Source organism: Acinonyx jubatus, chromosome B4, assembly GCF_027475565.1.
Source record: "Acinonyx jubatus isolate Ajub_Pintada_27869175 chromosome B4, VMU_Ajub_asm_v1.0, whole genome shotgun sequence".
In the NCBI taxonomy this organism is placed as follows: Eukaryota; Metazoa; Chordata; class Mammalia; order Carnivora; family Felidae; genus Acinonyx; species Acinonyx jubatus.
In genome coordinates this window covers 83932646-84221003 of record NC_069387.1, presented here as the reverse complement: position 1 = coordinate 84221003, position 288358 = coordinate 83932646, and the positions used below count along the sequence as shown (strand labels likewise).

Sequence of the window (288358 nt, the reverse complement as noted above, 5' to 3'; positions counted from 1 at the left end):
ACCCAAGCTTCAGCTTCTTCAAGAATACATGTAATATTTTATTTTATTTTTAATATTTATTTACTTAAAGAAAGCACAAGTGGGGGAGGGGCAGGGAGAGAGGGAGAGAGAGAATCCCAAGCAGGCTCCATGCTGTCAGTGCAGATCCTGATGTTGGGCTTAATCTCATGCACCGTGAGATAATGACCTGAGCCGAAAACAAGAGTTGACGCTTAACTGACTGAGTCACCCAGGAGCCCCAAAGATACATGGAATATTTTAAACAGAGGCTACCTAAAGTCTTTCCCTGTTCTAAGAATCAGTGACTAATTCACATTACAAGGAAAGAAAGATATGAGATTTTTTCTGTGAAATCATTATTTTTAACCTGTGAGCATCATCCTTACTAGGATCGCTAGTCTCCAAAGAAGCCCCTCCCACAAACTACACTCTCCTGTTACCTTCTTTTAATCAGTAGAATGTGGTAAGAGTGATGGTGTGTGACTCCCAATGCTAAATCATGACAAACCAAGGCTTCAAGCTAGGTATACCAGAAAATTCTTCCAGGGAAGCCAGCAGTCATGGAAATAGTTCAACTTCAGTAAGCTTAGCATGCTGTGAGAGGCTCCAGACCGGTCACACTTCGAGGCCAAACAGAAAGCAAAAGATATTCAGGCAGTTCCCATATCAGCTGAGGACTAGCTTTGTGAGGGAAAGAACCATCATGGATATTTACCCTAACTGGGCCTTCAAGATGAATTTTGGCTACAACTGAAATTTTCCTGCAACTGTTTGAGAGATCTGAACCCAATCAATCCACTGTGAGAGATAATAAATTGTTGTAAACCACTAAGATTTGGAGGTGGCTTGTAACATAGCAATAACGAAACAAATACCGACTACATTTTTAATCTATGCTCTTTACTAAAGTCCTTGTCTGTCAAATTTATGCAGGTTTCCTCTCACATATTAATCTTTTTCGCTTTATTTTTTCCCACTAATGATATTCCATACATTTTGAAAAACACATAAAAAGGTGGCCTATTGTGCAATAAATATCCTGTACAAAGATTTCAGAAAGCCTGGCTTCTAATCCTTATTTCACATAGTAGTTGACTTTCTTATGACTTTAAGCAACTCACTGCATACTTTTTTTTCTGAATCTTACTGCCGAGAGTTCATGTAATTATAACAGCATTTATTGCATCAAAGTACTTACTAATGCCAAGAAACAACAACCAAACTAGGAACGGAAAAACTGTAGACTCCACTGTAAAGGACAGTTTTCCATAACAGAAAATTTTAAGTTTTCTGCTCCATCCCAGAACTTTTAATGATCTACTTGATACTCAGAGGCTCATATTTATATCAGCCATCTCTTCATTTTAAAAAATGGTAAAAAAAAAAAATGACCTATGTTTATCTCAAACATAATGTCACATTTAATTACATAGATAAGAAGTTGTATCTGATTCTATGTGAAATATTAAAAATTCTTATCTCAGTAATGGTGATAAAAAATAGCAGGTTTTCCAGTAACTGTATTGTGCACATTTAATTAAGATCAACTTTTCTAAGTCCTGTCTTCTCGTGCTCACCCTATACCCTTTGGGAAATAGAGGAAAGATCTGAAGTCTGTGAAGAATGGTCAGTTTGATGTTTAGAGGGAATGGAGAATTAACAGTATTTGCAAAAAAAAAAATGCAAAAATAGTACTAAGAGGGATAGAGCAGATTGGAAAATGCTTGGGGTTTCCCTCTGGGCCTGGCTGCCTAGATTTTTAAGACTCTCTGTGGTCATCAATTTCTTGGGGAAGTAATAATAGCAAGTAGTCCCCAAAACATACACTGTTTTGCTATGATAGCCCAAGAATGAGTCTGAATTTTGAGTAGCATTATTGATTGGATGGGATGAAGTGATACTGAAGTGGGCTGGCTGATCGTACCTATAACAGTTTATCAAATCCAGAAGCATGAGCTGCTGGCCTCACAGAAAAAGAAGCACAAGCTTCCTTTCAGGCGTAGCTCATCTGAGCAGCAAAGGACCTCCAATAATGCTGCCTGCTGCTGACCACGCTAAAAACAATGTACTCTCTGGTGTGCCTGCGTGGCTCAGCTGGTTAAGCAATCGACTTTGGCTCAGGTCACGATCTCACGGTTTGTGGGTTGGAGCCCCGCATGGGGCTGTGTGTTGACAGCTCGGAGCCTGGAGCCTGCTTCAGATTCTGCGTCTCCCTCCCTCTTCTCTCTCTCTCTCTCTCTCTCTCTTCCACTCCCCCACTTGTGCTCTCCCTCAAAACTAAATAAAAATGTTTAAAAATTTTTAATAAAAACAATGTTCACTCAAGTCAGACTAGCGTGGCACCTTACTACCAAGGGCAGACACTAATCCCACCCCCTTTCTTCTCCACTGGCATGCCCAGCTGGCTGGAGGGAAGACCGTAGCAGTGCCATTCTTGTTTCCCACTGCGGGCTGAGGGGTGGATGGCAACAGCAATGTGTATGTGTGTGTGTTCAACAGAAATGAGTGTGCTCCTTGACACCAGTCGCTAGCCAAAATAAAATAACCAAAAACACTTTTCCTAGGTAGCTAGATAACTTTGCTACTATCCTCAGAATGTAAGAACTCCAGGAGTTACCCCCTCCCTGCCAGTCATGCTCATTCAGCTCAGTATAGTGGGGAAAAGCCACTTCTCTCCACATGGCCCATCCTAGAGGGAACTACGCAGCCCCGTCACGCCTATTTTTTTAATGTTCATTTATTCTTGAGAGAGAGAATGAGCTTGGGAGGGGCAGAGAGAGGGGGAGAGTTTCTGAAGGAGCTCTGTGCTGACAGCAGAGAGCCCCATACGGGGCTCTAACTCAGGAACCATGAGATCATGACCTGAATCAAAGTGGGATGCTTAACAAACTGAACCACCCAGATGCCCCACGCCATCACACCTTTAAGAACAAGCTACAGGGGCACCTGGGTGGCTCAGTCGGTGGGTTAAGTGCCCGGCTTCAACTCACATCATGAGCTCACGATTTGTGGGTTCAAGCCCCGTGCGGGGCTCTGTGCTGACAGCTCAGAGCCTGAAGCCTGCTTCAGATTCCGTGTCTTCCTCTCTTCCCGCATTTGTGCTCTGTTTCTGTCTCTGTCTCTCTCTCCCTGTCTCAAAATAATAAACAAATATTTTAAAAAAATTTTTAAAAAGAACAAGTTACAGAATGGATGTGAGAGAGCTAAATTATAATTGAAAGGAGAAATACATGTGGAAGAATATATTTATTACCAAATTTACAGAAATATTTAATTGATTTTTGACATATATGGAAAAAAATGAGGTGAATAGTCCTTAATCAAATCTAGAACATAAAATTGCATGCAACCATTTTTGCCATGATTTTTTTTGGAAGGAAGGAGGGAAGGGTTTGCCTGAAATATATGTCTGATGATAGCATTTCTATTTTTAACCTCTCAATATAGGTTAAAGCTGTATATTTTCTCACTCTTTAAAGGCTGTTAAATGAGTCTGTTCTCAGACTCAAACACTAAGGATAATAATTTTAGAGTATAGAACAAAAGTGTTCCTGTCAGTTGATCTCTGCATATTAATGTAGTAAGCTTATTACTAGATTTCATGATTAAAACAACAGATTTTGATAACTACCAAAGGCATAAAAGTTATGTTCATATGTCTGCTGATATAAATTTGTTTATTCAACAGAGAGAGGATGTTTCTATACTTATAGCTAAACAGAGAGGGAAGAAAGAACAAAAACTTTATTCCAAACTGGCATTGCTTGTTTGCACAAGTACCTGAAGTCAAAATATAAGAGATGGGTTTTTATATTTTATAGCTAAGATGCTTTATAATATTTGAGTAGAATATTTTCCAAACTGCCCTTAGGTAATCATAGTTTTATTTGAAAAAAAAAAGTCAAAAAAGCATTTGCTTGAAAGATTGAGAAATACTAGATTTTTGTAGGCTCTCAGAGCTTTTAACATACTAATGTAAATTGGGAATCTCCAAGAGATGTATACAATATAGAGGGTTTGCTAAACAAAAAAATCCTTATGTACCTATGCATGGGTATGTGTGTGTGTGTGTGTGTGTGTGTGTGTGTGTGTGTTGAACAAAATGTGTTAACACACAAAAGAAATATTTTTCTGACTCCACAGCTTGGGGGAAAATACTGGTACAGAATATGACTTATGGAACCACATCTTATTTTACATGCACACACAAACACACACACATACACCCAATCCCCCTAACAGCAAAGTGAATACACATATAAAAGCAGTAGTTCTTGAATTACAGAATTTATAAGAATCTTTGAAATATCTGTTTTAAAAATCGTGGTTTTGGAGGCTACTGTAAATAGAAATTCTGATTCAATAAGTCTTGAAAGGGGCTCAGAAATCTGTATCTTTAATAAGCATGCTACATAATTCTAATACAGAACCCCATGTGTTTTACAGAGAAATGCTGGTCTAACATTATATTTCTAATAAATTTATTTTTGCGTATGTTTTTGTATATCACAGCCCAGTATTAGACGGTGAGAAAAGATGAAAATGCATTATTAAATTTAGGGAAAGGAAGTATTCTTGTCCTCGTGTATTTTCCTACTTTCTGCTACCATTGTTGAAGAATAGTAGAGATCCTATGGCTGGTATGTTTTATTGGACATATTTCCAATTAAATATCGAATGCCTTTAGGTCTGGCCTTTTAATGCAACCTAGGATGTCCCTGCTCAAAACAAGCAGCCCCAGGCAGTCATCATGAAGTCTCCACTTAGCTCATTTCTCACCAGTCCTCATCTCTGGAATTGAACGGTAAGGAAAAGAAGAGGGAGACAAAAGTAAAGGATCAACCTTTTGTTGACCTTTGACACCCCCTCAATTTGTGTTCCCTGTTTTTCCTCCCCCAACTGAATATCAGGGATACTTAATCAGCATTCGAGAAATTTCCATCATGGCTGTAGAATTCAAATACCTACAGTATTAGTTTATCAAGAGGGAATTAGTTTATCAACAAACAGCAACAGAAGAAGGAAGGCTCTCATGATATGGGGAATGTTTCATCCTTCTGGGAAAAGGGAAGAAAATCTAAATGAACTTGTTACATATCCAAAGGCTACCAACATAATCAAAGACATATGCCCTTTGAATGGGAGAATCAGGTTGTCCCAGAAGTGGCAGAGGGATGTCAAAAGGTTGACCTATTACCAATGTTTATAATAAGCAGTGGACTGTTCAGAGGCCAGTGCAGAATGCAAACTAAAGGGAATAGAGGCTAATTCGGTTTTTTTTTAATGGAGGTATAATTGACATACAACATATTAGTTTCAGGTATACAACATGATTTGATACTTGTATATATTGTGAAACAACCACTATAGTAAGTCTAATTAACATCTATCACCAGAAACAGTTATAGAATTGTTGTCCTTGTGATGAGAACTTTGAAGGTATACTCTCTTAACAACTTTCAAATATGGAATACAGTATAATTAACTATAGTCACCATGTTGTACGTTACATCCCAAGGAGTTATTTAGTTTATAACTTTATCTGTATCTCTTGACTTCCTTCACCCATAATGCACATCAGAAATTCCCATCCTCTCAGGCTGCCACCAACGTGTTCTCTGTATCTGTGAACTTGTTTTTTGTTTTGTTTCATTTTTAGATTCTGCACACAAGAGACAAGTGAAATCTGTCTCTGTTTTACTTATCGCTTTCATAACACCCTTACAATCTATCAATGCTGTAGGAAATGACAAGGTTTTATTCTTCTTTATGGCCGAATAATGTTCCATTGTGTGTGTGTGTGTGTGTGTGTGTGTGTGTATACCACATTTTTTAAATATGAAATTTATTGTCAAATTGGTTTCCATACAACACCCAGTGCTCATGCCAACACGTGCCCACCTCAATGCCCATCACCCACTTTCTCCTCCCTCCCACCCCCCATCAATCCTCAGTTTATTCTCAGTTTTTAAGAGTCTCTCCCTCTCTTTTTTCCCCTCCCCCATAGTCTTCTGTTAAGTTTCTCAGGATCCACATAAGAGTGAAAACATATGGTATCTGTCTTTCTCTGTATGGCTTATTTCACTTAGCATCACACTCTCCAGTTCCATCCACGTTGCTACAAAAGGCAGATTTCATTCTTTCTCATTGCCACATAGTACTCCATTGTGTATATAAACCACAATTTCTTATCCATTCATCAGTTGATGGACATTTAGGCTCTTGCCACAATGTGACTATTGTTGAAAGTACTGCTATAAACATTGGGGTACAAGTGCCCCTATGCATCAGCACTCCAGTATTCCCTGGGTAAATTCCTAGCAGTGCTATTGCTGGGTCATAGGGTAAATCTATTTCTAATTTTTTGAGGAACCTCAAACCTGTTTTCCCAGTGGCACATTTTTTTATCCATCCTTCATCAGTGGACAGTTAGGTTGTTTCCATGTCTGAGCTATTATAAATAATGCTGCAGTGAACATGGGGATGCAGATTATCTTTTTGAATTACTGTTTTAGTTTTCTTTGACTGAATACCCATAAGTGGAATCGCTAAATCATATGGTAGTTTTATTTTTAATTTGGGGGGAACCTCCATACTGTTTTCCATAGTGGCTGTACAACAGTGGAAGTTTTTAATATTTATATTAATTTGATTTTATCATAAAAGTAAATAGGTTTCTGGGGCATAGATCAAAGTTGTTATAACTTATACCAATAATGACACCAGTTTCCTACATCCAAAGTTCCACAGGTGAAACTCTGAGAAAAGCTCTGAAATTAAATCTGGGAGTTTATAGAAGTTACTCCTCAAAGAAGGAGTAAAATCTTTGTTCTCTAGCCATTTGCATTTATTTCATTGGAATATAAAAACTTTGCTGCCTACCTCTTGGTTTCATTTCCCTTTGAAAGGTAAACCCACAAGGAGGTAACTCTAAATCTCTCCAGAGATTTCTAACTTTTCCAAACCAGTCTTTAACTTCCAAAGCTCATCCTTTAACACAGATGCTAGGAACATTTGCTTAGAAAGTTTAACTAGGTAGAGACATTAAAATATTCATTTCTTGACTATAATTATTTACCTTTGAAATGACTAACCACTCATATGACAATCTCAAATCCTCTTCTTCCTTTTTTTTAGATTTCTTAAAGTTTATTTATTTTGAGAGAGAGAGAGCAGGAGGTGGGCAAAGAGAGGGAGAGAGAGAATCCCAAACTGGCTCTGCACTGTCAACACAGAGCCCAACACTGGGCTCGATTTCACACTTTGAAGTCATGACCTGAACTGAGATCAAGAGTCTGATGCTTAACAAACTGAGCCCCCCAGACAACCTCCAATCTCCTTCTTTCATTTTACCAGCATTGTTCATGCTGAAATGAGCCAGCAGACACCTTTCTGTCCTTATTTACTTGATTTCAGAGTTGTCCTCTAGATACCTCAAGTTCAACAAACCCAGTTCCTAAAGTCATAGACTACTTTCCAAAATCTGATCCTTATTCAGCATCTTTTAATAAATGGCATTGTGGTCTACCCAGGTGCTTAGGCCAGAAAGCTTGATGTTACATTGATGCAACCCTCTTCCTCACCACCACTAAAACACCAATTCTCTCAACTGCAGCCATGTCTCTACACTTCCACTGGAGCCACCAACATTTCTTATATGTCTATTGCAAAAACATCCGAAGTGGTCCATTATGTATATCCTGCATCCATTCAGCAACTCAAGTGATATTTAAACAAAATGTAATTTTAGATAAGTTACTCCCTTACTTCTGGCATTCCACTGCCTACAGGAAGGTAACTCATGGTCAGATTGCATCAGCAGGGCTCCTTGAGATCTAGTAAAATTGAGATACCTAACATGTCATCATCTTTCTTCACGTTTTTATTTCAGTCTGTTCATTCGTTGATCTTGGTCTGTCTGCTGTGTGACATTGACCATAGCATGATACAACCTCTCCTTTAGATTCTGTAATCAAACATTCTTCACGACCACTGAGAGGCAATGTAGCATGGCAATTAAGAGCAGAAGTTTTAGATGTAGTCTTCTTGAATTTAAATTTGCCTGCCTACTTTCCATAGGTATTACCTTGGACAAATTAATTAACCTTTCTATGCCAGTTTCCTCATCTTTAAATGAAGATAACAATAACTTTGCAATAATGAATAAATTAATTAGTACATGTGAAGTATTTAGAATTGATTTTGACACATAGTAAACATTCAATAAATGTTAGTTGTTTATTGCCATAGCCTATAAACAGACTTGTTTTGTTTACTAGGTACTGTATCCATAGTTCCCAATTAATCTAATTGTTTTATTTCTGTCTGAGCCAATCTTATTCATATGCACTGTTTCACTGGTCCTTAATTTTTATTTCTTAATACTGGTATAATTTATTTTACTCACAATATTTTGGAAAAGGCTGAGGAAGGGTTTAAATCACAGCAACACAAACAGCTTCAAAAATCTCACCTAATCCCAAACTTTTGCTATCTGCTGGTTCTTCTCTTTCTCTCCCCATCCTGTATCTCCATTACTCCTTTTCTTCTTAGATTAACCAGAAGGTCCCAATTCTTCTTCTATTGTGCAAGGAAACATCCCACCAGTAACCCTGTTAGTCATTCAGTTTAGAGGACCCCCTCTTCTGGTCAGCCTCCTCCAAATGGTGAGGAATCTGCAGGACTACTGGGATGTGCCCACCTTTAGGTAACGCTCTGGGTACTCAGAGCTCAGGAATTCGCTGCCCCAAGAGTCCCTAGGTCACCTTCAGGGGTTGGGTAGGTTTTTTTCCCCCAGGATAAGTGTCATAAATATCCAAACTGGAATGTCTGCATGCTTTCACACAAGATTCCTCATGATATGGATAGGAAGAGATGGCGGCTGATCTGAGAATAGAAGAGAAGGCCTAAATATTAGCTCTCTTCGTGCCATCAGATTCCAGCACAGAATTCCTGGAAGTCTAAGCATTTTAAATTCAAACTTGTTTCTTTACAATATTATGAGATTATACTGGCCCAGGTAGGATGGTAGAGCATAATACTTACCAGTTTGTTAGCTTGATTTACAGTTTTTCAGTCTCCAGACATACGGTATATAAGTGTCCATTTGAACGCTTGGAGTGGGACTTGCAAATATTAGGCTCTGGCCTGTACCCCACTTCTTTTAAGTCTTGGCTCCCACCGATACATAAGTCCCTAGGGTAGTGGGGAGAACTTTCCTACTTCTACTCCAAGAGTAGAAAGTTTTGTTTTGCATTTTCATTTCAAATAAGGGCATTTTTATGCCTACTAGGATTTCTGATATTAACTCTTAGGTAATAAACTATTACGACATCATTTTTATACAGTGAAGACCCAAAACTGAAACAGGGGCTATGAATTATGTGTCCTTTGTTACCTACATAATCTATGTTTCACACCACTTTCCTCTTGATTCTCACTCCTCGGGCCATTGCAAGACATTGTTTAGTTCCTTGAACAAAGCACGATCTTACCTGCCTCAGGGCCTTTGTGCTGCTATTTCTATCTAAAGTGTTCCTTCCTCCTTCCTACTTATCCTAACTATATATGCTCATACTTAAGGTCTTGGCCTAAATGTAATCTTCTCAGGGAAATCTGAGAGCAAGTTAAGGCTTGTCTTCGTTTTCTTCTTCCCTTGCTTCATTATAGTCTCATTAAATTTAATCCCACAATTAACTGCTGTCTCCTTATTCCTGTACGAGAGTGATTCCATGTCTGTTTGTGCATCAGTTTATTTCCAGTTTTTGAGCATTGCCTGCCACATAAGTAGCCTTCAATAAATATGTGTTGACAGACCTACTAGCAACTCAATGTTTTGCAAGTTTATATAATAATGAATATATCCCTGTAGCCTAGTAATGTGTGAAAGGCTGGTGTGCAGAATGCTTTATTATGAATTATACATGTCAACTCTGAAATTTCTTCCTAAGTAATTCCATGAAAGCAACAAGAGTAATTATTTGAGAAGTTCAAACTCTTGGAGCCCTGTAGCGAGTTTGTTGCACAATATGATCTTCACTTAAAAACAGTTTTGCCTTTCCCTTCACACATTTCAGCATCATGTAAAAAAAATGTAAAAAAAAAAATCATCCATTATTTAAAGGTACACTGTGGAGCTGTCGACCAAATTTGCCCTTTCTTCATTTTTCTTTCACTGATTTTAGTTTAATTCATTGTAGCTCAACCTAATTCTTATCAATTCTATGATCCAGTTTGTATAAGTTTCATCCTAGGTTAAAATGAAATCATGTTTCCAAGGAGTCTAATGGGTGTGACTGAAGTATACTTAGCTAAATTCACTGTCATCAATAGCCCAGAAATTCTTGCCCATCTGTGGGGAATAAATCCTGAAAATGGATTAATTCCTCAGTAGCCGGCTTCCTTTGATGAGCATGAACATCATCATTCTTTCCATTTGTGCTATTAAAGAAAGGAAAGGGCATAACTATATGTCAACAGGCTTTAATATCTGCAGCCTAAGGAGAAGTTCTCTGAGGTAGAAGGAAAATGTAGACTGGTTGGGGCTACTAAAATAGAATACCATAGACTGATTTAAACAACAAACGCTTCTCATAGTTCTGAAGGCTGAAAGTCTGAGATCAGATTGCCAGTATGGTCAGGTTCCTGGTGAAGGCCCTCCTCCTGGTTCACAGATGTCTGCCATCTCACTGCACCTTCACATGGTAGAGAAAGGGGGATCTTCTATCTATGTCTCTTCTTATAAGGACACTAATCCCATTATAAGGGCTCCACTCTCATTACCTAATTACCTCCCCAAAGCCCCACCTGCCAATACCATCACTTTGGGGATTAGGACTTTACCATATGAATGGGGGGGGGGCACATTCAGTCCATAGCATATATGTATGTGTGTATGTATATGTCAATTTATGTAATCCCATCAACTAGGAACTATTATTGTATGAGGAGACTAGTGAAGAGGTTAAGTTTTTTGCTCAACTTCACAAATTATTTTAGCAAAGGAAACATTTACCCAAATAGGATTAGCATTATTAGTATTATCCCTACTACGGTTCTCAAGCTCTGCAAGGATGGCACAACAGTAATTTACAACCAGGCATTCTAACACGAGAGTCTGTGCACTTTAGCACCATTTTTTTTCACTTTTTATTTAAATCCCAGTAGTTAACATACAGTGTAGTATTAGTTTCAGTTGTAAAATATAGTGATTTAACACTTCCATACAACACCCACTACTCATCACAACAGGTACGCTCCCTAATCCCCATCACCTATTTCACCCATCCCCCACCCACCTCCCCCCTGTAGCCATCAGTGTGCTCTCTGTAGGTAAGGGTCTATTTCCTGATTTGCCTCTCTTTTTTCCCTTTGCTCATTAGTTTTGTTGCTTAAATTCCACATATAAGTGAAATCATATGGTATTTGTCTTTCTCCAACTGACTTATTTCGCTTAGCCTAATACACTCTGGCTCCAGCCATCTCATTGTGAATGGCAAGATTTCATTCTTTTTGATGTCTAATAGTCCATTGTATGTATATGTATGTGTGTGTATACACACACACACACACACTCACCCCACATCTTCTTTATCCATTCAACGGTTGATGGACACTTGGACTGTTTCCATAACTTGGCTATTGTAGATAATGCTACTACAAACATCAGGGTGCATTTACCCAAAGAATACAAAGGTACTAATTCAAAAGTACTAATTCAAAGGGATACATGCACTCCGATGTTTATAGCAGCATCAATCTTGAAGTTGCCTCTGGCTAAGCTAGGAAGAGTGTTGTGATCAATTAGCAAAACCTATCAGCACGGGAAGGAAAGTGTTAGCACTCACATCGAATATGGTTGCCCCTGTGCTAGTCTTTTAAAACTGAATTGTGCCCTTATCTTTGAACTCTCATTAGGCAACAAGAGCAATAGTCCCCATTAAGGTATGAGGAATAGAAAGAAAGTAGCTTAGCTGATGTGAGGATGAAAGAGTTGTTCTTTAAAAATTTTGCTTAATATTTACTATATAACAAATATTGAGCTAGTTGTTTTCACAAATATTGTTGCATTCATATTGAATAAGTTTTGTTATTAATTCTTAAATGAAAGACAAATTGATGTTCAGAGAGTATACATGACTTCCAAGATCATACATATAGTAAGTGATACAGAAGGCATAAAGATATAGATCCTCATATTCTAAAATCATTGCTCTTTTCATTGTACAGTGGCTACATATGGTGGGTAATAGGAAAATTTTGATCAGAAGAATGTATTTACTAAAAAAAAATAAATTCAGTACAACTGATAGTTCCATAAAATCTTTTCTAAAGAGTGTAACATCTTTTTTTAATGTTCATTTATTTATTTTTGAGGGGCAGGGGAAGAGTAAAAGAAAGAGGGAGAGAGAGAATCCCAAACAGGCTCTGCACTGTGTGTGCAGAGCCTGATGCAGGACTTGAACTCATGAACATGAGCCAAAATCAAGAGTTGGATGCTTAACCAACAGAGCCATCCTATGCCTAAAGAGTGTGACATCTTAATCCCTTGATATCCTTAAGCCTGAATCTTAAAATAGAGAGCCCTTTAATTGATTTTTGGACATTAGACATACACTAATTGTGAGCCTTATATGTGACAGACACCCTGAAGGATTCTGAAAATTAATTCATTACAAAGGTGTTAGATACTTTATGCTGTCACAGAGTTCATAGTCTACTAATTATCTCATTCAAAGATATTTTTGTACTCCTACTATGTGTCAGACACTATGGAGGTAAATGGTGAAAAAGATAAATGTGATTCTTGTCCTCTGGATTATGTTCTAATAGAGAAGACAAATTCTAAAATTCATTAATAAACTATAATTATAATAAATAATATCACATGGGAATTTTTTTAAGGCTATAAGCAGGATACTGAGGAAGAGAATAACTACCTTAAAGAGCGTGATCAGGAATGATTTATGTGACATTTATTATAATCTTGGGTAAATAGAAAGAGCTAACCATGGAAAGAGCATTCAAGGAAGAGGGAGCATGTGTTGAATGCCTACCATGTACCAGACTGTGTATATATAATTTGGCTTTGCCCAAAGAGAGGTCTGGCCTTGTGCCAGACTGCTGGAAGTTACTCTCCAAACCTTTGGAATCTCTGGAGTGACGTCTTTCATATTTATGTTGGGCCTCTCAGACCACACCTGAGAGTTCATAGGAACTAGGTGGCTTGTGGTGAGCCCCGTGGGCCATATCATGTCAGTCTGAACTCTAATAAGGAGGGGCTAGAGACAGAGTCCAATCATGTGGGAAATCAATCAACCACTCATGCTTACATAATGAAGTTCAATAAAACTCTGGACACATAAGCTCAAGTGAACTTCTGTGGTTGGCAATCCTCTATAGGTTTTGTCACACCTTGATGCTGAGAGGGTAACACATTCCAAAAACAATGGGAGCTTTGTTTAGAGTTCTTCCAAACTGTTCTATGTGTCTCTTCTTTTGGCTGCTTTTAAGTTGTATCCTTTCCCTATATTCGTAGGGTTTATTACGATTTATCAAAATTACCTAATGAGCCAAACTGGATTAAATTGTCCTGAAACAATTTGAAAGGAAAATTACTTTCATCCTTTATCTAAAATTCATTTGATCTTATTCATCAGTTTCTACCAGCTTACCAACAAGAAATAAAAATAAATTAAACACAGGATGTTGACTTTGCACATTTATGCAAAAGTAGCATTTCCTGAATAACCCTCATGTTGATGCGTGTCATTTAGTAGTGATTGCTTGTCTGGATTATATATATATATATCTGCTTTGATAATTTCAACAGATGTTTTTGTTATTTTGTTCATTTAGGGAAATATATTAATTAATTGAGAACATAGTTCTGGAGTCAGATTCCATTTTCTGAACTCCAGCTCCACTAGGTGCACCTACCAAATATTATATAATCTTCCTGAGCTTCAGTCTCTTAGTCTGTGAAATGTTGAAAATAATCTTGCCCACTGTAAGGTTATTGGGAGGATTAAATGAGAGAGTCACGTAAAGAAGTTTTCATGGAATCCGGGACATCATATGTGCACCATAAACATTAATTGCTAGGGACAGGTGGGACATGATTTGGGAATAAAGAAGGTGCAAATGAAAAAAAATTAAAATGGAATTTTAGATCAATTTATCAATTTTTGTCTAATGAAAAAACAACACCTTTAGGTACTTTGTTAATTTCATTAGCTAAAATGCACTTTCTCCCCAATTTCCTATCCTTCCCTCTGTTTTTCTCCAAGATGGTAGCTGAATTCATGGAGGAAGGAGAGGTTCCTGAAGAGGGTTATAGCCACAGAAAACTGGATCTAGGCCCATAAGGTGTCTTCTGGATCATTCAGACTCTTCTGCCAAGCTTGAATACCAACTTCTCTTCTAAGATATAAGCTTATTTATCAAACTTCATTCTTGACATCTACACTGGGATGTCTCATAAATATTCCAGGCAAAACAGACCAGAGATAACTATTGATTTTTTTTCCTATACCCACACCCACTCCTCACCCAGTCTTTCTCCTTCACTTGATCCCCACCACCCACTTCATTGTTCCTATCCCAAACCTAAGATTTGTCTTACGTTCCCATTCCACACTCCACATTGGCAAGTCCAATCAACTGTTGTCTAATAGATCCTTCGTCCATCCTTTTACCTTTATTCCCACTACTACCACTGTATTCCCAACCATCATCATCTCTCAATCTCATCTATTGGAGTAGCTTTATCATCATTCTCCATGCTTCCACTCTTGCAGCTCACAATCTATTTCTCACAAAGAAGTTTGAGTGTTCTTTTAAAACTTAAATCATGTCACTACCATGCTTAAAACCCTTCAGTGACTTCCCATCACATTACATTATACTCACATTAGTTAATAAAGCTTTTAAAATATAACTGTATTTGCCCCTAACAACTTTTCCAACTCAGCTAGCGTCACTCTTCTGTGGTCCAAATTCACTGACCTTCTCTGGATTCCTTGAGTATATTAAAGTGATTTCCATCCTACACTTCTGAATTTACTATTACTTTTACCTGGAATTCACATATCCTTAACATTCATATATCTGTCTTTTCCTTATCATGCAAACATCTAGTGATTTAGTTTAAATGTTACCTCCTCAAGGAAGTCTTTGCTCAGTATCTAATCTAAAAGCTTTATCCAGACACACTCCACTAACTCACATTTGAAGTTTTCTTATTTGTTTGTTCATTCATTCGTTCGTTCGTTCATCCATTCATCCCATTAATTTTCTCTTTCTTCTCACCCTACTGTAATTTAAGCTACTTGAGAAAAGACACAACAGTTTCTGAAACAATAGAATGTCAGTACATATTTGTTAATTAAATTACTTAACTAAAAAAATGATTGAACTCATTGAAAAAATGAATTGACTGAATCTGTGCCATCATTGCCCTAGAGTACTTTGCTCCTAGCACGGATGATCACTATGTTTAATCTAGTCCCCTTTGACTATTTGTGCTGGTGCTCACTTCTACATTAGGTTTCTACCTGTGGTTGCCCTTAATTCCCAAATCCACACCTCCGTGCCACCTTATCAAATCAGCCCTTGAGACCCTGTAGCTAGAATCCCACTTTAATGGTCATATATATAGCAAGCTTCCATGAATGTTCTTGTACCATTTCCCCAAGCTATGTTAGAAATGGACATTTTTGGGGGCACCTGAGTGGCTTAGTCGGTTACGTGTCTGACTTCGGCTCAGGTCATGATCTCACAGTTCGTGAGTTTGAGCCCCACGTCGGGCTCTGGGCTGACAGGGCCTGGAGCCCCTTTCAGATGCTGTCTGCCCCTCCGCTGCTTGCACTCTGTCTCTCGCATTGTCTCAAAAATAAATAAACATTAACAAAAATTAAAAAGAAAAAGAAATGGACATTTTTGAGACTTCTTCCAAGAGGTTTAAATCCTCTCACAATTTAAAGAAAGTGTGTCACTTGCATCAGTGTTCTGGGACAGTTTCATACCTATCTGAATATTTCTGAAAAGTGTTCCTCTTACACCGCCCTCCTATTGGTCAGCCTCTAAGAAGAAAGGAGAGGATAAAGAATGAGGATTCTGGTACCCTAACTATTTAATCTCTTTAACTTCTCCCCTCTTCCAAAAGTCTCAGAATCAAAGGTGTGGAATATCTTCCAATCATAAGAAGATACATCATTTGTGCTATAGATTTTGCATTTCAGATATGCCATATTGTATCCTTGTGGTATAATTTCACATGTTCCTCTATCCTCACATATTTCTGTTAGCTGGTAGTTATATCTAGAGGTTTGGTTTGATCTGTTCCTGTTTTTGTTTTGTGGGAGTTGTTATTTCTGCTTGTTTTTCCCCATTATATCAGGAGGTACATATATGAGGTTCTTCCCTGTTTCAGTAATGGTAAAATAGATGTAAATATTTAAGTTAATAATGGCTAAATGCATTAGCCTAAGTATTCCATTAAAATGTTTCATATAAATCTTTCTCCTAATGTTTTAGCATCCACAGAAAATCATAAACCAGTCCTATTGTTTCGTTAAGTACAAGTATTATTTATTATATGCCAAAGATCAGTCTACATTGACTTACTTCAAAGGAATTTTTACGTGGGTTTCTAAGGACTATGTATGCAGGCAAGCACTGCCGTGTTTAATTAATAGCCAACCTCCCAGCCCTAGCCTAATGGAATTTTACTCTTTTGTTAATGTAATGGAGTTTGAGTTACTTTTTAATGACCTTATACAATCGACTCTTCCCATTAGAGAGCAACATTCTATGCTGTACATAATTTTTTTATGTATCTATAGTGCAATTTGTGTTTTGAAAGCACTTTATATTTTGCCTTTCCATAGCTAGCTTTTCTTCCATAATTTTGCTTTCATACCGGGCAAAGTATGCAACCAGATAAACTAACAAACCAGAGACTAGTACACGCTTCAATTGAGGAACACAAAAAAATTCAAGTGAAAGTAAACTTCTCTATTTCAACTAGTGATAATATACAAAAACATATGTTGATACAATGAAGGTTAACTGGGGGTTGGGGGGTTGAATAGTGGAGTCACAAAAGCTCTCTCTGAAAGAACACAACTGAGCTGAGACCTGAATTGAGAAGGAAGTGGTCATACAAAGAGCACCAAAAAAGCATCTCAGGCCAAGGGAACAGCCATTGCAAAGAGCTGAAAGGAAGAATGAGTTTGGCTTCTTTAAAAACCCAAGAAAAGATTAGTGTGGTTACAGCATTTAAGTGAGGGGTTAGAATTGTTTGAAATAAGATCATGTCAGTAGGTAAGGAACACATCATATAGGTCATTCAATGGAGGCCATGATAAGGAATTTGAAATTTATTTGAACCATAATGAAAAGGAATTGTAAGGTTTGAGTATAGTGGTAACGTGATCTTATTTAGGTTGTTAGAAGACTAAGAATGGCTATATGCACAGAAAGAATCTGGAGAGGCTGAAGGGTGAGAGTGGAATTAGAATAAGTAAAGGAGAAGAAAATTGCTGTATTCCAGGGAAGAGATCTCGGTGGCCTAGCTTAGGGGGTAGCAGTAGATATAGAAGACACAAGGAGAGATTCAAGCAATATTTCGGAAGTAAAACATACAGATTTCTGAGAAGTTGGATGGGACCAGTGCTGAGGAAAAGAAAAGAATCAGGGTAAAACTCTCTGTGTAAGTAAATTATGGGTGCTTATGTCATTAATTGTGATAGAGAAAACTGGGGGTAAGCAGTTCTGTAGACTCCCAGTTTGACCTTGATAACTGAGATTTCTATTAGACTTGTAACTGATGCTCTCAGTAGTCTGTTAGATTTATGGCTTTGGAATCCTGGAACTCAGGGGGACAGGTCATAGCTCAAGACACAAAAGTTGTGGAATCCATCAGCAAAAATACTGAGTAGATAAGAATACCTAGAAAGAGAGTATAGGTAGAAAATAGCAACTGACACAGCTCCAACCCTGGACCACTATAGCATCTAGAAGTTGGTTAAAATAAGAAAGAGCATAGGCCCTAAGAAAGACATGTCAGTGAAAGAGAAAATTAGGAAGCTGTAATATCAACAAGCTAAGAGCTAAGAGAACAAGCTGAGAACAAAGCTAAGAGAAAAAGCTGAGAGCAGACTATGATGAGAGATAAAGAAATAACTAGTGGCTATGGTAATGTGGAAGTCATCTGCAATTTTAAAAAGGGGAAGTTCATTGGGAAAAGGCAGATATGCAAAAATAACATGATTTAAAATGAATGGGCAATTTTCATGGATTGGAAGAAAAAATATTGTTAAAATATCTGTACTACCAAAGCAATCTACATATTTAATGGAATGCCTATCAAAATACCACCAGCAGTTTCTACAGAACTAGAACAAACAATCCTCAAATTTGTATGGAACCACAAAAGACCCTGAATAGCTAAAGCAATCCTGAAAAAGAAAAAGCTGGAGGTATCACATTTCCAGACTTCAAGCTATATTACAGAGCTATGGTCATGAAGAGAGTATGGTACTGGCACAAAAACAGAAACATAGATCAATAGAACAGAAAAGGAAACCCACAGAAATGGACCCACAACTATATGATCAACTAATCTTCAACAAAGCAGGAAAGAATATCCCATGGATAAAAGACAACCTCTTCACCAAATGGTGTTAGGAAAACTGGATAGCAACATGCAGAAGAATGAAACTGGAACATTTTCTTATGCTGTACACAAAAATACATTCAAAGTGGTGAAAGACTTAAATGTGAGACAGGAAACCATCAAAATCCTAGAAGAGAACACAGGCAGCAACCTCCTTGATCTTGGCCATAGCAACTTCTTACTAGACAGGTCTCTAGAGCAAAAATGAACAATTGGGACTTCATTAAAATAAGAGGCACAGCAAAGGAAACAATCAACAAAACTAAAAGGCAGCTTATGGAATAGCAGAAGATATTTGCAAATGACATATTGGATAAAGGATTAGTATCCAAAATCTATAAAGAACTTGTCAAACAACATTCAAAAACAAATAATCCAATTAAAAATGGGGAGAAAAATGAACAGACATTTTTCCAAGGAAGACATCCAGACATCCAGACACATGAAAAGATGCTCAACATCACTCATCAGGGAAATACAAATCAAAACCACGATGGAGATACCACCTCACCCCTGTCAGATGTCTAAAATTAACAACACAGGAAACAACCAATGTTGAGGAGGATGGGGAAAAAGGACAATCCTCTAACACTGTCAGTGGGAATGCAAACTGGTTCAGCCACTCTGGAAAACACTATGGAGGTTTCTCAAAAAGTTAAAAATAGAACTACCCAATGATCCAACAATTTCACTATTAAGTATTTACTCAGAGGATACAAAAATACAGAATTGAAGGAGTACATGCACCCCAAAGTTTATAACAGCATTATCAATAATAGCCAAAGTTTGGAAAGAGCCCAAATGTCCAGTGACTGATGAATGGACAAAGAATATATGATATATACATCACACACACACACACACACACACACACACACACACACACACTGGAATATTACTCAGCCATCAAAAAGGGTGAAATCTTGCCATTTGCAATGACATGGATGGGGCTAGAGTGTATTATGCTAAGAGAAATATGTCAGAGAAGACAAATATCATATGATTTCACTCATATGTGGAATTTAAGAAACAAAACAGATGAACATAGAGGAAGGAAAAAAAAGAGAGGGAAGAAAATCATAAGAGACTCTTAACTACAGAGAACAAACTGAGGGGTGCTGGAGGGGAGGTAGTTTGGAGATGGGCTAAATGGATGAGAAGAATTAAAAAGAGCCCTTTTTGTGTTGGGCACTGCATGCTGTATGTAAGTGGTAAATCACTAAATTCTACTCATGAAACCAATATTACACTATATGTTAACTGACTAGAATTAAATAAAAATTTGAAAAAAAAGAAACCAAAAAATAATGTGAATGGGTGATTTTAAGAAGTAAAATAGTAAATTCTGATTTCCAGAGCACTGGGTCATAAGGGAGAAGTGGTCAAAGTGATCATCCCCTTGTTTTCATAGGATTTGATCATGCATTTTGTATATTGAAGGAAACAATCTGTTTGAGCAGTAAAAACAGATGCTGTAATAGAAAGAGGGTAGGAAAACAGCCTCATCAAAATTCTTGGGGTGACAAATAATGGGATGCTATATTAATCAGGGTTCTCCAGACTCCTGAGAAAACAGAATAGGATATCTGTATCTTAGAGATGCTTAGAGGAAGCATTTTTTTCTCTATTGTTAAGAAAGAGAAGACAGAAAACATCAACATAGATGAAAGTAGGGTTTGAGTAAGTCATTTGATTTGTTCTGTGTTATTAGGAGTCAAGAACATCAACTTAGTGTGAGGACCCAGGAAAGGATGTGGGAAACTGAAGGGGAAAGTATAGTATATAAATCCCCACCCAGGGCATTTAGCCAGGTGTAGAATCAGATTTCATGTTTATTTCAGTGCCTATTCAAAGCATGTAACTTGGAATTTAGGATGATAGTTGAACTCAACAAGAAAGGGTTTAACCAGGTAGTTAAATACAAAAGGGGACAAAAGTAGGGGGAACATTTGTAAGGGCATAGTTTTGATGATAGAAACTATGGATGTGAGGGAGTGACAAACAGTAAAAAAGTATATGGTAAGTGAATGGAAAGTCTCAATAAGGATATTTTTAAGTTATGCTTCCAGTAAGTGAGATAGGTGGATAGGAGTTAATAGTTTAAGAATGTGTGCTTGAAACTGAAATTTTGAAGGAGAAATAGAAGAGACAGAATAAGAACTTCAGAAATGTCACACTGAAAAGTTTGGGGGAGAACCTTATGAAATACAAAATAAACAGAAGCTCCAATCTATGACATAAGTGGAAGGAGATTAAAAAATTAATTCTTTCATGACTATTATTTCAATGTTGCTTATATAGTAGTATTATCAAATTCTCCTGAAAATAACCTTGTGCCATGTTAGTGGTTACATGTTACAAATGCCCTAAGCAAGGGATCAGCCCACCTTTTGAGTACTTGAGCTCTGTGCATCACTTCCCATGAATGATTATCTGGGATGGCACTTGTGAAAACCATAGAATAAATAATTAATTTCTCGGGGTGCCTTGGGTGGCTCAGTCAGTTAAGCATCCAACTCTTGGTTTCAGCTCAGGTCATGATCTCATGTTTTGTGAGTTTGAGCCCCACATCAGGCTCTGTGTTGACAGAGTAGAGCCTGCTTGGGATTCTCTCTCTCCCCCTCTCTCTGCCCCTCCCCTGCTCCCCACCTTCTCTCTCAAAATAAATAAACTTAAAAAATTGTTTAATTAAAAAATAATTAATTGATTAATCTCTTTATTCTGTAGTGCTATTATCTGCAAAGTGGGGATAATAATACATACTTGGAGGGGGTACTGGAAAATCAAATGCAAGTTTGTGTGTGTGTGTGTGTGTGTGTGTGCACGCAGTGTGGTTTGTACTGGAGATGCTCAATAACTTTTTCTTCTGTTAACTCTCCAGTCTTGTTTTCAAACATAAACTATATCAATGTTTTCTAAAGTAGTATTAGTTAATACATTGGTTTCAAGGGATATCTTTCTATCATGATAGAAAAGAGAGGTTTGTGGGATGCCTGGGTGGCTCAGTCAGTTGAGCATCCGACTCTTGATTTCAGCTCAAGTCATGATCCCAGGGTTGTAAGATCAAGCCCCACATTGTGCTCTGCACTTAATGTGGAATTTGCTTAAAATTGTCTCTCTCCCTCTAACTTTGCCCTTCTCTCCCGTGTACTCTCTCTCTAAAAGAAAAATGAGAGAGAGTGGGATTTGTGTTTAAATAAATTTAAAGAATCTGAGATTAAGCAATGTGGTTTTGATTTGAAGATTAGTTGGTTTTTTTCTTGCAGCACCTCCTTGAGACTTTATTTTGCTTCTGCATATTATGACTCTGGGGAGGAGTTTGGTTATATTTGTTCCACATTTTCCAAAGTTCTTTGATGATGAAAACTACTTGTAAAACACTAATTTTCCATGGATCCCACTTTTGGAAATGCTGGATTATATTATATCTCAGGATTTCCTTTCCTTGAGGTTATGGTAGTATCATTTGTTTAATAAATGGATTAAGTGTGAATGTTGAAGGCAAAATGTCGTTCAGATTTGTGGAACTGATCATCAAGAAGGAAGAAGCTATATGGCTCTTGCTCTCAAGGAACTTGAACTCTAAGTAACTGGGGCGTTTCAAAGTTACCCCCCACAATCCTTCAAGGGATACCTTTCATGCATCCCAGTGTTTCAGTAGTATCCCCTTCCAAAGAACATGTAGCCATTGTTATGTTATGTTATGTTATGTTATGTTATGTTATGTTATGTTATGTTAACAAAATGGCATGAGCCTAGGATATAACTCAAAACTGTCAAATACCAACATTCTGAGACAGATCACATCTGCTGCAAACATCCTCATCAACAGCTTCAAAGTAAAGGAAGTGACTTTATTAGACCTTTACAAGACTAGACAGGAGATAAAAAAAGATTAAGAAAATCAATATATCTTTTTACACATTGGCCTACAGTCAGACAACAAAGACTTCAGCTACAAGCCAAACTTAAAATCAGAATCTCTAATGTCACCCAATCTCAATGAGCAGAACTGAGATAATAGATATGTGACTCCCGTTTACTCAAACCCTTTGATGAATCTTGTCTATGTGCCTAGCTCAGCATTTAATTTTTTTTTCTGATTTTTTAATGTTTATTTTTGAGAGAGAAAGAGACAGAGCACAAGTGGAAGAGGGGCAGAGAGAGAGGGAGACAGAATCCGAAGCAAGCTCCAGGCTCCAGCTGTCAGCATAGAGCCTGACACGGGGTTCGAACTCACAAACGGTGAGACCAAGACCTGACCTGAAGTCAGATGTTTAGCCTACTGCGCCACCCAGGCACCTCTACCCAGCTCAGCATTTAAAAGAAACAGAACCACTAACAATTTCTTAAAGCCTAATCCATCTTCAGAGGACGTACTATTTCCCTCTGAGAGAAAAGTCATACATAGCATATTGTCTGAAGAAAATGAATAACTATGAAGCATCTCAGAAATGGCAGGGAGATGGGAACATGAGAGTCGATCATGAATGTAGAAATCAGCCTGAAGCATGTCCTCTAATTATAAAATGCTGCTGAGATTTTTACAAGATTCTGAATGTTAATACTTGTTGCACCCAAACATGCACAGGACCAGAGCCTAAGGTATACCTGCAGGAGCATCTATAGGATAATCCACTCAACTATTCCAGGCATTCTCAAAGTGTGGTCCTGGATCAGCTGCTGGGGCATCACCTGGGGGAATGGGTTAGGAAGGCAAATTATACAGACACATTGAATCAGAAATGTGGGTGGAGCCCAGCAATCTGTATTTTAGCAAACCCTCTAGGTGATTCTCATGCAGTTTCAAATTTGGAAACTATTGATCTATCCAAATCATTGCAACAATTTGCATGGGAATGTAGTCTCTTGTCAGAACCCCACCCCCATAAAAAAAAAAAATCTTGTACCTTCTCATCGGCCTTGTCTGCACATGGCAATAGCCTAAGCCTATAGGGAACATGAAAGAACAATGACGAAAGGCAGTCAGAAAAGAATCCCAGCCTCTGTTGTCAAGCTAAGTTATGTATGCTAACTGTGATGTGATGGGCAAGGGTCACTGATTAGCAGAACTGGCCACAACTGCACACAGCTGCAAGGTCAGAAGCATCATCTTTGTTGGCAAAGAGCTACACAACTAATTCCTTGATTAAAATGCCTGTCGTGCACCTTAACAAAATGAACCACTAGTATTTAACTTATCATTATGCAAAGTCCTGTTGATTATGAAATGCTAAACATATATTAAGTCAAATTCTGAGCCATTTGTCCCCAAAGTGGGAGGCTTGCTGATAATAGAGGGGGTATCTCATGACGACCTGCTGAGGAAGATTTTATGTTTTCACTAGTCAGGTACACGAGATAGCCCTGGTTTCTTGCCGTTGTAAACCCATTAGGAAGATGTTGAATAGCAGCCAAAGAGAAAAACCTGTGACAATATGACCAAGTCAAGCAGAACATACTTGGGTTTAGACTCTACAGAATGTTTATCCTACCCTCAAACATTCCCCACTATCAGCTTTGGCTGTGGCTTCCTGCTCAGTCCTCACGTGGCTCTGCTTCTGCTACTCAGTTTTATCCAGAAAAGAAGGCAGCCAACCTTGTCCTGTCCAATCAGCAGCTGGCTGCTTATCTGACCAGAACAGCTCCATGGGGCAAAGTTCCCCTCTCTGAGATAAACAGTCCCTTCCATTCTGGGAAACAAATTGGCTCTGGAAAAGTAGTGTGTGCAGAGCAAGATTACAAGGAAAAATAGAAAGAGAAGCCAGAACGGGACATAATAAAGGGGATAAAGATGGAAGGAGAAAATGATGGTAAGGAAGAATAATAAGGGGTAAAGCAGAGGGGCAAAAGGGCAAACGAAACCATTATCGCTCAAATTTAGAAAGATTATATAGTATTCAGATATTTGCAGACTAAGTCTCTCTCCTGCAAACAACCCACCATCTCACCAAAATGGAAAGCGGATACTCGATATCCATACAATAGCTCCACTTCTGTGGGAGAAGTTTCCCTACCCGATCCAATACAAATTATCTCCTTTTATTGTTTTCTGTCAGTCTTTTGAAATTTCTTAGAACAAAAGTGTAATGCATCAGGACTGTGACTGAGGATATTTTCACAGTTTTACCCACTTTGGGCAGTTATTTTTAAGTCCTATATTATAGGAAAAATGCAGCTATAACTGAGACCTGATTTTATTCTCTAAAGTAGCTAGAGTTGAATGAGTTTATCCTCCAACACTTACTTTTCAGTGAAGAATAAAGTGACCAGTATAGTTGAATCTTATGGCTTTAGGGGGCCTTGCTCATTCAGCTTTGTGACCCATTAACTGGATCCTAGTTCATCATTTTCATGACTACAGAGATAGCACTACGCTCATAGGAGTTCATCAGGTGGAGTTGCAAAAAAGAAAAAAAAATCACACTTCTGGTCAAGGGATTATTTCCAAATTTCCACTATTTAAAAAGTGGTTACTAACCACACATCTAGATGATTTGAAAGAGTAAAACACTGTAAGATATTTTGAATGCTAATTAATATTAATCATAATGGGTATCCTCCAGGGTCAGGAAAACCTAACAGTATCAAAAAGAAGAATCTGTCCTTTTATACCTTTAATGTGTTTTATTTTACTGTAAATGTTAGAATTTGATAGAGATTTTATGACACCTTAATTTTTAGCATAAATAATTATTATATGAGGCCAAAATTCATAACTGTGCTTGATTCTAAGAGGTAAAAACTTTTAAATCTTTCTATTTAATTAATATATAAATTGTGGGGCACCTGGGTGGCTCAGTCAGTTAAGTGTCTGACTTTGGCTCAATTCATGATCTTACCGTCCGTGGGTTCGAGCCCTGCGTCAGGCACTCTGCCAATAGCTCAGACCTGCTTCGGATTCTGTGCGTGTGTGTGTCTCTCTCTGTGCCCCTTCCTTGCTTACACTCTGTTTCTCTCTCTCTCAAAAATAAAAACATTAAAAAATTAAATATATATTGATAGATATAAATTGTATGATCTGTTATTCACAAGTGTTCTCTATATGAAAATGTACTAGTCTCATGCCATATGCTAATAGTAACATTACAGAAGAAGCCAAACCATGTTAAGTAAAAATACAGAGTGTTACTGAACATGACATTAAATCACAATTGCCAGATAGGAAGTCAGATATGCAGATAATAATCTTTCACTTTTTGTCACCTATCTGAGCATGCACCCACAGAAGTTCAACTACCTGAGTGGTTGGTTATGCCCTATAAATTATCATTGTACCCTACAGAAGTCAAAGCAATTGTGCAATTTTCTACTGAACTGAATTCATATCTCAACTGCTTGCAATAAAAAAAATAATAATTTGCTATATTTACAAAAGACTTCTCAGAGAAAGAAATCCAACAGCATCCCTTGACTTGCAATTGAATGACCTGAGTAGCCAGTTTTGGGCCAGTAATTTTTTGAGATTGCCATCTACCAAAAGAAACAAAAACAAACACATAAAGCTTTTATATTTCTGACAGCTCTTACTGACTTCAAAATGTCTTCAATTCAATAAACTTGGTATGTCTGCTACATGCCAGTGATATTAAGATGAAATAGGCATCTTGATTGACACCTTTGGAGCACAAAGTGTTCTAAGGATTAATATAAATATTGTTTCATTACCTTTTGGTAATATACCATAATTCACTCACTTACTCATTAATTAACTAATTAACTCATATTTATTCAAATTTCATGCCCATTACCTGAGCACCAACAATGTGTTAAGCACTGTACTAGGCCTTGGGAAGGCACAGGTTGACAACCTGGAAATTCTCTTCAAGGAATCTCATGGGAGACACAGTAAATAAAGTAAGGATTTCAACAGAACATAATCATGAACAATGATACAAAGAATTTATGCCAATGCATTTATATTAAATTTTAAGCCTAAGTTGCGCCTGGGTGGCTCAGTCGGTTGAGCGTCCGACTTCAGCTCAGGTCATGATCTTGCGGTCTGTGAGTTCGAGCCCCATGTCAGGCTCTGTGCTGACAGCTCAGAGCCTGGAGCCTGCTTTGGATTCTGTGTCTCCCTATTTCTCTGCCCCTCCTCTGCTCATGCTCTGTCTCTCTCTCTGTCAAAAATAAATAAGCATTAAATTTTATTTTTAAGCCTAGAGTTCTTACAGGAAGTGATATTTTGCTGAAAAACTTGAAGCCTGGTGAAGAGGCCACCAAACAATTTTCAAGTACATAACAGTGGGTACCGAAGCATGGAGGTTTAAAGCCAAGCCAGTAACTGAAGCAGCAATTCAATGTGGTGGATTTTTTCCCCCATAAAGGAGTATTAATGCCTGGGAGCAGAAGAAGTTGAAACTAGAGAGAAGCGGGAATCAGATTACAAGAGACTGGGTGATAAGGAGAATAAATGTTATCTTGGACATGATGAAGAGGCATCAAAAGAAATAACACAAATTGCTCTTACGAAACATTTCTGAATCCTAAAATTCACACGGAAACACACAAGACTCCAAACAGCCAGGGAAATATTGAGAAAGAAGAAGAAAGCTGGAGGAATCATAGTTCCTGATTTCAAACTATATTACAAAGATATAGTAAAGCATAAAAAGGACACATAGATCAACAGAACATTATAGAGAGGCCAGAAATAAGCCCATGCATGTATGGTCTTCAGCATATATCTTCAACAAGGAAATTTCATAAAGGAAATTTGTCTAGGAGTTGTTCTGAATCAGTGGGTTTCTTGGGGAAGGACGGTCCAGAGTTTCCTTCTCAAACATGTGGCTGACATCTCTTGAGTAAAATAGCATGAAAGAGAATAAATCTATTAGATTCTTTTTTGTCCTCTGGTCATCTTGTTCCAAAGATTCATTTTACCTGTCCGAGTACCATGTTTTTACTAAATAGCAGAATCAGTACAGTACTAATGATCTCTCAAAGACACCAAACAAGCAGGAAATCAACAATGTATAATATTGGGAAGGGTCTGCCCTTAATTTTCTAGGGACACAGGCAAAAGTGAAGAGAAGTGTGAGAAATGCCAAAACTGTAAAGAGAGTAAAGTGAATAAATTCGTTGTAGTCACATACAGCAGGGAAGATTAGCTGAACTCATTTTCAAATTGACTTTTACAGATGAAGATATTACATTTAGAAAAAGCTTAATGTTTTTGTTGAATTTATGCCAGTTCTTTATCACAATTTTTCAGGTTTATATTTGTATTTGTGTGTATATATGCATTTGGATTTAAAGCTCAGCTATGTGGTTCTTAATCCAGGGGTGGGGGGTGGGTCTCAGTCTATCGACAACAGGACATAGTTTAAACTCTGTATCTGGCCATGCACCGTGATGGTATCTGACTTCTACCAATCCCTTTGTAATCATATTTTGCAGCCATTCCCTGCCTTTCATGTCATAAGCCAACAACATCAAATTGTCTATGGTTCTCTCTCTCTTGCTTTTGCTCATGCCTAAAATTTCTAAAGTACCTGATTCACCTTAAGCCTCAGTTTTGTTATCGATTGTTTCAAGAAGCTTTACTTGACCTTCCCAAGCTGAGTTGGACATCTCATCTTTAGTATTTCAATAACAATGGACTAAATCTCCATGACTATGTTTTCTACATTATTTATAAGTATTTGCCTATATTTTCCCTCCTCATTTCAATTTATTGACCATGAACATTCTGACGCTCTCTATTCTGCTCTAAAAAGCGGGAGATCGATCAACGCAACCAAGAAAGTGAAAAAATACCCACATAATTGGAGAAAAGTTTTCAAATCACATTACTGAGAAAAGCCATATCCAGAATATATAAAGAGCTCTTGCAAGTCAATAATAAAAAGATAAAGACCCCAATTAAAAATAGACAAAGAATCTAAGTGGACATTTCCCCCAAAGATGACCAAAAAGCACAAACTATAATAAGATACTGCTTCACAACCACCAGGATGGCTATAATAGAAACAACAGACACTTTTGATAACCATGCATTCACCCACATACTTTATCAAGTGTTGAAAAGGATGTGAAGAAATTGGACCCCTCATACGCTGCTGGTAGAAGTGTAAAATGGTGCAGTCACTTTGGGAAACAGTTTGGCATTTCCTCAAAATGTTAAACATAGAGTTGCCATATGTCCCAGTAGTTTCATTCCTAGGTGTATACCTCAAGGCATTGAAAACATAAATTTACCCCAAAACTTATATATGAATATTCATAGAACCATTACTCATTATAGCCAAAAAGTGGAAACAACCCAAATGCGTATCAACTGATGAATGGGGAAAATGAGGAGATGGTGGTCCAAGGATACAGATTTTCAGTTATAAGATGATTAAGTTCTGGGGATCTAATGTACAGTGTGGTGATTATAATTAACACTACTGTATTGTAGGCTTTAAAGTTGCTATAGTTATAGTTAAAGTAGGTACCAAATGTTCTCACTATAACAACATAAATGGTATTTATATGAGGTGAAGGATGTGCTCACTAACTTTATTATAGTAAATATTTTGTAATATATATATCAAATCATTATACCGTATACCTTAAACTTATACAATGTTATATGTCAATTATATTTCTGTAAAACTAGAAGAGAAAATCCTAAAGCAAAACAAAGAAAACAAAACAATGGGCAGTGACTTCTAATGACAAGTGTTCTTTTTGGGTTGATGTAAGTAGTGGAGAATCTGAATTTGATTTTGGTATGGTTGAACAACTTGAATATACAAAACAACAATGACGACAACATTGAATTATACATTTTAAATGGTTGAATTGAATGGCTAAATGTTGTATGAATGGTTAAAAGGTATATGAATTATGTTTCAATGAAGCTGTTTCAAAAAAAATCAAGCATTAGGGCATGACAAATAAAACAGTAATATTTCCTCAAATGCTCACAGATCAGTTATGTTCTCTGCCCTCTGGGAAAGTACATGGGAAGTTAAATTGTAATCAAAAGCCTGCTTGATAGATACAGATTTAGAACAAAGAATTTTGGTAATCTAAGCAAGCTTCTAGCACTTATCTTTGATTAAGGAAATAAACCTACCTGTCAAGGGCTTTAGTATCTGAGCCCCTTTGCCTAGTCAGAATTTCCCAGATGCCCATAATGAAGCATAATTCTCCTTTCTGACTTTTTCGTCTTTTGTACTGTCTGTAGATAGTTTCATAGAAGCAGTTTTGCTTAACACAGCTTGCTAATAGCATAGAGTAAACCAGAGTTTCAAATATCCCCCAAAGCCATACTTAGCCTGAGGCCATTCACTAATTTCTTGATTAGAAGCAGCTTAGTCACTCAATTGTCAGGATGCTCTATGGTATTTCACTTTAAAGGGAGAATCAACTTTTCTCTGTTTACCCAAGTCCAAAGCCCTGTGTGATATATATCATTGCCTCTCAAAAGATAATTTGAGGATCATTTAAATGTACTGCTAAGAAATGGTACACATTTTGTTCCTCTAAGATGGCCTTGGTCCTCTCCTAGCACCTAGCACCTTCCAGCTAACCTTATGTTGGAGTTGGTCATCAAGAAGACATTACTGTTGGTTGATCCCGTAGCTAGGACCAGGCAATCAGAGGCTTTTCATCCTTTCTCCTGACCATAAAATGTATGGTCCACCCACCATTCCCATACTAGGAGTTGTTTCAAGGACATCATTTTGCAAGTAAACTGCTGTTGCAAACTACTGTTTTGCAAGTAACCATCTGGACTGAATGTACGATGGAACCCAATTAAGACTGCTATATAAATTTTTAAGATCTGGAGGATGGGTATAGAGATCTAGCCGTCTTGCAGCCACTCAAAACAAGCCTCGTATCTAAGTTCCTTATTTGTTAAAACTGCCACCTACTAGTTGAGAGTGGCCTGTCTGTTTCTCGTAGCTCTCCTTACCCTCCCGGTACAGAGTCGGTTTCAGATTTCATCCAGGGAACTCCCAAGGTTGCGAACTAACACCTTAGCTACACCTTCACCTCCTCTGCATCCTTGCTTCATCCAGTTCATTCAGATGCTATTGTGACATTCACTTAAGAGGAATGAACCAATTCCTTTACATTGAATGGATCCATATTCATGCATGTGAGAGACGATAACAGAAACAAAATGTTGGCTTCCCTTGAACATTTTGCTGGATTTCAACCTCCAATAAGGAGTATTTCAGTGTTTCCAAAAATCGACCCAGTTAGTGCAATCAGAGAACCAGGAAATTCTGGCTTCTGCACAGTGTGCCACTAACATGAAAATGGAGGGATTGGGAATGACGGGGCCAGAAACGCCTGCAGTGAGTTATAAAACAATCTGTATTTGCTTTCTAATAGTTGGTAAATGCGTTACCACATTTTAAATAAATTATCTGCAGCTACAGTCAATAATTCAGAGAAAGCCTAAGTGCCACAAGAAGATATTATTCTCCTCCGTGGAAGCCACAAGTTTGGTTTTTTCCCGAGATACTTGCGTACAGGAGATGATGGTAGTTGCTCTCCATAATTCTCTTTAGTGGCTTTAGGATTCTGCAGACTGTGCTTCTAGAGGTAAAACATAGTTCCAGGAAATATGCTAGGTAGTTGCCCCCTCTTAATTTAAGCTTCTGTTTTTGTGTCACAGTATTCAACTAGATAGTTCAAAAATACAACATGTTATGGCAACAATAATTAGGTGTTCTCTGTACCTATGTAAATTCAAGAGCTTGATAATAGATGGGGCTGGTTTAACAGATCTTGTGCTCTCAACACAGAAGTTATCTTAATTACGCCACTTCAGTCTATGTTGCTAGATGTCAAGAACTTAAAAGGTGAGAAAAGAGTTGAAAGGATTAGACCATCCATAGTGGAAAGGTTGGAGAATCACAGAAACGTGGCTCAAGCCAGATTAATTCAAGAAGTGCTTACTGTGGTAGGTATAAGCTTATACACAAAGACAAATAAACTCCTTATTTTATCCCTATCTAGTTATAGGATTTAGGGGAAAAAAATCATTTTACATCTCTGGACTTTTTTCTGCTCATTTAAAAAATTATGATGTCAGTATAAGATAATCACCTTTTCATGACTTTTATTCTTGAAATTTTAGAATCTCATGAGTCACCTCGCTGACTAATATATAGCATAATTGCCTTATGCATATTACTAATCAATATTTTTGGATTAGATGTTACTGACTCACAAAGTTTTCCAAAATTCTCAGGTTATGTAAAGAACCAAAATAACCAAAAACAAAAACAAAAGCATAATGTACACGGGGTCAATTGAAAATGCATGTTACAAAATGATTTTGAACATTCACGATTAACTCAGCCTTAAAAAGAAAAAACTCAAGACAGATATATTAAGAAAAGGCTTGATAAGTACAAATTCAAAATAAAGAAGTTGAATTGCCTGAGCATTTCGACTTGTGCAATGGAAACGATATTTGTCTTTTTTGTGGGGGAGGGCTGCCTGTCAGAACTTTAACCCTCTTCCTCTGTATGAGGATGGAGGGAAGCCAAGACACTTCAAGTAAGATTTGAAATTGCCTGATACTTTCTTTGCCAGTTTCCCCTAAAGCCGGCCAGAAGCTTATTTGGAGGCCAGCAGGGGCAAGTGCAGAGGTTAGGCACCTGATCCCTGGGGTTCGGGGGAGGGATGCTGCGCTGGAAGTGTGTGCTCAATGCAGGATGGGAGCTGAGGCCCTACCTGTGTAGAGCAGGGCTTGGTGCTCACAGCACTGGTGGCCTTTGACTGTGGCTTCTGGTCTGCCTGCCATATTACCGATGATTTTCCATGTCTTAGCTTCCCCACTGAGACTGTACATCACTCAATAGTCTTTCTATAAATTTCTTTTGCTGCTTTAATGGGGTGGAACTGGTTCATGATGTATGCAGTTAATACATGGGACTGGCCCAAGTATATACGGTCACAGTCACTTGTGCAACAATATTCAAGCTTAATTGTATAATTCTTTAGAGTATTTACAAGTTTGAAACATGATTCGGCAAAACAGGTCGATCACAGAAGGTATCTGCTTTAAAGCAGGTATCTATTTAATGGTGTGATTAGAGTGCTAAATTGCTCCCCATTTTCTGAATGTGTGACCTTGGGTAGGTTCATTAACGTCTCCAAAAACAGGTTCTCTCATTTATCCAAAAAGGACAAATCCTACTTACCTTACAGTTTGTTTTTAGAATTAAATATATATACAAAAAATATTAAGCCAAGTTCTTGGTTCAAGTAAATAAGAAATATACTATTTTTAATAAATACATTCTAATCCATATTATAGTAGAACAAATACTTTTTGAAATTAATTTGAAATTTAAATCTGCATCTGTTTCATTCTAATAATACAATGTTGACGTTTCGTTTAATTTGTCTCAGTTATATCAATATTTAAATTTAAAGAACTTTTAAATGACCTCATTAAATTGTTTTGTAGACTTATGTGTATGAAATAACCCAGACCAATGGTTAGAGATATAAGAGAGGCTACCTATTTTATGCAGTATTTTTGGAACATTGCATTTAGTCTTTTCAAAACTCAGTTTTATGAAGAGACTTCTAGAGTTTAAATGATTGCTCAGTCACACAGGAGTGCCTGGAGTCAGACCCCAGGCAACAGGACTTGAAACCTTTGCTACTTCTACTTCCTAATTCATGTGTGAGGCCCAAGGTAAGCACTGAATACATTTTAGTTCCTATCCCACTTTCCCCTTAGCTTAAGCAAGTGTATTTATCTAAGAAAAAGAAAGCTGTGTGCTAAATTATAATTGAGTGACTGAAGATAATTGGTGTCATGTTCTTTCTGTCCAGTGATTAGAACACTATGGTTTATTTTGGGCACTGTTAGAAGGACATTTACACCCATTCTGGAAGGACTAGTTCAAATCCCCTTTCCTTCACTTCTAGCTCTCCAATGTCCCTGGCTTCCATTTACTTATCTGTAAAATGGGGCTGCTGCTGGAGTAGTGTGTTTTGTTTTTTTTTGTTGTTGTTTTGTTTTGTTTTTGTACCAAGAATGAAGGACATACATATCTGCTGTACCTAGATTAAAACTAAAGGCTATGAATTTTCTTTCATCAGAGAAAAAGAAGGCACAGTTGGAACCCTCAATCCAACTAAAATAGTATCTAATTCAGCCAGACTTGGGCTATCAGCAGAAACTGTGAACACCAACAATAGTAAACAAACCCTCGGGCTAGGTTTCTGCAGCTATCATGGAATTGGATCAAGACTCTCTAATGTTTCATTTTCTATGGTTTGTCAAGGCAGCAGAAATATAAAACCAAGACTAGACAGTCTGGCTTCATTGCCAACATGGCATTAAGACAAGAGTTGATAGGATAAATCCAGCTAATTCATGTCTTAGTTTCAACTATCCAAGGATACATTTACATGGATTGGTACAAAATGACTAATTTTTCTGCAATTTCAGTTTTTTCACAAAGTATTCACTTTGTCCGTTTTTTTTTTTACTTATTTTAGAGCCAGGAAAAAAAAGACCATTCTGTAATCTGATCTGCTTATTATGACCTATGTGTTTTGTTGTTTCCTTTAGACAAGGTGCCTGTGTAAATTAATTGAAATTATTTGTATTAATCGAAAACATGAATTTTTAATATTAAAAATTAATTGAATTTTTTGAATTAATTGAAAATATTTGATTTCCTTTTTATTATACATTTAATTACTTATACATTTAATTACTGACATAACAATCTTGGATTCATCCTTATCATTCCCCATATCCAAACAAGCATTGAGTTCTGCTGATTTCATGTACTGTTTTAAATTTGTCCCCCACAGCTTTACTACACAACTCGATTTCAAGCTCTTACCATCTCTTGGAACTGCAGCTTTCTTTTATTTTTTTAGTGTTTTTTAATGTTTATTTATTTTTGAGAGAGAGCGCGTGCACATACACGCGCGTGTGCACATACACGCGCGCGCGCTCGCACACACACACACACACACACACACACACACACGAGCGAGCAAGGGGTAGAGAGAGAGGGAGACACAGAATCTGAAGCAGGCTCCTGACGCGGGGCTCGAACTCACGAACTGCGAGATCATGACCTAAGCCAAAGTCAGACTTTTAACGGCCTGAACCACCCAGGCACCCTGCAACTACAGCTTTCTACAGCACCCTGTACATCCAAACTTGGGTTGCTCAAAGCCCTGTCTCCACACAATTTGTGGAATGACATATCTAAATGCAAATCTGACCATGGCATTCCCAGGTTTAAAACCTATAACTAACACCACATAGCCCTGAGGCTAAAGCCGCATCTCCTTAACAGGACAGAAAGTAAAAAAACAAGCCACCATAACTTAACTCCCTCCTGCCTAGATCTGACCTCGCCTCATGACATTCCATCTTATATTTTATACGCAAGCAATATAGAACCACATGCTATTCTGCAGACCTGCTATACTAGTTCTCACTCCTAGGTCTTTGTTCATGCCATATCCTACGTAGCTACTAGAACTTTGGTCAAGCTAACCCTTGCCATCCTGTAAGATTTCGCTTTGGCATTACCTCCTCCAGGAAGTTTTCCTGACCTATCTCTCACCCCCAGGTTGACTAGGTATTTCCGCTGCCATCTGCCATCTGCCACTACCATTTCTCCAATCAAAAGAAAAGCAGTTGGTTTGCAAGTCTGCTTCTTCAAACTATTCTGAGAGCTCCTTTAGAGCAGAGAATGTTTGTTCATCATCACTGATCCCAGCACCTAACACCACGCCTGGCATAATGCCTAGGAGATGTTCAATAAATGTTTGATTAAATGAATATACTCATGGCATAATCTGCCAGAAAATTTGTTTCCTGTTTGATTATAAATGCCGTCCTGAAATTTCTCACATTTATTAGCTGACTCATATTTTGCTTAAGTCCAGTGTGAAACCACCACAGTCACAGGAGACTTAATAACACTATACATAAAATGCACATGGACCCCTTGAGAGATTGTTTTACAATGAACATTCCTAGAGGTGATTTGGATAGAAGTTTTACAGTGAATTCTTTACAGTGAACAAATTTAAGTCAAGCTTAAATACCTCTCCACCAAATTCTCCAGCAAAGGCAATGTGATATTGCTAACAGCAAAAAACAAGGGTCTGAAACTGTTTTGTCTAGGACGTTAGGAAAAAAGTATCCTCTCTCAAAAGAATGAGTCAGAAGAAGAAACTAATAAGGATTTGTTAAAAGGGAAGAAAAGGAATAAAATTCAAGAAACTATTCAAAAAGCACAGGCTTCATACCAAAGACATAATGACTCATTCTCATATAAATAGGTTCATTACAATGAAAAAAGAATAACCCTTTTCCTTCTGAGTTCAAATCTCTCCAGCAATGGCTGAACCCCCATTCATTAGTTGACTAATGAGGAAAGCTTATGTTTTACTAATAGTATATAGAGGCCAAAGGCAGACCTTCCCATAGGCAAGATTTGTGTTCGGCATTATACACTAAAGGAAATTAAAAACTCACAGCAAATTAGTCAAGCAGAAAGAGCTTTCAAGGAATAGCATTATCTTGAGCAGTGCTGGGAGTGGTTCCCCTTTTTTGTGCGTCGTCTATTCAGCAAATACTGAGGGAAGTACATGTGGAAAGCACTTGGGGTGGGATGGGGGGAACAGCGAGGATGAACAGTAACACAGCAATGGAGCACTTGATAGATTCCAGTCATGGTTCCACGTGCTTGACTTGAATTAACTTGTTTATGATCCCCACAACCCTAAGAGACAGCACTCTTATCCTCAGACTACCTATCTGGAAACTGAGACACACAGAACTTAAATCTCTTGCCCATTTTTCACATAGTTTTTGCCCTAATTGCGGTGTCTGTGCTGTGTGTAAAATGCTAGGAGAGACATAGATATCATCCCACAGGTGCCACTCATGAGAATAAAAATATTACAAATGAGGGGTGCCAGGGTGGCTCAATCGGTTGAGCGTCCGACTTCGGCTCAGGTCATGATCTCGCAGTTTGTGAGTTCGAGCCCCGTGTCGGGATCTGTGCTGACAGCTCAGAGCCTGGCGCCTGCTTCAGATCCTGTGTCTCCTTCTCTCTCTGCCCATCCCCTGCTTGTGCTCTGTCACTCTCTGTCTCTCAAATAAATAAATGTAAAAAAAAATTTTTTGAAATATATTACAAGTGTAATCTAATGTGTGATAGTCACATGTTTGCCTCAGTCACCACTTTACTCCTGCCATGGAGAATGGTGCTTGGGATAGAAGAGAAACGAAGTAAATATTTGTCGTTTGAATTACTTAAGTGAAGATACCATTTTTATTAAAGGTTCAAAAGGAGGGAAGACAATGGGAAGAAAACTAACGTTTATTGAGTGTCTATGGGGTAGGCACCTTTACTACTCGACCACTTGTTTGGTGTGCTGGTTACCGGTAAGAATTCTGACACCAGACGAGCTGGCACCAAAGCCTGGCCCTGCCATTCTCTAGGTGTATGAACTTGGAGACACTTACTCTTTCTGTGCCTCACTGTCCTCATCTGTAAAATGGAAATAACAACAGTGCCTACTGAGTGGATTAGTATGAGGATTACATGAGTGAATTAGGCAAAATCCTCACGAAAATAATGCTTCTGCAATGGCTCCCCATTATTGTTACCGGTAAAACATGATCATTACTACACTCAGTACCCAATTTTAGTGACTGGGAGAGGATCCACATCTGCTCCACATTAGATGCTTATGCCAATTAATAATTGTTAAAGAAATACAGAGACAAAAGACGAGTGTTCAGGGAAATCAGGAGGGGGAGGAAACAAGAGGGTGAATATGAGAGACTTCAGGCAGATGGAAGAGTGTAGGAGAAAAAAATCATGGCTGTCAAAGGGCAGAGACTAGTTTGGGAAGCAATAGGTAGTAAGGTTTACGTGAGAGGAAGTCAACACAGTTGTTAACCTTTTTTTTTTTCTTTTTAGTAGTTCATCATTTTAATCTCATTCCCATCTTTTGATCTCCTCAGGAAACAAAACAAAACAAAACATACACATTTGAAAGTTGATACCTTTACATTGATAAGTCCAGTTTCTCAATGATTAAAGAGCCTTTGCATTTCCGCTAATTAGAATATCTATTTTTATCAGGACTGAGTAATATAAACTTTCCTTGGCAAGGGCACAGATCCCACACTCCCAGTTTCCTTATGTTTGGCTACAATCCGTCTGAGAGCAATTGTAGCCTATAGGGGAAGAAAACTTTTCCCTTCCCCCCTTCTAGTTATTTAGGCCAATTCAGTAACTACACTGACATAAAACAGATTAACAGGAGAAAATCAAATTTAATTACATAGGTATGAAAGATCCACAAAGGCATGAGAGGCTCCTGGGCAGTCAGGCATTGAGGCTTATATACCATCCTGGGCTAAGGAGAAAGGGGTCTGATCTGGGACTTCAGAGAGGAGGAGGAAGACAGTTCACAGGAAGACAGGAGGAGCAAGTAGATGGTAAACAAATGTTTGCCATACGAACAGAAGTCTTACATAAACAAGAACCAAAACCATTCTTCCTGGAACAGGCTCCCAGTCTTATTTATTTATTTATTTATTTATTTATTTATTTATTTAAGCCAGTTAAGGGCGAGATAAAAAGCTCTTGTTGAGTCTGTTGGGTTTTAATTGTCTTTACCTCAAAATAATCCACATGCCAAAGTGGCATATTCTGGGGTAGCCAGCCCTGAACCCCATCAAGCCTAGAGCCATACCAGCAGATTCTTGTTTATTGGCTTGCTGAGAGAAGCTAACAGGCTATAAGGCAGGGGCCCCACGAATTGGAGTGTGCCTTCTAGCTGACATTGTAATCTAAGTTTTCAACAGAACAGCAAAGTAAATATATATATATATATATATATATGGCCCTTTAATGCTGAGCAGTGGTCCCTCTGGATGGGGACGCAGGCATAATGGCACAGTAGCACCAGAAAGCCTGCTTTACTGGCTTCGGTGCTGTGTGCCTGTACTAAAGACAGGCCGAATAATGGTCCATTTGGCATCTCTTCTAACCCTTAATTTCTTACTTTAAAATACAGATTATTATAGAAAGTATCTTTTTGTGCTCTGTTGTTTTTGTCTGGGGGGAGCTGTGGAATGGAAACGCTCCGGCTATCCAATATTGATTCTGAGAGAGAGTAAATGCATTCAGGCCCAAGCTCTTACCAAACATATTTGCTCTATGGGACAAAACAAAATATTCTTGTGTCCTAAGTCCAAGCAAAGTTTCTTTCATACCTGAGTCAGAGAAAAGGAGACACATTAAATAATGACCAAGATGCTCAGTTTCAGGATGTTGGATTCTTACTGTTGACCTTTATATGGTAGCTTGTATATGAAAACAAATCATAAGGAATGAAGTCAGCAAATTAGGCTGCTACAAAAGGAGGAAAAGAGCTTCAGACTTAAGCAACAGCCTGTGCTAAAAGCAGCTTGCTGCATAAGTATATTTAGTCAGTAAAACAGTGAACTGGAAAATCAGATTAGGATCTTTAAAATAAAAATCTAGGGCTTACTGGGAAATGCTTGAAGAGAAAACTCAGTGAGCTAGTAGAACACTTTGTTATAGAGGGCAATCCAATTGAACATGGTGGAGATTTTCTTCCTAGTTCGAAAGAATACAGAAGAGAGTTACAAAACCAGATAAAACACCCACAACTCTTGACTAAGGATACTTTTGAGATGAACAGTCTATAAGAACAAATTTAAATTGGAAGAATGTCAATTCTCTGCTTTTTATCCAAAGTGGGGAGACAGGGACATGTCAAAACAATGCATGCATTTAAAAATAAAATATTACAATGCTATAGTTATGATTTGTAAACCCAAGCAAAAAAATAGTGTGAATATTTCCAGATACTCGCCTGGCAAATTCTGAAAGTGGATTTTTTGCCAAAGTGAGAACAGAGAGATTATTAAATTGGAAGTTGGAAAGGAGTGGAGGAATATAGAATGTTGACCAAAAAGATGTCAATCACAAATGATGTCAATCACAAATCATGCTTAAGCAATTCTCATTAGAGAGATAGTTCAGTAGTGTAGGCTATTCTGTACGTGAATGTACCTTCTCTGATTTTAGGATTTCTTTGTCAGGTATGGGATTTGTCAGTTTGGGGAAATCTGCATCTTTCTGTGGACTTGGCAACAGGAATTAAGAAAGGGCAATAAATTGAGTGGACATTATCTCTAGAGAGAGAAAGAGAATCTGTTGCAGTGATATATCAAAGCCACAGAGATACTCACGGCTGCTCAGATCAGATAATGAAAAGAGGGTATGAGACTGTGCTATATATAAAGACAATAAGTTCCAAAAATAAGGCATGGGCCAAAATGACAAGACCAAGAATTTTTTCTGGGGAAAAAAAATCAGAAAGAAGTGACATTAGGTGAAAACTAAGGAAATCTGGATAAAATATGGAATTTAGGTGGTCATAATGTATCAATGTTGTTTCATTCATGGTAATAAATGTACCAAAGTAAAGTAAGATGCTAACGAGGAAACTCTGTGCAGAGTGTGTGAGTACTCTCTGGACTATTGCTGCAATTTTTCTGTAAATCTAAAATTGTTCTAAAAATAAAGTCTATTGAAACTTTTTAAAACACAGTATAAAAATCTTCTTTGTATACTGATCTATGATATTCCTTATAGAATAAAATAATATGCATCCATTTTAAAAATAAAGCATGAGAAGAGTTCTGAGAGTATCGAAGTCTGTGTTGGTTCCATTGGAAAGCTCACATTTGAACAGAAGCTTAAAGAAGGTCAGGAAAGACTATTTTGGGTGGAAATGGATATGGATGGTTATCTGGTGGAAGCATGTTTCCAGGAAAGAAAACATCAGGAGGAGAACGCCTGGAAATGACAGAATGCTTGGGCTCTCCACAGAAAAGTGAGAAGCTAATGTGACTCCAGAAAGTGAGGGAAGTAGTAGGAATTGAGGTCACAAGTCAAAAAGATTATAATTGTGGGTAGACAGATCTTGTAAGGCTTTGGATGTTTACTATTAAAGAAACAGGAGCCCTTGTAGTGTTTAAGTATAGGAGTGCCATGATTTGGCTCATGTTTTAAACAAGGGACAAACTTAGGGATGTTTGTCACAGAAAATTATGGGGGGGAGTGGTGGGGGGAGAGGAAGAGTTCATACTGAAAAGAGGCACTTGGGCGTTAGTCCTCTTGTGACATGGAACAATGAAATTAAAGTAGTCGGTGTGAGTCTTCTAGCTTCCAGGCTCTCTGAATTCCAGCCTCTGTGGGGAAGAATGCAGTCCTTTTCAACCTTACTGATGGTAACGAGGCCTTCCAGCCAATGCTGAGCTGAGAGGGGTCTCCGGAACTTGGGGGATCAGTGGTGATACCTGCCCCAGGCTTCGCAACCACAAGCGCATCCCACAGGCACCCAGCACCCACTAGCCTTTCTGGAGCTTTTCATTCCTGGCAGGGAGCTGGGTGGCGGGGTGGGGGTGGGGGTGCACAAATAAAACTTCCTTCTCCAGCAGAAAGTCTAGTGACCACTATTGAACTCTTGGAATAGGATGTTCTAAGTCATAGGGATGGTACACTTTCAATATACTAAAGAAAGGGATCTGTAGGAAGGAAAAAAGACATTATCACTAGAACATAGAGGATCTTTGGTAAATTATCTTCAAAGTTAAGTAAGTGCAATATTATTTTTATCCTAAACTAATGACAGAGGCCATAAAATATAAAAGATCTAAGAGGGTCATATACATACCAGGTTGAAAGGAGAATTATTTTAGTGAACAGATGTGTTGACCATTCCATAATGTATCGCAATGTTGAAACACACATGCCTAAAGTTCATTTCATGTAAGCTTCCTATTCATATTGGGTCATTCCATTAAAAAAATTTTTCCCATTATCTATGTTGGTGGGTAAGAATGAAAGGACAGTAAAATTGGTATATCCAATAAATGTTCCTGATTTGAATTATTGTCTTTCTATCCTGCTGAATTTCAACCAGGAATCTAGTTGAGACAGAATTCATGGCTTTTACAATAGCTTATTCTGTACAATTCTTCTACAATAAAAAATACTTCCCTCAGGGAGTCCAGAATTATAGTGGTTAAAGAACTAGACTGGGGAAAGTCAAAGACTATGTATCTATGTATGTATGCGGGTATGTATAAACAGACAAGTTATCTGTTAATTTTTGAAGTGAGAAAAATGTATGTAAGTAGAAACTTTATAAAACATTTATGGAATCAGATATTCTGAATTAGCCCTGAGGTTTATGTCAGAAATCTTTTCCTTTCTATTTTTGGATGTAACCTACCATGGAAAAGAGAAGAAGCCTCCCTCCAAGCTGAGGAGGAGGCTAAGAAGAAATATTTAATACCTCTAATGTCAATACACATAAAACTAAGAATTTTTTTTGCACTGGGAATTTGTGACAGGAAGTATATAATCACATAACTTCCCTCAAATCAGAAATATTCTGCCTCCCTAAGATGAGGGCACTGATACACATTAGGAGACAGGGAAGGAAAAAGCTTTCATTATGAGTAACAATTTAAGATTGCCAAAAATACTTGTTTGTAACCCAAATGCCAATCCATTAAAAGTAAGTTGATAACTCTTCTTACTCTAGTGCTGGTGTCAGGGAGAGGGAAACAATGTACATCACTAGCTCAAGAGGCTCCTTGTGAAATTGTGACAAGGTGCCCTTCCAGGCGGACGCCATGTTGAGGAGGGCACATGGCTTGGTTAGCGGAGTACGATGGATTTTGGGAGGCACGTCCTCTCTGCCATTCACCCATGAGTACCTGGACCTGAATGTTAGGGAACCAAAACGTGGGTGGGGAGAAATGCCCCTCCATCTTTGTTAACAGTAGTCATTATGTCAAAGTCCTAATAACCACCATGGTAGCATCAGTCCTGAGCATTGGCCATGAAGGTTTAAAAAATAACTCTCCAGGAACTCCAAAACAAGACTCTTACTCATGAAGAGTGGAAGGTATCTAGGAAACACAGGAAAGGGAGGAAGGTAGATCTTGGCTAACTTTTGTAATGGGTTACCATTTGGATGGACATCCAAGCTCCAGGGTATCAGAGATCTACCAATTGCTGCTGCTAAGTAGGTCAGGGTTATGACAAAGTGTTACATATGATATACGTTGTTCATTACCAAGGAGACATTACTAACAAGTAACAATTATTAAAGTTGCATAGATGGGAGAAATGTGATTTCTTCTTATCCATACTCAGCATGGAGTTAGGAGAGTATTGGTTCTTATATTTAGTTCTCTAGGTAAGTAAGACTGCTAGAGACTAACTACTGGGCTACACTTTCTAGAATGTCCCTGATTAGAAAAATAAGTATTTGCCTCTCTAAATATTGTTTCTCCATATTCTTAGAAATAGCAATTTGTCTCAGATGTAGGAAAGAATTGAAGAAGGTGTAGAAGCAGCTACAACTTTAATTTTTAGAACACAGTATGTTGTGGGACCTGAGGACAGAAAAAGAAAAGCGAGTTGAGAAATGTAACAGGAGCAAGTCCACTATGTGCTGGCTGGCAGGTCACACAATGAGAATCCAACAGTCAAGGAGATACTGACCCTTCTCTACAGAGCTTAGCGATCAGAAGCAGTAGATAAAGGGGACTTCCATGGGCTACACTCTCTCAAGTACAAGGCAATGTGCTCACTGCTGTAGATACATTGTGAATTAATGCACAGACCACCCAATGAGAGAGGTATTCAATAACTCCTTTCACAAAGAGGAAATCAAGGATGAGAGAGATATAAATAATGGGCCCTGCCTGCGAAATATGGAGCTGGGATTCAAACCCAGCATATCTGACAATGACATTTTTCATTCTTTATTACTATCTTACAAGGTTAAGACTCCTTTTATTAACCTTCTAATACTTGGGTTTGTATTAGAAAGATTATTGATGCTGATTTTATTATAAGACTATGGCCTTGAATGGAGGTTCCATCCACCAATTAGCAAATTATCATAAAAACGCCCAGGATATTACATTTGTTATTGCTTGACCTCTGTATTGCCACTGTGAATGAACATATCAGAATGTCACCCATGTTCAACTATTAAAATCCTCGTTTTAAAAGTTAGATACAATTTTAGAGTCAGAGAGGAATATATGAGGTGACATTCCAGCTTTTATTCATGTCAATGGACATAAATAATCCAGTGTTGTTAAAGGGCAAATCTGAGTGAATTGGTACTCCAAAAGTGAGTAAGTTTATAACATGAATTTTAACTTTGAAGCCCCTGCTTTTTTGGTTAATACACCTAAGAGAGATTTGAAAGTGATCAGTAGTTGTTTGTTTTTGGGTTTTTTTTGTTTTTTTTTTTAATGCTTGTTTATTTACTTTGAGAAAGAGAACATGAGCAGGAAAGGGGCAGAGAGAGAGAAAGAGAGAGAGAGAGAGAGAGAATCCCAAGAAGGCTGTCTCTGCCAGTGCAGAGCCCTCGAACCTATGAACCGTGAGATCATGACCTGAGCCAAAACCAAGAGTTGTATACTTAACCAACTGAGCCATCCCAGTGGCTAGCATAACCTTAGAAAAAATTCTTCAAGTGGCATATGAGTTTATTTTTTAATTACCTTTCATACATAGCATTTTTTTTTGCAATGGCATTATTTAACATCTGAGTGGCAATAGTTTACCTTCTGTTGTGTGAAGAGAGGAAGGCATGATTTTTTTGGCTTCCAATCAACAATAAAGTGTGGAGGAGTATAACAGATGCTGAATATTTAGTCGTGCAGTTTGAGGATTGAGCCGTGGCATGACTGTCCTAGATAAACAGACTGAGTACCTATGTGCAAGGCACATTTCAAACGAGATTTTCCCCACATCCTTTGTAGGATGTGAAAATGCAGACTCTGAAACCTGAGGCAGAACAGAAGGGGGGAAGAAGTGATGTCCATATTTTATTACCATCGTTATTCTGCTTAACTTTCTGTGACACCTCACCTATTACTCTTTCGCTCTGTGCTACTTCAAAGCATTCATTTCTTCAGATGGTATACTATAGTTCAGAAGACGGTGCCTCCTTATTTAAAAGGAGCAAAGCAGAAGGAGTGAAATTCTCCAATGTAGCAATTGGAGGAATGTTTTTTAAAAATCTGAGTTTATGATAAAGGGAGAAATACCCTTCCTTTAAACTTGATCATCCTGTTGAGATAAAGGAGCAAACTTGTAGGATCTCAGAACCTGAAGTTCCCTCATCATTTAACCTACTAGATTAATGGACGAGAGAACCGAGTCCAGCTGGCACAAGAGTCAATAGCAGAATCCGCTTTTGTGGCTTCGGGTGTAGCCTTCCCGAGTCATTCCAAGAGGGCTTTTTGTACATTCTGATCCTATCTCATTGAAAGCAGTGGAAACTAAGAAATCTTTATTAGCATAATGGAGACATTTCCCTCCAGCTCTAGAGTAGTCTCTCCTTAAATAATGTGTGGAATATTCAGCTTTTTTCATGAGATTCCTGTCTCCCTCCCCTCCTCATGTTTATCAAGATACCAAGACCCATACAACACCAATGTATTGAATTTCAGCCAAAGAGCATGCAACCCAGAGGGAAAGTGTGAGGGTGGAGACCCGACAGAAATTGTTATTCTACAGAAGGAAATCTTAGATGCCATGATCCAAATTACTCTCCTTCCCTAGCCTGCTTCTACCTCTTTACCCTTGAGTCAAATGTTATCAAGTGTGGATGGTGTAACTTAGGAATAAATTGTATTTTGAGGGGTTTGTAATTTTTCTGCAATGTTTTGTTATTCTGTTTTACATTTGATTACCTATATATCACATATTACACACATATTACAAACATATCTGAGGTCCAAGATGACAATTTTTGAAGATGAAATGTGAAACAGAAGAGGAAGATCCTAGGTCTAGGTCTCTGGGAAACTTCGATGAGGTTAATGATGAAAAATTAAAATCCCCTGTGTCAGGAGACACAAATTCCCATTTTTCCAATGGAAGTTACTCCTGAAGACGTCTTACATGAGTGGTAATTCAGGTCTTCTATCCCACTGGGCACTGTCTATAGAAAACAACTTTAAAAGATACCAGTGGCTCCACTGAATTCACAGCCATTTGACAAATAGAGCGCTGATCAGCTTAAACAGTGATTGGAATACCCAAACAAACAACAAAACCTAGGCCCGGAAAGGCCCGGAAGCAATTTACTTAGTAGCAGCAAAACTTACTGCCCAGAAAAGGAAAACTAATAATGCCAGCATATGCAATTAGAGCAAGTAACATGCTGTAAGATGCAGGATGATAAAACAAAAGATTCCACTTTCAAATAGTAAATAAGTTGATGTATTGGTGGTGTGTCACATCACGCTGAAAAGGTTGGACATAATAAACTGAAAAACAACAGCTCCTCTCTCCAGGTTGATGAGTCAACACATTTCGCCAATAAATGTCAAGCTATAGCATTTGTAAGATTTGTAAATGATGTTGAAATCCAAGAAAACTTTTTCTGTTGCAACCAACCTCATGAAGAGGAGGCAAAGACAAGATATATTTAAAGTTTTGTAAACAAAAGATTTATCTCAGAGGAACTGAGTTGACATCTGTATTGATAGTGCCCTTTCAATGATAGGCTTCATGCGAGGTTTCATCCCTTGTAAAATAATGTCACGGCACACTCCTTTCTTTACGGAGAGGGGCTGGAATCAAAAAATCATTGGAAATGAAATTTTCAAAACAAATGTCTGGATGATGGTCCAAAAATGGTTAACTTTATTAAACAATGACATCTTATTTGCAGCCACTTTAGAAACCCTGGAAACACCTAGAAAAGAGCTCTTAACTCTCCTGCTGCCTACAGAAATCGGACGGTTTAACAAAGGAAGAATTCTTAACAGCGTGAGTCGAAAGGTAAATTGCAGATGTTGCTAAGTGTTTTGAAGATGAAGAATGGCTACAGAAACCTGTCTGCTTAGCACACTTTTTTTTTTTTAATCACATGAAGCAGCTGAGTAAGTCCCCTTAAGGCCCTTCAGAAAATGTTTTGACTTCACAAGATGAGAGTCTTAGACTTAAAAGAAAATGGAATCTTTTGAAAAAAAATTATGCTGCAAATGCAATGTTGAAATGTTGCCACTGCCTCTTGGTCTTGAGAGTAAGGAAATACATTTAGTAGATCTCAAGTCGTCTTGAAAACCATCTGGAGGAGTCGCACTACAAAACTGAACAGTATCTCCCCCATGACCCTCTTTCACGGTAAGTGTATAACAGGGAGGTGACCCTTTCTTTGAATCTTCTCAGCCTAAGAAATGACTTGGAGAAAAGAGGAAGAACTTTGTGACCTATAGTTCGATTATACACTGAAGATGAAATTTACCAACCATCCCAAGACAAGTTCTCAATTTCTGTGAAAGAAGAGAAACTTGCCACTCATAGGAAAGTACAGAACAATTTGCTGCAATTTACAACCCTTACATGTGTGAGCAAGTTTATTTTTTACAAGAGTTAGGATAGAAATCATCTCACTTCACTTGAAAATGAGATGCATGTATTCATCTCAAGTTTGATTCTATGCAGCAAAACACAGCACAAATTTCATAGAAAAAAAACCTACTACATATTTGTGTGTGTGTTTCTATAGAAGATATATAAAAACATATATGTATAATAATTGCATGACTGTTAAATCTGTATTTGAGCCTCATTATGTCATAGTCTTATAAAAAGTTCGGCTTAGCACCTCTATTCATATTGCTCTGGAAAAAAGTTTTAGTAGATTTAATATTAAACATTGCTGGGGTGCCAGGGGTGGCTCAGTCGGTTAAGAGGCCGACCTCGGCTCAGGTCATGATCTCGGGGTCCGTGAGTTTGAGCCCCGTGTGGGGCTCTATGCTGACAGCTCGAAGCCTGGAGTCTGATTTGGATTCTGTGTCTCCCTCTCGCTCTGCCCTTCCCCCGCTCACACTTTGTCTCTGTCTCTCTCTCTCAAAAATAAACATTAAAAAAAAATTGCCAATAAATTCTCCTGTTGTAAAGAATATAGTCAATGTACAACCTTTATTTAATTTAAATCTACTTTTAGAGATAAGAAATCCCATTTTGATGCAAGCCAGTTACTTAATAGAAATTTACTATGTTATTTTGTTTTCTTTATGAAAAGAAAAAAGAAAATCATACATAGCAAGGTAATGCTAAGTATCTGATTTATTCTCAGGAAAACTGTACTATAAAAGTCATTTTTAGTTTTAAATAGGAGGAAAACAAATTTCTCCTATGCATGCCATACACTGTATCTCATTAGCATCCTAAGAATAGAAATGGGTGACAAAGCTTTTAGGCCTACTCGGATAAGCATTTTGAAAAATCAAGAAGGAAGGGGTGCCTGGGTGGCTCAGTCAGTTGGGCGTCCGACTTTGGCTCAGGTCATGATCTCACAGTCCGTGAGTTCAAACCCCGCGTCGGGCTCTGTGCTGACAGCTCAGAGCCTGGAGCCTGTTTCAGATTCTCTGTCTCCCTCTCTCTCTGACCTTCCCCCATTCATGCTCTGTCTCTCTCTGTCTCAAAAATGAATAAACGTTAAAAAAAAAATCAAGAAGGAAGTCTAAAAACAAAGAACAAACATTGACATTTTCTTTACCTATAACTAGTGACTAGCATCAAAGTTGATATCTTCTGTCAGGAAGGTGAAGTACACAAAAAGAATAAGCTACTAAGTTAGCCAAACTTAGAAGATTCACAGAAGAAATGACTACTCAAAATAGCCCAGATTCATTTACGTAATAAATTTCATTGTCATGATTCTTCAAAGACCATCACAGTGGGTTCAAAGTAGTGGAATATACGATGTATAATGTTAAAAAAATTTTTTTTGAGTCACAACATAGAAAAAGAGAGGGATGGAAATGAATGGTCCAGTTAAATACCAACAGACAACGCTGGAGCAAGTGTCTCCTGCAGGAACCACACGGACTCTAAGATGCTCCCTTAAGCCTATGCTCAGGGTGAGTACAGCAGTATTAGCATTTTACCATCAATCACACTTTTTTCCTAGTCATGAATTAATCATTGTATCTTTGGTGACAGTAAGATTGGAGGAATTAACTACATTAAATACACTGTTTGTTCCTCATCTATTTTATATCTTTTCTCCTGAAGCTTTACAGTTTACAGTTGTTTAAACCTTACAAGATTTTGTAAATAACACATCTAAAATATGTACTTTTCACTTTTGCAAGCCAGTGATATCAATTAGCAAAATTAATGTGACTCTACTGTAATTCTCAATGTTTCCACAGTTCATGTGCTTTTTTTCCTTACGACCCTGATGGAGTCCACAGCCATTAACTCATTGAAAATTGGTAGCAATGAGATTTTGGTGTAAAGTCAAACAGAAATGAGATAAAAGAAATCACATAATGAAGAAATATTCCCACACCAGCTTGGTCTGTGGTTAGAGAGGTGTTTTAAAAAATGAGAGCTATCAGAAGAATATAAAACTTAATGTGATTAATTAGGAAAAACAATCCTAGCAGTATGAGTCATTCTTATATCGTGAATAATGAACACATACCATGAACACAATTTCTTCTTGATGAGCTTAAAATTTAATACTTCCTTTCACAGGAAAAAAAAAATAAGAAAACCAAGTAGATTTATCCACTGAAAGCTGAGGTTTAGCTATGCAAAGTATGTCAGTTCTTCTCCATTGGTCTTGATAATACTGATTATATTTCCTCAGTTGCGATCTAACTTTTCCCGCAAAAACACCTTAAAGAATATTTAGATTAAAGATTTTCATTTAGCTGTGAAATGTTTGACTTTGTATAAGCAACTCATTTGTATTCTGAAACAGTAAGTGTGATGAGGATATTTGCAGATCATCCTCTACATTGAAACCACGTCTACCACGTGGTTTCAACGCAAAAGATAGCCTTTGATTATCGCCTCCCAGGGAGTGCCTCTGGCCTGTTTCGCCACCAACTGTGCAGTTATGGGAGTATATGATCAGAGTGATATAGACATAGTTTCTAAAAGACATCTCTAACTTAATTTTGAAGTTCATTAATTTATTTAGTTTAAAAAACTGGTTTTGGTATGGAATCCCAGCCCTGACTTCTTCCCGGAACCCCAGGATCATAGGTAACTCACGAACTGACTTGTTGACATGGGTATCTACTAGCCTAACAAACTAAACTTGGCAACTCAGCTAATCAGAATTCTTATTTTGTTGTTGTGAATCAAAAAAAAAAAATTGTCATATAACGTTGTATAAATTTAAGGTGTATAACGTGTTACTGTGATACATTTATATATTGTCATATGATTGCCATTGTGGTGTTTTTTATCACATTACATAATTATAGTACAATTTGTTGTCTATACCCATTGCACGGTACATTAGATCTCTCTGGCTTATTTCCTACTCATTGCAAGTTTGTACCCTTAAACAACATCAGTCTTATCTCCCTCCTTCAATCCCCGGTAACCACCATTTAACTTTCTGTAAAACAGAGTTTTTAATATTTATACCAACCTCTTCCAATCCTGTACTGTTCTCAATCTTTCCCGTTAGTGGTAAATGGCATCATTCTTTTGCTTAAGTCAGATGCTAAAGAGTCTTAATTAATTTCTCATTTTCGTATTACTTACCATGTGAGCAAGTCCCATGGGTCTGTTTCCAAAACATGTTACTAATCTAATCAAGCCACCATCATTTCTTGCCTTATAATTGTAATAGCCTTCTATATTCTCAACAGTCTATTTTTGTATAGCAGTCAAAGAAGTATCTTAAAATGTAAATGTAATTATGGCATACCCATATTTACCAGCTTCTGGCAGCTGACCCTGTTTAACTCTCTGGTCTGATCCCATGTAAGGCCCCCCTACCTCACTCAATGGGAGGGCCCATCTCTAAACACCTATTGTTAGGTACCCATCCAATTATTCTCTACTGCATAAACATGACAATAGTTCTCATGATACAATATTATTATTACTATGATGTTTTATTGTTTATTTACTTATGTGTTTTTTCCTGATAAGATTCATAAGAGCAGACAACTTTTCTCTTTATCACCACTCTACCCTCAACACAAGAGCAACAAATACAAAACAAGTGTTTAGTAATGAATAATGTATAAATACGTAAGATGTATTGGTGATTTGTTTTACTTTGCTGACATTACTGTTCTCAGGACTATGTAACATAATACAACATAATGTAATATAACACAATGATACTATTTTTCACTTTGTACTGGGTCAATACATGAGATCAAAAGTGAAAGTTAAATTAGATTTGGTAAGCTGTACTCCTCCAAATTCCTAATCACCTATTTCTGTTTCTTTTATCTTGAGAACTTATAATATTATAATGTAAATTTAGTTACTGTGTTTTGCTTTTCATCTACCTTATCCAATTATAATAGACATGCCATATGTTCAGGTTTACATCTGTAATACTTTGCCATTTGAAATACCTCCTGGTACATAATAGATGCCAAATAAATATTTGTTGATAAATGAATATTTGACAATCTTAATTCTATTAGTTCTTGATAAACAAGGAGTAGATTTCAAAGAGCATGAGAGAAATGGTTTCCTATATTGGCATTCTGATATATTGGCAAGAAAACATATATTGGTTGTAACCTCTTTGGGAGCTTCATGAAAATCTGAAACCAGCCTCCAAGGTCAGAGGGCAGGGAGAGGCCAAAGAAAGAGGCAGGCCACTGTAGGTTGGCAGGTGGCAGTTTTAATAAGAATTATTATATTCAAGGCATATCATGGGCGACAGCAATACAAGTGAACCCCCACCCCTGCCTGCCAAATTGTAAACATTTATAAAGACACCCTAACTGGGATTAGTCACATATACTGTGCAGATGTTCTCAACCTCACCATCTCATGGTTATGCCCTTGGAGCAGCCTCTGGGATCAGGAAAGGCAAATGGAACCCATATCCCAGGACAGGGGAGGGGGTGAGGAGCCTCTAATTGCCTAGGTCACAGCTCAACCAGTGGTGTATCTTCCCCATGACCTGCTTCAACACACAGTTAACATATTACACAATCTTTAGATCAAGATTTAAATGATGTAGAAAAAGAGACAGAACTCTTTGTATTTAAACTCGTTAGTATATAAATTAAGCTAGATTTTCTGAATACTTCTTGAAAACAGCCTAAACCCCTCCATAATAGTTAACCAAAGAAGGAAAAAGCTTATTTTATTAAACTGAAATTATATAATTTTTAAGTATATCTTCATCGACCTGCACTTGCTGAGTTACGTGATCTCATATGATGCTTTAATTTCACAATATCGTATCCATTTAAATGTCATATCTTAGTCTGAGCTATTTTAAACATATACTTCAACCCTTATTTTAAAGTGTCCACATTATCCAATTAGACCTCTTATTAGAAAATTCTAGTTTATGCACCTTAGTTAGCAGTGCCAACAAGAAAGTACATTATTTAATTTGTATTGGAATCTTTCTTGGTAAGTAACTCACTGTACTGTACTATTATGAGCCACTTAATATCAACATTCCTTAGAAAATACACATGGACTTGAAATTAAATAAATATTCATTTAACACCTACTGTTTGCAAAGCTACCTGTTCAGTACAGTAAGGAATATAAACAATTCATAAACCATGTTCCCTGCGTTCCAATAACTTATAATCTGCAGTGTTCACATATAAATTTAACTAACTGCAATAAAAGACAGTACCTAAATTGTTGCCCATGGGTGGTACAGAAAACAAATCCTGTAGGAGTTCAGAAGAGGCACAGATGAGGAGATAAAGGAGATTTAATAAGAGAGGTGGTTCTTAGGCTGGGATCTAAATGATACATAAAATAGAAACAGATAAACCAAGACCAGAAATACAAGCAGTTGAACCAATCAAAGTTAACACGACTGGACCACGAGTGGTCTCATCTTGGCAAAAGTGCAGAGTTTGTGCAGAAGAAACCTTGTGAGAAAGGTAAGTGAGGAGTGCAGGACTTGAACAATAGACCAAGGACATTTGACCTTAAATAATTATTAGTTGCATGATGTTATAGACATCAGAGGAATACTATTGTAATGGCCATATGAAGAGTTGTTTGGAGAAGCAAGAGTTTAAAAGCAGAAAACCAGTTAAAAACCTTTGGCCATTGACTGATTTTGAATTAATAAAGAGCTTGACTAGAAATATTGGTCATGTTAATGGAAAATAACATTATTTTTTTTTCTCTTGGTTCCAAAACTATTTCTGGATAAGCTTTATCAAAATATTCCCAACTTGAAATCCATGTTTATCCTCCCTACATCTAATTCTGCAAATCTGAAAAAGTGAAATGAGTTTCATAAACTTGATATGAACTCATTAACTTCATCAGTGAAGGTGTGAAAGGCTGCGGTCTTCTCCCAGCCAAGTGGGTTGTCTATAATAAAACACCTATCACTTTAGGGATTTAAATTAGCAAGCCATCTGGCAGAAAAAAAAAATAATAATGAGGACAACATTACACATAGGGGAGGGCGTGGGTTTAACTCAGAGGGTTCAACAGCATTGAGGATGATCTGTTTTTTGTTTTCTTTTGCTTTAAGTTAAAATTTTAGTTCTTATTAAAATATCACACCTGTAAGGGTTACATTTTTAAATAGACTTCTATGTTGTAAAGTCAACAATATGCATGCAAAAATGAGCAATGACTGTTAAGTAGATGAGACCCCATTGATTAGTTCAGGTATAGATAGTACCATGAGAAGGTCTCATCCAGTTTTCAGGTTCATTCTTATCCTTAGGTACCTGTTAAGGCCCAGTAATGCACTGTTAAAGTCACTGTCTATGATACCCTCTTAATATGGTTCCCCTGATGAATCAGGCCTCTCACCATTTAAGGAAAACAAAACAAAACCCATCATTGGTAAGGGTAGGAGGCTTTATTCACCGCTAGCTGGTAGAAAGATGATTTCACCTTTCAGAAAAGCAATCCAACAATATTATTAAAAACAAAAAGTGTTTCTAACTTTTTGCCTTGTAGTCTCATTGTAGATTTGCCCATATAATAATAATTAACAATCCCGATAATCTAAGAGTAGGTCAGCAGACCACAGAATATTTGTAGGCTGAAATATTATTATCAAGCTTATGACAGTTGAAGGGCTTTGAGGAGATACAGGAGAAGGAGTAAAGGAGCAAGGAACTAGTAGTATCTGAGCGTTACATTCACAATGAGTCTGAAATATGGACTTTTCACTTTAGATCCACATGGCATATAAATACAGTTGCAGATTTATACTTATGGAATTGAAATGTATATATCACACAACTTTAAATTTGTTTTAGTTTCACACTACCTGATGGAAATTCTTGGATGGTAGGCTGGCAAGTAATATTTCCATATGTTTTTATAATATTCAAATTTTCTGTGATGAATACATATCACTTTACAAATAGGAAGACACACAATATGCACTGTATTAAAAAACACACTGAGGAGAAAACTGACTTACACAGTTGTTCTGTTTGATCTATTTTAATCTGGTATACGAAACACAACAATGTAGGATGGCTAATAATAAGCACCTTGCACAAATGACAGATGGACTTTTCCCCCAACAATAAAATTCTTCCTGGATGTCCAGCTTATGTAATATAAATCTCTTTTTTGCTGCTAAATAATTGTACTTTGCTATTCCTTGTCCTATTTGGCTTTCTAGACACCCAAGTTAATTGTTATATGCAATCCATTATGTATCCATATCCTTGTTTTCCAAAGGATACCATAACTGGCTTAGTTTGAGTTCTCCCAAAAACAGAACCTAAGACACACATTTTGGTACAGGTATTTTAGTTGGGAGTTCATTCCAGAATGTTGGAGTGGGGGAACAGGGAAAATGTGATATGAAGTAGGAAAAGCCAATAAAAGGCACATTCTTGAGGTCACAGTTGTAGGCAACAGGGGCTCAACTCAACCAGGTCCTCTGATTAAATATGTAGAATGCCTCAAAACAGTGTGCATGCAGAGGATGGCTAGGACAGTTATGCATCAGATCCCAACACCTGCAGCATTAACACCCCTGCGCGGCCAAGCAATGCCTGTATGTGAGCTGAGTGGGCTTCTGCATGATCAGGGAAAATTATGAGCTAGAAATGCAGCAAGATTAATGGCACATGCTTGAGGAGGGGTGCCATCAGGACTCAAAGAAGTGTTTGCCACCATGGAATCGGAATATATATATATATATATATATATATATATATATATCACATATATATATGTGTGATATATATATCACATATATATATGTATGTGATATATATATCACCCACATATCACATACATATATATATGTGATATATATATATCACAACTGAAAGTAGGGGTGGGGTAAGAGGATGTGCAAAAGCATCTGCTTACACTGCTCAGATCTATTTGTAACCCATGTTAATTTTACTGTCACTTACTCTTCAAGGTGGTAACCAACCACATTCTCTTAAAAAGATTCAGTAATTAGGTTTAATGAGACAAGCTATAGTGCTCACTGAGGTGGCTTTCCCTGAGGTCAGAACGTTCGTTATCTCCATCCACAACAACCCGTTCTAGATTGCCCTTTTTCCAGCACTGTCGCTGGTCTAGGTGTGTGTCTAGTCAGATGATGGGGACCTTTCCTGAGGAGTCTGAGACTTTGGTTCCCTTTTCCTTATCAACATCTGGTTGCTGAGAAATGCTCTATTAAGTCTCCATATTCTAGATGAGCTGAGTCAGATCTTTATTCCCTAGGGGTCTGAGCATCTGGTTTTGTCAAGCTGTGGGAGATGCAATTTTCCTTCCACTCTTAAAAGGCAAGAAAATCCCAAAATATGCTTCAATAAGTTCTCTAAGTTCCAGACACATTCCTCCCCATTCTGATTACATAGCTGTGGGCCTAGCTCCTCATGACCATCAGAGTTACCTTTTCCTTCAGTAAAATGGTACCTATTTCCTTTCTGTGATAGTCTACTGGCATATAATAGGATGTCCCAAGTGACAATGCAACTGTCATAGCTCCAGTTTCAGTGAAAACATCATTGTGTCCATGGTGGAAGTGTTCCTTATCTGGGAAATAAAGCCTAACTCAGCAGAGACTAAAGTTATACAGAGGAGAAAGACATTTCCAAGTAAGTCTCTGGGAGGAATGGCCAGAGGCCTGATTCTATGCATAATTCATGATTCTGGATCCATACATCCTAACTTCAGAACACAATAATATTATGTTAGTGCTTTACAAAACATTCTAAGATTTTTTCTTAATGTTTATTTATTTTTGACCGAGAGAGAGACAGAGCATGAGCGGGGGAGGGGCAGAGAGAGAGGGAGACACAGAATCCCAAGCAAGCTCCAGGCTCTGAGCCATCAGCCCAGAGCCCGACGCGGGGCTTGAACTCACAGACCGCGAGAGCATGACCTGAGCCGAAGTTGGACACTCAACTGACTGAGCCACCCAGGTGCCCCATTACAGAACATTCTAGAGATTGAAGCTATAAAATAAATAAACTGGCTGACGTAGGAAATAACGTGGTAGGGGTTCTACTTTAGACAGGACATATGAGGAAGACTTGTCTGATGAGGTGACATTTAAACTGAGTACAAAACAAAGGAAAGGAATGAGCCATTTGAAAAGTTCGGGGAAAGATTTTGATCTACACTGAGTGTCTGGAGGCAGAGAGAAAGCATAGGAAGAGAATGTAGAGAGGAAATCAGGAAAGAGATCAAGTAGGGCATTTTAACCATGGAGAAGAATGATAGTCTTGTCATGAGTGATTATGATTACAGAGTTTTAAACACCAGCATGACCAGCACGATTATATTCGTATTTAAAGGAGATGACTCTTGTGTAGAGAGTATATTGGGGATGGAGACAAGGAAAGATGAGGGGGAAAACCAGCTAGGAAGCAAAGCAATCACGGTTGAAGAAAAAAAATGAAAGTAAGCTGAATTAGGATGAGGACTGGGAACACAGAAGTAAGAGGATCCTAGAACATATCTGTGGTGAGAAATAATTGACTTTACTAATTGTAGAAAAAATTAGAAGGAGATAAATTTTGACTTGTTATAAGGAGTAATTGCATCTTTATGTGATGGATTGCTATTGTTCAAAATTATATCCTCAAGAGTATTTTACTTCCCTACCCAATAACATCAATATTAGTCACAGCACTACTTTTAGTGTTCAAATGTGAAAGAGGGGCTCCTGGGTGGCTCAGTCAGTTGAGCGTAGGACTCTTGATTTCAGTTTAGGTCATGATCCCAGGGTTGTGGGATCGAGACCCACATTGGGCTCTGTGCTGAGGGTAGAGCCTGCTTGGGATTCTCTCTCTCCCTCTGCCCTTCTCCCCAGCTCATGATCTGTCTCTCTCTCTCTCTCTCTCAAACTAAAAAAAAAAAAAAAAAGTGAAAGAAAGTGATGTTTGCTGCTCTTTTAAAAATAAGTTTATTTATTTATTTTTGAGACAGAGAGAGAGAGAGAGAGAGAGAGAGAGAGAGAGAGAGCGAGCATGCACACCAGTAGAGGAGGGGCAGTGAGAGAGGAAGAAAGATTCCCAAACAGGGTCTGCCCTGTCAGCACAGGATGTGGGGCTCCAACTCACCAAGTGTGAGATAACCAAGGGAAGCCCCCAGGTACCCCACTGAGAAGAAACCTAAAGAGCTATCTTATGGTTCCCTTACCATTTTTTTTCCCTCCACCAGAAGCACAGTATATTCTGACAGGGGCTCTCCTCTTGTCTGGACACTGAACGGGAAAAAATCCTAAGTAGAGCCACAGCTGATCCACAACACATGTCACGTGAGTGGGAAATAAGCTAGACGCTTGAGGCTCATTTGTTACTCTAACATAATTAATGACTGATACGATGTACAGCTATTTAAAATGCACATTTTGGAGTGCCTGGTAGGCTTAGTCGGTTAAGCATCTGACTGTGGCTCAGGTCATAATCTCCCGGTTTGTGAGTTCGAGCCCCGCATCAGACTCTGTGCTGACAGCTCAGGGCCTGGAGCCCCCTTCACATTCTGTGTCTCCCTCTCTCTCTGCCCTTCCTGCACTCATGCTTTCTCTCTCTATATATATATGTAATATAATAAATGTTAAAAAAATTAAAAAAAATAAAACTCACATTTTAAGTATTTTGTCACACTCAATTTTATCTATAACTTGATATTTTCCCATTCCTATTAGTTATTGTGCATCTCTGTGGGAAGATGAATAGATCTATCCTCTTCCAAAATTTTCCTAGCACCCAATTTATCAGTACCTGGATATCTAATGTATCATAATTCCCATGGTTCTTCCTTTACTGGACAGTATGTCACTGAAAGGAAACCCTTAGACTTTTCTGATTTAAATCAGAATCAGAATAAACTGAATTCTTCCGGCAACATAAACCACTTGGAAGAATTGCTGACGCCATATTACTTTCAATATCACAAAATTTAACTGCCATGGCCATTACCTCTCCTCATCCACTCCTCTCAGAACGTAGGGAGGATGACATGGGTGGTCATCGCCACTTTGGCATATGGGCTATTTTGAACTGAAGGTAATTAAGAAGCAGCATATGTAGCATTTCCCATCTGCCTATAGCAGAACATAAACTTCCTTTGTGAATAAGGTGTTCTCCTCTCTGTCTTTGGTACCAAGAGGAGGGAAACAACCCTCATCACTGGAGACAGAAAGGCAGCACCAAGATGGGTCGGTACAAACAAACCTTACTAAAGTAGCTCTTATCTTCCATTAATTTTATCTGCATTCCCGCAACTTATTGCGCCTACAAGTCCCAACTCAAATCTCCCTTGTTTTGTCACTTCTGCACAAATTTATCATTCCTTGTTAAGATGGTATATAAGCCCAAAATTCTAACCACCCCTTGGAGTTACTCATCACCGAGTTCTCCTGCATATATACGTGTTACATGTATAAATGTGTTTTTTGTGTTTTTTTTCCTCCTGTTAATCTGTTTTTTGTCAGTCTAATGCACCAACCCCAGTGATAAAACATAAGAGGGTAGAGGAAAGTTGTTTTCCTAAACATTAAAATGTAATAAAAGAACATTATTATTAATAGGTTATGTCTCATATCAGACACAACTCTTATGTACCTACTAGATAGATAGATAGATAGATAGATAGGGATGTCTTTTTATCTTCTGGCTTTTCACTCATAGCTGATTCACAGCATATGGGGAGAAATCTGAGGGATGGAACAAAACCTTCATCACCAGTTTTATATTACAGAAGCTTTAAAAGTTGAAAGAGACAATACTTTTCAGTGATGTCTTGTTAGCTAATGATACAGATTATAATTCTGAAGATTATCACCCGGAGAGCATCATAGGAAATGAATATTTAGCATTAACTTGTTAGTGTTTGTCTCCGCAGTAAGAGGTTAAAAGATAAGACTTATAGAGAAATTTCTTCTGGTCTGGCTATCCATGCAGCTCTTGTTGGACCTATACACAGAGATCTGAAAAAAAAAACTTTAACTGACATAGAAATTTTGCTTTAATGTATTCTGTCTCATAGTTTCTCAATATTCTTTCTTTTAATGTTTTTTATTTATTTTTGAGCAGAGAGAGACAGAACATGAGCAGGGGAGGGGCAGGGAGAGAGGGAGACACAGAATCTGAAGCAGGATCCAGGCTCTGAGCTGTTGGCACAGAGCCTGATGTGGGGCTTGAACTCACAGTGTGAAATCATGACCTGAGCTGAAGTTGGACACTTAACCGACTGAGCCACCCAGGCGCCCCACAATATTCTATCTTCTTGATCATCTCAGTTTCTATTATTTTCTTTCAACACTAACGAACATAAATGTTTCAGTTCCAGCAGCAAAGCAAATAGTGAATTTTTATCAACTATGAGTGATTAACTAAGATCAGTCATTATAGTATCTGTTATCCTTTTCTAATATGCAACGAAATGGAAAAAATTAAGGCAATTTTGTATACCATAGGAAGTTTCATATTTAAATTCTTTATCTTCCATGATTTGCAAATTTGGGCATGCCATGTAACTTCTGCTTCATTTATTTCATCTATAATTAAAATATTTTTATCTCACCTAAACATAAGATAAAGGAGGTATGTGAGACTGTATCTTTTAAGCATTCACCAAAGGCACAAGTTAAAGGCCATGATTTTATTGAATAGACTACTGACCATTTCTAATTGACCCAGACAGTTCATCAATGTGGAATTGCTACATATTTTATACAGTGCAATTCCATAAATTATTGAATTGACCCCTCCCAAATCTGGTTATAGTGAAAGGTAAATAAACATTTTAAATATAAGCATTAAATGGAAAAATGACGTTACAGGGATACCTCTATGGTTAGTGTTCTCTCCCATTTAGTTGTAAAGCAGGAGACCTGTTTTCACCTCCAAATTAAAATAAGGCCCAGATGAGAATGAAAACATGCGATTAAGGGGATGTTTAACAAAACGTATCCTTAATTTTATGGACCTTAAATCTTTCATTTTAATAGTGACAAAACTTCACTACCTATGCCCCCAGGTATGCCTCTTCAACACCCTATGTTATCTTTGCAGGGCGCATTTCAAGAAAAATTATTTTCTGTAGCCAAACTTAAAAGTTGATACAATACCTCCTTCTCTCTTCCCACTTCATTAATCTCTGGCTCTTGTCCCTTGACAACTAAGAACTATTTACCAGGTCAAATGTAATTCGCAAACTAGTTCCATCGACTTCCTCCCCACACAGACGTGTGTTTGTGTTTTGCACTGGGGCAGCCTCGAGCCCATGACAGATGCAAATCTCATTTCCACTCCCACAACTGCCTGCAGGATATTTTGGTAATTGAAGTTGGGATCGGATACTTCCAGTCAGACTTTTATAAACTTTTATTTATAACAAGCCAGAGTGTGATGATTTTTGTAAGACATGCTTCAGTGCCCAACTGTATTATCGCAAAGCATAGGGAGAATTTCAGGAAAACTTCTTTAGGTTTTTAAGTGATGTGACTTTATTTCTTTCTAAGATTTACAGAAAATAATATCCTATTTTGTTTAGTTGCTTTCCTGCAATAACTCTAATTAATTAATTTCTCACATAGCTTTAAAATGTGTCAAAGTCTAACCAGGCCCAGTTGTCCGGGCTGTCTCAGGGGGTGCACCAGGAATTAAAAGGAAAAAGTTAGCATGGATGTCCTTTTCTACAACTCTGTCTCATGCCTCAACCACCCCAGGCATATATTTTGTGGTATAGAGTAACAAAGAATTTCTCCAGCAGTGTGTTCCCTTCTTGAAATCTGTTGCTTCATGGCTAATTCTACTGGGTATAGATAGATTCGATTATTCTCACTCCTCTAAAGGCAAATTAGGAGGTGTTATCTAAATAACTACTTATTAATTTCATCGTTAGTAATAATAAGATGAATATCATAATAATCTGTCCCTTTCCAAAGGTGCATTTCTACTTGACGTGGATTCTTTTATAAATCTAATCATTTTACTTTAAAAGCAGAATACTAATATTACAGATGTAGCAATTAGCATCTCAAAATTCTTATTAGCTTAGAATTGAATTGAATCTAGTATTTCAAATATGTCACAGAAATGAACATAAAAGACTACAATTGTATCCAAAAACCCAGAGCAAGTGTAGAGATGAAGATGTCGTTTTCCAGAATCCCATATGAAAACGATTTCAGTTTCCTTGACTGCAATTAACAATGTGATATGTCTGACCAAGAGGCTAACGCGACCTTCTGTTACATTAATAGAAGTAGAGTGCCCGGAAGAAAGGATGTGACAGTTCAACTGTTCTCTGTACTTCTAAGGAATCCTGCTTCACTCTGGAGACACATTTTGTTTAAATGATCAAAATGATGAGATGACTAAATAAAATTATCACGTTTTAAAAATTAGAAAAAAGAATATTTATGAGATGAGATGGAAAAGAAGGAATATTATAGTCTATTTGAAGGACAGTTTAATGAGAGCTGGGTAGATATTCCATTCTTATCCTATTATACCCTCATGTCAAAATTCTAATTGAATCAATTCATGTTATTGAGTATTTACCTTATTCCTGGCAAGATAATGGGGTTGATAACCAGGAATAGATTCTGATTCTGGCCCTTTAATTCACTGCTACGTGACCCCGGCCAAGGATTTCGCTTTTCTCATTTGCAATATTCTGAAGGACAATGTGGGGTTGGCCTTACCTATTTCAAAGCAGAGTGGCAAGTGTTAAATTAGCTAACGTGTGGAATGTAACAGACACCATCCCACAGCAAGCATCTGACTTATCTTTGTGAGTATTGCTACTATTAATATTCAATATATTTTTTAGGTACCAAGTGGAATGAAGTGTTCAAGTGTTAAAATTTCTAACATAGTTCTATTCAAATAAGCAATAATTTTTTGTTTCCCCCATTCTTATTGGCCGTTCTTAGGCTTCTGTTGTTGTTCCGAAATGCTTTGGAAATTCTCATATAAGCTCTGAGCTCCCTTTCCGTATACGTGTATGTGCACAAACAAGCACAAACACATGGATAAAACTGTGCTAAATATTCAGGAGATGGATTGGTTAATTAAATTCCTCCCCTTAGTATATGTCTTCAATAAAAAAAAATAAATTAGTAAAACTAGAAATTTCACAGAGAAGGGCAAGAAATGCTCTGCCACTGAGGAAAGTATCTGCAAATCCTGTTGGGAGATCTGCTAACATCATGCTTTCGATCTTTCTTAGTAATAATGCAATAGGGACAAAGGACAAGAGATTGGAGATGTTATCTCAAGTCCAATTAGAAATTAGAGTTCATTCAGCAACAGCCACAGGATTTGCTAAATATTCCCTAGCTATAGAATGGCAAATGAGTGGAAAGTTAATCCTTGTTCATTTGGTGACTTGTAGCAAATTTGTTTGCAAGCAATATATTGGGATCAATTTCAGAGTTTATGTTTTGTCAACAGACAAGTCTTGTTACGCTAGCTTTCTAAATCTTTACAAACCCTTGGTCTCTTTTGATAAACATAAAAATATGAACCTCTCACTTAACGTAATTTGAAATTGTAAAATAACTATTTTAATAAAGGTACCGACAATGTTGAAAACAATTTTTTGAAATTAAGTGGTCTCTCAAAGATTCCAGCATGATTCTCTCCATGCTTGTTCCCTCCTGCTTTGCCTTCATTAACCCCCCAATGTATTATATACTTAATGTTTTACACGTTTACCCAGAGGGAAGCAAAAATAAATAGAAAATTATTCAAATTATTTTAACCAACCTTTTTTCTGTAATTATCGTGGTGCCTGATATAATTGTCTGCACAGGAGTACTCTTCCTTCCTTCTGCTAACAGAACCTGGTTTCCAATCCCAGGGGCAACCATGTGATCCAAGTTGTGAGACTCATAATCCATAAACTAGACAAATAGATTGGTCCAGGGGTGTGAATAATAATACAAGAAAGGACAACTGGAATCCTCTCCTGGAGTTTTAACTGGAATTAACATGTCTGCGTATTACAGTTGGGGATATTGTGTACACATACACGTGTAGAGGGGAAGGGGATTTTTTTTTCCCCTGTGGTCACAGAGTCGTATAAACATAACACCTGAGCATATTCCCTCATCACACGGAGAATAAAGATGCACACAGAGAAAAACAGAGATGAGAAACGGCAGAGAATACCCCGAGAATGTCAAGTTTCAATGTATCAGAGATGTCCTACAAGTCTTCAATTCTGAGACATGTGCAATGTCCTGTCAATAAATTCTTGTTTTACTCCAGCTGAATGAATCAAGTGGGGTTCCGATCTCTCACAGTTAAAATGGTTAATACCACTACAATTTTAGGTTATTGTGTGTTTTGGTCTTCAAGCATTTATTTAAAGCAATGGAATATTTTTCAAGTGAAATAGTAGGAGGACCTTCACCCCACAGAAAAAGTTGTTTGTCTTGAAGCAGGTTATTAATAAAGGTCCTGGTCTTTAGTGCCTTCTTGGAGTTCCCCTTGTCCCAGAGGTGACTCCTCTACTTTCTGCAAAAAGGCCTTTGTCTCTGCAAAACACTGTCTGAAAATTAACCGGGAAAGTCCTCCTGGGAACAAAGCGTACATTCTACTTCATCTGCTTCTTTCTTTCCTTTTTTTTAAAAAATTAATTTCAACTCTATTGAAATATAATTGTAATATATAATTATAAGATATTTAAAACGTACATTGTGGTAATTTGATATACATATAAATTGTGAAAGGACGAGTCCTATCTAGTTAATTAACACATCCATCACCTTGCATCTTTTTTTTTTTTTTTTTTTGGTGAGAACATTTAATCTCTACTCTCTCAGAAAATATTAATTATACAATACAGTGTTCTCAACTACACTCCCCGTGTTTTACATTAGATCTTCAGAACTTCTTCTTTTTTTTAAGTTTATTCATTTTGAGAGAGAGAGAGAAAGAATATGAGCAGGGGATGGGCAGAGAGAGAGAGGGAGGGAGAGAGAGAATCCCAAGCAGGCTCTGTGCCATCAGTGCAGAGCCCGATGCAGGGCTGGAACTTACAAACCACCGTGAGATCATGACCTGAGGCGAAATCAAGACTCAGATGCTCAACCAAAGGAGCCATCCAGGTGCCTGACCTTATTCTTATAAGAGTTTGCACCTGTTTATCAACCTTTGCCATATCCTCCCATCCCACCCCAGTCCTTGGCAATTACTTTTCCACTTTTTATGATTTGGACTTTTGTTTAGATTCTACAATTATGTATATATACATATATATATGTATATATATATACATATATATATGTATATATATACACACACATATATAGTTATATACATACATGTGCACGTACATAAATATATATGCACACACACATATATATACATACACACACATATATACACACATTGACATGAGGGTAGCTGCATATCTCTATCACACTTTGCTCTGTGATAACTCTAGACAACTTTTGCCTCCTCATACTACTTTTGTTAGAGGTATCCTTTACCTAATGTGTTGTATGAAAAATTCTGCAAAGAATAATTAGCTTTAGAGAAATATGTATGATTCCACCAATTTCCTAATGTAAATATAAAACTGGGGGATATATTTCTCTGAAAATTATATTCAATGATTTGTATTTTATTATTATGTTTTCAATGTATTTTTCATTTGCTATAACATTGAGTCTTGGTATTACACAAAACTAAGATACCAAGCTTTAAATTGACTTCTTTTTAATTTGTTTTTGACTTCTTAATTTTAAAATAAAAGTTGTATAAACAATATTTACAAAGAAAATTCTATGAAGAAGAAAATGTGGAAAGTGACTCAATATATTTTCTTGTTGATAATTAAGCTTGAAGAGTGAAATACGAATGTTTAACTTTGTGATAATGAATATAGTTATGATTTAGAATCAATTAGCCCTTAAAATAGGAAATGGTTACATGAGTTTCCACTCTGGGTAATGAGGAAATTTCATTTTAGTAAAGTGCCTTTCATATAGAAGTCAAGAAGGTTGATATGATAATGGTAATGATGATGATGTTTTTAATTTGAACCTCATGAGGCATCAGTTATCTCAATTAAAGCAAATTAAAAATGAAAACACATAATCAATAGAAACATAGCAACTTGAAGTCATCAGGTTTTTTTTTTTTTCAATATAGCCATTTTTTGTTTTTGCTTACCCAACATCCTCTCCTCTCTGGTACAGCATTTCAAATTGCCTTTGGGAGAATATCCTCCACCCAACTTCAGGCAACAAAGCTCAGAAGGGACTCTAGCCAAGACTCTATTTGAGATTTAGCCTGGTAAAACAAAGCCCCGGATTATCTTAGAAACAGGGATTGGTTAACAGATGGGCATATGACCTAAAATCGTCCAATGAGAGAGAATCCCAAAGCTTGTGAGGGAGCAGCTAAGAGATGATGCTCTATGTTTTAAGCCAGAATAGAGAGCCCATAAATAAATCCATGCATCTATAGTTAAGTGATCTTCAATAAGGGTACAAAGAACATACAATAGGGAAAGAATGGTTTCTTCAATAAATGATAGTGGGGACACTAGATATCAGCATGCAGGAAAATGAAGTTGGACTCCTATCTCACACTATATACAAAAGTCAACTCTAAATAGATTAAATACAGAAACATAAGACCTGAAACCGTAAATCTCCTAAAAGAAAATATAAGGAAAAAGTGTTGACATTGGTCTGAGCAGTGATGTTTTTCGGTGGGATATGATGTCAATAACATAGGCAACAAAAATAATAATAGGCAAGTGGGATTGCATTAAACTAAACTTCTGCACAGCAAAAGAAATAATCAAAAGAATGAAAAGGCAACCTGTGGAATGGGAGAAAATGTTTATAAACCATATTCCCAATAAGAAATTAGTATCCAATATATATAAGGAACTCCAACAACTAAATACCTAAAATAGATTAACCCAATTTAAAAATGAGCTAAGGACCTGCGTAGACAGTGCTCAAAAGAAGACATGGAAATGGCCAACATGTTTATGAAAATGTGTTCAACATTGCTAATCATCAGGGAAATGTACATAATAATCACAATGAGGTATCATCTCATACCTGTCAGAGTAGCTATTATCAAAAAGACAAAAAGTAATGAGTGTTAGTGAGGATGTAGAGAAAGGGAAACTTTCTATTCCATTGTGGGAATGTAAATTGGTATAGCCACTATGGAAAGCAGTATACACATTCTCCCCAAAGTTACAAATAGAACTACCATATGATCTAGCAATCCCACTTCTGTGTATATACCAAAAGAAATGAAATCAGTATCTTAAAGAGATATCTGTATTCCCATGTTTATTACACCATTATTCACAAAAGACAGCACATGGAAACAATCCAAGTGTCTATCGACAGATGAATGAATAAAGAAAACGTGGTCTAAGGGAGCCTGGGTGGCTCAGTTGATTAATCACCCAACTCCCGATCTTCACTCAGGTCATGATGTCATGTTTCATGAGTTCGAGCGCCGCCTGGGGCTCTGTGCTGACAGAGTATATTGTGATTCTCTCTCCCTCTTTCTCTGCCCCTCCCCTGCTCACTCGCTCATTCTCTCTCAAAATAAATAAATAAGCATTTTAAAAGAAGAAAATGTGGTGTATATACAACAGAATATTATTCAGCCATGAGAAAGAAAGAAAGCCTGCCATGTGGGGAGGAGATGGATGAAACTGGGGGGTATCATGCTAAGTGAAATAAGCCAAACACAGAAAGACAAATACTACATGATCTCATATGTGGAATCTAAAAAAGTCAAACTCATAAAAGCAGAGTAGAATAGTGATTGCCAGAGGCTGGGGGTGGGGTGGGGTAAATGGGGAGATGCTGGTAAAAGGGTACAAGCTTCAGTTATGAGGGAATAAAGAAGTTTTGGAGATCTAACATGCAGCATAGTGATTACAGTTAATAATACTCTATTGTATATTTGGGATTTGCTGAGTTGATCTTGCTTGTCACCACACACACAAACAAAAAAAATACACATACACACAAACACAATCATGACTATGAGAGGCGATGCATATGCTCATCAGCTTGATTGTTGTCATCATTTTGCAACATATATCAAAACATCATATTGTACACCTTAAATATATACATTTTTTTGGTCAAGTCTACCTCAGTAGAGTTGGGCAAAGAGTCAGACTCTGGAAATAGTAACCTAATAAAGGGCTAAAACCCGAGAGATTAACCAGATGAGAGTTTACAGAAAATGTTGAGGTTTATATCTATGTTAAATAATAAATAAGATAGGAGTTTGTAAGAGGAATAGGGGACATTTGATCGGGAGCCAATGTTAGGAATGCTCTTTTCTTCTCTCTCTTTTTTTTTTTAAGAACTCGAATCCTATTTTATTTGTCTTCTCCAGATCACTGTATGAAATAAATAGAAGCCAGATAAACAGGCATCTACTTGAGGAACAATTCAGGTATACTCAGCCTTTTGTTTGTTGAAATAATAGCATATCAAGGACCTTTTCCTCTACTTGTGGACAAAGCACAAAAGAATAATTCAAGTTTCTAATTTAACAAAAGCAAAGAGATCTGCGTTCCCATCGCAGTTTATTTTCTGTCTCAGTGATTTTGTTCCATCCAGGGGAGCTAGAGAATTTGGTCCAAAGAGGGCAGAATATTGGCTTAGTAGTGCAGCAGGGTCTGGAATCCTGGCGTGATCAGAGGGGAAGGTGTTTTTGTTTTAGGTGTTTACTTAAATTCCAATTAATATGCAGTGTCATATTAGTTTCAGTGTAATATACAGTGTAAATAATATACGGTGTAATATTCCATGCAACACCCAGCACTCATCACAGTGCACTGCTTAATCCCCAGCACCTATTTCACCCACCCTTCCCTCCCTGGTAACCACGGGTTTGTTCTCTATAGTTAAGAGTCTCTTTCTTGGTTTGCCCCTCCCTCCCCCACCCCTTCCCTCCCTCACTCTCTTTTTCCCAAAAAGGAATGTTCCTGTGGTATTTCGTACATGGCCATTCTAGACTTCATCAAGAAATTTCAGAGTCTGGCACACTTATGTAACTTTTTCCCATTTCAAATACAACTGTAGACTATTTTTCTTATTACTCTGCTGATAATTTTATTCAGACTTTGGAATGGGTGATATTAGATGTATGTATTTAAGCTTCCGTCTTAACTGAAGTCTAATAATTAAGTCTGCCAGTATAAAAGTCCATAGCTGAAAAACATTTATTGAACACTTATAAGAAGGAATTAATCAGGTCAAGGAATGAGAAAAAATAATATAGGCTTATGGTGTAGCATGAGGCAAAAAGCAATGGCAGCTTTATAAAAATGAGGAGAGACCCATATGACTATATTTTAGTAATTACAGAAGGATTATTGAGAAACCAGTCTGGAAAGGTAAGTGGCAATAGCTAATGAGAATTCTAATACTATGCTCAGGACTTTGATCTTTTTCTTCACAAAACAGAGTACATTGAGTATTTGGGAGAGTGGTGGTTATTTGATAGAAATAGAGCTAGAATGTGAATAAAATAGTCATAGAGAAAAAAAGGATGCTAACAATAGACTGTTCAAGACCTATGTGAATTAGAACAGAGACTACAGACGAGATGTGGTAGTGTACGTGGAAAAGCTAGGATGCCATTGATATGGTTGCAGCTTTCTTCTACAATTGCATTGTTTTCACTGGTTTTGTCTTCTATTTGGATGAAAGTTTTTTTTTAAAAAATGGTATTTTCCCTCATTATACAAGTCAAAGTCCTTTATTTGACCACTAAGTCTCTAAAAACACTCCCAAGGCCCCCCCTGATCTCATTTACAACTCCCCCCCACCGACCCCCTTCATTGTCGCTCTTCTCCCTAGACTGAACATTTTGCCCTTTCTTGAATTTGCCAGACATGCTCCTCAGAGGTTTCTCACTTCTAGTTTCCTCTGCTTGGGATGTTCTTCTTTCAGAAACCTGTATATTTTTTTCCTTTACCTCCTTCAGGTTTTTGTACAAATGTCATCTATGTTTTCCACCCTGCCTAACATTGTAACCTCCTTATCCCCTTCCCTGCTTTATTATTCCCTTAGCACCTAGTATCTAACATAGTAAATGAGTTCATTTTTTTGTTTCTTGTTTTCTCCAGTAGAACTTAAATTTCATAAGGTCTAAATATATTCACCATTTTGTTTACCATAAACTTAGCATTTAGAACAAATGTTTCTACAATTTCAAGTATTCAAATATGTTTGTCAAATAATTATCAAGTGGTATGCTTTGCAATGTATGTAGCTGCTTGTGTGCTTTATATACTTTTATTCATTCCTTCATCTATACCTCCTATCACCACCACTTTGTGAATTTGGCCTAATTGGCATCCAGAAAATCTCTGGACACTAGATATAACTCACTTAGTCCCACTTACCAGGCCTTCCCTACCCCTACTCTCTCTCTCAGAGAATGTAAGAAAAGAAAAAATATATATTTTTGTTCTGACTTAATATCAGTGTAGATGATGCTATATTTCATATTGTTTTTCTCCTAAATGGAACGTATATATATTATGCCAAATTCCACAGTGTGATAGACACCAATATTCATCTCCCACTTATTGCCTTGATTTGTTAGAAATATAGGAAGGGCCCTTGAGCTCAGTGAAGACAAATTCTACCTAATCCCCAGGAGAATCATCATCAGTGGACTCCAAAGTGGATACAATAATTTCATTGGCCAGAAATTTGTTTAGGATTGGCCATGTGACCTAGCGTGGCCAGTGGAATACAAGTGGGAAGCTAGTGAAATGGGCTTCAGAGTCTCTGCTTCCCCGATAATAAGGTCAAATCCAATTGGCAGGGTGCTTTACTCTTCTACACTTCATCCTTCCCCTTTCTCACTTGTCCTGCCTGCACTGTGAATGTGATAATGGCAGGTGTAGCCATCATAAGGTGATAAACATGAGCAGAACCAAAATGTAAGACTGACAGAGCAGAAAATCAGAATGACCCTTGGTCTCTGATGGCATCATTCAGTGCTTGCAAACAGCCGACTTCTAGATTTCTCATGATGTGGAAAACAAAATCGATTTGCCTAAGTCACTGTACTTGGGTTTTCTGTATTTCTGATTACATTCCTAATTGATGTAGTAGTGACTCAAATGTGTTGATGTAATTAGCTGCATAAATACAATAACACCATGCTACACATCTTGCTTATCTGCAATAGTACATTCCTTGTGAAATATTTTGATAACAACGAGCTATATTAAAGTAATAATGGGGTATTAGGGAATTTAATATACAATTTTAATTTACTGAAATGAGCTAATGGCTTCATGAGGTAAAATTATATTCAAAAGGGAGGATCTTTAAAAAAGTGGGGGAGGATCTCATAGTAACAATACTTGTTCATACACGTTGTTTAGTACAAGTGAGGCAAGTGAGTGCTTAACATGTAATATTCCACCCGACGCTCTACGTTTGTGTGAAATCAAATGTCAACCTATGGTACTTATTTCTGCAGTTCTCTTTGTTGTGCATACATCATTTTTCCACAGGAGATTCTCTAAATCCCACATCATAAAAAAAAGTGAAAGGAGATATGACCTAATTAATTTCATTCTAGATAGGACTGTGTTAAGACAGCTTGTTAGTAGATGATATTGACACACAAATTCAATACCAATGCCCCACTGAATGTACTTTAAATATAAGCAACTAAGTCTTCCCATTACCGTGAGCTACACTTTTTAGGTTGATAGCTCTCAGAGCCATTTCTTTATTATTCTGAAGATGTAGGTTTAATCACTAATTTGAAATCATGTGGGGACAAGAGCTCACGACAAAAGTTAAATGTTGAATTATGTCTTTAAATTAAAAATAAGTAGGAGATGAGATCCATTTCAAAGGCCATTTAAAACAAAAACAAAAACAAAAACTCTTCTGCTTTCTGGTCTGTTATGTAAAGCTTAGAAGTTGCCAGTCCTAACAATAAGTGAAAACGCTAACAGATCTGAAAAATCAACATTTCTTCTTGGAGCCTTGAGAGAGATGATGTACCATGGCACACTGCTGCCCCCCACTTTGGAGAGCTGGACGGGCAAATACGAATAACCACGACTTACCAGAGCAGACACCTGCGAGCAGCAATTCCACAGGAACAGGGCCGGGGTAAGAAAACCTCAACGGTAATTGCCAAAGTCTCAGCGTTAAAAAGTCTGAGAATTAAAAACTCCAGGGGAACCCAGTCAGAGAGGAGAGCCCCATACATTCTGGGTTTTCCTCCAGGGCTTTACCAAGTGCTTACGGTGGATATCAGAGAAAAACTCCCTTGTGCTTCTGGCAGGGGGAAGGGAAAAGGAACCATTTTGAAATGCTCCAGAGCATTCTGTTTTTACTCAGCGAGGTTGTCCTCAGAAGAAACTAACCAGAGCCTAACCTGCTGGGGCTTATCAGAGCCTAACTGACTTAAGGGAAGGGAAATACCCAGCTCCACCTGGCTGTAGGCTTCCACATAAAGGAAGGGAAATATCCAATTACAGTCCCCCACGCCAAGCTTTCTGTGAGAAAGAAGGAAAATACTCAATTCTAGCTTACTCTAGCCATCCTGTCCCACCCAGGGCTGGGCTGGTGGGGGGTGGGGGGTAGGGTGGCAAGGAAGAAAAATAAGAAGCACGTGTGAAATGCACAGTTCAGGGCACAGAACATCTTACTAAAGGCTTACTTAAGCACTTCCTTCTTCCAGTTCTTTCTACCAACATCATGTCTGACAATCAAGAAAAACATTTATGCGACATAGTAAAAGGAATGAAGCACAGCTTGAAGATGGAGAGCAAGCATTCAAACCAAACTTAATTATGGCAAGGATGTTGAAATGATCAGATCAGTAATTTAAAACAACTATGCTAAGAGCTCTAATGGATAAAGTGGACAGCGTGAAAGAACAGAGAGGCACTAGAAGCAGAGAGGGAGAATTCTGAGAAGGAACCAAGAAGAAATGCTAGAGATCAAAAACACTGTCACAGAGATGGAGAACACCTTTGATGGGCTCATTAGTCAACTAGACACAGCAGAGGAAAAACATCTGTAAGCTTGAGGCTATCTCAATAGAAACCTTCATAACTGAAAGGCACCAAGAGTAAAGACAGAAAACAGAACAGAATAGCCAACAATTGGGCCTACTACAAAAGTTGTGACATACGTATAATGGGGATATCAGAAGAGGATGAAAGAGAGGAAGAAATATTTGAAACAATAATGACCAAGAATTCTCCAATAATATCAGGTACCAAACAGATCCAGAAAGCTCAGAGAACACTAAGCAGGATACATGTAAGAAAACTATACCTGGCATGTGATTTTCAAACTATAGAAAAGTAAAAATATGGCAAAAAAAAAAAAAAAAAAACCCTGAAAGAAGCCAGAGGGGGGAAAAAAAAACACTTCACCTGTAGAGGAGCAAAGCTAAGACTTACATCCAACTTCTTTTCAGAAACCATTCAAGTAGGAAAAGGGTAGAAGGAAATATTGAAGATGTCAAGAGAAAAAAAGCCCAACCCATAACTCTGTATACTGCAAAACTATCCTTCAAAACCGAAGGAGAAGTGTTTTTTAAGACAAAAATTACGGGAACTTTTCACTCGTAGACCAGCCTTTAAAAGATGTTTTAAAAAGTTATTTAGAGAGAAGGAAAATAATAGGGGTCAAAAACTCAGATCTATAGACAGAAAGGAAAGGAATTCGAGAAAGAATAAATGAAGGTAAAATACGAACTTTTTTTTATCTTATTCTTTTTATTTTTATTTTTTTTTAACGTTTATTTATTTTTGAGACAGAGAGAGACAGAGCGTGAACAGGGGAGGAGCAGAGAGAGAGGGAGACACAGAATCTGAAGCAGGCTCCAGGCTCTGAGCTATCAGCACAGAGCCCGACGCGGGGCTCGAACTCACGGACGGTGAGATTGTGACCTGAGCCGAAGTTGGACGCTTAACCGACCGAGCCACCCAGGCGCCCCTATTTATCTTATTCTTAATTGCTCTAAAAATAATATTTTGTCCAAAAAAGTAATAGCAATAATGTCCTCAAGTATGCATGTATATTCATACATATACATATGCCTACATATATGAAATGAATGACAGCAATGATACAAGAGAGATACAAGGAGAACAGAATTAGGACTGTGTTGTTTTTACAAGGTACTTGCACAACCTGTGAAGTACTGGGTTAGTTGTAAATGTGTATTGCAATCACTAGGCAAACCACTAAAAAAGTAAAAAAAAAAAAAATAAAAGGAAATATAACCAATATAATCAATATGCTAAGAAAGGAGAGAAAACGGAATTATATAAAATGCTCCTTTAAAGCCATGAAAATCAGACAGTGGAAGACAAAAATAGGAACAAAGAACAAGGGCAGCACATAGAATGTAGTAACAAATTATGGTAGATATTACTCCAACTATTCAGTTATCATGTTAAATATCAGTGGTCTAAATGCATCAATTAACAAGGAGATTATTAGGGTAAAACAAAAACAAGACCCACCTATATGTTGCCTCTGAGAAACCCATTTGAAATATGAAGACACCTATAGATTCAAAGTAAACGGATGGGAAAAAGTACACTATGGTAACACTAATCAAAAGAAAGTAGGAGTAGCTTTATTAATTTCAGATAGTACACACTTTATATACAGCAAGGAAAGTTATCAGGGATAAAGAGTGGCATTACTTAATGATAAAGGTGTCAGTTTTCCACAACAATCCTTAATATGTATGTTCCTAAAAACAAAGCGTCAAAATATGAGGTCAAACCTGCAAGGAGATATTGATGAGTCCACTGTTACAGCTGTTGACCTTCAATCCTCCGTCAAAAATGGACAGATCCAGCAAGAAGAAAGTCAGTAAGGACACAGTTGAGCTCAACAACACAATCAAACAACTAAATATAATGACATCTATGGGCTACTTCATCCAACAACAGCAGAGTACACTTTCTTATCAAGTTTACATGAAATATTCACCAACATAGACATTCTGGGCAATAACACAGACCTTAATAAATTTAAAATAATAGAAAGTATGCAATGTCTTTTCTCAGACCACAATAATATTAAGCTAGAGATCAATTAACAGAAAGAGAACTTGAAAATCCCCAAACACTTGGGGATTAAACATCATACTTCTAAGTAACACAGGGTTCAAAGAAGAAATGTGAAGATAAATTTAAAAATACTTTGTATTTTTACAAAAATGAATTGTAGCAAAGTTACTACTCTGGGTGGCGGTGGTGGTGGGGGAGATGCTGAATGGGGAAGCCTATGCGTGTATGGGACAGGGAGAGTATGAGAAATTGCTGTACTTTCTATTCCATTTTCCTTGAACTTGAAACTGCTTTAAAAAAATAAAGTCTATTTAATAAAGTTAAAGGAGGGAAAATAAGCTAAAAAGTGGTTTGATGGGAACTTCTATGGTGCAGGTAATATTCTCTTTTTAAAATGAGTGTGTTCCTTCTGTATACTCATGGAAAATAACAAACAGTAGACATTCATTTTAGCCCTTAAGAATAATTTGCATTTTGGCTGTATTTGACTTCCAATAACATTCATCAATTTTGTGCATTCTGAAAAAGTAGTACCCTAATATTTGAGCTGATGTGGGAAATTGTTTTGGTTAGCATAGTATAGCATAGCATTTAATTGTCCTTAAAAAAAGCTGTGGCAGATTTCATTTCAAAATTTAGCACGAACATTTATTTGTCGTTTTAACCTAATATGCAATACAGGTTTTCTATATATTATATAAATATATATTCATATACTTTCCAAGAAACAGCATAGGCCTGCAATAAAAATTAGTGAGCAATGAGAAATAATGATTAAAATACAATAAGAATACAGTACAAAGGAATATATACAATGCTCAATTGCATAATTCAGACAAAAAGATGCTTTAGTTTTGTGTGCTTCTCCCCCTACCCACACCCAAAAAAGAGGAACCAAAGCTTAGTAGACAAGAGCACTTATGATGAATGTAAATATTGGGAAATAAGTAGCACCTCTGGTCAATAAAATGATTGTCAACATTTATTTCCAGGAAGCCTAATAGTGCATTTCTGATTTTGTAAATAAAACTAGTTAATATGTACCATGGAAGTTTGGCTACTGCATATTTCAGAATTTACACAGAATGTTTACTAATGAAATAAAAATGAATTCCTCAAAGCAGAATTATCAATTTTAAGATAACAAAAAAGGTACAGGTATTTGTTTTCTATACCTTACTTTGAAAATTAGCCAGAGAATACCTCTAATATCCATTCAGCCTGCATCATAGGATGCTATAGTATTAATTTAATAATCTAGATCCATCCATTTATTTCAATAAATGAATTATTCTGTGCATGGTACTTAGCTAGGTAGGCATTTAAGCTGTTATTATAACAAAGTTAACTAACATTTTTGTCTGCAAGAAACTCACATTCTAGTAAGAAACAGATGAATTTGAAAATATATTCAAAACTGCAGGCAAAATATGTACTCCCATAAAGGAATTCAACATTTGGTTTCAAATTAGTTATGCTGAGAAACAGAAGATACAATTAACAGAGACAGTATAAATGAAAGTTAAGTGGTAAATGATTCAGTAGTCAAACAAGTTTCGTTAAAAATGAAGAAGTAGGAAAAAAATAAAGTAGGAACATACTGAATTGAATATACTTTAAAATAATCAACAACATAATATATTCCTGATTGAAATAGATCTACATTATATTTAATTAACAACAAAATACGTATTTGTATGAAAATGTTAGCTCTTTCATTTCAATTTCACCCCATGTTTTATTTACCAAGTCCAGAACTACTGGATATGCAAAAATTATAGAAATAAATACATATACTTTAAGTACCTTCATCTGTAAGAAGGCAATAAGAAGTGCATTCTATCTTACATTTTAAAACTTTGATCGATGTTCAAATTATTTTATACCTTACTGATTTTTTTGGAAAGTGAAATTATATGCAACCATGGTTTAGGTCATAAAAACAACTGACCAAATCATCTTACCTATCAAGCAAAACCACCCTGTCTCTTAACTTCTCTTTAATTTTAGTTGTAGTCTATAGGCCCTGTGACAGACAGTAGGATCATTTTGTTCAGTGGTCTTTAGGATGAACAAAGCAACTACATTTTAATTCTTCCACTTAAAAAATCATAAAAATACAGCTCAAGATACAATTTATATTTTTTAAAAAAATAATCCTACAGATTAACCCCTAAATCTAGCTCCTAAAGGATTCTTGGAAAAGTTAGCTAGATGTGGCTATTGCTAAGGAATATCTTTTGTCTTCTTAACAACATGTCATTATGCATGACTTTTATCCCATAATTTTACTTTTAATATCTGCTCCAATATACCAATGGGATAAGAAAAAAAAATGTTTATTGAAGGAATATAAATAGTAATTTTTTTAAATTTTCTTTTACATTTTTTTAAGTTTATTTATTTTGAGATACAGAGAGAGAGCACGAGCAGGGAAGGGGCAGAGACAGAGGGAGAGAGAATCCCAAGCAGGATCCGTGCTGTCAGCGTGGAGCCTGACAGCAAGGGGTGGAACTCCACACCAAGAACCATGAGATCATGACCTGAGCCAAAATGAAGAGTCAGATGCTTAACAAACGGAGCTACCCAGACACCCCAATAAAATACTTTTTTAAATTCCTCAGAAATGGGAAATTATTCACCCTAGGAAACACTAATCAACACAGTAGTTTAAAATAGCTGGAGGGAATATTTAGCAAATATGTGGAAATATCCTACTCTCCCATATCCAACATAGGAATTTCTATACCTGACTCGTATCTAAGCAATTTGCGATCTCATTTTTATCATCATTACAAAGAAGGGGCCTCATATTTATTGATGCGCTCACTGCAGCTACTGAGGCTTTCCCCATCCCAATGACAAGGCACTGAGTACATATGGATGTCTGTTTGGCTGAATAACATGTCACTGACCGCAAACACGTAATGTGCCCTGTTCATCAAAGATTTTACTGTGACACATCAGTTTATCAAAACTTTTATTAAAGTATGTTCTTAGGGTGAATAGCCTTGATGAATTAAGCAAACAAATACAGAGTACAAACTGTTTTTACACTTTCACAGAGCAAATTCCTAATAACAACCACTATCCCCTTCACAAGGGATTTTCTATTTAGACCTGATTTTTTTTTCTAGAATAGAATCAAAGGGAAAATCTGAAAATAATATCTATCTAGATAAATGGGGACAGAGGAAGATGGGATCTCTAAGGTAAAAGAAACTATAGTTTTACTGTTGCCAGACCTCTGTTGTAGATTTTGGTGTTAAATACATGAAATGACCATTTAACAAAGCAAGAATTTTCTAGATAGATTTTATCTTAATAATTTTATCAACCCATCCTCAGATACCTGGATCAAGAAATATTGTTGAGTGTTCTCTTCAGGATTATACAGTGGCAATAATCTCTTGCATAGAACTTAATAATTTAACAAACTTGTGTTTTCTGTGCTCTGGCATTAAATTTTTAGGAAACAAGTGAATGATGCTTCTAAAATAAAATATGAACATACATAATTAAGGAATTAATGGACTACTGACACATGGTTTCTATAAACACATTATTGGAGAGTATGTTTAATGACTTAGATATTGCTATAAAAATACATATTGTGCACAATCATTCATCCCACCAATTATTATGTCCAGTTTACTCAGAATTATCCACTGTGGGAAATCATTAAATATTCTTCAAATTCAATTTACAAATGTGATTTTGCAAAGTATGACTCAGGAGAAATATATTCACTCTGGAAATAAAGGTTTTATGAAGCAAGGTTAGAATAAATATTTCCAGGTAAATTTGTATTCAGTCTATAAAGTTCACCATTACAAATAGTATGGCCTATTCAGTGCAATGGAGGAAAAAAAATGAGTCAGGATTCAAAAGATTTGGGTTCTACTTCCTACCCTGCATTTATTCAAAACTCAAAATATCTGTTTAGGCAAAGCCCTTAACCTGTTATAGTCTTATTCTGTACAAACATGCATATCTAACAAACCTAATTTAGAGGGTTGAGAAGATGAAATGAATTAAATATATTTTTGATACATAAATAGATCAAACCCAAAATACGATACAAATCAAAATACAATTACATCTAATGATCAGAAAATAAACATTTTAGTTTGCGTATCCTTTCTCACTAAATCCAGAAATCTTCATCCTTCAGTTAGAAATAGAAAGCATGTGGTAGAAAAATAAAGTCCTTTAAATAGTATATCCAAAATTTGTACTCTACTCTAATGAACAAGCTATACAAACTAGGACTAACTTCAAAATCTTTTTTAGATGCATATTAAAGTAAAACAAAAAACAAATGCAGCATAAAAAGCTTAAAAGAATGTGTTTTAAAATTTCACCCTGAAATTCACATAAGAATTACATTCTTTTGTTCATTTGAATGAAACTTAAAAAAAATTTTTTTTAATGTTTATTTTTGAGAGAAAGGCAGAGTGCAAATGGGGGAGGGGCAGACAGAGGGAGACATAGGATCTGAACCAGGCTCCGGGCTCTGAGCTGTCAGCACAGAGACCGATGTGGGGCTTGACATGACCCATGAGATCATAGCCTGAGCTGAAGGTGGATGCTTAACCTACTGAGTCACCCAGGTGTCCCCAAACAGAACTTGTTACCAACTTATGCCTTGACAGATATTGAATATCTGTGTTTTCATACAGAGCCTCTCTAACTTATTTTGCCATATTAGAATTTTAAACAAGGAAATAAAAAAAAGCTTATTTTGCCATGTGAAGAAGAAATGTTTGTTGAAAAGGTGATGAATTAATCACCTACTGAAATATTCCTGAATGTTACTCACACTATTAGCAAGTACATACAGACACTGGAAAACATGGCATTCATGCACATAGGGGAAGTGTAACTAAAACCCGCCAGAAAAACAAGAATTCTATATTAAAAATGCCCAGAATTAGAGGAAGAATGTTAAAGAAGCTGACCTAGATATTGTGAAAAACAAAGGAAAATAATTTTTATTTATCTTTTTTAAGTTTATTTTGAGAGAGACAGAGAGCACCTACCTGCATGTGCATGTGTGGTAGAGGGGCAGAGAGAGTGAGAGATTGAGAGAGAGAAAGAGAGAGAGAGAGGATCCCAAGGAGGCTGGGCACTTCAGTGTGGAGCCCAATGTGGGGCTCAAACTCACGAACCCTGAGATCATGACCTGAGTAGAAATCAAGAGTTGGACATTCAACCGACTGAGCCACCCAGGCACCCCAAAAGGAATAAAATAACTTTTTTTAAATAGTTATGAGGGGAAAAAAAGGAGGTGAGGAGTTACGGTAGCACAGGGGTGCGATGGGAGAAATAATTTGGTCTAAAAAATTCCCATATGCTCTACTAACGCCAAACATTCTGCTTGCAGTATTACTTTTCCTCTTAAGGCAAGGACCTAAAATTATGATTCTCAATACTCTAAAAATTCTTTCAAGAAGTGCATGTAAGTGAAATAAAGTGAAAGAAAGGCAGTAGTGGGGGAAGACTAACATCAATCAGATCGCAGGATCTTGTAGGAGCTAAAAATGAAATAGTGTGCAAACAATTGAGAGCAAAGAAGAGAAAATGAGAACTATAAAAAATGATGTGAGCTCAGAAAATTATTCATTTTTTAATTACCAACAAAGATAGTTTATGGTTTTCATTATACAAGCATTATAATTACTGATAATTGAGCCCCTCAGCTTCTAAGTGCATGGAGACCACGCACATGGAAGTGTAGAAATCAAAACATAATAAACGAAGTGAGTTGAATAAAGTAAAGATGATAATTTCAATTTATATCTGAATAATTTTGATGCTTCTTGGTACTGTGAAGTGTTTTGGTAGGGAATCTACTTGGTATGATGTGTCGGGGATGTCGTTGCATTAAAACTGCGTATAGGAAGATATGTAATGGTGCTGTGATGGGGTGTTAAGCTTTGTTTCTCAAAGTTGTGAGGGACTTTAAGAAAATTAGAAACATCCAAGATAGTGAGTGTCAAGGACAGGAAGATCGATTTTTCTAGATTCCCAAAAATCATATTCATTTATATATCTATCATGCATAAGGAAGACTCATTAACAAAATGTCTTCTAGAATATAAGCACGTTCCTTATGCAGGATACCTCAAGCCTATAGTCACACAAGTTCTCTTATTTGTGAAGATGAGAGGTCATGGCCAAAAATATATACTGCTGGCTCCAGGAATATGGCCATTCCTACAAATCACAAATAAAGAAGACCAGATACAGCATGTGTGGTTTTGTGAAGGATGTAAGACACTAGAAGTGTACTATCTGAGACAATGCTAAGGAGAACTATATATATATATATATATATATATATATATATATATATATATATATATATATATATATATTTGAGAACAATATTCTATGGATGCCAAAAGTCTAGAGGGAAAGGACAAAAGCAATGACACTTTTCTGTCTAAAGAACAAATGGACAGAATGGAGAATGGCAATTACAGATGCTCAAGGAAACTTGAAAAATGAGTTAGGGCTTTAAGGGGCAGTTGCATTCAATGAGGAAAATAAATACTTTATAGATAAATCAAGTCAATTATATCTTACAATCTTTCTAAATTTCTTTGATAGCTTGGGATGATCCTATAAATGGGAATCTCTGTATCTCTGAATATGATTTGTATAAGGTACTTTTTATTTTTGAGTCATAATAGTAGCAACTAATATGGGAATTATTTATCCATAAAGAAAATAACATTTTCCTTCTAAATCCAACCTCAGGGAAAATATATTATGCCTGAGTCATATAAATGTCATTATTTTTATGAAAAAAAAAGCTGTATTAAAACAATTAGGGTTATTATACAATCATTACCATTATTTGGGATAATTTTCATGGGCTAGAAAAGCAAGCAACTTGAAATTATGTATTCAGTTTATGGCAAACAGTCTCTAATGAACACTAAATAAATCAGATTACAAATTACAGTTAAACCTAACTAGTTTACCATATAGGTTTTAAATTTCTTATATCTCTATTTTATCTACCTTGCTTCTATAGATTCTATTGGAAGAAAGCATGGTAGTGAACACCCTAGGGGCTCTTTCTGCTCTCAGATAAACCTGAGTTTTAGTTCTATTTCTGTCACATACTACTTTTCAACTTTGGGTAATTAGCTGAACTTTGTGTGTCTGATTTTTTGGTTTTGTTTCTCTCATCTATTATATCAGGCCAATAGCCTCTACTTATAATTTGGTTTGAATATTAAAAGGTATTATGTAGCCAAAATGCATGCTATAAATATTACTTCTCTTTTCACTTCCTATCCTTTCTCCCTGTTAAATGCATCCTAATGATCACGATTTTTAATTGTTTTATTAAAAGTGTGCAACATTATACATTTGAGAGGGCCTTTTTTAAAAAGGTTCTTTTGGATGGAAAATTATTTTGAATTAAGTGATTAGGGATATCTCTATGTTTTATGACATCAATATAAAAACTTACATTTGTATCATATACTTGAAGTCTTTTTCCTGTATCCTCAATTGTCATGTGCAGCCACAGAAGGAGGAGTGAAAAAACGTGCCTAGATTTTGAAAGTGCACATTTAAATATATCAGACAATTATTTTATTTATTTTCTAGTTTCAGGGGATGGGTCATGAGATAGGGTGGTTGGAACTTGATACTAAAGAACTGAAACTCATGAGCCTTGTGAATTTACATTGAGAAAACATCAGGTCTTCCAATGTGAAATACATTAGATACTGACCCAGAAAAGGAAAGAGAGTAGGGTAGGTCAGGACAAGCCTAAACCCAATATTCGATTCATAAATTAGTGAAGGCATATTTAAGGTTAAATTGTGAAAGACATGGGCTGCTCAGTTATCACAAGTAGAAAAATACCTAAAAGTATCCAGTGATCATGAATTATTTTGGTACCTTGGTTTATAACCTCCCTTCTGCACAATTCCTCAGTGACAGAATGAGACTAAAAGGAAATTTAATGGTGTATATTCTGAATTTGCTTCATGACACCTTGAACATCTAAAACCCATCATTCCCTAGGGGAAGAAATATGCTAATTGCTGCAGACTCAGAGGCCAACTATACTGCTTCCTCTAGTTACGCAACTATGTGAATTTCTAAGTTGGTACCTTCTGCTCAGTCTCCAAAGATTCTCTTAAAGCAACAGGTATTCTAACAAGTTCAAGAGAGTGGAGAGTGAATGACTAGAAGATTACTTTACCCTGGAACAATTCTCAATCCTGTACATGAGTCTGTGTCAGTGTTTCAGGTGTGTTCTGATCTAATTTCCAACATGTACGTATGGGAATTAATATTTGCACATTTTGTAACGTTGTGTAATGCTACTGCTGGGTATGGCTACATATTTGTGCAATTTTACTTCCCATTCTTTTTTAACAATCTAATATACAGTGTTAGGAATGAAAATTTAATGAGGATGACCAAAGACCAACACAACAAATTCGAATCGGTTTTGACCTGATAAAAACCTCATCAATAAGTGAATAAACCCCCTTCCATGGAGGAAGGCACTGGAATGCACCCACCAGCTTGTCTGTACCAGCAAGTGACAAAAAGGACTATAAAGCCGTAGGCACAAAACCCCACTATCAATACTTTGCTGTTTATTTCCCCCTGGGATATTATATCTGTATTAATTTAAATAGGTATCCTCAGAGAATCTGAAGACAGTTTTTGGAAATCTTTAATACTGGACACCCACTACACAATTTATCATGTTGCATTTCTTACGATGAATCAGAGCTGAATACAAAAGCACTAATAAAATGAAAACAGCTCATTCAAGACTCAAGACTGGGCAAAACTAAATTAAAGACAGCCAAACACTGCCACATTTTGCCTGATTTATCTATCATATTGGCACAAGTTGTTTTATTTAATATTTAAAAAATACAAATACCTCTTCATCTGCAAAAAAGATAAATGAGATGTGGAATTTTCTATAGCTTCCTAAATATGAGCCCCATGCTTAACCAGTGCATAAATTTTACAAATCAAATCCCTAACATTAACTATCACAAAAGCTTGGTGTCCAGGTGCACTCTTATAAGAAACAAGAATAGCACCTGCCTCTACAGCAATTAAAAAAAAAAAAGAATGGCAAATTCATTTTTGACATCTTAATAGTAACATCACTTCAATAATCAAGCACTAAATGTTTTTTATTAATCATATGCTTAAACTTTAGATTTATTAATATAAATACTTATCGCATTAGCCATAAGGCACAAATTGTTCCTTGTTTAGAAGTACTTTATTACTCTAAATTGTATTTATAGTTCTGAGCTCACAGTAACTGTCATATGCTTCCATACTCAAGGGTGATTCAGATTCTCAGATGTTTTAACATCGCTATGAAAATGAGAAACCGCTATATTAACCCAGCCCACAATGCTGCAAGCTTCTTACTATCGTATGATAAACTATGCCTACCCTTCACAAGTATATGCCAACTAACATACAGCTTCCAGTTCTAGAAACCTTTAACAGTCTCCTAGTCATGTTCACTGGCAGCAGGAAGTCTGACTGGGAGTAGGTGGGATTTTGAAGAGCTGCCATTCCCACAACGTGAGGAATCTCAGTGGTGGAATCAAAGGCCCATTTGGTTTTCTCTGTTTTGCTTTTGCATTTTGGCGAGGGGATAAAAATGGGAGAACTTGGAGGCCTCAGTAGAAGCACCTCTCACTCTTAGTCAGCTTTATTCAGATGGGTCACTCATAACAGTAAGTCTCTGATCACTGCTACGTGAGTGGGAAAAATTAGAATTTGGCCTATTTTTCAGTCTGTCAACCAGGTTTCTGGTAGATTCCATTCTGAAGTCTATGACAGGGAGTCTGGATTGAGTCCTGATTAAAAGAAATCCCTGCTTATTACTTTCTGGCTTAGCAACTAAAATCCTTTTAAAATTAATGAACGTAGCTCATTGCTAAGAATCATTTAGGCTTTTAATTTGATTTATATATTAAGTAAGAATTCTGAAAATTGTTTGAGGGTTCTATTCTCTAGCACCAAGTACTAATGGCCATCCTCAAAGAAACTACATGCATGGATTTAACAGTACTCAGAAATAATGGTTTAAAATGGAGGGTTGTTTTTTTTTCAAATTTATTTTATATATGCAAATACTTTTATTTTTTACAGCAGTTAATTGCGTTTTCAAATTAAGATCATCTTCATTTCACCCATGTTCTTATATTTAAAATCTACACTACAAAGTAGTATGCAGACCTAATACATTTCTTCACTCTCCACGGATTTGTTTTTAAAGTTAAAAAAAAAGTATAGTGATAATATTCTTTCTGAACTTATTTGTCTTTTGTCCTCTAGATACTCTGTGCGCATGTGTGTAAATACAGGTGAGTGTGTGTGTGTGTGTGCATGTGCACATTAGAAGAAAATTCATTTTCCTTCAATTCCATCTAACACTGAAAACTACAATCTAGACAGGGTATTCTTATTTGATTAAACATATTCCTTCTCGCTATTTAAACCAGGGATTTGGGATTCAGATCTCTATAACCAAGACCAGAAGTCACTGGAAGACTCTACAATTACTCTAACCACCACAACCAGAGTCACGTATGGAAATAAACCCATTGCATGGATTCTTTATAGGCATAACCTCGAATTTTAACTACCCAAACAAGTTTTAAAAAACAAACTTATAAAAATTTGCCATTGAGGAAAATCTCACTTCCATCCTTAATTATGACTTCTCATTTCAAGTAAAAACCTTTCCAATATTTTGGAAAAAAAAATACTCCTAATAAAGTCATAAACACTGAAATCAGAGATGAGATTCTTATTAAATATTAGTTTCTCTTTCTGAGGGATTATTCTCTGTTCTTGTACTTTTGATGCTGACATCATGATGTTTAGATTTGTTCAAAGGTTCAGATTCTTTGGACTCAGGCGAACTCATTTTCTTCTTCCTTGCTTCTCCCAGCTTCTTTTCCTTTGCAAGCAATCTGTAGTTTATAGCATTGCCGATAAGTAGCCACACACTTGATAGGAACACAATAGCTCCACAGGCGATATACATGTATTTATATTGTCCAGTTTGATCCACCAATTTACCTAAGAGACAAAAGAATATCTTTTAAGATAGCATAATAAAACAGCCATAAAATGATGACATTTTTGATAAGTATACCTATTTCTTATTTAATATTGAATGAGACTTTAACAAAAAAATGTCCTCGATTATGTCTTCTATATATGCATAGAAAAGGCATGTACAAGCACACACAGCATTATACTACCAGTATGTTAAATTTATTAAAGATTATTCCCCTCAGTAAAATTGTACAACCAAGACAAAGTAGGTATATATATATATCTGTTTGGGTGTATATTTGTAAATACATGTATGTGTGAGGCATGTTTTTTGTATTTACATGTATATAAATAGATCTATTTATCTATTAATATTTACACACTGAGACTGCTTCATCCTTTCCATGCTTCTTTTCAATAAAGAAAATACAGAGGAAAATACTACATTTTTTAGGAAAGACACAAAAGCTTTTATAAGGTTCTTGACAGGGCATAATATTTACTCAATGCTTTCTCTATGCCCAGCACTAGGCTAAACACTTTTTTTAAAAATGTTTATTTATTTAATTTTGAGAGAGAGAGAGAGAGAGACAGAGCACGAGCAGGGGAGGGGAAGAGAGAGAGGGGACAGAGGATCTGAAGCAGGCTCTGCACTGATAGCAAAGAGCCCAATACAGGGCTGTGAACCCACGAGCTGTGAGATCATGACCTGAGCTGAAGTTGGACGCTTAACCGACTGAGCCACCCAGGTGTCCCTAGGCTCAACACTTTTAAATGAGGTAATATCTCATTTAATCTTTATAAGAGCACTAGGAAGTAATTTGACCATGGTTACATAGCCAGTGAGTGGCAGAATCTGGAGTCTAACCAGAATTAATATCACTTTGGGTTACCTTATTGACATATTTTCTAAATGTTTGGGGAATTTCTTAGCATCATCAAGAAACCAGATGTGATTTCCAGTACTGAAACTTCAGCTGTTTGTGAGACAGCAGTGAAAATTTGAGCTGAAAAAAAAAAAATCAAAACCATACTCTCTCTACCTTCCACTGCTCTACTAATAAGAGTAGCAAAAAAAAAAAAAAAAAAAAAAAAAGTAGCACCAACAGCAACTGTATGAGAGGTAAATACAACACTCATTCATTCGAAAGTATTTACTGGGTGCCTCCATGTGCCAGACATTATTCTATCAGCGATCAAGGCTATAGAAAAGAAGCCAGTCTAAACATCAAGGAGAATCTGTGGTAGCAGGAGACATATACAGTATGAAAAAAATGGATAATTGTGGCTATGGTCTGAGAGCTTCAACAAGGAGCCCCAAATTAATTATTGTCTTTGTCACTACTGGTGCAATGGTTTGGCAATATTAACACAATAAGGACTCAAGAACACTGAAACTGATGTAAATATTCTTTTTTTTTAATTTTTTTAACGTTTATTCATTTTTGAGAGACAGAGAGAGACAGAGTATGAGCGGGGAAGGGGCAGAGAGAGAGGGAGACACAGAACCTGAAGCAGGCTCCAGGCTCTGAGCTGTCAACACAGAGACTGACACGGGACTCGAACTCACAAATTGTGAGATCATGACCCGAGCCGAAGTCGGACGCTCAACAGACTGAGCCACCCAGAAGCCCCATAATACAGGTTCTCAGCACAGGTAGAAATAATCAAATCATATTCCTTCATTTTCATTCTTACAGCCTACCTACCATGTCTGTTGACCTGACTTCTTTTTTTTTTTTTTTTATTCCCACCATGGCTGGTGAAATACAATTTTCTCTGTTAATACTAAGAATTCTGCTGCTCATGAATAGGCTTCTAAAACCCATTTGGTAAAACTAATTCTGTAGGAAAAGATAGGTCAATTGTATTTGTCTTATGCAGCAAAATCATTTGGCTGATAAATAAGACTAGCTTTCATTCTTTTTGAAAATTGCTTTGGTGCCACAGTATATACATATTAAAAGGTATACCACCCAAAACATCTGTGCTAGACAGGAGAGGACAGCCCTCCCTGGTAGACAGAAAAAGTCAATAGCTGTACCACTCATTCCTGACCAAGTGGAAAAGCAAGGCAAAAGGTCAATGATACCTTAAGATCAATAAATTAAATACAAATTTTCCCAATTCAAAATGATTCCTTGTCACTATATTGTATACCTGAAACTAATGTAACAATGTATGTAAATTATACTGGTATTAAAAAAATTATACCTAAATGTCATGTAGGAAACAGTTTAAAGACTGACTTACATACATGGAAAAATTTACATTGAGCCTGGCAGTTACTGTGACCACTGGGTGTCAGGCCAAGAGTCTAACTGAATACCTAAGTTTAGTATTAAGCAAAACAATGGTTTCCAGTGGTTACTGGAAAAGACTGGCCCACATAATGTTTACAACATGAAAGTCTAAGATTAAACAAAGTCTTAACTTCAAAAATGCACTTATACATTTGTTTTAGTCTCCTTAGTGTGCAATTTAGCACAGATACTTTCTTTTTTAAAATTGTTTTTAATGTTTGTCTATTTTTGAGAGAGGGTGGGGAGGGGCAGAGAGAGAGAGGGCAACACAGAATCTGAAGCAGGCTCCAGGCTCCAGAGCCCGACACAGGGCTTGAACTCGTGAACTGTGAGATCATGACCTGAACCGAAGTCAGATGTTTAACCGACTGAGCCACTCAGGTGCCCCTAGCACAGATACTTTCATAGGCATGACTGAAATATTTCAGATCTTAAAAATCTAAAAGTAATCCTTATAGTTTATAAGTGTGAAATGTAAGTATCTGTTCAAAATGAATTTCTTTTCCTTCCTATATATATATATATATATATATATATATATGTACATGTATATATGTATATATATATATATATACACACACACATATGTATATATATTCATATTTTTCTGTCAGCAATATTATAAAAGTATGCTATCCTTAGGCATGTAACATATTAATGTAACCAATGTACTCCAATAAGAAAAGAGATCCTGACCTTTTGATAGCATTATTTTAAATTTTTGACTCTTTTTAATATAAACAGAAATTTGTTCATCAATGATAAATAAAAGGTGGAATTTTATTATTATGATACATTTTTATAAGCACAAAAAAACAGATATGCATAAAAACCTGAAGATTATGTTACTAATTATCAGTCTAACTTAAATTCTTTTTTTTTAATTTTTCTTTAAACGTTTATTTATTGAGACAGAGAGAGACAGAGCATGAACGGGGGAGAGTAAGAGAGAGAGGGAGACACAGAATCTGAAACAGGCTCCAGTCTCTGAGCTGTCAGCACATAACCTGACGTGGGGCTTGAACTCACACAGTGCGAGATCATGACCTGAGCCGAAGTCGGACGCTTAACTGACTGAGCCACCCAGGCGCCCCAGTCTAACTTAAATTCTTAAGTTCATAGGTCCAGGCTCTGAAGCAAATTTATGTCTAAAATCAACTATTTATGCAATTTAAAAATACATATATAATAAACCCTAAAGTTAACACACCCACAGCCTTGTAGGCTATTCATGTTTATTGTTATAAACCACATTATACATTCCAAAGAAGTTCCTGGCTAGTGGGTATTCCTTTTATGCTCTCTGCTCCTCTGGATGAGAATGATTCTTACCAGCAAGAGGAGGGCCAAGAAGAACAGGGCAACACTCCACCACTGTGACGAGTCCCACAGCGCTGGAAAACCTCTGAGGGCCAACCAGGTCCATGAGCGTTTCAAAGAGGACACTGCTAACACTCCCAAATCCGAGACCAAAAAACACAGCATACAACACCAGGCTTGTGTAGTTCTCTGCCAACGGGCACAGGAGATGACACACTCCGTTGAACATGACTGCAAAACTGAAGAAGTACTGGATTCGGGGTCGGATAAATTTGGAGTTTGCAATGATTCCTCCACAAGGTCTAGCAAACATATCAACAAAAGCCATAACAGACAGCAAGAAAGCTGCAGAATACTCATCAATTCCCTTGTCTTTGGCATATGGAGCCAAGAATATAATGGGGGCAAAAAACCCTAGAAACATAATGACATTTCCAGATAAGTATATCAGAAATCCCCTATGCTTAAAAAGGGAGAAATCTAAATACTTATTAACTCTTTCCCATCTTGATTTCTTCCTATGGCTTTTCTTCACATCTGGGTCATTCTCTCTTATGCCAATCTTATTTTTAGACTTCTTCGTAGCTTGTTTGGGTTCAACGGGTCTCATGAGCGATCCAGCCACACAAGCATTCAACAATAAGCCTCCTAAAATCAAAAAACTTCCTTTCCAACCAAAAGTATTAAAAAGGTACTGATTGAAAGGAGCCAATGTGCTTAAGAAAACAGGACTTCCTGCCATGGCGAGGCCATTAGCCATGGGTCGTTTCTTGTAGAAGTATTTGCCAATGATTGTTAGGGCAGGTTGCAGGTTGAACGCTAAACCTAAACCTAAAAAGAAAGACAAAAAGGAAGAAAAACACAAACACATTATGTCAGTCACAAAAGAAATCACTCCTTAAAAGGTACATTCACGTGGGTAAGTCAGGACCCAAAGTACAACAGCAGGTGGTAATTTTTGATGATAATTATTATCACAGAATTGCACATCAACAAAGAGGTTCTCATAACTGGACATTTGACAGGTATGACAGCTTCATATTGCTTTCATGTAAAAGCACAAAATTAAACCCAAGAACTTCTGATGTTTCCATATTCATAGAATAGGTTGAAATTAGGACAGAATTATTAGTTCTTACTTAAAATCATGTAATTCCACAGATAGGTTAATTCTCTCTCCATTTATGTAACATATATTTTTATATGCTTTATATTTATATACACACATATACAATAGATTGCTACCTTGTGGGCAAGAGTGCAATTTATGTGAACACTTTTGTTATTTTTATTTTTTTTAAGTTTTGTTTTTTTATTTTGAGAGAGACAGAGCGCAAGCATGGGAGGAGCAGAGAGAAAGGGAGAGAACGAGAAACCCAAGCAGGCTCCACACTGTCAGCACAAAGCCCGATGCGGGGCTTGAACTCACAAACTGTGAGATCATGACTTGAGCCGAAGTCACACACTTAACCTACTGAGCCACCCAGGCGCCCCACCTATATGCATTATTGGGCAAAACACTTAGACTTCTTGAGTTCCAATCCCCTCAACAATAACAAATGAGGGTTTTGCCAAAGTCAAGTAAGTTCTAGAACTCTTAAGATGTTATATAATGACATTATGATGGTAATTATCTGCAAATATTTATTTAAAAGTAATGAAATTCTGGGCACTCTGTAAGGTACTGAGTATTCATTTTTTGCATGCATCATCCCAACAACTCCAAAAGGAAAGAGCTATCATTTTCCATATTCTAAAGACAAAAAGATAGAAAGAGGCTAATTTACCCATGATCAGCTAATATGTGCTAAGTCAGGATTAAAACTAGATTGTCTATCAAAAAGTATTGGCTGATAATGCCTTAAGATAAATCTCTCATAGGTGCATTTAAGGATTGACTCCAGAAGCTCCAAAGTCTTCAAGACTCAAAATAAATGGAATTGAAGTCAGAATAGCATATAATGCTGTTGAAATTTGTGGGACAGTAATATCAAAATGATCGTTTCCATATTACATCTATTTGTGGGCCCAGCCTGACTTCTATGGTCAAATGCAATATATGGTATTTCTGCACAAAACAAAAAAGGTGTTCCCTGCACTATGACAATTCTTAGATAGAAGATTCTCATTGACAATGTGAAAAAGTATTTTATCACATCAAAAACGTAGAGCGTTGTGGATAGGCTGTAAAGAGAAAGATTTTAACATCACTATTACTATAGGCTTTACTACATCTTATTTTTTTTTCATCAAATGATATGCCACTGAAGGGTTAGACTGATCTAAAATTACTATAAAAAGAGAAATACACTTACTGTTTTGCTGTGTGCATAAGGAAAAGATTCAATTTCTTTATACACTGAATCCAATTTTCCTTAAAACTTTGCGTGTAGATTTGCTTAATGCAATTTATTGTTAAGGCTAATAAAAGTAGTGTTTTCCAAATGTACATATTTAGGTCAGTTTAGGTCAACAGACATTACACATGAGGAACAACTGTAATCAAATGACAGTATAAAATTTAAAAATATTGCAGCAAATGTGCCTTACAGAGACTTTAAGCAACTGGAATCTTTCGTAAGGAAGAGAAGGGACCCTAATACAGAGCCCTACCACTAACCAGAACACAAACAAAAATAATTCTATTGTTAGAGCTAAATCAGTGCATGCAGAAAATATATTTTGGCATCATTTTTTTAACCTATAATGAGTCATAAGTCAGATACTCTAAATAGTGGTAAGTATTGAAAAATAACTTTAAAAAAAATGAAGCTATTTATATGCCAGAAAGTTTATGTCCATAATACCCCATCTTAACTGGCTGATGAGCAAATGGTGAAATGGTAAAATTAAATGAAAATGGTTTTCTTTTTGACATTGATATCATAGCACCTAATGTGTCTAATATTTTGTTTCTTCCATTTCTTGAAATAAGTTTGATTGGCCATTCCACGCTAGTATTTCATTGTAGTCGATGAAAATACTTTAAGATAGCATCTGCTATAAGACATAAACTCAAGTAAAACAATGTAAATGTTCTATTGTTTATGCTTCTTACAGAGCTTTGCAAACAATGGAAGTGTTAAGAAGAAAATAAGCAGAAAACAAAACGACTTACCGGTAATGAATCCCACAGTGAGGTAGAGCTCTATTACGCTGGTACTAAAAGAGGCTGTGACCATTCCCAAGCAGCATAATAAACCTCCTATCATCACTACTGGTCGGCTACCATATTTATTCACCAGAACACTACTTATGGGACCTGAGGTAGAGAGGAAATGAAGAAATATTCAATTGCTGGGTCATTTACTTACAGTTTATTTTTTAACATTTGTTAATTTTGAAAGCACGTTTTAATGATCAAACAAAAATATTAGTTCACATAGAATATAATGAAGACTTTTCAATACTTCCTAATCAGATCGACTGTTTTTCTTTAACCATATATATGACAGCACATAAAATAATAAATTCTAAGTGTTTAACATATAGTTTACGACCATAATCATTCAACTTTTGATGCAAAAGTTTTTCAACAGGACATAGTTATACTACCCAATATTTAATAAATGCAAACAAATTTATGTAACAATCTAGAGATTACAGAAATCACTTGTTTGTTATCATTTTATTTTCTAGAATAATATATTCTATGGGCAAACACATACATATCCTCTTAATTAGAGCTCAAAATTGTTTTATGATACCACAGTATGATTTTCTTTATAAATCCTTTTTTGAAAAATTTCTTTTGATTCTAAGATACCAATTGTTTTCACATTTTATTATGTTAGAAATGAGGATGTCTCACACTAGAGGTCTCTTAACAATCCCTGTTTGACAGGTGGTGGTCATAGGTAGCAAAGTAGCTATCACAGCCTATGCATGCTTGAATTTGGTTAATTCTGTGGCTTGGTTGGACAATGGCAATTCTTCATATTTCATATATTTCAAATTGCAATCAAACCATATAAGGACCACTTGAAGAAGTAATATGAATATGAATCCTGATTATTGTCTGAAATATTCTCCTGTTGACACATTCTGATAATGTCAAGAAAGTACCAGCATCAAAACATACTGAATAGGTAGAGCAGCTGAGATGAAATTACCAGAGAAAATGGCAGATCTCTCTAGTAAGATATGCTGCCTCACTGGCAAAGAGAACAAGCTTACGTGTGAAACACAAACACTGAGAACGCTGACTCAAAAACTAATTTAGGAGAGCCATATACTGAATGGGAAGAAGTTTTAGAAATGCCTTACTCAATTTATTTAATGTACACTTCCTAATGCATGTGTGTGTGTGTATATATATAAAATGTGCAAGAGTGATTAAAAGGATTAAAATCATCTATGTTTACATCTAGAAAAGCTCTTTTGGTAGTTATAAAATAAAGGCTCTAAATATTAAGAGCTGTTTTATTTTAATCACAGCATTTTTTTTAGCAGTATCTCATAAAATAATGGTACAACCTAACAATTGAGGTCATCTTAGATTCTGTGAAAGTTTATACTATTTTATGAGACCTGTCAACATGTAAATGGTTTGATTTGACATTTCCTTCTTAACTAAAAATCATATTTCATCTATAACAAGGGCCATTGCTTTGAGGAAAAAAATACTACATTAGGTCAGAATTCTCAGTCCAATATTTAGCCTAGAAAATAATTAATGATTTTTAGTTAATACTGTAACTTAAAAATTTGCTAAGTGCTATTGTACTGCATTTGAGAATTTTTACGTGGATAGTATTTGAAATATGTTCAGATTCATTTGTCAATAAGCCTTATTCTTTCATACAACTATAGTTATTATTTTTATTCCTTAACTATAAGTTGAAATACAAACTTCATGGCCTAATATTACTCCACACATCTTCTGAAATGGTATTGGTAAAAACACATTATTTTACAAAAAGAACTCAAAAACAGAATATCACATTTTGCATTTAATACCAAACAAAGCAAAACTAAAAAGGGCCATATGAAAGATAGCTCTATAAAAACAACAGAGTTGGGGGAGAAATCAATGAAAATTGCACAAGATAATGTGAAAAGAATAGATTTCTACCACTAAGATGGTAAAAACTCATATGATTTAGGAAATGAGCATTTTCATTAAAAAGCACATAGCTAAATTCAGATAGCCTTTGTGAGAATTGAATTGATTAGCTTTGATTAAGTATTGAACTTAAGTGTATATTCCTTTTCTTAAAATTACTTAACCAATTCACTTCACTTCACTTTAACTCAAATCAGTTCAATGCAATATTTCTTGAGCTTCTAGTATAAAACCAGTTGACATACACCAAACATAAAATAATAAACGCACAGCTATAAACATCAATGCATTATAGTCCAGAGGAAATTAACAACAAGTTATTTTAAGAACTGTGATGAGTGCTTTGATTAAATACCAGACTATTCAAAGGCATTTATCAATTACTTGGACTAAAAACAATTTTCTCAGTATCGTTGAAATTATATATGCCATTTTCTATGTGATGCCTGGATAACTAACACAAGGGCTAATTACATTTTACAAATGTATTTGCCTAAACGGTATAAATTTAAATTTGAACAGAGGCTATGAATCACAACTTAATTTGCAATGCATTGTAAATAATGTCTATAGTTTAGGATAACGACATAAAGGCTTTCATCCCCCCCCCACAACTGTGACTGATTAACAGTAGCCAATAAAGGGGCGCCTGGGTGGCTCAGTTGGTTGGGCGGCCAACTACAGCTCAGGTCATGATCTCATGGCCTGTGAGTTTGAGCCCCCGCCGGGCCGTGTCCTGAGCACTCAGAGCCTGGAGCCCTCTTCCGATTCGGTGTCTCCCGTTGTCTCTGCCCCTTCCCTGCTTGCTCTCAGCCCCCACCCCCCCCCGCTTCTCTCTCTCAAAAATAATAAACAATAAAAAAATTAAAAAAAAAGAGTAGCCAATAAAGGAAATATTTAGAGGTGTTAACATTTTTTTGTTTTTTTGGAAGGGGCCTTTATAGTTTCTACCATAGTATCAGTCAAGATGCAATGAAGAGTTCTGATTTTAACAAATGATTTTTCTGTAAATCATATACTTTAGTTAAGTGATAATCCTTAAAATAATCTATAAGGAATATACTTACATAATTCATCTATAATCTTTTCCTAGCAAAAAGAAATATATAAAAATATATTAAAAATATATACTTTTTAAGTTGATTTATTTAGAAATAATCAAAGCTCCTTACCTCTTCATATTAAATGCTTATAAAATGTCATAAAGTATTTCTATTTGTAACAGTTGTGGATCTAATTAAAATTATGATACAGGACAAACTATACTTATTTTTTAAAGAATCTTTAAATGCTTAATATTAGCTTGAGGAGGCATCTAAAATTAGATGTAAAACACAATGCCACTCAATACCTCTTTCTCCAACCTACAAACAGCTTGATTCATTGTATTAACAAGAAAGATAAAGTTTTAAGAAAATAAATTCTCATCACATGTAATTTTTGTTAAACATGCACTAGCCTCGCAGTTATCCTTTCTTGATGAATCATAGGCCTAATTATATTCTGAGCCCATTCATTCATTTATCTATTAATTCAATCAGTGTGGAAGTTTTTACTCAGCATATGTTTTTAAGTAATCATGATGTTTAATCATTAGTTATGTCAAAAAAATTCTCTACCTTCTGAGAGTTGTATCTGAGCCCATATCTAAGTAGAGCAAAGGTATTACTCATCCAAATGCTGTGTTTTATTTCTCAAGTAGTTAAAAAAAAGTGATGTGTAAGAATTATTAATATTGTCTTACTTCCAAAAAATCCAAGAAAGTATCAGACTGTATCCAAACCAGCCTGATCTACCCACTAATTTCTTCTGATCCAGGTTTCAGAACTATCTCAGAATTTTTAGAGTCAAGTATAGTAGTCACTTTCATGGTAGCTGTGATGCTGTAAAGGAGGACTTTCTCAGAGAGCAGTATGAAGATCACAATGTTGTCACCCATATTTCACCTTCTTTGTTTTCTGAAAGCTACTTCGGTCAGCTACTTCTGTCTTTTAATGACTATGGCTCCATAACACTTAGCAAAAGAATACTCTGGCAAGGAAGTTTTTGTGGGTTCTTACAAATTACAGTGTTTGCCCATTCTTAGAACTGTTGCACTTATAGTTCGTCACCCCTCCCCCCCCCACACACATACCGCAACACTTATTTACTCTCTATTTTATTTGAGTCTTGTTCATATATTCTATTTGAAGCTCTGTGACATTAGTCACCACATATACTATTATTATTCATCAACATTTATTGAATTATTACTCTTTGCAGGCAGTGTGTTAAGAATTGTACATGAATTATGGCATGTGATATTCATGGCAATTGATAATTACAGTAATGTAAGAGTTGATCAAACTGATATATGCAAAATGTTTAGATAACTTGTCTAAGGACACATCAATATAAGTGGTAGAATGTGGATATGAGCCTCAGGTCATCTGATTATAAAACTTACACCTTTTACTACTGTGCAGAAAAGAATTAACATATCATGTATGAGACTGCCATCCTTAGAAAGGCCTGCCTGCAAGGCTGGCACCTGGGAACTTGGATTTCAGACATGTTCCCACCATTCCCTAACTGGTGAGGTGGCTCACTGTGCTTGAACTGTTTCATGATGTGGTTTACGCCAAACATCTGTTTTCCTACCCCGAGTGTGGATCTTTAGGTCATGTGCGACAGAGAATGCCCATGTGACCAGCAACCCAATAGAAACCATAAGCTTCGAGTCTCCAGTAATCTTCCTGGTAGACAACGCTTCACCTGTGTCACAACTAGTTGCTGGATTCAGCTTATCCTCTGTGATTCCATTGGGAGAGGACTCTTGGAACTTTGCACCTAGTTTCTCCTGGACTTTGACCCATGGGCTTTTGCCATTCCTTTGTTTGGCATCCTTTTGTTATAACAAATCATAGCCATGAAAAAGACATTGTTGGGTCCGGTGAACTTTTCTAGTGAATCATCAAACCTGAAAGTTGTCTTGGGGATTCTGAATACAACTACTATAGTATATCTCTTCTAATTTTGAGTTTTGCATGTAGTTATATTTAAACAACTGATTTTTTTTTCGGTAAATATTTTTAAAATGTACGACCTACGTATACAGGAGCTGGTCTATTCTTTTGTGCATTGTTATTCTGTTCTGCAAACATGAACTCATAGTGTTTGTTTTATTTCTTTGGTATATGGCATGAGTACATGATAAATGCTGTGAGAAAATGTAGAGAATATGTTATGTAATGAACATTTCATAAAATATATTTGATCAATCTAAAACCATGAATTGGAATTGACTATCAATTTGAGCTACATAAAAATTTTATGCATAGCATAAACACTAACAGAAGAAATGATAAACTGCTATAATTTATTTTTCATTTGCTTTATTTCAAATTTGTATATGTGGTATCCTGTCAAATCAAATGATAAAAAGCACTAGTGCAGGGCTGGGAGAAAGTTGTTTGCAATTACAGAAATTTATCTGTGTTTACTACTGTAGTATTTTTCTTACTGACAGGGACTTTCTAAATTTGAAAGATTTTTCAAAGAGATTTTTTGAATTAGAAAACTGTTGCTATTTTAATTGGGACAGAGGGTGGGAGCCTCCTCTTAACTACTTGTTTGCCTGACGTTTATCCCTGCACTGAAGTTGGAATTGAAAATTCCCCTGCTTTCTTTCTCCAAGTGATCTCATTTCACTTAAGGTCAGTGAAAAACATGAGGGGAGAGTCCCTAATAATTATGAAGCAGCTATCGCATTTACCTTTACAAAGGATGGAGATATAAATCTTATGCCGGTAAATCATCGTCAGTTAGCATGTTGCTCAATGATAATTGCGCCGGTTTGATTTACTAGAGCTCATTCAGGCTCTTACAAAAGATGAATTTTTATGTCGGCCGAAGGCACTCATAGTATATTCATTCAGCATTCAACTAGTATTTTAGATTTTTAAGTATATGAGGGTTTTGAACGAATGGTTTGAGTAGCTGTAGAAATCAAGAAAGGGGTGATTAATATGCTAGGTGTATTTTGATGCATAACAGGGACAGAGGGTACTGGAGGGTGACATGGTCTACGAACTCATCTTTGCATTTTCTGTTCCCTGTTTGAAATGTTCTCCCCTTTATATATAAATGGCTTCTTTTTTCTCACATTCAGGTCTCTGTGCATATGTCACCTCCTCAGACAGACATCTCACCATTTCAACGGATGAACGTACCAACCTGGCATCATTACAGCTGTTTAAAGGAATGGTCACTCTGCATGGGGGAGGGGTGCGAGAGTGAACAAACTGACCTCAAAACCTTTCACTACAAATCAAAGTGTTTGAAAACGAACATTCCCTGTGAGCACTGGCAGAAATGCCGAACACTTCCTTGGTGTTTACAGGTTACATTCTTCCCAACCAGGAAAACCATTTTCACTTGTTTAAGGCTGGCACAATGGCTCCGTAAAAAAAAAAAACAAAAAAAAAACAACAAAAAACCAAAAACCTTTCTTGAGGACTTGGCATGTTTCTAAACTCTTCACATATAAAATCACATTGAATCCTTAAAATCTCTCTAAAAGTTGGCATGATTTCTTCATTCCCATTTTATATATAAGGAAACTGAGTTGCAGAGTGATAACTTTGAAGGATTGCTCAAGCCCTCTGCTACACCTACCTGTTCTAGAGCCATGCCTCGCACAAGTATCATTATTCCTGGGAGCAGAGATCACATTTCTTTTACATGTATGATGCTCATTTATTCAAAATAAAAAATTACATTTAATATTACATTATGCAAATGTATACTTTATAATCCCTGATCTTTGGAATGATTTTTAAGAAGACAGAAAAAATAAGACTATATTGCAGAAACTTCTGGTTGTCTATGCCCTTAATTCTTCCTAAAAGAATCCTGATTTTGTTTTATAATTACTCTCTCCTAAAGAATCCTGATTTTGTTTTATAATTAATCTCTTCTGTGACACCCCAGGCCTTAACGCTTGGGGAATGAATCGTTAAGTACTGTAAGCCAATCATGATAGGACCATTCCCATCACCAAATACTGGCTTAAACATGAGCATCTGGGGGCAATTTATATAGGGTAAAATTTTCTGAGGGCTTCTGGGAAAGGATGTCCTTAGTCTTATAAAGCAATAAAGCAATAAAATGCCTCTGTATGTTTTCATGAGAATGTGATGCCTCGAGGTTCCATAGTCATCTTTTGACTGTAAAGTGTTCTTGAAGATGAGACAGACATTTAAGCCATTGATTAGACCAAAGAGCCAATAAATTAACCAAACCAGACTTCTTGTGATATAACATCATAAAGCTTCAGTGCTGGTTAGTTTACCAATGGACATTGGATTTTTCCCTGCTTGCAGTCTAAGACATTCTGATATAATAGAAAAAATTCAATTCCTATTAAATATATTTCATAAAAAATAAAATCTATTAATACTATCTCATAAAATACTATCTAAAGTATTAATAAGATCTATAAAATATATTTATAATAGTCTTTATAGTATCTATAACACTATCTCATAAAGTACTATTATTAATACTATTAACACTATCTCAAAAATCTATTAATACTATCTCACACTAAAAAATAGTTGACATCTACTAAATACTTTCTTTTCCCCTAAAGCTTAAAAGTTTACTTAGTTTCTAAATAGAACTACCATACAACCCAGTAATTGCACTACTAGGTATTTATCCAAAGGATACAGGAGTGCTGATTCAAGATTTGAAGGGACACATGCATCCCAATGTTTATAGCAGCACTATTGACAATAGCCAAAGTATGGAAAGAGCCCAAATGTCCATCAACTGATGAATGGATAAAGAAGATGTGGTGATGTGTGTGTGTGTGTGTCTATATATATAGACACACACACACACACACACACACACACACATACACACACACACGATGGGATATTACTCAGGGATCAAAAAGAATGAAATCTTGCCATTTGCAACAACGTGGATGGAACTAGAGTGTATTATGCTAAGTGAAATAAGTCAGAGAAAGACAAATATATGATTTCATTCATATGGGGAATTCAAGAAATGAAACAGATGAACATAGGGGAAAGGAAGCAAAAGTAAGATAAAAACAGACAGGGAAACAAACCGTTAAGAGACCGTTGCATACAGAGAACAAACTGAGGGTTGCTGGAGGGGTGTTGGGTGTGGGGATGGGCTACATGGGTGGTGGGCATTGAGGAGGGCACTTGGGATGAGCACTGGGTGCTATATGTAAGTGATGAATCATTAAATTCCATTACTGAAATCATTATTACACTATATGTTAAGTAACTTGGATTTAAATTAAAACAAATAATAAAATATATACATATTATTTAAAAAATTTATTTAGTTTCACAGAATTATTTCAGTGAAATCTAATTATAGAACACTTATTTATATATTTTTAATAATCTTTAATATTTTAAAACATTTATTCATTTTTGAGAGACAGAGAGAAACAGAGCATGAGCACAGTAGGGGCAGAGAGAGAGGGAGACACAGAATCCGAAGCAGGCCCCAAGCTCTGAGCTGTCAGCACAGAGGCTTGATGTGGGGCTTGAACCCATGAACCATGAGATTATGACCTGAACCAAAGTCAGATGCTTAAATGATTGAGCGACCCAGGCGCCCGGATATGGAGATCTATATATATATATAGGAAAGGGGCAGAGAGAGAGGGAGACAGAGTTCCAAGCTGACAGTGGGGAGCCCAATGTGGGGTTTGGACTCAAACTGTGAGATCGTGACTTCAGACAAAGTCAAGAGTCGGATACCTAACTGACTGAGCCACCCAGGCATCCCATCTAACTATAGAACATTTAAAGTGATTCTAACATTTTTCCAATTTGTTATACTCAATTAAATGTTGTAATAGTTTAACCTCAGTGGAAGTTTTGAATGTGGCTATGTAATTGATAATGTATCTTAAAATATATGTATTTCTCTTAACCAGTCAGGAAAATTCAATCTGTAAATTGAAGGTTCATACCTGTCTTAGGCAACTAATAAACGATATGACCATTTCTAAATGGTGCTAAAATATGTTTCTGTTCATGGATATTTTTCCCTCATAATTCTTACTGTACATAGAATATTGCATGAAGTCCTATGAAATTTTATATTATTTCCTTCCATGTGTTCTTCAAAATTAGCTTTAAATAACTTGGTTCTAATGCATTCCATGAACGCATCCATCTAACGTATTCTAATCTTTTAGGTGCTAAACTACTTTGTTCTTCTCTCAAGTTAGTATTAATATTCTACTTTGTGATATTTATTTCCATATTTGTATTAGTCACTAGAATCTCAGCTCTTGGGAGGGTAAGGGCATAATGTGACTCATTTATAATTTACTTAGACTTAAGACAATTTATTTCATATAGGAGATAGGAATTATTTTTTAATTTAATTAGATGAAATTATTTTCTAAGTTGATTTTAGAACTGTCATATGATGCCACCCTCACTTCGACATGATATCAGTATTTATCACAGCAGACAGGTTTTAAAGAGGGTATTTAATCTACTGGGTTCCTTTTTCTTTTCATCTAAAGATGATATGTAAAACAAAACAAAACAAGAAACACATATGCCAGGTTAAAGGTCAATTTAGAGATGAGTACATCAGCTCCATTGATTTTAACTCTTCTCTTTAAAGTGCCTTTGTTTATGAGTGAAGACTGGTTTTACGCATACAAAATTCCTAACTAAAGGTATGAGGTCCACATACTCCAATATCTCTGTCACTACTTATTACCATACTTGACTCCATACACTACATATAGTGTATATATAGTGTATATATAGCGTATATATAGTGTATATATAGTGTATATATAGGTATATTTGTGTGTAGGTGTGTTTTGAACCTAAGAGACACAGTATCAAGAAAATGTGCTCCTACTGTCCTTTGTGAACTTTTTACATAAGTGCTGGTATAAAGTACTACAGAGTGATAATAATTAGTATTCTCCACTTATTCTAGGGAATAGTCATCACCAGAGAAACAATAACATATTTAAGTGAGTCCTCCTGTGTCTAATACTCTTGGTTATAAACTCTGCATCTCTGCATCCATTTTCTCCTGCTTTCTCTTTTGAGAAAACATGGATTCCCTGCAGGATTCTGCTTTTCACTGTGCAGCCACATGCTAAGAGAATTATGGAGGTAGGAGTAAATCCTGATTTACATAGAGAGCCAGTTGTGATAACATCATTCCCTTCTCCATTGAATGATTTAGGTCTGGGCTTATGACACAATTCTGGCCGCCAAGACATGAGAGGAAATCTAGCAATTTCTGGGAAAAGTTCTTCATTTTTTTAAAGTTCATTTATTTATTTCAAGAGAGACAGAGACAGCAAAAATGGGGGAGGTGCAGAGAGAGAGGAAGAGAGAGGGAACCCCAAGCAACACTGAGCCTAAGGCGGAGCTTGAACTCATGAAGCTAGGAGATCATGACCTGAGCCAAAACCAAGAGTTGGATGCTCAACTGACTGAGTCATCCAGGCACCTCAAAAGTCTTTTTATTAAAAAGAGATACAAAGAGGGGGCACGTGGGTGGCTCAGGCAGTTGAACATCTGAGTCTTTGGCTTAAGTTATGATCCCAGTGTTGTGGGATCAAGCCCCATGTGGGGCTCTATGCTGAGTGTTGAGCCTGCGTAAGATTCTTTCTGTTTCTCTGCCCCTCTCCTGCTCCCACTCTCTCTTTCTAAAAGAAAAAGAGAAAAAGACAGAGAGAGATACGAAAAATAAATCACTAAATGTTGTCTCCTATATGTATGTTACTTTGAAACACAGCAGCTGTCTTACAAACATGAAGAGAGCTGGCCTGAGGAAAAGGTGAAACACAGAAGCTAGAGAACTTCACAGAGCATCACAATGAAGTGGACTTGGAACCTAATGATGCCATTTTATGGTCACTCTATACTTTAAATCCTTGTTAAATGAAGGAATGTATTTATTTAGTGTTTAAACTGAAAGCACCCTAGCAGATAAACGTGCAAAAAAAGACTACTTTTCCTTAAATATTGTGGTCTAATGAAAGATAGATTTGGAAATACCAAGAGTAATTACAACAAAAGAAGTTTGGTTCAATCACATGCCTAACTGAAAAACTGTAATTTTACTTTGAAGAACTGGGTATTTCGTTTAATAGCTTGTTTTATAGATTTCCTGAAGTAAGTGGCAGTCATAAATTTATGGCAATACATACATTCATAAATTAAATAAAAACTTTAAGTTGACAAGGGTTTTTTGGTGTTTGGAATTTCACGGGGGTTTAGATAAAATATATGACATTGTCTAGATACGTCTTTGCGGTTGGTTTATATTTTAACCTCTTTATAACTACCATCTTTTACACATACACACACACATATGAACTCAAAATAAAATTTTAAAAAAATGTTAATAATGGCCTCAGAAATCTCATTATTTATTATTAATTATGGGACATATATGCTCTAATGTATGTAACATTACTATCAATCCAGAGAACAATATTATTTTTTTTAAAAGTCACAGTAGGACATTTTATATCCTTTGGCATCTTCTAGAACCTCTATGAGTGGGATCCAGCTATAACAGTGTTCACAGAGTAAGTCTAAAATGAATGAATGAGGGGTGCCTGGATGGCTCAGTCGGTTAAGCGTCTGACTCCAGCTCAGGTCATGATCTCATGGCTTTTGAGTTCAAGCCCCCAAGTCGGGCTCTGTGCTGACATCTCAGAGCCTGGAGCCCGCTTCAGATTCTGTCTCCCTCTCTTTCTCTGCCCCTCCCCTGCTCATGCTCTGTCCCTCTCTCCCTCAAAATAAACATTTAAAAAAATGAATGAATGAATGAATGAATCCAACTGTTTAGTAAATATATGATGTATGATATTCTTGTCTTTCTGAATGAGGAATCAACAAGTTCCAGAAAGCACCACAGGTTACCTGTGGAAATAGCACCTGCAATGCAGGCCTACAGATAGAGGAGTAAACTGACATATGGGCACTGAACAGTGGTTTCCAGAAGCAACCTTGGAAGGTATTTGCAGAATATTTTTCCTTAATATACTTCCCCATCTTTTGGTTTTGGCTTGAACTCACATTTCCAGACATTTACACTTACTCCTTCACTTTTTATATTATTTCCAACATTTTTTCTAGGATATTTTAAACCACTTTTTTAAAGAAAAATATTTGGTACCGAAATTAGAAAAATTACACAAATACAAAATAAGCCTGAGATGACCAAAATGGAAGACAAGTGTGGATTTTTGGAGAAGAAATGGCAACTCAAGAGAAGAATAATGGTATATCTCATGGAATTAGAACTAGAGTCATGAAGAGAAACCGAGAGAAGGGAGGTATGAGGTTCAAATCTCTGAAAATTAAGATTTTTATGGAGAAAAAATATGGAAGAATAAGGAGTATCTCTAAGCACTGATAGCTGCTGATGAAGTAATTAAATTATAGTGTTAAGATAAAAAGAACAAAGAAGATGTCAGAGAAAAGTAGGGTCAGGGAAATATAGACCCACTTGTCAGAAACAAACAAAAATATGTCTTCCATAGATTAATAAATAATAAATCTGAAGGTTTCTAGGAACAAATTAGCATACATTATTAGAAGATGGGTTTTTTTAAAAAAAACTAGAATAGAAAGCTATGATCAATTACTAGTCAAGTAATAGAGAACTTGTGACTACAAAAAAACAAATAAAAACTAAACTGCTCCACCCCAAAATTCACCTACATTATCAGAGCTTGTTTTTAATTGTATAGATTTAAGGTGTACAACATGATGATCTGATATATGCCTACGTTATGAATAACCACAGTCAAGCTAATTAACATATCCATCACCTCTCATAGTTACCGTGTGTGTGTGTGGGGGGGGGGGTAAGAACATAAGAGATCTACTTTCTTAGAAAATTTCAGGTATACATTACATGGTTGTTAACTGTAGTCACCATGTGGTACATTAGGTCTCCCGAATTACTCATTTTATAATGGAAAGTTTGTGCATTTCACCAACATCTCATTTCCTCCACTTTCCTCACCCCCTGGCAACACCACCTTCTTCTTCTACTCTCTGGTTCTAGGAGTTCAACTTTTTTAGATTCCACATATGTGAGATCATGCAGTATTTGTCTTTCTCTGACTTAATCAGTTAGTATAATGTTCTCAAGCTTCATCCATATTGTCATAAATGACAGGATTTGCTTTCTTTTAGGGTTGGACAATATCCCACTGCATATATACATATACCGCACAGTCTTTAACTATTCAGCTATTGAAGGACAGTTGGGTTGTTTCCATATCCTGGCTACTGTGAAGAATGCTGCAATGAATATGAGAGTGCAGACATCTCCTGAAGACAGTAATTTTATTTCCTTTGGATATATACTCAGAAGTGGGATTGACAGATCATATGGGAGTTCTACTTTTAATTTTTTAAAGAACTTTATATTGATTTCTATAATGGCTGTAAAGATCTTCATTCTTACCAACAGTGTATAAGGGTTCCCTTTTGTCCATATCCTTGCCAGCATTTGTTTTCTCTTGCCTTTTATATAATAAACATTCTAACAGGTGTGAGGTGATACCTCATTGTGTTTTTGATTAGCATTTCCCTGATGATCAATGATGTCTGGCACCTTTTCATATATCTGTTGGCTCTCTGATGTCTTCTTTGGAAAAACATCTATTCAGGTCCTTTGCTTATCAGAACTTCTTAACTGAAGTAAAATCTATCCTTCATATGGGACATTTGGCAGTGTTAGAGAATATGTCTGTTTTCATGGGAATTTGGAGCACTATTAGTATTTGGTGGATGGGATCAGAGATGCTAAACCTCCTGAAAGGTGTAAAACCCATTACACAGATTTGGCCAATTTCAAATTCCACTAAGCTCCCAATGGAACACTCTGGGCTAGAAAAATAGAGGCAGATTACCTGAAGAGGAGAGTGTTTTCACACATGAACACCTGATAAAATGAGGAATGGTTGAAAAAAATGTATATACTTAGCTCTGATAAATATGATATAGGAAAAAAAATAACAGCTTCCTTTCATTATTTGAAGAACATTGAGAGGGTTAAGAGATACAACAGAAGTTATAGAAGATCTTTGTATAGAAAAGATATTCTTAATTCTTTGAGAGATAGTTACTTGCCCTTGAACTGTTCAAGCAGAAGCTATGTGACCACGTAATAAGAATATTGTAAAGAGACTTAAGGAATGAAAGTTGGTCAGACATTTATGTTCTTTTAATCCTAGGATTTTCAAAGAAAATATTTCATATATCTTACATATAAAAGCTGCAGTTTAAAGTATGCTAAATTATGAAATCCTTGCATGACTGATTCCAATCGCGTTTTGAAATGATTTTTAAGTCTAACTACTATGGTGAACCTTACATTTCTTAAAAAACAATGTAAATTACTTATCAAAAGTAGTTTCCTACAATAAACATGCAATCCGTAGATTATTAAGTAAAGTACTATCTCAGCTTTTCTACCTTCTGTTGATTTTGCTATTTTAGTATAAACAGTCATTACTCATGACATATTTATTATAATTTTATTTACAGTATTAAAAATAACATGAGTATGAAAGAATGCTGGAAAAGCAGAGAACTTTAAAAGGATGCAAGTGAATTTCAGCATTCTGGAACATTCTGGAACAGCTCATTCCTGTTTAAGTTAATAAGGAGAATTGACTCAACAAACATTAGATGTTGGGCACACTGTTGGGAAGGTAGTGAGATGGAAGCTTTTCCAAAAATTTTGTAATGGATAATTGGTTTCTCATTTCAAACTGAGAAAATAAGATTAAGTGTCACTGCTGTTTAGTAAGCTGGGGGATAAAAGGGTCGTGGTTCTATAACCTTAAGCATATCTCTAAAAATCTCCAATTATCAATCAGCCATCCGTGCTTGAGCAGTCATGGAGATAGTACTTTCAAAGAGAGGCAGATTTTCACATCCAAAAAGGTACTCGGAAAAAGTGAGTGTTTTTGTTTCTTGTCAGCAAAGACTGTGCTTCACTTGATTATATGATTGTTGAGAACCATTAGGCTAAGTGACTTTTAGGTTTTCTTTATAGAAAAGTTTGAGAATCCTATGCCTCAGTAACTTGTTCTGGAATTCATTTATTCAGTCAATAAACATATAGACAGTTTTGTTTATATGCCAGGAATTTTAAGTGTTTCCTTAGTTGCTGGGAATAAAGAGACCTTATCTACCCCAAACTTGGGGGCAGGAGAATCTTATTCTAAAGGATCTCAGCGTTCAGTAAAGGAGGGTGGTTCAGACATATAAGGAAATAGAGCAAATTGCAATCCTGTATTGTTATTATGGAGATCTCAAAACAGTTATGAGAGAGGACCACTTAAAGGTGCCTCCAGGAGTCAAGAAAACTGAACACTGGGTAAAAGGGAGAACATTCTAGATGGTGGAAAGAGTGGTATGACTCAGTAAGTTGGAACCTCTCTAGAAGAGTGGTTTTCAAATTGAGGTGTTCTTACCCTTGTAGGTAATGCGAACTTTCCAAAGGATAAAGCATTTGTAGTTTAAGGTATTCAATTATTTCAAGCCACAATTTCCATATGCTCTAAATTCAAATATCATGTAGGTTCTTCTATCCTACCTCTGCTTTCATAAGGGTCCACCGCTTAGAGGTGTTAAAACCCCCCAAAGCACTAGCGAGACATTTGGAAAGTTTCCCTAGATGCTTTTAAAGGATTAATAAAGGTTTTTTAAAAACCCACTGTAAAGCCTCCTTTCTTTATCTTGTGCATATTAATGTTGGGGGGAATGCAGGCTTGTCCATGGGGTATCTGAGGTCTTATTTTTAAGTGTTCAGAAACCACATACATTGTAGTGTGGATAGCAGAAGTGATGGCAATTTATGTTCAGCAGCTTCAGGTCTTCCAACTACAAAGAATGCATTGCTCTTGACGGAGAGTCTGATGAGAACAATGTAAACAGAGCATTAATAAAAATGAATGCTTGTTAAAGATTCAAAATTTAAATTAATAATTTCCAGCTATTCTCTCTTTTCACTCTTAGGACACGTCACTGGAAATAAAAGCACCTTTGATCAGCTGGAGCAGTTCAAATCGTTGGGGCGTATTCCTTTAATTGTACCTGAAATGTTTTCTGGAACACCACATTTTTACTTTAAATTCATGGATAAATACTAAGATAGCCATGGGACTAATTGTATTTCAGCAGCATATACTTTTCTGTTTGTTAAATTCGTATGAAAATTTCATAATAATTAATCTAAAAATAAAGTAAGATATTTTTGGATATGTACACCTGATTCTTTTTTTAAAACTTTTTTTTTAACGTTTATTTATTTTTTTTTGGGACAGAGAGAGACAGAGCATGAATGGGGGAGGGGCAGAGAGAGAGGGAGACACAGAATTGGAAGCAGGTTCCAGCCTCTGAGCCATCAGCCCAGAGCCTGACGCGGGGCTCGAACTCATGGACTGCGAGATCGTGACCTGAGCTGAAGTCAGACGCTTAACCGACTGAGCCACCCAGGCACCCCTACACCTGATTCTTAAAATACTTCCAGATACATATTTACTAAAATAATATAGTGCCTTTTGTCATATTCTGACTTCATAAATAAATAGGAATCAGAGGCATGTTATACTAAGTATCAGGAACAGCTTACAAATTTGTTCTTGTTTTTAAGCTTTTTGCAAAAACACCTAAATATGTTACAAAATTAATTTAGGTTAACTTTTTATAAGATGTACCCTGTAATTAATTTTCAGTGCTTTTACAATAATCTTCAAATGCATATTAAAATATTTATTTGAACTTGAAAATCAATTCAGACATTCTCTGACTGAAATTAAATTGTTTTAGCTGATTAGTTTGAGTAGGGACTGGCTTTGCTAATTAAATGAGAAAGAATCATGTTCCCACACACTGAACAAGCTAAGTCTGTGCCTCCAATGTTTTTACAAATACATACATAAAACACATGACAGACAAAGTTCTTAGTCACAAACACCTTATTTTAAAAAGGTGTATATTTTAATTTCGCTACCCCTTATGACTTTATTAGATTAAAAATCTAACTCTGAATTATGAAAAAGCAATATAAATTTTTATTGTTTAGGTCGTTTTGGTAAACGTTTTAAATAAACTTCTCAAAAGTTGAGAGATTTATTGACTGAAAAATAATTCTTTGGTGAGACAGATTTTCAATGCTCTGCTTTTCATAATTTGCGGGAAGACTTAGTTAAATTGTTAGCTAATCGATCATTACAATTTTTTATTAGAAATCATTATATGATTTTTGGCAAATTCAGAGAGCTGACTGATATTGCTAAAATCAAATACATTCCATTGTGATCTACTTTATTATCTAAATATTTTACTCAGTGTTTACATCTATAGAAACTAAACAGGAATATAATTGAGACAAAATCTGTATCTGCTCAACTAGCACTAAAGAATATTCATCTGTAAAAGCAAAGGTGGCCTGTTAATCTCATTAAAAGACACCTTTCCATTAAATGTTTACTTTTTGTTGAATTACCCTATTTTGATCGAATCTGCTATAATAATATTATAATGAAACTAGATCAGAATAATTCTGTGAATACCTTAGAATCCCAAAAAATTACAAATTAATTTAGATATATAAGCCATGTTTTTCCAAAGAAAGAAAAAAGAAATTAAAAATACTTAAAAACATGAAAGTAATTTGCAGGAGTATAATGGAAACGTAAGTTCAAATATGGATTGGATGCAAAATTTGCCACTTTGTAGTTGAATGCTCATTCATGCATTTATTTTTAGATGAATGATAATGGTCAACAGATCATTTTGGTATTTGGATTCTATTATTGCTTCAGAAAGAAGTCACTATTTCTATCCTTTGCTTGTATAGAAATTTTTATCAGAGAGAAAATTAAAAAAAAACTCTCTAAACCTGTTTGACTTCGGGGAATGGTTGTTTGGTAGTGACTGTCGCTGATGGACATTTTGCAAGGTTACTTACTGGTTAATTTTAAACATGCCTAGAAATAATGCATAAGCAAAGATTTTCAAAGTTTTATAAAACCTTACACATAAAGTTTTATAATACCTTACACGTAATCCACACTCAATGTCATAACTAAATACATTCTATAATAAAGGAAATGTAATTATGAGATATTATATTTGAATATTCAAGGTAGAATGAAACAACTCACTACAAAAGCTTTCCATGAGGAGTTGCAAGTGACAGTATAAAGACAATGGCTCCTGACCCACCCATGGCATTCTGGCTTAAGAGACACAATCTGTGGAATTTTCTCCAATAATTGGTTAAGGCCAGAGCAACTCTGACTCTAGAGTGAAAGATAATTCAAAAAAAAAAAAAAAAGAAAGAAAAGAAAAGAAAAAAAAAGCAGTAGATTGTTGGTAAAGCCCCTCTTTATTTCTTTTGCTTGAGTCAGTTTATGTTAGACAACAATTCAGCCGAGCTTAAATGTGTACCATCCCTCCACTGTATATGGCGGTAGTTTGGTGAGAGCCCTGAGTAGTACAGAAAGAAGCCTCTTAAGAGGACAGAGTGAACAATCCTGGTAAGATCAAACACAACACCGCCTAAGGCCCTTCCTACTCATTCCTCTCATAGAATGTCTACCTCCAGTACTCCTCTTTGAGGAGATGTTAGAACTGTGCCCAGACACTATGCAAATGTTCTGAATTTGCATGTAGAGACTTGATACCAAGGGAATAAACAGAGAAACATGTGAAAATATATAGCCCTGCCAAAGTTTTCTTGGACATTCTGGCATTGTTATTTTCAGGGAATTGTGCCTCGGCATCAGGGAATCAGGTATTTTCTTCTGTTTCTTGCTAAGAATGTGTGTTGTTCACTTGAAATAGTTTAACCTGAAATGCCAAATGCCAAATATTCACTGATACATACAAGTATTTGTGGTATGTTTTTTAGAGACCAATCTATGCTTCAAATAAAACTGTGTACTAAGATCTGTTATCACTATGATTAGCAAAAAATAAAAATAAAATAATTTATGATAGCTAAGTGAAGGTAAAAAATACAAAAGGGTTGAGTAGACAGACTCCAATACAACAGAGTTTAAGGTAAATTGTGATTTCCTTCATCTCTGTTTTTTTAAATGTTTATTTATTTATTTTGAGAGACAATGAGAGAGAGAGAATCCCAAGCAGATACTGGGCTATATCATCTTGGAGCCTGATTCGGGGCTGATCTCACTAACTGTGAGATCATGACCTAAACCGAAATCAAGAGTCAGATGCTTAACCAATTGAGCCACCCAGCCGTACTATATTTCCTGCATCTTTATAACATAGGCTACAAGTGAGAGAATCACAAATGCATTAAGATTTTGTATGTTCCATTACAAATAATAAAGAAAGCATTTGTATATCCCCCAAGTTGAACTTAGTAGTAAATGGATCAACACAAATATTCCTAATGCAGGAAAGGAAAAAAAAAAAACAAAACTAAATCTTATCTACTGATGATTTAACAATGAATAGTTCCATGGCCTTGAGATTTCCTGTGATTAAGCTGCACTGAATGAAGGCTGTAGAGAACAAGACAATTTCAAATATTCTATTTGCAAAAACACATGTACCTTCTGCACTAATCCCTGAAATTAAAGATTAAGATACATGTGAATTTTTTTTGCAAATGGAATTAAATATTGAAAGTCTTGAGAACTAGTTGGTTAAAAAAATACTTGATTTAATATTTAACAGGAGTATCTATGTGCACTGTTGCCAAATATTTAACTAATGATAATGAAGCCGTTAGCCAATCTGCTTCTTTCTTCATATCTTTTTGCTATATCCAAATGTACTTTTACTGTCAAATGAAGGCAGCTTAAGCTACAAACCCTACACTTTCATGGGTCCCTTGCAAGGCCCTGGAAGGGGCTAGAGATGTATTCACAAGGTCATACATTTAGTAAACTCTGAAAAGTAAGATATTTTTACATTTTTTCTTGAAAAGTTTCCTCCAAATGGTACAAGATTACAAGGACAACAAAATCTAGATCTACTCCTAGAAATGCCAATATTTTTTGGCTGCAATATAAATAAAATTTCAAATTTAGACTTAGTTTCACAAAGCCTAGATTGTTTTGATCATGTAACAGGAGAATTGTCTGTGCACTTCTTAGCTACTATAATCTATGATTGTTAAACTAATGTGATCCAGAGAGTTGGAAAAATTCCAGGGTGCTAAAAACCCATAACATTTAGTTTCTTTATGACAACTGAAGACACAGGCCATCTATATCTGATCCACAAATAAATATCATTAGAAAAACACAATGACAAGGTTTCATGTCATGCTAATATTAGTAATCAGTACAACTGAAGAAACAAAGAGTTATAAGAACTGACCTAAAATAATTCTGCTGAACAGACACAGCTTTCAATATTTGCATAATTTACCCTAAATATACCACTGCATTGTTCTATCACTCAGAGGCAGAACATGAAAGCATTCTGAATTAAAATGTTTTCCTCTGGGGTGCCCAGGTAGCTCAGTTGGTTGAGTGTCAACTCTTGATTTCAGCTCAGGTAATAACCTCATGGTTTGGTTCATGGGATCAAGCCCTGCATCGGGCTCCACGCTGAGAGAAAGGCACCTGTTTGGGATTCTCTCCCCCCTCTCTCTGCCCCTCCCCTGCTCACATGCACTCTCTCTCTCTCTCTCAAAATAAATTAAAACAAAAAATGTTTTCCTCAGAATTTATCCTAAATTTATCCAATAAAATATTTCTTGTTGTGTCTTAAAACTATAGGTCTCTAGAGAGATGTCTATTTCCATTTATTAAAAATATCTGTATCCCTTGGGGCACCTGGGTGGCTCAGTTGGATAAGCGTCCGACTTCAGCTCAGGTCACAATCTCACAGTTCACGGGTTTGAGCCCCTGTCAGGCTCTGTGCTGACAGCTCAGAGCCTGGAGCCTGCTTCGGATTCTGTCTCTCTCTCTCTCTCCCTGCCCTTCTCCCACTTGTACTCTGTCACTGTGTCTCAAAAATATATAAACATTAAAAAAATTTAAAAAAAAGCTGTATCCCTTTTTTGGAGTCTAGATTTTTTTTCTTAGTCTAATAATTTGTAGAAAACCAATGGAATATTGTGGAATTTATAATTTCATAATTCCCTAATTGTGTCAAGAGGTATTAAGAAAAACATAAATATGAAGTGAATTTTACAAAGTGAATAAAAAATAGGATACTATTTTAATGACTCTTTAATGTTTCTATGAATACAATCTCATATGAAAAATGGATCTTTACAGATGGACAGGGCAGGTAGATAATAGAGAGACTGATAGATTTTAATTTAGGTACTCTACCAGATATTTTTTTAATATTTTATAAGTACTATGATACTTATGTTTGCTTATGATTCTGAAAGATAAAAGTTCCAAATTATAAGCCTTGTACTACATTCATAGCTAGCAATTATCACACAATGAATTAAAATATGTCTAGTTTCAGAATACACAGAAATAATTCCTTAAGTAGTAAAATAATCCATCCAGAAGAGTCATGATAAAAATTTATGATTGGCCCAAGAATATCTTTTATATCAAATTATACAATAAAGCTGACAGCCTTAAAAATGGCAACAAGATGGCACAAAAATGAAAAGAATATTCATTAAAATAATGTTATCCTAAAGCAGTCTGACAAATGAAGGCGTGTCTATTTTTCAGAAATAGATGCTCAAGAATCAGTTAACTGTAAAGTACAGACTTATTTTAAAATGTAGGGAAACAAGGGGTGCCTGGGTGGCTCAGTCAGTTAAGCATCAGACTCTTCTTGATTTTGGCTCAGGTCATGATCTCATGGTTCGTGAGATCAAGCCCTGTGCTTGTGCTGACAGCCTGGAGCCTGCTTAGGATTCTCTCTCTCCCTCTCTCCCTGTCCTTTCCTCACTTGTTCTCTTTCTCTCCCTCTCAAAATAAATAAACATTTAAAAATAAATAAACAAAATGGAGGGAAACAGAAATGTGCACATGAAAATGCAACATCATGAAAAACTATCACAGCTGAGAAATATGTTAAATTTGTAAGATCTAGAAATGCTACTAAAAATTCACATTAGTCGACAATGGTTTACACATTTTCAAATATGCATTATATACATATAAACTGGATAACCATTAGCGACTCCATTCATATTCAACTGGATATGTCTATTTTTAATTTGCTAGGTAGGGTTAAGAGAGTTCATGCACACACAAAGAAAATTCCTATTTTAATCTGGATCAGTTCACCCACTGATCAGAAAAGACATCACCCAGCACTTGTACCAAACACTGGCTTTAAATGTTTATCTGCAGGTTGCATATGTCAAATGCACAGATTCAACACAAAAGACATATAATGCTGTGTGTCATAGAAAATGAAGTCTATATGTGGGGTAGCACACAGCACAATCACAGGCATAATTCCTTTAAAAAAAATGGGAAACTTTATGGCCAAATCTCAGATTAAAATTTATAAATTAGTGGCTGATGGTGATCATATTACTTCTGTAATAGAGTTTTCAATCTACAGTCTATAGACTACTTCACAGGGTCTCTGGAGGATCAAAAGAGGTAATACACATGAAAGAGTTTTGGGACAGTTAAAGAAATAAAGTCCAATTCCTCTTCCTGCACCAAGATCACCCCGGCTTATGCCCTTTTCTTTATAGCTCCAATACCATAGCCTATTCCAGGCCTAACAAGGATGAATTTTAATCTGATTGGTTAGAGTCTGGGAATGGATTAAACCTATTTAATGATATCATCTGCTCTAAAATATGTGAACTAGGTACCTTACACCCTCTCACTCATGATGTCTTACTTCTATGCTCTTCATTTCTTACTCAAGTTTGCTCCTTCATTTACCAAGCCAGAAAAAGGTAAGATCACAAGATCTAGATATGTGGTGGGAATCAGGGAATAGGAAGACAGAATTTAGTGTTAACTCATTATAATAAAGATAAAACAAATAGAAAAAAATTTTTGTAATTTTTATAATCAGAAAAAATATAAATATATATATTTTCTGCACAGATATATTTTGAATTATATCAAATGATAATTTCATTATATGTCTATAGCTGTAATTAATTTATTTAAATGCATAGCACAGTAATAACTGTTACAAGTCAGTCTAATAGTTGTAGTAATTTCTGCTTAAATAGAAACTTAAAATGTTCAAAGTCTTTCTCCCATGTTACTATGTCACTGTATGTATATCTCTGTAGGTGTATTTCTTGGTAGTTCACTATTATTCATGTGAATACTAAATCTTGCCTGACTTTAGGGAAAAAAATCAGATTGCATAGACATCTTCATCCATAAAATCCCTAATTATTCTGCTGCCTACTCTGTCAATATTCTTTGAAGGAAACCTAAAATAATTTTCTGCTAGATTCAGATGCATGAGGGTACAGCCTATGAGGAATGTCAACTGGCTAGAACTAAACTAGGATACTCTTAAGGTATGCTCTGGTTGGAAATAATAATAATGACACATTATCTTACTGTCTCCTTTGGCTCAGCTCACAATTAAATGTGAAGCTACTCTAAAAGCTTTCTTCAGACTTTAATTATTGGAGAAGTCCCAAATCCAAAATTCTAGACCAAAACTCTTTAATGATGATGGCACAGGAAAAACAAGTTCCTTCTAGCATTTTCAGCAACATTAATCACCACCATTTCAAAATCAGTCAAGGCACAAACATTGTTTCATTCAAGCCTCAGAAAAAATTGGTTCTGTTTCTGTATTTCTGATTTCATTTAGTGACATCACTATCTATTCAATCAAGCCAGAAAGCTAGATACCATCCTAAATAATTCTTTATGTTTCATATCTGATATCAAATTAATCATAAAATACTGGTGATTTCAGTTCCTAATTATACTTTGAAACCATTTGCTTCTTTTCATCCTTGTTCCATTTCCTTACTTAGAGTTTGTATCACCTTTTACTGGACACAAATAGATGACCAGAGCGATCTTTCAAAAAGCATCTTATTGATCATGGTTTTTCTTTCCAAAACCCTTAATTGACTGTCTATCAGCTTTAGAATAAAGACTTAAATATTTAAAAATGAGATATGACCCATTTATCATATTATCTGTCTTTAACTTCACAACATTCCACTTTGTTTTTTTTACATTCTTTCAAGATCTATTATATTTGTGAATGCTGTTTTAACTCATCTTATAGACATTGAGTGCCTACTATGTTTTAGACAGGTCTAGGCATTGAAGATACAAAACAAAAGAGAATTAAATGTCCTATTCTCTTACTGTATTCATTTTAATCCTTTCTGCTTGGAATGCCTTCTTTTCCAACATAGAAAACGTCTACATAAATTCCAAAATTTGTCCTAAATGTAACTCCCTGTGGAGTTTATCTCTCAGGAAAAGTATCTGCTTCTTTACTTTGCATGTATCATAACTGGTACAATTTTGTATTATGACATGTATTACTTTGTTTCTGATACATCTGTCTTCCTCACCAGAATGTAAATTCTTTTGTGTCATTCACTGTGGGTTTGGTGACTAACCCATTACATCTCTACTTTGTTATGTACAGTTTCTTCCACTATCATACCTGTTGATTTAAGTCTTTACTTGAAATTTAGCAACTTTTGTATCAATTTCTAGAGCAATTACCTTCATCCCCTCTGTCATCATCGTTATCATTGACATTGTGATAAACTCTCCAACATTCATTCTAACCCCAGGTGAAATGTTTAGGAAGGAGCCCAAACCAGTGACAGAAATCTCATCCTTCTTGCTGGTACAGTATGGGGTTGATTAGAACTACACTATTTTGAGCCAATAAAATGGGAGAAAAGACTTGGTTAGGGCTTCTACAGTAAAATGAACTTAAAAATGTAGAATTTGTCATACCAGATTATAATGTCTCCTTTTCTCTTAGTATGTTTCTCTCGTGTAGAGAAACTGCGTGAATGAAATGTAAAACCAAATGAAACCCAATGACATGTTTTGACAATATAACTTTGGTGCTTTTTAAAATCAGTGCAGAAAAACTCTACCAGTTTGGAGGTAAGTAATTTACAAAGTTTGACTTTTGTCCAAATTCATTAGTAATTATTCTAACTTCTCTTCCTCTAATGCCTCATAAACTTCTCTTTTTAACACAATGTTGCTAATTATTAGTAAAACAGCACAGTGAGTCTGCTAATAGCTGGTATTCCTGAGTGTTTTTCCTCTGGGACACCAGCCATCGCTCCTCCTGGAACCTAGTGTTCTACATATTAATCTGAAAGAATGGCTCCTCCTTTGTCAGAATAATTTCCATGCTTTAAATCATCTGTTTGTTTCACAATTTACAAATGTACGCTTTCTTGTAGATGGAAAGATCCTTTCTTAAACATCCAGTAAATGTAGCTTTAGTAACAAAACAAAACTAAAATAAAAATAATGATGAACATTAAGTCAAGTTTACTGTGCAAGGATTTATATAGACAGAGGGAAAAAAAAGGAATATGCTTAAAAAAAAAAAGGAATCTCTCAAATACATTTCTATCCATTGATGAAGATACTGATTTAGATGGAGCCCATGCACATCATTAATTCCCTCTTCCTTTTCACCTGGCCTAAAAGATGTCTCTAGAAATTCATATTGTTATACAACATTATTTTTCTATAAACAATTTATATGATGTCTCTCACCCCCTCTATCTTTTAGATCATGATAGTCTCTGTAGATGCTTATTTTAAACTTCTCTGTTTCCATCAACTATCTTTAGAATATTTTCCTTGTCTTGAATTCCTCTTTCCATTTCAGAACCCTCTTGAATTCCCCACTTCCCTAGGAATTTTTCACTTGCCTTTCTAGGTTGCCATTCAGGGACATAGTGGAGGCACCTCTTTCCTCTATGTCCTAAAATTAGCTGTGAACCAACTAATCAATAGCATATAGTTCCTGCTTTCAGCTACTGGTTGGCCTCAGGGGTTCCAGGTGATTTTCTTTAGATTCAAGCCAATGGTTTCTTGCTTCTTAAAAGAAAAGTTCCAAAACTTTCCAAGTGGAAAGGATGGTGGCAGCTTTAGCATGCTATCTCCAGGGCAACTCATCCCTTATTTACCTTTGGAATGTTTTACCCTATGTTTTTAATGTTTATTTAGTTTTAATTTTTTAATGTTTATTTATTTTTGAGAGAGAGAGAGAGAGAGAGAGAGAGAGAGAGGAGAGTATGTGCAAATAGGGAAGGGGCAGAGAGAGAGGGAGACAGAGGATCCAAAGAGTTGTCTACGCTGACAGCAGAGAGCCCAAGGCAGGGCTCCAACTCATGAATCTGTGAGTTCATGACCTGAGCTGAAGTTGGATGCATAACCAACTGAGCCACCCAGGTGCCCGTTTTGCCCTATTTTTAGTAAGGGTCTACTATAAGCTAAGCAGACGCGTGGGCCCTGGGACTAGCCCAGTACCATGAGCAAAGAAGAAGGTTCTGGCAGCTGCAACACAGCTGTGAAGGCACTGTTACCCCTCACACTGCATTTGCAAACAAACTAGTTAAGTTTTCTCCAAGTGCTCCATGGTAGAAAGGGCTACAGTCTATACCTACTGCATTAGAACCTCTGGGCATGGGAAAAGAAATCTGCTGTTAAAAATGATCAGTATCCTCAAGTGATTCTTTTGTACCTAAAGTTTAACTCTCTGGGTTAAGCTGTGAGCTCACAGCATTTTCTTTCTCTGAAGCAAGGTTTTGCAGTGGCCCAGTACTAATGTCAGCTATAGATACTCAGGAACATAAAGACAAATGCAGTGGAAGGCAAAAGGGTGAAATGCCAGTAAACGGTAACACGAATGTCAAAACACAGTCCCTATTTTAGAAACAGGGCAAAGAGTTGTTCTCTATCAGAATTTGGAGCTAGTAAATAAGATTTTAAAAATCCAGGAGAGAGGCACCTGGGTGGTTCAGTTGGTTGAGTGACTGCCCCTTCTCTCTGTGTGTGCTCTCTCTCTCTCAAAACAAACAAACATTAAAAAAACAAACACAAGTTAAACAAAACTAACAGGTTTCTTTTCTTACATTTATTTATTTTGAGGGGGAAGGGGCTGAAAGAGAGGGAGACAGAGGATCCCAAACAGGCTCTGCACTGTCAGTGTGGAGCCAAAGCGGGGCTTGATCCCAGGAACCATGAGATCACAACCTGGGCCGAAATCAAGAGTCTGAGGCTTAACCAACTGAGCCACCTGGGCACCCCAAGAATTGATTTTTTAAATAAACACACATTTTCTCAAAGAAGACATACAAATGGCATGTGAAAAGTTGTTCAATGTCACTAACCATCAAGGAATTGCAAGTCGAAACAGCAATGAGCCATCACCTAACACCTGTCAGGGTGGCTATTTAAAAACAAAACAAAAGGCAACAAGTGTTGGCAAGGATGTGGAGAAACTAGAACCCTGATACTGCTGGTGGCAATGTAAAAAGGTACAGCCCTTGGAAAATAGTATGGAAGCTGTTCAAAATATTAAAAGTGCAACCACCAATAATGATCCAATAATTCCATTTCTGAGTATTTATCAGAAAAATGAAAATCAGAAAAAAATGAAAATCAGAATCTTAAAGAGCTATTAGCACTTTCCGGGGTACATTAAAGTACTCACTATTCATAATAGCAAAGATGGAGAAACAATCTTAATGTCCATTGATGGATGAATGGCGAAAAAAATGTGGCACTTACATACAATGCAATGTGATACAGCCTTAAAAAAGAAGGCAACTCCACAACATGGGACAGAACGGGTGAATCTGGAGGACATTATGTCAAGTGAAATAAGCAAGTCACAGAAGGACAATATGATTCCACTTATATGAAGTATTTAAAGTTGTCCAGTTCATAGAATCAAGAGTAGAATGATAGTTGCCAGGGGCTGGGTGGACAGGGAAATGGGGAGCTACTAATCAAAAGGCAGAGTTTCAGTTAAGCAAGATAAGTTGTAGAGCTCTCCTGCACAACACTGTCCCTACAGCTAACAATACTGTATTATATACTTAAAAATTTGTTTAGAGGGTAGATCTCATGGTAAGTGTTGTTACCACAATAAAATGAAACTTCAAAACAATTAAAAAATTTTTTTAAATCACAGGGGCAAATAAGAAGATAAGGCAGGAGAATTTTTAAGAGGACACAGGCCAGAGCAATTCTTTCAGAGATTTGTTTGGGCCACTGTGTTTTTGTCAGGATACAATACTATGTTGCCTGTTGCCACCTTTCTGCCTTTGAAAGGTGTAGCTAAACAAGTCAGTTTTCTAACATCAAAGTGGTGCTAATGTTTTAGAAATAATTTAATTCCTCAATATGATGAAATTGGGAAAGTTCTCAAAGCAAAAAGTCTTCCTGTCATCAATTCGCCTCACATATAAATGTGATCATAATCCAGCATGAATGCTTTCTTTGTCCTGTTTCCAATAGCAAGGTGCCCTACTCAGATTTCCGACAATGTCACAAGTTACTCATTAGACCTGCTGTGGTCATCTGATGTTGACTAATATTTATTCCCTTAAGGTCTAGGAAGAAATTGTACTTAATTGAAATTCATGGTCACCTGTCTCATTTAAAGGTGTCTATCTCCAAGCTGTTCAGCCATCCTATTCCAATTCAAGTCAGGTCACTCAAAATATATGCAAAGCCTATTTTATATTTTCTTCCAATCTCTTCAAATGTGTAAGTCTCTCTCTTTCCCACTCTGCCATCACTCAGACTTATATGGAGAACACAGAAGGCACTTCCCAGGCTTAAGTGGAGAACACAGAAGGCACCAGGCAAGAACTACTTCTCAACTTCCAGTGTGCAAAACTATAAACTTTCTTGCAACCTACCAATGCAGGAAATATTAAGATGATGAAGACTGAAGATCAAGTATTTTGGAATATTTAAAACCCTGATTTGATTTTTCAGTTTGGCTGTATCTTCCACACTCAGTTCCAATTTATAGTTGCGTTTCATAATCACTCACACATAGGCTTTCAAGAGTTATATTTTTGTTAGTAAATGATGGGCTATATTTGAAAATCTTACAGTATAGTTCCATACTTGGTGGATGAATTTAAATTTATTCTTTAATGGAAAGATTTCATTCTTGTGATGGTGTGATCTAGACTGCTAAAGTGATTCTCCAAATCAAAACCTGACACTTCCCAAATCGAACCTGGTAGGTGTACTGAGACCAGATATCTGTCCTGGAATTGTTGTGAACCTATTTTTTTTTTCAAGTGCAATATTTCTGTGATAAAGCGTCATTCTGTGAATGCATAGCCTAGAGCTCTTCAAAGGTTTTACTTTATATAAAGCTCATACATAGTGAATGGCAATATGAGAATGGTGATCATGATCTCATACCATAAAAGCTGAGCATTACTTGTTTTTGCAATCCACAAACTCTTTGCCTGTGGTCTAGTTTAGAGCAATGACTTATGGGACACAAGCAGTGATATTCAACCATTAAAGAAGCAAGGAACTATTTCATTAGTTGGACTGGCTGGCAGGATAGAAACAGAACCATAGTCAAAGTATGAGTCAATTATGCTGTTCTACCAGGGTCAGGAACACTGGTTTAGAGATACAGGGGAGCTGTTACAGGGACAAATCTAGAGTCAAGGTGAGAGGCCGAGTCACCCTAAAGAAGCCCAGTTTCTTCCTATCACAGCAATGGCATTAGGAAAACTAGGAAAAGTCCCATGTAATTTACTCAGTTATTCAAAAAGTCAGCTCACTTTTATCCCAGCCAGGGATTTAAGGATGTTAAGTAACATCAACACTTGGTTAGTAATAAAATTATTCTATGGCGTTACAAGAGGAATGGGGTTTTAGTGACTGCGTTGATTACTTTAAAAGGCCCATTACTAAGCAATAATCACTTCTGAGAACTCCAATAAACTGGTCTGGAATTCCTCTTTCTCCAAAATGCAATCAGCTGAAATATTGGAATTTTCATTCATTATAAAACTTCAATTTTAATTTGTCAACGATTTCATAGAATAACAAGCAGTCTCTTCATTATTATTATTTGCTAAGCTTTTAGGTATGTACCAAAACCCTTTCAAAGAAGATGGTCTTCTGTAGCATTAGGTAGAGGAGGCAAAATAAGTTGTACATCCTATTTGAAGCTGGCTTGCAATGTCCTTTGTGTTTCATTTGCTCCCCCTACCACATCGGCAATTATGCCTTGGTGCAGAAGCACAAATACTGAATCTTGGGAGGGTGGGGAGGGTGTTGGCCACATGCTTTTAAAATACTGTGGTACAGGGGTGCCTGGGTGGCTCAGTCGGTTAAGCGTCCGACTTCGGCTCAGGTCATGATCTCACACTCCATGAGTTTGAACGCCGCGTCAGGCTCTGTGCTGACAGCTCAGAGCCTGAAGCCTACTTCGGATTCTGTGTCTCCCTCTCTCTCTGCCCCTCCCCCGCTCATGCCCTGTCTCTCTCTGTCTCAAAAATAAATAATAATAAAAAAAATTAAAAAAAAATTTAAATACTGTGCGACAATATGCAGTCTCCACTTGAGAGGAAGTAGAGTCTGAGAAGAAACTAGGGCGGGTTTAGGATAAGGAGACAGAGGGCTAATTCATTAAAAGAGGCTGACAATGTAGAGCCTAGAGAACATAATACATGTCCTCTAATACATAATACATAAAGGAAGTTCCATAGAGCTCAGTGGGAAGGATTGGTAAGGATGCCAAGGGGGGACTAGAAATCATCAGAGAAACATTAGTCAGCATGTGGAGGAAGGTATGTGTGAGGGAAGCAGATGATCAGGAAAACTTATGCTTGTACTAAAGGCTAGACAGAAATAAGGAACTCAATGGTCTTAATTTCCAGGCAGGATCAGGCAGTGAGGTCTAATGAGGCTGGTCAAAAATTCTTTTGTTGGGACCCTAAAGTGGTATCTTCCCAGAGAACTGTTTAAAAGGGACTTTTTAACTGCAGTGCCTGTGACATCTGCAGCGGTTTATGGTGCAAAGAGACCATCTGTAGCCTCCTGGACCAATCCGGCCTTGAAGTGATACCTGAACAGAAGGCTGAGGAGAAAATTAATTCACTACAGGAACTCACCCTTCAATGGACCTTAATGGCTGCTACAGTTAGAAATTTGCATACTGTGTTTGAAATTATTTTTGAAGAGTTTTGTTTTTGTTTTTGTTTTGTTTTGTTTTGGTTTTGGTTTTTTTGGTGTGCACTTAAAGCATTTCACCCAAGCCTACTCTACCTTCTATTTTTCCATATTTATGAAATCTCTGCTCCTGGATAAACAATTTGACTTCACATCCACGCTCTAGAAATTCTTATTCTTTTGCCTCTACCATACTACATGCACATGGAGTTTATGCTCATATTTTGCTCTTCCTTTAAGATCCAGCTAAGGTCTGTCCTTGGAGCCTTGCTCTCATGTTTCCAACCACTGGCGCCATCTATTGTCAGATGTAGGAATCAATTTCTTACTGGTTAACAGGACTATATATCTCACTGCCTATTGCCTTGAGTTCTTATGAAAACCAGGCATCAAAATGTATTTTCCTACAAAAATTTTGTTATCTCAAGTAGATGGTAATCTCGATGAACAAATTAATGCTCTGCTTCTTTTTCCTATAGTACCAATCACAGAATATTTATACTTGATACGTGTTAGAGAGTTTAACTTTATTCTAATGTCGATGTGTATTCAAATGTACAGCAATCTCCATTATGCAAAATTTGTAATATTTTACCTAATCTTTAAGTATTTAATGATAAACATATATTGAGAAACAGTGTTGAAAATGGTGCAAGTTATTATTAAACTTATGTTGAAATATAATGCAAAACTATCAGATGCACATTCTTTCATTTAAAAACATCTTCATGGTCACCTGTGATAAGGCACAGTGAAATGCATGATGTATGAGAACTGTTACACAGAACTGGTAGACTTCTGACCTATCCCACTTTACTACAGAGCTGTTCCCTTTTTCTACCTTTTGAAATGGGCATATATTCCTATCTGACATCAAGAAATAAAACCTACCACAAATAGAACTCTTATTCCCCATGAACTGATGTAAAGCAGCTTACTTCTAATGGCTGCAATGCATCATACATTCAAAATAAATTAGTGGCCATTAAGCCACAGGCTCCTCATCATTTGTATTACAAATGATGCTTAGACATCAGGCATTACTGGAACCACCTTTCATCTGAAGAGTGATATTGATATTCTTCAGTCAGAGCACATTAAAATGATCCAATGAAATACACACTGACTTCAGGAAGGATATAGCATGTTATGCTTGTGATGAGAATATTATTTAGGTTTCCTGGTAACGCATTTCTTCCATTATAAAAACTATGTTTTTGAGGTAGAAATTAAATATGCCTCAAATCAAAATGACTTTTTCAGGACCTCATAGTGGTAGACTATTTATATCTTAGCTGTTTGCCACCTAAATCACAAAGCACACAGGGAGTGTTCAAAATATATTCATGAGCTGTAAAAGACGATTTTGCTTTCATTCTTGTATCATGTCTTAAGCTCTTTTCAAGATGATTTAATTATATAGGAAATGCAGTGGGCTTTATTGTTAGTGTCATAGAAAAGGAAACTTCAAGTTGAATTTTAAGAAACCAGAGAGTAATGCATGAATGTATGAATTTATAGCAATATGGGAGGATTTTTTAAATATGATTATAAACCTAATGAAACTTAGCTTTCTTAATGAAACAAGCTTTCTTAATCTCTTCACAATTTTTCTTATTTTGCATATAACACTTGAACAATAGCTAATTACATAAATAAAGTGAAGAATTTCAATTACCTCCATCATCAAAGTCCCCAAATCCATATCATCAACTGGAATCTTAAGAAAATTTTAGGAATATTTCCAATTCTAACATGAATCTCCCAGATTATTCTGTGGATTCCCTCTATAGTCAGAAAGTCCGGTTTGAATTGAGACAACCCACAGCTTCTCCATATTGAGGGTGTAAAGCTACACTTAGATACGTTTGTTTGTCCCCCTCCCCCTGTGGCTCTCCCGTGTTGGCAACTTCAGGGATAGTTTTCATGTACTAGTGAGAACATACTGCATAGTTTTTCAACAAAGGCATTTTCAAAAGTGATCCCTTATGTCAGCTATAATAGAAATCAACTCTTTAACACCCTCTCTTTCTTCAAGTTGGTGTTGGTGGGAGGGGGTGAGGAGGCCTAGAGCTGGCCAGGCTAGAAGTCTAACTCAATCTGTGGAGGGACACGTACTGGCACCGGGTCAATGGGCTGATAAGTCACACGAGAAGGGAGGAGTCAGTATGGAAAGTCACTTCAACCTTTATGAAATTCCTTATGAAGCAGCAGAAAAATAAGAACCTTGTGTACTTGAGAAAATTAAGAAATAAAGGAAGAGAATGGTTGAAATCTGCAGAGAAGGACAAAAAATAAGCCAGTTAAGTCATACACTAGGCTTTAGTCACATATGGCCTTTTACCTGGACATAGTTCCCTTTCATACTGCTTTGGCTTATTTCCTGTAGAACCCACAAAGATTCAGGAACCACTACATTTTCTGACAGAAGGCCTGAAAAATGTAACATTTTAAAATATGCTACACGTCAATGAGGCTTTTCTCCACATACACATATATTTGCATAGCACGTTTTCAGCCTACAAAGAACTTCACAATTTTATTTATTCCATTTGGCTTCTTGAAACACTGTAAGGCATGAATATCACTATTTTAGTGATATAAATATCACTCCCAATCATTACTTCATAGTGGACAAAACGGATTCTCACACTGGATCAAGGACTTGCCTGGAATCACATAGCTCCCAGTGATAGAGCTAAAGTTTGAGCCCCTGTCTTTACGTCCGGGTGAAACCCTCATTACAAAATGCCATGATGTTATGAAATAGTATTTGTTTATACTTTAGAACAGCAGCACTTAGTCCTCTTTGGAACACTTTCCCTTTCGAGTGTGGGTCATATGACCTCTGCTGGCTGAGCCAAGAGCTGCATTGTAACCACGTTATGATGAAGAAGTCAGGTTCACAGAGCTCAGGTGACTTGCATGAGGGTCACATTGCTAACAGACAGTGCAATAAAGATTTGAATATGGTCTTTTTATACTAAATCCAAAATGTTTAGATAGTCTATGAACTCAAGGGTTTGAAAGAATAGACATAAAGGATAATGGGCCATGTGTCTGGGACTCTTACAATGCCAGCAAACGCTTCAAAGCACTGAGCCGAGGCTTGTTTCCTAGGGACTAGTCCTGTGATCTTTCATGAGTCATTTAACCTTTCTGAACTGCAGTTCAGAAGTTCTGTAATCTGGAGAATGATGATCAGATCATTCTCCAAACTCATAGGTTGTTTAAAATTCAGATGAGGTCATCCATGTTAAAGAATGTTACAAACTTTAAAATGCTATACAAATATAAAATGTTAGTGTTTTTTGTCACGATTTTCTGAAAACGTCTTAAGGGTAATTTCTTACTTAATTTATAAGTTTGGAGCATACACAAGAATAAAATGTAAAAGTCTAAACATGTCTGAGCTTGAATACTCTGCATTTAATTTCATTTGCAGTATGCATTGTTAACTGTTTATTACATAAAAGGAATCAGACCAGGTCAAAACAGAAGGTACTTTGACATAAAGATATTTAGAACCTGTCCTGGCAGTTATTCAATACATATGCTTTAGATTACATTTTCATGATTATTCATTTTACGGAAAGATAGGTTTTGCTCCCCTTTTGTTTATAATCTATTAAAAAGCTCTCCACACGTCTTGGGATGTGTGTGGGAAGGCTGGACGGATAACACTGCTATGCATAAGCACAGGTGGTGAAGAGACTTGAGAATTTGAAAGTTTCTGAGATCTGTGACCACTGTCATATTTTAATAGAATAAATAGCACTAAACCATTCCATCCTGAAAAGCATGTATTTCAAAAAAGTTTCTGATCATGAAAAACATGCCACCTGGAATCTGAATACATCTCAAAATATATTAGGAAAATAGTAAAATAGATGGACTTGGTCCAGATACTCAAGCAAGATATTCTCTGATATGGCCACCACTCTAGTCCTCCGTAGCTAAGTCACTCCTTGTGCTTTTTGGTGGCTTCCTTTATGAAATAATATTCTTTTTGCTTTACCAATATTTTCCTCAGATGCAACTATATAACAGTAAGTCTATATATACTTACTGCTAACGTATCTAATTCTCACACTAAAACTATATTTATATACTAGCTCAAGAAATAGGGGACATTTTGGAAACACCAGCAGTTTATCATTTTAGGAGCTGCATGTTCTGGTTATTTTTAATTTTAGCAAGCCCAATATTTTAGAGAAGACTTAAGACTATTTATGTGGATAGGTTTAAAAGATTAAGAGTTCTTGTGGCAGACAGTGTTGACAGAGATGCTTCTAAGTGTTAGAGGATTTTGTCCTTTGGTATGACAGATCCCAAAGAACACTGACAACAATAAAAAAAAATGTGGCAGCAATAACTGGTGTGGATACTTGCAAGGTAAGGCTTCAATAACACCTGGTAGATCTTGAACTAATGACTGAGGACCTCTGTCCTGAAAATTCATTCTAGATTCTCACAAGTGGTTGGGTCATAATTGACCTCTGTGTAGACACTGAAAAATCTTTTTGTAAATGTGAAAGCTGGCAGGCAACCTATTATAACAAAGGTAGATCCTCAATAATTACCAATAATTTTAAAGCAATCCCTTCCTAGACCTACTTTAAACTTTTCCACACAGACAGACAAGTAGAGTGTACTATCTAGGTATCAAGTCAGCTACATTGTCAGCAAGCTTCATTGTGCTGTTTGAAAGCTATGTGTAGCTTTTCCGGAACCGTCATTCTGCCTTCCAATACCTACATTTAACATTGAACATTTAAGTGACAAATAACAACTTGGCCTAGGCAAAAAAAAAAAAAAAAAAAAAAAAAAAGGAAAGAAAGAAACTAGTCTGTTTACAAGGTAAGGATCTGTCCACTTGTTGCATGATTAATTTCAAAGCCACAAAAGCATGGATCCGTAAAACCTATCTGTACTACTCTTCAACTATACTACAATCTTGCTTTTATTTATTATGTATTTTTTTAAATATAAAATTTATTGTCAAATTGGTTTCAGTGCTCATCCAAACAGGTGCGCTCCTCAATGCCCATCACCCACCCATCCCTCCCTCCCAGCTCCCATCAACCCTCAGTTTATTCTCAGTTTTTAAGAGTCTCTTATGGTTTGGCTCTCTCTCTCTCTCTCTAACTTTTTTCCCTTCCCCTCCCCCATGGTCTTCTGTTAAGTTTCTCAGGATCCACATAAGAGTGAAAATATATGGTATCTGTCTTTCTCTGTATGACTTATTTCACTTAGCATCACACTCTCCAGTTCCATCCACGTTGCTACAAATGGCCATATTTCATTCTTTCTCATTGCCACGTAGTACTCCATTGTGTATATAAACCATTTCTTTATCCATTCATCAATTGATGGACATTTAGGCACTTTCCATAATTTGGCTATTGTTGAGAGTGCTGCTATAAACATTGGGGTACAAGTGCCCCTATGCATCAGTACTCCTGTATCCCTTGGGTAAATTCCTAGCAGTGCTACTACTGGGTCATAGGGTAGGTGTATTTTTAATTTTTTGAGGAACCTCCACACTGTTTTCCAGAGCGGCTGCACCAGTTTGCATTCCCACCAACAGTGCAAGAGGGTTCCTGTTTCTCCACATCCTTGCCAGCATCTATAGTTTCCTGATTTGTTCATTTTAGCCACTCTGACTGGCGTGAGGTGGTATCTGAGTGTGGTTTTGATTTGTATTTCCCTGATGAGGAGCGATGTTGAGCATCTTTTCATGTGCCTGTTGGCCATCTGGATGTCTTCTTTAGAGAAGTGTGTATTCATGTTTTCTGCCCATTTCTTCACTTGATTATTTGTTTTTTGGGTGTGGAGTTTGGTGAGCTCTTTATAGATTTTGGATACTAGCCCTTTGTCCGATATGTCATTTGCAAATATCTTTTGCCATTCCCATAAAAGGTTGCCTTTTACTTGTGTTGATTGTTTCCTTTGCTGTGCAGAAGCTTTTTATCTTCATGAGGTCCCAATAGTTTATTTTTGCTTTTAATTCCCTTGCCTTTGCAGATGTGTCAAGTAAGAAACTGCTGCAGCTGAGGTCAGAGAAGTTTTTTCCTGCTTTCTCCTCTAGGGTTTTGATGGTTTCCTGTCTCATGTTCAGGTCCTTTATCCATTGTGGGTTTATTTTTTTGAATGGTGTAAGAAAGTGGTCTAGTTTCATTCTTCTGCATGTTGCTGTCCAGTTCTCCCAGCACCATTTGTTAAAGAGCCCGTCTTTTTTCCATTGGATATTCTTTCCTGCTTTGTCAAAGATTAGTTGGCCATACTTTTGTGGGTCTAGTTCTGGGGTTTCTATTCTATTCCATTGGTCTATGTGTCTGTTTTTGTGCCAATATCATGCTGTCTTGATGATTACAACTTTGTAGTAGAGGCTAAAGTCTAGGATTGTGATGCCTCCCACTTTGGTCTTCTTCTTCAATATTACTTTGGCTATTAGGGGTCTTTTGTGGTTCCATACAAATTTTAGGATTACTTGTTCTAGCTTTGAGAAGAATGCTGGTGCAATTTTGATTGGGACTGCATTGAATGTGTAGATAGCTTTGGGTAGTATTGACATTTTGACAATATTTATTCTTCCAATCCATGAGCACAGAATGTTTTTCCATTTCTTTGTATCTTCTTCAATTTCCTTCATAAGCTTTCTATAGCTTTCAGCATACAGATCTTTTACATCTTTGGTTAGGTTTATTCCTAGGTTTATGAGTCTTGGTGCAATTGTGAATGGGAACAGTTTCTTTATTTGTCTTTCTGTTGCTTCATTATTAGTGTATAAGAATGAAACTGATTTTTGTACGTTGATTTTGTATCCTGCGACTTTGCTGAATTCATGTATCAGTTCTAGCAGACATTTGGAGTCTGTCAGGTTTTCCATGTATAATATTATGTCATCGGCAAAAAGTGAAAGCTTGACTTCATCTTTGCCAATTTTGATGCCTTTGATTTCCCTTTGTTGTCTGATTGCAGATGCTAGAACTTCCAACACTATGTTAGCAGCGGTGAGAGTGGACATCCCTGTCATGTTCCTGATCTCGGGGGGGAAAAATCTCAGTTTTTCCCTATTGAGGATGATGTTGGCTGTAGGCTTTTCATAAATGGCTTTTAATATGTTTAAGTATGTTCCTTCTATCCCGACTTCTCAAAGGTTTTTATTAAGAAAGGATGCTGAATTTTGTTCAAGGCTTCTTCTGCATTGATTGACAGGATCATATGGTTCTTATCTTTTCTTTTATTAATGTGATGTAGCACATTGATTTGCGAATATTGAATGAGCCCTGCAGCCTAGGAATGAATCCCACTTGATCATGGCGAATAATTCTTTTTATATGCTGTTGAATTTGATTTGCTAGCATCTTGTTGAGAATTTTTGCATCCATATTCTTCAGGGATATTGGCCTGTAGTTCTCGTTTCTTGCTGGGTCTTGGTCTGGTTTGGGAATCAACATAATGCTGGCTTCACAGAATGAGTCTGGAAATTTTCCTTCCCTTTCTATTTTTTGGAACAGCTGAGAAGGATAGGTATTATCTCTGCTTTGAATGTCTGGTAGAATTCCCCAGGGAAGCCATCAGGTCCTGGACTCTTATTTGTTGGGAGATTTTTGATAACTGACTCAATTTCTTCACTGGTTATGGGTCTGTTCAAACTTTCTATCTCTTCCTGTTTGAGTTTTGGAAGTGTGTAGGTGCTTAGGAATTTGTCCATTTCTTCCAGGTTGTCCAGTTTGTTGGCATATAATTGTTCATAGTATTCCCTGGTTATTGCTTGTATTTCTGAGGGATTGGTTATAACAGTTCCATTTTCATTCATGATTTTATCTATTTGGGTCCTCTCCCTTTTCTTTTTGAGACATCTGGCTAGAGGTTTATCAACGTTGTTTATTTTTTCAAAAAACCAGCTCTTGGTTTCATTGATCTGCTCTACAGATTTTTAATATTCTATATTGTTCATTTCTGCTCTGATCTTTATTATCTCTCTTCTGCTGCTGGATTTGGGGTGTCTTTGCTGTTCTGCCACTATTTCCCTTAGGTGTGCTGTTAGATTTCTGTATTTGGGATTTTTTTGTTTCTTGAGATAGGTCTGGATTGCAATGTAGTTTCCTCTCAGGACTGCCTTCACTGCATCCCAAAGCATTTGGATTTTTGTATTTTCATTTTCATTTGTTTCCATATACTTTTTATGTGTTCTCTAATTTCCTGGTTGACCGATTCATTCTTTAGTAGAGTGTTCTTTAACCTCCATGCTTTGGAGGTTTTCCAGACTTTTTCCTGTTGTTGATTTCCAGTTTCATAGCATTGTGGTCTGAAAGTGTGCATGGTATGATCTCATTTCTTTTGTACTTATTACGGGCTGTTTTGTGACCCAGTATGTGATCTATCTTGGAGAATGTTCCAGTGCACTCAAGAAGAAAGTATATTCTGTTGCTTTGGGATGCAGACTTCTAAATATATCTGTCAAGTCCTTCTGATCCAATGTATCATTCAGGGCCCTTGTTTCTTTATTGATTCTGTGTCTAGATGATCTATCCATTGTTGTAAGTGTTAGAGTCCCCAGCAATTACCACATTCTTATGATAAGGTTGCTTATGTTTGCGATTGTTTTATATATTTGGGGGCTCTCATATTCGGGGCATAGACATTTATAATTGTTAGCTCTTCCTGATGGATAGGCCATGTAATTATTATGTAATGCCCTTCTTCATCTGTTACAGCCTTTAATTTAAAGTCTAGTTTGTCTAATATAAGTATGGTTACTCCAACTTTCTTTTGACTTCCAATAGCATGATACATAGTTCTCCATCCCCTCACTTTCAATCTGAAGGTGTCCTTGGATCTAAAATGAGTCTTGTAGTCAGCAAATAGATGGGTGTTGTTATTTTATCCATTCTGATACTCTATGTCTTTTGGTTGGAGCATTTAGTCCATTTACATTCAGTGTTATTATTGAAAGATATGGGTTTAGAGTCATTGTGATGTCTGTAGGTTTCATGCCTGTAGTGATGTCTCTGGTACTTTGTGGTTCTTGCAACATTTCACTCACAGAGCCTCCCTTAGGATCTCTTGTAGGGCTAGTTAGTGGTGATGAATTCCTTAAGTTTTTGTTTGTTTGGGAAAACCTTTATCTCTCCCTCTATTCTGAATGACAGACTTGCTGGATAAAGGATTCTCGGCTGCATATTTTTTCTGTTCATCACATTGAAGATTTCCTGCCATTCCTTTCTGGCCTGCCAACTTTCAGTAGATAGGTCTGTCACTACTCTTATGTGTCTGCCTTTGTAAGTTAGAGCCTGTTTATCCCTAGCTGCTTTCAGAATTTTGTCTTTACCCTTGTGTTTTGCCAGTTTCACTCTGATATGTTGTGCAGAAGATCGATTCAAATTATGTCTGTAGGGAGTTCTCTGTGCCTCTTGGATTTCAATGCCTTTTTCCTTCTCCAGATCAGGGAAGTTCTTAGCTATGATTTGTTCCAGTACACCTTCTGCCCCTTTCTCTATCTCTTCTTCTGGAATTCCTATTATATGGATATTGTTGCATTTGATTGCATCACTTAGTTCTCTCTCCCCTCATACTTCTGGATTTTTTATCTCTCTTTTTTCTCAGCTTCCTCTTTTTCCATAATTTTATCTTCTAATTCACCTATTCTCTCCTCTGCCTCTTCAATCTGTGCTATAGCCACCTTCGTATTATTTTGCACCTCATTTATAACATTTTTTAGCTCCTCATGACTATTTCTTAGTCCCTTGATCTCTGTAGCAATAGATTCTCTGCTCTCCTCTATTCTTTGTTCAAGCCCAGTGATTAATTTTATGACTATTATTCTAAATTCTTGTTCCGTTATATTGCTTAAATCATTTTCAATGAATTCGTTAGCAGTCTCTACTTCCTGGAGTTTCTTTTGAGGAGAATTCTTCCATTTTCTCATTTTGGGTAGTCCCTGCTGTGGCTCCAAACTGCAGGGTACTTCCCCTGTGCTGTCTGTACTAACTTGTGTTGGTGGTGGGATGTGCGCCCAGCCACAGTCAGACTGGTGTGTACCTTATCTTCCCCTCTCCCAGGGGCAGGACTCACTTTGGAGTGGTGTGGCCCCTGTCTGGGCTACTTGCATACTGCCAGGCTTGTGGTGCTGCTTCAGTGGGATCTGGCGTATTAGCTGGGGTGGATCTGCAAGGTGCACAGGGGTGGGATGGGTGGGAGGGGCAGGGTTAGCTCGCTTTGCTGTTGGTGTTCCCCTTCGGGAGGGGCCCTGCATCACCTGGAGGGAGGCAGACCCGTGGGAGGGATGGATCCACAAAAGCACAGCTTTGGGCATTTGCGTGGTGCAAGCAAGTTTGGTGACAGGAACTGGTTCCGTTTGGAATTTTGGCTGGGGGATGGGAGAGGGAGATGACGCTTGCCAGGGCCTTTGCTTCCCCGCTGAGCTGAGTTCTGTCTTCCAGGTCTGAACAGCTCTCCCTCCTGGTGTCCTCTCACCCTCCCAACTCTCTGAGAGCAGAGCTGTTGACTTTTAACATTCCAGATGTTAAGTCCCGCTGGCTTTCAGAACTCACAGAGTCCGGGCCCTGTGCTTTTGCAAGCCAGACTATGGGGGCTCTGCCTTGCTGGGCGGGCTGCCCCTCCGCTGCCCTGGCTCCCTCCCACCAGCCTGTGTAGTACGCAATGTGTCTCTGCCCTTCCTACCCTCTTCTGTGGGCCTCTTGTCTACGCTTGGCTCCAGAGAGTCTGTTCTACTAGAGTCTGGTGGTTTTCTGGGTTATTTAGGCATATGCGGGTGAAATCTAAGTGATCAGCAGGACGAGGTGAGCCCAGCGTCCTATGCCACCATCTTCTAAGAGTCTCTCCACAATCTTGTTTTTAAAGTTGAACTTCTTATGGAGAAAGGTTGAGTCATAAAACCTTTAGTTTTCACAAATAAAGAATTAAGACTATAACTTTATCAAATGAGAGGCATGAAAATGTCAAATAAATAATGACATGGGAATTAGAAAGTGGCATTTAATAAAGAGAAGCAAAAGGGAGAGAAAGACCGAGTGAGGACACCCTTTCCAAATTACTCCTTTCTTTTTTTCACAGAACACTTACACGATGTAAGAAATCATAAAGAGATGGAGCGCCTGGGTGGCTCAGTCAGTTCAGCATCCGAGTCTTGATTTTGGCTCATGTCATGATCTCATGGTTCAAGGGACTGAGCCCCATCCTGCTTGGGAGTCTCACCCTCCCTCTCTCTCTGCCCCTCCCCCACATGCACATGCACTCTCTCTCAAAATAAATAAATATTTTAATAAAAGAAATAATAAAGAGATGATAAAAAAAGGAAAGGATGGGAATGCAAGCTGGTGCAGCCACTCTGGAAAACAGTATGGAGGTTCCTCAAAAAACTAAAAAAAGAACTACCCTACAACCCAGCAATTGCACTACTAGGCATTTATCCACGGGATACAGATGTGCTGTTTCGAAGGAACATATGCACCCCCATGTTTATAGCAGCACTATCAACAATAGCCAAAGTATGGAAAGAGCCTAAATGTCCATCGATGGATGAATGGATAAAGATGAGGTGGTATATATATATACAATGGAGTATTACTTGGCAATCAAAAAGAATGAAATCTTGCCATTTGCAACTACCTGGATGGAACTGGAGGGTATTATGCTAAGTGAAATTAGTCAGAGAAATAAAAAAATCATATGACTTCACTCATATGAGGACTTTAAGAGACAAAACAGATGAACATAAGGGAAGGGAAACAAAAATAATATAAAAACAGGGGGGGGACAAAACAGAAGACACTCAAATATGGAGAACAAACTGAGGATTACTGGAGGGGTTGTGGAAGGAGGGATGGGCTAAATGGGTAAGGGGCACTAAGGAATCTACTCCTGAAATCATTGTTGCACTATATGCTAATTTGGATGTAAATTTAAAAAAATTAAAAATAAAATTTAGGAAAAAAAAAAAAGGAAAGGAAAGTAAATACCCACCTGACCTGACTGGTAATCAATCTCGTGAGTTATAATACCAATCAATTCCTGTAAACTCTATGGATTCTATGAAATTGGTTTTATTTTTTATTTTTTTTTAATGTTTATTTATTTCTGAGAGAGAGTGCAAGTGGGAACGGGTCAGAGAGATAAGGAGACACAGATTCCGAAGCAGATTCGAGGCTCTGAGCTGTCAGCACAGAGCCCGACATGGGGCTTGAACTCACAAACCATGAGATCATGACCTGAGCCGAAGTCGGATGCTTAACCGACTGAGCCACCCAGGGTCCCCTGAAACTGTGTAGATCTTAATGGCAAGCTCATTACTAAGAAGAAATGACTTTAAGAAGAAATGTGAATAATTATGAACTTATTTTTTCAAACCACACATAGACGCAACTAATGAGAATGTGTTGGTGTATCCGGTGACAATACACATGGGTCGTGAGTTTCACCCAACATAATGGTACCACTAATACTCTGAAGTGTAAAAGTGTTTTGCAATTTTTAATTTAAAAAAATGAATTATAAGGTGAAAGTTTAGGCAAATTGGAAAAAACAATCTCAGATACATATCTACATAGGAAACCTCTCTGCTTGATATTTCCTCATTTCAGAAGTTGGTAAACTTTCAGAATTTCTAGGTTTCTATTTTCCTGTGCAATAGAAAAAGAAAAGTACAAAACAGTATGTAGAAGTGTGTGTCCTTTCAGGGGGAAGCATGGGTGATATTACCCCATTGGTTGCACATTGCTTGATGGCAGGTTTTTAGTGTTTAGACTAAACACTAGTTGTCAGTAATCTGCAAGCATATCCACTTCTCAAGGGCAAACTCATATTGACCATTTGCCATCCTAGTTTAAGCCACTGTCGTTCACTGACACACTATTCTTTGATGCCTAAAGGGTTGCTCACAGCCATCAGGCTCATGCCCTTGCATGTAGTTCAGAGGAGAGTATGCAGTCAGTGCCACCACATCACTAAAGAAAATGTTTACGAACAGAGAACTAGAACTGAGTGAGAGTGTCCATGCTTTTCTACCTGTCCTGTTCCCATTACGCTGTTCTGTCCTTCTCCCGTACACTATGAAGATGCTCTGTTTGTGTTTCATTGTTTTGCCTTGAGTGTCCTAGCTGTTCCATTACAAAACAACTTCCCTTGTATCCTCTGGGTGGCTCAGTCGGTTAAGCATCCGACTTCGGCTCAGGTCACGATCTCATGGTTCGTGCATCAGGCTCTCAAGGCAAACAGCTCAGAGCCTGGAATCTGCCTCAGATTCGGTCTTCCTCTGTCTCTGCCCCTCCCCCAACTCGTGCTCTGTTGGTCTCTCTCTCTCAAAAATAAGCATTACAAAAAAATTTAAAAGGAAACTACTTCCCTTGATAATCTTTCAATTGGGAACTTCCCCCACCCAACTACCTCAGGGCTAGGGGGCAGCATAAGTGTTCTACCTTTTCTCTATCAAATTTAAACCTCCTCTCCAACTTTACCCTTTCTTTTATGAATCTTTGTGCTTCTTTTAAGCTATTTCCATCAAGTTTCTGCACTCTCTCCAACCCCCCTTCTTGCTATTATCGATTGGCACCTGGGTCTCTTACCCAATCATGCTTTTGAGGTTGGCACATAGCTAAGAGTCTCTCTCTACCCCACTGCCAATCATCCTTCTTAGGGACATCAATATACATGTGACTTCTCAATTTCTTGAGCTTCCCCCCAACCCAAACTTTTTCCTTTAATTCTTTTTTGTCACATTCTACCTCAATGATACATTGAAATGGTCATAGTTGGAATTTGTCATCAACCTATATGGCATTTCTCTCCCCTGACAATTTGAATGCAAACATCCCCTTCACCACCTTGGGCCTTTCATTTCACTTGCTCTCAATCTCACTATTAATAACTTCTAAGGTCTCACCAAGATTTCCAATCTATAGATGCTACTGCTCCCCCTCCAACATCCAACATTTATCAAGGTCTCCTACTTTTCTTTCCCTTGTAGAACTTAAATTGGATGGCTTACACTAAAGACCTGAAAATTGCTGTAGAAAAATCACAGAACTGTAGTAACAGATGCCTTCACATTTCATGACATCAAACTCCAAATGGAATCTCAACAGTGTCTCAATACTGCTATGTGATTTCTAATAATCTAGCTTTCCCATTGTCTGAGGTTTCACACCCAACTCCCTTGGTCCTCAAAGCCCTATTCTCCCTCTTCCCATGCCCATCTCCCTGCAGTCAGTTTGTGGTGAGACAAGAGAAGTCATCACCAGGGACTTACTCATCTTCTAGAACAACAACCCCACTATACCTTTATGTGCACACTTATCCCTTCCCTAGTACATTTATATTCATTCCATATTTTCAATGGTCTTGCTAATATAATGATAATATTCAGTATAAGTTGGCTAAAGTTCCTTCACCACTGGACAGTGTTTGGATTGATACTGACAAGTTTTGCCTTATGACCATCTTTTAAAAACAGATTTATTTAAATTCAAGTTAGTTAACATAGAGCATAGTATTGGTTTCAGGAGTAGAACCCAGTGATTCATCACTTACATATCTTATGACCCTCTTTTTGAAAAACATTCTTATTTAGATAACTGGATTTAGTATGATTACTACTGCAGCTTAGAGTTCCTTTCTTATCCTTTAAGGTGATGGGGACTATCTTTATTCTAATCCACTTATGCATTGGCCATAAAGAATATACCACTGGACAATCTTATTCCCAAGTATTATATCACATAAAATTCCTAACTTCTTTCCAGAGATATAAGTAATGATTACTGAGTGGCGAGTGTTTGGAGGACTTGAATGAGAGTGCTAGGTCCCAGGACAGGAAGTTGAGGCAGAGCACAGCCTGTACCATCATAGCCAGCAAACCTAATAGCCCAAAGATGGAAGATCCAAGATTAACAGTCAGATTTCCTGGTGCCTATTTCTGTACCCTATTAATTTCCAATGCTATGTACTAACTTGCTCACTATTAACAGAGTCATTAAAATCTAGTGGGCCAGAAATTGGCTAATAAGATTTTAGACCATATAATTTGATATCCAAGGTCAGTGAGAGTAGTGACAAGGTTGTAGTAAACAACAACCTGCCTATCATAGTTCCTGAAATCTGTAGCTTCTCCTTCATTTTTACCTCCCTACATTAATTTCTTTCTCTCTTTTAAAGTGAAATGTCTAATTTAAGCCATATATTTAAATGTCTACCAATCTATACCTAAAAACTTTAAATATGCTTTTTTCAAAACAGTTTAAAAACTACACTTTGGCTAACTTAATATAGCTATTTCTTCATACTCCAAAGACCTTTCTCAAAAGAGTTTCAAGTCACGTTCATTTTCTATTTGAATTCCACTAGTACTCAAGGCTCTCTGGTAATCCATAGGTCCAAAGAAACTCAAATTAGCCACATGCACTCATTCTGCACTATAACTGAGATAACTTTAAACACCGTCATGGGGAACATGAGTTTGAAGCTAAAAAATGCTTCTGAGCTCTACGCACTAACTAATCATTATAATCCCTTCCTCATATCTCCAACTTGATTGGGATGGGTTAGTCCACACTCCATCTGTGGTCTGCTGAGACCACACAAACTCAATGTGGCAATTTGAGTCACCTCTCTAAATAGAAAGATGTTATGTTTTGAATGGTGCCAAACAAACTGTCAACACTCAAAAAATAAATTACAATAATAAGAACATGTAGGAGGCAGTTCAGGGAGAAATAAGTGAAATGTCTACAAGGCTGATTTATGAGGGATGATTAGGAGAACAGAAAATAAGTAGCTTGGTCAAATAATGCCAGGGAGGACAATGAAATAACTACTTATATTTTTTGAGAGACTTAACATGTTGAAAAGTAAAAGCATTTATTATTTACCAAGTAGATAATAATAATAATCACTATATAGCTTGTATTTCTTTGGTATAATTTTCAAAATACATCTCACATACCTCAGAGTGTAATTAAGCAGTACAAACATTTTACACCCATCAAACATTTTTTTTTGTGGTGAAAATAATTTGAGGAAAGTTATTTCTAATCAAAGAACGTTATGTGCTATTTCGAATAGGGAGGATAGAGAATGATCTAGCAGAAGGAATCCTGAAAGATGACTCCTAGAAGTCAGAAGCCAATGCCCTCATCCCCTCACTGGTACATACTATATGGCTTTTGAAAAACTCAGAACTTTCTTGGTATTTTATCCATAAAATAAAGCAGCAGTAAAGTGGAAGAAACTTCCCTTCACTTTGTAAAGGTCTATGAACACATGTAATTATGAGACAAAGTATAAAATATTTCTTTAAAGAATATTAAATTATATGGAGTTGGAAGTGGATTCTAGCTGTTTAATGATAAACCATACCAATAACATACACTAAGAACCCATAAGCAACATTCCATTTAGTTATGAATATAAGCCAAATAGTTAATTCCTGTATCTCTGCGCTTCAACAGGTTTGTGTTCTTGAGGGAAAGTATTCATGCAACAGTATTTCTGGAGATATACTATTATTCTTTGGCACTGGAATATCAATAACTATAAGTTTTTTGGAACTTATTACATAGCCTTACTACACTTTGGGTAATTTATCTAACTGGAATTTTCATAAACCAAAAGTTTTCTATTATCACCTTCATTTCAAAGGTAAAAGGTTTATATTGGACTTCTTGTTATTATACTCTCAAATGTAGAAATTTCATGTACATCTCAATTTAAAAAAAACTATTCCTAAAATGCAAAAGCACCTTCACTCTTCAAGTATACTTTTAATGAAAATATTCTTATGATAAAATTAACTAGTTAATGCTCCGTGTAATTAAGTTAGAATCACATTTATGTCTCAAATTCTAGTCCTATTCTGTTTGACAACTTAGCAAACACCTCAGATAGAAGCACCAAACTGACTCCAACAAGTCTCCCCTAGGTTCTATCTTACCAAACGCAACATATGTTTACTTGGTAAATAACATATCCGATTAGCAAGTTCAATTATGATTCTTTTTTATTGTATACAATTGATATAAAAACCTGAAGACTAACCCTAAGAAAGACTTGAGATATGGGTTTTTAAGCATATTGTTAATATTGATGTTAATATTTAATAATTTTATTTTCTTTTTCCTATGTGCACCTGAAAACTGATATTGAACTGTGACAATCAGCTATGCTTTCAGGGGAGATACCTGATAAGTTCCTTGGCTGGTGTGAAAGGTTTGAAATAGCACCTTGCTTTACCAAATTAACAGTACTCTTCATTCCACTGTCACCTAATCCTCGGCACTAGAATAAGAGAAGGACACAAAAGCTGTATTCTACAAAGGATCTATGAGTTGCTGCTGTATACCAGGTGGCCTTTCAGGTTTTTCTGCACTCAAGTTTTCTTGGAGTGTCTATGACGACTTATGGAGCTTATGAGGTATCTCTGATATTAAAATCATATACACACATATATAGAACAGACATTATATATACATACATTGTTTATCTCCACAATTAAACTTGTCATTGTCAAAAACAAATGAACAAAGGAAAAAAAAGAGACAAACCAAAAAGGAGACTATTAACTATAGAAAACAAAGTGATGGTTACCAGAGGGGGTGGTCATGAGTGGATGGATAAAATAGCTGAGGCAGATTAAGAGTACACTTATCATCATGAGCACTGAATAATGTATAGAACTGTTGAATCACTATATTGTACACCTGAAACTAATATAACACTGTATGGTAAATATTTTGGAATTAAAATTTTAAAAAAATTAAATGTTTATTTTTGAGAGAGAGAGAGAAAGCGTGCGAAAGCGGGGGAGGGGCAGAGAGAGAGGGAGACAGAGGATCCAAAGCGGGCTCTGCACTGACAGCAGAGAGCCTGATGCAGGCTTGAACTAATGAGAACCATGAGATCATGACCTAAACTGAAGTCGGCCGCTTTACTGACTGAGCCACCCAGCCTCCCCTAAAATTAAAAATTTAATAGAAAATTAGACAATTCAGGGGCGCCTGGGTGGCGCAGTCGGTTGAGCGTCCGACTTCAGCCAGATCACGATCTCGCGGTCCGTGAGTTCGAGCCCCGCATCAGGCTCTGGGCTGATGGCTGGGAGCCTGGAGCCTGTTTCCGATTCTGTGTCTCCCTCTCTCTCTGCCCCTCCTCCGTTCATGCTCTGTCTCTCTCTGTCCCAAAAATAAATAAAAAACGTTGGGAAAAAAAAAAAAGAAAATTAGACAATTCAAAAAGATTCCACATAGCAGAGAGAACTTGACCATAATCTTTGAAAGTAAAATAAAACTTAAAGTTTGTCTAAAGAAACTTTCATTGTCAGTTTTTGTAAACTGGATGCCTCTTTAGGAATGAAAAAAGAAGAATTTGTAAAGTATTCACTATAAAGCAAGAAAATATTTCTTGTGTAGATGGAAAATTGATGGAAATAAAAAAAGAACAATGGAAATGGGGTAACAACAGTTGAAAACAAATAATTATTGCTTTAGAATTTTATAACAGAAAGTAGTTGAAGGATTTCCAACTTTATAAAAGTATTCTCTGAATATTTATACTGTGACCTCATAATAGCACACAAAGTCATATTATGCGATGCCTTGCACTCAAATATCCCATAATACTTCCACGTTTTATGTTAGAGGAAGGAACTAGTTTCAAAGATGATCTCTGTTGTCCTTATACTAAAATGCTGACTTTTTCTAAACAGTTTAAATCCTCTCTATCCTCCAGGAAGCTGTATCATTCCCATTTCCACCAACTATTCCTTTGACCATTAAGGATATTTTTTATTTCTTTTCTCCCCTATTGGTTAATATCTCTGTCATTAAAATTATCACATAGATTTAATAGTTTCTATTTATTTTTCTTCCCAGCTGGATAAAACTCCTTGAGGTTGAAAGTTTACCTTCTGAACCTGTACTATCCAATATGGTAGCTATTGACCAACTGAAGCTTTTAAAATTTAAATTAAAATGGAATAAAAATTTAGTTCCTTTCTCAAACTAACTTCATTTCAAGGGTTCAATAGCCACATGTAGCTAGTGGATAACATTTACTGGACAATCAGATTTATAGAACATTTCTATCACCACACAAAGTTCTACAGAGCAGTAGCATTCTAGTAAAAACTAAATAATAGTGATAAATGATACAGGTGGGAAAAACAGTGCAAGGAAAGAGGATAAAATTGTGTGGATATGATGTTGGCAAGTTTGAGAAGACCTCTCTAGGAAGGTGAATTTTGAGTAAAGACCTGAAAGAAATGGAGAGCATAGGGGTAGTCATTTATAAAATCAAGGGAACATCATTCCAATAATGGGAAGAATAAGTCCAAGCCCCTGAGATGAAAGCATGACTGGTATATTCTAGAAACAGCAGGTGGGCAATATAGCTAAAGCAGAGGGAGATAGAATAATAGGGTCAGGGAAGTAATGGGGGACAGCAGACATTCTGAGTGAGATGGGAACACACACAGAGGAAAGAAAAGATTGGACTTAGGTTACAAGATTTCACTGGTAGCTATATGCAGAAGCAGGGACACCAAATTACAGGCTATAATATTCATCTAGACTTCAAATAATAGTGTCTTGAACCGAGCAGCAGAAGTAATAAAAAGTGATCAAATTTTGGATGTATTTAGAAGGTAGAACCAAAAGATATGCTAATCAGAATTAAGAGAACGAGAGAGAGAGAGATTAAGAAACATTCCAATGTTTTTGGACTGATCAATAATGGGGGGAGAATTTCAGGAGATCAATTTTAGATAGGTTAAGTTAGAGATATCTGTTAAGAAGTTGAGTGAAAATGTTGAAAGAATGCTTTATATGCAGGTCTAGAGTTCAGAAGAGATTAGGACTGGAGATATAAATTTGAAAGGCATCAACGTAGAAATAACAGCTATAGTCACAGAGAAGTACAAGCCACCTATGGGGCAAATACATACAGAAAAGAAATCCAAGAGCCTATCTTTCAAATGCTGAGAGTTTAAGGAAATAAAAAGCGCTAGAAACACACACTGAGAAGGCATGACTAACACCATCAGAAGAAAATAACATGTGCAGTCTTTTACAAGTAAGATTAAGAAAATGTTTGATGGAAGAGAGAGTGAACAGCTACTGTGTCTAAAATCACTGAAAGGTCAGTATGACGAGAACTGAGAAATGACAAAACTGATCCCACAGCAGTCAGGGAGACCCTGAAAACAGCGATTTCAGGTAAATGGTGGGAACAAACATCCAACTGGAATGGGGTAAAGAGATGGAAAAGAAAGCAGAGATATTAAATATAGCAATGCTTTCAAGAAGTTTTGCTTAAAGGGAAGGACATAAGTAGGGTTTGTGGCTGACAGGAAATAAGAGAACGTTTTTTATTTATCTTGTTTTGGAAGTTAACCTATTTGGAAGTTGGAAGATAAAATACGTATATATGCTACGGGCATGATTCTGTTTTAACGGAAAGCAATTTTTGTCTATAGTCATGTCTTTCAGCTAGTGAGTGGTAAAAAAATGAAATGCATGAGTAAAGGGGTTGTGCAGACAGTGCAAGACAGAAGGGGGGGTAGATAGGTCCAGATGTAAACACGTGGGAAACTGTGATGGTAGAAATATGTGACATGTCTTACTTCAACTTTCTAAATGAAGTAAAAATCAAAGTTGTCACCTGGGATGAAGGAGATGATGGTGGAATTGAGGAATGAGAATTCAAGGAGAAATACCCATCTCATAGAATGGGAGAAAGACTGAGTTAGGACAACAGAATATAAAGTACAGTTACCAGACAGTTTAAGGATCCACTTGAGATTACTGATCGTGAATAAAAATAGAGCAGTAAATCCTGCAGCATATTTTTCTTTAGTGACAGTCAGCTGTGTAGATGCAGGCACTGAGCAGGTAGACAGCCTGCTTTAACTGGCTCTGGTTGCATTAAGGGGTACAGGAAAATGAGCAGTAGGTAAGCAAATTGAGAATGTACACACACAAAAAAGTAATAATCACCGAATCTGACAGTTAGTTAGGTAAAGAGGGGAAAGATGGCATCAGGGGAGCTGTGATAAATATGGCAGTATAAATAGAAGGATAGGACCAGTGGGGCTGAAGGATTAGCAGAGCTGGGAGACGAAAGGAAATGGGTAGAAGACAGGACCTACTGGTAGAAAGTCAAATATTAGAAAATTGGGACTATGAAGGGTTTAAAAGTTATTGGTGAGGACAGTTTAAGGATGTGAACACAGGAGTTACTATAGAGGGACTGGATGATGGTGGCGGTGGTGATGGTGAAGGTGGTGATAACTACTACTTTGTGCATTACCTTTTTTATTTCACCAAATGTCTGGGTTGGAATCTATAATGTCCTTCCAATTTGTAGAGAAAGCAGTTAAGCTTAGAGGGAATAGATAACATGGTTAAGGATATATCCAAAACAGGACATTCCTGGGTTAATCTGACTTCAAAGTTATACTTTTTTCTCTTCTTAATTTTTGTGACATGAGAAGTTTACACTACAATGACTGGTCCTTTTCAGAAATAGAAAGATATATTCCTATGGCACAGAAACAGACACTCAGATCAATGGAACGGAATAGACAACCCAAAAATGGACCCACAAATGTATGGCCAACTAATCTTTGACAAAGCAGGAAAGAATATCCAATGGAATAAAGACAGTCTCTTCAGCAAGTGGTACTGGGAAAAGTGTCACTGGACAGTGACATGCAGAAAAATGAACCTGGGCCACTTTCTTACACCATACACAATAGTAAACTCAAAATGGATGAAAGACCTAAATGTAAGACTCTAATAAGGATGAGTTGATTAAGAATATGTATTACTTTGTTTCCACTTTTATGTAGACATATCATGCATGAATTTATCTAAACTTTGAGTCTGTTAAAAATTTTGCCTAATTCATTTTTTATTGGGATCATAAATTATATGGGATCATCATTCCCTTATATAATAAAAATTTTCTTTTCCAGTCTCCTCTTGTTGGTCCTCACGTTTCCTTCTTCTCTCACTACAATTCCAATATTGTAGAATTCAGTTAGCACATCTATTCACATAATCCATACCCTTCAGAACTTCATATTGTTTTATTGTTTTATCTTTTCTTAGACTTGGTATTTCTACTGTGTAAAGATAAAATATGATTTGTCTTGATAGAAGAGGATTCTCCATTTCAAAAACAAACAAAAACTCACAAACATGTGTTTCTGATCATTTTAGTTTCTCTGCCTGCATTACGTTACTTGTATGGTGCTCATTTTGTGCATCTACTGCGTTAAAATCTGTTCAAACATAATATACAGCCATTCACCACAAAAATAAAGCACAATGGCTTAGCTGCTGTTACGATGGATTCTGCAACTCATACATTCTCACATACTTTCTCCGTATGTTGCATTGAAAAAGACAAGAAAGGAGGAAACTTAGAAGACAGAACATAAATCTAGTTTAAAGGTTGAATCATCTAATTTAGACAATGTCTAGAACGGCAAAATGTGGTCAAAGTAATAGAAAAATGGATCCTTTTTTCCCCCTTTATTTTTTGTGATTTTTTTTCTAAGTTGAAATCTAAGGCAAAGTTTACATTATCATAGGAAGTTTTCTTTCCTTCTTAATCCATTCTTCCACACTGGTGATGGTGTCCAAGTCTCTGAATAATTTTGAATTTTCAAAACACCTAAACTAAGCTCATTGTTAGAACATTATCTTAACACATACAGGTTTACATGGTAAGATGTTTGCCTAGATAACCACACTGTTCTTCCTTATTGTGTTTAATTAGGTGAGATGAAACTAATCCACAGAGAGTTCAGAAATATATATTCATGAAAAAAAGCACAGACTTTTTATTTATAAGGGACTTGAGCTGAGAAATATTAACTTGCCAGAGCTACTCAGCTAGTTAAGTGGCAGCACTGGAATCTGAGCACAGTCAAAAATACAAGCCGTGCCCTAAACCACTATTCCACTATGTTACATTACATCTTTAAAAAAAAAAAAAAAAGCATAATAAGACTTCTTTTGCTTAGAAATTTAGTAAAGAAAAAAATCAGTTATTCATCTTTGAAAGTTTCTGGTGTGCTTTTAAACAACAATTTATCTAGACTCAATGATTATGCACTACAAAAGGGTAAGTGAAACAGCCTGCCAGTTGAAAGAGGAGCACCTCTTTGAAAAAACAGTTACAGTTGGAAGATCAGGAATAACTATCATTGAAAGTAAAACTAATATTCAAATGTTTAGCTAATTGAATTTCAGGCTATTAGATTCCTATTATGGTAAAGAAATAGTTATGACTTAGCTAAAGCAACAAAAAGTATTGTCTGAAACCAAACAGAAATTCAGGTTCTTTGTGAGACATCTTTTTCTGCTGCTACTGCCGACCCCCAAGGGGGAACAAATGAATAGTGAACATAAAGGAAACAGAAACATTTCTGTTTTCAATTTTGATGCTTCACAAGTAAAGAGAAAAAATACCTGTGTCTAATAACTATTCAACATTAACTGATGCTTCATTCATTAAACCTAAGAGAGTAAAAGTAGTCAAAAAGACAAAATAAGAGGTCACAAATATGAACTTAAAATATGAAGGGAATAAAACGGTCTTCCTTTCTTCTCCCAGAGATTTATTTTGGAATGTCAAGTGTATGGAGCCAGGCTGTTTTGTCAGGACATGTAGTTTCGCAAGCACTTTCAAATTGCCTCAAGCTTCTAGTTGAGTTGTGTTTGAACTAAATGGGAGCCAACTTTAAGGAGCAGAGGTTATGTTGCCTGTGGAAAGTTTTATTCAGCTTCTAAAACACATCATGTTTGATTTAAGGAACACCTTGAAGTAATATTTTTGCCACAACACAATGGTATTTAGTATCATTTCTCGTGTGAAGGAGTATTCATCAAAAAGGCTTATTGTTCATTTTATCAGAGTCATTGTCTTAAACTTGTCTTTCTTTATCTGAAAAGGAAAAATTAACTCTACACAGATATTTTACATGTATCTTACACTAATTGTGACTTCTCTTACCCAAGAAGTATTTGGAAGATTAATAACAACCTCTATGTGTTCAAGAACACTCTAAGTGAGGTTATTAAAAGTCAACCCCTTCCAGATTTCTGATAGAAGACAAAAAATTTGTCCCAGACAACAACAAGGGCACAGAACACAGAGAAGCTTTGAAAAGTTTCTCAATCTTTAGATTGCATCCACCCTTGGGAAGATGATAGAAATCTGTACCGTTGAGCCAGACTTCTGTTTCAAAAACTTTTTGTAGCCCAGTTCTTGCCCAAAAAGTCAAATATCCAACTGCCTCTTCTTAGTGCCACATGGATTTCACAGTTGTCATTTCCACAGCACATACCATATCATCTTGCCACTAGCACCATGCAGAACACATTCTCATCAGAATAATTCAAGGCTATGGGGCATCACCTATGTATCAGTCTTCAAAAACCCATCAGTGCTTTCCATAGCAGTTCTACAAAGCTTTAGAATTAATGCCCCTCTCGTGACTATAATGTTTCTAGGTGTAATTATTATTATTTTAATAGCCTGAGAAAATTGTATTCCTTTTGAAGGACCTTGATAAAATCTATGGCTGTAATCCAGGTATATCTACATAAATGTTAGTGTAGGGAAAACAACTGTAACAAAAACATTGGGTAACTTCAAATTATTGTACACAGCACAGGAAACAGTGACTCTATCAGAGAAAGTCTACAGGTATGGTGGTTCCTCCTTCTCTTTGGATTCCCTGTTTAGGTGAACTTGCCTACTCACTAAAATTTATTTGTAACTCCCAAATCAGTACTCACAGTCATTCAGAGATGTGCAGAGTAGGGGAAAAATGGAACCTCCTGACATGCAAGTTCCCAAGGTCAAGCAAGGTGACACTCTGCCTTCTTATTTCAGTTCTCCTACTGTAAACAAGTATCCTTTTCCTTCCTTAGTGCCATGTTTTCCACATTTTTGTACTTTTTGTTGATGATTTTGCTGTTTACAAGTGGTCTTAAGGCGTAAATGCTTAAGTACTAGCTAGTGTTTCTAAGCACAAGAAGGCTGTGTTGTACGTTATGGAGAAAAATGTCTTTGAACAGAAACACATAAAACAAGATTATATATTGAGCAGTGGATAAAAATATGACCAGAGGCTCATAGGAACCTAACCTTGTATTTTCCCTGGGAGCAGGAGGAGCTCAGTATTCACTGATTCGGCATCCACTGCAATTTCATCCAACATAACTAATGTGAATACCAAGAATCAGCTGCATTTTAATACATTCAGAATTATGATCCTAAAATAGAAAAAGAACTGGGACACTGCCCAGAGTTGTGATTTTGGTATCCCAGCTGGTCATCTTCTGATTGTCTTCTTTCGTGTCTGCATGGACACAAATTAGTTGTCCAGGATAATTTCAGTCAATTTTAGGCTATCCGCTAGACCTCTCTCCATGTTTTCATCCTGTATCAATCACATTCATTTCCTTTGGGCTACTAAAACTCTCTATGACCTTTCTCCCTTTAGGGCTTTCACTTGTATTATGTGCTCTGCTTCAAATACTTTCCTTACTTTCATTAATGCTGCATACTCATCATTTAAGTTCAGCTCCAAGAAACATTTCCTGATCACACACTTATGAGATCTATTTCCTTTCTTATCAGTTTCATGCCAACTGCTGTGCTTCCTTACTCATACATATGATAGCTATAATTAAATAAATGAAATTTATTATCCTGTAAGCACAGACTGCATCTGCTTGCTCGATGTGACTTTCCCAGGTAAACCAGTGCTTTGCATGTTATTGATGCTCAGTGTATATCTGTAGAATAAATAAATGAATGAAATTACATAAGTAATTTCCCCATAAGTAATTCTCCCCAGTTATGACACTGGATTACCCACATATCTCTACCTCTGATGATCACAAACAAATACTTGCATACTAATTGTGTACTTGTGTACTAATTAGGCAGAAGCAGAGTTTCTGCCATAGCCAGGGGCCTCATCTTAAGGTCAGATCTATGAATCTCTGCATATCTAATTCTAACTAGCTGAGCAAATACTTGCACAAGAACAGCCATCTAGATTAATCATTTAAAAAACTCTCTGGAAAAGTGCAATTACTGTGTTTGTCACTACTGCCATAAGAAGGAAGGAAGGAAGGAAGGAAGGAAGGAAGGAAGGAAGGGAGGAAGGAAGGGAGGAAGGGGGGAAGGGAGGAAGGGAGGAAGGGGGGAAGGAAGAGGAGAAAAAGAAGTAATCAAAGGGTACTTCAAATTCTCTTCCATAATCATCAAGCTTAAGTCACTCACAGAATACAAAAAAATGAAAATTAATTCCTATTTTCCTAATGTCCTTTTAAGATAGCTAATTGAAAACACCTGTTACATATTCTCGATCCTAATGCTGATTGAGAGGGGATAGAATATTTCCTTGTCTTAAAAGAAATATTCTCAGAAACAGTTTTTAAATTAATCAATATAGTTCAGGAAAGTATTTTATGCTAGGACCTTTTAGGAACTTAACCTGACATACATCTATCATATGTCTATTCTACTTAAAGAAGAAAACATTCATTGAGGACTAACAGTAACTCACAGAATATTAAGGAAGATTATTTCTTTATAGAAATTATAGAGCATATGAATTTGAGATTTGGTGGAGAGACGCTACTTAGTCCACAGCACTGCCCGAATCAACATTATAAACTGATTGCTCCAGTAAGCACATCACTCGCTGTTACCAATGGCCACATACACTACAGCTTATGAAACACATCCCACCGACTTCCAACAGTGACACTATTTTTGTGCTACTTCTGGATCATGGATTATCTGTAACCACCTTGCCTGAATGTATTCTTTGAGGCATCTGTTTCTTCACATCAGTAGTTTCTGAATTAAACCTGGCCTTACCAAACTAGGTTGATGGGGCTTGGGTGCCCTAGGTGCAAGGAATTCTCAGAGTGAATTTCTGACTTTTTATCTGGGAAGGCAAGAAATCACAAAGTTGGGAGTCCCCTAAACATAGGAAGGATCCCAAAGGTATATGATAGCCCAGAAGAATGACAAATATCCACTGCGCTACCCAAATAGCATGTGGCGTAGGGAAATGCCACAGCAAATATGTGTAAAGGCCATGGCATTGCTGTTAGAACTGACTACTGACCTATTTGTTACTTTAACGTCTGTTTAAAAACCTTACTGTCACGGGTTGTTCTAATCAGACTTACTATCTTCCTTGCACCTAATCTGTGGTTGTATTCTATCATGACTCTGAGGAGTAGATATCATATGTACATTCACATGTATTTTTTCTATGATTTACAGATGGGGAAAGTGAAGATCCCAGGTCAACGGGTGGCCCAAGACATGAAATGGCAAAGTCCACACTTTATGTCTGTTATTTTGGAGCTCATTATTTTAATATCAATGCTCTTCTGCCTCTCACTGAGGCAGAAGAGCATTAAAAAACCCTCATGAGATCCCAGGACTTTCCATATCTAAGCTCCACTCAAAGGGCCAAACCTTGTAAGGTGCAACTGAGCAGTCTAGATAACTACTAAGTATTATATTTCATTAGGTGATCGAGTTTCTAAATACAGAATATGGATTTTGACACACATCTAACCACTTAGCTATAAAGAAACTATCTAAATGAAATCATGGATGACTAGTAAAAAAGCAACATATTTTATTCTTGAAAATCACATATTAGTCTACTTTAAAAACAGTGAAGTAGTGAGTACTGATTGTTTTGTCTCTTCAAAAACCTTCTCTCCTCTGGGAAGAGTGTCACCCTAGTTTTTAGGAACTGCTCTTTTCCTACCCCACATATATTGTTCCACTTAGACTGCCAGTGTTAGCCCCTCATTCATCCACTGCCTGCAGGGGCTGATGCAAAGTAGACCAGATCCTAGCAATCGTCCTTAGCATTTGTCAAATTATAACTTAGGGAAGAGGGGCAGTCTCATGTCAAATTTGAGACTGAAATATGAGCCTGCGATGCTGGTAATCATTTTCTCTCTGTCAATGGGAGTATACCAAAATAAACAAACAAAGCTACCTCACTGGAAGAGGCAGAGGAGAGAGAAGAGAGAGCAATATGACAGACAGAAATCACTGCTGCTGGTTGACCTGGAAGGCACTGACACCTGTGTGCCACTTCTGATTTGTATGCAGGAACATTTCTCTTTAGACAAGGGGTTGAATCAGGTTTCTGTCATTTGCAACCAAAACACATTTGCATATGCAATGATACAATAACATATTTCAGAGGAATTTAAGCCAAAATTCAGGAAACGTACTCTTATTCTTACTAAGCCATAAATTCAGAAGGTCCTTTTTATACATTGATAAATGTTCACTATCTAAAGCACACACATCAAAAAGGATTTAAACAGTTTGTTAATTTTTTAATGCATATATTTTTAAGTTTTTATTTATCTATTTTTGAGAGAGAGAGAGAGAGAGAACAGGGGAGGGGCAGAGAAACAGAGAGAGAGAATCCCAAGCAGGCTGTGAGCTGTGAGTACAGAGCCCAATGCGGGGTTCGATCTCATGAACCATGAGATCATGAACTGAGCTGAAATCAAGAGTCGGACGCTCAACCAGCTAAGCCACACAAGCACCCCTTAATTTTTTTTCTCCTGGAAATAAAATTTAGTAATAATCCAATATTATTTGAATTATCACCCCTCTATAGGGACGGTATCTCCTGGACTAGTTAGGCCTAAGCATACTTAAGATCTGCCCTTGATCCTGTCTCTTACCATCCAAGTTCTGGGAGGGACAAAGAGACATTTAATTATAAAAAGCTCCATTGGCATGATTTGATCCCAATCTCTGTGCCTTAAGGTGCAAGTGTTTGCCTCTCACTTCTATCCCCATGAAAACTGGCAATGACTATTTCCATGTACAGCTCCTTTTTCATTTGAGAAACTGAAGGCTTCCCTCTTCCCTAACAGAGCTCTGAAGAAGGAGCCCATGTAGAAACCTTCTCATGATATGAGCCAAATGACTAAAGTCTATTCTAGTCCATATTTACAATTTCCATAATTTATATTGTAATTACATAACAATCTAGGCCTTCATGTTTGTATTGGTCAGTATGATATAGGTTTTTCGGAACAAGAAACTATAGAAGCTTAATAAAAATTTCTTTCTTAATTACTCAAAGTGTAAGGCGGACCAAGGATCTTCCCCTTGTAGCCATGTCATATGGAACAAGATTGCTGCCAGGAGAAGAGGAAAAAGGAAGTTGCACAGCAGCTGGAACTGTTTTCTCCAGGTGTCCAGGGAATATATACATCCTTTCACTCTCATTTCATTGGTCAGAACTAATCATTTGATCTCAATGTGAGCATAGAGAAGCTGGAAAATGTACAGGAACACATGGATATATACAGTAAGCAAAATGCTTTCTGCCACACTATACCATATTTCCTAGGAAAACTTTAGCAATATCTTTAGCAATGCTCATGGATTTAAAAAAAAAAAAAAAAACCCTACCATCCTGTAGGTATAAAAGGTACATAGCCTGCTTGCATAGGACTATCCAAATGTACCTGGTACTTTTGGGATTTTATAAAGCTAATATGAAAGCCCTGCATTATCTCAATCACAGGAATGGAATAAACTTCATTTTTTTTGGCTACTAAAAGACAGCACTTTATGAATTATTTTAATGGCTCTTTTATTCTGCAAAATATTCAGAGTAGAAAGCAAAATAATGTAGTGAGCTTATTTAGACTTAGAATAGAAAAATACACATTATATATTATGACCACCAACCACTCATGCCTAAAATCTTTTGCTTCTTGGCCTCCAGTAAAAACAAACCAAAACAAAACTTGGTGGTCTGAGGCTTGGCCCCCTGTGTAAAGTATTCCATCATAAAACCATCACCCTTACCTTACTACAACTGGCAGTCACTGCTCACATAAAACAGAAGAGTATGTTACCATGGAGACAAAACCAACTCTCCCCTCCAGAATGGTTGATTCTTCCAAGTCATAACAGATACTACCAGAAAAATAACAACAGGTACTCACAGAGACTGGCAGCCCCAAATCCATATTCAGTTATCATGGAGCTAAGCAAGTTTGCATTATCTTTTGATAGAGTAACAAAGGCAAACATTGCACTGAAAGATAATCCTATGTAATCACTGTTTACAAAATAAACCCCTATATCCATCTAAACAATGTGGAAAGTTTAAATTGTAATGTTTTCTACCTCTGCTTAGCGCTTTATTAATGGAGTGACCACTGTGCTTGACCTACTTGCTGAAATTCGTTAGAGCTCCAGGAGACCATATGGATGACCAGATGGGTTGCTGTAATTTAATGTCATTATTTGAAGGATGAAGTAAGGTATAAACATAATTTGCATTCTTTTCCATTCTTCCTGCATACCTTTTATTAGTTTCATTTTTAATTCAGACATCAGAAGGGAAGATAATACCTTGCTACCAAGGCTCAGATGCCAACTAATTACTACAAGAGACTCCAGTCCTGACATCACAGGCCAGGCCTCAGAACACACTCCATCTTACCCGGTGACCCCACCATGGTGATTAATAGGTTGAGTGCTAAGGCCTAATGAGTGTGTCAGATCTTAGATGTTCTCTAGGCTAATGTAATTAGCTTTATGTTGAACAGAGTATTTCAGTTACTTAGTAGAGAACCTCGTTAAACTTCATACTAAACTATGTGTTTTCACATCTTGGTCTTTCAATTTATTTCATAATCATCAACCTAAAGGTCCTCCATAAATAGAGATCTTTCAAATATTAAAGGATAAGCTAAATATTTTTACATCAATTATGGATTTTCTTGAACAAAAGTGAAACCCCATGCTATAAATGAAATGAAGTATTTTTCAGTGATGTTTGTTGAAATTCAAGTATCTAGACTCTACCAATAGAAATTCTGATTTAAAAAAAGGGGATTTAGGAGAAGATCCATGACTATGCATTTTAAACAAGAGACCCATTAAATAAAAAGCAAAAAGTCTGTGGACCATACTTGAAAAAGCACTACCATTTTGGTAACAGGACCAATATCTGTCTCTTAGATTAATTGAATGTATCAGAATTTTTTTCTAATAGTTATTAGGTTTTGAAAAAATTATCTGAATCCATATAAGGGGGATTGTTTTCATACTGAGATTACAGTTTTAAATGTACCAATTATTTCTTGTTAAAAGATTAAAAACAATTATTGAGATGAAACACAAATGTTATTTGCAACAAACCATGTAAAGTGTAATGAGTTCTCCATTAACCAGGGGACATGGAAGGCAATGACACTTCTATCCTGCAGCCCATGGGCCTGGGATTGCTTTCAAAATTCATGGGAAAGAACACAGTGTAGAAGAATTTCTAGAATTCCTGACTTTTCTCTATGGCCAGGGATAATAAACAACATGTCTCAGCGCTGATGACTAAGGACTCTAGCAATATTCTAATTACTTCTTTGATCTCACCTAGATATTACCATTATCAATTACTACATACTGAGTACTTTTATGTGTCTAGCGTTTGCTTTCTTGAAACATTCAGATAGAAACTCCCTACTGATCTTTAATTTAGACACATTTTTTCATCTATTACCCTAAACATTTAAGGCATTTTATCCCAAATTGATAACTACTTACTTAACCAAACTACCATTTTCTTTATGAGCTTCAAAAGAGTTCGCTTTTGTGCTTTTTAAACATGTATACTATATGTATTTAAAATAGGAAAATGAATAAAATAAAAACTATTTCATGATAAATATATATTATAGGTATTGACATATTATAATTTGATACTGAGATTTAATGGTTCGAGAAAAGAAATTTATCATTCTTCATTCTAATAAGCCATTTTGTAGATCCAGCCAGGGAGCAGAAGGCTATCAACTGACACTGGCAAGTCTATAAACACATCGTGCTTCCATCGGATGAAGAATAATTGCTGGGGTATCAAGCTCTATATGAGACTCACTGGATGATACCAACTCTACTTTTTCCTCTAGGAATCTTGCATTTTCCAGCAACCCTGGCCTCTGTCTTTAGGCAGAGCAGTATAAGAATTCTGATCAGTCAAGACAATGGGGGAGGAGTTAAGATGGTGGATTAGTATGGCCACCTTGAACTTGTCTCATCCCAGAAATGCAGCTAGATCAGCATCAAACCATTTTAAACACCTGGGAAATTGATCTGAGGATTAACACAACAATCTGCATAATTGGAGACAGAGAACTTGGCAAGTATATGGTACAGGGAGGTGAATAAGTGGAAAGAGAAAAGCCATGGAGCCACATAGGGTAGAGAGCCATTGTCGCAGAGAGAGGACAGAGAGAAAGAGAAATGGGGAGAGTGCAGAGCATCAGGATCGTGCAAGAAAAGAACTCCCCCTGAAATTAGCTGGAAAGAAAGAGAGAGAGGAGTGAAACACTTGCAGGAGACAGGAGAAAAAAAATCTGTTCCCTGAAACCATTGATGGGGAGAAAGGAGAGGGCTTCACTATGGCCAGGATTCCATAAATATTGGAGCACAGAGTCTGAAGTTTCAGAGCTCAGTGACTAGCAGTGCTCTGGTGAGGAAGTAGGGTGAATCCCCAAGAGCAGGCAGCAGGGTCTGAGGGGTCAGTGTGTCACACAGGGAGAAGCGGTTCCCCTGACTGGATTGCATTTGGTAGAGGTCAGATGGCCTCCCCATGAGCAAAAGTCCCAGCAGACCCTGGAGAGCAGCCATGTTGACTGATATTGAAACTGCCTGAGGGCAGCAAAACCAGACACGGGCTCAGTGATGTGATTTGCCATAAACTCTGGGCCTCTGCCACTGTGTGAAACCATGAATGTTTTCTGAGACAAGCCAGCATCTAGCCATTGCTCAGGGAGACACTGCCCCAGAGAGTTGCTGCAGGTCCATGCTGCAAGGGTCTCTGAAGTGTGGGGTTTTGAAACACATCCCCCTCTGAGATAAAACTCTGGAGGGAGGTGCTGCCTGGAAGGTAGACAGCTTGAACACAGACAGGGTAGAGGCAGGGAGCGGACAGAAGCCTGAGACAAAAGAGAGATGCTTGATCCTGGGTTGGTGAGGATGTGGAATTCTTGCGCATTAAGACGAGGGAGCTAGCTGAAGTCATTTTCATTTCTAGTGTGCCTGCACGCACAGTTCCACCCCAGTAAGCTAAGCAGCACAACCAAGTGACAGAGCTATTACACCAAGCCCCACCTACCTGTGCCCTTCAGGCAATCCCCCAGAAGACCAGCATAAACCCCTTCCACGTGCAAATCAATCTATGGACTAGAGTGTACTGCAAAGTTTCAATTATAAGGGAAACAGGATGTAACTATATTCAGGTTTCATTCTGTTTGCTTGTTTGTTTATTTATTCATTTTCTTTGCTTCTGTTTTTGCTTAGGTTGTTTCTTTTCTCTTTCTTTTATTTCTCTTTCTTGGAAACAGAAAGAGCAAATTCTTTTTTGTTTTATTCAATTTTATTATTTAAAAATTTTAAATTATTTTAACATTTTTTTCCTTCATCTTCTTTCTCTATTTCTATTTCTGTTTCTTTCTCAACAAGCAGAAAGTAACACACTTAGGATATAGCTCCCTTTCATTGATTTTGTTTTGTTTTGTTTTTAATTTTTTAACTTTTATTTTTTTTATTTATTATTCTTTTTCTTCCTCCAAAATGACAAGATGGAGGAATTCATCCCAAAACAAAGAACAGGAAGAAATTATGGCCAGGGATTTAATCAGCATAGATATGAGATGTCTAAACTAGAATTTAAAACCACGATTATAAGGACATTAGCTGGGGTTGAAAGGCATAGAAGATACCAGAGAATCCCTTTCGGTGGAGATAAAACAACTAAAATCTAGTCAGGACAAAATTAAAAATGCTATAACTGAGATGAAATCTTGAACGGATCTTGCCATGATGGCAAGGATGGATGAAACAGAGCAACAAATAAGTGAAATAAAAGAAGAAATTATGGAAAATAATAAAGCAGAAAAAAAGAAGGAAACAAAGGGAAAAGATCATGATATGAGACTTAGAGTACTCAGTGACTTATTAAAAAGAAATAACATTTGAATCGAATGAGTCCCAGAGAAGGAAAAGAGAGCAAATGGAGTAGATTTATGTGAGCAAATTAAAGCTGAAAACTTTCCTAATCTGGGGAAAGACACAGACATCAAAATCCAAGAAACACAGATAATTAGATTCAATAAAAAATGCCATCCCTAAGGCATATCATAGTCAAATTCACAAAATACACAGACAAGGAAAGAATCCTAAAATCAGCAAGGGAAAGAAAAGTCCTTAACCTACAAGGTAAGACAGATCGGGTTCACAGCAGATCTGTCCACAGGAATTTGGCAAGCCAGAAAGGAATGCCAGGATATATTCAACCTGCTGAATCAGAAAAATATGCAGCCAAGAATTCTTTATCTGGCAAAGCTGTCATTCAAAATAGAAAGAGAGATAAAGAGTTTCAGACAAACAAAAACTAAAGGAGTTTATGACCACTAACCCAGCCCTGCGAGAAATTTTAAGGGGGACTCTTTGAGTGGAGAAAAACAAAACAAACAAAACAAAACAGACCAAAAGCAACAAAGACTGGAAAGACCCAGAGAATATTACCAGGAACATGAACCCTAGAGGCAACACAATGGCACGAAATTCATCTCTTTCAATAATCACTCTAAGTATAAATGGACCAAATACTCCAATCAAAAGACACAGGGTATGAGAATGGATTAAAAAAAAAAAAAAAGACTGATCTATATGCTGCCTAGAAGAGACTCATTTTAGAACCAAATATCTTCAGATTGAAAGTAAGGGAATGGAGAACCATCTATCATGTTAATGGTTATCAAAACAAAGCTGGAGTAGCCATACTTCTATCAGATAGACTATATTTTAAAATAAAGATGTAACAAGAGATGAAGAAGGGCATTATATCATAATTAAGGGGTATATCCAGCAAGAAATTCTAACAATTCTAAATATTTATGCCCCTAACTTGGCACACCCAAATTTATGAATCAGTTAATATAAACATAAAGAAACTCATTGATAATAATACCATAATAGTAAGGGGCTTTAGCACCCCAAATACAACAATGAGCACATCATCTACGCAAAAAATCAACAAGGAAACAATGGCTTTGAATGACAGATACTTTGATAGACTTAACAAATATATTCAGAACATTTCATTCTAGAGCAGCAGAATACAAATTCATCTCGAGTGCACATGGAAAATTAACATTCTTCAGAATAAATCACATTCTGGGTCACAAATAAGCCCTCAACAAGTACAAAAAAGTCGATATCATACACGCATTATTTTCAGACCACAACACTATGACACTTGAAATCAACTACAAGAAAAAAACTGGAAAGACCATGAATACTTGGAAATTAAATAACACCCTACTAAAAAATGAACGGATTAACTAAGAAATTAAAGAGGAAATTAAAAAGTACGTAGAAGCCAATGAAAATGAAAACACAAAAGACCAAAACATCCGGGAAGCAGCAAAGGTGGTCATAAAGGGAAAGTATATAAGCAATCCAGGCCTTCCTAAAGAAGGAAGAAATGTCTAAAATACACAACCTAACCTTATACGTAAGGTAGCCAGAAAAAGAACAGCAATTAAAGCTCAAAACTAGCAGAAGAAGGGAAATAATAAAGCTTAAAACAGAAATCAATGATACCAAAATCAAAAGAACGGTAGAACACATCAATGAAACCAGGAGCTGGTTCTTTAAAAGAATTAGCAGAATTGATAAACTCCTACCAAGATTATAAAAAAGAAAAAGGAAAGAACCGAAATAAATAAAATCATGAATGAAAGAAGAGAGATCACAACCAATACTACAAAAATACAAACAATAGGAGAATATTATGAGCAATTATATGCCAACAAATTGAGCAATCTGGAAGAAATGGACAAGTTCCTAGAAACATATAAACTACCAAAACTGAAACAGGGAGAAATAGAAAATCAGAACAGACCCATATCCAGAAATTGAATCAGTAATCAAAAATCTCCCAGCAAACAACAGTCCAGGGCTGGATGACTGTCCAGGGAAATTCAACCAAACATTTAAAGAAGATTTAAAACTTACTCTTTTGAACTGCTCCAGAAAATATAAATGGAAGGAAAACTTCCAGACTCATTCTATAAGGCCAGCATTACCTAGATTCCAAAACCAAAGACCCCACTAAAAAGAATTAAGGACCTATCTCCCTGATGAACATGAATGCAAAAATTCTCAACAAGATACCACTAGCAAACCAAGTCCAACAATACATGAAAATAATTATTCACCAAGATCAAGTGGGATTTATTCCTGAGCTGCAGGGGTGGTTCAAAATCCTCAAATCAATCAGTGTGATACATCATATTAATAAAAGAAAGAGTAAGAATAACATGATCCTCTCAACAGATGCAGAAAAAGCATTTGACAACATACAGCATCCTTGAATAAAAACCCTCAAGAAAGTAGGGATAAAAGGAACATCCCTCAAGATCATTAAGGGCCATATATGAAAGATTCACAGCTAGTATCACCCTCAGTGGGGAAAAACTGAGAACTTTCCCCCTAAGGTCAGCAACATGACAGGGATGTCCACATTCACCACTGTTATTTAACATAGTATTGGAAGTCCTAGCCTCAGCAATCAGAGAACTAAAAGAAAGAAAAGGCATCCAAATCAGCAATGAAGAAGTCAAACTTTCACTCTTCTCAGATGACGAGATATTCTACATGGAGAATCCAAAAGATTTCAGCAAAAAACTGCTGGAACTGATATATGAATTCAGCAAAGTCGCAGGATATAAAATCAACGCACAGAAATCAGTTGTTCAGTTGCATTTCTATATACCAATAATGAAGCAACAGAAAGAGCAATCAAGGAAATCGATCCTACTTACAATTGTCCCGAAAACTATAAAATACCTAGGAAGAAACCTAACCAAACAGGTGAAAGATCTATACACTGAAAACTACAGAAAGCTTATGAAAGAAATTGAAAAACACAGAAAGAAATGGAAAAACATTCCATGCTCATGGATTGTAAGAACAAATATTTAAAAATGTTAAAACAAAGCAAACTACACATTCACTGCAATCCCTATCAAACGAACACCAGCATACTTCACAGAGCTAGAACAAACAATCCTAAAATTTGGATGGAACCAGAAAAGACCTGGAGTAGCCAAAGAAACCCTGAAAGAGATTAGGTAGGGAAGATGGCAGCACAGGAGGACGCTGGGCTCACCATGTCCTGCTGATCATTTAAATTTCACCCACATCGGCCTAAATAACCCAGAAAACTTCCAGAAGACTAGCAGAATGGACTCTCCAGAGCCAAGTGGAGAAAAGAGGCCCACGGAAGAGGGTAGGAAGGGTGGATAGGCGGTGCCTACTACACGGACTGGCGGGAGGGAGCCAGGGCAGTGGAGGGGCAGCCTGCCCAGCAAGGCAGAGGCCCCCGAAGCCTGGCTTGAAAAAGTGGAGAGGCCAGACTCCAAGAGTCCTGACAGCAGACGGGACTTAACATCTGGAGTGTTAAAAGTCAACAGCTCTGCTCTCGGAGACTGGGGAGGGCAAGAGGACGCCAGGAGGGAGACTTTTTGAGCCCCAGAAGACAGAGCTCAGCTCGGCGGGAGGAACAAAGGTGCTGGCAAGCGCCATTTCCCTCTCACATCCCCCAGCTGGAATTCCAAAAAGGAACCAGTTCCCATTCCTGAACTTGCTTGCACCTCGCAAATGCCCAATGCTGTGCTTCTGTGGATCCATCCCTCCCATGGGCCTGCCTACATCAAGTGTTGCAGGGACCTTCCCGCAGGGTACCACCAACTGCAAAGCAGGCTAAGCCTGTCCTTCCCACCCCTGTGTACCTTGTGGATCCACCCATCTAATACACCCTTAGCCAGATTCCATCAAAGCAGCACCACAAGCCTGGCAGTGTGCAAGCAGCCCAGACAGGGGATAAACCACTCTACAGTGAGTCCTTCCCCTGGGAGACAGGAAGATAAGGTACACACCCATCTGACTGTCGCCCCAGAGGTGGGCTGCAGGCAGACATCTGGTCTGACTATGACCACACCCTCCAACACAAGTTACTCCAGATAGCACAGGGGACGTGCCCTAGAGTTTGGAGCCACCGCAGGGACTATCCAAAATGAGAAAATGGAAGAATTCTCTTCAGAAGAAACTCCAGGAAGTAGAGGCTGCTAATGAATTCATCAAAAACGATTTAAGCAATATAACTGAACAAAACTTTAGAATAATAGCCATAATTAATTGCTGGGCTTGAAAAAAGCAAAAAGGACAGCAGAAAATCTTTTGCTACAGAGATCAAGGGACTAAGAAATAGTCATGAGGAACTAAAAAATGCTATAATTGAGGTGTAAAATAAAATGGAGGCGGCGTAGCATGAATTCAAGAGGCAAAGGACAGAATAGGTGAATTAGAAGATAAAATTATGGAAAAAGAGGAAGCTGATAAAAAGATATAAAAAAATCCAGGAATATGAGGGGAGAATTAGAGAACTAAGTGATGCAATCAAACAGAAAAATATCTGTATCATAGGAATGCCAGAAGAAGAAGAGAGAGAGAGAGAGAGAGAGAGAGGGGCTGAAGGTGTACTTGAACAAATCATACCTGAGAACTTCCCAGATCTGAGGAAAGAAACAGGCATTAAAATCCAACAGGCACAGAGAACTCCCTGTGCCTGCATGACATATCATAGTGAATCGATCTGCATGACATATCATAGTGAAACTTGCAAAATACAAAATTCTGAAAGCAGCTAGGGATGAATGGTCCCTAAGATACAAAGGTAAACACATAAGGGTAGTAGCAGACCTACTTACTGAAACTTGGCAAGCCAGAAATGAATGGCAGAAAATCTTCACTGCGAAGAACAGAAAAAATATGTGGCCAAGAATCCTTTATCCAGCAATTCTGTCATTCAGAATAGAAGGAGAGATAAAGGATTTCCCAAACAAACAAAAACTGATGGAATTCATCACCACGAAACCAGCCCTACAAGAGATCCTAAGGGTGATTCTGTGAGTGAAATGTTGCAAGGACCACAAAGTACCAGAGACATCACTACAGGCATGAAACCTACAAACATCACAACAATTCTAAACCCATATCTTTCAATAATAACACTGAACGTAAATGGACTAACTGCTCCAACCAAAAGACACAGGGTATCAGAATGGATAAAAAAACAATACCCATCTACTTTCTGTCTACAAGAGACTCATTTTAGGCCTGAGAACACCTTCAGATTGAAAGTGAGGGGATGGAGAACTATTTATCATGCCACTGGAAGTCAAAAGAAAGCTGGAGTAGCCAGAATTATATCAGACAAACTAGACTTTAAATAAAGTCTGTAACAAGAGATGAAGAAGGGCATTATATAATAATTACAGGGTCTATCCATCAGGAAGAGCTAACAATTATAAATGTCTATGCGCCGAATACGGGAGCCCCCAAATATATAAAACAATTAATCACAAACATAAGCAACCTATTGATAGGAATGTGGTAAATGCAGGGGACTTTAATACTGCACTTATAACAATGGATAGATCATCTAGACACAGTATCAGTAAAGAAACAAGGCCTCTGAAAGATACATTGGATCAGATGGACTTGACAGATATATTTAGAAGTCTGCATCCCAAAGCAACAGAATATACTTTCTTCTTGAGTGCACATGGAATAGTCTCCAAGATAGATCACATACTGGGTCACAAAACAGCCTGTAATAAGTATAAAGGAAATGAGATCATACCATGCACACTTTCAGACCACAATGCTATGAAACTGGAAATCAACAACAGGAAAAATTCTGGAAAACCTCGAAAGCATGGAGGTTAAAGAACACACTACCAAATAATGAATTGGTAAACCAGGCAATTAAAGAACACATTAAAAAGTATATGGAAACAAATGAAAATGAAAATACAACAATCCCAACGCTTTGGGATGCAGTGAAGGCAGTCCTGAGAGGAAAATACATTGCAATCCAAGCCTATCTCAAGAAACAAGAAAAATCCCACATACAAAATCTAACAGCACACCTAAAGGAAATAGAAGTGGAAAAGCAAAGACACCCCAACCCCAGCAGAAGAAAAGATGTAATAAATATCAGAGCAGAAATAAACAATATAGAATCTAAAAAAAACTGTAGAGCAGATCAATGAAACCAAGAGTTGGTTTTTTGAAAAAAAAAACAAAATTGATAAACCTCCAGCCAGACATCTCAAAAAGAAAAAGGAGAGGACCCAAACAGATAAAATAATGAATGAAAATGGTATTATTACATCCAATCCCTCAGAAATACAAGCAATTACCAGGGAATACTATGAAAAAATTATATGCCAACAAACTGGACAAACTGGAAGAAATGGACAAATTCCTAAGCACCCACATACTTCCAAAACTCAAACAGGAAGATATAGAAAATTTGAACAGACTCATAACCAGCGAAGAAATTGAATCAGTTGTCAAAAATCTCACAACACATAAGACTCCAGGACCAGATGGCTTCCCTGTGGAATTCTACCAGACATTCAAAGCAGAGATAATACCTTTCCTTCTCAAGCTGTTCCAAAAAATAGAAAGGGAAGGAAAACTTGCCAGACTCATTCTATGAAGCCAGCACTATGTTGATTCCCAAACCAGACCAAGACCCAGCAAAAAAAGAGAACTACAGGCCAATATCCCTGAAGAATATGGATGCAAAATTTCTCAACAAGATACTAGCAAATCGAATTCAACAGCATATAAAAAGAATTATTTACCATGAACAAGTGGGATTCATTCCTGGGCTGGAGCGTTGGTTCAGTATTCGCCAATCAATCAATGTGAAACATCACATTAATAAAAGAAAAGAACCATATGATGCTGTCAATCAAAGCAGAAGAGGCATTGGACAAAATTCAGCATTGTTTCTTAATAAAAACACTCAAGAAAGTCAGGATAGAAGGAACATACTTAAACATATTAAAAGCCATTTATGAAAAGACTACAGCTAATATCATCCTCAATGGGGAAAAACTGAGAGCTTTTTCCCTGAGATCAGGAACACGACAGGGATGTCCACTCTCACCACTGTTGTTTAACATAGTGTTGGAAGTTGTAGCATCAGCAATCAGACAACAAAAGGAAATCAAAGGCATCAAAATTGCAAAGATGAAGTCAAGCTTTCACTTTTTGCCGATGACATGATATTATACATGGAAAACCTGACAGACTCCAAACGTCTGCTAGAACTGATACAGGAATTCAGCAAAGTCGCAGGATACAAAATCAATGTACAAAAATCAGTTGTGTTCTTATACACTAATAATGAAGAAACAGAAAGATAAATAAAGAAACTGATCCCATTCACAATTGCACCAAGACTCATAAAATACCTAGGAATAAACCTAACCAAAGATGTAAAAGATCTGTATGCTGAAAGCTATAGAAAGCTTATGAAGGAAATTGAAGAAGATACAAAGAAATGGAAAAACATTCTGTACTCATGGATTGGAAGAATAAATATTGTTAAAATGTCAGTACTACCCAAAGCTATCTACACATTCAACACAATCCCAGTAAAACTTGCACCAGCATTCTTCTCAAAGCTAGAACAAGCAATCCTAAAATTTGTATGGAACCACAAAAGACCCTGAATAGCCAAAGTAATATTGAAGAAGACCAAAGCGGGAGGCATCACAATCCCAGACTTTAGCCTCTAGTACAAAGCTGTAATCATCACGTCAGCATGGTATTGGCACAAAAACAGACACATAGACCAATGGAATAGAATAGCGACTCCAGAATTGGACGCACAAAAGTATGGCCAACTCATCTTTGACAAAGCAGGAAAGAATATCCAAAGGAAAAAAGATAGTCTCTTTAACAAATGGTGCTGGGAGAACTGGACAGCAACATGCAGAATGAAACTAGACCATTTTCTTACACCATTCACAAAAATAAATTCACAATAGATAAAGGACCTGAACGTGAGACAGGAAACCATCAAAACCCTAGAGGAGAAAGCAGGAAAAGACCTCTCTGACCTCAGCCGCAGCAATTTCTTACTTGACACATCTCCAAAGGCAAGGGAATTAAAAGCAAAAACGAACTATTGGGACTTCATGAAGATGAAAATCTTCTGCACTGCAAAGGAAACAATCAACAAAACTAAAAGGCAACAAATGGAATGGGAAAAGATATTTGCAAATGACATTCGGACAAAGGGCTAGTATCCAAAATCTATAAAGAGCTCACCAAACTTCACGCCCGAAAAACAAATAATCCAGTGAAGAAATGGGCAGAAAACATGAATAGACACTTCTCTAAAGAAGACATACAGACAGCCAACAGACACATGAAAAGATGCTCAACGTCACTCCTCATCAGGGAAATACAAATCAAAACCACACTGAGATACCACCTCATGCCAGTCAGAGCGGCTAAAATGAACAAATCAGGAGACTATAGATGCTGGCGAGGATGTGGAGAAACAGGAACCCTCTTGCACTGTTGGTGGGAATGCAAACTGGTGCAGCTGCTCTGGAAGACAGTGTGGAGGCTCCTGAAAAAATTAAAAATAGATCTACCCTATGACCCAGCAATAGCACTGCTAGGAATTTACACAAGGGATACAGGCATGCTGATGCACAGGGGCACTTGTACCCCAATGTTTATAGCAGCACTTTCAACAATAGCCAAAATGTGGAAAGACCCTAAATGTCCATCAACTGATGAATGGATAAAGAAGTTGTGGTTTATATAGACAATGGAATACTAGTTGGCAATGGGAAAGAATGAAATATGGCCTTTTGTAGCAACGTGGATGGAACTGGAGAGTGTTATCTAAATGAAATAAGTCATACAGATAAAGAGAGATACCGTATGTTTTCACTCTTATGTGGATCCTGAGAAACTTAATAGAAGACCATAGGGAAGGATGAGGGGGGAAAAAAAGTTAGAGAAGGAGGAAGGCAAACCATAAGAGACTCTTAAAAACTGAGAATAAACTGAGGGTTGATGGGGGGGTGGGAAGGAGGGAAATTGGGTGATGGGCATTGAGGAGGGCACCTGCTGGGATGAGCACTGGGTGTTGTATTTAAACCAATATGACAATAAATTTCATATTAAAAAAGAAAGAAGAAACACTGAAAAAGAAAACCAAAACTGGAAGCATGACAATTCTGGACATCAAGCTGTATTACAAAGTTGTAATCATGAAAACAGTATGGTAGTGGCACAAAAACAGACACATCGATCAATGGAACAGAATAGAGAACCCAGAAATGGACCCACAGATATATGGCCAACTAACCTTCTACAATACAGGAAAGAATAACCAATGGAAAAAAGACAGTCCTTTAGCAAATGGTATTGGGCAAACTGGACACGGACATGCAGAAAAATGAACTGGACCACTTTCTTACACTCTGCACAAAAATAAATTCAAAATGGATGAAAGACCTAATGTAAGACAGGAAACTAGCAAAATCCTAGCACAGAAAACAGTCAACAAACTCTTTGACCTCAGCCACAACAATTTTTTACTAGACACATCTCTGGAAGCAAGGGAAACAAAAGCAAAAATGAATTATTGGGACCTCAACAAAATAAAAAGCTTCTGCACAGGTAAGGAAACAATGAACAAAACTGAAAGGCAACCGACGGAATGAGAGAAGATATATGCAAGTGACATATCTGATAAAAGGTTAGTATCCAAAATCTATAATGAATTTACCAAACTCAACACCAAAAAAACAAATAATCCAGTGAAGAAATGGTCAAAAGACACAAAGAGATACTTTTCTGAAGAAGACATCTAGATGGCCAAATGACACATGAAAAGATGCTCAATACCACTCAGCATCAGGGAAATACAAATCAAACCCACAATGAAATACCACCTCAAACCTGTCAGAATGGCTAAAAGGAACAACTCAGACAACAACAGATGTGGGTGAGGATGCGGAGAAAGGGGAACACTTTTGCCCTATTAGTGGGAATGCAAACTGCCACAGCCATTCTGGAAAATATGGAGGTTCTTCAAAAAGTTACAAATAGAACTATCCTATGATTCAGCAATTGCACTACTAGGTATTTATCCAAAGGATACGCTTATGCTGTTTCAAAGGAGAACATGCACCCCAATGTTTATAACAGCACTAGCCACACTAGCCAAATTATGGAAAGGCCGAGATGTCCATCGACTGATGAATGGATAAGGAAGATGTGGTATATATATATATATATATACACGATGGAATATTACTCAATGATTAGAAAGAATGAAATCTTGCCGTTTGCAACAATATGGATGGAACAAAAGCGTATTATGCTAAGTGAAATAAGTCAGAGAAATATTGTATGATTTCACTCATATGTGGAATTTAAGAAACAAAACAGATGAACATAAGGGAAGGGAAGGAAAAATAAGATAAAATAGAGAGGGAGGCAAATCATAAAAGACTCTTAAACAAAGAGAACAAACTGAGGGTTGCTGTAAGGGGTTGTGAGTGGGGGGATGGGCTAAATGGGTGAAGGGATTAAGGAGGGCACTTGATGGGATGAGTACTGAGTGTTATATGTAAGTGATGAATCACTAAACTCTACTACTGAAACCATTATTACACTATATGTTAACAAACTTGGATTTACATAAAATTTTGAAAAATACACACACACACACACACACACACACACACACACACACAAATTCTGACCAGTGGAATATTACAGAAGTGCTGTTTATCCTTTCCAGGCCTGGCCCTAAAATATCTCCACATGTTCTTCCATGATGTCTGTGTTCATTCTCTCCAGACAAATGGAACAGATTTTAGAAACACCACAAAGTCTCAGGTGATGGCAGAGCCACTAGATGAAACATTGCTTGAGCAATAAATAAACATGTATTCCTTTGAGGCACTGGGATTTTTGGGTTATTTGCTTAAAAGTAATAAAGCCAAGACTTGAGTTAATCTAAAAGTTATACAATTTTTTGTCTTGCTTGTGAGTTAGTCAACTACCTATTCAACAAAAAATTATGATGCTCAAATTCAATGGACTTCTAGAGGAATCTGTTTCATTTGTATTTAAGAAGGGGAAAAAATTCATATCTTAACATTAGCACATTTTGTAGCTCAGGACAAGAGGAATTTGTGTGTAGTTCTAGTGAAGTGTTATTAAAGAACACCTGACCCTCTGCCAAAGGAACAAGACAGGGTGCACAGTATCTACTGTTTCTATAGTCATCAGAAATACTATAATTATATTCCTTAAAGCAACAGTCCAAAGGAGATACTCAGAAAGTGTTTTAGAAGCAGAAGTTTTCACTGATCCACCCAAGTAGCATTTTAATTTTTTTAAATGTTTATTTATTTTTGACAGAGAGAGAGAGCATGAGCAGGGGAAGGGCAGAGAGAGAGGGAGACACAGAATCCGAAGCAGGCTCCAGGCTCTAAGCCGTCAGCACAACCCGACGCGGGGCTTAAACTCACAGACCGCGAGATCATGACCTGAGCCAAAGTCGGACGCTCAACCGACTGAGCCACTCAGGCGCCCCCCAAGTAGCATTTTAAAGATTCCTTTTGGTACCAGAACAAAAAATGCAGCAATTTAACCTAACTAAAAAGCTAAGAAAGGCAAACTGGATTAATGTAAAATCAGTGACATATAGAAAATGGAAAACACATATCAACATGAGCACACATGTAAACACATACATACACACACACACACACACACACACACACACAGAGGCTTATTGGAGGATAAAATTTTCACCTCGGTAGCACACTAAAGAGACCAATACCCTACAGAATAATCATATGCCATTGACAAATGACCTCGGTGGAGGTATCACTGAGTCAGGTCAGTAGAAGGCCTGGCCTAGATCTGGCTCTATCACTTTCTAGAGGCAGAGAGGAAGAAATGAGAAAGGCATAAGAGCATAGTGACAATGTTTTGAGCCTCAATTTCCATCTGCTACTAATGAGCTGTCTGTCTTGGGAAACTATTTTATGTTTCGATTTCCTCAGTTATATAATGGAGAGAAAATAATACCTATTTCACATATTGTTAAGAGGATTAAATCATATGATACATAACAAGCGTTTAGAGAGAACTTATGTGAAAGTAAATACTAATAAATGTTGAATATTATTTCTAATGGTATCTCCCTATCACTAATGAGCCATATTACCTTCAACTGCCAAGTAAGAAACTGTGCTAAATGATTTGTATGGTTTCTCTTAGTGCTTATATTCTAAGCCTACATCTGTATCTTAAAATCAAGTATCCAGTTGAAAAATGAAAACTCGAAAACCTAAATATTTTAAGTAATGACTGAAAAAAAATTAGAGACAGTCTAGTCTGCTGTTGAGATTGAGTTAAAGAAAATAATTTACATAATAATGCATAAATAATTCCATTTTTAAAAAAATATTCAGAAGTGATACGGTACTTTATTTTTTATCCTTCATGAATCTTACCTCATTTAAACAAGGAATGTAACGAGATAATTTTCAGGCAACCATTTAAATTAAAACCTGTCATATTTAATGAGTACTACAGAGATAAGGAATTATTTTGATCACACAAACCTGAATGGATCCAGAATGTACTGATAACACTCCATTTTTGCAGCTGAAAGTGAAGTTCTTCCTAGGCTTATAGATTGTCAGCAATTATAGGTTATTTCTCATTAAAAAGAAAGCATTTCTACCAACTGTAGCAGTGGTAGGAAATGATACTGACACTACAGTATAGACTTCACTCCAAATTAAATGGAAAGGTAGCTCCCTTGGAAATTCTATAATTTAGTGAATCTTAGTTTGTTCAAAGAAATTATCGTTCAAATAAAAACTCTAGTAATACTCAGATTCAGGTGAATAGTTCAAGAGGTGGAATCAATAAAATTATTAAGAATTCATTTGGAATTATATGTTTGATTGGTTTTAAGTGACAATATATACACCAAGACACTACATGTGAAACACTGTGGTATGGAAGAATTGTCTTCTTAATTGCCAATTCCATTTATTACCAGAAACCTTACCTCCTGCATACATAACAGCCAGCATAATGGATGATATCCAGGCTATCTCACTGTAGGTAGCGTTGAATATTTGCTGAATTTCTTTGAAGAACACCGTGACTGCTTTGGGGAATGCATATGAAAATCCAATGGAGATAAAAGATGCTCCAACCACTACCCAGCCCCATCCTCCATCAGGAGGTGGATGCAGTGGGGCACCTGCTGGGGGTGGCATGTCTGCTCCTCTATTTGAAATTCAAATAACCTGTTTAAAGAAAATGAAATAACAGTTGAAACCATATTTCCATTTTCATACATTACTCTTGATAATCACCAAAATAGTATATTCCAGTTATAGCTACAATTATATAACTTTGCATGAATACTTTTTAAGACTCTTATACTCAGAAAATTAACAAAAAAAAAAATGGAATGAGGTATGTCACTTTGCTATGGGCTAAAAGTTGAAACCATTTAATTCACTTATAGAAATAAAAATTACTCAACGGTTTCAGTTCTGTACTGAAGTATCAACTCCAAAATAAAAGCTATCTCAATCTGATTTCTAAACATAGTAAAAACAGAGCTATTATCACTTAAAAACAGAATACATTTGGGGACTCCTGTGTGGCTCAGTTGGTTGAGCATCCTAGGTGGCTCAGTAGGTTAAGTGTCTGACTCTTGATTTCCACTCAGGTGGTGATCTCCCAGTTCATGAGTTCGATCCCTGCTTTGGGCTCTGGGCTGACACTGTGGAGCCTGCTTGGGATTCTCTCTCTCTCTCCCTCTCTCTCTGTTCCTTCCCCACTTGTGCTTTCTTTCTTGAAGTAAATAAATAAAAACTTAAAAAGAAAACCCAGATTACATTTTTAATCCAAAATACTTAGTATTTTCTTTACAAAGTTTAAAAAGGACCATGTATGGGGTAACTGGGTGGCTCAGTTGGTTCAAGCGTCCAACTTCAGCTCAGGTCATGATCTCGCGGTCTTTGAGTTCAAGCCCCATGTCAGGCTTTGTGCTGACAGTGCAGAGCCTTGGAGCCTGCTTCAGATTCTGTGTCTCCCTCTCTCTCTGCCCCTCCCCTGCTCGCACTCTGTTTCTCTCTCTCTGTCAAAAACAAATAAACATTAAAAAAAAATTTCAAAGGACCATGTATTAAATCTGATAGATTTTAAAGAATAGATTTTTAAATTAGTAGAAATATTAGATCATTAGATACATTTTAGAATTTTTCTTTTAATAATTGAGAACCCTTAAAAATATTTCACATGCATCTGTTTTCTAGACTCATAGCATTAGAAATTATATGGTTTTAATGAATTAACATTACCACTCTTCTCAAAATGGTGCTACCATTTAATGAATGATATATTTTATGCATTTTTTTCATAGCAATGAAATTCTTTCAAACAAATGAATGGCATGTTATTGTTTGTTAAAAGAAAGGACTTTCTCTCTGGATATGACTAGGAACACTTAACCGCTAACTTTATGGTACATAGCACCCACTCTCCTGTGGAAGAAATGATCACATATACTTAATACAACTGAAGTTAACTTTAAAACACCTTGGTTGCCTAACATCAGTGTTTCTTTGTAAAGCTGTTTGCTTAGCTTTTGCTGTAATTGCCAGCCTTTCTCAGTATCTTCTTATTACAACTCTCATGTTATTTGTGAACATATTTCAATTGCAATGCAGAGGAAAGAGAGAAGCAATTTTCTGTTAGTAAAATAATGTTGGAAATAAGTTAATAAAAACTAATTTTGCCACCTGTTTTCAGAAAACCTACCAAAAAACTAAACAGATATCTATAAAAACAGAGACAGATTTTTTATTTTAATGTCAGATTACATCAGGGATACTTTCAGTGATCTTTTATATGTGTTTTTTATTTAGATTTTGAATGAAAATAGTCTAAATTCTAAAATTTTATAATCTGCCGATAGTTATACTGAAGGACTTTGCTTTCAGAAATTCACATAGGAAGAATGATAAAAATGAAACCTAAAATAGGTAGAGCAGTTCTCTGAAATTTTCCTGTTTGCATAAAAGAATCTGTCTTTCATTATTAATTCATGAGTTTAAACTATTATAGTTTTTATTACATCTGCTATTGTAAACACTCAGAAATACAACTGAATGATTTGTTTTATCATTTCAAAAATAACATTTCTAAATAATCTTAAATACACTTTTAAATCATTAAGCATTATATCAATATGAATATTGAAATTTACTAATATTCAAATAATGTTATGAATATGAATACTGACATTTACTAATAAGCTAGGTTGATGTTAGGATTTCTATTGTATAGACAGGAATCTATGCTATAAAGGCCCTTAAAAAAAGGATTATATAGGTAGCGTAGGTGGCTCGTCAGTTAACCATCTGGCTCTTGATTTTGGCTCAGGTCACAACCTCACAGCTCATGGGATAAAGCCTGAGTCAGGCTCCATCCGGGCAGCATGGGACCTGCTTGGGATTCTCTCTCCCTTCCTCTCTGTGCCTCCCCTGCTTGTGCGCTCTCTCTCTCTCTCAAAAATAAAAATTTTTAACAAAAAAGGATTATATGACTGAAATATTTTTTCTCCTCAATCCTTGTTTTGTATTGTTATTTTTTCACCAGTTTATCTTAGTATGTGATCTTTTGTTATCTGTTTACAGCACATTTGCTTGATTTTAATTATAACCACATACTCCAGGTTGAGAGGCACCATTTATACCTCTTCACTTCCTTATCTCCTAGCTGTTTAGTTTTTTCCATATAAACTGATATCTCATGATCTCTTAACTAAATCATTACAAAGTACAGCCTAACCAATTAGCCCCTGAAATATTCCACTTTCACCTGTTATGTCTTTTAACGTTTATTTATTTTAGAGCGTGTGCGTGAGCAGGGGAGGGACAGAGAAAAAGGGGGACAGAGGATCCAAGTGGGTTCTGTGCTGACAGCAGTGAGCCAGATGCAAGGCTCAAACTCACAAACCACAAGATCATGACCTGGGTCAAAGTCGGATGCAGGTGCCCCCAACCTGTTCAGTATTAAAAAACTCCTGAGTTGATTAAGTCAGATCCAATTCACACACTCAATGGTCTCGTTAGTTTCCTGTGCACAATTCTGTTAATATTTTACACAACTTATAGCTGTTGTGTCTTTTTCCTTTTATTTGTGGAAATAATCAGAAAAAATAGGAATTAAAAGTATAATTTTACCTGTTGATAGATGCCAAATTGAACAGATTTATTTGGATTATCTGTGGAATTTTTAAGCCTAGTCACTATTCCTTGAAGTGATACGTGAAGGCAATGCAAAGGGGAGAGTAGAGCAGACTCTGTATTTCCTAAAGAAATGAAAAAAACAAAGGTTACATGTATAATTCAATCCCATAAGCCTCATTAAAGCCACTAGCTTTAATCATCCCAGGAAAACATTGACCATGTTTTAATAATTAGCAAAATTTCTTTGTCAACCCATCAATTGGATTACCACAGTATGAACAAAATGACAAACATACATGTGTGAGAAAAAAATATTTATAAGTATCGAATGAAGAACTAGGCATTTTTTAAAAAAGTAAATAATAGATTGCATATCTATCAATATGAGAAGGAAATTTATTGGCATTCATTAGCTGTCACTCAAATAATTTCCTATACTCATTTAAATAATTTGCTGTAAAATTCAATTAAAGAAAATATCCATTGACAAAGGAAACAAAGTTTAAAAGAGAATTAGAGGAAATATTACCAATAATATATATGTCTCACAATGAGACAGACTGGGTCATGAAAAGGAATAAAAGTATTTTAGGGACCTTCTGATTTAGAATTAAAACTTCCTAATCAGATCTGGGTGACAGACAAATAGGCTAAAATTCCCTAATACATCAAATACTATTATTTCAACTTGAATCTTGTGCTGAATATATAGAAGCTAGTACTTAGAGTTCATTTTGTTTGGGTTAGACATTTCTTTGCCCAGATTAAAGCTGAGAAAAAGTCAACTCTTTCAATTAAATAATCAGTTTCCTGTTTTGCACACAAGGCTGCTGTATCTAAAGTGTTGAAGGCAGGCAACAGAGCCACCAGACCATACAAATGAGATTTGTATGACAGGATGAGCAAAGCCTGTGATCTAGTTGCCAAGTCAGTGAGAAACTGAGGGTGGGGACCAGAATGAAGAGTACTCAGGGGATTATAAAGTCAAGAATAAAATCTGATAAATGGATAAGGGTGGAATTAAAGTCTTAACTTACACTAGGAAAAAAGAGTTCATGCTAAATGGGTCTCCCAGGTCTGGGGTAACAGCAGCGAGGAGAAACATCTGTTCTGGTCTTACCAGGTGCCTTGGGAGCCTTGGTAACTTTAAGCCAGGTAATCTAGGGATGGCAGCCCCATCCTACTACATGTAACTAGCCCATCCGAATGCAGAAAACCCTTCTTATATTTTACGAAATACAGTTTCTGTCCGTGTCCTCTGGCACAGAGAACTGCCCTGAGTTCAGGGCAAAGCCTCAGAGGAAAGCCTGAGGCATTCCTGAAAATTGGGCTCCGACCTTGCAGTCCATGCTTAATTATCATCATGCTTTATGGAGGTCAGCAGAGAGGCCACAACAAGCAATCTTGACAAGTCCACATTCTAAATGCCATCTAACATTTCTACAAAACTTGCACAGTGCTTTAACCTGACTGGTCTATTTTCTTACAGAAAGACCAACGCATATGCATGGCTTTTTCAACAAACTGGCCAAAAATCCAGTAAGTTATAACTTCCTGCTTGGTAATTATAACTATATTAATCTATTTTACACCCCTTTCTCTACATCTCTAAAACTATCATATTTTAATACATGTTTATGCAAATATATTTATATCCATACAACCCATATATTGGTCTTTAGTTTTTTTCTTATTTTTTTTAATGTTTATTTATTTTTGAGAGAGAGGGAGAGAGAAAGAGAGACAGAGTGTTAAGTAGGAGAGGGGCAGCGAGAGAGGGAGACACAGAATCCAAAGCAGGCTCCAAGCTCTGAGCTGTCAGCACAGAGCCCAACTCGGGACTCACGAACTGTCAGATCATGACCTGAGCCAAAGTCAAATGTTCAACCCATTGAGCCACCCAGATGCTCCAGTCTTTAGTTTTAAAAATGAAAAGTAGTGTTTTAGAATTGTGTGCCCTACTAAAAAAATAGTAGAAGATCAACAATCCTTAAGAATATGGGAAGGTTTTCTTTTAATTTGGGAAAGCAACTATTTTGGAGATTGTTTCCTAAAGTCCAAGAAGGCATAAAGCTTATGTGTCCCTACAAAAGCTGGGTTAATTACCATAGGTGCAAGTTGGACTATGCTCTCAGCTAATTTGGTTTATTAGCAGTTCTCACATACGCCACTTGCTTCATGATGGCTTTTACTTACAACAGGATGCATGGAAAAAAAAAAACAGCAATGCTTAATTTTTCCCCCAAAGATTCAATTAATTATCATAATTCCATAAATGAAGAGGAAGTGGTGTTTTTAATCACATTTAGAGATAAGGGCATATGGGGCACCTGGATGACTCATTCGGTTAAGCATCCGACTCTTGGTTTCAGCTCAGGTCATGATCTCACAGTTCATGAGTTTGAGCCCCCCATTGGGCTCCTTGCTTACTGTGCGGAGCCTGCTTCAGATTCTCTGTCTCTCCCTCTCTCTGCCCCTGCCCTGCTCATGCTCTTTCTCTCTCTCAAAATATATAAGCTAAAACAAAACAAATCACTGGATTCTGTGAAAAGAGAGACACACAGAGAGAGAGAGAGAGAGAGATGAGGGCATGAAGAGTTAGAGGTGCAAAGTGATTTTTCCAACGTGTAATGTCCAGTAAGTGATCAAACTGGTACCATGACTAGTATTTTTGTTAGGCCCATTGTTACCGATTCCACTTTGACACAGCAACTTAGAGGCTGCTCTTTCTGCTAACAAATACATTCCTTCGGTTTTATTTCTATGGTGAATTTCCAAATTTCAATTCTTGCATATATCCTTGTCTGTCTGGTCCATTGGAATTCAAATATTTGTTCTCTAATTCTAAACCTCAACTATCCTTCAAAGTCTTTAGGAATTCATCACTATTTCAGCTTATTTACATCTACCCTCTCTATAATGTGGTTGAGTATATAGACTACAATATATCATTGTCATTGACACAAAGGGTGACTTAATGACTACTGAAAACATTTGGCTATAAAGTAAAAAATTTAGGGGGCGCCTGGGTGGCTCAGTCGGTTGAGTGTCCGATTTCGGCTCAGGTCATGACCTCACAGCTCATGAGTTCGAGCCCCACTTTGGGCTCTGTGCCGACAACTCAGAGCCTAGAGCCTGCTTCAGATTCTGTGTCTCCTTCTCTCTCTGCCCTTTCCCTGCTCACACTTTGTCTCACTCTGTTTCTTAAAAATAAATAAATGTAAAAAAATAAAAAATAAATTTTTTCAAGTAAAAAACTTATGTGGGGGGACATGCTAAAGCCCCAAAACCTTGCTTTATCTTCTAGCAATCAATATGGGTTGACTAATCTATGGAGAGGAAGATGTAGTACAAAGAAATAATATAACTATTAGTGATGATCAATGGGTAGACTCCAGTGTTATATTTAGGGCCCTTTCTCATTCAGTTGCACAGAATATCAGAATGTTCCTTTATATATTTTGAAAATAATTTTTATTCAACTACCCAAATCTAAATCAGGATGCCTCAATTTTACGAACCCTTATCAATAGTCTAAGCCATCCAGAAGTCTGTGTTGCAAAATACAGTCCAGAAATAATATTCTCAGGAAACTAAGTCCCAAATTAAATCAATTGATGTTAGGAGACTACTGACTTCATTATAAATTCATCTAGATAGCTTGTTCTTCACATCCTACCTTGGCTGTGTTTTCACCTAAAGGGATTACTATGTTCCTTAAAGAATAATGAAGAAGACTTTTTGCTTTCTATTTCCTTTTTCTTATACAAAAGGATAGAGTTGTGTCAAATTAACGTACGATATTTAAGTTTAGATGATAACTCACCCAATTTTACAATAGGAATTAAACTGAACCAAATCTTCTCTTTTCCAACAGGTAATTGAATTAAAATGGGAATCTAATGCTGAGAGGTTATTTTATTCTTCCAGATGGACCATCTTTTAAATCCTATAGACTGATTTACTTTGACAACTAGACAAGAGAGATATCAATAGTGCATGGCCCACAAAATGTCAGTAACACAAAACCTATTTTTAGATGTGAACTACTGCTGTAGTTAAAAGGACTCTGAGAATGCTAATTGATAATAAAGGTCAAACTTACTGAAGATGTTTTTATAATGGGCAAATTATAAAAAATAATATGAACCAGCCCATAATTATTTATAAAGAATTGGAAATGGACATCCCACACCAAGCAATTCCCAATTTCTAATCCTATACTTTAGAATTGTGTAAAAGCAGTTTTAGTGGGCTGAATAGGGGCCCCCCAAAAGATGTCCATGTCTAATCCCTAGAATCTGCAATATACCTCATATGGTCCTAGAACCTGAGTGCTTGTGTTACCTCAAAATTCAGATGTTGATACCTAATCCCAAATGGTGACGGTATTTGAAGGCAGAGCCTATAGGAGGCAGTTAGGTCACCAGGGTGAAGTTCTCATGAATACGGTTCATGCCCTTTAAAAAAAAATTGTTTTTCAACGTTTATTTATTTTTGGGACAGAGAGAGAGACAGAGCATGAACGGGGGAGGGGCAGAGAGAGAGAGACACACAGAATCGGAAACAGGCTCCAGGCTCCGAGCCATCAGCCCAGAGCCTGACGCGGGGCTCGAACTCACGGACCGCGAGATCGTGACCTGGCTGAAGTCGGACGCTTAACCGACTGCGCCACCCAGACGCCCCGGTTCATGCCCTTTTAAATGAGGCCCGAGACAGCTCCCTTGCTCACTCTGTCGAATGAGGATACTATGAAGCAGGAAGAGGGCCCTACCTAGACACTGAATCTGCTGGCACCTTGATCTTTGACTTCCCAGTCTCCAGAACTGTGAGAAATAATTTGTTATTTATAAGCCACCTAGTATATGGTATTTTGTTACAGCAGCCTTAACAGACTAAGATAAAACTCGGTACCAGGGGCAGGATGCTGTCCGACATTATCTTTTTTACCTCTTATATTTTAGTGACATTCTCTGGTCAACCTGGAAAAATGGAATTATATTTACAGATTTTTGGGTCTTCCATTATGCATTTAGTCTTCAAAGATTTTCTGGTATTTGTTTCTTTCCTCAATTTGAAAGGAAGGTAATTAACTGGCACTAAGAAAGGGGTGTTAAAAAAAATTCCTGAAGATTTCCAGGAAGATTACAGGGCCATAGAATACCCTTCTCACTTTTCTATTACAAAGCCCATTTTAAAAAATTAAGTAAAGAAAAAAATCCGTAAGATCTCCTGATACCAAGGATGAGATTGAGAAATATGCTAGAATCTCCTAGAAGTTTCTATAAAATACAATACTGTTGAGGGCAGGATTAAGATGCAGTACCAGAGCAAGGTGAATCAAACCAGCCAGAGGCATGAAGTAACATGGTCTTCCATTTCACCAAGATAAGCTCCCTTATTCCTCTGCTCACCAGGTGGCTGAAGCTTCCTGTGAAGCAATGCTCCTTTTAGAATCCTGTTTTAGTTCCATCTATGACATACCTCTTTGTCCCCCAATAGAATTGTAACCCAATTCTACAATGCCTGCATCCTCTCGCCCTTGAGTAATAGTATTTATAATATGGGGAAAGTAAAGACAACTTAAATGACCAATGCTGGGAAGTGGTTGAACATATGTCACTGCCATTCGCTTGGTAAACTGTTATACATACATTAAATGATAATTACAAAAATTGTGCAGTAACAAGGGAAATATGTATTATATAATGTTCAGTGAAAACACGATGCTAAAAATGTGTATGATAGCAAAATTCAAAATATATGACAAAAGAGATGCATTTAAAAAGACCTCATAAAGGGCACCTGGGTGGCTTAGTCAGTTGAGCGTCCAACTTCAGCTCAGGTCATGAGCTCAGGGTTTGTGAGTTTGAGCCCCACATCAGGATTTTGGATCCTCTGTCTCCATCTCTCTGCCCCTTCCTGGTCCTGCTCTTTCTCTCTCTCTCTCAAAAATGAATATTTATTTAAAAAAAACAACAAGACATAGGTCATAGTCTTGGGGTGAGGTTGGTAAAAAATATATATATTTAACTATACTAGTTTGGAATAACACTTATTATAATATCTTACTATATAAAATGCTTTAAGTTAATCTTACACATTTAATTATTTGCCCTAATTTTGGGGTTTATGTCTGCTTTGAAAAATAGGTTAATTTTAACTCATACACAACCAATTCAAATATGGTTATTGTAAGTAATAGAGTGAAATTGGAAGCTATATTTTTAGAGACCTTTCCTCCGTTTTTGTTTCCTTTTGTCTTGCTTTATATGATTTTTTTAGTTATATCTAAATGAAATGATGAGGCTTTTGTATTGTAAAGAGGATACCCAGAGATGGTCTCGATCTATCAGTTTAGATATACATTACATTTTCTCACTACCAATTACGCATGTAAATAACACTTCTTGTTACCTCTTAAATTACAAGTAAGCATCACTGATTAAGACACCTGACATTTTGACCTGTATTTTCTCACAATTCTATTGAGTAGCTATTGTCTCCATTTTGCAGACAATGAACTGAAAGCCAACCATGTCGGGTATCTTTCCTTAAGTCTACCTGCTGCACTTGTTTCACTCTAGGACAAGGTGCTCAGAGTTAAGAACTGCACGCTTCCTACTATCTTCATGTTACTCTGCAATCCTGGACCACTGGCAGTGTTGCACGTTGCCGCCCTTTTTCCACCCTACTATCTATTTTGCCTGTTCCAATTCTGCTTTGCTTCTTGTCACTTGCCTAGGCTTTCTGCCTTCCACCCATTTCAGCTCTGTACTTCCCAGGAGACTTCAGGAGACATTCGGTTGGTAGTTGCCAAACTAGGAAGAGGAAACAAAAGCTGGAGCCCACGGAAAATTAACCATCCAGTGCATTCAGGAAATGGTATCAAGAGTCAGGACTATAAGGCTTTGAAGGGAAGGGCTGTGCAACTCTTAGAAACCTAACCAAGTTGTCAGTTGTTTCTTTTACTACACACTTAGCAATGGATTCGATTGACAATTGTATTTTTTCTTCATCATTATTTGTCCTGGTCTACTCATGTTTGCCCTGCTTCTCTGAAAGCAAAATATACTCCCTTCCCACTAATTTTGGACATGCTTTGTCAATGCGATATAAAGCAGTAAGAGTCACCTTAAAATATGTTCGCATGTTTTGACACTATGCGTATAGTCCTTACTTCTAATATGAAAACATGTCCCTAGATCCCTTATGTTTGAAGGTTAGCCAGGAGCCAACCGGCGCTATTGCTGACCCATATTTCCAAGTAGCACGAATAAGAAATAAATATCTATTGTCATAAGCCTTAACATATTAGAGCTGTTTGATAGAACAACAAATTTTGAGGCGGTGTGTGTAAAACAAAATCCTAAAATGTGTGGCATTGGCTTTAGGGATAGGCTGATGGTTGTGAGGAAGGACCCTGTTAGAAGAGATTAGAAAAATGACAATTATGTGAAGCAGAGGCAAAATATTTGGTAAAACTATTTGTCTGTGGCATCTTGGAAGGCAGAAAATGCACACAGGGCAGTTGGCATTTTGGGACAAGAGATTTAGATAAAGAATGTTGGTATCATGAGTTGGTTTTAACTAGCTACATTTAATAAGTACTAGCAGAGGCAATAAGGTCATAATAGATTTGATCTGCTTGCAAGCAAGGGTGGAAAGGAAAAAGGGACAATCCATGTATTACAGGGACTTGGAGGGTTGTAAGACACATTTCCGTCCCCTATAGATAGCCTGGTAAAAGATTCTCAAATTAAGACACTGCCTCAATGCAAAAACTGAATCAAAAGGTCACGGGAAAAGGCCAAACCAAGGGTGCAGCCTTAGTGCTTTTTCTTAAAATCTCTTACTGGCTTGAGTCAGACACCAGTAAGTTCTTTCAGTTTAAAAAATAGTTGAGGGCAGGGGTGGAAAAGAAATGAATCGTTGGTCTCTGAAGGTCTAGTAACCTTAAATTGTCTCTCATTAAGTGTATTTAGAGAGGCATTGCTCATAAAGAACTGAGAATGTTCTTATTTGCACTGATTGGAATCAAATAATTTTAAAAACATTTTAAAGGGTTATATTATAAAATGTTGTCATCAGCCTGGATAGAAAGGAATAGTGTCTGTTGGAAATATAAAATGATCAAGTGATTAAAATGACTCCTATATCCTGCATCTTATTTTATGTGACATACAGAGATCTAACACTGGAAAATTCGAATACATAGATCCCATTAAATGTCACTAAAGTGCCGTAACCCTTTGAGCAAGTGGCATTCACACTGGCTCTTAGTTTCCTTATTTGTAAAAAGACAGCAGGATTAGGCATTCTCTGAGGTCCCTTTCAGCTTATATTTGATTCTATGACACAAAAATAGTCCTATTTTATAGACTCTCTTAGCTTGTGAAATACAAATTTCTTTCTCTCCGAAAATAAGTAATGAACAGATAGACATTATTTGAGCAAGTTTTCCAAGATTCCAAAAACTTGGAAATGAGAAAAGTTCTTTTGAAAGAATCCTCTGAAGGAATTTCATTATGTAAGGGGACTGGGCCACGTACTTAAATACAAGAAGGCTCCTATAGGACAAGTATTAGTTCCTTAAGTGTGCTTAGAATTTTATTCAATTCCCAAATCACAATTTAGTTTCCATAAAAATTATTATATGAGATCCTCAGAGGACCTGGTTGGTATGTGTTTGAATGGTTTTTCATGATCAGGATTAAAATATTGAAGCATATTGCCATGTTCTTTAACAGAATATGTTCCCATAAAAGCAGGACAATTTGGTTCAGTGTTCCAAATAAATCACGTGAAGGCATCTTTCCAAAACAGAGTGAAAACAGAACCTTGCACATGATATATTCAAAGTGTTTTAAAAACTATGTAATATTTCAATTCATACACTATATATTTTTAGTTCCCAAATTTGCCCAATTTATATATCCCTAAATAAAAAAAATGTACATACAACTACCAAACGGGAATCAGGTCATCATATTATTGTTCAGTAAAAATAACATGTTCGATAGAATTTTAAATAGTCACTGAAGATATCATTAATAATGCATAAGAATTGACTATTTACAAACATTCCAAAAGGTATCCCTCTTGTCTAACTTATATATAAATTTTACAACACTGACATTGGTGGGGACCGTTAACTGCAGTCATTTCTTATAAAAGATCAATAAAACCCAGCTGAAATAGGAGGCAGAGCCGAAGTGATTACTTTCATCCCATTTTATGACATTCTCAAGAATCAGTCTGAAGATCCTCTCAGGAAACTTCCCTGTAAAGCCCCACAGAATCCACAATTTTAAGCCCTCGTATTTAGAATCTGATGTTATTGTTATGTGATATGCACTGAACGCTGATAATAAAGTTGATGCTGACTGGAACAAAAATGAACCCAAAGTTAAATAGAACCTAGATGAGAGCTACAGTAGCCACTGAAAATAAATCCATTGGTTCGATCCCACTTGTCACTTCTAGAAGGTCACCAGAAAGAAGCATCATCCCTAACGCAGAGAAAAGAAAATCGTCTCACTCCCTTTCTCCTTTCCTTACAATACTAGTCAAGGCTGTGAATCCCACAAAAATACAGAAACAAATGCAGTCATCTGAGAACAGACGACACACTAGTACCACACAAAGTTAGAGTAATGAAATGATGAGAACCCTTTCATCTTTGCATGCTGTATCCATTTTTCCCCCTTAGCTTTCTCTTAAAAGCCTGGAGGCTTCACTCAGATTTTGCTGCCACCTGGGCAAGGATGATATCGATAATTCCAAGCAATTTGAGGTCAATTTAATTTCTCTACCTTTAATCATTTTATTAGTTTAATTTTGTTTCCACCTTGCTGTTCCCTTGTAGATCCTGGCATCCACCCATCTTCTCAAGAGACTGTCCTGCCTGACTGGGTACCACTCTGTTCCAGGCGATTCACTCCTATTTGTTCTGAATTTGCCTCAGCCAGGGAAAAGCTCCCCCACCCTGAGGCTTTCTTCACACTCCTTGCGGCTTTACAAGACAGCGCTAAGCTTTCTCTGACTTTTAGTTTGCTTGTCCAACACATCCCAGACTGACTGACAGCAAGACAAGCAGCTGAGGTAGGAACTACAGGCTGCCACCGTTTCTCCCTAGAACTTTCCAAACCTGGGGACAGCAGAAAGGGGTTTCCTATCTTTAACCTCCACTGCAAACAAACCTTCTCTTCCTGTTCTGTTCTAGACAAAAAGACATCCTTCGCTTTTCTCATGCTAATTCATTTATTTATCATTGTTAAGGAAATCTCTCTGACCTTTCTAAGGGCTTTGGAAACAATAATTTCCATGCGTTATTTTTAATTTTTAATGTATTTGTCTATTCTGGTTCTTTCCTTTAGCCTACTAACTGTGTTTATTTACCTCTTCAAGCCTAAAAAGAACAGGAAAGCATAACCTACTCCAGTTACCATTTTTTTTCCTGAGCTTTCATCATATTTCTCTCATCTTTACCTCAAAACTTCATGCAAGAGCCATCTTCCCTTAAAACCTCTATTTTCTCCCCATCTACTCGTAATTCCTTGCTTGGAACCTTTCACTTGCAAGCTTCGCTGAATAAATTTTCTCTTAAAAACGAGCTATGACTTCCTAATCTCCAAAACCACTGGCGCTCATTTCAGAATTTTCTATGGTATTTAACAATATTTAATTGTACTTTGTACTTGAGACTTTGGTTTCTATCTCACTCCCTCACTCTACCTCCTTCCATGACTAGTTTTCCTCTTCAGGTCCAACTATGTGGGTTCTCATAAAGGTCATATTGTTGATTCTCTTTTTCCTTTACCTACTCTCCATAATAGCATCTACCTCGAAAAATTCAGTTACCACTTTTACACGTGAGGTAGCAATTCTCTATCCCTTGTGGCTATGTTTTTCCTAAGTTATAGTTCTTTATTTCGTACTACTCCCTAGACATCTTCAAAAGGATATGCCACTGAATTGTTAAATTCCCCTAAGTCTGTTAATTGTAGTAACAGTCAGGTCCTAGGCTGTAAATCCATAAGTCCTTCCTTACGCATGGATACTTTTCTTTAATAGCTCTTGAATGCATCTTTCTTTTAATTTCTCTTTGACCAGTATGGTTCACACTCCTGTTCATCTCACATTGTCCCCTAAGGGACTGTCCCATCTTCAATTTCCCATGCTTGCCTCCTGTAACCTCTTCACACAGCCAGCCTCCCTTTGATGTTCCCCAGCAGGATTAACCTCCCAACAGTACCCTCAGATTGGGTTACTGCATCACTCAAAAACTTCAGTGGTACCGCAGAGTACAAGGCATTGCAATATTTGACTATACTAAATCTTTCTTGCTCATTTTTATCATTCAAGTTTTAAATTTGCATAATACTCTATCTATATATTACATAAAATACCTGCCCCACAGGATGTTTACATATAAGTAATCAGGTAGATTTGAGGAATTCTCTGCTAAATGATGTATTTATTTCACAGTTTCTCAGTCTTCACTGTTAATATGCATTTTGGTTTGCTTTAGTTATAGGATACAAAGCTCCCAGACTTGTTTTAGGGCAGAAAGGGGCTTTTTCCCCCCAAGAAGTCTACCTTCCCTTCATTTACTCAATCCTCGTACATAGTCACATGATGAAATAATGCCCATCCTTCCACACAAATAAACGATGCCTTTTAAAATAAAATCATGGAAGTCTTTCTAATAACTTATGAGAAGGGAAAATCTACCTTCTCTAAACTCTGAAAGCCATTTTATTATACTATGCCATATCTTATTTTGAAATTATTCACATCTATCCCCCATCCTGGACTGTAAGTATCTTGAGACCATGAACCATGAATAAATCATATTATATTCTCTATAGTACCTACCACGTAACCTCAGATTAAGTAAATAACTTCATTCCAGGATATATAAAACTTGACACAGGTTGTTTTTGTGTTTTAGAGTACTTCACTTCTTATAGTCCTTTCGAATAAAGAAATTTATGCACATTCAATTATATAAACTGGCACTTAGTAATAACATAAAAATCCTAACATGGAGTTTGTTACTCATACAATCCTAAAATAGACATTGGTGCTAGAATCATTATCTGCAGATAATGACAAAACTTACTCAATGTATTTAGTTTCAATGGCTCAATTTATTTCACACAGAACTAAATGAAACTAGGTAAATTTTGGTCTCACAGAAAACTTTTTTTAATTAAAAAAAATTTTAATGTTTATTTATTTTTGAGAGAGAGTGTGTGAGCAGGGGAAAGACAGAGAGAGGGGGAGAGAGAGAATCCCAAGCAGGCCCTACACTGTCAGTGCAGAGCCCGATGTGAGGCTCAAATCCATGAACCATGAGATCATGACCTGAGCTGAAATCAAGAGTTGGAAGCTTAACCGAGTGAGCCACGGAGGCGTCCCTCACAGAAAACTTTGTAAAAGCCAGTCAGATTCTAGTCAAACTAATTAGAATTTCTAGTTTCACCCAGTTTCTTTGGGGTCAAACATGTAAAATGTATTACCAAGGACCCTGGGGAATAAAGCTGTATCATGGGATTCCTAGAGGCTCATAATTCTATCCGGTTCTAAGCTGACCCATCAAAGTGATGGAAATAAATATGCCTTTGAATCTAGCCCTGTCTTGAGAGGAGTTCAGACTGACTAAGCCATGCTCCTTTGGGACCTAAGGAAAAATGTCCTGAATGACACAGATGCCATCTATGTCTAGAGCTGACTCTCTCAAAAGAACCTGTAACAGAGATCCCCATCCAAATATAAAAGACTAAGACATGCTGTAGGTTGAATCACTATTTAAAATATTATGTTCAGTAACACCTGACCTTAAAAGGGGCTACAAAATGAGAAACACTCTTCATCTCTCTTCATTCCCAACCATGCTTATACCTCTCTCTCATTACTATGCATCTCCTGGTAAACCAGGAGATTACAGCAGATTCGCTGGTTACAAAAAATGTTATGAACAACTTTTCTACAATTTTTGCAGCAGTTCTGATTTTAAGAAAATGTTTGTAATGAGGTATGGAGACTTCTAGATTCAAAGGAGAACAATATGTTTATACAGACGATTGTTCTGATGCAGGTAAAATTGAGGTTCCAAACTATGCTCATAGAGCTAGTGAGCTGAAGATGATTCTAGGAATCTGTTTGCATGAATTAACAATTCTGTTTTATTGTTGTTGTTGTTGTTGCTGTTGTTGTTGTTTTGTCTTGCTATGTGGCTAAAGGCAGAGAGAAGAGTGTATGGAGGCCCAGGAGAGAGTAAAATAATCCAGTAAACAAGATGTATGGCATAGTACCCATGCTCAGTCTGCAGATTCTAATGGACAGAGAGTTTAGGGACAGAACCTCAAGAAAACTGTTTTCCCAAAAGACTTTGAAGGTCTGTACACATTGATGTTTTAAGATTCAGAAGATAAAGTTTGGCCAGCTTCAGGCCCTCAGTAGTCAATTACTTTTGGAGCATCAGAAGACAAGGTCTTTTCCATTGGCAATGTTTTGTTTTTCTTGTTGTTGTTTTCACTGAGGGCATTACTGGTGAGAAGCAGTAGTGGAAAACCTCATCTGATCTCTTTCTGATCTCATGTGATTCCCAGAAATGTTTGATGGAAGATTTTTCAGAGAATTCAAAGTCCTTATAAAAAAGTAAAAGGTGAAGAGTCAGAAGAACTGGGATCATTAATATAACCTGACTCCATATTCAGTTAATATTCAAGAAGTATCAATTGAAAGCCTACTGTATGCCAAGTGCAGTGGCTACAGTGCTGAACAAAACAAATCCCCACCCGTGGTTGCATATTTTAGTGGAGGAGAGAGGCAAAAAGAATGTTATAAATATAGACAAGATAATAACAGACTGATACCGTGTAAAAAGGAAAATAAACAGGGTATAATGATAGAGATTCATCATTCACGGGTGGGATAAACAAACAAACAAACAAACAAACAAAAAACAAGCTTTCAAATAAAGTAGCCAGGGGAAGTAAAGGAAGTAAAATGTGGAGGAATTTTTATTTCACTTCCTTCTAAATAGTAGAAGTTGACGAACCTTCTTCTCTCCCTGAGTTCTTCTCAATCCAAAACTTAATTGCAATCAAGATAACTCATCCTTAGTCTAAGAGAAATAAGACTAGATATAATCCCTATGAAGTTCAAAGCTGTTTTTCAAACATAGTTAACCGTTTGTTTTCTGGAAAACATTATATTGGAAAATGCCCCCCATTTTCTGTGATATTCAGCCCCAGGGCTCTTGGATGCTCTAAGGATCAACTCACCGCCTGCTTCATTCTTTCTTGGCTGTGGGTCCCAGGAACTCAGCCTGTTTTCTAGTCTTCTTGCCTGTTGCCTATCTGTCTTTTTTTAAATTCTACTCTTGACTGGAAAGTGGGATAGTTTCCCTAAATTTTTCATTTCTTGACAGTCCTAAAGTTAGACAGAAAACTCCTTTGTTTTGGGGGTTATTATGAATCCTCACTGTGGGGAAATACATGGGGATAGTAAAAATGATAAATATGGTAAGTTCTACAGCTTAGAGTATTAACTGTGCTGGTCTTCAATTAGAGATTTTGCCTGTCTCTGAGATGATAATTAAAGTGGAAAATGAATCTCCATCCTGAGTTCTCATTCCTGGAGATAAGCCTTGCAAGTCTCTTCCTTCATTCTAATTGTCTGCCCTCATGACGAAATCAAGACAGAACATTGTGTTTTCATATCTTCTTGTTTCCTGTGGTGATATACTCATTCACTCACTTAACATTTACTGGGTATCTCATTTTATGCAAGGCCTTAGAAATATAAAGATGACAGGACACAAAATATTGTCTCTGACCTATGAAATAACTCCATCTAGGAGGTAAATTATGAAGTAGATGGTTACAACAGAGTATGATATTTTTTTCCGTTTCTTTTTTTATTTTTATTTTTTCAGTATATGAAGTTTATTGTCAAATTGGTTTCCATACAACACCCAGTGCTCATCCCAAAAGGTGTCCTCCTCAATACCCATCACCCACCCTCCCCTCCCTCCCACCCCCCATCAACCCTCAGTTTGTTCTCAGTTTTTAACAGTCTCTTATGCTTTGGTTGTCTTCCACTCTAACCTCTTTTTTTTTTCCTTCCCCTCCCCCATGGGTTTCTGTTAAGTTTCTCAGGATCCACATAAGAGTGAAAACATATGGTATTTGTCTTTCTCTGTATGGCTAATTTCACTTAGCATCACACTTTCCAGTTCCATCCATGTTGCTACAAAGGGCCATATTTCATTCTTTCTCATTGCCACGTAGTACTCCATTGTGTATATAAACCACAATTTCTTTATCCATTCATCAGTTGATGGACATTTAGGCTCTTTCCATAATTTGGCTATTGTTGAGAGTGCTGCTATAAACACTGGGGTACAAGTGCCCCTATGCATCAGTATTCCTGTATCCCTTGGGTAAATTCCTAGCAGTGCTATTGCTGGGTCATAGGGTAGGTCTATTCAGAGTATGATAAACATCATTAAATGGGTAAATTCAGATTTCTATAGAGAAAGATGAGGAAAACTGAGACCACATGCTGAAGGTAAGGAATTATCTCAAGAGTAGTTGAAGTCACAATGACGTGGGTAAGCTGACTCTTGAAATATAAATGGGATCCACTCCTGGGATGGATTGGGATAGGGAGTGGTAACAGATGACAAGAAAATATATCAGTTGGTATGTCCCAGAAATAAGAGACAGCACGACATCATGATGTAGCTGGAGAGAACTTAGGTGAAAGGGCATATATTCTATTCATCTTAGAGTTTGGGGACTTACATTCTGCTTTTTGAGAAAGGGGATGATTTAGTTAGTTACCATTTTAGAAAATAATCCTAGATATAGAGTAGAGAAGAAGATGATTGAAGAGATGGTTTAACAAAGTAGTTAAATTCTATTGCAGTAATCTAGAAAAGACATGAGAAAACAGTATCCAGGGAGACAGAAGGGCAGATTTATTAAAAATAATAGCTATAATAATTTAATGGATATACAACATAAAAAAGGTAAATTATGACATTAAAGACATAAACTGTGAAAAGAAGGGGAGTAAAGAGTAGAGTTCTTACATGCAATTCAAGTTAGGTTGTTATCAGCATAAAATAGACCATTATATCTATAAAATGTTTTATGTTAGCCTGATGGTAACCACAGAGCAAAAACCTATAGAAGATACACAAAAGATAAAGAGAAGGAAATTAAAGCATACCATTAAGAAAACTCACCAATTCATAAAAGAAGACAGCAAGAAATGAAAAGAAAAAATAATGGAGCTATAGAATAGTCAAAAAAATAAAATGACATTAGTAATGGTATCAATAATTATTTTAAATGTATGGATTAAATTCTTAGTCAAAAGTCATGGAGTCACCAAAACCAAATGGAAAAAAAAAAGAAAAAAATATGCTACTTATAAGAGACTCACTTCAGTTTTAAGGATCCACATAGGCTTAGAGTGAAGGAATGGAAAAAGATTTCCATACAAATGTAAATCTAAAGAAATTGGAGTGCTATATTTACAGCACTCAAAATATATTTTAAGTCAAAAACTCTAGGAAGAGAAAAAAATCATATAATGGTAAAATGGTCAATTCATCAAGAGGATATAACAATTATAAATACATATATGAAGCCAAAAATGGACCCCCTAACTGCAGTAAGCAAACACTAACAGATCTAAAGAGGAGAAAAAGACAGTAATACAATAATATTAGAGGATTTCAATACCCAACTTTCAACAATGGATAGATCATCCAGACAGAAAATCAATCAGGAAACACTGGACTTGAAATATACTTTATCCAAATGGACCAAAGAGCATATACAAAGCATTCCACCCAACAGCAACAAAATCCACATTCTTCGCAATTGCACACAGAACATTCTTTAGGGTAGATCATATGTTAGGTGACAAAACAAGTACTAACAAATTTAAGAAGACTGAAATCATACCAAGTATTTTTTTCAACCAGAATAGAATTAAACTAGAAAGCAATAACTGGAAAAAAATTGGAAAATTCACCAACATGTGGCAATTAAAGAATATATTTCTCAAGAGCCAATGAGTCAAAGAAGAAATAAAAACATTATCTTGCGGGGTGTCTGGGTGGCTCAGTTGGTTAAGCATCCAACTCTTGATTTTGGCTCAGGTTATGATCTCATGGGTCATGGGATTGAGCCTGCACTGACAGTATAGACCCTACTTGGGATTCTCTCTCCCTCTGCCCCACCTCTGCTCATATACTCTCTCTCTCAAAATAAATAAATAAACTTAAAAAAAAACTTTAAATATCTTGAAACAAACAACAACAACAACAAAATGGAAACACAACATGCCAAAACTTATGGGAAGTAGCAAAAGTAATTCCAAGAGGGAAGTTTATAGCAATAAACATCGACCTTGAGAAAAAAGAAAGATCTGAAATAAACTAACTTTAAAACTCAAGGAACTAAAAGAAGAAGAACAAATAAGCCCAAAGTTAGCAGAAGGAAAGAAATAACAAAGATTAGAGCAGAAATAAGTTAGAGACCAGAAAAAAATTAGAAAAGATCAATGAAACTAAAAGTTGGTTTATTTGAAAAGATAAGCAAAACTGAAAAATCTTTGGCTAGACTAGGATAGGAAAAAAAGAACATCCAAATAAATTACATCAGAAATGCAAGAAGAGACATTACCACTGATAGCACAGAAATACAAAGGATCATGACACCAGTATGAAAAGTTATATGCCAACAAATAGGATAAACTAGAAGAAATATACAACCTAATATGACTGAATCTTGAGGAAAGAGAAAATCTGAACAGATTAATGACAATTAAGGTGATTGATTCAGTAATCAAAACTTCCCAACAACAAAAAGGCCGGGACAAGATGATTTGAGTACTGAGTTCTAGCAAATATTTAAAAAGAATGAATGCCAATCCTTCCCAAATGCTTCCAAAATGTTAAAAAAAAAAAAGAGGGGGTTGGGTGGGGAAACACTCCCACACTTATTCTATGAAACCAGCATCACCCTGATGCCAAAGTAAGATCAGGACACTATAAGAAAATAAAATTAAACATCAAATTCCCTGATGAACATAGATGTAAATATTTGCAACAAAACATTAGCAAACAAATACAATAGCACACACCATGAACAAGTGGGATTTATCCCTAGCATGCAAGGATAGTTCAGTATGCACAGATCAATAAATCTGATACACCACATAAAGAGAATGAAATATAAAAATCATATGATCTTCTCAGTAGATGTAGAAAAAGCATTTAACAAAATTCAACATCTTTGCATGATAAAAACTCTCAAGAAATTAGGAATAGAATGAATGTACTTCAACATAATAAAGACCATATATGATAATCCCAGAGCTAATGTGATATTCAACAGAGGAAAATTGAAAGCTACCTCTAAGACCAGAAACAATACAATGATATCCACTCTCACCACTTCGATTCAACAGTACCAGAAGTCCTTGCCAGAGCTATTAGGCAAGAAAAAGAAATAAAAGGCACCCATATTAGAAAGAAAGAAGTAAAACTATTTCTATTTTCAGATGATATGAATTTATACATAGAAAATCCTAAATAATTCATCCAAAAACTTAAAATTAATCAAGATTCAAATTCAATACACAGAAATCAGTTGTTATTTCTATATGCTACTAGTAAACTATCTGAAAAAGAAATTAAGAACAAAATCCCATTTACATCAAAACAATCAAATACTTAGGAGTAAATTAAACCAAGGAGGTGAAAGATCAGTGCACTAAAAACTATAAGACTTTGATGAAAGAAATTGAAGAAGACAGAAATAAGTGAAAACATATCTGCAGGAAATAAAAAGAATTAATAATTTTAAAGCAACCTAAACACTCACTACAATCCCTATCAAGATACCAATAGCATTTTTTTAATATATAGAAAATTATGATCCTAAAATTCATATGGAACCACCCTGACTGGCCAAAGCAATCTTGAGAAAAAAGAACTAACCTGAAGGCATCATACTTCTGTTTTCAAACTGTAAAACAAAGCTAGCATAATCAAAACATTATGGTATAATCATAAAATAGACACATAAATCAATTATAACAGAGTCACAAACCCAGAAATAAATCCACAGATATATGGTCACTAACATTTGACAAGGAAGCCAAGTACACTGAATGGAAAAAGGATAGCTTTTTCAATAAATAGTTTTGGGATAATTGGATTATCACATGCAAAGGAATGAGACTGGGCCTCTATCTTACACCACTCACAAAAAATAACCTGAAACTGATTAAAAACTTAAAACATAAGAATGAAATCCTAAAACTCTTAGAAGAAAACACAGGGGAAAATCTCCTTGAATTGGTCTTCACAATTACTTTTGGGATATGACACTAAAGCACAGCAAACAAAAACAAAAAATAAAATTAGGACTACACCAAACTAAATTAAAAAATCAATAAAATAAAAATTCAACCTATAAAACTGGAGAAAATATTTGCAAACCATCTCTATAAAAAGGGGTTAATTAATATCTTGTATATACAGAACTCATATAGCTCAAAAGCAAAAACAACAACAACAACAACAACAAAAAAACCAAAAAACAACAACAACAAAAAACACATTCCAATTAAAATTTGGCAGAGGACCTGAATAGACATTTTGCCCAATAAGGCATACAAATGGCCAACAGATATATGAAAAGATACTCAATATCACTAATCCTTGTGACAATGCAAAACAAAACCACAATGAGATATCACATAACACCTCTTAGAAGGACTATTATTATTATATTTTATAAGTTTTTTTTTTAATTGAAGTGTCATTAACATGCAGAGTTATATTAGCTTCAAGTGTATAAAGTAACAATTCAACAATTCTATACTCAGAGCTCATCAAGATAAGTGTACTCTTAATCCCCTTTATCTGTTCCACCCATTCCCCCACTTATGGCCCCTGTGGCAACCACCAGTTTGTATTTAAGAGTCTGTCTTTTGTCTCTTTTTTCTTTGTTCATTTGTTTTGTTTCTTAAGTTCCACACTGAGTGAAATAATATGGTATTTCTGTTTCTGTTAGCATTATACCCTCTAGTTCCATCCATGTTGTTGTAAATGGCAAGATCTCATTCTTTTTTATGCCTGAGTAATAATCCATTGAATATATATACCATATCTTTATCCATTCATCTATGGATGGACACTTGGTTGCTTTCATATCTTGGCTATTGTAAATAATGCTGCAATAAACATAAGGATGCATACAGATGGCCAATAGACACATGGAAAGATGCTCAACATCACTAACCATCAGGGAAATGCAAACCAAAGCCACAATGAAATACCACCTTATACCTGTCAGGTAGGCTAAAATAAACAAATTTAAAAATTTTTAAAAATAAAAAAAAAAGAAGGAACAACAGTGTTGGCAAGGATGTGGAGAAAAGGGAACCCTTCTGCACTGTTGGCGGGAATGCAAACTTGTGCAACCACTATGGAAAACATTATGGAGTATCGCCAAAAATTTTAAAATAGAATCACCATATGATTCAGTAATTCCACTACTGGATATTTACCCAAAGAAAACAAACAAACAAACAAAATAGTAATTCAAAAGATATATGTACTCCTATGTTTGTTGCAGCATTATTTACAATAGTCAAGATATAGAAGGCAAATTATTAACAAGAGAAGAATGAGCAAAGATGCAGAGGAAAGGGAACCTTGTACTGGTGGTAGGAATATAAATTAGTAAAGCTACTATGGAAAACAGCAAGGGGATTCCTCAAAAAATTAAAAATGGAATTATCATAAGATCCAGCAATACCAATTCTGGGTATATATCCAAAGGGAATAAAATCACTATCTCAAAGAGATATCTGCTCCCCCATGTTCACTGCAGCATCTATTCACAATAGGCAAGACATGGAAACAACCTAAGTGTCTATTGATGGTTAAATGAATAAACAAAATGTGAGATATACAACATGTATATGTGTGTGTATATGTATGTGTATATATATATATATATATATATATATATATATATATACATACAAACACAAATATATACAGACAGATAATGAAATACTATTCAATCATTAAAAAAAGGGGGGGGGGCCTGGGTGGCTCAGTGGGTTGTGTCTGACTTCAGCTCAGGTCATGATCTCATGGTCCATGGGTTTGAGCCCCACGTCAGGCTACGTGCTGACAGCTCGAAGCCTGGAGTCTGCTTTGGATTCTATGTCTCCCTCTCTCCCTCTGCCCCTCCCCCACTCACCCTCTGTCTGTCTGTCTCTCCCTTAAAAATAAATAAACATTAAAAAATTGAAAAAACAAGAAAAAGAAAATTCTGCTACTGATGCCAACATGGATGGATCTTGAGGGCATTATGCTAAGTGAAATAAATCAGTCAAAGAAAAAAAAACATTGTATGATCTCACATATGCAGAATCTAAAAACAGTGAACTCATAGAAACAGAGAGTAGAATGGTGGCTGCTAGAGGTTGAGGGGTGTGGGAATTGGGGAGATGTTAAATAAGAGTACTAATGTCCACTGATAAGATGAAGAAGTTCTGGGGATTTAATATAGAGCATAGACTATAGTTAACAAAACTTTATTATATACTTCAGAGTTACTAACAGAATAGATGTTAAATATTCCCTCCACAAAATAAAAATGGTAATTATATGAGGTGATGGAGGTGTAACCTACCCCTATTGTGGTAATCATTTTACCATATTTAAATGTATCAAATCATCACATTGTAGCAGCGCCTGGGTGGTTCAGTTGGCTAAGTGTTGGACTCTTGATTTCGGCTCAGGTGATGACCTCATGATTTGTGAGATGGAGCCCTGGGTCCAACTCCACGCTGACAGAGTGTGGAGCAGGCTTGGAATTCTCCCTCTCACTCTCTCTATGCCCCTCCCCTGCTCTCTCTCAAAATAAATAAACTTAAAAAAAATCACATTTTACATCTTAACACATCTTACACAACAACTAACACAATGTTATATCTCAATAAATCTGAGAAACACACACAGAGTGGATCAATACAAAGTTTAGAATAACTGTTACCTCCTTTGGGAGCAGGTTGGAGAGGAAACAGGAGGGGAATAAAGTCATTTCAAGAGATGTTTCTAGTAAATTCTCCAGCTGAATGGTAGGTTTCTGGATATTTATCATATTAATATGAATTCTAATTTATGTAAATGTTACTTAAAATGTTTTGTATTTATCACATATGTTTCAGTGATAAAGAAAATACATAGTAATAGTAATGTTATTTTATATTCTTAGTAGATGAGAAAACTATAGCAAATGTGTATTATTTTCCTTCCTTCCATTTCTTGCATTTTGTTTCCTTTTCAATGTGACACACTTTAATTCTTTAAAAAAATAAATTTATAACGTTATAATAGTACAAAGTACCCTTGAGAAGAGAGAGAAAAATGATTTGTTAGTTTTCTGTTTTCCAGAAATTACAAGTTCAGTTAGTGAGGGCTGCACCTAATTATCTATGATTGTTTTTCAAGTACATTTGCTGTACTCAAATAGATAATTGTAGCAAAAATCCAATAACTAGTAAACAGATTTTTTCATATAAGTATTAGGTTTACTGCTAGGTACAAATTAAAAAAAAAATCTCAGGAGCTACTTGCCATTTAAAAAGAAGATCAGGACCATGTCAGCATAATTAAAAACACAATGAAACTTTACTTTTTAAAAAATAAAGCTTTAATTTAAAATGATTAGATTATTTAAAATGCACATGTCCTCAATATAAAAGAAATTGAATTTTTTATCCAATTAGTGAAAGCGCATAGTCAAAATACTAAAAAATGAGGTAAATTGTTTTTTACCTAGAAGCATAATAAATCAGAAGCAAACTCCGTCAAATGTTAGTCATTGAGAACATCAATCTGTACAATGACTCTGCTGTCAACTTCAGGTTTGAGGCTTAATCATTTTAGAAGCAAGAAAGCCATGAGTCATATTTTACCCAGGAGGCACTTGAGAACACAATATTCATGCTGTTACCCTCATAAATTTCTTGACAATTTGCCTCAAGGTCAATTGGCAATGAAATAATAGAAATTTTAAATTTTGAACAGATTACGTGAAGGTGGATTTAATGAATATGTAACCTGCACTGTCATTTGGTCTCATGTACATATCCTTTGGAAGATACCACATAGCCTGCAAAACTAGTAAAACACACAATAGTCCTGAAGTATACTTAACAGGTAATTACATGGCATATAAGCACTGAATAACATCAGAATATGTGACTCCGAATCATTTTTTCTAAAGGGTTAGCTTTCGGAGTTTTTAAAGAATGTTTCATATGCAAAGAAACATAATTCATTAATTTATGATACCTACATAAATTTTATTACGTCATGCATCATATTTATTTAAAGACCATGATGCAAAATGGTAATAAGGCAAAATTGCCTACTAAATATTCCCCTCTCTGTATCCACCTCTCTAAATAGTTCCCTTTCACATTTAGTCTTGGCTTGGCCATGTGACTTACTGTGTATGTATTAGTCTGTACAGGCTGTCCCAATAAAATATCATAGGCTGGATGGCTCAAACAGCAGAGTTATTTTTTCACACTTCTGGAGGCCGGAAGCCCAAGATCAGGGTGCCAGCATGGTCGAATTCTGGTGACAACCTTCTTTCTGGCTTGCAGAAAGCCACCTTCTATGTGCTCACATGGCTTTTTCTTAATGCATGTGTGCAAAGAGATATCAAGCTTTCTGATTTCTCTTTGTATAAGGGTAACAATTCCATCAGACCTCGTCCCCACCCTCATAACCCAGTTACTTTCCAAAGGTCCCATCTCCAAATACCATTACATTGGGAATGAGGAGTTTAATAAATGGACTGAAGCAGGGGAACTCACAAGTATTCAGTCTGTAACATTATGGCCAATGTAACAACAGCAAATATGACACAGAGACTTCAAGACCATTTGTGCATTTGAATCCCTCCTTTCTTCTTGTTTTCTGGACCCCCATCATCACTACCCAAGAAAGGAGTCTGAGGTAGCCCGCTGGGTTATAAGAGACACGTGGCCTTATTCCGTCTTTGTTCTTGCTGATCCAGACTAACTTAGCTCATGAGTAAAATGACCTGATAGTTGAGGATCAGTTTTACCACACTCTGAGACAATTATAATTGCAGATTACTACCACTCTCCCCACCTCACCGGGCCTTTCAAATACTAACACTATTCCTCCTTGGACACTGTGGCATGAATTAGTGATTCATTAGTGGAATACCACTATTCCACATATTCCTCCTTGGACACTGTGACATGAATTAGTGATCGCCTTAAATAGTTCTACTATCAAACTTCTGCCAAAAGAAGCTTCCTTCATTCTAGCATTTGATTCACAAATATTTTCAAACTACATGGAAAGAGGTCAACAGGCTAAGATTAGGGACACAACCATGGAACAAGATGCAGCCCATGCATTCACACAGTATGTAATTCGTTGGGAGATAACAATAAAAAAAGGGGCAGGGGCGCCTGGGTGGCTCAGAAAGTTAGGCATCCGACTTTGGCTCAGGTCATGATCTCATGGTTCGTGACTTCGAGCCCCACATTGGGCTCTGTGCTAGCAGCTCGGGGCCTGGAGCCTGCTTTGGATTCTGTGACTCCCTCTCTCTCTGCCCCTCTCCTGCTCACACTCTGTCTTTCTCTGTCTCCCCAAAAATAAATAAATATTAAAAAATTTTTTAAAGGGGTGGGGAATAATACCCTGTGGCAGCTTTTCTCAACTGCCATGATCTGAACCAGCAAATACAGAAATGACTTGAGTGACTATTTTCTCAGTTGTCTCAAGTATGTTACATAAACAGTGTGTACCTCAGTGTATAGACAGTAAGTTAATTCAATCCATTCTAAGACTTATGGCATTAAGAGTAATTGTCTCATCAAACTCCAGTTGAGAAAAAAACAGTCTGTATCAATAACTATTGCACTAGGAAGTACAAACAAACCAGCCTGAAGAGATTATAAATATATTTTGGTTGAGCCTTTATTGATGAACATGAACAGTCAAGTGAAAAGAAAAGAGAAAAATAATCAAATAAGAATATTTTGGGGGCTCCTGGCTGGCTCAGTTGGTAGAGCATGCAACTCTTGATACCAGGGTTGTGAGTTCAAGCCCCATGGTGGGCATGGAGACTATTTTAAAAAGGGGGCGGGAGGTGGGGATGCTTGGGTGGCTCAGTTAGTTGAGTGGCCAACTTCGGTTCAAGTGAGGATCTAATGGTTCGTGGGTTCGAGCCCTACATCACGCTCACTGCTGTCAGCAAGGAGACTACTTCACTTTGCATCCTCTGTCCCCCTCTCTCTGTCCCTCCCCTGCTTGCACTCTCTCTCAAAAATAAATAAACATTTAAAAAAATAAGTAAGAAAAACTAAAGAGTATTTCACACAGAGTCTTGGGAGGAGAGATGCTAGTACACTTGTAAAACTAACAGATAAAATCGATTCCCTCTTTCTGATAGCTAACCAATGATGCCCCAGAAAACAGCATAGCAAAGTCCAATACAGACTAAAATTATAATCACTTGGAAGAACTAACACACCGAATGAGAAACACAGTTTCATCCTTATAAACTGTTTCCGAAAGTAAGTTCAATGTAATGGATAAGAAATGGATGTTACGATTTTTTTTTCACTGTTGCTGATAGCCTCTTAGTCTACATAATTTTAACTTACACTAAGGAAAAGAAAGTGTATTGATTAAATGTTAATATAAAATGTTTTATTGCTAAGAACCACTAAGAACTACCAGTAGAAAAACAACAAGAACAGCAAAATAAAAACCCACATTTGCTGGCAACTTGCCTAGTCTTTAAGTAACAGTGCATCACTTTCCTGAATTAGGTTTAATTTTATTCAATGTTCTTGGATTCTTATCTTCAGTGTTTATTCTGTCTATGTTGATGACATGGTCTTACTAGATATTTCAGAAGTAGCCTCAAGAAACAACGGACTCTATTGCCAATTACTGTCTGAAAGAATAGCTCAGTATTAATTACACCAAACCTAACTCATCGTTTTTGGTAGCTATTCTTCTACAGGTATAAAATGCTAAAAATTCTATGCAACAGGTTAGCTTTATTATACATGGGAGTATTATATAGCAAAATCATCCTGACATGCTTATTACACTGCTCAAAATTCTAAATTTTGTAAGAGCCTTGTAAGTTATTTTATGATAGAGGTGATAGAAATGGAAACTTCCTGCCTACAAAACATCCCAGGTCAGAGTCAACCCTTTTATGCTTCAGAGTGCAGAATTCTGTAACTTTATTAAAGCTTTAATTCAAATAGCTGACTAGATCCAAAACTGCATTTGAATTAAAGTCCTTGGACTACTTACTATAAAGTACCCTTGCAGAACCATATTGATACAGAGATGGTACATTCTTCCCCTAGATAAGAATACAAGCAAGGCTCTGAGTTGTATATAACAATGCCATTTTCACAATCCACCGAATTAGAATACAAAGTGGATCTATCTTATTGCAATAGGTGATACAGAACTGCCAAACACTTCAGTCTTAATTATTTGCTATACAACTTTAGTCCAAAGTCAAGATCAAGATAATTCTGTAAATTTGCATTTGGATATAACCCATCTGCTGTAAGTACATGATGATGAAAAATAAAACCTGAAAAGAGAAAATCAAAGCAAATAACTAATCTAAATGAAGATGATGATGATGATAAGAAGAACAATAAACAAATAACAACAACAAGAAACATTTCCATTGACCAGAGCACGATGTGGTAAAACATGAGTCTGCTGGAATCTGGAACCAGAAGCGGTCAGTGAAGCAAACGTTCATCTTCTGTACAATAGAGGGGAGAACTTGAGCAAGTGTTCCATGCAACACCAGATATTAGAGACTTGCCCAATGATGTAAATGGGTGCCAGTCCAGGCCTGTCTTCTCCTCCCTCAATTCCTCCTGAGTGGAGGAAGAAAAAAGCAAACTGTTGCCCATCACAACCAGAACAATATTTCTTGACATTAGAGCCAATGGGACACAGGCAGAACTGGGCAACAAAAGTCAAACAAAGCTAGTCCATGGCTTACATGTAGATTGCTATAGCTTTCAAACAAGCACAGGATGTGGAACAGTAGGAACTCTTCTCCATTTTGAGAAATGTTCGTTGAAGCTCTGCACATCTCACAATCCTCAGTTCTCCTAGGTGAACATGTTTGTGCAGAAGACATGTAAAAAATGTTTATAGCTGTCCGTAAATAGGAGTTTTTAAAAATTGGAAACAATTTAAATGTATATAAATAAAAGAATAGGTAATTAAAGTATGTATATTCTTGTTAAAATATCTATACTACCCAAAGCAATCTACACATGTAATGCAATCCCTATCAAAATACCACCAGCATTTTACACAAAGCCTGAACAAAGAATCCTAAAATTTGTGTGAAACTACAAAAGGCCCCCAACAGCAAAAGCAATCTTGAAAAAGAAAAGCAAAGCTGGAGGCATAACAATTCTGGGCTTCAAGCCATATTACAAAGCTGTAGTAATCAAAACAGTATGGTGCTGGCACAAAAACAGACAGATCAATGAAACAGGATAGAAAACACAGAAGTGAATCCACAACTATATGGCCAATTAATCTTCAACAAAGCAGGAAACAATATCTAATGGAAAAAAAAAGACAGTCTCTTCAAGAAATGGTGTTGGGAAAACTGGACAGCACAAGCGTAAAAAATGAAACTGGACCATTTTCTTACAACATACACAAAAATAAACACAAAATGGATGAAAACCTAAATGTGAGACAGGAAACCATCAAAATCCTAGAGGAGAACACAGGCAGCAACCTCTTTGACATCAGCCATAGCAACTTCTTACATCTCCAGAGGCGAGGGAAGCAAAACCAAAAATGAACTATTGGGACTTCATCAAAATAAAAAGCTTCTGCACAGCAAAGGAAACAACAAAACTATAAGGCAACTGATGGAATGGGAGAAGATATTTGCAAATCACAAATCTGAAAAAGGGTTAGTATCCAAAATCTATAAAGAATTTATCAAGTTCAACACACAAAAAAACAAATATTTTAATTAAAAAATGTGTATAAGACATGAATAGACATTTTTCCAAAGAAGACATCCAGATGGCTACCAGACACATGAAAAGATGCTCAACTTCACTCATCATCAGGGAAATACATTTCAAAACCACAAACAGATACCAGCTCCCAGCTGTCAGAATGGCTAAAATTAACAACTCAGGAAACAACAGATGTTGGTGAGGATGTGGAGAAAGGGGAACCCTCTTGCACTGTTGGTGGGAATGCAAACTGGTGCAGCCACTCTGGAAAATGTGTAGATGTTCCTCGGTTAGTTAAAAATAGAACTATCACACAATCCAACAATTGCACTACTAGGTATTTACCCAAAGGACACAAAAATAGTAATTTGAAGTGAAACATGCACTCTGATGTTTATAGCAACATTATCAACAATAGCCAAAGTATTGAAAGAGCCCAAATGTTCACTGACTGATGATTGGATAAAGAAGATGTGGTGTGTGCGCGCGCACACACACACACACACACACACACACACACACACACACACAGTGGAATATTACTCAGCTGTCAAAAAGAATGAAAGCTTCCATTTACAATGACATGGATGGAGCTAGAGAGTATTATGCTAAGCGAAATAAGTCAGTCAGAGAAAGACAAATACCATATGTAATCACTCATATATGGAATTTAAGAAACAAAACAGATGAACATGGAAAGAAAGAAGGAAAGAAAGAAAGAAATGCAATGCAGAAACAGACTCTTAACTATAGAGAACAAACTGAGGATTACTGGAGAGGAGGTGATCAGGGGATTGGTTAAATAGGTGACAGGTATTAAAAAAGGCACCTGTGATGACACTGGGTATTGTATATAATTGATGAATCATTAAATTCTATACCTGAAATTAGTATTACACTGTATGTTAACTAACTTGAATTTACATTAAAAATTTTAAAAAAATAAACAGGAAAAAATAAAGTATACATATTCAAAAAATGGAATATATAGAGTTAAACTGAATGAGCGCAAGCTGTGTGTTTGAGCCACCTCAGATAAAGCATGTGGCAAAATAATGCATGCTTTTATTTATCACAAGGCCTGATAACTCATAAAACTGTGTAAAAATATATATATAATCTATACAAACAGAAAATATAATAAAATACAATAAATAAATATAACAAAATATAAATAAATACATATAAAGTATAAAGTCATGAGAATGATAACCTTCAAATTCAGCAAGGCCATTATCACAGGAAGCAGGTAAGGGGAAAAGGGGAGCAACAGGACGGGAGAGTAACATGGGCGTTCCTCTGTGTCTACAAATTATTAGTACTTAAGTAACTAAGACAAGATTTAATTATTCAATCAGTAACTATATTATGTACGTACTGTGTGCTTGGCACCATTCTAGGCACTGGGTTTAAGCAATAAACAAAACAGACTAATACTCCTGCCCTTACAGAGCTTATGTTCCAGTAGAAAAGACGAGGCAGCAGAGAAGGATGTGAAGCATTCCCCATGATGGCGACTGTTCTGCAGTAAAATCAAACCTAAAAGGGAGACATGGAGAACTGAGGGTAGATTGCTGCAGGTCTAAACCTCAGAGTCAGAAAGTGCTGCATAGAGAGAGCCTCACTGAGAAAGTGACTTTTAAGAGAAGATCTGAAAAGATGTGAGTACAAGATAAAAAGTTGTCTGGAAGAAAGAATTCTTGGTAAAGGTAGAACACATGCAAAGGCCCTGAGGCTGGTGTGCCTGACAAATTCAAAATGACAGGGCACCTGGATGGCTCAGTCAGTTGAGCGTCTGTCTTTTGATTTTGGCTCAGGTCATGATCTCCCAATTCGTGCTAGTTCAAGCCCCACATTCGGCTCTGCGCTGACAGTGCGGAGCCTGCTTGGAATTCTCTCTCTCTCCAGCTCTCTTTCAAATTAAATAAAAACAAATAAACTTAAAAATAATTTACAAAAGGAAATAGATGTAGAGGCACACTGCAAATAATAAAAAGCTACAAGAAGAATAGTTATGTTCTTTTAACACAACTCTGGTTTGGTGGGAGATAAAAAATGTACTATACATGGATTCAGGTCTCTACCAACTTCTCAGCAGTCTATATCACACTGAGAGTAAGTCATCAAAGACTTAAAAGAAGGAAGGAAGGCTGAAGAGGCAAAAGATAAAAAGTGGAAATATTAGTTTCCCTAGAAAATGTCCAAATTCCCAGTCAACTTTTATCTTAAAAAAAAAAAAAAAGACAGAACACTTAGCAAAAAGAAAAAAAGAAATCAAGGGCTTCTCCATATACTTCCTATTTGTGATGGTTAATTTTATGTATCAACTTGGCGAGGCTATGGGACCTGTTGTTTGGTCAAACAATAGTCCAGATAACTGCTGTGAAGGTATTCTGCAGAGGTAATCAACATTTATAACCAAGTGACTTTAATTAAGTGAAGAAAATTACCTTCCACAACATGGGTGGGCTTCATCCAATCAGCTGAAGGCCTTAAGAGCAAAAACTGAGGTTTCCCAAAGAAGAAAGAATTCTACCTCAAAACTGTAACATAGAAATCCTGTCGGAGTTTCTAGCCTGCTGGCAGGTCCTGTGAATTCTGGACTCAAGACTGAAATATCAACTCTTACACAAATTTCCAGCCTGCCGGCCTCCTCGCAGATTTCAGACTTTCCAGGACCTGTAACTGCATAAGCCAAGTCCTTAAAATTAATCTCTCAGTTTTTGTTTTTGTTTTTCTCTGTAGAACCCTGCCTAATACAGAGGACAGAGCATGGAGCCATAGAAAATGGTTCTCAAGCCTCAAAACCTAATGGCATTTGCTCTGCTAAGTAGCAAACTTGCTTTAGACCAGTGACCCTTCTGTCCTTCCAATTTCTCCCTTTTTGAAGGGGAGTATCTAATCTGCATCTGCCCTCTTGCATTGTGGAAGCAGGTGACTTGCTTGCTAGGCTTCACAGGTCCACAAACGGAGAGGAATTTTGCCCCTGAGGGACTAGACCCCAAGTCCCACCCTTCACTGATTTAGATAGAATGTGGACTTAGAGCTGACGCCAGAATGGTTAAAGTCTTTGGAGGATACTGGGATTGGGTGAATGTATTTTTACATGGGAAGGACATGACTTTGGGGAGGGTCAGAGGCAGAGTGTTATTGGTTGAACTGTGTCCCTCAAAAAAAAAAAAAAGTACATTTAAGTCCTAACCTCCAATACCTCAGAACGTGCCCTTATTTGGAAATAGGGCGAATGCAGATGGAAACAGTTAAGATAAGGTTATGCTGAAGTAGGGTGGACTCCAAATCATACACCAGTATGACAGGAATCCTTATAAGAAGACGGCCACGTGAAGACGGAGACACAGAAAGAATGTCATGTGAAGACAGAGACAAAGACTGGGGTTATGCTGCCACAGCCTGGGACTGTCAGAAGGTATAAAAAGAAAGGAAGGATTCTTTCCTAGAAGCTTCCAAGAAAGCCCAGAGGAGCCAAAGCTCTGACTTCAGACTTCAGGTCTCCAAAATACAGAGAATGCATTTCTGTTGTTTTTAGCCAGCTAGTTTGTGATACTTTGTTACAGCAGACCTAGGAAGTGCTTAGCAAGGATTTATAGTTTACCAGGTAACGTTCTATATAAATTCACATGATTCTCATACTAAACAAGTGGAGGAAGCACTATTATTGCTATAGCCCCCATTTATAACTCATGTAACAGAGGCTCTTACAGGTTATGTGATTTACCCATGATTGCAAAGCAAGTTAACTGTGATGCTGAGGCCGTGAGCTAGGTTTTGACACCTACCCTTTACAGCATTGAAAGGATTGCTACTCTCTGTTTACCTTTGAGATAGATCTTGTGTGTGCATGTGTGTGTGTGTGTGTGTGTGTGTGTGCATGCACACGCATGTATGTGTTAATATCTATGGGTAATTGCCAAAGGGGCTTAGTGAACTTTTCAGCAATTCATGGAGTTTATGGGATAATGGGCTGAAGGAACACAGACAACCTTTTTGATGGTAACTTGATTTGTATATTCCCAAAGGAAAACTGAGAAGTAGGTGAATATCCAATGGACACAGTGAATTGGAAAAGGGACCTACATATTATGATTCTGAATATCTGAATATCTAATAATAAAAGAGGAATAGAAGAGTTTACTAAAAAATATGATAAGAAATCTATACATACCTCACTTTAATAAACCGTCTTGGGGCGCCAAGGTGGCTCAGTCAGTTAAGCGTCTGACTTTGGCTCAGGTCATGATCTCACAGTTTGTGAGTTCTAGCCCCACATCAGGCTCTGTGCTGATAGCTCAGAGACTGGAGCCTGCTTTAGATTCTGGGTCTCCCTCCCTCTCTGTCCCTCCCCTGCTCACACACACACACACTCTCTCTCTCTCTCTCTCTCTCATAAAAATAAATAAACATTTTAAAAAATTAAAAACACTGCCTTGATTGTTAGGGCCTCAAAACTTAATTTTTTTAATCATAAGTCAAATAATTGTTTTATCTTGGATGGCATGCAGATTGTTTCAAACGTTTTTTGTTTTACATTTTTTTTTTTTTTGAGAGAGACAGAGACAGAGCACAAGTGGGGGAGGGGAAGAGACAGAATGAGACACAGAATCTGAAGCAGGCTCCAGGCTCTGAGCTGTCAGCACAGAGCCCAAAGCAGTGCTCGATCTCCCAAACCATTAGATCATGACCTGAGCTGAAGTCGGATGCTTAACGGACTGACCAACCCAGGTGCTCCCAGATTGTTTCAAACTTTAAATAAAGATACTTCATATTTATCTGCATATTTGTATTCTACTCATATTTTAAATTTCTTTAATTAGTGTTACTACAGCCACTTAAACATTAAGTTATAAATGAGGAACCTGCTGGCATGGCTTTATTGTGTCTCATACTGAGTACCAGAAACACTCTCTTCTCTAACCTTGAGAACTTAAATGTACCTAAGCATGTCCATATTCAGAGAGAAGACTGGATTCTATACATTATAATAAATGGATACACAAACTTTAGCAATGCGAAGGGTGAATCTGGAAAATATCACTAGAAAACGATTCCTTAATAATGCTGGTGCTTATTTAGCTACACCTCCAAATAAAAATGTTTTAAGGACTAAAATATGATTTCCCATTCAAAACCAGTATAAACATTGACTAATAACCCATTAACTCCATTGTCCCCCCAGTAAGTAGAGACTTTGGTTTTAGTCCCAGCTCTCCCAGCAGCTGTGGTTACTTTCCATCTCTGGACTGCGCTTCTCAGACATAATGTGATGGTCTTCAAGATCCCTGGTAGCTCCAAATTTCAATTGCAAAATCATCAATCCTCGATTGACATTTAATTGCAGTTCAAAAGAAACATACATGGAAAACTACCACAATTAACATTTAGCTTTTAATTTTTACTCGTCTTTATCACTTGAGTCTCAACACAACCAAAACAAGTTTTCCTGGCCTTGGATACTTGCTGAATTACGATAACAATGGTCAGACACTCTAGAAAAAAACCAAGACTCCCAACATAAATTCTTCTAATTTATGGCTCCAGTGGCTTAAGCAATATATCTCTTTATCCTCAGAATTCAATACAGAATATGATTACTCTAAACATACAGAGTAAATATTTTTATTTTTAGAAACCAACTTTGAAAACTGTTAACTCTAGTAAGCAATGTCTTTAATTGCATCTAACCTATAAAGACAGCATCACCTGCAATGTAGCTGTCAGGAACTTCTTATCTTGCCATAATACAGTCTTGAACATTCTGGGAACAAATTACCTAAGCCCCATAAAGAATAAATTTATTTTTGCAATTTTTTCAGCAAAGTACACACAGACAGTTATAAAACATAATGACTTCAAATAAGAAAAATTAGATTATTTTTGACATTGTTATATAACATCAAATAAAAATCAAATTTTAGTGATTGAAGATTGTGTTATTTTCAAAATGTCAGTGTTAAGCAAACTTTAAGATTTCCCTTACTAATGAAGACTTGGCAGGCTACATAATATACCATATTATTTTACATAATTGCGATTAATACATCTTTCAGCCAAGAGGTTGAAGAATGACTAGTTTTAGAAAAACATTTAAAATCCTATTTCCCTAATGCAGGCACAGAATACCTCACTAGCCTTAACTCCATACAACTCAAAAGCAAAATCTTTAAATGTTGGCTGTCTTTTTCTACAGTTTTTCATTGTTCTTTCATTAAGCTTATAACATGAAATCAGTGGATATTAAAGAAATTTAAAAAAAAACCGCATGTCTATAATCTAAGGAAAGCCTAACATGGATACAATCTGTTTAATTTAAGTTACCTGAATAGGGAACACGAGTTTTCCACTTTTCTCAGGGCTCAGAGTTGAGAACAGAGGCAACTAATCATTAACTTTTAGCCAGAAGCGAACTTGCACACTTATCTCAAGAGACTGCTTTTCCCTTCCCTCTCTCTTCTCTCAAATAGGGGAAAGGTAGCCTCTTTTCTTGAGGAACTTGCTTTGACAGGCACAATTAGTTCATACTTTTCACAGTATAAAGTTAACTTGGCTTAAATTATATCCTGGGTCAAAGAAGGTAACCAAGTCTGGCAATTTGAACTGCTAAATTTAATCTTCTAATCCTTTTTCTCTGAGTTGATATAGCACAGTTTCAAGTGTATTTACCACAATGTGATTTCATTCATGTATAGACACTGCAAACGTACTATAATATATAAGTTCATGTGCCAGTGAATCTTCACTGAGTCTAAAACTAGATAATTCAGAAAGGAATGAACAATAAGGCCAAGGTCATGTGTTGAATCCCTCCAGGAGTCCTCAGCTTCCTTTTGTTGCCTAATCACAAATTACACTCCTTATTCGACCAGCCATTCTATAAATGCAAGACCTCCATCAGAAAGCATCCTCACTTAAGAATGTGACAGTAATTCTGATGATGGGTCAGTGTTGCCATCTTTGTATTTGAAGAAATTACACTGACCTTTGGAGAAACGAAGAGCTACCATTTACTGGGTGTTTCTCATATCTTCGGTAGTTATTTTACCAAACAATTTATATCCACAACTTCATTCTCTAAACTGTAAAATATAGGGGCACCTGGGTGGCTCAGTTGGTTGAGCGCACGACTTGGGCTCAGGTCATGATCTCACAGTTCGTGAGTCCGATCCCCGCATCAGGCTCTGTGCTGACAGCTCAGAGCCTGGAGCCTGCTTCAGATTCTGTGTCTCCCTCTCTCTCTCTCTACCCTCCTCAGCTCATGCTCTGCCTCTGTCTCAAAAATAAATAAACATTAAATTTAAAAAAATAAAAATAAACTGTAAAATACAGACATTATGATACATATTTTAAGTATGAAAACACTGAAGCACTGAGTTTTGATCACTAATATGTAAGGCCATATAGCTGATAATTATTGGGTCCTGGGTTCCAATTCTGGTTTGTCTGAATCCAAATCTGTATTCCTCTCCACTGAACAGTAGAACATTCTTTGCATAGTCAGTGGGTGAGAGGAATTTGATTCCCCATGTAAAAGATGCCATTATTAAGACCAAGGCACTAAGTAATAACTAGCTATAAAATATGCTTCCTAAATATTTTATTTATTTATTTTTAAATGTTTATTTATTTATTTTGAGAGACAAGAAAGCACAAGTGCAGGGAGGGCAAGAGAGAGGGAGGAAGAGGGAATCCCAAGCAGGCTCTTCACTGGCTGAACCCAGCACAGGGCTCAAACCCACGAACTGTGAGATCATGGCCTGAGCTGAAATCAAGAGTCAGATACTCAACTGACTGAGCCACCCAGGGGTCCCCCAAATATTTCAATAGGCTGCATTTCTAAATGCATATCATGGTTTCAATCACCAAGTAATAGCATAAATGGTCTCTGGGCATTTCCCCTAATTTATTTAATGATATAAAGCAAATGCCTTTACAAAATATGACATGGTATTTTTTCTCTCTCCCTTATTAAAATTCAATTCAAAAAAATAAAATAAAATTGTTAAGAAATTTTGCCTCAGACAAAATTGGACACTCACTGAGGTTGTAATATCCTGAACAAATTGTAGTATGGATTTTACAATTATGTAGTATATCTGATAATCAAAAGCAAAGAATATCTTTACTGAGAACTCTTCAAATACCTTTGTTCCAACACAGCAAAGTGCTTAGTAGCTAGCCAATGTTCAGTTATATTTATTTGGAGTAAAATTGCCTAATGTAATATAGGTGATTAATCAATTAATAATAACTTAATTTGGTATTTGGTAGATACACCTCAAAGTAGATTATTTTCCCAAAAAGTGGAAGAACAGGGGTGCCTGTGTGGCTCAGTGTGTTGAGCGTCCGACTCTTTGGCTCAGATCATGATCTCATGGTTTGTGAGTTCGAGCCCCGCGTAGGGCTCTACACTGACAGTATGGAACTTGCTTGGAAGTCTCTCCCATTCTCTCTGCCCATACCCTGATTGTGCTCTCTCTCTCAAAATACATGAACTTTAAAAAAAAAAAAAAAGTGGAATAATAGCCGGCATTGGTGGTTAGTGGTGAGCATAGCTGCCTTCAAAAAAAGCGGAAGAACAAAATTTCAATAAAGTCACATGCTTTATCAACTGCTTTTATATAATGGAAATATGACAATAAGACTCAACTTTTGCAAAGAAATGATTATTAACTTTGTTAAGTAAGTGCGTATATATAAAAACTTCCAAAGTAAAGAGAAATACAGATATATCAAAGTTTGATATGTAAAAATTATGTCATCAAGAAAGTAACAACATAAGGTCTAGAAATATTAGAACTGGAAGGAATGTGTACAATATATCTTGTTCTTATTTTGTATGATTTTGCTTATTGGTGTCACAATAGTAAATCCTTAAAAAATTACTATGTGATAGAACCCATGGTCTGTTAGTTAACTTTATAGAGTTTGTTAGACAAATTTAAAGAGCTCTGATTATAAATAATATATTTGCTTTCTCAGTGTAGAATTTATTTTTGTTTTATCATCTTAAATATGCATTTTCAGCAGATCTACCAAAAAGCCAAAATCACCTAATTTAGATTTAGTGTTTACTCAAGTAGAAAAAAAACGGCAAAAATAATGAATTGACTTAAATATGCAATTTTGGACAGCTTTGTAATCACACTAAAATATTCAACAATTTGACTCTTTCTTTCAACAAGAAATATATCTTAAAGCACAGAGAAATCACGTTGGTATTAAAGTTGAACAATTCAGTTCTGTGGGATGTGAGATAAATACAGACAGTCATGTTTGCTACATAAACCTTTGAGAAAAGAAAAGCCACATGCAAAACAGACTTGTTCATCAGGAGCCCTGGGGAGAAAAATGGCTGAAGGTGACTAACCTTTGCCAAGGTTACAAATTCTCAAGAGCAATTTCAAAACTATCATAATGTGAGACTTTTTTTTTTAATTCCAGTTTCCACAATTCTTCAATGATGTGGGGACAGTAGAGAGAGGAAATATAGTCTCAGGGGAAAACCTTGATGAATAGCATGTGTGCTCTTGGAACAGGTTATTAATTCTGCATTTGAAACATGACAATAAGTTCTTGGCAATGAATTTGTTTATAGCATTACTCCCAAGTTCCACGCAGCATTTGTACATTTCCCTTGTGAGAGTTTGATGCTTTGTGTATTATGACTAAGGAGTGAAAACTGAATTAATGTGGAAAGCCCAAGTCTGTCATCTGAATAAAAACTGTAAGAAATTCCACAGAGCAGAAAGTTCAGGTATATACTTAGGGTGAGAAACAGCAGAGAACTAGTAAGAAGGTAAAAAAAAAAAATCAAATAAATACCTCCCAAACACAATGGGAACCTTTGAACGGATTGCTTTCCTCATCTGAGTAAAATTTTTTTTCTTCTTCTTTTCCTGGAGCAAGTACCATCATCTGAACACTCATTTTGCACTACTGATTGTGATCCTATTATTTTCTGAAGTCCATAATAATAGAGCTAAAAGGTGCACACAGAAGAAAACAATCCTGAGTTCATTATCCCTTAGGTTACAAGGTAAAAGGAATCTTTTTCTTTAACCTTGATAAGCATAAAAAGGAAAAAGTCTTCAGTAAACTTGCACAGAATACTTCCTTTAAGGTTTCAATATACCACAGGAAAATAAGATGGGAGCAACATGGTCCCAAACACAAAATATACAAGTATTCTACCATTTCAACAGACTTCCCCCTTTTTGCTGAAGATAGTTGCTCATTAGTTGAACAGAATTATTGGAAGAGTGATTTGAGAATATGGAACATTTAAGACCCCTCCTTCTTTGACCGTCATCCAGTCAACAGAAGATCCTACTATATTCAGCCAATATAGGAAACATGTTCAGAGACAGAGTGCTTTAAAAAAAAACCTTTCAAGCCCAAGCCTTTGAATCCACTTAGCTCTCTGCCATCCCCTCAGCATGCACTGGGGCCTCATAGCTTTCTATTAAATAAACCAGCATCCTGCCAGTGACTCAGCTCAAAGTCTCAGAGCCAGCAGTATTGTCTTCTTTTCTCTATCATCAAATCAAAGTTGCCAATCCTTGTAGATTCTACTGCCACAGAGACTCAAATCGATGTACTTTTCTTCTTTCCCACAAGCATCATTTAATTTCAATAAATCTGGTAGCTTTCCAATTGTTGTCCTGGCATCCAATCTCTCTATTTGAGTAAAGCCTCAATATCGTTGCCTAAATTAGGCAGCTAACATAAGCTCACACCATGGCACACCCCAAGTCAAAATTGGTCAGTAACTCCCTGCCTCCTCTTCCCAACATTGACACCACAGTTATCTGTATGTGTGAGTACACACACGCACACACACACACACACACACACATCCACACACACACCAGGAGATAGGTTATAAAATAATATGATCAAGTGTGTAGTTTCCATCTATTGCTAGAGCCAACAATACTAACATTGGTGTTTTAACGTGCATTTGCTTTTCACTGCCATTAGTAAATTAGAAGCCGTTAATCCTCCTTGTTTTAAAAATACCACAAAGGCATTAGACATTAACAAGATATGAGCCAACAGAGTTTAAGGCAACATTCTATCTACTGGCCCAGTCATATGTCACCAGGTATGACAGTCTTCCACACCTCAAAATAAGTTTATATCTTTAGTAAAAGTTAATTTAAAAAGCCTTTAAGACTTTTTGTTGTATTTCATTTTGAAAGTTTTATTTATTTGAGAGAGACAGAGACAGCACAAGTGGGAAAGAAGTAGACAGACAGGGAGGGAGAATCCCAAGCAGGCTCCGCGCCACCATCACAGAGCCAAACGCAGGGCTCAAACCCACGAAACCATGAGATCATGACCTGAGCCAAAACCAAGAGTCGGACATTTAACCGACTGAGCCACGGAGGCACCCCTATTTTATTTTACTTTTAAGATTTTATTTTTAAGTAATCTCTACAGCCAACATGGGGCTCAAACTCATAGCCTTAAGATCAAGAGTCTCATGCTCTACCTACTAAGCCAGTCAGGTGCCCTTTAAATTATTTTAAATGGAAGTACAAAATCTTCAAATGCAGATGCAATGGAATATAAATAAGATAAGTAGAATAGCTATTACCAAAAAGACCAGAAATAACAAAGGCTGGAGAGGATGTGCAGAAAAAGGAAGCCTAGTGCACTGTTGGTAGGAATGCAAACTGGTACAGCCACTATGGAAAAAGTACAGAAGTTCATCAAAAATTCAAGATAGAGCTACCAGGTGATCTGGCAGTCCCACTTCTATGCATATATATACTGGCTGAAGATGATATCACTACCTCGAAGAGATATCTGCACTCTTATGTTCTATGTTCACTGCAGCATTATTCACGGATACCCAAAACAACATACAGAAACAATACAAGTGTCCATCAACGAACGAATGAAAAAAGAAAATGTGATATGTGTGCATGCACACAGGCATACACACACATTGGAATATTATCCAGCCATAAAAGAAGATTGAAATTCTGCCTCTTATGACAACATGTATGTACCTCTAAGATATTATACTAAGTGAAGTAAGTCAGACAAAGACAAATAGGTATGATCTCATGTATATTTAGAATCTAAAAATATTGAACTCAGAGACAGTAGAATGGTGGAGGGTTGGAGGGTGGGAGAAATGAAATGTCAGCCAAATGGTACAAACTTTCAGTTATAAGATGAATACACTTTGGGGATCTGAGGTACAGCACGGTGACTATAGTCAACAACACCATTTTGTATACTTAAGAGTTGGTAGGAAAGTAGAGCTTTAGTTGTTCTCACCATAACAAGAAGAAAATGATAATTATGTAAGGTGATGTATGTGTTAACCAACCTTATGGTGACAATAACTACACCATATACATCTGTATCGAAACATCACCTTGTATACCTTAAACTTACACAATGTTCCATGTCAACTATATCACAAGAGAGCTGGGGAAAAAAAAAGTAAAGTCAAGTCATACGGCAAAGGCAATTTCTAGGAATTATAATCATGTCTAGAAGGTGACAAATATCATATGGCTCCAGGGCGCCTGAGTGGTCAGCTGGTTGGGCATCCCATTGTTGATTTCAGCTCAGGTCATGATCCCAGGGTTGTTGGATCAAGCCTCATGGCAGGCTTTGTACTGGGCATAGCTCCTGCTTGAGATTCTCTATCCCTCTCTCTCTTTCCTTCTGCTCCCCTCCCCCACTTGCTCGCTCGCGCTCTCTCTCTCTCTCAAATAAATGAAATGAAAAAAAATTTTAATAAATAAATAAATCATACAGTTTCAATCTTTTTTATTCCTCTCAGGTTTCCCTGTATGGACTTGACTTTGACTTTGACCTTCCTGGTGTCCCACTGAGCAGCAGCCAGAGCACATAACTTTTGTGCCTTTAGCTGTGGCCCCATGAGACAGGCCACAGCCCACTCACTAGGCTTCACCCCTTGGGGAACAAACTATTTCCTACCATGGTGCAGCACAGCCCCTTTCTGTCCTTCCTCACACTATTCTAAAGGATTCTTTAAAAAAAAAGTCTCGATTTAGTGTTAAAAAGTTTAGGTTCAGATATACCCTCTCCTTTTTACCCTTAACAAATTACCTAATGTCTCTGAATCTCAGGCTTCTCACCCATCTACTGGTTTCATATTTCCTTATGGAGACACTTCTGGTAAAATAACACTTCAGTTCATCCCCCATGTGGCTGATGACTTTGGAAGAAGAAAAAAAAAAACTATGCAAGCTTAGTATGGACGTTTCTGGGTTCTCTCTTTTCCTTATGTGCCTTCCTACAGAGGAGATGCATTCTGGTTTGGTCTATACCATGTGATAATTCTACTGGGGCAAATTCTGTTCCTACAAAAGAAAAGCCTAAGTGTTGCAAATAAGTTCAACTAGAAACCCCATTTGACCATATATCCAAACCACATTCTCTAGCTTAGCATCATTTTAAAGAAATAGATGAGTCAAAGGACTAGCTGAATCTATGTTTTCCCTTGTGTTAACTAATCAATTTAACCAACATTTGGTGAGCAGCTAGCATATACAAAAGATATTATGATGCCAAGATAAATAAGACAACTTATCTTTTCTCAATCACTCTTCCATGTAGGAAGATAGATTAATATACAGTTAACAAGTCTGAATTATCAAAGTTAAAATAGAGATATAAAGTATTATTAGAGTTGTCATCTACTGTAGTTCTTGTATAATTTAATTCATCGCTACATACATTCACATACACTAAAGGTAAGAACCAAAACCATAAAACTACCTACTCAAGGCATGTGCTGTAACATCAAAAAGCTGTTAAGAAATGTTAGAATTTGATAATCAAAACAATATCCTAGAAATGTTCCCCTGGATCTGAAACCAGTATATTTATTGTCAACCAGATTTTCCATGGACACATTAGCAAATGTGACTGATTTGCTCATATGGGAACTCTCAATTTATTATTTCTGGACCATAACATGAATGGAGAAGACTACACATTTAATTTAAAAATTTCCCTAGGTTTAAGACACTGCCAAAAGTACATAAATCTGGCCAGTTCTGCCTGAAAGAAAACGCCTAATTATTGGTCATCACCATTGACATTACCAACAGAATCCAAAGTTTACATAAAAGAAACAAGGACACAGTGAGTGACTTAGCAGAATATCTAATATGGAGAATATTGTCAGGCATGTTCAGTTTACCTCCCTACTCATTTCTTGATGTGGTTTCAAAGGTAAAAAGGTATATAGAGGTAAGAAAACATGACAAGGTATTCTATATGTAATTTACTTAAAACCTGCCATTGACTCATTCATTCCAGTGACTTTTTTGTTCAAATAATTTCTCTTATTTCCTGCCATCCCCTGTCAACTGCTGGATTAAAGTTAAAGCAGAGGCAAGAGTGATATCTTTGTAGGTTCAGAAGTTTCTCTAAAGGCATACAACAATCTACATATTTCCACACAATTAAGTGCTTTGAGGAAAGCCCCTCCTAATTTTCTGTGATTTTTAGCTTTGCCAGGCAAAAGAGATGCCGTTTAGTGAAGTGTGGGAGGAATGAGGCTATGAAATAGGTATGGAAGGAATCGACTAAAGCATACCACCAAGATGTCAAATGTATTTGAAGAAAAATAGAAATATCATTGAACTAAAAGCACACAATGTTATATGCTAACTAACTTGGATATAAATTTAAAAATTAATTAAAAAATAAAAATAAGAAAAAATTAAAAAATAAAAGCACACAACGTGACTATTGGTGCCTGTTCCTTTTTTTTTCTTTTTTTTTTTCCATGTTTTATTTTATTATTGAGAGACAGAGCATGGGGGGCGGAGGGCAGAGAGAGGAAGAGACACAGAATCTGAGGCAGGCTCCAGGCTCTGACCTGTTAGCACAGAGCCCAACACAGAGCTCCAACTCACAACCCACGAGATCATGACCTGGGCTGAAGTCAGAGGCTTAACTGACTAAGCCACCCAGGCACCCCTTGGGGTTTGTTTCTAAACCATATACTCATTGGTCTGTGATTATAGTTTTTAAGTATCCAGTTTCTAGAGAGAACCTGGGGAGCTAAACAAAGAAACAAACCAGTAGAGACAAGCTATTCTATAAGAACAATTCATGACTACAAACTATCTAAGAAACCGTGGCATGCTTCTATTGTGTGTAGGTAGCCAGAGGGAGATGTCACACCCAACCTAACTCTTCAACTTCTTACATCCAACTAACTCCACTACTAGGATCTCTGCTATTTCAGGGATCATTGGCTCTTCCCCACCACAGGAGGAAAGTCTTGAACAGACTTCATTTATCTGTTGCCATTCAGAGGTACACAATACATGTTGACTGAATCAATTCCTGTATCATGTCCTGGAATATAGCTACTGTGGCCAAAGTCAAAAGGCTGATCAAATATATATTATTAGGCCTAAAGAAGACCTACCGCATCATCACCAGACACACAGAATGTAACATTGACAGAAGTAGCAATTTCTATCCATCTACTTCAGAGGTTCCTCTCTTAACATAATGTTCGAAAATTCAACATTCTGACTAGGTTTCTCTCACTTGCAGAGTATTTTGTTTATTTATTTTTTACCGAGGAATTCTTTTTACAGGGTGTTGCATACTTTTCCCAGAACCAAGAAATATGCATGCTTAAACAATGACATCAAAATAAACCTAAAAGCTTACAATATGACAGATAAAACAGAAATACAAATGAATCAAATGAAATGATTATAGAATATGCAAAATTTGCTCCATCTACATATTAGTGATAATGAGAATGGGCAAGGAAGAGAGTTATTTAAAAGTACAAGAAATTTTAAAAATTACATTCAATAACAAATTATGAAGTTGACAGAATTTAGTTGCATTAGAATGCCTCTACCCCAAAGATAGTCACCCTAAAGTTTGGATGCTCTCCTGACTATATTTGAAAATAAAGTATGACTCTAGAAAGCATTGAAGGAAAATATTTAAGGAATAAAAATAATAATTATAATAGGTAATACTTAGTACTATGTACCAAGTACTGAGCTAAGTATTTAACATAAATTAAAACAGTTAATTCTCACAGCTGCCTTATGAAGAAGATGCTTTTTACTGTTCTTATTTCACAGGTGAAAAAGTGATGTTTCGGCAGGTTATAATTAGTAAGAATCAGGGCCAACATTTGAACTTATATATTCAGGATCCATAATCTGTACACTTAACTGTTAAGGAATAGCCAGTTCCCCTAATAAGCAATGCATCCCAAAGGAAGCACATGACATATTATAACCTACCTCAACAATTATAAACCTAGTATGGAACAAAAATTAAATCAAAGGAGCAAATCCCCCCATGATCGACCTGAGGTCATCCTGGCATAAATGACTCTACTCTCAAGCTTCCCCTAGCTGCAGTGTGTCAGCCTATATTGGTTTTCCACTGCTACTGCAATAAACTAGCACAAAATTAGTGGCTTAAAACAACACAAATTTATTTGTCCTATAGTTCTAAAGGTCAGAAGTCTCTCTGAGCTAAAATCAAGGTGTCAGTGGGAGGCCAAGGGAAGAATCTGTTTCCTTGGCTTTTCCAGCTTCTAAAAGTCATCCATATTCCATGGCCTACGGCCACATTCCCTCATCGTCCAACAAGCAATAACACCTGAAGTCCTTTTCACGCTACCATTTCTCCTTTACTTATCAGGCCTCTGGTGATTACATTGGGTCCATGCATAGAATCAAGGATAATCTCAAGGTCATCTGATTAGCAACTTTACTTCTCCCACCCCAAGGAACATATTCATAGGGTGTAAGGGTTAGGATGTGGGGAGATATGATTCTGCCTGCCATATGGACATAACCATACTCTGTTTGTGAACTTAAGGTAGAAGATCATACACGTCACGAGTATGACACATCTTTATAAATTTATCATGCTACTCTATGAATATAGCTAAAATATGTAGCAATTGGCCAATTAAACATAGCTCTGAAAAGAGCATGCACTGGTTATAAGAACACTTGACTTCAAATGATCTCTCAACAATGCATGAGTCTTGATCCAGTGCCAAAAGAGTTTTCACATCTACACAGTATGAAAATAACACCTGACATACTCTACACCAGGATTATACTGAGAATCAAATCAGATTAAACCATGACTGTAAAAACTCTGTGAGTAATAAAGCTTCATACAAATAAAATATAAACATAAGAAACCCAGTATCATTATTTTTGTTCAAAATATACTTATTTTTCAAAGGGTGCCAAAGATAAAAATAAAAGTATGTACCTACAGTCTCCATATTTCCTTTAAAACAAGCATTCACATTAGTAATAATAACATAGTTCTTCTTATTATTATTGAAATTTATTATTTATTACCTTTAAAATATTCTTCTGATGAAGGAAGGGTTTATATCCAGCTCTCTTTTATAGACAGAGAAACTGAAGCTTAATCTCTTGCCTGAGATCACACAGAATACGGAGTCATAGAAGGACTAGAGGCTAAGAGTGCCAACTTCCAAATCCATTCTATTTTTAAAAACAGAGTTAAACACCAGCCAAGACGATATGCCCATTCACATTAAGATCCACCAATTCCACAAGCAGCATGACTTGGCAGAAACTAGACCCACCGAGAGCCCTCACAAAGCAGTTCTGTCGGCACAGAGTCCTAAGTCCTTTGGTTCCTAAGATTCCCGTGTCTGAGTTTTCACAGGAAAGCATCACATCTGAAAAGCCACTCCTAAAAGAACCTGAGAATAACTATCTAAAATACTGAGATGCATGTTTAAAAAAAAAAAATGAAAAAGGTACCTCACTCCATCTCTGAAAGATGTAGCATGTAGCTTTCTATGCACTGGCTGAAATTGCTGTTTGCTTTCTCTAGGTCTCCAGAGTTTTATTTAAAGGCCCTCTTTAGATACGGACAGATCTAATTATATTACTTCACTTCACCATGAATCCTACATCATAATTGTGGTGCCTGCCTTGGTTTGTGCCTGCCTTTACGTTTTCTGTCTTAAGTTCTATTTCCCAAAGTGCTGAGGAGTTCCTAACAAAACATCAGAGAGACCCACTTCAGTCCAATGTATTTGGGATTTCAAAACTACAATCTGTTTTTAACTTTTGGGAGACATTTCCCTCCACTTTTGGTAGGATAATATATAAGTGTATGTGTAGGTCTTTTTTATAAAGTGACAGTTTGAAATTATTACATAAATACATTAAAACTCTATTTACATTAAATTTATTAATTTAAACAAACTGAAGCAGCAGTAAGATTTCAAAGCTCTAACAAGAAATTAGGAACACTTTAAAAAGATCATCAAGGGGCACCTGGGTGGCTCAGTCGGTTGAATGCCTGACTTCCGCTCAGGTCATGATCTCAAGGTTCATGAGTTCAAGCCCTACATGGGGTTCATTGCCCCACTTTGGATCCTCTGTCCCTCCCCCCATATGCCTCCCCTGCTTGTGCTCTCTCAAAAATAAAGAATAAAAAATTTTTAAAGTTATTTAAATGTACGTCACAGGAGCAAAGACTAAGAGGAGAGAATGGAGGTAATACAATGTCATTTGGATAGTACTGATATCATTACCTAATTTGACCAGAGAACTTTGACATTACAGCCTACAACGGAAGGAATTTTAGGCTGGCAGTGAAAGTATTTACTGTGTGAAATTCCAAGACTATCATAAGCGGACTATGTACATATAATTGTCTCATTCAGTAAATACCACATGAAAACTTGTCCATTCTACCTGCAAGGAAGTTTTCTTCCAATGATAATTAAATCTATTTGAGTTTAGAATCAATATTAGAATACATTTTATAAAATTACTAGCATTATCATACCACAATAAGTAAAATTTATATGATAAAGTTAACATATCTAAGGACATAACATCCTACTACAATTAATTTTCTTTCTTGCTTCAGTGACTACCACTGAAGTATATAATTTTGAATTCATTTCATTTATAGATACAATGACATATTGGTACTATTTGCTACAATCCGCTTTCATCAGCATAATTACATTCCTTATCCCATACCTGAAAAGCAACTTCTCTCATATTTTGATTCTCATGTGAGATAAAATAATGTCACTCATATTTGAGAATAATGAGATAAGGCGGGTTTTTTTTTCTGTGTCTCAACTATGAACCTATTAAAACGATGTGAGTTTAGAAATTCTCTGATTAGAAACTAGAACATTAAAAACTAGAATATTAAAACTAGAACATTTGAAAATCAGAGTTAAGTTTAATTTACAGTAGTTGGTTATGCAAAAATTGGGCAATAGAAGTTCCCTCCTTCACTTTAATGTGCAGCTTTTTTTAAAACAGAAACAGAAACAAACCTTAAAAGGTATGTGTTTGTGTCTGATATGCAAAAAACAAAAGGACTAAACTGGCAGTTAAATGATCATATCCATTAAATATGTTTTTTTAAAGGAAAGGAAGTTGAAATGAAATAAAACATTTTCTGTTTGTTTTGGCATGCCTTTTGACCTTGTGAGTAATCTTCACCTTGTACAAAAGTTATGATATATGACCTTCTGAAACATGCAAGTCTATATCACAGATAAGTTTTACATAGACTTTTACTAATTGGAAAAAAAAAAGCTTGTTTTATAGTTCTCTGAATATAAAACCGATACCAACCTTAGGTGTACTTCTAGGAAAGTCTACAAGTCAAGAGAAATTCCTTGATCCATTATGCTGAAATCAATACAAATAAGAAAAGGAAACAAAGAAAAACAACAACAACAACAAAAACCCACAGGAAACTCTAAGCCTTTGGAAGTTTATGTTAATGTCCAATGTCCCATCCAATTATCAGGTAGGAAAAAATATGGTATTTTTAATTCCGTAATTTCAGAGACCATTACTTAGGTGATTTAAATGGCCCTACCTTTTAGAAAGAAACGGCAGCTATTTCAATATTGCCATTTTAATACTCCGCAGCATCATAAAGTTCTATGTCTGGTGTATGGTCATCTCATAATTAATTGACTTAGGAATTTTCATTGCAACTAAAATGCATTACCCAGGGTTTGTGATCTCTTCTAGCTCATGAAAAAATTTTAATTAAGACATAAATAAAATATACTTTTACAAAGTTGTTTATTAAAAGAGCTAAGAATGTATGATGTTGAGAAGGGAAATATTCATATTTACACATGGTTGGTTATTACCTACAGAGTGATAAACAGGAAAAACTATATTAGCTGAAATAGGTAATTTTATTGATATATTTGAGAACATAGACAGGAAGTCTTCCAAAAATAAGGAACTATTTTGGAAAACACAGTAAAGCATAAAAAGAATATTTAACACTATATAAATCCACACTCAAACTTTCAGAAGAAATAGCAGATAACTCTCCTCTCCTAGGAGATAGTGTTTTCTCCTTAAGCTTAACAGCATCATCCATTTATGTTTCTAAACATTCAGTGTTCACTAGGGCTTAAGAAAAAGTTCTTGGAATGAATTATTCATTAATCCCTCAATCGTAAGTCCATACTTTATGATAGTAGTTAGCATCAGCAGTAAAGCCCAAAATAACAGAACCTTTCTTTTATTTTTCTTTAAATCTCTTTCTCCCTTCTTTTCCTCACAAACCTGGAACAGATGTTTGTTTGGAAGCAAACATCAAACACTTAAAGGAGAATTTAGAGTAAGTTATGATTGAGGCAAAAACGTAAAATCACATCAGCTGACAAGTGGCTGACAGGCCCAGGGTTGAAGAACAGTGAGGGCATTATGGCAAAGCTAAAGAGTAACATTCCTTTTGCTTCCGTGACTGACATGTGGCACCACGTCATACCTAGATATCCCGTAACAAATCCACTGTTTCAAGTTTATACAACCACTGCAGGTGATCTTTGAAAGTCATAGGAGACAGATTCTCCTAAGCCTTATTACATACAACTACAGAAATCAGTGTTTACAGCTACTGTGTATAGCCATTTTCACGGCCAACTTCAAGACATGCTATTGCACACCTTACTAAGCAGCATAATCTAAAAATCTCTAAACAAGTGTAATAAAATTACATGAGTGGAATCTAAGGAAATGACTTTCACTATCTCAGAATGAACACAAAGTGAAAACACATTAAAACAAAGGGTTTATTGCAGAACTTTGACAAAAAGTTCATTCAAATATCTTTGTTATGGAGATATAAATCCTTCTCCCTTCTAACTGAGGAAGTCAAAGATGAAAGAAAATTGACTGGTATTGAAAACAAATAGAATGTCTTTAGTATTATATTGAAAATTAACCATGAAGAGGGACAAATCCAAAACATATTGCAAAAGCGTATCTTAATAATCCTGTCTTGTTGATATGTCACCAAGTTTATTTCTATGATGCAGGTGGGGGTGGCTGTGATGGGGCTTGCATGGGCAAAGTGAAGAGACTCAAACACATAGGAGCTTCTATTAGTGGCTTAGTGGTTCTCTCCCCTACAGCCAAATTTACATTTATCTTTCATTCTATGAAGCAAATTGTGCACCAGAGCCTTTAGCAATATTATTTTTACATATGAGTAGGGTGGACAAATATGGTATGGTCCCCTTAAGAATGTGCCTCAAAACCTCCAACTAGAGGGAGTGTAATGGACCAATTACACTGAACTCTGAAATCCACTGCTGGATTTGCACAGAGTCCACACTTCCCACTGGCTGCTCTCAGCCTACACATGAGCACCGCAGGGATATTAAGGCAGATTGTACCTAGGACACATGGGACTCCTCTGGTGACCAATTTGGGGCCTAGTCTTGCCTGGCCTAAGTTAGATATTCAATAGTTATCTTTGGGGAAAATAAACCATTATTATTATTGAGTTGTCAAAGCCCAGGTTGCTTCATAAATATCAGCAACTAAGTGTGAAACTTAGTTTTAAAATCATTTTCAGGGGCACCTGGGTGGCTCAGGTCATGATTCCTGAGTTCGAACCCCACAACAGGCTCTCTGCTTCAGATCCTCTGTCTCCCTCTCTCTGTGCCCCTCCCCCACTCATGCTATCTCTCTCTCTCTCAAAAATAAACATTAAAATTTTTTTTAAAGAAATAAAATTATTTTCAGCTTTCCAATGTTATTCTAGGAAGCTAAAGTACAACAAATGGGTTAGAAAACTACAAAGAGATTTTTGTTCCTTGTAAATATAACCTCTGATATCAGAGGTATCTAAAAATTAAAATGGACTGCTCCAATCCCCTCAATTACTCTTTGATAATACTAACATCTCCATTTCACAGGACAGGAAACACTCAGCTTGGAGAAGCCAAGTTTTCAGGGTTAAACAATTTCAGGAGCAGGAGCCAATATTCCAACCTCAAATTTGCTCACCCTTTTTCCCCCACAATTACCATACAGTCAGAAGACATATCTGCTATGAAAAGATCCTGAATGCTTGCCTCAGTCACCAAGGGATGGTCAAACTGTGTGGTATGTAAAAACACTTCCAGTGCTAAACTTTGATGAATTTTATGAGAAAACTCACTTGACGATGTCAGAGCTGTTTTATTTCATATAAGCAACATTTCTTTTTCATACACTGTGGAACAAGGAAATGTATAAATACAGCCAACTCAAAATTCTTAATTCAGATTACAGTTACCAAAGTGCTCAGGTAAGACTATGTTGTTTCTAAATACAGCAATGGAAATTAACATTATGAATTAGGTATCTGTTCTTATAATCAAAAGATGATGATATATAAATCCTAGACACTAAATATGAAATCAGTACAGTGTAATGCTTTGAGCAAGTAAAATATTAGAAAGATACGTCTATGAAATATGTACTAATATCAGGTTTAGGAATTTTTAAGCAAAATACTATTAAACAAGATCACAAAACCAGAGGTAGAAATCCAGTTAATTTTACCCAAATCTTACACTGAACAGACCAACAAGGCATATGTATCAGCCCAGCATCTAGAGAACTTCAAACAGCACCACCCCCACTTAGTTCAAATGTTAATGTGGTTGAAGTCAAGTCAGGGCACTATTTGGAATCAAAATAGTAAAATATCTTTAAAGCAAAGTTCCATTTACGAATTTGAAGCCATCAAATTCCACTAATGACTCTGGTCCCCATCACTCTCAAGCCCTAAATGAATGTTCCTCTAATCACTAATCCTCTTTCTCAATCTCACACTCACATGGCTAGGTATTTTTTTTCCATTATGCTCTCCACCTTCCCACACCCCCTTAATATTCTTCCTAACGTTTTCCACCATATCTTCTTGATCTCCTTTTTTTTTTTTAAATAAACAAACTTCCTTATTCCTAGCATGGACATTGTGCTATATCCACATCCTTTTCTCCTTGAGGACCTGACTCACATGAAGTCCCTGAAGACATACCCATATCATCAAATCCAGAACAGAGGCTCAACATAATCCTATTTCCCCTCTGTGGCTTTCATGTAACTACTTTTCCTTTTTTAACTTATACAAGGAAATCTTTTTTCAATTAAGTTCCTTTCACCAAGCTATATCACCCTGAATACTAGGACACATCAGCTTTCAGGTCATTTCCTTAAAATTCATTTATTTTCATTCCAAGGTCTCACCATAATCAATATCCATAATCAATACCCACACATTGCAATCAATATCTTATTGATCCAGAGAATTCATGACCTCCACCCCCACTCTCACGTCAGTAACCAACTTCCAAACTGGATCCTACCGGCCAAGCTGAATGCCTCTACCACTGGAGTCTTAAACCTTGAAATTCTACTTCTCAATTAGTTTCCTATCTTGCATGCAACCTTAAAAATGTCATTTCCATCAATACTGTTCTGGAATCTCCTTGAAATATTCACTCCCTTGACACTGACATCTTCTCTCAAATTATTAGACCTTTTTTAACCTCAACTTCTTCTCTGTTCAGTTGCCATGTTCATTCAAATCCCAGTTCTGCTATTTATTGGTAAGACACCTTGGGAAAATTACTGGATCCTCATTTTTTTTAAGGGAAATAATATTTATATCTCATAGGAAAGAAGGGAATAAGTATGGTAACATATATAAGATACTAAGTATAATTCCTAGTACATTATAAGTACTCAATAAATATTAATATACCCTATAACATTTTAGGTCATTCACACCTTTGTCTTCTGGCAACAAGGACCTTGAAAACTCCAAACTTGGAATGGGCCCTGCAATTAGAGTAGACCCTGCAATGACTGAGTAGAACTGGAAAAAAATGGATTAACTGTATAGACCAATGCCACTACACATTCCAATTTCAGCAAGATCTTTAATGCCTCTCCAGTAAACTTTTCTCACACCTGTTGGTATCTTCCTCTCCTTTCCACTATAGTTCTATACATCCTCCCCTCTCCTTAAGTTCCCCAGCCACCTCCAGTCATCACCTGTGGCCCATCCATTTTTCTCCATCAGAGAAAAAGAAAGCCATCAGACCAGGCATGAAATCTCACAAAGTCTTGTTCTTTGCTGGACACAAAACCTGCCCTTCTTGGTCACCAAACAGACCCTCACCTGATAGGTGATGATTTCTTCTTGACCTCTGAGAGTTTCGCCATATGATCGAACCCCCCGCTCTAGTGTCCTGTAATGCCACTTCTTCCTTTGCACTATATGTTCTAACACTGAATTAATTTCAGTTTCCAGTTCATTCCCATACTATTTCACACCTTTGTGCCTTTACTGCCTTAGTTGGTGTCAGTGCCTATAGATGAACCTTCTCGCTTTTGTTACGCAAGCTCCCTATTTATTCCTCAAGACCCAATTTAAGAGTCCCTTCTCTGTGAGGGTAATGTACAGGAAAGACATGAAAGAGAGGATAATGAGAAGTATTGGCAGGATTAAAAAAAAAAAACCCTCCCAGAAAAGGTGATAATAAGAAAGCCTCACAATATCTAGAGCTGATAGATGATAATGAGTTTCAATTATGATATTGGGTTTCTTGCTTAACTCCTATCTTTCACGTACATTTACACTTATTTCATGAAAAGCATTTCAATTGCTCCCTGACAGCTAAGAAATAGAGTCTTAAACCTTTCAAATTTGCAGATAATTACAAAAATATCTCCAACTGTCAGGAAATTACCAGCTTTCCATCTGTTTATGAAGTGAGTTGAAAAGGGGAGGGCGGAAAAAGAAGTCAAGCTACAACACACGTTTGTTGGAGAGAAAATCAACATCAAATATACAGAGACATTGATTTTGATTTTTCTGTAATTTTCACAAATTCCTTGAATACCAGTTAGTTATAATATCATTATAATACAGCCCAAAGGTAACTTATGAAACTGAAATTTAGCATTTTATAACCTTGAACTGCAATAAAAACAGCCTAGGTTGCTATTAACATCTGCCAATGTTTCACATTGCTTTGCTTTGCATTTATTTTTGGTTGTTTAATTGTTTTATTTGGGCCATCTAGCTTTATTAAGTTCTATACAACATAAATTCTCTCTTTACCACTGTTTAGATTTTATGCCACATGTTAGCAATAGATGAGGCCAAATATTCAAATTTATCAAAAACTCCCTCAATATTTTAATACAACACCTTCCACATGCTCAGAGTTGCAGCAGGATAGATACGACTCTTTAAAGGTCAGTGCAAGAATCATCTCCATGGATATTTATGCTTTTTTTGTGAACAGATGTAGGTCATTGCTGAGATAGTTTCAAAGTCACCTTCCAAAGCTGGAATACAGATTTGACATTTGGTAAATTTTCAAAGCCATTATATAACACAATTTTCTTCAATTCACCAAAATTCCCTTTGTGCTGTGGAAAGGCTGTTGTAAGACCAGTTTTCAAACTGTTCAGCTTGATTACACTGGTGTGGTACAACTTATCTAAAGCTATTTTAAGCATCTTCTTGGGTTACAGTAAGCTATATTGTAAATCTAATTACACTTACCCACAGGAAAGCAAGTACGTGAGAATCCTGCTCTGTAATCCACTTAATAAAAGGCTTTATATTTTTCTTCATAGCCTTTATCAAAATAGTTGTTACACAGTTTCTATTATATATTTCTAATGCCATTCTCTTTCACTATAGCTTCTGGATATGCTGTACATTTAACACCTCGTACGGTGCCCAGAGGACCAACCAAGAAATGTTTGATGAGTGAATAAATGAATGAATGATGACCGGAAGAGATAACTACATTTGTATACACTTATGCTTGTCACTCTAAACTCATGCTGAAAATGCATACGTATTTCAGAGATTTGGTGGCACGTAGAATAGCATACTATAACAAAGCACAGACTTTCAATTCAAATGGAATGAATTTAATACCAGATCTGGTACTTAATAGCTGTGTGATCAAAGGCAAGCAGGCTGAACTCTATAACCCTCTCTCTGTTTTGCATTGGAGTAAGTAGTAAACAACTGTAAAATATGAACAACTGCACTGAAGTATTAAAATTAATGCATACAAAAGTATGCAGTTCAGTCCGTGGCACAGAGCAAGGTTTTCATGTGGTAGGTAATACCACTTATTAATATTTCATATAGCTTGTAAGTGAATTATATATATATAAGTATACAAATATATATTAATTATATATTATAATACATTATAATACATGTTTATTATTATATTTGTATGTTAATATATTTATATAATATATATTTATTTATATATATTTATTTATATATATATAATGTTATCCAAGAGCTTTTTAAAATTGACAAAATCAATCTATTTTGAGCATACGTTCGCAGTGATAATTCATCAATAATTTATGGCACTAAACAGAAATTTCCAGCGCCTTTATGCCTATATTCCCAATTATTAGAAGCTGTTTAAGTAAGCTGCTTTCAATTAAATTTCATTATGTGTTATTCTGTACACTACATCGAAATCCTTCCTAAGCATTTGGAATCTATCTCAGTTGGTCCCCATAACTACAATCTTAATTCATGGTTAGTTCAATTCTGTGGCCTACATTGCATGCTCTTTCTCAATCAACTTTCATTTCATTATTGCCCCTATATTTCATAATTCCAACCACTAACACAATGGAAAAAGCAAATCTTCCCTAGATTGTGTTCTCCGTTCTGGACTATACCTGCTTTTGGGCTCTTTCCTCTGCATGAAGAATCGGATCCAGTCTAAAATCTTAACATTTATTTATTCATTCATGGGCATATACTAAGTACCATCCATGCTCTGGTCTGAATGTTTGTGCTCCCCCAAATTCATATGTTGAAAACCTAATGTCTAAGTTAATGGTATTAGGAGATGTGGTCTTTTAGAGGTGATCAGAAACGGGATTCCTGCCTTAAAAGAAGCTGTAGAGAGCTATCTTTTCTTTTCCACCATCTGAGAATATGACACGAAATCCGCCACCCAGAAAAGATCTTCATCTGACCACGCTGGCACCCTGACCTCAGACTTTCAGCCTCCAGAATTGTTAGAAGTAAATTTCTGTTGTTCAGAAGCTTCCCAGTGTGTGGAATTTTGGTAGAGCAGCAGAAACAGACTAGCCCAATCTATATGCCAGATAGCATGCTAGAAATACAGAGTTACAAAGATGAACACAGTAAGGTGTCTAGTATCAAAGAGCTCAAATCTAATTAGGGAATGCAAACTTAGAAACAGGTGTGAAAAATGTGGCAAGTGAAATAATTATGTGCATGGCTTTCTGAAAACAGAGAAGGGATATCTAACCAGCCTGGAGTAAGTGAGGAACTGGGACAGAATCCTAGAAAGCAATGGTTCTTATAAAGAGGAAACAGCAGGCTTAAAAGGACAAGGGGAGGGGCATTCCAGGCCTGAGGGCCAGTATGAAGCATTGAAACCATAGATGGTCTGTTCACTAACACAGCAAATTTACTTTGAAACTCTTTTGTTACGTCAATTCACAAAGATGTCTCCAGCATAAATTAGGAAAGGGTTTGTCATAGATTTTGTTTAAAATGAATTAACATTACAATCCTTTTTAATCCGTAAATTCAAACATTTTTCTCTTACCACCGTATAAAGCAATATTAGGAAGAATCTGCTTTGTTATATTTTATTCAGTGTTTCAGGTCACACAGATACAGTCACAATATTCCAAAATGGTGGAATATTCGCATTACTGTACATTTTTCCCACCAAACACAAGTTCTAAACTGACTAATCTTATTAGTGAGATCTAGGAAAGACCACAATGGCGCTCTATAAAGAGAAACTGACACACACTGACAGGTACAACTGGTAACAATAAGGGTTCAATAAGCCCTTGGTTATAGAAAAGCATGGGAATGAGCTCCCTCTTGACAAATGGAGAGCATAAGAACCAGTGATACCCAATATCGTTTAGTGATTGTCTCCAAGTCAGAAATACACACACTAAAATGACTCCCTTGAATGTAAAAGTAGAAACATTATGAAGACATTTGGGGAAAAAACAAGACTGACTTAATTTCCATTCTGATACATGTATAATAATAACCCTAGAAACTACGGCACAATTGTAAAATAAATTTGGACCCATCAAAAAAGAAATGTATTTATTTTTTTAATGTTTATTTATTTTTGAGAGACAGAGAGAAAGAGAGAGAGAGAGAGAGAGAGAGAGAGGAGGAGGAGGAGGAGGAGGAGGAGGAGGAGGGGCAGATAGAGAGGGAGACACAGAATCTGAAGTAGGCTCCAGGCTCGGAGCTGTCAGCACAGATCCTGACGAGGGGCTGGAACTCACCAACCACGAGATCATGACCTGAGCTGAAGTTGGACACTTAACTGACTAAGCCACCCAGGTGCCCCAGAAATGTATTTATTAATACAACAATTAGTGTTATGTCCCATCAGAGCAAAGTCTTCATTTTTTCATCACACTTTTCCATCTCAATACAAGTTCTAAAAAATATTTGTAAATGAATGAATAAATGAATGCATGCTATGTATAAGACTAAACTCAGGAGAATTTGGTGGCAAATGAATGAATACAGTGTCTTCACCATAGTAGGGGATACAAACAGACAAATTAAAAGAATGGCTTTATATGAAGTAAAGTAAAAAAGAATCTGAGGAATACTGGGTGGGAGAAATGTCTCCTTCAGCTAGTTGGTTAGGGAAGGCCTCTGTGATGGGAAAGGTGGGGGTAGGATACAATATTTACCTAGGTAAATACTTTGTATGTTTCACATAGCTCTCATCACAGGGTATCCTGGCAGCTATCATACCTCCAATTTATAGACAGAGAAATTTAAGCTTACAGAATTTACGTAAGATTGTTTCAACTAATATGTATGTTAATGTGTAAATATACATATACATGAACTAAAAAAAAAGAATTTCTATGTAAATGCTGCCCTCAATGTTTTGTGCAACTAGAAACTATGTTAGACTTCTCAGTTTGCCCATCCAAGTCATTTTTCATACATGCAACTCCTCTCAAAAAACTGGCACTCCATTAGTTTAAAGGTTCCTGAGAGAACTCTGTAACCACCAAAATATTCCATTTTAAAATTTAAAAATTTTTGGAAAAGACATTTAGACTATTAAGTTTTTATTAGATTTTCAAGATGAAAGGTGTATGTTTTCAGTTGTTAATAGATGGCAGTACTTGTTTCTGGTAAGGCCACCAGTGACTTTCATTATATCTGTCAGTCAAATGGTAAAAAAGAAACATACCATTGAAAAAAAAGCCTACACAATTGCAAACACTTGGCATGGTAAGTACTTTCAGTAGCCAAGAGTGACATGGATCCTTCTGCTATCTGGGTAGATAAAATCCAAGATTATTTTAGAGAAAGCACTATTTTTTTTTTCAGAATCTCAGTCATTTAATTTCTTGTAGCAAACAAAAATAACGATCACAATGTTTAGAAAACTAAAATTCTGATGTATTTTTTTTGTCAGAATGCAAACTTCAAGTTAATGTAAGATTTCATTTCAAATGACAAAAAAGGACATTCACCAAAATCCACTATTGAATGTATAATTTGAAAGCACTGAATTACCCCCAAAAGTTAAATATTAAAAACAAGTAATAAGTCACAAATGTCATTTTGGTCTACTTATTCATAAGCCAATGCCTCCTATGTTTCTAGTAATATTCCTGGGTTTCCTAACAACCACTTAAATCTGGCACAAGGCTAAAATACAGGTCAACAGGCTGTTGATGTTGCTCTAACTAGAGATGTGAATTGTAAGCCCATGAGGAGAATGATCCAGTGGAAATCACTACCATCCCTTATTGGCAAGACTGCCTTTTGCTACATCATTTTGGCTATACAGCATGGCTTCAACTCCCTCACTATCACAAAGAGTTTTGTGGTATACTTTTAGGTTGTTTCATGTTTGTTTTATCACTTATAAATAGTAATATCTATAAAAACAATATAAGAAAAGAAAAAAGATAGTGGCACAACAACCCTGTTTTGTGTCATACAAAAATTGATGGAACAAACTAAAAACTTATTTTCAGAACAGGGAATGATAAAACCCAAAGAATGATGGTAACAATTACAAGACTGTTATGAAAAATTAGCTTCCAAAACTCCTGAATCAAGTCTTGGAATTGCCAAGAACCTTTGGAAAATAAGGGGCTCCTGGGTGACTCAGTTGGTTATACAGCCAATTCTTGATCTCGGCTTGGGTCATGATCCCACAGTTCATGGGATCGAGCCCTACATCGGGCTCTGTGCTGACATCACGGAGCCTGCTTGGGATTCTCTCTCCCTCTCTCTCTGTCTCTGCCCATCTTGTGTGCACTGACTCTCTCATTCTCAAAAATAAATATATAAACATTTTTTTTTAAAAAAAAGAATCTTTGGAAAATAAAATCAACATTGTTTTTTTAAAGGCTTTAATGTGAAAGTCTATGAGCAAAAAGGATTATTAAGTTTGATCAGGTATGTATTACTGAATTGATACTTTCAAATGATAGACAAAAACTTGATAGAATTGCAAGTTATTAAATCAGTATTTGATGCTCATATAAGAATTAATAATTCTAACTCAGATAATGTCAACAACCACAGTACAATTATTAATAGAAAAGGTATACAAATATATAGTAACCCATCAGGACACATGAAAATACCTACACTGTCTCTTAAATTGATATTCATATAAGTTGTATTCTGTTCCCTGTGTTAATTATGAGCAAACAACTATCAGATATTCTTATCTACTTTTTTTAGAAGTCTGTAAAACTTTTTTTTTTACCTAAAAAATTATCATGGAAGAGAGTTTGGTGTTTATACTTGATGGACTAAAGACTTAGTAAATATTTAATTCTAAGATATTCAAGAATTAGTTACAGACCATTTAAGAATTAAGAGTGAGGATCTGTTGTTTTTTTTCTTCAGGCAACTATTAATGAACTATGTGAATTTGGAAATTTTAGTTAACCCCTGAATACCAATGTTTCTTCATTGTTTTTTTAAATATTTTTTAAAGTTTATATATTTATTTTGAGAGACAAAGAGTGCAAATGGAGGAGAAGCAGAGAGAAAGGGAGAGAGAGAAAGAGAGAGAGAGAATCCCAAGCAGGTTCCATGCTGTAGGAGTAGAGCCTGAGGCAGGGCTCGAACTCACAAATGGTTGAGCCAAAATCAAGAGCCAGACACTTGAATGAGCCACCCAGGCACCCCTTTATGTTTCTTCATTTTTAAACTGGGAATACCTCATAGGTCATTGAAAGAATAAATGATCTGCTACTTGCAGATAGCTTAGTACCTGTATGACACACAGCATTATACATTTTTTTTCAGAAAACAGTTATTAACCCAGTGGAATGGACAACAGAAAAGAGAATGTTGCTAGAACCTTTATTTTAAAAATTCTTCCTCCGGCTAGAATTCTGCAAAATAAGAAACACAAGACTGGAAAATAATGGCAACTTTAAAAAGGCAATGACCATGCCAGTAGGATACATTTCTGTTTACAGCAAGAGGAAGGAGAAAACAAAGAGAATGATAAGAAGAAGGAAAGCCACAGAACATAAAGAGTTGAAAATGGCGAGTCACAATAAAATGTCAGACTATTATTATATGCTAACTATTTAGGGAAAGATCCTTTTGGCCCCACATGTTTTCTGTTAGTCCTTTAAGCCCTAGCCATGTAAGCAGAATACTTTAGATTTGAGATTAAGATTTTATGGTATACTAAATTTATGTACCTTGGAAAATTTTAAATATATGTGATGGCTTTCTTCCAGTGTGCATATAAAAAGAATAGGGCGTGACCTGCTTCTTTCCTAAGGGCAATCTGAGGTTGAAACAAAGGCAACTTTTCTACTAAACCACAAAAGACTAGATTTACAATTGAATACTATGACTTGGTTGATAGTTTCTTCTTTAATACTCAAAGGGTTGAAGCTTACAATTCTTAACCATTAGTAGGGTCTCCATTTCCTCTACAAAGAAATGAGCAAAGAGGTCAGTGGTATTTGACTGGTATGGACCCATATTGGAAATAGGAACAGAATTTTGTAAATTATTTGAAATCCGGAACTATTTTCTCATAATCTACAAAGTATCCGAAAAATAGTAAACCCGTGTGCTCAGAGAATGCAATTTAGATTAACACATCGTGTCTGGTGCTACATGGACACTGAAATCTCTGGTCTTAAATTCGTGTAATCGAACTCATAATATATCTCCTTAAATATGGACTACTTGTCTAATTAATTAAACAAAGAGACCACCGGACTGAGGTGGCTGCGATGCCATGGTGGCCTACATAAACCTACTGAAATCTCAGCCTGTAGATGCCTCAAGGTTGCAAAATGAAAACGCTACAGGCAACCAATCACGAAGAGCCAACTAGTCATTAAGCTGCAGCCAGTCAATAATTTCCTTACTTTGCTTCCACCTTTTCTCTCTAAGTCTCCCCCACGCTCCTGTCGGAGGGGCACTCCTAAACACTTGCAGACTGGCACTGCCCAATTTCAATATAGTTTTGCTCAAATAAACTCTGAAAATGTTTAATGTGTCTCAGTTCATCTTAACACACCTATTGTCTCCAGGTGAATTTGCCACCATCCCATAATTCTATAGAGATCGTAACTTAGAACACATACAGTTTTGATCATTTTATCTCATGAGTTCATGAAGCTTGAGCTCATTTATTTACACTGTGTAATATGGTTTTAATAGAAAATTAAGTAAATAAAAGCCTAAGAAGAAGAAAACTCACATTCAATATACTCTACACAATTGTTTCAAAGTTAAGTGCTATTTAATTGAGATTTGTGAAATAATTGTTTAATTATTTAAATCTGTACTGAAAACATAAATACTTCTAAGTTTGCATTTAAGGTGGATCTTTGTGAGTAATACTGATTTCTAGCATCTCGTTATTAATATATATGTCAAGTAAAACTGTAACAGGGGTATTTGAGTGTTAAGGAGTTTCTAAATACAATATATAGGGTCCCTACATTGTAAAAGAGGAACATGGTAATAAACCACTTTGGAAACCCACCATTTAAGCTTAAACAAATGACTTAAATGGGAAATATAAAGGATTTTCTCAGGGAAATACTTTTCCTCAGACAGATGAATCAAGTCACAAACATTCCTTCTACCATCTTCGGATTACCAAATCTTGCCAAATTGGAATCCATCTAAAGTATAGGTAGGTTTCAGGAAATTATAAAACCAACTCCCTCGAAGCCCTTCATGAAATTTGCTATTGGATACCTGACACTTGGATTTTCAGACTGTAAAATGACTGCCAAAAATTCATGAATTTATTTGTAGATTATTAGGTCAAAAAATGGCATGCAAATAATTAATTAGTAAAAGACATTTTAATATCCTCTAAATGGTAAAAGTGTTAGACTGTGCTCTCTGAGTTTATTGCATTGCATGATTTGTAACATGTTCTACCATAAGCTCAATTTGTATATAAAACTAAGGAATTTGTTTCAGCGGGATTGCCAATGGAAAGAGAATTGAGGAAATAAGTCACAAAGGCAATGTTAATAAGGGGCAGAAATTCAAGCTCTGATAGTACATTTTGTACCTGGATATAGCAGAGAACTTTCCAATTAGGGCCAACAAGTAGAAAGCTGATAACTCCAAGCTGAGATTTATAAGGAAAGGTCAGCAGCATGTAATGAGAATTTGGAGCACATACATCCAGCTGTAACACCTTTAGTATAAGTATAGTTTCTAATGGCAAAAGCTAATGGCTCCATGACAATAATAAATAATGGTAAGACAATATTCTAGCCTCAGGCTTCAGAAAAAGAACTCTGGTGGCACTATACAATTTTCACTAACACTAGCTATAGAAATAGTTCTAACGGGGTAGTTTCATTCTCCTCAGTGCATCAGCTGCACTAGAATACAGAAAACACAATAGGCAAAGCACAATCTTTTGAGTGAAGTCCATCCTTTCCTCAACGAAATTTATTGCTAAGCACGGTCCCTACAGAAAGAAAGCAAGGAAAGAAAAAGGAAGGAAGAGAGGAAGGAAGGAAGAGAGGAAGGAAGGAAGAGAGGAAGGAAGGACGGTGGAAGGGAGGAAGACATTAGTGCCCCATCACTCACCATACATCATTCAGAACAAAAATGTAAAAATAAATACCACTTAAATGCCTTGGAATTCACTTGGCACTTATTGTGTACCTACCAGAGTCATCTCAGAGCACTCACAATGCACACAAAATGTACAGAGCCACCTGGAATCACGGCTGCACAGTCTGCAAGGCCATCTGCAAGCAGCTCTGAAGTAGTATTTAAGTAACATGGACTCCAGAGTTGACAGATCTGAAATCAAAAGGTCTTAACCATGTGACTATGGGCAAGTTAATGAACCTAGCTAAGTTCAGTTTCCAAACCCATTAAATAAGGAATATGTTACTAACCACCACTAAGGGTTACTGAGATATGAATGCAAATAGAACACACAGGACACTGCCTGGCAGAAGTCAGTGAGCTGCGAAACTCACTTGTTTAATTCGCTATTTTTATTAACATGTACCAACTTTCGTCGGAAGTGATGCAAAAAGATATGAAGCAACGTGCTACTTGACACATTACTGGATGTGAGACACATGGAATCTTAGGAACCACACTCCACTGCTCAGCATTAAGTAACCGTGTCACTCCTAGTTAACCCTTCCCGTGAAAATGGACAGCATACACCGTGATGTGCTTTGTGACCCTGCACTAACTGATCTGATTAGCAGCCTGCTGGGGGCTGATGGATCTGTAGCCTTGTTGGCAGTCACACTGTACAAACTGCAACTGCCCAGCTGCCACCGATTCCCCAATCCAAGAAAATAGAGGAGGGAAGAGCGGAATCGACAATAACAAATATAAATACCATAATGAAGTATTAACCAAGAAGACTGTCAAATTTTGTAGAAAGAAAATAAGTGCACGTTGTGGATTTCTTGAGCCTATGTACAAGGACCAGGAAAAAGTACCTGGAAATCTTGTCATCTCCACCCCAAGATTAACAGCAGAATTATTATTCTTCCACACAGCCAAGGCCTAGAATTCAGGTATATTATTAATGGCAGGATGGATTCTTCACGTTTAGGTAACCTGAAGGTTACAAACCTCTGTCTGTTCCTAACTTCAGTGTCCACCAGCCCATTAATCACAGCAGTCTCTTTCCATAGCTCACTCTGAAAACCCCTGCATTGCCCAAAATACACCTGTACTGCTCCCTTGAGTACCAAGTGTGTTTCAGGCAATCATAAGCTGCCCAAAATACACCTGTTTTTAGTTGCTACATTGAGTACAAAAAAGGTCACACTGCTGGCAGCTCTTCTGGACATTTTACAACTGAAAAAGAAATATGCTGAATTATTCCAGATAGATCGCAATGGTGCTTAACCGGGGGTGATTTTGTTTCCCACGGGACATTCGGCATTGTTTGGAGACATATTTGGCCGTTGCAGTTGGGAAGGCTGCTAGGGGATGGAGTCTGTGACAAACTATGGTGAGTCAAGGGAGGTGCCTAGGACTTAAAATTTAAGAACACACTCACTCATTCTTAGGGTCATACAAGTGCAAGATTAAACGACATGCCCATGATAAGGGGTGCCTCCTTAAATATTGTAGCCTGGCTGCCTCCCAGGCCTCATTAGTAAACAGCCCCCATAAAAGGAATTATCTAGTCCAGGATATCAATAGTGCTAAGGTTCAGAAACCCAGATTGGTTTAAAGAATCTAAAGAAAATCAGGGTTGGAAAAATGATTCCCTCTCTTTTTTAATTAAAGTTACAAATGTATTTATTTATTTACTTTTTTTAATGTTTATTTATGTTTGAGAGAAAGGATAGACAGAGAGTGAGTGGGGGAGAGGCAGACAGAGAGGGCAACACAGAATCCAAAGCAGGCTCCAGGCTCCGAGCTGTGAGCACAAAGCCCGACACGGGGCTCGAACCCACAAACTGTGAAATCATGACCTGAGCCAAAGTCAGACACTTAACCGAATGAGCCACCCAGGCGCCCCTAAAGTTACCAATTTAAAATCACACTTTGTTAATTGTGCCTAAAAGTGAAATAATACCGAATTCTAGCATTATCTTCCATCCACTTTACTCCCATTCACATCTGCAATGAAGTTAAATTAATTCAACCCTTTCCTTCCTGGCTCTTGTGTCCAGGCCCTAGGCTTTCCATCTGCTGCTTTCACTCACCCAAACTGCCTTTAACTCCCGGATGTCAACATACCTTTGCTGTCAAAATGTGACCCCTCCCTTTTCAAATGTATTTCACTACAGTCACTTATTTGCTCACCCCACACAAACATGCATACAAATGCACACATAGTAATTTAACCTCCTTATGGGCACAGTACAGGTTTTCTTTATATTTATTTTCCCAACTGCCTCTATGTAGAACAGTACTTTGAACATGGAAAACACTCAATGTATGTTTTAAACGGATCAATGAGGCAGGTAAAAAAAAATAATACATAACAGACACCATGAACCATAATATTTCCTGGCCTTGTTGAATCCGGTACCAAATCTCTTTTCTTGCAGATGTCTCCACCTATTTCAAGTTTGATCTTCCAGAATTTTTAAGGCTTGTTTTCAGCAGGTAACTGACTTGACATTTTGCTACAAACAAATGCCCAGAATCTTTCCTTCCCAAAGGCCTATTCTAGCAGAAGCAGAACTTTGCCTTTGTTTGAGCTCTGAGTCCAAATTCAGTAAGAAAATAAACTCAATTACTAATAACAGTAGAAGGAATAGCTTTGTAGTTTGTTAAACTCCTCAGGAAGCCAAATTGATGCCATTTGAAAGCACATTCCAACAATCCCTACTCACCTTGACCTATTCTGAAACATTTCTAATTTTGACTTTTAATAAAAAATATGCTATGACTGCCTAAGTGATTAATATGTAACTATAAACACCTCCTATTGAAAAAGAATATAATATAGAATATAACACAATACAAATTTTTTGGCTATTTATCCTTGAAACAAATGTAATATATGTTTCTAAATATATGATTTGACAGAAAGGAAACTGAAGGCCTTTCCCCTGTGGATACCATGAAACCACTGATTTTAATAATTTCATCACCTTGTTTTAAAATATTTATTTTTTTATTTTGAAAGGCAGAGTGCGTGAGCAGGGAGAGGCATAGAGAGAGAACCCCAACCAGGCTCCTCACCCTTAGCACAGAGCCCATGCCAGGCTCCATTTCACAAACCTTGACATCACGACCTGAGCCAAAAACAAGAATCACACATTCCACTGACAGCCACCCAGGCTCCCCAAGTCTTTTCATCTTCTTATCTGGGAATTGGCGTAACCTTTAAGTAGCACTGGGAAAGATTAAATTCTGATCTTACAAGTTTATTATGAAATAGTGTGAAAAAAAAAAAAACAAACTCTACTAAAGATTAAATGCCTATATATTCCATTGACAAGATCATTTCCAAAATGTGAGGTCACAGAACTACTATCTTAGATTTTCTCACAGTGTTACCTGACTCTGTGCTACATACAAATCATTTTAATTGTTCATCCATGGAAAAGACAGCTGACTTGTTTTGAACACCCAGTATGAGCCAAGTAATTTCCATGGGTGTCTCATTCAATTTCCATATGTTCCATGTTGGTTGCAACATCCAGCGTTGCTAGGAGAGGTTTTACCACCTACCTTTTGCAGATGAGGAAACAGCCTCAAGGAGGTTTAGCAAGTTGCCAATTTTCATACCACTGGTAAACAGTGCTTCTAAAGCATGAACGTCCAAGCAAGGACTGAGCTTCCCAAGAGGAAATGCACCACATCAAGATAAGAAAATCGGAAAGGATCACAATTCACACAGTGTCAATTCAGTTCACGCTTCTTTGTTCCTTGCTTCAACAACTTGATTTGGACCTACTGTGTATAAGGCACCTTAGTGCCTCCTATACAGCATAAAAGAAGTAAACGGTTTTCTTCAAAAAGTTTACAGGAAATTCATAGAAATTTACAAAGCAAAATATACAATGAGTTCTAAATATTATTCGATTGCTGAGTGTTATGAAAATTCAAAAGGGGAAACAGATTATTCTGATTGGGGTCATGAGGATACACATTATTCAAAAGGGTGGAATTTGAGCTGCCCTTGAAGGACAGCCTTAGTATCAATAGGTACAGATTGTAAAAGAAAATACACTAAGTTGAGAAATCAAAAGTCTGGATACAGAAAGTTGTATAACATATTTGGGAAATGACAAAATGTGAAGTTTAAGAAACTACGTAGGCACACATTCTGAAATCTTTTGTAGAGGAGGATTTTTAAAACAATGACTTATAAGGATCATCAACCACTTCCATTTAAAAGTTGTTCATAAAACAGAGGCATCTGGAGGCACCTGAGTAACTCAGTCAGTTGAACATGCCACTCTTTATTTCGGCTCAGGTCATGATCTCATGGTTCATGAGTTTAAGCCCTACATTGGGCTCTGCACTGGCAAATGTGGAGCCTAGTCAGGATTCCCTGTCTCCCTTTCTCTCCGCCCCTCCCCAACTCGTTCTCTCTCTCTCTCTCTCTCTCTCTCTCAAAACAAGTAAACAAAAATTAAAAAAACAAAAAACAAAATCAGAGGCACCTGGCTGGCTCAGTTGGAAGAACATGTGACTCTTGATCTCGAAGTTGTGAGTTCAAGCCCCATGCTGGGTTTAGACGATTACTTAAAATAAATAAACTTAAAAAAAATAAAAGTTGCTCATAAAGCAACTTATTTTCTTTCATTTTATTACCTATGTGTAGATAATTTTTTTAATTTATTTATTTTGAGAGAGAGAGAGAAAGCAAGGCGGGAGGGGGGGGTGGGCAAAGAAAAGAGAGAGAGAGAGAATCCCAAGCAGGCTCCATGCTGTCAGCACAGAGCCCGATGCAGGACTCAAACTCATGAACTGTGAGATCATGACCTGAGCTGAAACCGAGAGTCAGACGCTTAACCGATTGATCCATCCAGGTGCTCGACCTATGTGTAGATAATTTTTGTAATTTAATGTATAATATGAACACTGGTCATAATAAAGTGTTTTAAATATAAGAAGGTCATATCATTTTAATAGTTAGGCACATAGCTTCTAGATAGAAAATTTTATTATTATCATTTGAGAAAAGTGGGTTGTCCAAGTACTGTTCTATCATTGCATATGGCAAAAAATGGAGACAGATACAGTCAGATGAAAAACATTATGGACTGAATGTTTGTGTCCCCCTCCCAACTTCATATGTTAAAGACGTAATCCCCATTATGACATTAGGTGGAGTCTTTGGGAGTAATTTGGTTTATATGAGGTCATGGGGGTGGGAGGGTAGGGGTCCTCATAATGGGATTAGTGTCCTTACAAGAAGAAACCAGAGAACTTGTTCCCTCTCTCTGTCTCCCTGTCTCTGTCTCTGTCCCATCATCTGAGGACACAGCAAGAAGACGGGTATTTGTAAACCAGGAAAAGGGCTTTTACCAGGAATCAGCATTTTGATGAGGGACTTCCCAATCTTCAGAATTGGCAGAAATAAATGTTGCTTAAGCAACCAGTTTATGAGATTTCATTACAACACTGCAACTAAGGCAGATGACTAGGTAGATAGACCGATTGCCTAAAAACAAACTGACTGTTTTAAAAATGAAAATAGAAGATAGTCTTTTGAGACTCAATGTAGTCTTTCTAAGATTTCTATCTTGGGGCACCTGGGTGGCTCAGTCAGTTAAGCATCTGACTCCTGGTTTGGGCTCAGGTCATGAGCTCATGGTTCGTGGGTTCAAGCCCCACATCGGGCTCTGTGCTGACAGCACAGATACTGCTTGAGATTCTCTCTCCCCCAGTTTCTCTACCCTTCCTCTGCTCTCTCACTCACTCTTTATCAAAATAAATAAAAAAACTTTAAAAAATATTTTTAAAAATTAAAAAAAAGAAATTATTTCTATCTTAAAAAAAGAAAAAAAATTATTTCTATCTTCATCCTAAGGATGGGAAAATTTAATCTGAGTGCTGGTGGGACATTAATTAATTGATTCATTCATTTTGTCAGTAATTGAGGACCTACCATATGGAAAGCCCTAAGCTAACTGGTGGATTAAAACACACACACACACCAAAAGAATATGATGTGTTTTCCTTTACTACATGGTAGGGGTGATAGATTATATAAGCATATAATTATAGTCAAGTGTGCTAAAAGCTACAATGGAGGTAGATTAAGTTCCTGTGAAAGCAATGAAGACTTCCTATGGGATTCTGGCATAATTTTGTAGAGGAAGTGGCAATGGAAAGTAATCATGAACGATAAGCAGTTAGAGGAAAAGGTTTGATAGATCATTTAGATATAAAGAGCAGAATATTCAAAGTCATAATTCTTGAAGGGGTCTAGCACATGATGGCCGTGAATCATGGGATGCATGATTACAAAAAGCAAGAATGAAGACTGAAAATGTATGACAGTACTTGATAGTAAAAGGAAAGCTAAGGGTTACAACAGTAAGCAGAAGGTTAATCTTCAGGCATGGGAGGGACATAATTAGTTTTGTTTTTTAGTACAATTGGTTTGAGATGATGTGGAGAATTATAAAAGAGAGAAGAGGGTTATCAAGTCTTAAGGGTTTGATGAAAATATGGATATAGATGGGTTAGAAGTGTCAAGAATGACCTTGTATATCCAGTGTCAAGACTGGGTGGATATTAATGGATGGAGGAACACCAAGAAGTGGGAGAACAGAATATTTGCAATGGCCATGCAGGACTGAATCAAAGGAGGTCAATTAGGGCAAGATTTGTAGACCTGGAAAATATCCCCTTGGAAAGGCTAAGCTGAAATTCTGAAGAGAGGAGTGTCACTGAAAAGAAAAGAAAAAAAATGACAGAGGAAAGCAAAAAGCAGACATTTGAGAAATAAATAGTGTTGGGTGAATAAAAAAAAATAGTTGAGTCTATGAAGGAGACAAAGATAGGGAAGAAGATTGTCAAATGTATAAAAAAGAACAGGAACAAAGTAAAGATGATAGATTTATCCAGAGAGAGTCCTCATATTTAATCTTGCTTCCTCTGAAGCTTTGTGGACAAAAATATGTCATTACTGAAAGATAAAAAAAATCTTTCCTCGGGAGGCTAAAGTTTCTCTCTAGTAAAATTAATGACAAACATCACAGGACAAGATAAATAAATATAAATCAAAAGACTAGTACATACATACACATAGACAACTGCATGATTACACAGTTTACATAAGAAAGGCATATGTACTTTTCATAGCACAAGAAATCTAAATACTGACCTACCAAATTTTATGTACTTCTGAAAGAATTCATTTAAATTTTCATATTAAATGCAAGAGAAATTAATGGATTTTTTTCATCGTTGAGGTTGTGACATAATGCCACAGGAAATTATTTCTGGTTTAATTCACCAATTGTGCATAAACTCTCTTGGGTGCCAGGTCAACATACGAAGCATAGCATGGTGTAAGTGATATGAGACCTACAGGGAACTGCAAGATTGGCTTCATTTCTAATGAGGGAAAAGTTTTATTTACAAGACAACTCAGCTGTGAAACTGAAGTAATAACATGAATTAATTTATACACTCTGCATTTAAAGGTCAAGTACTTTAAACAACTTCTCTCCATGTTCTTGAGAGTAGGAAAAAAACCATATTAAATAATATTTATAGATGTTATAGAACAAAGTCTCTTTGTTGGTACACATTAAACTCCCACATAAAATATATTCAGATGGAAAGTTAAGTCTATTTTACTCAGTGGCAAAGAAATTAAAACTGTCCAGGTTAAAATCTATATCCTTTTAGCTTTTACCAAACAAAATTTGTTTTCCCTGTAACTCAATCTGACCAACTTGTCATCAGCCATCTGCTTGAAAGTCGAGAGACAAAATAAGAAATATCACTGTCACTAAATATACGATAAATTGAAATTTCTGTCTCTTTAGTAACAATTTTATTACTCAAGCATATTTTTATGTAAAGGAAATTACATAAAAAATTTCTTCCCCAAAATGACAAGTTGTTTTGTTTCTAATTCACCAGTCTACATTAGACATATTTTCAATTGCCTCCCTTTCTTTCAATTTGCTTCTTGATGATGGTGATTGAACATACCTAGGTAGACAGGCTTGTACCACATGATCCTAACCCCAGGCCATAGCCAATTAGACCAGCAATTACATCAAGTGAAGGGAAAGAAATAATAAACATTCACTGAGCAGCCACTATACATAAGTCATCACTTTTACTTATTACTTTTCACAGGTAGTAACTCATTTATTGCTCACCACAGCTATGTGGTAGTTACTATCATTATCATCCCCCTTTTCAGAGGAAGAAACTGAGTCTCAGAATCATTAAGAAAGCTTCCTAAGATTACAATGCTAACAAGATTTGGACCTGAGATTCAAATCCAGCCAGTCCAGCTGCTGAACCTGAACTCTAACCACAATGGTATACTGTCCTGAAATAGTATGCCACTTTACTACTATCTATAGGTGAGGCTAAGACAATTTTATTTTCTACCTCAAGAATTTGAAGAACTTCATGGAGAGACTGAGTCAGTTGGACTGTGTTGGTTGCTAGAAGCATGAGGTCACTGAGCATTGCAACAACATGCAAAATGGGCAGACCCTGGGGAAAATCAGTCATGCGTTACCATTCCAGCAAGATCTGACTGTACTTCCTGAAATCAGGCTCTAAGAAATCCCTCTGTATTTCCAATCAATGAGTTTATTATTTGAGTTCATTTGTACAAATCTCTGTGCTTTGTAGTATAAAAAATCCCTCCATGGAAATCAACTAAAAATTGCACATAAAATAGGAAAAATAGAAAGAAAGAAATATCCAGAGAATGAAACTAACTGAAAGGGGAAACCAGATGGTTAAGAGGAGTACATTATTCAGGTTTCCTCTTGGGACATTTGATGAACCGGGTGGACTAAGACTTAAGGTTTCACAGCCCAAAGGTTGCTTGCAAAGATCACAATTCACAAAGCCAGCCAGAGATGGAAAGTCTCCAAAAGGTGATATGCCCTCCTGTAATCCAATAAAACTATATCGTCATTGTAGGAGAAATAAGTCTATAAGAGTACACACACATACACACACATATACACACCCACACAGCTGGCAACTGCAAAAAAACCCAAAACAAAACAAAACAAAACAAAAAAAAACAGTCTGCCTCCAAACCTGGCACTAGTGAAGAGGAACAACAAACAACAACAAAAATCACCTGAGGATTCATGACCAACAGTCATCACTCACATGGCTTTGCAGCTCATTTCATATTATCAAGGTAGCTCAAACATCTAAAACCAGTTTACAGTGTTGAGTAATGCTCTAGATTCCTGGCAAAAGGAAATGTAAATTCTCTCAACTAAAAACCCAGCTTAGCCCAAACTTCAAATAATTCCCACATGACAAAAATCTAAGCAATAAGGCATTATTAAGCAAGAACCAGCAGAAACTACAGACAGAGAATCAGGTCCATAAAGACATTAGATAACAAAATTATCGAAGATAAAATATAAATTAAATACACTTTATAAAGGAAAAGGACTAAAATGTGATTAAAGAGTAAGAGACCGTGAAGAAATTGTACAAGAACTGAACATTAAAAACTTTTGCCCATATATGACTTATTATTAAAACCAAATAAAACCAAAAGAAGGCAAATGAATAATAAATACAAAATTTCTAATAGTGATTAACTATGAGAAGAGTTGGGAGGGGCGCAGAATGAGGAAGAAAGAATGATGCTAGGGAGATGAACACAGGTAAGATTTGATTTCTGTTAATACTTTAGCTCTTGAATTGGTTAGTGGGTTCATTGGTTTTCACTATTTTAACAAGTAACTTAAAATACCTATGAATAATGAGAGCAAGTCACAAACTTGAGGACCAAACCATACATTCACACACATATACACACATTACTATTTAAAAAACAATTATGATAGTTCACCACATTAATAGAATCCAGGAAAAATCATAAAATCACCTGAAAATCCTACCAACCTAAAATTAGAAGAAAAATGCCTTAATCTCGTGAATAAAATGTATAAAAACAAAACAAAAAGAAAAACAAATAAAAATGTGTAACATCATATTTACTGTTATCACTGTAAGAGATTAGGAACAAGACTAGAATCAGATCTATACAATGTCTTAAGAGTCCCAGGCAAAGCAGTGAGGCACAAGAAAAAGAAATTATATGTAAGGGGTCGGAAATAAAATTCTTTTTATACACAGATTACAGATATATCTCTCTGCATAGGATAAAAATCTACAAATAAAATACTAGAATCAAGTAGATGGTCAGTTTGGTAGATAAAATATCATACAAGAATAAATTATTTATACATCACAAAATATATGTAATTTTAAAAGACAACATATATCTTCATTACATAGTTCTTTCTTAAAAAATATTACAAAATGTGGCAAATTCTTTTCAGATACAATTTTTCAAAATGGAAGACATGAAGGAAGACCTGAATGAATAGAGATAAACAATACTCATGAATTAAGAATATCAATACATTAAAACTGCCAAATTGATGTACTGATTCAAATGCAATGAAAAATCCTTTTTTTTTTTTTAATTTTTACTTGAAACTTAGGTCTAAAATGTATTGAAAGATCAAAGGCCAGGATGGCAAAGTCAGTTCTAAACCAGAACAAATGGAGGGGGTCATAGATTACTAAATATCAAGGTTTGTTTTACAGCTATGGTGACTAAGAGGTGCCAGTGCCAGGATAGATGAATTTACCAAAGAAACACAACAGAAAGCCAGGAAATAAATACACACAGAATTTATTTTTATTCCAAAACTGGCATTACCAATAAGTAGGGGAAAGCACTGGTCACCCGCACTGGAAATTATGACATAAGATCTTCCCTCACACCGTGAAGAAAATAAGGAATAAATGAATCACCACTGATGAGAAAACAAAGCTAGATAGCTGAGCTATCCAACCCAAGAGCCACATGAGTCTTTTTAAATTTAAACTTAAATTGCTTAAAATTAGATTTAAAAGTTTAGTTCCTCAGTCACATAATTCACATTTCAAGTGCTCAAAAGCAATATGTGGCTAGTGACTATCATTTTGGACAGTGACACACATAAAATATTTCCATCAGTAGAGGAAAGTCTATTGGACAGTGCTGAGAACACTTAGGATAGTATCTTCATGCTCTTGGGGGTGAGAAGGATATATCAAGCAAGAAATAACAAATTACACAAACAAGAAAAAAATGGAAATAACTGATAAAATTCAGCTATTAAAATTCAGAACTATTTATCAAAAGACACTATATAAAAATGAAAAAGAAAGCCTTTATCTTTGTTTTTTTAATTTTTCTAATGTTTATTTATTTTTGAGAGAAAGACAGACAGAATGTGAGTGGGGAAGGGGCAGAGAGAGAAGGAGACACAGAATCCTAAACAGGCTCCAAGCTTGACCCTGGGCTCAAACTCAGGAACCGCGAAATCATGACCTGATCTGAAGTCGTTTAACCGACTGAGCCACCCAGGCGTCCCAAAAAGCCTTTATCTGAAGGAAGGTATTTGTAACATGTATATATGGAACATTCAGGATATATAAAAACCTACATAAGCAATAAAAAGATAAACACTCACATAGAAAAATGGACAAAAGACTTATCAGGTACTTTATGTGATGGCAGAAAATGATAATTACAATTTGACTTATTTTATCAAAATATATATACTAAAACGTTTGACAAATTTGCATGTTCCATTTTAAATCATCAAGAGTAAGGAAGGCCAACAACAATCTATTTTCTGGCCTGGATAAAAGATTACACTGGTTTAGACAGCATCCCAGCAACATATAAGTAGGCTGATAATAATGTTTGAACATGTAGTTAAGTAGATACTTCTACTGTTAGCTTATCCTTCATTAAAAGACAGTTTTCTAGTTCCCTTAACAATTTATTTTCACCTTACTTTGAGCACACAAGAGTACTTGGGACACACAGAGCATATTTATACCACCTTCTCACTCAGGTGCAAAATTTGGTGGTGACTAAGGCATTAATCTCATATTTGCCTCAATCAGAAGAATCAGAGAAGATAAAGGCATGTGTGTGCCTGGAGGGTGGAATGGAAAAAGGAGATTAAGTTGTAAACTATGAAGAAATACTCAAAATATAACTGAAATGCGTAGTTTCCTCAAAGCAAGTTTCCAATCCTGAATTAACATGAATACATATTATTCAATGCACCATCCACTTCCTTACCCTCTTCTCCTCCAAAAACACAACACAGACAGGATAAAAAACAAATCACAATTTCCTAACTTTCCATATAGAAAAAAAAATCTTCATATTTTAATGAAATGAATTTTAAAAGTTGATGTTTCTATACCTCAAAATTTGAATCAAAACTACACTCACACTACATACCCAAGTGGCATAGTTTGCACTAAATCTTAGTTTTAACCAAATTCTAAAAGAAGCATGAGAGGATTTTTGAGCTTCTGGCATATGGTAAAAACAATAGTGATATTAAAAAACTTCAAATAATTTAAAATATCACTTAGTATCACGAAGTGCCAAACAGTAATACACGGTCATTTGATCACACTCAGAAAAGGCAGTGAGCCAATGATTCTACAAGTAGACCTAATTTGTCAGAAAGAAATAGACAATAGGAACACTGTGTGGATCCCAGGAGACTATGACATGATTTCACCCCTCAAGGCCTTTGTAATCTAAGAATGAGAGGAAAACAATTAATAGTGTGGCAATTCTTGTACAAGGTGAATAGTGCTAGCCAGTTGCAGAGATAATAGGGCATTCATATCAGGTTGAATATCAGAGGACATATGACAATCACTAGTAATAATTAGGAAGAATCCATACCATGAATTAGGACCCCAATCTAATGAATGGAGTGTGTATCATGGGTGATAGCTGACAGTCTAGGTGAACTACAAGTTACCACAAATATGATCCACTTTAGGATAGCAGGACTTTAGCTCCTAGACTGAAGTTCAAAGACCCCTCTCCCCAGGGAAGGAAACTGTAAAGAACATGTCTGTGCCCAGTATTCATAGAGGATAGGGGAGCCAGAGAATTCTACAAGCAGTGATCAGTATGTGGAGACAGGTATAAAGTAGCCCTAACAGTAGAAGAAAGTGAGGCTGGGAATATCAGGCTCATGAATGCAGGCATGTAACTTACATTATCAAGAAAAAAAGACTGGCGCCTGTGTGGCTCAGTCGGTTGGGCGACTGACTTCACTCAGGTCATGATCACACAGATTGTGAGTTCGAGCCCCATGTCAGGCTCTGTGCTGATAGCTCAGAGCCTGGAGTCTGCTTTGGATTCTGTGTCTCCCTCTCTCTCTCTCTGCCCCTCTCCCACTCACGTTCTGCCTCTCTCCTTCAAAAATAAACATTAAAAAAATTTCTTTTAAAGAAAAGAAGAGGATACACTTGAGAGAACAATGGTAGAGACCCATGGTTCAACCAGTCGGCCAACTCTTGAAACAAACTTGCTGTTGAAAAACACTGTAAAAGCCAACCCCTCTGATTGACAGTAATGGGTCACCTAATTCCAGTTTAGCCCCACTACTTCCTACTATCCTAGGCAGAGACTGTTTAATTATATATTCTGCTTCGATTCAGATTGGCCTGCCAAAGGAGATTAGGTTTGCACAACTAATCAGTAGGCCAACTTTGCACAACTAAGGAAAGCAGACAAAAGGCCATAAGATTTGGAGGGGATGGATTTTTGTGCATAATTTTATATTTCTGATTAACAGTCCCATATGGTTCCCTTTTGAGGTATATTCTGATTGTACGCTTGACTTCTCTTCCTCACAAGTACATGCCTCCTACCTCCTCCTCTGCTACACAGACTCTTATTCATTTTCTCCTGCCAATTTCCTATGTTCTGTTCCTTCCAAAGGAGACACACAACCCTAATTCTATCCTGTTGTCACAGAGCTGTGAGTACAAATGTCATTCTTTTTGCAAAACCAAGAATAGGAACTGATGAGAAGAAACTTAGTCATTGACTTTCCAGGCTAATGAAAATGCCGAGAAATGTGATGACTTCTACAGCACCCCATGGCAAAAACTGCATTTTCAAACCCATTTGTAACCACTTGGTTGATGCCTGCCTCCTCAGTATTAATTCTAATGCAAACCATTGTGTAATATCTCCATATGCGATTTTTCATAAACATATAAATTCAATAATAACTTGGACATCCTCAGAGGAAAAGGTTTTTACATGAATTGGTAGATAATTTCCAAGTTGGTATGTTTTGCTTTGCATCTAGAATCTCAACAATGAATCTGTAACACTCAGAGTTCTTTGTGCAGTCAGAACTTAGAATAACATGATTAATCAAACCTTTTTCAAAGGCAGGGATCTATGGTTGCAAAAAAATCAAAATCCACTCAGCACAGCTTAAGGAAAAGAGGAGAAAAAAACAAAAACAGTGTCAACACAGAATTCAACTGCAGAACTCATGTTGTTAGGCAGCTGCCAGCCCCCTCTGTCTCTCTAGGGCCTTGAACAGTTCAGATGCTAAGAATATGATCTAAGTATTAAAATGTGGAATCTGGAGTGGAGTGTCTAGTCCCAAACATTATCTCCACTATTTACTAACTGTGAACTTGGCTGAATCCCTTAATGTCTCAGTGCCTTTGTGCTTTCTGTTAAAAAAAAAAAAAAGTAATAATTGTACCTATCTTATGTGTATGAATTAAACAAGATAACACATGAAGTATTTATATTTAGGACAGTGTCTGAGACAGTAGGCACTAAATAAATCTAAGTCATTGTGATAGCATTATTATAATTGCTTGTTTTGAGCATATATGCCATTCTTCTCTCTGCCTGCTCTTTTATGTTGCCAATTCATAGATTAAGAAAAATGTCAGGAACACAATTCATAGGGACTTTTTCTCTATGGCTGAACTTACCAACAAATGAAGCTGGCTAAGACATCTATGAGCTGCTTGTAAGATGGTGAGTTCACTGTATGCCTGCAAACCTTTTAATTGAAGCTGGGTAATCACTTTTCATGGATTCAGCAAGTAATATTAATACACTGGTTGAAATATTGGGCTAAACAACTTCTAAGTTTCTTTGAGTGCATGATTCAATTTATATAGATTTTGTGTAAAATCCATGATACTTAAATTCAAGTAAAGTCTTCAATGCAAATCTAGAACTTAAATTTTCCATTGTTTAAATCCTATAAATAATTTAAATCCTTTAAATCCTATAAAATGATGTTTCAATCCTTTAAATCCTATAAAATGATGTGGCAATACACATCATACATACACGAGGAGAACCAGATGTCAATACAGTAAATGCTTTTTCTAATGATTAAAAGGGTAAATACCCTGTAAATCGGGTAAATGTCCACTTCAACAGAAAATATGGGGTAAAATCTTGATGTTAAAGTGAGAGCTCACTCAAAAAGTTTAAATGCTCATTTTAGATACATCTAACCTATAGAATTTTCAGTGTGGTTGAGAAATAAGATGGATCCATGGAAATGTCAGGTACTGTAAATGGGAAAATAGAGGAATAGAAAAATCACAAAATCATATCAGCATAGAATTCTACGTAGAAAGTGTAGCCAGTTTCCAAGCAAAACATTATGCTACTATCAAAGATACCATTTATTGCACCAAAATTTCAGTACAGATAGGTGATTCCCACAAAATCAAGAAAAAAGTGAGTTGTGGGAAGGAAGAGGGGATGGTGGTAGCAGTGATCAAAAGGAACAACCATTTCTCTTTGGAATTTCTTGACCTGAATACCTTTGTGTACGTTATAACCAGAACCACTAGTAAGAAAGGAAAATCACGTACTATCAAAGTGTGTGTTGAGCAAGGAAGACTGCTAATTGTCATGCATTTTGGACCTGGAAGGGAATGTTCTACTTTGAAAGGATTAGCTTTGCATCGTCTTAATTTTCATTACCTTAAAGGGTATGGGAAGTATGGAAGGAAAAGTCTAGTGCGCTATTTTAGTAGACTGGCAAACATTAGTCAAAATTCAGGAAACTTGCTCTTGTGCTTCTTGAAGACAGGTGACTTTTACTCATCTTTTAGCCCCATTATTGAGTACAACAATATTTTTAGGTTCACTGGTCTCCGTCACACTAGATAGAATGGAATGACAGTATATGTAAAGATAATGAGTAAAAAATACTAAGCAGTCATACTTTTAAATCTATAATATAACAATTTATGTTGGTTAGCCATGTGTTTTAATAAATGTTTGAATGTGACGTGTATGGCAGAAAACTTCAGAATGTGGTAAGAAAAATGATTTAGAGATGTTGAGTTATGTGTTTAAGGACATTGGTAAAGTCTATTGAGCAGGTAATCATATAAATGGTGTTGATAATTAAGCACTTCATTGATATGGCTACAAGCTACAATACAACACTATATACAGATAACAAGCAATGGTTTAAATTTTTTTCTTAGCATTCCTGCAACACACACTAGATGTCTTTGCCTCCTGTGTCGTAAAACGAAACAAAACAAAAACCTTTCAGGATTGCACAAAATTTGGTCAGTCAACTATGGTAAAATACAGCTATATTTCAGTAACTAAAGCTTTTACAAGCTAAGGAATTCAAAATTTAGATTGCCTCTATGTATGATGTGGCAATACACATCATACATACACAAGGAGAACCAGATGTCAATATAGTAAATGCTTTTTCTAATGATTAAAATCCCAAGATTTGAAAAGGCAGAGTGATTCTATGAATAACAAACAAGATAACCATAGTATTCTCACATGGGAATTGTTCATTTAGTTCATGAGTTAGATTAAAGGATTTTGAGTCTACTAGGACAGACCCCAGGTCTCAACAATGGATTCCCCACCTCAACAATTCCATTTATCATTCTGCTTCTTATTGTTGTTTGCCATATCAATATTAAAATTTTACTAACCCATATGACCTTGATGTTTGTCATTCTCTTATGAAAACAGAGATAGTAGCTACCTGATTGGTCATGCTTTGTAAGACACCTGAGAATATGTCATATGTTTAAAACTGTGACAATGAAATCCAAAATTTAGTTACTCTTCAGACACATGCAGGGCTTTATAAATACTTCCAAATTCTATTTTGTCTTAAACACAGAGCTCTTGTCTCAAGGCAATGCTTCCTAAATGGTGTTTCATTAAATTCCAAAGCTATGAAATTCTATTCAAAATCACCTCTGTAATCAAATAAGCTTGGAAAATTTTGAACTTAGACTAGAGGCTAGTGCTTGTCCAAAGCCAAGCAGAACTTTATAAGCATAGTAATGATGATGGATGAGAAGGGTGCATATATTTAATAAAAAACCATTTTGCCTTTATGAAGCCCTTATTAATGTGTACTAATTTAAGTAATACAGTCACATGACTAATCACATGACTAAAGACTGACAGAATAGAGCACTTAATATATGTAGATTAATTTTTCTGATTCCATACTTCATGGTGAAATGGGCCTAACAATAATGCTTTAAAAATCTAGATTATTTAATAAAATTAGCCAGCCACCTCTCCAAAGAATGTATTTGTGCCAAAACATGTAAAATTAAAATCTATAAAATGTCACTCATGTTAAGTAAATTCTCAGACAGAATATGACTTCTAACTGGGGAATGATGCTAGCAAATATACTATTAAGTATAATAGAAGAGATGAGTTTCAGTTCCCTTTTAAATAATGAATGTTAGGGGAACTGTGTAAATAAAAAACATGTATCATATAACGGGCTTATTCTTGAAATGCTGTAATTCCTTTATATCCACGGATAATTTTTTTTTCCAGAATAACAGTGACTCAGTTCCCCCTGCTCGTTCTACTGAATATTCTTTATTTTTCACTCTTACAAACAATCGATTTAAGACAACTGAATAACTAAGAAATAGATCAAGCAAAGTCTTGAGAAGATAATGGAGTTACTTTTACACAATAAAACCCTAACCAGGTAACTTAAAATCAACTCAGAATATTTCTTTTTTGCATCTGTGAAAAATAAATAACTCAATATTTTTTTCATTAAAAAAACTAAAACACCTGGGGTGCCTGGATGGCTCAATCAGTTGGGCATCTGACTCTTGATTTTGGCTCAGGTCATGACCCATGGATCCTGGGATTGAGCTCTCCATGGGGTGTTGTGCTGGCAGCACAAAGTTTGCTTGGGATTCTCTCTCTCCCTCTCTGCCCCTCTCCCACTCACTCTCAGGCTCTCTCTCTTTTTCTCTATCTCAAAATAAATAAACTTGCTTTTTTTTTAATTAGAAAAAAGAAACTAAAATATCCATCAATATTGAAAATAAATTCAGGAAAACCTATGAACTTCCTTATAGAGATTTTAAGCACAAATTTAGAAAGTTTTAGTGGCCTCCCTAGAATATTTCAATTGCATGACAAATGATTTTTGTTGTTGGTACCTATTTTTTTTTTTTAGTTTTGTTCAAACTAAATGATAAAATACTTTGGCTAGAAGCAAAAGAGAGAATTCCCATAAAATGATATTTTAGGTATTATCGGGATGCTTCCTATCTTTGCAGAATATTTTAATAAGCACCTCCAACTCTTCTGTTATATGACAGTTAAGATACTAAACAATGAAATCCCTATTCTATGTATTTATACTTAAAGGTCACAGGCCTGGTGTAGTAAAGCTAAAAGCCAGTTCTATAGGCATCATGCTGTTGCCTGTCCATTACACTTTTCTTTCTCAGTTTGACTTCTGGCAACTGTTAGGTTCTTATGACTATTATTTGCAGTTTTGCCTTCCAGTAAAACTGAAGGGCATTTCAGGGAACAGTCACTAGGTCCTGGCCAAAGTCAATGCCAACATCCAACAGAGTCAAGTCATGGTTCAAGATGAGGCAACAAGCAAGCTTCAACAGGTTCATCATTTTAGACTCTGGCACTTTAGAGTTCACAGGATAAATCCACATCTTATGAGCAAGGTAAAGGCCAGAAAACCCAACTGTCAGCCACACAAATGTCTTTGCGTTGCTTAGAACGCTTTCAGCAACAGGCCAAAGGCAGATTTCTGGCGCAATGGCAACACCATCCATGGCAATCCAAGAACAGGAATAGTCACCAAAGATATGAGTGACTGATAACTTTGCTAGTATTATTACTGGAGCAATTGTGTGGCTACACACACAGTGTGGTAGTTTCACAGAGGCAGCAAATTGAGCATCTGAATGTTCGCCAATCTTGTTACACACGCTTTTCTCCATATACTTGTTTTCAACCCTATCAGGTAATTTCTCATATAACAGATTACAAAGGAAAAAAAAAAAGGTAAAAGTCAATGTCAAGCAAAGGAAAAGAAAGTTTTTTATTAGTGGTCACTGGCATATTTAAGACAGAAATTATACCGAAAAATTGATAAATTATGTGATTATGTGTATTTCTATTTTCAGATTTCTAGGAATCTGAGAGACTTCCCAGGAATGTAGGAAGGAGCTGGCTGTACAAAGAATGCCTAGTTTTTAAAACAAACTTGACTGTCTAATGAAATAATGTTAAAGAACCATGGCACTTTGATTAGCTTGTATTATTCTGATACTTTTTAGTAACATGGACAGCACATTAGAATTATTTCTTTTTAAATCATTAATGATCTGATTACAAAAGATGGCCCTTTCCAGGAGCCAAAAGAGTCCATATGGAAACTTTTCTCACCCCAACAGACTATATGGGGATATTTTAATTCAGGATTAATAATCCAAATAGATCAATTTGAACCTCTAGTTCTACTTTTGTGCAAGACCCATGCATACAGGAATATCTGCTTTGTATAACCACTCTTTGTTTGAATTATTGTCCTTAGACTCTTGGTTTTGGTAAACTACCAAATTTAATTACTATAGATTATCTAAAAATAGATGGACTATGCTCTTAATCTGTCCATAAAAATGTTCAATTAACAATGGAGCATTTCTTATTTTACCCATCAACTCTCTCCTATAAAATACTGTTCAGTAAGTGTTAATAATACTTGATAATTTTCCCATACCTCCTTGATTGGATATCTTTTTGGAATTAAGAAGGGATATTATAATTACAATGTATAAATTATATTCTCTTGTCATCTATAATGAAAAATCCCACTCACATTGAATGACCATTAGACACAATAAAACTCTGGTAAACAAGACAATGTTCAACTCAACTGCCTCACATTTTGCAGCACGTAGTATCTCAATCATGTATTCTGAAATTGTTTTACTACAAAAAAACACATTTTTAATCTTTACACTGGAATTTCATTATAGCACCATCTTCTAGGTACTACAGCTTAATGTACTTGACCTTTCATGCTATAGTTACGAGCTGAATTGCATATAATGAAGGTTTTCCTAAATCCCTTTGAAATGGGTTTAAGATGGACTCTTACACTGAATTCAAATGATGATGAGATTCTGGTAGTTTAATGAACCAATTATTACTAAGATTTTGGGATTTTAGATGTGAATAGTTTCTTATTAAGATATAAATGGAGATCAATGCACCTGTTTATTAATAAAGCATAATCAAGCACTCAGAAAAAAAGGAAAACAATATTCAAATCCCAGTTATTTAAACACAGTCCTAATTCAATAGTGTTAACCATGTCTACCTAATTTCTTGGTGCTAATATCAGTCGCAACATACATAGTTCAGAGTCGACATTTTTTAAAAGAAGGATCATGTATGTGTGTTATGGTCTGAACGTTTGGGGCCCCCCTAAACTCATATGTTGATAACCTAATGCCCAAGGTGATGATATTAGGAGATGGGGCCTTTGTCAGGGGCTTAGGTCATGAGGGTGGAGCCCTCATGAATGGCATTAGTGCTCTTGTAAAGGAGACCCCAAAGAGTTCCTGAATCCCTCCCACCATGTGAGGATACAAGGAGAAGTCTACAACCTGGAGGAAGAAGGCCCTCACCCAACCACACTGGCACCCGGATCTGAGACCAGCAGCTTCCAAAACTGTGAGAAATAAATTTGTGTTGTTTATAAGCTACCCAGTCTGCAGCATTTGTTACAACAGCTTGAACAGACTAAGACAATGTGGAAGAGGGGCAAAATAAAATTTTGTCAACATTTTTCTTGTCCTTTTAATTTTGTCTTTTATTTTTTGAGAACAACCTAAACGTGTGATTTTGGTATTTAAAAATGCATTTTTTATTAGCATAATTTAAAAGGACAGAACCCTAAATATTTCTTTTCTCTTCCCCATATTTTCCTTTTCTAGAAAATGTGTGTTCCATGAGGGAAGATTCCACTCTGCCTGGGAAGACTACATGGAACAGGATAAATGTGGATTTTGAAAATAGAGCTTTGTTATCTAACATGCCTGAGACATGAGATGCTTCATTTGGATCCTAAATTAGTGAGAATGGGGCCCATGTTACAGTGTTGTTGAGGCTTTCAGATAATGACTTTCAGGATTCCGTGAGGTAATCCTGCACCTTCTCTTTGGCACATAACCTGCACCAACTATGCTATTTGTCTTCTCTTTCCCCTTTTCCAATACCAAAAATCTGAGTGAGCAAATCTTTTTGAAAATCCTTAGGACACAAGAGAATACTTTAAAAGTCACATTTTTAAATTTAGATTTTATTACAGACCACAACTCAATATCTGAACGTATAGCTGAGGAGGCGTTAAGTATTATTGCTACAAGACAAAAGCTAGTAAAGTAAGAGGACTAATAAAATGTGAAATAATTTAAATAGCTAATAGACTAAAGACGTTTGAGGGAACATTCATTCTTAAGTGAAAGTTATAGACCCAATATGCATAATAATTTTTATCATAAGCAGTGAAATATCCCAATGAACAATAATTAAGTTTCTAAGCATTCAAAATAAGATTTTAATTTTAATTGGTGATAAGTCTACAGAAGTGTCTCTTCCCCCTTTTATTGAACATTTGAAAACAAATGTAGATAATGGGCCCAGCCAGGTACCTTACTGAGATAGAGTAACAAGTCTGTTATTGATAAAAAAAAAAAATAACAATAAAAATTTGCATGTCTCCTCAATGAAGCAGCTTTTTTTTTTAATTAACAACATTTATTACTTGGCAATTAATGATAAAAAAGGAAATAATTTTAGGTGAGCTTTAGAACTGTTATCTGTGAATCCTGTAGCAGGCCATTAATGTATGTAATTAATGTTCTTCTCCATGGCTCAAGTGGCCAGATTACTCTCCACAGAGATGCTAATGTGGCCCATGAGGGATGAATTTACATTTTCATACACTCCCTGCAGCTTCTTCTGAATCATTCACCTTTTCCTATCTACTTATTATTTTGTCATATCCATTAGTGATATGCAAATATTTCTGCAGTATCTCTTGCTTTCTAAGTTCAGGGGGGAAAAAACTTGTATTAAGTTGCATTGATTCTTTGTTTTTCCTTTAAAAAAAGCCATTGCTTTAGGAAAATGCATTGAAGCACTTGATTGCTTCAGTGAAGACACCATGCCATAAGTAAGTGGGACTTTTATGAAAGTTAGGAAGGGATACTACAGGAAAATGGAGGGGGAAAAAAGAAGACATTATAAACAACTAAGCATTAACAGGTAAAGAAAAGAGAGAAGGGATTATAAACAGAAAGTGACAGAGACAAAAAGAAACAGAGAGGACATAGAAAGTTCTGGGTCAATAAAACACTGGTATTTTCAATAAAAATCTGCAGAAAAATTAGTAGTGAAAGACTCAAGTTTTATAAAAACACAGCACAATGCTTTTAACAAAAAAGAATTCAGTCATACAATAGAACAAATCGGCAGATTCACTTTTTTTTTTTTAAATGTATTGAAGTCCATTCCTATCTATGTCCCAGCTCCAAAAGTTTCCTTTTAAAAAAGTCAATTTCTTGGTCATATTGAACAATGGTGATCTATTTACTAGTATTACAGCCTTAAACCAAGAATCTGTTCTATCTCATCTTTAGTATGCTCTTCCCTAGAATGGGTATAACAACATCCACCTTAGTCCTCAGTGGGTTATTGTATGTTTTTAATGAGATAAGGTATGAAATGCTCTTGACACAGTGCTGGCACTTAGTTGTGTTCTCAATATCTAGTTTTTGTTGTTTATTTTTTACTAAACTAGTGATTAGCAAAACTAGTTAACACATGTCCAGCACACATGTACTTTTTGAAGGTTTGGATAACTTGTGAGAAAAAAATTTCTCTGCCCTTCTACAGGAAATAATCAATTTTATCAAGTGAATGAGTATTCTGACTCAGTGATTTTCCACATGGGCTATACTTTAGTATCACAGATTACTGAGTAAAACCAAAATCTTATCCTGAAGTAATTTACCAATTGGTTCAAATGTCCCTTTATGATAGAAGACAGGATTCAGTAGGCAGAGACGATATGTTTAGGGCCTGAGGTCCCTGGGTGCAGAAAAACCCCTATTTTGGAACAATGCTGGGAGCTTCTGACTACAGCAAGCCCCCTCAGGCATAAGGTTCCTGTAAGAATTTAACAGACCCCACCTACTCCCCCTCAGGTTTCCCCTCTGGAATTGGACAAAAGACCTAAGTATGGCCACAGCCCACCTCTCATACAATGGAAACGAACCAATCAGGAATGGACAACCCAGCACCAAAGCTCTCAAGCCAATAAGGAAGGGTAGAACCTGAGAAGGAAGGGGGTGAGGGGAAGGGGGAGGGCTGACCAGAACCTTGCCTATGGTCCTTGGGCATTCACTTTCAAATGTCCCCTCTCTGTAAAGACAGCTTTCCTACTACTCTTCCTTTCTAATCTTATATTCCAATAAACTTTCGCCTACCACTCATTTTGTGTCCACCTCTTCATTCTTTGAAGTGGCGAGACAACAAATCCCGGGTATTGTGGTAAAAAATCCTGCAACACCTTCAAGTTTAGGAACCACTGTTCTACTTACAAAAGGTACACTCACAGACAAATGGTTATAATATTACATGAACTATATACAGTATTATGATCCTTATTAAGCAGATTTTTATATTTATCCATGTGTTTGGTTTTGCTTTTGAGTTCTGTGGCACTTACATTGACCAGCTCCTCATTTTACTGAAAGACTATCCTCTCAGCTCCAAAACATGTCCACTTCTTTCATTTAAGCCTTTTTTGATTCCTCCATCACACAGTAAAGTCCCCCTCTTCAGAAATCCTAGAGCAGGGATCAACAAATATTTTTTCTCTGAAGTGCCAGATAGTAAATATTTTAGGTTTCACAGGCTTAGTCACAACTACTCAACTCTATCCAGCAGCAGGAAATTACTCGGCCACTGAAAATGTAGAAACAAATGAGTGTAGCTGTATTCCAGGAAAACTTCACTTACCAAAAACAGCAGTAGGTTAGATATGGTCCCAGGGTTATGGTTTGTCAACTTCTGCTGCAGACTATCACTGCTCTCTACCGTTTGACAATTCTACTCTGGATTATACCCATAACCAGTACGCACATCAAGAATGTCTCTGAAATTATAATCTCCTCAGGGTGTCAGGAATGATGTCTTACACATATATTCAGCTATCTCTGGAGAGTACTTCATATAGCAATGCTAATTATTTACTGATTTGAAATGATTTAAGATATGGGAGCAAGATTTAGTTGCCATTAGCATCTCACCTATATTGAAACATTTACTAAAGCATTGATTCTTGCAGTTCCCTAATGGGCAGCCTCATCTTGCCGAGTCTTTATTCTCTTCATCTATAAATGAATACAATCTATCTTACGTGGTAATAATGAGAATTAGAAATACCGTATATAAAAAATCAGACACATAGGAGGCACTTAAACAGTATTACCAAACTAAACAGAGACCAGCCTTGAGAATTCCTGGGTGGACAAAATCAGTTTGACTCATATAAACAAAGCTTAATTTAGCTTACTTAGCAAGACTAATTTGACCTGGGTCATTGCTTGCTTATACCTCTGAAATATCAAAGGCACAACTTATGCTGGTTCCCAAGGTGGATTTGAGGTAACCACTGACACTATCTAGACTTTCTAAACCTGAATGGCTCCAAAAGCATAGCAGCCTTAACCAGGTTACAAAAACAACAGGTAGAAAGACTGAGCATGTGAGGGGTGCCTGGGTGGCTCAGTTGGTTGAGCATCCAACTTCAGCTCAGGTCATGATCTCATGGTCCATGAGTTCAAGCCCCACATCGGACTCTCTGCTGTCAGCATGGAGCCTGCTTTGGATCCTCTGTCTCCCTCTCTCTGCCTCTCTCTCTCTCTCTCAAAATAAATAAACATTTGAAAAAAAAGAAAGACTGAATATGTGAAATTGATAGAGAAAATATAAGACATAAGTTGTCACCACCTATGTACAGGGTGTCAATCAACCCAAAAGGGTTTTATTTTGTGTAGACTCAGAAAGCTGAGTAAGGACTCTAGGTAGAAGCAAAAACAACTCTGTTATAATTGGAAATGCCTTAAAAAGAATAGACTCCCTCCGTATGTGTACTTAAAATAAACAATAGATGGTGGTTTATGAAAGATGCTGAAGAAACAGTACATAAAAATGGAAACAGATGTCCTCTAAATTTCTTGCACCAAAGTGCTAAAAGATATGTAAATATGGATAATTATACCTGGCATCCAGAAAGCTGCAGTATATAGAGAAACTAAAGACTTCTACAAATGCAACTATAATAAAATGTTTAAAACAAGACATATTACAAATGCAATGTTACTAAAATTGTGTAAAAGTTTCTTCTACTTATCTACAGGCTTCAGAAGAAATTTGAACATAAACTTAGTTATGAAGGTGAGGTTAAAGCTAGAAACGAAATAGCAGGAAGTTAGAGCATTTTAAAAAGAAAGGATAACATGGCCAAAGGAAGTGGCCAGAAATAAAATGAGGCAGAGGGGACAGTTCAATTGGACTCAAGTATGATAGTGGTGGAAGATAAGCCCAGAAAATTTTTGGAATTACAGGGGCTGAAATGCTAGTCCTTGGACCCAGAAAATGGAAGCCACCATCGTGTTAGGAATGTATCAGTAAGAGAGGTGTATTTCAATAAGACTATCTGGTGGAACATATAGAATTAAGTGGTAGAGTGAGAAGCCAGAGGTGAGAGGAGCCGCTAAGAGACTGGCATGATTCTAGGTAGCATGTAAAAAAGTGCCCAAACTCTGTGGCAACATCAGAAATGAGAATTTTCTGAGAAATGAAGTATTTTGGATGTACAATTGTCAGATGTTAGCAACTGACTCGGAGATGCATTTCTAGGAGGAGAGAGGTCTCAAATCTTCTAGACTAGGATGCTAATACCAACTAAAGCAATGGGAACAAAGGAAAGAAGGAAGACAGAGAGCTCAGAGGGTGTTGTTGAAGATGTTAGCAGTGCAAGTGAAGGGGAGCTGTCCAGCAGGCACTTGGAAGGAAGGCTTGAAGCTTTTGTGAGGGTCAAAGCTGAAGATATGTCGTGGGAGTTATTCCTACCGAGAAGGCAGAAGCCAAGAGAGGATGAGCTTTGTCAAATGACAGAATATACACAAAAGGAAAACTCGGCACAGAAATTGAGGAACACATACTTTAATGAGCAGGAGGTGAAAAGAGAGCCCAAGAAGGAGCTGCAAACAAGCAGTCAGAGAAGTAAGAAAACAAGGAGCACCTGGAAGCCAAAACAGGAGTTTCAGAAGCAGCAGATGCCAACACTGCCCAAGGCTGATGACAGGTTAAAGCAAACGAAAGTCTGGAGCCTAGGATAACATGACTATTAAATAATTATGCTTAATACATCTTACAAGAAAGAACTTAGTCCTTCAAATCCAAGTATTTTCACGTGAGCTAGCCTTTGAAGCAAAGACAAAAGATGCTTTTGGAAATACTCTAATCTCAAGGATCATTTCTTCAAACATTCTCAATTTGATCGTATTGGCCAACAGTTTTCAACCACATCTAGTACGATTCTTCTAAGAGGCGTATTTAAATATCAGGGGAATTCTTGGTGATTACCATGACTGAGGGTAAGCTAACAGGGCCATAGACACTAAATGTTCTGCAATGAAAGAGGCATTCCCACACAAAGGAGGTCCCCGCCAAAATGCCAACAGTACCACCTGTTGAGAAACACTGTCACATGACACTGTTTATCACTGAATACACCTTTTGCATAGTTGAAAAGAAGTGATAGAATTTTGGATTCTGAAATTTTGGAGACTCAGATTTAAAATAAGGGAAACTCATTAACATAGTTCCTTCCTTAGAAACTCTTCAAGTAAATTCATGCCTCTTAGTTTTGCTGTTGATTCATATCTAATCTACTTCCTAAAGAAAGTGGTCTTCAAGTAAATCATCTAGCAGGACAGCTTCTTCTTATAAATTATAATTCACCTACATATTAGCTCTAATCAGAGTCTGTTTAGGGCTATAGGTGATTACCACGCATATATTTTATTGTATTACTAGGTAAGGAAACTGCCAGTGTTTGACATAAAACACTTTCTAAAAATACCAACATTTTATCCAGATCTTTGTTTTCTAAACAAATATTTCTCTTGTGTGCACCATTCATACTAAATATTTCTAACTGAAAAATTGCTGTTTTAATGCCAAATATTACCAAAAATTCATTACCTGTTTAGATCATCGAACCATTCAATATACCCACTTTTGTATGGCTATCCTAATTGCACACAACTTTTAACAAAAAATATCTTTATACCAGCGTCTCATAGCTGTCACTCAAATGCCCTATAAGATTTTCATGAACTCATTTGGGATTTCAATGAACATTAATAAGAACATCTGCAAGAGGTTTTGATATTAGGACAGAAAAAATGTTTTCAAAAATATTGGCATCACTTGTTAATACTGATATTTATGAATATGTTGAACACGTCTCTGGTGCACCCAAGCACCAATTACTCCAGTGCTGGGTGGACTAGTTATATTATAGTCAAGTTCAATTTGTTTAACTTGTGCTTAATTTTTTCCCAGTGTTCTTGATGATTACAGTTTATGCATAAATGCACATACCCCCTTCTTGTTTACTAACTGCCATGTATGTGGGGTAAATGTTATTTTTTTTTTCTCTAGACAATTGTCCACATTAGGCTATTCTCTCATATCATGACTGTAAACTCCTGAATCTCCCAAGTAGGCAGACCAGGCCCCTGGCTTCACCATTTAGGGGAACACCTGAGAAAATGAAGCTTTTTCTTTAACTTTTTTTTTAAGTTCTGATTCTCACTGAGACTTGGTGTACAGTTGTTTCCCAACACATTTCCTAATCGCTTTGATCCAGTTTTGAGAAAGCCTGTGACAAACCTGGATGACCTCTCAGACAATGAGAGCCCATGTAACGGTTTATGATGCAATCCAACACTGTTAGGCCATCTAATGGGAAAACAGGCATTTCTAAGCATTTCTAAATTATCTTAAGAAGAATGAGCCAGTGATCCTTCTAACAACCTAACAGCCTTAATGCCACACATTTAAACCTTAACACTAGCAGGGTGCCTGGGTGGCTCAGTCGGTTAAGCATCTGACTTCAGCTCAAGTCATGATCCCCCAGTTTGTGGGTTCAAGCCCCGTGTGTCGGGCTCTGTGCTGACAGTTCAGAGCCTAGAGCCTGCTTCAGATCCTGTGTCTCCCTCTCTCCTTCCCCCTTCCCCACTCACTCTGTCTCTCTCTCTCAAAAAGAAATAAACATTAAAAAAAAATCTTAACACTAGCTACCATTATGCATGTGCTCAGCACAGTGCTAAGTATTTCACAGGTATTATCTCATTTAATTTTTACAACCAATATATGGAATTGAATATTATCCTCTTTTTATACATGAAGAAACAGATTTTGAGAAATTTTCACACATGAAGAAACCGAGATTTAGAGGTTTAGCAACTTGCCCTAGCTAGTAAATGGCAGAGCCAAGATCAAAACCCAGACAGACCAGACTACAGACGCCCGCTCTTACCCTCATCCCTCTTTTGCCAGAGATCTAGGCCTCTGGCTGTGCAAATTGAGCAAGTTAACTCTTTGTACCTAAACTCCTCTTCTGCAAACATGGATATTAATAGACCTACAGAAAGTAGTGTTCTAACACAGTGCCTAGAACATTGTAAGCATTACAGAGATGTTGTTACAGTTACTATACTCTTGGGTTCTTCAGAGCAGGTGAATGGTAGTCTATCAAAGCATATAATAAACTGCAATTTAGTCTCTTCTTTAAAAAAATGGAAATCAATTCATTGGCAAAGATCATTTCCAGGGAAAGAGTGTCTTCCCCTCACAGCAAGAAGAAAATCACCATTTCCTGTTTTTACAGGGTCACTCTCAACAGGCAAAAGAATAGGGCTGAATACACCAGTTTCTGAGGCGAGGTGCCTTTCTCCAATTGCCTTTTAGCAGTTCTTATAAACATTTCTTTCAAGTTATTTAGGATATATGTCTCTTCCACTGAGAAAGAAATTGATTGAAAGCTAATAGGATATTGTGATAAGCTACCTGTGTTATATGGAAATGCTGAATCACTATATTGTACACCTGAAACTAATATTACACTGTATATTAACTAATTGGAATTTAAATAAAAACTTAAAAATTAAAAACACTTATATTAAAAAAAGAAAGAAACAAAGAAAGCTAAAAGTATTGAAGGAAGATTAGCCTGGATAACCAGACATGAATCTTTTGAGAGCAGAATTTCACCCTCACCCATCTTGGTAACCACAGTGCAGTGTCTAGAATGATTTCAGGGGTTCAAAATTAGCTAGTCTATATTTTAGGTGTTTTCCACACACTTTATTCCTCACAATAGCACATCAGGGTAGGCACCACCAACCATATTTTAAGGATAAGAAAAAACTGAGGAGATTGTTAAATAATTACTCAACCTTACGAAAGTGCAAAACTGACCTTGAAGTACATCTAACTCTGAAGTTAATTACCTTTTCCCATGTGAATGTCTCGAAAAAAATGTTCAGTGAATAAATATAAGAAGTAAAAGTAAATGCAGGGAATTTCCTTTCATTCCAGATTCATGACCAAGGAATATGACTCTGGATAAGGAAAATTTCTGTAGGTCACATTGCCCTTCTTCTCTTTGGGAGGGTTCTAGGCAGAAAATACAAGCCGGATATTATATAGCAGTAAATGCATAACCAGAAATAAACTGAGCATTTATAGGATGATTCAAGAACATGTACTTTGGGAAACACGTGTTAAAATTTCAGCCCACTTACCATTATTAAAACACACCCTGGGGGGCAGGGGGAAGCAGTATGTAATTGCAATCTGCTGATGTGAATTTTGAAAAACAAAAAACAAAAAAAAAAACGGTTTCTGACTTTATGAGTTGTTACACAACACACTGAGTTGCTTATTAAAGTGATAATCTTTCCCTTTCACTGAATCATTCAGTTTCCCACTCGCTCAGATTGCTTTAAATGCAATGTGTTCAGAAGCAGAAAGCGAAGCTAAGATTGCTTCACCAGGGCTAAATAAGGGTCACCTTGTTCAACCTTCGTCTACTCTCTGCAGCCACCACCCAGCTTTGATTTCTCAGCCACACTCCCCCAAACTGCACATTTAGTATTTGTGGTTCCAATGACAGCACCTTCAAGCTAACGTGTCTTTTGAAAGTTTGCTCTTGAGCTCTCGGTTTGTGTTTAACCATAATGTACAGGGTGCCAGGAAAAGGCATCTATAGCGCCCACCGTTTACTCCTGCCCAGTCTTTTTCACATCACCCTCACGACTGCTATTTCATTTCTCCACTATGAATCTTCTTGGACCAGGAAAGGCAGGAGGACATGAAATACTAGCTTTCCTACTAACACCAGCCAGCCCTCACTCAACCCATCCCACTGAGTACTACTTCTCCAGGAAGGGATGGTAGAGTCACTTGTAGAGAAACCGCTCATTTCCTCTGTGTGTGTGAGTGTGTGTGTGTGTGTGCGCGCGCACACACGCACACACACACACACATAATTTTAATATCCCTGGAGTAGACCACAAACTCCCCTCGCCAGCCCTACCAGGAAAGTGGCCCTGGTCACGACCGCCTTTGCCAAGGCAGTCTGCAATCCCTCTCGCGGAAGTAAAGGAGAAAAGGGGCCGCAGAGGGCAGCTGCCGAGCAACGTGACATCTGCTCAGAGGAGGCACTTCGCACGCGAGCCGCGTCTCCAGCCTCCCGCACTACCTGCACAGACCTGGCGCCCCCAGAGCGGCGCAGCGGCGCAGGAAACCAGCGTGATACCGGGCGGCGCAGGCCCTCCTCGGCCCGGGTCCAGTCATGCTCCCTTCTGCCCGAGCGCAGGCCTCTCCCGCACACATCTTTCCATACGCCTCCGCCCCACTATGCAACCTGGGGACCAAAAAAGAAAACGACACCTCCCTCCCTGGTATTCCGTCCCCTCCCAGCCTCTCGGACTCCCGATCGTCTGCGACAAGAAAAGACGCCCCCTACCCACACTTTTCACCACCACTCGTCCCTGCGGCAACGAGGCCACCCCAGGGTGCTCGCGGGCCTGGGGCGAGATGCTGGTGACAAGCAGGCAGGGGACGCGCCTGGTGGGAACCGGCCTTGGGAGACTCGTGGGCCGAGCAGAGGGGGAGAAGCACAGCGTCGGCAGAGTCTCCGCGCAACGGCTCGGGACACAGACACCTCCCGGCCATAAGCTGGCGGGCGCGCGGGCGCGCGGGCGCTCCCCGCCCAGGACCCCCCGGGCCCACCTCCCCGACGCGAGCGCGCGGCGCGCGCGCGCGCACGACCCCGCGCCGGCTGCGCCCCTGCAGCTGCCGCGCTGCTGTCTGCGCGTCTGACTGACGCGAGCTCTCCTCCCATGGCCGCTTCGGGGGTTTTTGTCTATATAAGGGCTCGCTAGCCAGCTCTGCGTCGGCGCGTTTGTCAGGGGCTGGCCATTATTTTTACACACGCGTGCGGCTCCGCTGGCAGCTGGCGTGGCAGAGGCACGCTCGCCCGCCTCTGGGCCAGCGCCGCCGCCGCCTCCTCCCTTCCTCCCGGGGTGTACTTACTTTACCCGGTCTCTGGCACGGGGTGGGCGCCGCAGCTCTCCGATCCCCAGCCCGCCCCCACCCCCCCGCCGCAGCCGGTTCGCCTCGCCGTCACCGGGTGAATGGATTTATTTATTTATTTACGGCCCTAGACTTGTCTTCGCCCGCCGCAGCCGGGGGCGGGGGAGGAGGGGGGCGGAGGGGAGGCGCGGCCGCCGGGCGCCCTCGTGGGTGCCCTGGAGCGCGCGCCCGGCGTGGGTGGGGGGAGGGGAGAGGTGGAGAAGGAGGGCGGGGGCTAGCGCGCCGGGCTTTCGGCGAGCGGGCCGCCCGCGGGCGGGGGCGAACCCCGCCCAGTGACTCCGGGCCGACTGAGCATGCTCGGAGCGACCGTCGCCGCTGTAGACACTTTCTCTGGGGCTCGGAGCGCGCCACTTCGGATTTTAGTTTGGGCCCGGAGGGAAAAAAGTCAGAAGTCAGGTGGGGAGAACTGTGGTTCCGGATCGGTCGTGACACGCTTTACCCGAAGTACTTTGGCGGCGAACCTAGCAGCCAGGTGTGCCCGTTGCCCCGTTTCGATAACCCCCGGGGAGTTGTGAAATCGGTGTGAGAGGAAGGCGTATGCGCCGGAGAGGAGCCGGCACGGTGCGGGGAGGTTGGAAGCTTCTCGTTGCGAGTGTGGCGCGAAAGGGTAGGGCCGTTTTGCCATCGAGGTCTTTTTTGCCGCCAAGGGAGGAATGGCGGTGTCGGGAGTTGAGGCTCACCAACCGGCACACTCTAAAGGAAAAGTAAAATGTACACCGTGGGACGAGGAGTGCCGAAAGTAGTACGAGGAGAACTTGGAAATAGGAAAGCCCCTTACAAACAGTCCCTTCCATTTTTTTGTTTCTCAAATGCTTTAAGTCTTCAAAGTAGGGCTTCGTATTTGTCAACGAGTAGCGCTGGGGATAGTGGTACTCCCGCAGCCATTGGTGTGGTGTCTCCTGCTTTTATGTATTTTTTTTCCCTCCACTGTCTAGAACATGTTTCTTGGGGGAAGCTGAAAAGAGGAAATGAACATGTAAGTCACACCAAAGATCGGGTTCCTTAAGTGCCTTTACTGTTGAAGTGCTGCTTGGAAGAAAAGGAACAGAAAACTAAATGTGGGCTTGAATGTGAGAATTCATATTGCAGTTTTTCTGCCCATGTAACAGACCCCTCCCCCACGGACACACGTGTCTTTTCCTGAAAAGTGAAACATACAGAGTGATGTGAATCCTAATATTAATATAACTCCCTAGAAGCTTTTCTTGTTTATTCTAGAACTGAAATAATTTGTAAGAAGCCAGGATAACTTAGTTGAAGTAACTGGAGCGTTGAAGCCCATGGGACAAGGAATCCAAATGGTAATAATAGTAACAGCAATAATAATAATAATAATAACAACAACAACAACAACACTGATTTATTAAGTCCTTATCATTGTCAGGCACTGTCCTAAGCAGTTTTATAGGTTTTCTCAATTAATTAAATAAACCTATTGGATGAATACTAAGATTTTTCACAGTTTTCAAATTTGGAAATAGGTGTAGGGGAGGAAAACTCTTCCCTTCTTCCTTTTTATGTTGTTGGGCTGGCCTAATAAGTACATTGACACAAGACAGATTAACAGGAGAAAAACAAATTTTTTTTTCAACTTTTTTTTTTTTTAATTTATTTTCGGGACAGAGAGAGACAGAGCATGAACGGGGGAGGGGCAGAGAGAGAGGGAGACACAGAATCGGAAACAGGCTCCAGGCTCCCAGCCATCAGCCCAGAGCCCGACATGGGGCTCAAACTCACGGACCGCAAGATCGTGACCTGGCTGAAGTCGGACGCTTAACCGACTGCGCCACCCAGGCGCCCCGAGAAAAACAAATTTAATTTCATAGGTCTAGGAGCCCATAAAATAGGAGACTCCAAAAAGTGACCAAAGTAGACAAGATTTATTTATACTTCCTTTCTGGCCCTGAATTCCCTATCTCTGGTGATAAGGATGGCTCTCTTCCTCCTGGTACTGGGAGGGTAACTTCACCTGAAAGATTTACTTCCTGTTTCAAGGGGGACAGAGCAGAGTCAGAGTGTCCTTGAACTGACTGTTTCTCAAGCAAATAATCAGTATGCCAAAGTGGCTTGTTTGGGGGTGGCATATTCTGCTCCCCTTCAAAGTTAAGTCATTTAGCTAAATTCACATTGCCTTGTTTCTGCCACGGCTAGTTTGTAGTCTTGTGCAAAACTTGAATCTTGGTATCTGCAGCTACAAAATAGAAATAATGTCAACTTCATATTACTGTCATAAGATTTAGGTGAGATGATATATGCGACATAGCTGGTAGATAATATGAGATGAATTAATGGTGCCTTATTATTAGTAACTTTCAAAAGTTGGGATGACAGTTTTACCGAGGAAGGGGTGTCAGAAACTACAAGACGAAGGCAGAAAATTCTAGAAAGAACTTTAGTTTTTCTTTAAAAGTGGAGCAACTGGGTGGCTCAGTCGGTTGAGCATTCAACTTCAGCTCAGGTCATGAACTCACTGCTCTTGTGTTCAAGGCCCGCATCGGGCTCTGCGCTGGCAACTCAGAGCCTGAAGCCTGCTTTGGATTCTGTCTCCCTCTCTCTCTGCCCCTCCCCTGTGCTCGCTGGCTCTTTTTCTCTCTCTCAAAAATAAACATTAAAAATAAAATAAAAACAAAAATGTGTAAAATGACATTTATAAAAAGTACATTTTATAGTGATGGGATGTTTAACAGTGACTGTAAGCACTTCATTTTTATTACAAAAAATAATGGCACGTTTTGAAAAGAAGCAACACTAAGACATACCTCTCTAGGTCATGTTCTTGAGTGTTTTCTATTGACATTTTTCCTGCTCATTCATCACTCATTTCCTTTCAAAGAAGAGGAAGAAGAAGAAGAAAGACCATATAGTTCCTGAATTTTGACCCTATTCTCCATTTTCCTTATTTTTTATTTTTTGTCTCCTTTTTTTTTGTTTTTATCGCGCCGTGTTCTTGGTCTATTTATCTCATTTTCAAACTCCTAAACGTCACTACCCATAGCATTAATCATAATTGTAACAAGAATTCTTTTTTTAAGTCTTGTTTTTCCAACATTAAAAACTCAGTCCAATTTACATACTGCCCCAGTGTTAGTATTTGGGGATTCATCCTTAAGTTGCATTGTTGCTCTGGCCAGGCATGCTATGTAAATATATGGTTGGGTTAGAAAGGAATCTGGCAAGTCACCTGGATGGCTCAGTCAGTTAAGCATCTGACTCTTGATTTCGGCTCAGATTCATGGGAATCTCTCAGGAATCTCTCAGTTTGTGGGATGGAGCCCTGCATTGGGCACCTGCTGACAGTGCAGAGCCTGCTTGTGATTCCCTCTCTCTCTCTCTCTCTCTCTCTCTAAATAAATAAATAAACTTTAAAAAAAAGTAATCTCAAAGGAGAATTAGGTAGGAATAAATCCAGTCAATTTATCCTGTGACTTATAGTCTTAATATTATTCAGAAGTTGAGAAAAGAATACAATGTAGGGAAAAGGCAAACCATATGACCAGAACTTGAAATGTTTTTGGTAAAAATTTTTGCCTTAATTTGTATTCATAAGGGGAAATAACAGTGCAAGAAACAATACTCAATATTCTAGCAACCCATTTTCCACAAATAAGTAAACTAGTGAATACATAAATAACATATAAACTAATAAAGCTAAACATATTTCACTGTCTACCCCCAGCCTCATATTTCAGGTTGTCTACCCTCAGCTGTAAACTCTCAGGTTCTTCATTCCTCAGACATGCCATATCTTCGCACATTTTGCTAACTTGTTGCATTCCCCATGTTCTCTTTTCCATCTCAAACTGGTCTGAGACTTTTTTTTTCCCCTTTGGGTCCAGCAAATATGTCATCATTTCTCTAGCATTTCAGGGATTCCTCCAATAAGAATTAATTCCATCTTCCTCTTTGTTCTTTTTCATAGAACGTGGTGTATGCCTCTATTTGGGGCATTTTCTTTCTGCTTCACAGTACAGCTGTATTATAATTTCTTTTCTGTCTCCCCAATCTGTTAGGGACGGTTTATTCATCTCTGCAGTCTTCCAGTGTCCGGCACAAATTCTTGCAGCTAGAAGGTAATCAATAATGTTTGACAATTGGAGGAAAGAAATGATAGTGTGACTTTAGGCAACGGATATATTCTAGAAGCTGTTGGTGTTCACAATATCCATGATCTGCATGACACTACTTTTCCCAGTTTCTCTTACAGTTATATTGGGGCCATGTGACTAGTTCTAACTAATAGAGTATGGACGAAAATGGCATATATCATTTCTGGGCAAAGGGAGTTAAGAGCCAGTGTGCCTCCTCCATTCTTGTCTTTCCCTGCTCTAACAGTCTCATGTTTTAGATATAGTAGCTGTAAACTAGAGTCACTAAAAGATAAAGACTTGCACTGGTGTTTGGGTGAGAAAGTTACCATTATTGTGTTAAGCCACTAATATTTCAGGCTTTATTTGTTACAAGAACATAGCCTAGCCTATTATGACCAATACACAATGTTACTTAGTAAGACTATAAATCATAATGAAATAAAGACCCAATGAAACATTGAGCTTAAGAGAATGCCATAACGTGTTCTTAAGTCAAGACTGACTATAGATATTTCACAACTCACAATAGATTTTTAACAGCTTTTTCATGGCAAGACTCTGTGAATCCAGAGTAGGGGTGTGTGTGTGTGTGTGTGTGTGTGTGTGTGTGTGTGTGTGTGTGTAAACTACACACAATAGATGGGTTTTAACTAAGGACAAAAGGCCAAATGTCCAAATAATCCCCTCAGCCTGAATGAAAAGAAACGTGTACCTGCCAGCCAGTAACTAAGATTGCAGCTGGCTAGCAGCTGTGACTATGATTGCTCTGACCTGGTTTCACAGAATGTACAAAATGTGAAAGACATCTTTCCACTGCTTATAGATTCTTATCTTGAGTACATCCATATAGGCTACTTTGGAAATACCTTCTATGGAAGCTTCCCATAGAATTGTGGAGAATGCAGACCTAGTCTCATTATGCAAAGAATAAAAAAAGGGAAAACAGTTGTGTTGGACATTGCTGTATGGCATGACTTTCCATAACTATACAATTGCCCAGAGAGGTCTTTTGTCAAAATAGATGACCTTTGGAGTTCTAAAGAATCTCTTGATGGATTCTGCATTGAAACTCCTATCCATTGGCATTTTTCTAATTCTACATTTTATTTAATGCTATCCATGAAGTAAGCTTAAGAGATTCTAATTATAAGTGTCTTATACATGTTTTCATCTGAATATTTCAATTATTCTGAAAGCATATAAAATTAGAAACTTGGATTAAAAGTTTTCACTATAAACTGCAAACCATTCTGGCAGGGATCTTGTAAATAGTGGCTTATAATTATTTAATACTTACTGAACTTACTTAAATGAATCAGTGATGACTGAAGATGGTACCTAGGAACCTAAGTTTCAGTGCCTTCTCCTGTGCATGTAGTCTTACTTAGATGGGTCACTTAATCTTAACTTTCTAAAACTCTGTGGTACTTTCAAGCCCTTCAAGGGTGCAAAGATCCACAAAGATCATGCATAATTTTAACAAATGAAGGAAATATTTATGTAGAGTTTTTTTTTAATAATTAACTAAAAATAGATATTTACTGGGGCGCCTCAGTGGCTCAGTTGGTTAAGCATCCGACTTCGGCTCGGGTCATGATCTCGGCAGTTTGTGAGTTCGAGCCCCGCGTCCGGCTCAGTGCTGACAGCTCAGGGCCTGGAGCCCACTTCATATTCTGTGTCTCCCTCTCTCTCTGCCCCTTCCACACTCATGCACTGTCTCTCAAAAATGAATAAACGTTAAAAAAAATTAAAAATAGATATTTACTTATATGGATGCACTTCATAAAATGCAAACATAAAGTTACCTGTTTAACTTGTAACATTGAGTAACTTGCCAGATGCCCGGAATGTCCTTGAAGGTTGAGTCACTATTTGTATTTACATAATGCCTCACAGGTCACTAGAGAATTTCATGCTAAAATACTCTCAGCTACCTGCTTTTCAGTAAACTGAAATTTCAACTGCCTTTACTTTGTTTCTTTGGCTAAAGTTCAGGCCACTCAGGAACTCTTCTGCTTCCTTTCTGCCAGGAATTGACCCAAGCTACATATTTGTTTTGTGCTCTTTTGCTATGTAATAGTAATTGATTTGTTAATGTTGGCTAATTTTTCTGGGATCTTGTTGATAAGGATGTTGTACTATCACTTGTTACAGGTTTTTTCCCAAGAAATGATCTCTGTGAGATCTGTTATATGAAATATGGTATCAGTTTCAAATCAACAGAATGTGATTATGCCTTTTTAGTCCTAGGATTTGGGCTGGAGCCTAGCAGTGTAGGTGGTTACCTGAGATTTATTGATTTTGTTGTTGTTGTTGTTTTTCATTGAGAAACTTTCACTTCTCAATACAAGGCCAGTGTCATGGAATCCAGTAATGACTTTGAAATATTTATCTTCAATGAACTTCATTCATTCAGGATATTTATTAGACAACCTGCCAGGCACTGTGATCAAGTTTTTCGATGTATGTAGTGCTTGTCTCAAGCAGCCTATACACTGTTTATTTAATTTTCAGACTGATTATGATCCTAATGCTGTGATTACATCCACTGCATAATTATGTTTCTTCATACATACACACCAGATTATAAATATTTGGATGTTAGGTTTCTTAAATGATATTCTTTGTAGGTTTTTTTAAATCCAAACAGGAATAGACCATCCTAGTCATTGAGTTGAAGAGTTACCCACACACTCAGAAATAGGTTTCAAAAAAGACACATACAGTTCTTCCTCAGACTTTATGAAGGAGAATGTGCTTTCTTCCATGAGGCCAAAGACTCAATCAGAAATTGTGGATTTCTTTGTCAATATAGCAGCTTTATTTCATGTTAAATAAATGTGTATGAAATACAGCTTACATAAACATGCTTGCATTTTAAGTGTGTAGTTAGATGAATTTTGAAAAATTTATATATCCATTTAACCACTACTCCAGTCAAGATTTAGAGAACTTCCATCATCCCAGAAAGTTCCCTCTTGCTGTTTTTAGTCAATTGTCTGCACAGCCCAGGCAATCATTGATCTGGTTTTTATCATCGAAGACTAGTTGGTTTTACCTACTCTAAAATGTTATATAAATAGAATGATATAATCTATTGACTTCTTTCATTCTGTACGTATATCTTTAATTCATTCATTTAGTTGTGTGTATGTAGTTTGTTTTTTTCATTGCTGAGTAGTGTTCTATTGTGTGGAAATACCACAAGTTCTTTATCAAGTCACATGTTGATGCATATTTGGATGATTTTTATTATTTGCTTCTATAAATATTTAAATACAAGTATTTCTGTGGACATGTGTTATCATATCAAGTTTGATTTTTAAAACATAAAATAAAAAGCTGTCAAAGCAATATAATGTCTGAAATGAGTATTTCAGATACTCGGCATCTGAATACTGGATATAGGTCTAGCTGGGCCCTTCACTAATGCACTAAATTGGCAAAGACACAAATATGTTTAAATGTTATTGTCTTCATAAGTAGTAAAAATTTGATTTGGCTTAGTAAGAAGGGTCAACCAGACAGGGTGCCTGGGTAGCTCAGTCAGTTAAGCGTCCGACTTCGGCTCAGCTCATGATCTCATGGTTCCCGGGCCCGAGCCCTGCATCAGGCTCTGTGCTGACAGCTCAGAGCTCAGCTTTGGATCCTGTGTCTCCCTCTCTCTCTGCCCCTCTCCCACTCACGCTCTGCCTCTCTCAAAAATAAACATAAAAAAAGAAGGGTCAACCAGATAATTAAATGGAATTGCCTTCTAAATTATAAAGCTTAATAGAAATGAAAGGTGGTATTATCATATGTAAAATATGTAAATTTTTAGGAAATAATCCCTCAGAAAAGAAATAAGTAAAGCAAACTGATTTGACATCATTTGAATTGTGTAAACAAAGGCAATGTAAAATTAATTAAAATTTGATATTTAAGTTTATCTCCTTAATAAGTTTTTTAAAGAAAAAAATCATCAGACAATTGCAAAATCCAGAAATAGTTTTATAAGTAAAAATCACTTCTTGGCTTCATAACTTTAAATAAATTCCTGTTCAGTTAAGATTACTCATATATATGATTAGCTATAAGAAAAATCATTTATTATAAGCTACAGACCCAGTTGTAGAGTAGTACATAAAACTGTACTCTCTCCCTCTGTCTCTCAACCAAATTATAGCTTAATAAAATTTTTCCTCATAACTATTCTGGCGAATTTTACCTCTTTTTCTAGGTATGGAGCTGGGTGTGGGATCTTTAAAGATCATCCCTCTTTTTATTTGAGTGGTTTTTCTTCCTTTCTGCTCTGGTTACTCTTTTTATATAAAAAGGTTAAAATTGTATTATAAACCAATAACAATTTCAGTATGTTCATGGATTCTGTTTGTAGAGCGGGCTTGGCTTGCCTCTGCTCCATAATGTCTAGAGCCTCAACCACAAAGGTCAGAACACAGTGTCCTAATATCACTTAGAAGCTTCTTCAATCACACATCTGTTCCTGGGTTGGAATGACTCAAAGGCTAGTCTCACCTGGGTCTCCTTAGCACTGAAACATGGCTTCTCCTTATGGCTTGGGATTCTTACAGCATGATGACTGTGTTCCAAAAGGCAACCTAGTGAGAGCTAGCCTTCCAAGATCCACGTGGAAATTGACCTAAATTCAGAAGTTACTCAGGGTCTCTTCCACTGCATTCTACAAATAACTAGTGAGTCATAGTTCATATTAGTTTTCTATTGCTGCTGTAACAAATTATCAAACACCATGTGATTTAAAACAAAACAAATTTATGAGCTCATAGTTCTGTCAATTGGAAGTCGGAGTGAGTTTGATTAGTTCCTCTGCTCTGGGTCTCACAATCTGGAGGAAATTTTATTTCCAATTTCATTCAGGTTGCTTACAGAATTCAAGTACTCGAAGTTGTAGGGCTGAGGTCCTCAGTTCTTTGGTGACTATCAGTTCCTTAAGGTCACCTCTTTTCCTCATCACACTGACCCTCTCTATCTTCAAAAAGCAACAATACCTGTTGCTCATGCCTCGACTCTGACTTGCCCTACATTGCATCTCTGCTATCTCCAGCTGGTGAAACTTCTCTGCTTTTAAGGCTTCATGTAATTATATTGGGCCCACCTGCATAATCTATCATAAGGCCCATAACCTTACGTATATCTGCAAAATCCTGAAACAACATATTCACAGGATCCAGGGATTGGAGTGTGGATATCTTTAGGAAGGTTAATTCTACCTACCACATCAGAGAAGAGGAATTAGATCCTACCTTTAGATGGGGAGCAGCCAGGATATATCTTAGGAAAGCATATGGGATGGGAGGGGTTGTTGCAGTTTGGCAAACACAATCTTCGACACTTTGCTGCTTTGCTTTTTTCTCTGTCACCTCCTCTATTTGGAAAACCAGTAGAGGAATATTAGCAGAAAATTGCTAAATAGTAAGTGGACTTGCCTACAATTTTTCTTAGGAAAATCAGGCGCGAGATACAGGAAAAGAACCAAGCAGTTTGTTCTGTGTTTCTTGGTTTTGTTTTGTCTCATGTACTGTTCTTGAAAACTTTAGACCATGTGGTAGAAACGTTTGTGTTTCCAGGATCCCAGATGCAGCCCGGATGCACAGTGTGGTTAGCAGGCATGTCAGCAACTTCATGCTCTGTCTTAGCTGCAGGAAGTCATATCTTCTGATGTCAGCTTCTTTTTTGGGGTAGCATGCATCTGTTGACTGAGTGTGGGAAGTGTATAAAAACCCAGTCATTTTGGCCTGAGGTGAGATGTGCTGGTGGGTAATACTTGCTCTGGAGATCCCTGCCAGTTTTTGTCACAATGTGATTTCCTCTTCTGCCCAATCCTGCTAACTCTCCTCTCCCATCTTAGGTGTTGATTCCTAATAAATATGTTGCACCCTCAACTTCTCAGAATCTGCCTTTAGGTAATCCAGCCTTTGAAAGCTGGCATCAAGAGGGGTCTGAAAATGCAAATGTAACCATAGGATCTTAGAGCTGCATTATTCATCACCTTGCTGGCAGTGAAGACGCCATCACAAACAACTTCTGGGACAAGGTGGTGGTCTATTTGTTAAGACTTTTCAGCAGTGTTTGGGGGACAACCCAGTAGAAGGTATGCACTAGTGAGAGCTAAGTATGAGACTGTTTATTGTAGGGAGAAAACAGTATCTATTAGCATAACAGGACCATACCCCAAAGCAGTTACAAGACATGGCCAGTGAAACTGGGAGAGTGCTTGTGTGACTGAGTTCTAAGGACGTTTAATCAAGGGGGTCAAAACATAAAATTAAACAGTAAAAAGTTGGTGGACTTGGCAGTTGCGATAGTATAATTTATAAGAAATACATGTATTTGGTCATTCAGAGGACAGTATATATTTCATCTTCATTCATATTTCCTGGTTCACAGCTCCCCAGGCCCTTGAGATTTTCTGAGCAATAAGAGTGATGAGAGCGTCTTTTGTTACGCTGTTTGGTCTCTTGTTCTCAGTTCCTGTAAATACCTCAGAACCATAAAGGTGAAATGGATGTCTTGTTATAAAAAGCCCCTTTCTACCTTAACTAGGTTTATGTTAATGAGATGACTTTTTGGAAAGCACCTGGGGAGGGGGACTGGTTGCCAGGGGAAACAACCCTGAAGGGAAGGTTGGAACTTTCAATCCCACCCCTGATTTCCCCAGAGACGGAGAGATTGGAGGTTGGGACAATAATCAATGGCCATTGGGTTCATCATGCAAATGTATCAAAGCCCCCATAAAACCCAAAAGGAGGGGGTGCCGAGAGCCTCCAGGTTGAGGAAAAAGAGCTCTTCCATGTGCCATTGTGCCTAGTCCCAAGCTTTACAACGACCTAAGCTTCTTTGTTAGGGACCTCACCCTATGTATTGGTTCATCTAGTTGTTGATTTGTATGCTTTAATATCCATTGCAATAAATTGGTAATCTAGTGAGCTAACAGGTTTTGTGAGTTCTGTGGGCTGTACTAGCAAATTAATCGAACCCAAGGAGGGGTAGTAGGAACCTCTGATTAATAGCCAGTTGTTCGAAAGCAGGGATAACATCCTGGGCATCTGAAGTGGAGGGCAGTCTTGTGGAACTGAGCCCTTTACGTGTGGAATCTGATTCTATCTCTAGGTAGATAGTTTCAGAATCGAACTGAATTCTTGGACACCCTGCTGGTGTCCAAGAATTGCCCAGGATCAGAAAAGAGCATTTTCAGATACAGAATTTACCACAGTGGCACCTACCTCAGGAATTGGTATGAATTCTCTACTAAAAGGCTCCTTAAAAAATAGAAAACATAATAGCAGCATTCTGCTATTAGCTGAATGCTATTAGCATGCTCCAGAGAAAGAGCATCAAGAGAATATATCTATTCCACAGGAAAGCCATACAGCACAGTGTTAAGTGAGGGCATGATGAATGTGCCAGTGACAGGGACACCAGCATCACTAGAGTGTTCAGTGGTATCTCTCCTCTGTAGTTCAGGCAAGACTAGACTCACTAATAACAGTAGGACTTATATGACCTCAAAACAACATAATCCAGATACAGTGCTTTTTTTTAAGTTTATTTATTTATTTTGAGAGAGACAGAAACAGTGTGAGCAGGGGAGGGGCAGCAAGAGGATTAGAGAGAGAATCCCAAGCAGGCTCCACACCGTCAGAACAGAGCCTGATGGTGGGGCTTGAACTCATGAATCGTGAGGTCATGACCTGAGCTGAAACCAAGAGTCAGATGTTTAGGTGACTGAGCCCCCAGATAATAATGCTTAACTTCCAAAACTCAGGATATGCTGATACATGTAATGACTAATAAGTCTGGTCTGGCATCCTAACTGGGCTCATTCACAGAAAGTTAATAAGATGATTAATAGAACATGACATATCAATGGGCATAATAGATGGACAGCTGACAAGGGCACTGTTCATCTTGAACCAGCAGAAGAAATCAAACTTGAATCACTGGGTGGGGAGGTAGAGGGCAGTGACCCCATAAACACACACACATACACACACACACACACACATACACACACACACACACACACACACAGATCATTTCCACTATTTCCAGACCTGCAATTGGAACGCTGATCACAGAGGTGGCTGATTCCTAGGAGAAACAGCCCTGTAAAACTGTAACAGTTATACTTGAGTGATCCCCCCCAGTCTTTCCCCAAAGGAGCCATAGCTACTTTATTAGGAAAGAGGGAAGCCCAAATATGAGGACTGGAAGACAGAGTTAATGAGTGGACATTGACACCTAAAAACCCAAAGTATCATCACACCCCTTCTTAGATTTTGGGCATATGGACTCCACTCCAGCTAATAAATGAAGTATTGCCAACATCCAACTTACAGTAAATTCACTGAGTCAATGGACCCGTTCAGTGGATTTAAACACTGGATAGTTGGGGAGTAATTTCTACATTGAACGCCTGGTCTTTGAGGTGGAAGTTACTATAGTGGGAAGACCAAGTAAAGGCCCTAGAAACTAACCCACTCCCTTCCAACCAAGAAAGGAAATCAAAAACAAGAGCACATGGTAAGGAGCCAGAGGTAGAGCTAAGGAGATCAGTGCCACCCTTAAAGGCGTAAAGGAAGAAGGGATGGTGATACTATAATATTTTCACTTAATTAGCTGAATTGGTTCGTATAGAAAATAATTTCTTTTTTTTTTAATTTTTTTTTAACGTTTATTTTTGAGACAGAGAGAGACAGAGCATGAACAGGGGAGGGTCAGAGACAGAGGGAGACACAGAATCTGAAACAGGCTCCAGGCTCTGAGCTGTCAGCACAGAGCCCGACACGGGGCTCAAACCCACGGACCGCGAGATCATGACCCGAGCCAAAGTCGGACGCTTAACCGACTGAGCCACCCAGGCGCCCCTAGAAAATAATTTCTGATGGGTGATCATAAACTACCACAAGCTCAACCATGGAGTAGCCCCAGTTGTTGCCATCATGCCAGAAACGGTCTCTTTGCTAGAGCAGATGAATCCAGCTTCCAATACATGGCATGGGGTCACCAATTAGAGTACATACATTCTTTTCTATGCCATTTAGAAAAGAGGATGGGAACAGTTCACATTCATATGAAATGAACAATAATATGCATTTTAAAAAATTTTATGTTTATTTTTGAGAGGAAGACACAGAGTGCAAGCAGAGGAGGGCAGAGAGAGAGGGAGACACAGAATCCAAAGCAGGCTCCAGGCTCTGAGTTGTCAACACAGAGCCTGATGCGGGGCTGGAACTCACGGATCATGAGATCATGACCTGAGCTGAAGTCGGACACTTAATTGACTGAGCCACCCAGGCACCCCAAACAATAATATGCATCTATAGTTTTGTTCAAGGCTCTGCTACTCTCCTGTCTTCTCTCATGATAAAGTGTGAAGAGAGCTGACCATCTGGATATCCTACAGGATAGCATATTGATCTATTACATTGATAACATCATATTTATCAGGCTGAATGACCAAGAAATGGCAAGCACAATGGAGTTCATAGCAAGATGCATGGATGGGAGATAAACACATTTAGGAATCTTCCACTTCTTTAAAATTTATAGGGGTCTAGTGTTTCATGGTGTGCCCAGATATTCCCTCCAAAACAAAGATAAATTATTACATTTTGTACCTCCTACCATGAAAAGGGAAGAATGCCATCTGTTTGCCTCTGAGTGTTTGAGACAGCTTATTTTACACCTATAGACACTGTTCTGGCTCATAGATGGACAGATGTGAAAAGCTGCTGTCTTTGAGTGAGGCCCAGAGGAAGAAAGGTCTCTGCTTCTTGAGAAACACAATTCAACTCCCTCTTTGTGTTGGTGCTAGCAATGGTGAGAAACAAAATTATCATATAGCGTCTGTGGCCATCCCCAGTGGGAGGAGACTCTGGGGTTCCGAAGGTCACTGGGGTTCTGAAGCATGATTATGTCATCTGCAGCACAGTATTTTACACCTTGTATACATTTTGATAGAATAATTCCTGGCTACTGGGCCTCTTCATGGGACATCCAGCGACTCTGCAGATGGTATTGCCCATAATCGGCCTAGTTCTGTCAGCCCTACTAAGTTATAAGGTCAGGCAAACCCAGCAGTGACCGACTATAAGATAGCAATGGTGCATCTGAAATCAAGCATAAGCAGCAGGAGAGAGTGCAAGTAAGTTATAAGGGCAGTTAGCCCAGACCCCCCTGGCAGGCACAACTGCTGAATAAGCACACTTCCCTTAGTCCACACTTAGGGCTGTAGGAGGGATCCCATACAGCTCTATGAAGGAGGAAATAAAAGGCAAAACTTGGTTTACGGATGGGTCCACTCAACTTGGGCAGTTGTATTACAGATCTATTCAGGGACAGCCTTGAAAGACAGTGATGAGGGGAAACCCTAATAGGAAAAGTTTCAGGTGGGACACCTGATCATCCACTTTGTGTAGACAAAGTTGTGGCTCAAAGCTAGAGTTCTTTTTTTTTTTAATTTTTTAATGTTTATTTTTGAGAGAGAGAGAGCATGGGCGAGGGGCAGAAAGAGAGAGAGACAGAGGATCTGAAGCAGGATCTGTGCTGTCAGCCCAGAGCCTGATGTAGGGCTCAAACTCACAATCAGTGAGACCATGACCTGAGCCAAAGTCAGGTGCTTAAATAACTGGGCCACCCAGGTGCCCCTAAAAACTAGAATGCATACTGATTCATAGGCAGTAGCAAATGACCTGGATGTTGCTCAGAGGCCTGAAAAGAAAACGATTGGAAGACTGGGGACAAAAATGTCTGGAATATAGGCATATGGATGAACACAGGAGAGTAGTCATAAAGTGGAAAAATGTTCACTCCACATGTTAATGGCCCAAGAGAGCATTCACCACAAGAGTCATGAACAATCAAGTACTCAAAGTGACCAGTAGGTTGATGATAGCTAGCTTCTTTCACTGACCCCTCCCATGAACTTATGATGGACACATAAACAAAGCAGCCATGAGGTAGAATTGGAGGTTATGCCTGGACCCAAAAGTATAGACTGTGACTTACTAAGACTGATTCAGGTACTGTTTCTGCCACATATTCAATCTGCCAGTAATAGAGATCAATGCTTAGTTGATATGATATGGCACCATACCTTAAGGAGACCAGCTGACCATTCTATATCAAGAGCACCATTTTGGTTCCCTTTAGTCATAATGAGCCCATCATATTTCACATAAGGGTTTGCCTTCTCTGAATACAGGGCCTCAGCCACCACTATTATCTGAAAACCAATAGAATGTTTGATCCATCCATCCAACATGTGATCCCATATAACGGATCAGATCAGGGAACCCTCTTTTTAGCAAAGGAAATGCTGGAGAGGACACTTAACCATGCTATCTATTGGTTATTACATTTCCTGCATTAAAAGTTTTCTGGCATAATAGAGCATTGCAATGGACTGTGGAGGACACAGCTGGAGTGACCCAAAATTTACAGGATAAAGTGTGCCATCCTCCAGAGTATAGTATATGCATTAAATCAAGTATTCTTCAATGATGCTATATTCCCAAATAAAGAAAAGAGGGGACACAGAATCAAAGAGTGGAAGAAGTGGCCCCACTTATGATCATTCCCAATGACTTTGTGTTTTTGTCCTCACAACTCTAGTCCCTACAGTGTTCAATGCCCTGGTCCCCAAAGAGGACACACTTTCTCCAAGGACCACAGCCAGTATCTCATTGCATGATAACCTACAGCAGCTATCTGCCCATTCTGGGTTCCTTGTGTCTATGGACCAGCATGAAAGAAGAGGAATAACTTCCTTGGCAGGAATAATTGATTCTGATCATCAGGAGGCAATAGGGGTTCTTTCAATGCACTAGGAGCAGAGAGAGAATACAGGTGGAACTCAGGTGATCCACACTGGCACCTGTTGAAAACCCCTTACCCAATGATGATGGTAGACAGGTACATCATACCCCAGGCTGAGAAGTGTGGTGACCAGGGACTCAGGCCTGTTGCAATGGGGGGTCTGGTTCACACCACCAGGTAAGTCACTGATGTTAGAGGGGTAGCTAAGGTTGAAGGAAACCTACAGTAGATAGTGGGAGAGGGAGAAGATCACAACTGAGTATCAGCTGTGGCGTGGCTCCAAGCACAACTGCCATGTCAGGTCCTGTCATTTGTCTCACTAACCTCCTACTTCTAACAGTCCCTTTAGGAGAAGAGGCCTGCCAGTTTCTGCCCCACCAGGAGCTGATTTTTAAACATATATAAAGTATATGTTCAAAGGTGGTGCAAAGGGTGAACTGTGACAAATACGAAGATGCACCACCCAGATGCCCTTCAAATAATGATTTGCTGCTGGGAGTGCAGTCAGCAGTCAGCCTCAGGGTCAGCTTCCTCAGAGTGTGCCTCAGCTACAGCACATGACGAGTGACGCAGTAAGGCAGGAGTGGGCCAGGGTGCCCCACCACGTGGACACTTTAGGCAGCCTGGGGTTTACTAGCACGACTGGGTAAGGGAGGATCAATACATGCCCATGAGGACCACCTGGGCTCTCTCCAGAGCCCCATGTCCGGTTGTCCAAGCTTTGTTGAGTTCATCTCAGTTGGATTCCTTTGTCTGCCCAATCTTGCCTATTCCCCTTTATCTTTTGGAAAAAATACCGTGTTGACTAAATCTAGTGTCACCTTTTGCTTCTGGAAAACCCAACAGATGACCCACCAGTTTAGAAAGGCAAACTGGGAACCATCTCTCTTTATTTCTGCCATCAGGATCCACGTTCAAGGCACAGAACTACGTGAAATCCCTGCACATAAAGAATACACAGTATCACTAAGCCAGTAATTAAAAAATCAAGTTAATATGCAATTTCCCATCCCCTTCTTCTTTTCAACTCTGGTCATCTCTTAATCCACATGCTGTAGCTTAAAATTGTCATGGATTGGGACATCTGGGTCATGGTCAGTTGGTTAAACCTCCAACTTCAGCTCAGGTCATGATCTCGTGGTCTGTGAGTTTGAGCCCTGCATTGGGCTCTGTGCTGAAATCTTAGAGCCTGGAGCCTGCTTCAGATTCTGTGTCTCCCTCTCTCTGCCCTTACCCCGCTCGCTCGCTCGCTCTCTCTCTCAAAAATAAATAAGCATTTAAAAAAATTAAAATGTCATGGATTAATTCACTCACACATGTAGTGCTTTTTTTTTTTTTTTTTTTTTTTTTTTGCTTCTATTAGCAAAAATAATCCGTTGCTTCCAGTCCCAGCCCTTGGCAACCACTGCTTTGGGGTTTTGTTTTGTACTTTTTAACTTTTTTTCCCCACACTATAACTTTTTCCCCCTTTCTGTTAATGCTCTATCCCCCTGCATAATCATGCCTGATATTTTAGGCTGACTCCAATTTAGAGACATCAGGGTAATCCCTCAGGAAATAGCTCCCTTGCATCTTCTGGAACATCTTACATCCACCTAAAGAGAATTTCTGCTGCTGCATGACATGATGTGTTAATCCAGCTTCCACATTATCTGCTTCTGGGGCTTTCCCTTCTGCCTTTTCCAATCAGTCAAGCTAGCTCCTTTTTTCTCTGAGTTCACTGCTTTAAGGTTCTCAAAGATTCCCCAGTTGAACTGAGTAATCACACAGAGTCTCCAGGACTCATGAAATCAAATGAATTTATGTTTCAACTCTAGTAACTCTGAGTATATCACATACTTTCTCCCTATACATTTCAGATTTGGATGGCTTACTGCTTCATTAAATTGTGAGTCCATTTTATGAGAAACACCTTTACTACCAGAACTTGAACTAAAAATTTATAAAGGATAAAAAGTTTATTTTTAGATAACAGAAACTAATCCCAACTCAAGACTTCATCAAGCTACACCTGGATGATTAAAATACTCTTCTAAATGATTTCCCTACCTCTAATCTTATTTCCCCTTCAGCATTTCAAGAGTGTTAGTATTATTATCAGTATTCTGTTAAAATCTTCTGAGAGAGTGAAAGTCTAAGAAGGTGAAGGATAAAGAGAAACCATGTAAGTAAGGCATGTGTGGCATTTTAAATGCTATGCAGATTCATTTAAAGTAATGCCTCCCTTCCCCATCCAGAGTAATACAATAACTTTCTTTTGGGGAAGTTTTTGGAGAAAAAATACAGACATATGTTTGTATTTCCAATATAGCAATGATTTGTAGTTCATATAGCATTTCCCATGTAGCCAAAAATAAATATAACAGGAGAGGATGATATAGTACTTGTACTTTTCAATAGTCGAAGAAAAGAAATTCAAGCATGCAATATTATTTGCGTAACTTAGTCATAACATCCTTCATTAACTATTTCAACATGAGAATCAAAGGAGGGCAATCTATAAAGACTACAATCCAGGGTTGGATGAAAATAATTATCTGCTGCCTATTTCTTAGAAAACATCTGGTTTTCTTGTTGCTATTTAGAACAAACAACCCATAAACCCATTTGTTCTCAGTCCCAATTGATTTAATTTGAATAATTATGTTTAATATTTCTTATTTTCATTTCCCAAATTACAAATATAATTAGCCTTAATCTTGGGTTTTGATTTATTATTCATTTTTATAGATGGAAATCTTACAATATTCTGGGTAAATTTTCAAATAAAGCTGCCCCTTGTCTTCCCTATCTGATATTATCTCATGAATGTCATTCTTACATGCGTAAGAATAAACTACTGGGTAATAATTGACAGCTATTCCTTGAGAGTTAAAATTTGAATGGATAATTAGTCATTTTACCTTAAAGTAGAACTGCTTGATTGCAATTATATTTTAAAACATTTCTCCCGTGACTTTAACTAGGTATGGCCTCTTCTGTGCTTTTTACCAACCAGATCAATATATAATCTCAAAAACAGAATCAACAATTCAACAAATATTTTTAAAAATTTTTTAATGTTTATTTACTTTTAAGAGAGAGAGAGAAAGTGTGAGCAGGGAGAGTCAGAGAGAGAAGGAGACACAGAATTCAAAGCAGGCTCCAGGCTCTGAGCTGTCAGCACAGAGCTGGTTGTGGGGCTCAAACCCATGAACTGTGAGATCATGACCTGAGTAGAAGTCGGATGCTCAACCAACTGAGCCACCCAGGCGCCCCACTAGAATTCAACAAATATTTACTGAGGCCTTATTATATGCTGGAAAAATGGAAATAATCAATATTTCATGAGTTCTCACTATACATCAGGAGCTATATTAAAATTTTTATATACATCATCTCATTTAATCTTTATAACAAACATACAAGAAAGATTTCTACTCCATTTTGCAAGGAGACAGGCATATAAATTTTAGTGGCTGTGCTCAAGTCACACAGCCAATCAGTAACATCGAGTCTACTCAAGACCATGACTGTAGGGTTTGTGCTACTACCCAATAAACAATAGAACTATGGCCTTTTAGGTCATAGGAAAAAAATGAATGAGAAGCAGTCCTTGCCTCGGAGAATTTTACCACCTAGTAGGTAATCTAATTACAACATTTTTATAAATAATTATAACTATTGGTGGCTCGAAATGACTGGCTACAAGTTCAGATCAAGCAGTATAGCAATTCAGGCTAGAGTGTATGAAGCAATTTCTTACGGTTGAAGGAATCAAGGATGCTTCTTGTAGAGAGAAAGGTAGGAAAGCATAGTAATTAAAAACATAAATATCTTCATGGTTTCCATTTCATTTAGAATAAAAAACTGTTAATGTGTTTTTTTGCAGGAATTGCTAATTCCCTACTCAATATCTACTCCCTCCATTTGATGAGGTGGCAGTGTGCTCAACTAGAAAGCCTTTTTTGCAACTAAGTGATACCATGTGACTAAATTCCTGTCAATGAAACATAAATGGAAGGTTTTTTAACCTCCTAACCTCAGTCTTTTGTGAAGCCTCCTTAATATGATATAGACCTTGTTGTTTTATTTTTATTGTTTTTTTCTTATTCTTCCTTTATCTTGCCTGGAATGTGGACATGATGGCTGGGACTTAAAAAGTCATCCTGGACCATGCAATGACAAAAGGAGAAACCATAATCTAGGAATGTTG

The 288358-nt window shown here is 37.0% G+C and overlaps 1 protein-coding gene across 8 annotated transcripts; it reads right to left on the bottom strand.

Moving 5' to 3' along the window:
• Window positions 1-77234: 77234 nt before the first annotated feature.
• SLC16A7 (solute carrier family 16 member 7) lies at window positions 77235-268321 on the bottom strand. Of its 8 annotated transcripts, none has more exons than XM_027071366.2 (6): window positions 268178-268321; window positions 173551-173678; window positions 170355-170598; window positions 92101-92244; window positions 88995-89813; window positions 77235-85380 (listed from the first exon to the last, which is right to left on the bottom strand). In XM_027071366.2, exons 3-6 carry the CDS (start codon window positions 170566-170568, stop codon window positions 85109-85111), a joined length of 1449 nt encoding a protein of 482 aa, XP_026927167.1. In that variant the 5' UTR covers window positions 170569-170598; window positions 173551-173678; window positions 268178-268321; the 3' UTR covers window positions 77235-85108. The 8 variants fall into 8 exon arrangements, with proteins under 8 accessions (XP_026927167.1, XP_026927168.1, XP_026927169.1 ...); XM_027071367.2 differs by lacking the exon at window positions 173551-173678 and adding an exon at window positions 178883-178987 and having other exon boundaries at window positions 268178-268310; XM_027071368.2 differs by lacking the exon at window positions 173551-173678 and having other exon boundaries at window positions 268178-268311.
• Between the last annotated feature and the right edge of the window lie 20037 nt (window positions 268322-288358).

Coding starts and splice junctions, on each gene's coding strand:
- SLC16A7 (XM_027071366.2), bottom strand. CDS start 170,568: ATGCCACCCCCAGCAGGTGCCCCACTGCATCCACCTCCTGATGGAGGA. Junction 92,245..170,354: donor GGCTGTTATGTATGCAGGAG/GTAAGGTTTCTG, acceptor TCTCTACCTCAG/GTCCCATAAGTAGTGTTCTG. Junction 89,814..92,100: donor CACTGTGGGATTCATTACCG/GTAAGTCGTTTT, acceptor CTTTCTTTTTAG/GTTTAGGTTTAGCGTTCAAC.